Consider the following 284,653-nt stretch of genomic DNA (forward strand, 5'->3'; position numbering starts at 1 on the left):
AAACAGGCTTAAACGTGGACGAGGAAAAAGCCAAAGAAAAACACCACTGATTAACTTCCCGCTGCCCCCACCATGTGCACGGTAATGATGCCCCCCCATCTCCCAAAACTTGATTTGAGGTTGATTCTTTCAAGGCCCATGCGCTCACTTTTCGCAGTTAAATCGTTAATTAAACTGGACTATGCCACCACATTTATTTGTTCACCAAACCATCAAGTTTTTAAAAACTCCCGAGTGTGTATGTGTGTGTTTAATGTCTTAGTCAGAAGACCCTGAAGGAAGTGGCTTAAAGTGCATTCCGAATACAAATTGAGTTTAACTTACACTTTTAATGATGCCAATCGAGCTCTGTAAGTTGTAAAAAAACAAAACAAAACAAAAAAGACCCTAAAAAACCCCCAAACACCCGATAATACATGGGTTAACAAGCAAACCGAAAATCTGTTTTATTAACTTACAGGAGCTAAGGATTAAATTTGTATTGGGTCTGCAAGTTGTAAAACACAGAGGTAAATTCTTAATTACAGTTAATCAAGCAGATCATTAGCAGAATGATGAGGGTTTTTTTCCTGCCATGCGTGTGCCTTCAGTGTGTATCCTTCGCTGATACGTTTGAAATCCGTTCGGGGTACTTTGTCCATGTCAGCAAAACAGCATTTTATTTCCCAGTGATGAGTAGACTCTTTCACCTAAAAAATCTAACTGCAGCGGAGACATCCACTCTCCCTCCTCTCCCTACCCCCTCCTTCCCCAATCGGAAAAGTAAACAGCGTGGGGGTGGTAATCTCAGGAGGGCAGCCGTGTGAGCCTGGAAGAGCTTGGGGAACCCTCAGTGCCATCCCAATACATCCCAGTATTTCACGTTGACTTGGGACCACTCTCGAAAATGTTTTTCAAAATTGACCTGACGTCCTGAGCTGTGTGCAGAAATGGCCGAGCATCTCAGATGTGAGCAGATCAGAGGTTAATGAGAGCAAGGCCTCCACAACTGACTTTTGAGAGGCTTTTTGTTTGTTTCCAGGGCTGGGAATTTTTAAAACAGTCCCCACATTAAAACTTTCCACAAAACAGGATTTTTTTTTCAATTTTGAGGTGTAAATTTACATGTTTGAATATACGAGTATGGTGCCTATTTTAACACAAATATGTTGTAGCAAGAGATCAACACGTGAATTTTGTTGGTTTTATTTGAAGGCGAACAGGCTTTTAAAAATGTCATTAGCTGGCTCTTTTGTGTAAGCATTCTTGAATAGTAGAAAATGTTTGCCAGCAGATAGCTCAGAAAATGCTTCATTACAACCGCCACTAAAAACAAGAAAGGAAAAATACCCAACAGGAGATTGCTGGAGGCTGTTTTTAGAAGATTTAAAAAAAAATAGATTTTAAAAATCTCAATCAAAGCATCCAATTTTATGAGAAAACGCTAAAAAAAAAGATGCTTAAGCATCGCAGCTCTTTCCACGTTTGTTAAAACGCACACACGATTGAAGTTTAAAATGAGTCCACTTAGCCGAACCGCCTTGGGGAAATTTAAAGACTGTTCATAGAATAATTGGGCCCTTTTCTCCCCTCAAAGTGTTTTGATTATAAGAGTGCAATAAGTATTGAGACAAGTGGAATAAAACGAAGTCTTTCTTTCTGTACTATGAAGGTTTTGAATAGTACTTGTCAATAAAGCAACTCCTATTGTAATCTTAGGGGAGGGTTGTCTCCACCCTGGAAGGACTGTCTCAGAGATACTAGCCTCATTACAATATGAATGGCAACGGCCGCCATCATTGTATCCGGAGAAAACCCGATTCACTGGCAGTTTTCTTATCACCCTTACTTTTCCACATGCGCTCCTTGGTATGAGTTATACATCCAGAAGCGATCCGTTATGACTCCATTGTACACGAAGTAGATCCTAACTTTTGCCATTCCGAAACCTACCTACAACTCTGAATCCTACTTGGTATGCACAATGTCTGTTTCTGTTTTCCTTCAGGCTTCTTCTGACCATGTGCTTGTTCTGCGAGCAATGAAATGGGGGTGGAAGGACGTACCCATACTTGAAAGCGGGGAAAAAAAAAAGTAGCTGGAAGTTTTGGCTCTGGGTTCTCTAGAAAACTGGAGAGAGGGGTTTATTCAGACACACCTTCCTGACAGTCTCGCCTGAGTGTTCGTTACTATGTCTCTGTTCATCTTGTAGCGAATTTCTTGCTTGATAGCTATCACAATTAGGCAGGAATACAATTACGTTACAGTGTACAATTGGACGTCGAAACGTCCTTGTGGTAGCTCTGTCTTTTGCATACCAGTCTGGCAATCTCAAATAAATCTCACTTATCTTTTTCCTCAGATATGAAACCAGTACTTAACCTGCTTAGTGACTGATAATTGATTTTGTATTGTTGCAAAGATTCTCTTTCTAGAGGTTTAGTTAATGTAGAAATGTTAATTGCGTTATAGCAAATATTGCATCTAGCTTCACCACTAACTCTTCATCTATAAAAATATTGCAATCACTTCTGATATTAGTTAAAAGTCAATATTTAGAAGTGAAAATTCAAGCCTCCTTTGCTCTAGGCTACAACAGGGGAAGCGTGAATTCAGAAACTTGTAAGATGATGAGATATATAATTAGCTTTTATGTTAATTGACTGCTATGAGTTTGTTGTATGACACTTCTTCATATAATATGCAAATAGCATTGACTGTTTAGTTTTATTAGACAATATAATTAGAAGGCTAAAGGAGCTCATTTCGATGAGGAATAACACAGCCTGACAAATCTGCCCGTGTTCTGTGTATCAGAAGAAGTGAATTCCATCTGGACTTAATCAATAACAGAGATTTTAAGTAGCCTTTGTTTAGGGAACTAAAGCCAACCAACAGATAACAGAATTAATATCAGTTTTTCCAGTTACCATCAATTCCATGTTAAAACAGGTGAATTTCTGTAATCAATAAATAAAACGTTGGGGACAAAAATACAAAGATTTCAGCATGATTTGCCACAAAGACACAGTAAATTCATGAAAATAACATCAACATCTTGCTTTCTTTAATTTGAATAATGAAAAGAGTCATTCTTATCATTTAAAATAAAACATTTTACAAGTGTCTCCTATTCTTATTCTTGGACATCTTAGGTTATAACAAAGTATATGCTCAGGTTGTTAGGAAAACAGAAATAAGGAAAAAGAATAATGTGATTTGGGGGGAAATTTTCCTAGAATTCAGACTGTGAAAATTTCAATCACTTTTTTTTTTTTTTATTCTGGAGCCTATTTCCAACTTCACAGTGATAAACAGAATCAGAGAAAAATTGCGTAATGGGTCATCATTGATGAACTCCAAATGGGCTCATTGAACTCCATTTGACTTTTCCCTAAAGTTTAAAAAAACTTTCATTATCAAATGCAAACTTGGCACTCACATTTGGTTTCCCCATTCTAAAAAGTATTCTGTTCATCTTCAAGAAAACTCTTAATATTCATGCATTTTAGGTAAAGTGGGGAAAAATGCATTTATGCACATGAAAATGTCACAGTTTTTCAATCTTTTAAAAGAATCACCCGAAGCCAAGGGCTCTGGGCGCCCTTCCTGTGGTGTGTTCCTGAACTGTGCCCTCCTCTGGCATACCCCAGAAGCATTTTGCAGATTCAAGGAGAGAAAGTGTCTAGAAAAGAGCATAAAAGGGCAGAGGCAGCAGTTGGGCACTGTTCACAGAGTGAGATGTGACTCTGTCCATTCATTCAACACATACTTATTGAACTCCATTACGTGTCAGACAGATCGTTCAGGTGGTTTGGAAGGGGACTCCTCTGTGATGCTGAATAAAAATTAAGATACTGGCAGAGGATGGGTCTGGTAGAGGTCCAGCAAATGCTAATGAATGATAATGTGGCTCCTTGTCCATCGGTGGAGCTAAAGGTCTCATTAATTCAGTATCTGTCTCCTTATCTAACAGGTTCCTGCCCTCTTCCCAAATCTGCGTATCCTTCGCCATCTCGTTGCTGAAAACATGACTGAATCCAGGGGCTATCTGTTTCTAACCAGCTCTGCAGAACACTTACCCCAAACGGAAAAGGTGAAAACTCACGTTTGTGGAATCTCTTGTGGCATTTCCTAAGTTGGGGGGCAAATGGTAAGATTTCCTTAGAAAACGCGGGCGGCTCAGAGGAAAAGGGACAGATACCCGGGATCCTGAAAGCCCGTGTTGTTCCTTCTCCACAGATGTGGAAATGTGTAACACACGCTGGTTTCCTCGGACTAGAAACACAGCGCTTTTTTTTTTTTTATAGAAAAAGTAACACATTCACTTGATTGAAAAAAAAATCCAAAAGGAACAAAAGGGCAGAGTCAAAAGTGAGGCTGATACCCCAGACCCTAAGCACCTCTGTTCTCCTCCAGCCAGAAACCTTCCACATGCACATCCATGCATATGTGTCTGCATGTGCACGCGGGACCCTGTGTGTGCATACAATACGTGTGACCCTGGGTGTGCATACAATACACGTGACTCTGTGTGTGCATACACGTGACCCTGTGTGTACATACATATACACGTGACCCTGTGTGTGTATACAATACACGTGACCCTGTGTGTGCATACACATGACCCTGCGTGTGCATACAATATGCGTGACCCTGTGTGTGCATACACTACGTGTGTCCCTGTGTGTGCATACATGTGACCCTGTGTGTGCATACAATACGCGTGACCCCGTGTGTGCATACACGTCACCCTGTGTGTACATACATAGACACGTGACCATCTGTGTGCATACACGTGACCCTGTGTGTGCATGCAATATGCGTGACCCTGTGTGTGCATACACGTGACTGTGTGTGTGCATTTGGGAGTGTCCCTTGTCTTCTTTGCACACGGACTAGAGCAGAGTGCACACACGGTCTGCTGTGCCCTTTCTCACCTGGTGACAAGGGGGCTCAGCCACTTTTGTCCCTGACCGGTCCCTGGACGGAGGCACGCTCATTGTGGAGGCATCAAACGGGAAACCCATTCCCATGGGACAATGAGTAAAGGTGCCGCACGCCCGAGTGCAGGTTCAAAAGAGGAGATGATGACCTTCGTGAGTGGTGGCAAATCCCCAGAATATTTGTTAAAAGTCCATTTTTGATGTCTTACCTTATTCCAACCCCAGACACCCGTTTTGCATGGGATAAGGGGAGTGTTTTTGCCCCCATTTCCTGGGTGAGGAGCTGGGCGTTGAGGGGCCCGCTGGGGGGTGGTGGCTGTCACAGCAAGACCATCACTCTCGTCCGCCCCCCCCTGCCCCACCCAGGCAGTGGAGCTTGGAGACCTTGCAGCCAGCATCCCACATGCCAGGGTAGGGGACAGGCATGGAGAGGACAGAGCCAGGGTCAGAGCCCGGCCAGGGGATGTCGCCGGCCAGTCCTCGCGGGCAGGCGGTTTCCTAACTGCCTTCAGCCCTAGCCGCGTGCCACGCCCCCACCAAGTGACCAGGAAGGGGCACTCTGGGGCTGAATTGTGTCCCTCAAGTTCCTATGTTGAAGCCCCAAGCCTCGGGACCTCAGAATGTGGCCTCATGTGGACACGGGGCCTTTACAGATGTCATGAAGGTAAATTGAGGTCGCTAGGGTGGGCCTTGGTCCAATAGGACAGTTGTCCTTATAGGAAGGGGAGGTCAGGACACAGACAGGGGACGACCATGTGCGGCGGTAAGAAGGCGGCGCCCCACACCGGGGAGGGAGGCCTCAGGGGGAGCCAGCCCTGTGCACGCCTGGATCGCGGACTCCCCGCCTCTAGAACCATGAGACACTAGGTTTCTGGGGTTTAAGCCCCGCCGCCGCTCTTGGGCACTTTTTGGTGGCAGCCCAAGCTGCAAATACAGCCACAGACGCTGAGGTCCCCATCCTGAAGCCTTGCTAGCCACGGCCCAAGCCCATCAAACCGAATATTTACGGACATGGTCGAGCTGCCGGACAAGCTGCACACCATGAGGAGACACTGGCCCAGCCGAGCCATGAATGCTGAACAGCACGAGGTGCACACGGGTCCGGCTGGTGCTCGTGCAGGGACCCCATCTTCTGCGTTTGTCCCGCCGCTGTGCTGGGTGGGGAGACCCTCCAGACACCTCCATTCTGGTCTGTTGTGGCATGGCCAGCTGCCGGCCTGCCCTTCCGTCTACAGTCCTCAAAATAACACCACTGTGCTGCATCGGATCGGCCAAGTAATGGATAGGAAATCCTTCTTGAGCCTGACAAATCAATGGAAAGTGCCATTATTACTTTCACTTTGCTGGATGCTGTTTTAGTTTGTCGATGTCCTTCAAGTGACGCTAGTTTAAGGAGCATAGACTGATTTCTGTGCTCGCCTTACTGATGGGCTGGAGGGAGAGGAGCTGCCGTCCTTCACATGTCCGAGAAGTGGGACACACTGGCGGCTCTCCTTGCGGCCCCTTTCCCCTTCCTGTCTGCTCAGAACCAAGAGCTGCCAGGATGGGCATCTAGGCCTTTGGCACTCCAAGTGTGTCCCGGACCAGCAGCATTGCAGTCCAGAGCCCTGGCCTCCCCCAGACGTTATCAAGGTGCTCGGGCGGCCTGTGTGCACAGGGAAGCTTGGGCCGTGCGGCTCAGAGTCCTGAGGATGAAGTGTGTGGTGGAGACAAGCGTGTAGCTGCCCAAGCTGCTGGGCTCCGTCTAGAAGAAGCCTGCCAAGAGAGACCAGACAAGGGCCATATAGTGAGAGATCTGGCTGAAAGGCTTGTCTTTAGAAACACGGTGCGTGATGGCCTGAAAAAGATGCCTCCATCCTCAGACCCAAATGGCAAGCAGACGGCACCTTTGGGAGAACCAGATGTTCCCATTTTCTAGACAAGGGCTGAGTGCAGCGAGACACCGTACTGCTAATAGAGAACACGCTTCCAGACCGAGATCTTTTATCGACACTCAGAGAAAACTGAGAGAAGTGAAGGACAATAAAGGGTGCCTGGCAGCTCCTCGGCACCTGGCTTACAAGGAAGATCTTTTATTGTATCCCACGGCTGAACATGCTCGAAGCCATTGCTTAGCTCCTTCTCTGTGGCATTATTTTTCGTGTGCATTTCTGACCTTCCCTCCGTTCTCTGGACCCACAGCAGGCAGGTGAGCGGGTGCCAAGTGCGACTTTGCTGTTCGGGGCTGGAAGCTCCATGGAAATGCATGCCCTCTGCACCAGAGCCCCACAGTGCGACGGGCAGGGGGAGAAGGTGGCGTTTTCTCTGCTGCACCAAATCCAGGCGGCTTGGAAGCAGCTCTGCCACTTCACACAGGGATGCTGCCTCTCCGCCTGCCTCAGCAGACTCTCTGTCCCAGAAACACCCAATTCTGAGCAGCCAGTCATGGGGGGGGGGGTGACCGTGCGCTATAGCTTAGCCGCCAAGGTGGGGGGGGGGGTCATTAGGAAACTCTCGAAGTGTTTGAGGAGACCACCAGGCCTCGGGGGCCAGAGGACATGGTCTGTGTCTTTGCTGTCCCAACGATGTGGGGACCATCTCCTCTGGCCTGGGAAGACCGGGTGCAAACGTGAGAACTGACAGAGACCAAACCCAACCCATGTCTGTAGCAAAGAGACTATGAATAAATCAACTTTGTTCCTGTTAAAGAACGTGTTTTTGTTTGGCTTGGTTTGGTTTTCCTCATTTAGGGACGCCGAGTCTTCATAAATCAATATGCTCACAAGCTAAGTGTGCAAAAAATGCTGCTTCTACTGGAGCAACAGGACTGGCACGTGGCCACCCAACGGCGTGCCCTTCCAGCTTCCAGCCCCGTGGAACTGTGCACACCATGGCGCCGACCACAGACCTGCCCTCGGGTGTCATGGTCTGGTGTTCGCCTTCGCGGGTGGCAGAGCGCTCCGTGAGAATTCAGAACCCATCTCGCAGCTCCCTGATTTGGGACATCTAGGGTATCACCCACGCTTAAAAAATAACCCCGCTCTGTACATTGTTGTATATGCAGCATTTTTTCTGTTGGATTATTTTCTCGGGCTGTGGTCCTAAGCATGGGGTAACGAAGTCATTCTTGATACACACTTCCACGTGTTTTTTTTGTTTGTTTGTTTGTTTGTTTTGTGACTTGACTCTCTCTGGTCAGCCCATTAAGCCTATGCAGGCTAATAACAGAAAGACATCTCTAAAAATAAACCATGAGGCAAATCACTGAATTTCTCCAGTGGTTTCCGTAAGGAGAACCAACACCACAGGCTGCCCGGGTCCCGAGGCTCCTCAGATACCCTAGATCTTTCTCCTCTTCATTCCAGCTTGAGAGCAGATGGTGGAAGGACCCATCGCTCAGATCCATCATGGCAGCACGAGGTGCCTCCACCACCTGGAGGCCGGTCTCAATGCCGTTCTGTACTCCTTCTCGGCGCTCGATGTCACTGTGGCCTCTGCTGAGGTGTTCGGAAGTAGATAGATAGGAGATTCTTTTGCTCCGTTGGAACTGAATTGTTTTTTCACTATTTAAAAATTATTAATCCCAAGAGATAATATTAAATCTGTTCCTTCCTGACTCTCTGTGCATTTAGATAAATACTATCTTTCTGCTAGTTAGTACCCAGACTTTAGAAGGTTATATTTCTAAATCCAGGGTAAGAAAGACCCCCCGTTAGCTCCTAAAGAGAAGAAATCCTGGTCCACCACCCTTGCAGGTCCTGGGACCCTTGGCTGAGGGTGTGACCAGCCTTCCAGGGAGGTTGGCAGCTGGGCCCTACGATGGCGGAGGCCGAGCACATTCTCCGAGCTCGGTCCACTGAGTGCCGTGCTGGGGACAGATGTCCAGGACAAGTGGTCTGTTCTAACGGGCCAGGCAAGGAGAAGGCGGGTCGAGGCGGCACCTATGAGTCCGGCATGTGAGTCCAGCGTGGCTCACAACCCACATGGTGATGTTCGATCGCGTGGCCGCTGCCTGTTGACCATCTGCTGTGTGCTAACTTGTGCTAGACCCGAGGGGACGGCAGCGAACAAAGTTCGGGTGGTCCTTGTCCTCCCAGCCTGGGGGCACTGGTGGTCTGGGCCCCCCACCGGAAGTCACGCAGGGACCATATTGGCCTTGGGGGGAGCCCCACCTTGGTGCCGGGGCTCCCCAGGCCACCACCTATGTGTGTGCAGCCTGTGAGCCAAGTCTGGTTTTTACAATTTTTTTTAAGATTGTATTTATTTATTTGACAGAGAGAGAGACACACAGCGAGAGAGGGAACACAAGCAGGGGGAGTGGGGGAGGGAGAAGCAGGCTTCCCGCCGAGCAGAGGGCCCGATGCGGGGCTCGATCCCGGGACCCCGGGATCATGACCTGAGCCGAAGGCAGATGCCTAATGACTGAGCCACCCAGGCAACCCTGGTTTTTACATTTTAGAGCGGCTGAAAAAAATCAAAAGAATCATATTTTGTGACATGTGAGAATGATATGAAATTCAAATACTGGTGTCCACAATAATGGGATGCAGCCACACCCGTCCACACACATCCTGTCCACCCACAGCTGCCGCCCAGCTTCAGTGGCAGAGAGGCCCACAGATCCTAAACCATCCACCGTCTGGCTCTTTCCAGAAGCCGCTTGCCCAGCCCTGCTCCTGCCCCTCCATCTCCGTGGGCAGCCCCGAAAGGGAGGGCTCTTGCTCAAGGTCACAAGCCAGTCTCTATGCCGAAGCCAGAAGACGACCGGGTCTACCTGATGCTCAAGTCCTTCTCTGAGTGTCGGGGGCAAGAGGGAGCGACCCCTCCCAGCTGGGGATCTCTGCAGTCCTCCCGAGAGCCAGCCACACGTGTCTCTGCTACTGTGCACACCCCTGCGCACACCGAGGAGGTGCCCCCAAAGTCACCGTTTCTGGGAGAGTTAGTGTCCCAGAGCTCAGTCTCCCGTCCTGGTGATCTTTGTCAAAGGCACTCAAAGCCTCCCTTTCCCTCCGCAGCTTCCACGGAAAGGCTGTGCGAACACCTCAGGCTCAGCGCAGCACAGGAGAGCCGGCCCCCGCGCAGCACAGGAGAGCCGGCCCCCGCGCGGGGCGCACCGTCGGGCCCCGCCCCCTCCGTCCTGGGGGGGAGCCGTGGCAGGTCCTCTCAATGCATCCCCATTAGCCCTCCATTCTTTACCGGATTGGAGGATTCCAACAACCCGTATTCAGAGGAATAAGGAGCAATTAACAGGACTAGGGATTTATTAAGGATAAGTCATGCAGACAGTTTTGACAGCTTGGTTTGAGTGTGACAGAATTACAAAATGCATTATGTATTTAGACTTTTGTACAGCGTTTAATACCAGGCTTGGGAAATTATTCTTGCCAAATGGGCTGAACCAGCCTGGATGAGAACAGTCTCATGTACCGGAAATGAACTCAAACATCAGAGACAAAGGGTAAATGGCATCCAGCCGCACACCCAGATGGGGGTCGGGAGGGGCGGGGGAAGGGAGCGGTGTTTCCTGAGGGGCCATGGAGGTCAATGTTAGGGTTCGTTTCCCTTAACACCTCTCTTCTGATCTGCAGGGAGAGGGCGCAGTGCCCGCCACAGGGCTATGGGGGGAGGGAGGGCCAGCCCCAGCCGGGCGGCCCCCGGCCAGCAGCCTAGCAGCCCGCCAACAAGAAGAGGGGCTGCAGAGGGGACGTCGCCCCACCCTTCCAGCACCCCCATCGCCTGAGACAGCCCGGCAGATGTCAGGGTAGAGGAGAAACCCACTCAGCCTCATGGAATCAGAGAGACAGCAGGAAGGCCTCGGCTCATCAACTCTGAAGCCTGTTGTGGGTCACACTGTGTCCCGCCAAAAAAGACATGCTTCCATCTAAACCCTCGGTACCTGTGAATGCAGACTTATTTGTCGACAGTGTCTTTGCAGGTATGATTAGCTCCGACGAGGTCGTATTCATTTAGGATTGGTCCTAACCCGACATGACTGGTGTCCTTATAAGACCTGGACAAGACACGGACACTCGGAGAGGGGACCGCCGTGTCCCACAGAGGCAGAGATGAGAGGCGGGGTACAGCCACTAGCAGAAGCTAGGCGAGACGGGAATCCGTGTTTCCTGAGTGCTCAAGAAAGAACCAAGCCTGCCGACACCTTGGTTTGGACTTCGGGCCTCCTGACTGGTGAGAAAATCTGGTTTCTGTTTCAGCCACCCCGTCTGTGGTATTCCTTCACGGCAGACCCGGGAGACATGCAAGTCCGGTGTCAGGCACAAAGAACTGATGGGGGGGTCCAATGGGCCTGCCCCTCTGAGCTAGAGGTGGAGCCGTGAACGCACCCCCAGGACAGGCGTGGCCAGAGGAAGGTTTTCCATCCTCTCCAGGGCCCAGGGGAAGACTTAGGTCCTCGGGGAGCGGCACATCCTAGCACACTTTTTGTTTGTGCTGATGAAAAGAAGCCTGCATGGCCAGCATCTGGTTAATTAACCCTATTCTGTGCCAAGCTGCTACAATCCTTCATTCTCTCCCATCACTTTATGCCCTCTGATAATTATTGTTTTTAATCTGTTCAGGGGTGTTGAATCATCTGTTTTATTTCTTCTCCCTGAGGATGGTATAGCATTTAATCCATCTACGTGCCCAAATGCTAAAGCTGCTCTCTTCCCCCCTTGGCCAGAATATTCTGGTTCATCGGAACACGGTGCCTCTGCCCCCGTGATATAGAGCGTGGCCAACTCTCAAGTCCATCCCGGGCAGAGTGCATGCACGAGCGCAGGGAAGGAGGCGGCGCCAGGGACGCAGGGACCTGTCACAGGCTCACCTCCTGGACCAGAGGCTCGCAGTGGGAAGCTGCCCTCCGGGGAAGCAGGACTGACCAGAGCACAAAGCCGCAGCTCCCGAGTCTTGTCTAGAAATGCCAACCTCATCTAGAGACTGTTTCCCTACCATGGCCGGCTTGATCAGCACACACCTCGACCACAGACACGTATCCTCACATTAACTGCTCAGGATGCTAACAGGTGACGGATCCTCTTTTCTCCTTGACATTCTGTCACTTTCCTAGAGTCTTCACAAAACAGTGCAAATCGTCCCCAAACACGTCACAGAACCAATAGAGAAGTGGCACCTCTACGGGCAGACATTTATTCTTTTATCCTTTCATTTCACAGACATTGAGGACACACGGGAAGCAGCTCCTCTGCTGTGAGGTGCAGGGAGTGGGGGTGCAAGGGGAAGACGCGGTTCGGGACAGACGTAGGACAGTGTACCAACAACTGGAAAGTAACACCTGCTCTAAAGAAGCCACAGAAATACTTCTGGTGTTAGGAATATGTGAGGGAAAGTTTGTGTTTCAGTCTCTGACAAATTCATCTGCATAAAGAGCTGACAAGGTGTCATCCGAACCCTGGGAGGAGGGGCATGGCTCGCTTCCTAACTGAGACTTCCAGGAGAAGTCCAGGGAGAGGGTGCTGGGCCACACCGCATGCCACGTCCGAAGCCACCCTCCAAACAGATGCAACATTTACACCTAAGAGCACAAACTCCTGGGAGAAAATTCAGAAAACTGTTAGTATGACGGAGTGGGGAGGCCTCCTTCAACAAGGTGAGAAACCCCTAGCTGTCGAGAGTCAAGGCTGTCCGTGCGCCAAAAGGGGCAAGGCCACGCACACAGCAGGAGCCGGGACACGGGGGCGCAGCGGGGAGGGTGGACGCGAGGTCCTGTCCCTGTCCGCTGAGCTGTGAAATAATCATGACGTAAGACCCAAGCCAACAGGAAACGGGTAAAGAACACACACACACACACACACACACACACACACACACACACACCTGGAAACACAGGAAATCTAACCCCACGGTGCGCTGCTGAAAAAATGCGTCACTTCATTTGGAACCAATGAAAGCAAAGTTGAGACGAGTGAAATACCACCTTTCATCGATTAGATTACCCAAAATAAAGAATGATGTAATCCAGAGCAGGAGAAAATGCAAGAAAGCTCTCATCCTCCTCGGGCGGAGGGGATCAAGTGCCGCAAGCTTCAGGGGAGAATGGTCGGGCAACGCGGTTCAATCGAAGGCGCACGTATGGTGGGACCCCTGCCGTTCGGGGCGCCCGCGCTGTGGGAAGCACGCTCACCGTACAGGAGGACATGCCGCCAGGGGCCTGGCTGCCACACTGCTGGGTCCCGCAGCACATGGGACACGCCGCTTGGTGGGACGGTCGGCTGGGGGCAGACATTGACCGAAACAGGTGGGGTCTCTGTCCATTGGGCTGGAGGGGTTCTGAAGCATCTTCATTAGGGGGGTGTCCTAGTCTGCTCAGGCTGCACTGCCCAGGGGCTTGGGCAACAAGAATGGACTTCTCCTGGTTCTGGAGGCTGGGAGCCCAGGATGGCGGTGCCGGCGGGTTCTGTTCCCGGTGAGGACTGTCCTGCTAGCTTGCTCTCTGTCCTCACACGGCAGAGACTGAGCTTTGGTGCCTCCTTCTCTTCCCATGAGGACCCCGGTCCCATCGGATCGGGGCCCCAGCCTTGTGGCCTGGCTCACCTGGCTAAGAACCTGACTCACCTCCCTAAGAGCCCCACGTCCGATGTGTTCACGTGGGGGGGTCAGCACTTAGACATCCGGATGGGGTGGGCTGCAATTCAGTCTGGAGAATGGGGAAAGCATGGAAACTGCACATTTGAGTTTATTTTATATAACATTTCCACATTCTCCAGAGGGATATATAGAGCATGATTTTAAGTATTATTTTAAACTGACAAAAAGACAAAATCAGAAAAAATACTGAATGTGTGGATGTTTGTGGGAGTTCGGGTGAGCATGGGGAAGGCTGGTGGGGGGCTCTCTGACCACTGACCATCCGAGTGGGTGGGAAGGTGGGTTACACAAGCGTCTGCACACCTCCAGCTAAGATTACTGTGTGTTACTTGGGTAATGTAAAATTTTTAATGAAAAAAAAAATTTAGAAAGCCCAAAGTGGAGGCATCAGACAAAAGTGTCCCTGTTCCGACTTCCTCCCACCCGAGAGCCGCTCACGGTCCAGCAGGAGCCCCCAGGCCACAGGCAGCCCACTGCTGCGGGGACCCCAGGAGCCCACAGAGACCCGGCCTCTGGGCGGCATCGCCTGACCCCCTCCATCAGAACTGGCTGCCTTCAGGACAGCCTGAGAGCTACCTGGCTAAACAGATGATCTTGTTAGTGAAATCTAGTAGCCTCTACCATATTACAGATGACCCTAATTCTACATTTTCATACGGAGGGGAGAGTAGAGCTCTCCAGACGGGCCCAGAATCCAACAGTTCAACATGGTTGGAGAGACTCTCTCCCTCTGATGTTTCCAGAAAGTTCACAGAGAAAGACGTGAGAAGGGCCCAAAGAGCCTAATTATTTTTTCACTTGACTTAAACAATGGGCAGGAGAATAAGACCTTCTTAATCTAAAATTTAAAGTCTCTCAATCAGAGCTCTGTCCACCCCACTTCCCTTCACGGATTTCCACTCCTCTTCCCGGCGTGGGACGGCTGAGGGGCTGCCAGGTCTCAGGCAGCTGGGCGACGCTGGCCCTGCTCACAGCTCACCTCCCCTTCTCCGTCCCACGTGAAGCTCTGCGGGGGGGATGGGCTACTGTCCCCAACGTGTCAGCCACGTGGAGACCAGAGATAAGGATGTTCAGGTCGGGCACTGAATTAGGCCCTCTGTGCTGCACCAGGCAGCCCCTCGTCTAGAGCCAAACTCCAAAGACAGGGAGCTTGTCTGTACTTCCTTCCACAGGACATCCCGAGGCTCCCATTTTCCTCCAAACACGTGGCATCTTGGTCTTTTAAAAGGTGCCTCTGTTGTTAGAGACCTGGTTGTGGACCCGGACCGTCCACCTGTATGGAAAGCACTGCGCCCCAGCGGTGAGCCTTCCACCGGGCGGGCCACCCTACTTGGCTCACCCTCCCTGCAGGTCAGGATCCGGGCACCTCCTCGCCAGACGGAGATGTGCCCGAAGACACACAGCCCACACTCAGAAATGGGATAATTCCTTCTTGGTATTTCTGTTTCCTGAGAGCTGCTCAGCGAGAGTTGGGGAGCTCTGGCTGCCTTCAGCCTCACACCGTCCGACCACAGGAAACCCCGGGCAGGGCGTCAGGCCGAGTGGTGACCGCTAAAGGGATAGAGTTCCGGGGAAATGCCTCGGAAACGGGGAAGGGGGATTGCACCTCGTCTGTTGCCTAGACGTCTAAGCCTTGAGCCCCTGACACCATCAACCTAGGATGTCCAGAAGCATTAGAAGGGACCTCAGTGAAAAGGGGTCCCCTCCTTGCTGTAAATTATCCTAACCCCCATGCACATTTTGCGTTAAAGTGTGACAACCAAGTCAGCTTGGATTCCAGATGACAGCTCGAGCACATAAAACAGAATCTGTGCAAATACTGGCTCAAAATAATAAATAGGAGTTTACTTTGATCAATGGCTAGTAGGATACTCCATAGGTAAAAGTGGTATTGATATTTGCTTGTTTGTTTGTTTATAGCAGGCTCCGCACCCAGCATGGAGCCCAACATGGGGCTGGAACTCATAACCCTGACTGAGATCAAGACCTGAGCTGAAATTGAGAGTAGGGCACTTAACCGACTGAGCCACCCAGGTGCCCCGATAGTGACATTTAGAGAGGAAAAAAACTGGTTCGCAAAGTTCAGCCTGATTTTTCAAGCCAATATGTTAACAGTGAAAGTTTCTGTCTTTTCTTCTTGCCCAAGAGACATATCTGTAGACAGTCCTGAGGCTGTTTCTTTCCCACGGTCATTGTCTTTTTATACGATTCTTTGACAGTAATTCTTTGCCATTTTGGAACCAGGAAACCTTTATATACCATTGCTTTATTTTATGTTGCCTACCATCTCCTCCTAGAAATATTGCCAGAAATTTTTCTTAAACCTGAAGGAGAAGAACTTGCATTGAAAATTCCCACTATACCCTTACAAAATTATCCCATATCCCAAGAATGAAAGGCTTGCCATGTGGATGGAGTAACTTTCAGCCTGGCCACAGGCCAGGGCCGTGGCTTCTGCCCACGGGCATCTCCAGCCCCTGGGGAACATTGTTAACAAAGTCCATCTTGCAAATCAGAAAGACGCCCCAAAGATTCTCAAAGCAACTTAATGTTCGAGTTCCCTTTTTGTTTTGTTTTGTTTTGTTTTGTTTTGTTTTTCAGTTTGTGGCCAAGAGAGAGGCTGGAGGAGACCGCAGATCACCCAGGTCACAGCGGGCTAGAGAGGCCCGGCCCGAGAATGAAGAGAAGACCCCGTGTACCCACCCGGTGTCAGGGAGTCCTGCGGATTCCCACGGCTCAATCCCCACGGTCCTTGCCCGGTTCAAAACCCCGGACAGGCGCAAGGGGGCATTGAGCCTGAATCCCACCCGCCTGCAATACCAGGCGTAGGAAGGTCTGAGCCTGCACGGGAGAAGCAGTCCCGCTGGGCCGCAGGCCATCTTGTCACTGTGGAAGTCCGTGCGCGTACCGGTCTTGGCGGCTGACCTTCGCGCACCAGCTGAACGGGGCAAACGGTCCGCTGCTCTGCCCCTGGTTGCTGCAGCACCCACCAAGAGGATTAAAATAATCTCTTCCCCTTTTAATTTTGCATCCCCCGCCACCCCCCTTCCCTGGGGACGCAGGAATGTTTGATCCGCGGTCTGGGGCCCGCGAAGGCCGTGGCCAGGATGGGAAGCCCTGTGGTCCCCCTGCTGGCCCCTCCAGGAAGAGCACTAGCACCCCCCACACTGGGGCAAACAGTTGGGTGGGAGAAAGGTGCCTTCGCCCCACCCGGGGCCACAAACGGTCCTGCTGCCTGAGGGCCCCCCTTGGGTCCCAGCCAGGCCTGCCCACCTTGCTGGGTCATGAGACCAAGTCTCGCACTCTCTGCTCTGTGATAGGTAACCCCGAGCTAGTGCGTTTGCTCCTGTCCTCGGGCCTGCATTTTCGCCCCGGCCTCCCTGGAGACCTCACAGGCTGGGAAGGAGGAGGTTTGTGGGCAGGGGCGGTTTCAGTCTGGGGGGTGGCCAATGGCGCTGACCCAGAGGCAGCCCCGGGACAGGTCCTGGGCAATCCAGAGGTGGGGGCGCGGAGGGGCTGCGTGAGACGGGAAAGTGGGTGAAGGCGGGCTCAGCGGTCCCGCAGGACACAGAAGGCCTGCAGCTGCGTGTGGAGCAGAGGGTTCCCAGACACGGAGTGAGCAAGGGCTGGGCAGCCCTGCAGGTGACACAAACAGGGCGAAGGATCGGGAAACTTCAGCCCTCGCTCAGCGCTCGGCGTCTGGCAGGCAAGGGAAGGTAGAGCCTGTCACCTTTCCGGGAGGGATGCGGTTGAAAAAGGCCTGTGGTGGAGGAGGTGGGTACTTTCTGGGTCAGGAATATTCTCCGGAAGGGGGCGAGGGTAGCTGGAGGCTACCTGGCTAATGAGGGAGCTATCTGGGCTATAAGTAGGAGCAGAAGAGGTGGTGGGATGTGTGTGTGTTGGGGGGGGGCAGAGAGCACGAGGAAGGCTCCTCCCACCCCAGAAAAGCAGACAGAACCAGGCGCCGGCCCCAGTTCCCGAATGCAGATTCCGCCCCCACAGGGTCCCGGCTGTCGTGTGCAAACCCCATGCTGACGCTCTGGGACGGACCCATGTTGGCGCCACCAGGCGTCATCCAGGTGCATCTGCGTGTTTTCTGCCGGTTGTCGGCGCCCTGCCTGCCCTTCCTGCTTCTGCCGCCAGGGAGGTCGGTGCTGCGGGGCCCGGACCCAGGGTCAGCCCCCCTTGGCCAGTGTGGGGCCTCCTGGCAGGGGAGAGCCGAGCACCGGAGGGAGTGTTCCAAAGACCGGGAGAGGCCCGAGCCTAGGTCCACGGTCACAGTGACCACAAAGGTACCCTGGGTCCAAGAAGGAACTTTGGGCTTCACAGAACCCTTGGGACTAAGATGAGCAGGTGCCGCTGGAGGACACAGAGGCCGCGGACACACAGCGCACACACCTGGATCGTGGTGCTGAGGGCCCCCCGCCCCCCGCCCCACAGACAGGCCGCCACTCTGCTCCGGAAGCCGGCGGGCTGGGCGGATGGGGAAGCTGGCACGCGGCCCCCAGCCTGCAGCCTCCACCGGGCACGGGGGGGCCGGACGCCTCGGCCCTCTTGGCAGCAGGGGTTCTTTCTGCGGCCGAGGTCTTGCCAATTGGACGCATTCCCGTGTGACCGGGAAGACGGTGGAGGGGAGGCCATCTATCCGCGGCTTGCGCGGTCCTGCTCCGGCCAGCATGCCTGCGCCCCCCAATCCCGTGCTTCCGGAGCGGTTCCCAGCACCCCAGCATGGGTACCGTAGTAGTAGGATGGGCTGGGGCGGGGGGAGGGCTTCCATTTTCTTCCTTCTGTGGCAGCGGGCCCAGCAGGCAGGTCCCGGCTGCAAGGTCAGCGGCCACAGTCACTTGCTGGGCCCTGAGTCACAGCTCACAACAGTTCCCCCGAATCCAGGTGGGCCGCTTGGCCATGGCATCTGGACTCTCCCTTCTCCGGGGGGCAGCTCCCTGGTGGTCTGGGTGTGCTGTGTGGAAGCATCTAAAAGCCTCGATCAAATTCCTTTCTGTTTCAAAGAGCCGGAGGGATCCTTAATTCTCCATAGAGCCCTGACTACTAGCGTTTGCTAGAAGAATTGGCCCCAGGCAAGAAACCCTCGGGTGTCAGAGTCCGGGCGGGGCTGGTCTCACCTGGCGGTGTTGTGAGGCACTGCGGTAACAGGCAAGCCCTGTGGGGCGAGCCAGTGTTTCCACCTGCCCTGGGAGGCTGACGACCTTCGGGCCGCTCCGTCCTCGAGCTCTATGTTAACGCGTCTGCGAAAACTTCGCGCACACACACGGAGCCCCGGGACGCGCGCCGTGTCACCAGGCACAACTGCAAAATGGTCACCATACCGTCCCCTTCTTCTCCTGGACACACAGCTCAGCCGTTTCCACGGCATGTGGGCAGAAGTAAGGTATCCCACTTTTCATTAGGTCTGCCCAGAAAACCTTCCCAAGGAATCCTCCCTCCCCCACCATCCTGCTCATGACCAGGTCTCTAAGGACGGTGACGAGGCGTCCGGGTGGAGCAGACTCCCTGCAGACCCACACGGGACCCCTGCAGACCCACACGGGACCCCGGCGTGAGCAAGGACTCAGCTCCCACCATGCCACAGTAAAGGATTATGCTGCACTTTAAGTGAAAGCTTGAGTAGTATTTCTCTTTTTAAAGAATCTAGAGAAGGAAAATAGAAGATGATACACAATAAAAGTCACCAAACACATTTTCCTCACAAGTGCACAGAACCCCAAGTGTTATGGTCTTGAGGACTAGGCTTCACTCTGCTTGCTCTTCCCTGGGGGGAAAGCAAGATGAAGAGCGTGAGCAGACCAGTCAGTGTTGTTTCGGACTGAACACACTAACACCTGTTCATTTCCTAGCTGAAGGTTGGGAGAGACGAGACCTGAGTCCCAGGGGAGGTTCTTGGCTGGCAAGGGCTACAGGGAGAAGACAGCGCCGGACCAGAGACAGAGCTGAAGAGCCACCCAGTCCGACACCATCTTCCCGAGACTCTCACAACGTCCAGAGGACAAGTGCGTGCCGACTGCATCACTCATACACCAGTATGAGCCCAGGAACAGGCACTGAGCAAATCCGGAGGAAGCCACAGTACAGCTCTATGTCAAGTATTTTGTAAAAAAGAAAACCCCGAGTCCATGCGTGGCTTTCCAACTAAGGACAGTGCTACATTTAAGCATTGGGGAATTCTTGAAATGACATGGAATTCTTTTGATTTCTCAAAAAAAAAAAAAAAAACCACCCTAGAATGCACACTTTGTATTTTTAAATTATAGTGATAATGTGTTCATTATGGAAAAAAATTTAAAAGACAAGCAAAAAGAGAAGACAGTCACAGTAATACCCAAAGATAACCGTGACCACCGCTGTGATGTGTATTCTGGAAGCTTTCTGCCCACAACGTACGTGTACACATAGGGGCATCTGTATGCACTGGTAAATAACCTCTTTTTTTGCACTTAAAAACTGGAAAACAACTTTCTGGCTTGTTTTTTGTTTTGTTTTGTTTTTCTATTGGTGAACTACAGTTTCCTGGAGACATAATTTTATTCACAACTATTATCAAAGTAACATTTATTACAATGTTGTCTGTGGGCTGACAGTGTCCACAGACCAACTTAGGGGTGATCCCCCAAATTCCTGCTTGCACGGTAGCGTTCCCAGCCCTACAATCCACCCGCACACCATCTCCTCCTCTTGCTGACCAGAAAATGCAAGGAAGAACGCCTGGCTGGTCCCCACTACCATCTCTAGGCTCCCCCACCACACTGGGGTTCCCACCAGCTGCTTGTCCCCCCGACTCCCCGAGCGCTCCACACTTAGCACCAGATGCTGAACGGTGAAGAGCCGCCCTCCAGCCTCCTATGAACGGACGCTGCTCCTGCCACCCCCTTCCTGTGCTCAAGCAGGCACCCCCAGGAGACCTGAGTCGGGGTCTCCATCGGTGGAGACCATCAGTGGGCTGGTTCCCTTGCCCAGAGAGGGGTTTAGCAGTGGGTCTTTAAGGCTCTCCTGACCCTGACCTAGGAGAGAAGTGCTTTGGGGATGGGGTGGGGCTGGGGCTTCAGGACAAATTTCCCATGTGTTTTTTTTTTTAATATTTTATTTATTTATTTGAGAGAGAGAGCATGAGCGGGTGGGGGGGAGGGTCAGAGGGAGAGGGAGAAACAGGCTCCCTTCTGAGCAGGGAGCCAGCACGGTGGGTACTCCATCCCAGGACCCCGAGATCACGACCTGAGCAAAAGTCAGATGCTTAACCAACTGAGCCACCCAGGCACCACCACCCCGCCTTTTTTTCTTTTTTTTTGGTGGGCAGCAAAGCAAGGTTATTGAGCGATACAGCAAAGTGATAGTACGAAGCTCCCAAGGGGGGAGGGGAACCAAGAGGGTTGCCCCAAATCTCCCACGTGTTAAAAGAGGAACATGATACAAAGCTTTCCCTTTCATACTCTGAGTGTTGTGATGGAGCTTTCATTTCATAGGTGTGGTTGATTGAATCGTCGGCTATTGGTGATTGAACTTTGTCTCCAGCCCCCTCCCCTCCCCAGGGGCCCGGGTGGGGTTGAGAGTTCAACCCCAAGGGTCACCTCCTTAGCATCAGCTCTCATCCCTTTCACTCAGGACACACCCAGGTTTCTGGAGCTCTGTGCCAGAAGCAGGTCTTATGGTTATCACTCATGGTGTTCACAGCGGTCAGGGTGTCGCTCCTTCCAGGTGAGAACTCGTCTTGTCTACACCACACTTAGCACGGGCTGAACTTGCACCTGGATCCTGAGGCAGGGGAGGCCACGGCGCCAGGGCACAGCCGCTGAGACTGCAGGAGCCAGGAGCCAGGCCCCTGGGGCCACCCCTGCGCTGGGAAGACATCAGCCCCACCCCTGCTGCCCTGCATCCTTGGCCTAGGAACTGTCTAGACCACCAAACTCCCAGCGATGTGTGCCATGGTGTCTGGTCTAGGACAAGTCCTGGCGGTTTCTGCAGAGGGAGTCAGGAATTACTGCAGCACTGTTTGGGTATTAACCATCTTCCCAAATGAAGTATCTTTAGGATACTGTCCCATGCTGAGAACAGCCATCTGCTATGGTGGCTTTCAGTTTTTTGGACATGACCCACTTTTTGCATCGCAGCTCGTTACATGGTGTCATGAGATAGCAGTTTCCTTTGCTATAAGATGCACTCTGATACTTTATGTATATTTCCACATGCCGGTTTCCCCCCACCCACCAGACCGATTTTATGGCCAACTAGTAGGTGGCAGACTACAGTCTGAAAATTACCAAGGGACTAAATTCCCCTCTGCTTCCTAGCTGGCCTATTACAAAGGCCCACGCCTCTCCTCACAATAGCAAACAGGGCCCCACATACAGTTGTGCAAGTTGTGCACTGCACAACTCCAAGATGCCGTAGGAATCCGGTGTTATACAGGATGTAACAGGATGTGGTAGCTCTATTGATAGCAAATGATGTGGAATCTGACTGAATTGACTTATCAGCAAATTAAATTAATACCAATTTGCCAAAATTTAGGGAGTCACTAAAGCTTTCTGAGCCTCAACTGTATTTCTAAAATGAAGCTAATTAGAGGTGCCTGGCTGGCCCCATCAGTAGAACATGCAACTCTCGATCTCAGGGTTGTGAGTTCGAGCCCCACGTTGGGCATAGAAATTACTCGGGGAAAGAAAAAAAAAGAAAATGAAGCCAATTAAAGTGGCCTTATTTACCTTCCAGAGGTGTTAAAGGAATCTACCAAAAAAGACATTACATTCTAGTCTACACCATCATCGTTCTTGACTGATGGGATTTGCTGTTTGAACTTCCAAAGTTTAGAGAACTTGGCATAGTCTCCGTCAGTCGAGGCAAAGCAGGCCTTCATGCTCTGCATTTGCATCTCCTGCTCGTACACGAGACAGATGTGTCTGGGGCCCTGCCAGGCAGGAGCATATAGGACTGGAGGTCCTGTGTCCAGTGGATGGACTGTAAGTCCGCAAACCGCTGCTTCCCGACTCTGGGTCTCCACCACGAGAGCACAGATTCACTTCCACCCCATCCCTGCAGGTCTGGCTCTTGTAGTTTTTAGGAGAGCGGGATACACACTTGTTGAACAAGCAAACAAAACCTAACTGCCTCCAGGTTGCGTTGTGCCATGTCGCTCACTGTGTGGCCACACCTGCCGTCCATCCAGCTGTTGAAAACAAGGAAGACATGACCTAGGAGCTGATGGCACTGCCTCTTGCCACGCAGAGTCGGCTTTGTCACGGAGCAGGGGAGATGTTGGGCGGGACAGGCCGCTCGCTCGCAGCACCGGGCACCGGGGGAGGGCTCTGTGTGCCCTCTGTCCCCGCTCTCCTGCAGGGAGGCCGCCCGGCACGCGCGTCTCCTTAAACAACGTCAGGAAAAACGTGGTTGTGTGTGAACTCGGTGTCTCCCTTTAGAATGAGGAGCAAGGAGAACATTCCCAGCACAGCCTCGTAAGTCTCTGGGGGTGGTGGCCCGCGTGCTGCGCATCCATCCCCAGGACTTGTACGGACCCTAACACTGGACACTGGAGGCCTCCGAGCTACCTGGAGGATGATGTCAATCAAAGCAAAGGAGACAGTTCTCAGACCCCTGCCCCACGTGCCATCCCCTTGCAGCCTGCTCAGGTGGGGGGCCTCGGACCCCTGCAGCCCACTGAATCTGTGCAGCAACTGCGTGTTGTCCTGGCCTCATCAGAACTCGGAGAAACGGGGGCGTCTTCCTGCATGGTCTCATCGCACCCCCGTGCTGGGTAGAGAGCTGGTGGAGGCTCCCGCCTCCGTCCGGAAGCACCCACACTTTCACGCTCAGATCTGTGAGCATAAGTCAGAGGAACCGTGGAGGCCCACGGAGCGGTGGCGCGTCTGAGGGGGGCCTTCAGTGACTGCATGCTCGGGGGCCCCCAGGCTTGGGAGCGGAAGGGGCAGAGCTATGGGAAGTGGGGGCTTAGTAGAGGTGTGCTCTCCAGGAGGAGCTTGGGCCTAATTCCACTGGGGACTTTCCAGAAGCTGTGCCCAGCACATTTGAGAAGTACTCTGAAGATCCCAAGGAGGATTGAAAGCCCCATTCCTGGGGCCGCTCCCTGGGGGGTTACTCCCTTCTTGCTCAGCGGGGAAAAACGGTCAGGCAGAGAGAAGGTCTTGCAGGAAGTCAGCTGCAGCCCCAGGGAACTGGGAGTCTCTGCACCTGCCGCGGCACCCCCACTCCCCTAACCCTGTCCCCGACCCCTTGCAGTGTCCCCACCTCCCAGCATCCTGCTGGTGGCCACGTGGGTGGCCAGGTCTGGGAGTCTGTGGCTCTAGCCAGTGACCCCAGGGGCAAGAAAGCCCTTGCTCGTGTGTGTACGGAGCTGAGGGAGGAAAGACCGAAGCAAGGGCTCAACACAAGGCCAGCTCAGAGCCACCAAGGGACAGGGAGACGGCATGGCCCACCAGAACACAGTGGGGCCAGCAAGGGGGCGGCGGCCCGGCAGGCACGCAGGGGCAGGGCAGCTGTGGCCACAGCTCAGGGCCGCTTTCTCCCTGGCTACCCTCTGGGGGCAGAATATGCCCCCTTGAATCTTCTCACCAAGCGAGACCTGGCCCAGAGCAGCTGGGGCACACAGGCCTCCCATCCATGCTGCCCTCCCCAGACCAGCCCCAGCACCAGGCCAGACACAGAGTGAAAGCCCTGCATGGACGCGGGCCAACTTGTGCATTTATCATCCACGCTGTGCTCGGAAGGCCAGCTCACGTCGCTTCATCCCCTGTGCCCTCAGAACCTGGACTCTCTCAGGAGGTGCTCCCACTCGTGCTCTGAGGAAGGGGAGGCTTTCCAAGGACCCACTCAGCTCTGAGGACACAGCATGCCCATTTCCTTTTATCCTTGGAGAAACACAGAATGAGAAGGGGAGAGAAAAAGCAGAACAATGCAGGAAGGTGTGTGGTGTCGCCCCTCTGGCCAGCCACGTCCCTGAGACCCAGGAGGGGACCCTGGCATCCGAAGCCTCTCCCAGCCTGGGTGGCTGGTGCAAACCCTCCCTCCTTCAGCGTCCTGCTAGGCGCTTCTTTTGTTCTTTGCCGAATGCCAAGCTGAGCACACACATCCTGCAAGCTCACAGCAGAAGGACAGAGAAATGCCTCTGGATCCACACCAGGCAAGAACCACCTGGCTCCCATCCAAGATGGGCATTTGAAGGGCCTGACTTCATGCCGCGAGGCTCCCCTGCATTTCAAGTTTGGCCAAGCAGCCTGCTGGCCGAAGAAAACAACGCCACAGGGTTTTGAATCACGGCAGGGGACAGCTTTCTGAGTTGGAGGATGCAAGACGTTCCAGTAGCTTCCTGGGGAAGATCGCAGGGCTCTTTAAACAATGGGGGCCGTTGGGGTCCTTCTGCTGTGAGTTGGCCAGAGGCAGGAGAACTGACCTCCACCCCAACCCCAAAACCACATGGTTCCCAAACAGGAGGGCTGTAAAGACCCGCCTTCTCAGGGCACCGCGGACCCGCCCACATGCCTGCCAGGGAGAGCCCTGCTCCAGGGCCGCGGCAGCTCCAAGTGGAGCACGAGCCAGGGTAGCACCCACTTCCAGTAGCCGGGACTGTGAGGTCACCCTGGTCAAACCGATGAACGCAGCGGAAGGATGGCTTCCAAATAGCCTCGCAGACCGAGTGTTTGCGGCAAAATTGAACAAGTCATTTCAACTTGAACAAGTTATTTCAACCCGATTGACTCAAAGTGGAATGTTCTCAGCAACAGGAGGAAGGGGAGAGCAGAGGCCTATATTCTCCAGGTAAATATAAGACTCTGTTGGGAGGGACCTGAGCCAGGACGCGGGAGGGCCGGGCGTGCCCCCACGAGCCCCATGTGGCCCTCCATCCACCGCCGGCCCCGAGCTCTGCGTACCTGCTGCGTTACCTCTGCCTGCCTCTCCCTTTTGCCCTGTTACTCTTTAAAGACAGACGTCTTCCTTTCTCGTGGCCTAGGTGTGCTAACAATGCATCAGATAGCCCGCATTTTAACCTATTCTGATATTAACACCCCCATTCGTTTCCGAAGCCGTGTTGGCCTGTGCACAAGCATCCTCCCGGCCCTGCCTGACCACGGGAGTCTGCTGCGGCGGGCGCCAGGGCCCCGGGCTGCTCCTCCGCAGTCTGCTGTGACCCCGTGGGGCCGGGGGGTACCTGGGGATAGGCAGGGACTGCAGCCTGCAGAGTTACCATGATCCTTTTGGTGACACGATCTGAACTTTCGGGGTCCGTCGCTGGCTATGACTTCAAGACACAACAAACCCAAGAAAGACCTGAGCACCCGCCCTCGCGTGCAGCAGATGGCTGACTTGGAGGAGAGCGTCCCGCCCTCCTGACTGAGGCGAACATCACACCGAGGCCCTCCATAAAGGCTGTCGCGTTCACGCAGTGCAACACCTCATGGAGTCCTTGGCTGGACCTTGGCCTCCCCTCCTGCCTTCCTCTGTGATGGGCATGCAATCCCAGAAGACGGGGAAAAAGCAGACAGCCCTCTTCGATTATTTTCTCTAAAATAGAGTGCAGTGCATTGGACTCAAGAGCAAGAAACCCCAAACTGGTTTCTGTTCAGCTCGGGGTGAATTAGGTGATGCTGTGGAATAACTTCTCCGATTGTGTTTTGCTTAGGATGGCATTGCAGTCAGCTTCTGTGCTTGGAGCATTAGGACCTTAGTGCCAAGCTGGGGAGGGGACGAGCCGGCACTCACAGGGGCGCCCCCCCAACCCCCCCAGCTTCTCAGACCCACCGTCAGAGCTGCCAGAGGGTCTCTGCGAGGAAGCACATCCTTCTTTCCCTTCAGACAAGTGCCGGCATCTGTCCCGGCGATGGGTCTTGCCTTCCCACCCCACTAGCAATCTCTGTAGACCTTGGAGGGAGGGGTGGGAGCCTGGGGAGGGTGTTCAGCGTTCTAGTGGCTCCAGGCAGCCCCTGCAGCCGCTCTGGGACCCCTACTGGCCTCGCCAAGAACCATGGAAGTGCTATTTTTATCCTGACGAACAACAGTGCCGCGATGTCTTCCGACATGACAAGACACAAAATTTAGGTGCTGGGAGAGAGACTTCAATTTCAAGCTTAAAGATTACTTTGGGTCCCCCAGGACTCAGAAGCAATTTAGAGCTGATACCCTGAACAAGAGGAAGGTTACAAGATTAAGACCAACTGCTGTTTGGATAAATGGTTGGTAATTGCCCACATCCGCAATTATACATTGGCTCATGATTTCTTTTCCGCTACCTTTCTCCTCTCCTGCGTCCCGTCAGGATTTATTCGGAAGGAGCCCACCTTGGTCTTCTTCTGCCGAACCTTGGTGACGTCATACTCCAGCTCATCCATCAGGGCCCTGCATGCTAAACAAGGCACAAAGCATCTGTTACCTCTGGAAGGGGCAGAGGAAGACCCCCTCCGAGCCCTTCTCTAGCTGGACCCTCAGCCAGTACACACTTCCCGGAAACGGGGAACGGTTCTCGTCCTTCCACTGCTTCTCCACAAGCAGAAATGCGCAGAGTTTTCAAAGACAGTCGACTGAGACTAGTTTTCTTTGTATACTTTTTTGTACAGTGTCTTTTTTTAAACCACATACATTTGACTTTTTCATTTAAAATATGCTTTTTTAAAGAATAGAGAGACTCTTGCTCCTGGCCCTTCTTTCTAGGTACCTCCTGCCCAGCTGAGAATTGTCACCATTAACAAGGAAATGAAATGATGCCTCCAACATCAGCCTCACTTGCTCAACAGGAAACTGATTCTGGACTTGCTGTCTTTGCCCCAGCTGTGGATGAGGGGTGTTGGAGGAACCTGGCTTTCTGAACGACCAAGCAAGGCCCCCACCTTCAGGACTGCTCTGGTGTAGAAGGAGACATGAGCACGCTCTTACTCAAACATTTCAGTCCCTTTGTTAGAACAGCATAACCTTTAAATGCCCAGAATGTGAATTCTGGCACCAGAGACCCCACCACTTTAGCGCTCTCTCCTGATCACACATCGGAACGGGATGGCTGAGGGCTCAGCCCGCACCGATGAGAACAAAGCCAACAAAGCCAACAAAGCCAACCAGAATCCTCCCGGCCGCTCACACCCTCGGCTGCTCCCTGCCTTCCAGGCGCGGACTAAGCTGTGCTCCCATGTGGCGTGCCTTCCACACGCACACAGCCCCGTGAGAGCGACCCCAGGACCACCGCCATCTCTCGGCCGGGACTGGGAGATCAAGCGCCTTTCCCCAGGATTCACTCCTGAGTTGCTGGTCCCGCCTCCGTTCCTCCTGGCCAGGCGACTCTCAGCCCTTGGGAGCAGCCCTAGACCACTTTGATTACCTATTATGGAACGATAAGTCCTGTCTGTGTCTGCAGGACCACACACGTCTCATGGTGGGGATTTCAAATTGTTTTGCAAGTTTGTTTCGGACAGAGTTTTATGTCGTTTGAACCTGTTTTGATAACTTGTGTTGATCCCAGGAAGAAACTGCTGACACTGGGGAGGCCGTGTCAGGATGATGTCATCAAAACCGCTGAGCTACTGAATGCTCATCAGTAGGAACGTACGGAGCTGCTGTTATCACGTGATCTCACATATCGCTTAAATACCAAGAACTCCTGAGGACTTCTGAAGAGTGTTCTGTCTGGGCAAGTCTACTCCTTACTCATCTCAGTAGCTCTCCGAAGATCTCGAGACACCTGTTCCTGTTGTGGCCAGGCTTCTGCTGGGGGGCACCGTTGCAGGTGTGCAGTGGTCCCTGGAGAGAGACGCTCGGGAACAGCCTGCCTTCCCTGCCGACACTGGTGCGGTGGCCCCGCAGCGAGGGACCTGCGCAGGCAAACGGCACCCAGCGTTTGGTTGGAAGGATTGACTCTACAGAGGAACAAGTGATAGAGAAACCCACCTTGGCTACACCTGGGCTTTGTTTCTTTCATCCCACCTCTGCCTGGAACAGTAGTGCAATTCATCTATCATTGGTTCAGAAGGTGTTATTTCTTTGTTGGCTTATTAAGAGACATTATCGGGGAGGGTATGTGCTACGGTGAGCGCTGTGAATTGTGTAAGACTGATGAATCACAGATCTGTACCCCTGAAACAAATAATACATTATGTGTTAAAAAAAAAAAGAAGAAGAAGAAGAAGATAGCAGGAAGGGAAAAATGAAGGGGGGATATCGGAGGGGGAGACGAACCATGAGAGACGATGGACTCTGAGAAACAAACGGAGGGGGGCGCCTGGGTGGCTCAGATGGTTGAGCGTCTGCCTTCGGCTCAGGTCATGATCTCAGGGTCCTGGGATCGAGTCCCGCATCGGGCTCCCTGCTCCTTGGGAGCCTGCTTCTCCCTCTGCCTCTCTCTCTCTCTCTCTCTCTCTCTTTCTCTCTCTGTCTCTCATGAATAAATAAATAAAATCTTAAAAAAAAATAAAAAAAACCACAAACAAACTGAGGGTTCTAGAGGGGAGGGGGTGGGGGGATGGGTTAGCCTGGTGATGGGTATTAAGGAGGGCACGTTCTGCGTGGAGCACCGGGTGTCATACGCAAACAATGAATCATGGAACACTACATCAAACACTAATGATGTAATGTATGGTGATTAACATAACATAATTAAAATAAATTAATTAAAAAAAGAGACATTATCCTGTATGCTATTGGCTTGTGAGGTATTAGTATTATAATTCCCGCAGTGAACCTGTGTTAAATAAATTATTAGCAGAGACAAGCTGGGTCTCTGGGCATAATCTGCCCCGAACAAAACAGCCTGTCTCTCCAAGGCCATCACCAGCAGGAGACGGAAGGCTCAGGCTCGGCAGCCTCTTGCCAGCAGCGTCAGTCACTGCCTGGGCTGTCCCCTGGGCACTTTCTCCTCCCGCCGCGGGTCTCCCTCCCTCCCCGGTGAGGAACCGCATAGCCACACGATTGGCCACAGAGAACACACACTTCCTGTCCCTGTCCCTGTCCCTGACAGCTAGGCCTGGCTCTGGACCCCGTTCCAGGATCTTCCTGAAGAGAGAGGGGGCACTTGCCCTCGGCCCTGGTGTTGCCCCTCCCAGCCCATGGCGGGGGGGGGGGAGGGGGGGCGATGAGGTCGGCCAGAGCCCTCGGGACCAGGGGGTGCAGAGATACAGCCGGGGAATTGCTGCAGGGCTCGGCCTCCCGCTGACGGGGACAGTGATGCCCCATCCTCCAGGACACACTGCCCGACCACTGCTGTCCCCAGCTTACCATACACCCGGACAAACCCGACTTACTGTTAGTTCCCTCATCCTGGGCTGAGGATTACAGCGTCTGTAAAACGTCAGGCATGCACAAGGTGGGCCCCTTCCCCCACCCTCTGGAAGAGTCCAGACTCTTGGAAATCCCCAACCGGACCTGGTGACCCGCCTGGGATCCCAGAGTCCCAAGGTCTCTCTGCTCTGTGTTGCAGAACCCCGTTTCTGACTCCAGCCTGATCTGGGATAGTCTTGGCTCTTGAGAGCCCACAAAGCTGGAGCTGTCTGGTCCCCGGGGCTCTCCAGTCATATGTTAACACCTGTTCCCTTCCACTCAGGATTCGGGGGCACCAAGACAGGCCCTATAAAGGAGGGCTTGGGAAGAGGGACCCCCAGAGGGCCTGAGCTGATGGCGGGGCCACTGGTCATCCCCAAGCCTTGGTAGTCAGGGAGGCCCATGACTCCTGCCGTTCCGTCCTGTGTCCTGCACTGCCTGGAGTCCCAGATGCCCAGGCTGGGGAGGGTCCACACTCACCAGTCAAGCAGAGCATCTCAGGGTCAAAAGGGATCCCCACCTGCACGTAAGGCTCTAGCTTCTAGGACAGGCTGGGAGAGAGGGAGTCCTCCAGGTCTGCCATCCCTGACCTCCCCATGGAGGGGCGGCTCGATGAGAAAAGATCATTTTAAATTTCTGCCCCAGGTCACAGAACAAGTTAACAGAGTCACATCAGCGACCTGGGCCTCCAGATTTCCAGTCCGGTGTTAATTTAAATGTTAATCTGAAATCTTCACTTAAGTCACTGGAGTTTCAAGTTTATTAGAGCAGGCGGCGGGGGTGGAGCCTCATGGGGGGGTTGGCGGGTCACGTTGCCTGCCAGAGGGCGAGCCCTCCTCCCAGCCGGGCCTGCCAACCCCTTCTGTCGGTCTGCCTCCTCCCTTCTCCCGCCCTTGCTCTCGCTCACTTTCTTGGAGTGAGATTTGGAAATGGTAAGGAGGTGGTGGAGGATGTCCTGGCAGATTCAGGGGACCCCTGGGGGCCTCAGGTGCTGGAACCCTCGGGAACGGACTCACATCTTCCCAGCCCTGCAGTTCGTGAGTGACATCACACCGGTGGCCTGAGAGCCACCACGGAGTGCAAGCATTTACACACGGGACCAGCGACTGCAGTGAATCAGGGCTGCCCTCCCACGGGCCCCTGCTCTGCACCTGCCCTAGATGCTCCCGACTCCACCAGCATTTGAGCACCTGCCGTCTTCAAGAGCACGAGCAAAGTACAAGGAAGGAGCAGAATGTACGTCCCAGCCCGGGCCCTCAGAGGAACTCACATTTGACTGGGGTCCGTGAGGGGCACTGATGTCAAAAGGAGCCAGGACAGCTCAGAGGCACCTGCAGAGACCTCGCCAGGCAAGGAGCAGGTGCGGGAGCCCAAGCCAAGCAGAGCCACCAGCAATGACCAGCCCCCCAGCCGCACACGCAGCTGAACCCGACTCACCCGGAAAATGCCAAGACACAGACCCCAGGGCATAGCCCTGAGGCTTCCTGGTCCCTGGTCTGGGTGTGGCCCAGGCTCTGTCTGCATCTGGGACAAGCACCTGCAGTCACAGATGGTACTCTTCCACTACCCAAAATGCCTGTGTCCTGCTTAGTGGAGCCCACCTTCTTTTTTTTTTAAATTTTTTATTGTCATGTTAATCACCATACATGACATCATTAGTTTTGGATGTAGTGTTCCATGATTCATTGTTTGTGCATAACACCCAGTGCTCCATGCAGAACGTGCCCTCTTTAATACCCATCACCAGGCTAACCCATCCCCCCACCCCCCCCCTCTAGAACCCTCAGTTTGTTTTTCAGAGTCCATCGTCTCTCATGGTTCGTCTCCCCCTCCGATTTCACCCCCTTCATTCTTCCCCTCCTGCTATCTTCTTTTTTTTTTTAACATATATTGCATTATTTGTTTCAGAGTACAGTCTGTGATTCACAGGCTTGCACAATTCACAGCGCTCACCATAGCACATACCCTCCCCAATGTCTATCACCCAGCCACCCCGTCCCTCCCACCCCCCACCACTCCAGCAACCCTCAGTTTGTTTCCTGAGATTAAGAATTCCTCATATCAGTGAGGTCATAGGATACATGTCTTTCTCTGAGTGACTTATTTCACTCAGCATAACACCCTCCAGTTCCATCCACATGGTTGCAAATGGCAAGATCTCATTGCTTTTGATGGCTGCATAATATTCCATTGTGTATATATATATATACACCACCTCTTCTATATCCATTCATCTGTCGGTGGACATCTTTGGAGACCACCTTCTTTAGGGGCGATGAAGCCCTGATCCCCAGGGTGGGGCACATGTCCCGGAGAAGGTAACACCACCCCACACTCCGCCCATCGAGAAACACTCATTCTCCCTCAAGCAGAGATCTTGCTATGGGCTGAAACGCTGTGGGCACTAAGCATCCCAAAGTTGCTGGGGTGTTGAACAATCCTAGGAGGGAGCGGGAGAGACATTAGCCGAGAGACCCACAGGCGAGCCATACCTGCGTTGAAACAATGACCTGGAGTTCGGCCCTGTGCCTCCTTCGGGGCTGAGGTTGTGGGAGCAGACAGAGCCTCTGACAGAGGGGGAGGTGTCCCCCGGGAGGGTGCAGGAAGCAGCCCGGGCCTGGGGGGCCAGCCTCACTTCCCTTCCTTCCTTCCCCATTCTCTTCCTCACTGCCGCGGGTGGAATTGTGTCTGGGAGAAGGACACGACCCCAGCCTAACCCCCAGCTTCCGTGAACGTGACTCAACTGGAGATAGGGTCTTTGCAGACGATCAGGCTAAGCTGGGGGCCTTGATCTAGCATGACTGGCGTCCTTGTGACAGGAGAGACGCAGAGACAGGTGGGCAGAGCCCCTGTGACAACAGAGGCAGGGAGCGGCTGTAAGCCAATGATCCAGACGCTGGGACAGGTGAGGAAGACCCCTGTTTCAGAGGGGGCGTGGCCCGGCCGATGCCTGGACTTCAGACCCTGGGCTGCAGGAACCAGCAGATATTAGGCCACCTGGCCACCCAGAGGGAAGTCACTGGATTCCCCTCGCGTTCTGCCAGGTGACAGAGACACGGCCAGGAGTGGACGGCGGGCCTGCAGGGGCTTGCACTCCCGCTGGTAAGATGGCCTGGCACCAAGAGCGCCACAGAGCCGGGCAGGGAGGCTAACGGGAGGCCCGCTGGCTCGGGTCTCGGAGAGACGCCCTGAGGACACGCCAGGCTGGGACCCAGAAGGGCTGGTGTCTGCCCTGGGGGGAAGTGAGCTGCAGAGGCCGTGTTTGAGCGACGGAAGACTTCATTACAAGAAGATGTCAGCTTTCTCTCGTTGTAATCCAACAGGATGTCCTAAGTGTTTTCTCTACTTGCACTGTAGTGTGATGATGTTTTAAACGGTTGCATGAGACCCCCTCAGGCAGATGTACCATAACGTCCCTAACTTTGCCCTCTGTACATATGAGGTTGTCCCCAGCTGCCTTTCACAGTTAAGCTGGAGCAGCCTGTAGGCTCCGCCATTCAACACAGTATCTACGTCCTGACTCCCTTCCTAGCCCTGAGCCAGGTCGCAGGAGACACAGTAGAGAGTGAGGGGAGCCACGTCCCGGCCACGGCAACTCCTGGAGTTCCCACACGAGAGGAGAGCGCCACCAAGCTCAGGAGAGGAGCGCTCCCATGCTCCAAGATCCTCTGCCACGGGTCTGGGTTAGGGAATGCAGCCGCCACATCGTGAGTTTGGGGTGCCCAAGGTCTGCGCCCTCCCGTCAATGGGAGGGAGAGGCTCTGCAGAAGTTCCCAGGGCCTCCGGCTTTCACTCCTGGCATGCAGACCACACCTCTGGCTGAGGACAGGCCACGTGGGAATGGAAGCAAAGCAAGAGAGCCACTAAGGCCCCAGGTGTGGGAGGGAGCTGCGTGAGTGGGCCCGGGGGAGGCCAGGAGGAGGCTGAGCCTCTTCAACCTGTGAGAACGACCAGTTCATCCTTAGGCCTCTGAGTGTGGAGTGGTCATACGGTCGTGGGCGGGCCTTTGTCAGAGAAGATGGGAGGTTTCCCCCAGAAAGGGACGGGGAAGGCCTGAGGGATGAGTAGGCATCCAGCTGGGACAGAGTAGAGGGGACAGGGTCCTCAGGGGCCCGAACAGCACAGGCTCACACAGCAAAATGAAAAAGCACAGTGTGAATTTGAGGAACAATAAAACAAACCAGCCCTGTTCCTGAGGAGGAGTGTCCGAGACGCCCGTGGCCCATGATGAGGCTGCAGGGCTGGGCAGGGACCAGACCTGGCAGACCCTTACAGGCAGAGGGAAGGAGGTGTGCCTTTATTCTGGGCCATGTGGGACCACTGTGGGATTTTGAGTAAGGTGAGACTTGATGTGATTTGTATTCTTCAAAAATCATTTAGGCTATCGTTAGAAGAGACAGGGGACCAGGGTGTGCACAGGTAAGCCAGCTGATAGGCTACTGCAGCAGTCCCAGCAAGGGATGACTGTGGCTTGGGTTACAGTAATGGTAGAGGAGATGCAGAGAGGTTGATGAATCCAAGAGCTCTTTAGGAGGTAAAATCAGTAGGTTTGGAGGTGATTGGATGTGCGGGTTGGGTGGACTCTGCTGGTTGCCTCCCAACCACCATTTCCGTTTTACTTTCTTCCTCTGTGTTAGTAAAGCACCACTCATATTTGGTTACTGGCAGTCCTTCGTAGCTGAAAACTGGCTCCTTCCTAGTTCACTCCAGCCACAGTAATCCCATGCACGTTGCCAGTTCTTGGTTTGGGATGCATGTATGTTGGAATCCTGGCCAGTGAGACACAAGGACTCTTTGACAAAACAGAGATGTGTAGGAACCTCATCCCTGCCTGGGGAGGGAGGGAGCTGGGAATGTGGCGGCCGTCCCTTGGAGCCAGCCCACAAGCCGAGCAAGCAGGAAGATGAACGAGCCCAGTGTCTAGTGGCATGCAGAGACCACCAGGGGCTGCTTTACTTCCAACTTCTCGCATGGGACTCAGCCGACCTTGTCCTCGTTGTTGAAGCCACTTTGAGTTAGGCTTGCATGTTGCCGGCTTGCTTCGTAAGCCTGTCTGGATCTCCTAGGGCGGCCATAACTCCGTACCACAGGTGGGGGCTTACACGACAGACATCTTTCCCTCACGGTTCTAAAGGCTGAAGTCCAAGATCAAGGTGTCAGCAGGGCGGGTCCGTCCAAGGCCTCTCTCCTGGGCTCGTCCATGTCTGTCTTCCCCCTGTGTCTTCACACGGCCCTCCCTCCGTGCATTGCCCATGTCTCTGTCTAAAGTCCCTCTTCTTATAAGACCAGTCATATTGCTTTGTGAGTTATTGATTCTAATCCATTGGTTGTTAATTATAACCCTAACCCTCATTAGGGTTATGGTCTCTAAAGACCTCGTTTTAACTTAATTACCTCTTTGAAGACCTTGTCTCCAATGGTTCCATTCTGAGGTACAGGGGGTGAGGACTGCAGCATACGAATCTGGGGAGCACACATCTCGGCAATAAGGTCCAAAGCGTCTTTCCACCATTCGGGATGGCCCCAGGTCGGCAGCTTCAGCACTGGTGAGCTCAGCACCTCAAAGACATCCCGACTCTGCGTCTCCTGCTTTGTGATGCTCTCAGCCTCCCCTGCACGGTGGCGAGATGTTGTCTGCAGCTCCAGGCCTCCAATCCTCAGACTCCTACGCCTAGGGTCACAGACAAGCATCCTCACCCGTCCACTTCTGTTTGTAGGGAAAGTGTTCCCAGATGCCCCCGGCAGTCTTCCTCCTATTCTCCCTGGCCAGAACGGTCCTAAGGCCTGGCCCAACCCAGTTACTGGCGTGGAAATGAAATTACTATGTTTAGCTTAAACCAGCAGAGACGCATCCTCTGTGGCTAGGAAGAGCTCAAGCTGCCCTAGGAAGCACTTGGCCACTCTACAGCTGAACAAAACCAGGGATCTGTTAGCAAGGACGTGCCCTGCCCGGAGACCCCAGGAAATGCCCTACTCCGTGATAGTCTCAGTGCTGGGCAGTGATTCAGGGAGGCAGCAGGTGGGGAGGGGTACTGGAAAGAGGAGGCCCACCAGCTGGTGCAGAGACAAAGCCCGACCCGAGGCTCTTGCAAATACCGCTGGCCATTCATCGCCCCTCTCCAACACATCACCACGGCAACCCATCCGTGTGAGCGACACCCCATCGAGTTTTAACCCAAATTATATTTTCCAGGCCTAAAATCAGAGTCACTGTGAAAAGGAGAACTCATTTTAACAACTTCAAGATGCTCTGGATAGGAGGCAAAGATGAAACATGAATGGCAGAAGAGAAAAATCATATAATATTTTACTCAGAACCCAAACCACAGGCATTTTCTATCTATAGGATTTTAAGAAAAAGAAGCAATATTAGAATGTGTTATTGGTGGTATTTGTTTTCCAGGGAATGTTCTAGTTTCGTTAATTCTATTTACCTCTAGTCTCATTCAGTCATCCTTGATGTTCAGGATAATGGCCTTTAGTCACCAAGGGAAGAGATAATTAAGATCAGCAAGTGCTGTTTACTCTGGGAGAAACGTGGACGGACACACAGCTGAAAGATTTCTGGAACCAGCAAAACACAGGTATCTGATCGGCCATCGGAAACCAGAAACCCAACGAACCAGAACACCCGCTAGAAATCGCTTTCTTTTATTCAGGCGATTCTCCTTTGATTGCTCTTAGAAATTCTTTATTGTTCGTTTCTTCAGTACTAAATTTTTCTTCTGTAAGACCTGATAATGTTAAGAAAAGTCTGGAAAATAATCACTTAGCTATTTTTTCAAGACCTAGAGCACAGCCATTTGAGCAGGGCTCCCGCCTTTGGGTCCCTGTCCGTTAAAAGCATGCACGGTGTGACCAGGGATCCCTAGGGACAGTCGGCTCTGGAGCTCTCTGTGGGAGAGCTGGAGAATTCCCTGCAAGGGGACAACGACTTTCATCAGGGAGTGCTGGGCACACAAGGCTGGAGAGCCAAGACTCAAGAGCAGGTGCATCTCCAGAGTTCACCCTCATTGCTCGCAAATGCCTTCTGCGTGGAGAAACATTAATGCCCCTGGGGATGGGCGAGTGCAGGCATGCAGGGCGCCTTCCAAGAACAACGGCGAAAGCATGCTTACGTAACCACGTCATCTCATGAGGGCTCTGCAAAGACCCTCGCTGGGCTTCACCATTTTCATTGCAAAGCCTTAGTTGCGGGAAGAAGCCGAAATGCAGGATGTCGCGTGAGTTCTGCTACGTTGACTGCGGAACCACCGAGGCTGACGTCATCCCGTGGGCTGCAAGCCTAATCACCTGGGCCAGTATGCTCTTCCATCACGGGGGCCCCTCCAGTCCTGCCAAGAGGAGCCTTACCTACATGTGTCCTCTGAAAGGCACCTGCTTTTCCTAGGAAGAAAACAATTTCCCAATAAACTGTGGAAATATGCCCACATCGGTTCCAATAAGGCCGCGGCTCTCCTGCCTGAGGGGGCCTCTGGCTCCACGGGGGAAGCCAGGGAGCATTTTGCTGGTGAACCCCACCGGCAGTGAGGTGCCTGGCTGTTACCAAGCTGGCGTTCCCAGAGCAGGGGCATCAACAGCTCTCCGAAGGCTCAGGCGTGACTTCCTCTGTGGACACAGACGCCCTGTAGCACGCAGAGGGAGAAGCCCCACCAAATCTCCACGGTCTGAGCCCCCTTGGTGGGGACTCGGGCTCTAAAGCACTGCACATGTTACGCGCCCCGGCGTGGACACACAGGCGAGGAGTTGCCGTGGGAGCCACCGTGTCCCGTGCCCGGGCGGTCAAACCACGCTCCATCCCGCCAGCTTTTGTGTGAGCATTGCTAAAGAGGTTCTGAATCCACGGGCCCCGGCCACAGTGTCCGGCCAAGAAGCCACACTACAAGCCAACTCCCGGGACAGCCTGAAGCCTTCCTCAACTGATACCAAGAAACTGGCCCACTTGGGTACTGCGGGGCCGAGGGAGGGAGGCAGGGCACAGTGGCTAGTGAGGGCTGGTGGGCACGGATAAGCCTGTTCTGGCTTCACTGGCCCAACCAGCTGTTCACGACACATTCCACTTAGATGGAGAACCTTACGGAACATCCCCACTGCCACCGTCAACCATTTCTGGGAACGAAGCAAAACAGATATCATGTAGGTTTTTTTTTTTTAAAGATTTAATCTATTCATTTGACAGAGAGAGAGAGAGAAAGTGAGTACTGCAGAGGGAGAGGGAGAAACAGGCTCCCCGTTGAGCAGGGAGCCTGATGTGGGACTCGATCCCAGGACCCTGGGACCATGACCTGAGCTGGAGGAAGTCGCTCCACCAACTGAGACGTCCAGATGCCCTGCAGTTCTGTTTTTCTGACCAGGGTGAATAACTGTTAGCATGTCTCCACTTTTAAGATGCCATCTATATGCCTTTAGTGCAGATTCAAATCGGAGGAGAAAAAAAAACTTTAAACGCAGTTATTTTGTGTCTTTTCTGTATCACACGGGCAAACGTGCGCCAAAGCAGGCTTACATTTTTAAATTGAGTGCTGAGGACTCGGAGAAAAACCCACAAATCGTTGCCACCTCGACCAGTATCGCCCTCGTATTAATTAAGGGACGTGCCAAGTAAACGCAAAAGTATCTCGTTTTCCTTAGGGAGGGAGTGAGCTAGGGCTGCAGGGGAAGGGGCAGCGCTGAGGAGTGGACAACACGGAGAACACGGTCCTTGGTTCGTGAAGCCCTGGTTTAACTTCCAGAGAAAGATTAGGCTAAAGCTAAAGTCAGGGAAGGGATTGTGAAGGATATTTTAGAGACAAGGAGGTGAGTCGTGTAGCACGCCTGGTTATTGTCCCTATTTCAGGCCTCTGTCCGTCCTGTTAGCTGTATAGGTCTGCAGGGCTTGCTAGCCCACACCTGACCCCTGGGCTCGGACAGCTCATGTGCCAATGGACTGTGGTAGAAGTGCCAACAGTCAGTTCTGAGCCTGTGCCCCCGAGCCGTCATCTATCTCCATTTGCCCTGGTGCACCGATACCCTGGCTGGAGAAGAACGCGTCCCGAGCAGCCCGTGGGTCAGAGGAGGAGTCCCATCTGGCACATATGTGGACCCGCCCTACCCCTTTGAGCTGCCTGCTGACCCCCTGCCAACTGGCAGGCTTGTGAGAAGAATGAGAAGGATGCCATTGAGACTCTGTGGGTGCTTGTTACCCAGCAATAGCTGAGTGACACAGTGTTGAGACAAGTGTGTGAACGGGGACGAGGAAGGGGAAATCAGGTTATAAAAGCAAACTGGTTTATGCACTTATCTCATACTCTCATCTGCACCCCGTAAGCATGGACATTTCATCAGTGACATTTGGAAAAGAGCTCCTTTGAAATGTATGTCCAAATCAATTAAGAATTGAGAACCTAGAGGCTGGGGGTGGATGCTGGGTTTTTCTGTTATTTGTTTGTTTTTCAGGTCCAGGAGCCTATTGCACAGCACAGGGAAGTTGCAAACGGGGTGGGTCTATGTTGGCCTCCACAGCAATACCACTGACTCACACTGCGATCCGGGAACCGCACTTAGACCCGGCCCCTCTTCAGAGACGCAGCAGGGTGAACGACCCTCATTTCCCTGGTCCACGGGAAGGTGGCCTCCCTGCTCCACGGCTCTGGGTGGTGCCAAACCCCTCGTCCTGGCCCACGGACAGGGAGCGCAAGTGTGGATGCCACTCCGGGTCCGGGCCTGTGTTCTGGCCAGGACCTGCCGACCTCCAAGCGCCCGCAAGCCTGGGGCTGCCGTGTACTGTTTGGCGCACACACGGGGCTTGGGGGTCATTTGTTACCTCCCTCCCACCCCCCACCCTGAGACACGTGGATTTCGCCTGCTGTGTGAAAAAAGGTGAGAACCACATTTTTGAGGGAAAAAAAAAGCACAAACCCCCACAAAGGAAGAAACCGCCTGCCTCGGGGCTCCCTGTGCTATGGAGCTATAGCAGGTGCACCCGTGGGTCTCACGGGCCTGCCCTACTGAAGGGACCCCCCAGGGAGGCAGACCCCACAGGCCTGGAACCAGGGGCCCTGTCCGGGCAAATAGCATAAGGAAGGGGCCAAGAAGTAGCCTGTTGCTAGGGCTCCTGGGCAGGTGACCCTTACCCCAAGGTGGCTATGACCCCAGTTCCTGGGACACGGGCTGGCAGGGGAGGGGGGCTCGGGGGCAGACCCCGCCTGTGCTCTGTGAGCACGCTGCATCGCTGTCTGGGAATTTTTACCGATTTGTGCATCTCCATTTCACACTGGGCCTCGAAAATGATACAGCGGGTCCCGTCATGTGGACCAAGTGACCCATAAGTGACCGCCGGCTCAGAGCAGGGGTCAAAGCAGAAAGTCAGCCCTCTGCACGAGGCCAGGTTGGGCACCTGCGCTCGGGAGAGGGCCCTGGGGCCGGGTGAGGCAGGAGCCGTGGCTCTGGGGTCCCCGCAGCGGTCAGACCCGCCAGCTAGCTGGGGGTCCCACAGCCCAGGGTGCCGGCCAGGCCAGTGGGAGAGACGGCCCCCAGCTGCCTCAGACTGAATACTGTGACCTCCCTATGAACAGGTGCTCTCACCCACAGTTCTTTCTTTCTTTCTTTTAAGATTTATTTATTTATTTTAGACAGAGGGAGAGCGAGAGAGCGAGAGAATGCGAGTGGGGGGAGGGTCAGAGGGAGAGAGAGAGACTATCTCAAGCAGACTCCCCACTGAGCGTGGAGCCCGACATGGGGCTGGATCTCCCCATCCTGAGATCACGACCTGAGCCAAAATCAAGAGTCGGGCTCTTCGCTGACTGCGCCCCTCGGGCGCCGCTCACCCACAGTTCTGTCTGGGGCCTTGAGGCACAGAGTCCCGTGTCTCGGAAGCAGTTGGGACTCAAAGAGGGCCACACATGGTGGAGACGCCCACCACGCCGGGGAAACCGGGTGGGTAAGTTGGCCTCCCCGCGTGCAGACCAGACAGCAGGCAGCGTTTTCAAGGGCTTTTCAAGGGCAGAGACAGGAAGGACCCCGTGCCGCGGAGGCGAGGGAGCACAGGGAGCTCCTGCCACGGAGGCTGCCCTGAGTGTTTCTAAGCAGGGAGGCCTTGCAGAGACAGTGAGGTCTCTGGTCTCTTCGGAGAAGGTGGCCACATGGCGTGAAGCTGTGTCACCGCACGGGGGGCAGCTCTTCTCTCGGGTCGCCTATGAGTCACCCTTCTTCGGGGACACCGTTGGGACCGAGAGGATCTTTACAATAGCCCGATTCTGAATGAACTTGTTAAAGCATTTTTAGTGTAATGAAAACATTAGATCAATTCCTCGCAGTGATAGTTGTCATTAAATCAATAGCCTGTGTCGGCCATCATGCTGACAGCTGACACACGCGGCAAGGTCTGCTCACAACGCGGGGGGACCGCCCAGTGCCCTCTACCGAGCGGTCGAGCTGAGGCCAGGAGAGATAAGAATCTGCTCTGTCCGCCGTTCGGAGCCCCCGAGAGGGGGGACAGAGGTACTGTCTCGGTGCCGCAGGCATCCCGAGAACAGCGGGACAACGATGCAGGTGCTTCAGTAAGAAAAGCATTTGCACAGATGAGTCGTGCGGACTAGAGCAGTGCTTCTATCACGTCCGCAGTGTTCACACCCGCCAGGGTCACCACTCACTCCATCTTTGTCTCTTCTCCAAATGAGCCAAATAAACCGAAGAAGGAGTCGGGGAAGTAGGGGCAGAAGGAAATCCTGGCCTGGGCGCCCAGGGTGGGTCCTGGGGATAAGCACCAGCGTTTGTGGGGCTCTGCTCCCCCAGGACAGGCCCCCTGGCAGCAGCTAACACACCCACTGAGAAGGATGTGGGTTTCAGGAACGCTCAAGCTGGGTCCAGCTGATGTTTTCAGCTTTCTAAGAGGATGTCTGTTACTCAGAGGGGAGAGGTCTAGGACGGAGAGATCAAGTTATTCAGGGCGCCAATGTATCCAGGAGGGTTAAGACCATAAATATCCCTCCACGCACGCATAGGCACACCTCCACAAGTGCACACACCCTGTGGGCAGAATCTGGGATGGGAACAAGTTCATCATGGATGTTGTTGGGGCAGAAGCACGGAAGATCTTGGGGTTGGAGTGCAGCAGGGTGGGTGTCTGTGAGTGAGTCTGGGGACCCCGGGAGCTCTGGCCCCATAGAAATGGGCAGATGAGGGTGTGAAGACTGGGGTCCCAGTCTGAGTGGGAAACGGTCCATCTGGAGAAGTAGAATGAGCTAGGAAGTTTGAACCATTGGTAAGACATAAGCAAATTGACAATCACTTGCAGATGACACCTGGAAAATGCAAATGAATCCCCTGAAAGAGTGTAGGGACATGGAGAATTCGGCGCAGTGACACAGGTGGGGAGCCGAGTGCAGCCGTCCACCGTGGACATGCGAGGGCGGGACGTCCCGGTGGACTACCAGCGGGGTTTGTGCATACGATCGTGAACTCAAGGAAGACCGCTGTGTGGAGAAGGACTTTGGAGCTATCGGTGTGGCGTGATGAACGATGCCAAGGCCCTGGCTGGGATCACGGAAATCGAGTATGTGGATGGATTCACCTAATGGAAAAAGGACTCCTGGTTCCAGGGAAGAGCAGAGTGGGCCCTTCCTCCTTTAGGAAAGGCGTCCTCTACGGCCACAGGCTGAGCAGGACCAGCGGCCCCCTGCCTGGACCTACCAGGGAGGGAAGGGGCTGACTCAGGATTCGCTTCCTATCATCCAGGCAGGGGCTCACCCCTTGACGGTGCTGGAGAAAGGGTGGGGAGCTGTGGGACTGACAGCCGCAGAAGGGCACAGAGACCTTCCTAGCAGGTCCGCTCGGCACGGGCCGACCGTGGGTTCTGCTGCCCCAGGCTGCCCCGGACAGAGGCCACCGGCACCTCTGTCCCTCCACCCATCATGGGGCCAGCTGCCTGTCTTTGCCTTTTATTCTCAGTGGCCAAGCAACGGGGCAAGCAGCCTAATCACATCGAGGGAGATGGGACGTCCTGGGTCAGGCTGCCCGAGCTCACTGATGGTGGCCCGACGTCCAGAGCTTGGAGCCCCGCAGCCTCATAGTAAGCACCAGATATTTAAAACACACACGTCTCATGCTGCTGTAGGGCGATAAAATTGCATCAGCCAGTTTTACAGCTAAGGCCCACGGGCTTCAGCCGCTCTAGGGGGCTGTCTGGCCAATGAAGTGGTCACATCTCCAAGGGGCTTCTGCTTCCAGAGGGCAAGGCACCAAGAGGGGGAATATCTCACCAGGGCACTTACCAGGGCAGTGGAGAACCGAGAAGCTCACGGGTGGGGTAAGCCTGAGCCCCCAGCACTCAGACGTGGGCAGAGGAGGGAGCCCCCGGAGCACGGAGGAGGAGGGGTTCACAAGGAAGCCAGGGGAGCATGACAGCAAAGACCCGGAGAGCGCAGAGTGCAGAGTGGCGGGCTCGCCAGCCCGGCCGAGAGGCGGATGCTCTGCTGGATTTGGCAACACCGGAGCCGTGGGGGAGGCACGGATTTGGGCCGTCTGTGAACTCAGTCCTTTCATCTGATGCTTGCCAGTGCATCCGTGCACCTCGTTCTGGCTACAGCTTCTCCCCACCATGATCCAGTCTCTATCTCCATGGTACCCAGCGGTGCCCAGATGTGCTAATGTCCGCTGGCTGCCTGAATCCTGCAGCGATGCGAGAGAGCATGGTGCCTAAGGAGGGCCTGCAGAGCCAGCCTGCCAGGATCGGACCCAAGCTCTGCCCTCCCAGCGCAACGACCTCGGGCAAAAAAACATGTTCTGCTTCAGTTTCCTCATCTGTCAAATGAGGGTCATAATTCCATCTCCCAGTGTTCAGCTGAGTCCCCCCTGCCCCCCAACAAAGGAGTAAGGTCAGAGAGCAGAGGATGCATCAAGGTGGGCACGGGGGCTCAATCCTTTGAGACCCCAGGACACTGTAGAGAGCAGAGCTGCGCCTGCTACAGCCCACGCACCAAATCCAGATGATTTTATAAATAAAGCTTTGTTCGGGGGCACCTGGGCGGCTTAGTCGGTGAAGCATCCGACTCTTGATTTTGGCTCAGGTCGTGATCTCAGGGTTATGGGATTGTTGGATCCAGCCCCGCGTCAGGCTCTGAGCTCAGCGTGGAATCTGCTTGTTCCTCTCCCTCTGCCCCTCCCCCCGCACGCTTTCTCTCCCCCTCTCTCTCAGATAAATACAATCTTATTTTTTTTAAGACTATATTCATTTATTTGACAGAGAGAGACACAGCGAGAGAGGGAACACAAGCAGGGGGAGTGGGAGAGGGAGAAGCAGGCTTCCCGCGGAGCAGGGAGCCCGACGCGGGGCTCGATCCCAGGACCCTGGGATCATGACCTGAGCGGAAGGCAGACGCTTAACGACTGAGCCACCCAGATGCCCCTCAAATAAATAGAATCCTAAAAAAAAATAAAGCTTTATTCGAACATGGGCGTGCCCAATTGCTTGCATGCTTTCTTTGCTGCGGGTGCAGGTGCCGAGGGCCCTGAAAAGGAAACCGCCCATAGGTCGGCGGCCCCGCCAACTCATGGGGCTGACAGGTCTGAGGAAGGCAAACGGTGCCGAACTTTGCCGGCATGATGTACATGCTGGACACAGAAGTTAGACAGAATTTCAGTTATCAGTCCTACTGGTCTCTTGCACAGAGCCTGCCAAGAACAGCCGAAGTCCACAGAAGGGTCTCAGAGGGAAGGTCACCAATCGCAGGGCTCCAGGCGAGGAACCACGTCCAGAGCAGCCTGCTCTGCCAACAGCCACTCTCAGCAAATAGGACAAGGATTAGGGGGAAAGTGGCAAAGAATGCTCAGTTCATGCATTTTATTGCTAGTATTACTCCTAGAACGAGGGCAGGCAGGTTGCCTCCTTTGCCCCGCTGGGGAAAGTTTTCTGTATTCTACTCCTTTCCACAGCAGAACTAGGAGAATTGCTTCAGGGCACAGAGCAGGCAAGTTGCATCAACTGTCAGTGCTCAGGGCCATTTGTGCGGGAGAGGCGGGGTTCACGTGAATGGAAGGGGACTTCCCCTCCCAAGTCACCCTCAATGAGCTGGCTTCAAATGGAAGGAAACCCTGAAAGAGATTTTCAAAGAGCAAAACAGAGTGAGAGAGAGAAAAAAGGGACAAAGCCAGGGGGGAGGATTTCCCGAGTGGAGCTGGGGCTGGCCTGGGGGAGCCGGGGACACCTACAGAGAGCCACCCTCAGCCCCTCCTTGCTGCCTCAGGTGCTCTCCAGCTCCCACAGCGACGCCCAGGGTCTCGAGACAGACTTCCTCGCTCTCCACCCAGCTTGTCGGAGCTGTTGCTTCTGCAGCTGCCTGGGGACCCCAAGCCCTGCACAGGTGGGTCCGAGGCACATCAATAAGTAAGGAATTGTGAGCACCCCAATATATGTCTATTCAAAGCTTTAAACATAGGCTAGAAGACACCTTCGAAATATACCATGTATCATTTTAAGATATAATATACATAAGTAGAAGGGCTAATACCTCCTTCCCGGCCCCCTGGGGCTCTGCACCTTCTCTCCGAGCACCCGCCTCAGTCTGGAGACCCTGGACCGGCCAGGTGGCCCCGCGTTATCCAGGGTCCACAGTCTGCATCTGTGACAACTTCACTGCTAAAAAGAATTTTGGAAACCACAGTTGTCGACGGGTCCAGACACCTTTCTTTTGTCAGAGTTCTCTCAGCCTGTGCCTCCCTCCTGCTGCCCTGGATCGTCTAGCAACGATCTTTGTCTCCGTGAGGCATGCGGCTCCCTCCCGGGCTCAGTGACATGTTTGCATTTGAGCAGGAACTTTCTGGAGAGGATGCATTCGAGTAAAGGAGTGACGTCAGGCATTGGGTCCAGACAAAGGACGACGATGCAGGGGTGCCTGCCGATTCTGTGTGGGGTGGGGAGGGGACCACGTCTGAGGCTACATGGGAAAGGGGAGGCGATGGGTGTTCTGAGCAGAGTGCCGGCCAGGCACACCTCCCCTGTGCCACTCCCCCAGCACTCACTCCTCGGTCCCCAGCTCAGGGCACCTCCCCAGCCTTGCTCACACGGGCTTGTGGACTCCCAGCCCCGCCCCGCCTCCCCCATCCCCAGCTCCTGGCCACGCGGGGCACCAGCAGGACTACCCACACCCCAGTCCCAGAGCCAGGCCAGGGAAGCCAGCCCAGGTCCGGGTAGAGCTTGGACAGGTAGGAGCGTCCTGCCTCTACCCAGGGACCCAGGGGCCACGCGACGGGGCCACAGAGCATCAAAAAGCCGACTGCAGAGCTAGATGCAGCCGTGAATCCAAGAGCTATCCGGAAGCCCCCGGGCTTCTGTCCCAGCACTGGAGGCCTCTCTGTTACAGGGGTCCCGTCCCCACTGTGAAGGCAATCACAGGACTGCCATTCTCTGTTCTGTCCCCTGCTTCTCACACCCAGGACCTTGCAAGATGGAAAGAATGCCCCTTCTGCCTTTTGTCCTCCTAACGACGACGAGGAAACTTAAACCCACCTATGGATTCTAGAGTCGGGGGGCCAAAGTCACAGCCAGAACACTGGCAAGGGCATCCGCTGAAATCAGTCGTAAGAGATGTCACCCCAGTGCTCCAGGGTGGGCGGCTCCTGACCCCCACAGCTGACCCCGCACCTTTACGCCCACCCCGGAAGGGAGGCTAAGAGGTGAAGGGGCTGCCCCAAGCCACAGAGCCACGGCAGGCCCAGGAGGCTCAGCCGGCTCTAAAGCAGGACCCACACCTGGGCCTCGTCAGAGCCCGGAGGACTTCCGGGTTGGGTGCCCCGGGGCCGAGCAGAGGGCTGTCCAGCAGCCGCACTCACCTCCGCAGAGCACGTCGGGGTCCTGAGCACCCAGGGCCCGCGCCGGCCACGCCAGCAGGGCCAGCAGGACCACGACCAGCTGCACTGACCCCATGCTTCACAGCCACAGTCCTCTGAAGCTGGCCCGCTGCTGAGTGCCCGCAGGGAGCGGCACATATCACCTTGTCACCCGGAGACCGCACCCGCCCTGCAGTTGCCACACCTGCGTCCGTGACCAGGTGCTGGCGGCTGGCCTCGGCTCAGCTGGTCACCACCCCCTTGGCCCCATCCCTGCCGACAGCCCGCACCCCGTCCCCCCCTGCCTCCATCCCAGGTCCCCTCACCCCTGGCCCTGCTGCATCAGCTGGTTCAGCTCTGTGGTGCCGACGGCCCCAGGGAGCTACAGCAGGCTCTGGTGCACACACTCCTGAGTGCAGATCCTCACCCTGCAGGTGAAGGTGTGCATTCACGCTGGTCACTTGGAGCCTCCGGGCCTTGTTCTCAGTACTGCTACAGAGGCGGAGGAAATGTTCTCCTGGGGGTTCTGAGAAGTGCCTGGTAGTGGTGGCGGCCCCCATGGGCCACCTCTCCAGGCTCCCGTGGGGAAACTTGCCCTATCCCCCCCACCCCGTTCTCCAGTGTCCCCCGTACCCTTCCCAAGGTCCTGTTCCTTCCTACCTTATCCCGCTCACCCCAGAGCCAGGTGCAGGGAAAAGGGTGATGCATTTAGTATCACATTTATATTTTAACAGGACACTGCTTTGATAAATCAGCAGGGCATCTTTTTATTCAAATGGGTCTCCTGGAAATCCCGAGACGAAAAGCAGCAGCCTCTTCCCATTCCTGGGTCTCCACCCACACATTCCTTGCTCTCCAGGGCCAACTCTTCCCACCCAGCTGCAGGCTGCAAGGACGAGGTTTAGGTGGAGAAAGCAGGTAAGTATTTTTGGGCAAGTAATTTCCCCAAATACACCTGATGTCCATTTTCTGGGAGGATGCAGCAGGTAGGTGCTAACTCTGTCTAGCTGGGTTGTGAATGTTCGTCCCCTTGCTAGTAAGCCAATGCTAGCTCATTGAAGATGCAAGTGGGGTGCATTTGGGGGGAAATGGAGGGGAGAGATGAAAGAAAGAAGGGGAAAAAGGAAGAGAAAAGGGAGGGAGAATGGTCATTTACTACTGTCTAGTAAAATCATAGACACAAGACCCTTCAGGTGTGTACGGGTGGGCCATGTGCTTGGAGGATGATTGCCAACATGGATCTTGAGGGGGCAGAGATAAGGGAAATTTCTAAAGGTATTTTTACAGGATCCTGGAGGTCGGGCTAATGTCAAGCTAAGGTTGCCTTTTGCCTCTAGCGAAGTATCAACTTCAAGGCCGATGCATTCCTGGAGGTTGGTCACTCTGCCTGTCCCAGGGACTTGCCAATGGGCTGCAAGTTGTAAGGAGATTTAATTTTTTTCTACGTTTCTTTTGCCTTTGTTCTCCCCATCAGGAAGGCGGCTGCAATGGGTCCTTCTTGCCTTTCCTTTGTTCTTTCTGCTTCCTCCCTGGAACGTGGATCTGATGGCTAGAACTCCAGCAGGCGTCCCAGACCCCGAGGCAGGCTTGAGGCTGGAAAGCAGAGAGCAGATGCAGAGCGAGAACCCAGGAGCCTGGATCCTGAGGCCTCTGTGCCACTTCCATACCAGCCCATAACTGTCAACTTTTGGCCTTCTTTTCACATAAGGGAAAACGTAAATCCCTGCAGGTTTAAGCCATTGTTCTTGTTGGTGTATGTTGCTGGAAGCTGAATGAATTTCCTAACCAAAGGAAGCAGATAGGTGATCGTTCCCCTCCCGTCAGAGAGTCTATTTAGTCTGCAGTGCAGAAGTGGGAGCCCCAGTGAACCCCAGCCTCTTGGCCCAGCGGGTTGGGGGGCGGCACCCCATTCCGGAGGAGCGAGTCAGTAAGCTGGGCTGGGCCAGTGTAGTTGTTGGAGGTGAGACCCAAGGACCTTGCTGAAGAGCCAGGAGGAAGAGGGAAATGGAGCATGGGGTGGGGTCCCATGTAACCCCAGAGAGAGCAAAGGAGCGAGAGGGGGGGTGAGTGAGAGCCTTCTAGACGCCATTCAGTCTGGCTTTCCTTCCTCAGCTCTGGGGGTCTCTGGACCTTTCATAAGCACCCGTTTTCTCTTATCTGCAGGACCACCATCCACCTATCACACAGTCTACAAACCTGGAAGTCTTCCCTAGCAACGCCCCCTCCCTGGGCCCCATAGCTAATGCCTGACCAATCCTCCTGATCTTGTCTTCTAAATATTTCTGGAATGGGTCTGTTTCTCTCCATCTCCGCCACCACCACCTGCTCCATGTGTAGCCACAGCAGGTCCTGACCAGTGCGCCTGAGCCCCTTGGCCCCTCCCACTGTGCCCCCTATGCCGCCAGAGGGAGCTTTTCTCAAACAGGCTTTAGGATACAATGAAGGTGGTGTTTCCAGTAAAGGGGGCTATTCAATAAGTCGTCTTGGAGTGTACCTTACACCAGGCAAACAAAACCATAAAAGTACTAGAATGAGTTATGGAAGAATATTTTTTATATAATTGCAGAATGGGACAGGACTTTTTAACTAGTACCAAAACAGAAAAAAAAAAAATCCGTAACACAAAAGAAAGAGAACACTCCTATAATCATTTCTTTTTCAGTAATCTCTATGCCCAATGTGGGGCTCGAACCCATGACCCCGAGATCAAGAGTCGCACACTCTACAGACTGAGCCAGCCAGGTGCCCCTACTCTTACAATTATTTAAAAGATAAAATGAAACCAATAAGCAGAGCACAGAGGACTTTTACGGCAGTGATAATGTTCTGTGTGATGCAGTTACGGTGGATACAAGTCGATATACATTTGTGCAAGCCTGTAGGCTCAAACCCTAACATAAACTAGGGACTCCGCGCGATGATGACGTGTCAGTGTGGGCTCACCAACTGTCACAAATGCAACAAATGGGGGTGTGTTGATAAAGAGACTGGCCATGGGGGGCGGTGCACAGGGTATGTGGGAAGTCAGTAATTCTGCTCAAAAACTGCCCTAAAATATATAGGCCACTCAAAACAAAACGCCTTAAAATCTAACAACCCACTTGAAAACAGAGTAAGGATTTGAATGGAAAGACTAGCAAAATGAAAGACCTGGTAACACTGCAAGTTGGTACTGGTGTGACAAAACGTCATCCGCCTACGTCGTGAATGGGGGTGGCCTCCGTGGAAGGCCATCTGGTGGTGTCCAAATAGTCCCTCATGTGACAAATACGCGTACGGGGTGATGCCCAGATTCCACTTCTAGAATCTGTGCCACACGTCCACTTGCACGGGGACAGACGGTTCAGGGTCACGCACGACAGACCGTTGTAACAGCCGTGGTCGGAAGTAAACCACCTGTCAGCGGGCAATGGTGCAGTATGGCGCGACGAGCCGCTGTCAGGGAAAGGAAGTAATTTTTTTTCATGTACTGCTATGGGATCGTCCCCAAAATATATTTCTAAGTTAAAAAAAAAAACACGTTCCAAACTGTGTGTCTAATGTCACGTGCTACTGATGGGGAGCAGACCTTGTCGCCCCAGGTTATGCCTCTTTGGCATAAAGATCATTTTAGGTTGATAATTTTTAAGAAACTGCAGGTTCAGGAAAAGCTCTTCACTTTCCCCTCAGCTGCCTGAATTTACACTGGGAAGGGGACCTGGACCAGGAAAGAAGCTCTTGCCAGAGATTCCTCCCTACCTAGGAAACGTACCTGCATCACGGGGCGACCTGTGTTTTCCAGACATCTCGGCCTGGCCTTCCTCCCCCATGCGGCCCCGGACCCCACCCCTTCCTTCTGCTCAGCATGTTATATAAGCCTCAATCCCCTGGCTGCCCTTTGGGTCTCATATTTTGGGGGCTCCTATATGTTCAAAATTTTTCTCCTGCTAATCTGTCTTATGTCAATTTAATTATGAGACCAGCCAAAGAACCTAGAAGGGAATAAGGAAAACTCTTCTGCCCCTTCACTTCGGAAGAGCTTTCAAGATGCCTTTAGGGTTTGCTTTCCTCCACTGTGGCTGGAACCAAACACAACCCAGGAAGCAGCCAGGCTGTGTGGATGCAGAGGACCTCTCAGGAAGGACTGCATTCTCTCCAGCAGCCTCTGTGGTGTGGCAACACTTTGCTCTTACAGAAGACCTACAAGTAGTGCCTATTTTCGCTAAGTAAAAGAAATCTGAAGAGCAAAAATAGCACTGAGTGTTTGTTTCACGGTGAGCCCTCTCTGATATGCTCTACTTTCTGACATCGAGGAAATGTGTACTAGTCTTTTGTAAAAGCGAGGTGGCATAACTCGAGCCTTCGAAATGTGAGGGACACCTGTACACTCCCGTTACGCTGTAGGAATAACGTGCTGTTCACGTAACCCTGCAGGTGCAACCTGCTGCACAGAAGAGGGTCTGCTCAAGCCCACCCTGTGGGTGTCACATGATGGGAAGAGGAAGCCTGGGGTCATCCTCTGACAGTCACCTTTGCTGGGGATAGAACCTACTGGTGCTGCTGGGAAGCCACAAGAGAGGGTGGGCTGGAATTCTCCCAGGCAGAGAGTTTGCTGCCCCAGCCTGCAAGGGGGGGGTTCACAGCCCCCCTACTCTCATCCTCCCTCCCCTCCCCCATCTCCCTAACCCCCCTCCCCTCCCTGCCCTCTCCACCCCCCTGCACCCCTCCCCACCCTTCCCTCCCCTCCACCTCCCCCCATAGGTAGCAAGGTGGGTGGGCAATGCTAGAAAAGCCAGCAGGTGCCAGGGACAGACCCCATAGCTGCCCTGCGTCCTCCTTGCCCCCAAAGCTGCCAGGAGCCTGAGACTCTTTTTTTTTTTTTTTTAAGATGTTATTTATTCATTTGACAGAGCGAGAGAGCACAAGCAGGGGGAGTGACAGGCAGGAGGGGAGGGAGAAGCAGGCTCCCCGCTGAGCCAGGAGCCCAGTGGGGGCTCGATCCCAGGACCCCAGGATCATGACCTGAGCCGAAGGCAGACGCTTCACCGACTGAGCCACCCAGGCGCCCCGAGCCTGAGACTCTTGAGACAAAACCAGCTGAAGTGCCACATGGCCGTTTCTATTTAAATTCGGTGTATTCTGGGGTGTCTGGGTGGCTCAGTCGACTCTTGGTTTTGGCTCAGGTCATGATCTCAGGGTCTTGAGATCAAGCCTCACATTGGGCTCTGTGCTCAGTGGGGAGTCTGCCGGAGATTCTCTCTCACTCTCCCCGCTGCACTTTCTCTCTCACTCTTTCAAATAAATAAATAAATAAATAAATAAATAAATAAATAAATAAACCTTAAAAAAATAAATAAAATCATTGTATTCCATTTTAACCAGATGCCATCGACGTGTATTAACATAGCATTTCACATTTAAAGGTTTTGTGGCAAGGTAGTGCTGAGTTGACCCTCAAGGCAAGAAAGAATGAATAAGAGAAAAAGCCAATAACCTCACCCCTCTGAGATTTAAAGCACCATCTCATTTACTGGGAGAGGTATTTTTCTTTCATTGAATTGTTTTGTCTCTTTTACTTAGACTGGAAACCTCCTGGGCATGGCCAGCGTGACCCTCTGCCCCTAAGCATAAGCAACAATAACCACTACGTTAAAGAAGCGCATGTCATGGCCTGAATATCTGAACAGATTCACAGACGTCTGAGAGGAAGAGTGACCCCCCCCAACCCCCCGGCTCTGGGTTCCCTCCCGGTGCAGACAAGAAGTGAGCCCTTCTCCACCGTGTCCTCAGACAAAGTGGGTGCTGGGGCCCACCAGGGGCTGGGGACGCCCCCTCTAAGCCCTGCACGCGCACGAGCTTTTGTTTCTAAAAAGCATCATCCTTACTTGTGGCAGGGACCTCTGGAGCACTGGAGTGCTGGACAATTAACCCAGCTGACGAGCAAAGGAGGGAGCTCCCTCCTTTGAGCGAGGAGACTGGCCAGGAAAAGCTTTTCCCTAAGCTGCCGCAAAGGAACCCTAGAAAGGAGAAGGGAAATGAGCTGAGAACCTGAGCATCTCCTCCATCCTACCCTTTCTCCCAGCTCACCTTCCTCTCTTCAACGTATTTGCCTGACAGACAGAATCAGAGTCTGTGTTTCCTGGGAGAAATACTGCTGCTGTGGGAGCCCTTTAGGACCTGCCCCCACTCCGAGCTGACGCCCCACGGGGTGGGCTGCATGGGAACTGGGACAGGGAGCGGCAGGGACACCTGGACATGCAGCTCCACTGGGGCCCGGCGCCCGGGGACGGAGCCAGTGGTCACACTGAGGCCTGGGCCACATGGCTCCGACCTCGAGCTGCTTGTCGTCCCCAGGCCCCCGAGCTAGGCACTGCGGGGAGCAGACAGGTCCAAACTGTGATTTCAGGAGAGTTTACTAACGGGCCTGGCCGCTTGAAGCAAAGTGGGAAGGACAGTGCCGTCCCTGGGACCCTTGCCAACTCTGAGCCAGGAAGGACGACCAGAGTTCGGAGAGGACAGTTGTAACAAAGCTGACTTCATAAAACATGGCCTTCCGTGAGGGACACGCGCACCCCATGCTGACCCGCTAGCAGTGGGCCTGCCTGCTCCAGCCTCGGGCCATTGCGCTGGCCCTGGAGGGCTTGGAGAGGAGGGAGGCCGCAGTGGGTGGGTCTCCAGGGCTCGGGGAGGGCTGGGGAGGGCGGAGGAGAGGTCCTGCACGGGGGCCTGGGGTTGAACCGTTCCTGCCCCGCTGAACAACCCGCTGAGTGTTTGGTTGTCTCTTACCCCCTCTGTACCCCGCCATCCCCCTCCACCCCGTCTGGATTACACAGCTCAGCTCATGGCTCCTACCACACCCCCTCCTCCAGGCTGGCTCCAGGTTGCTCCAAAGATACCAACATAATGGCAGCTCAGACCCAATACCCAAGGGGCAGCCCCCTGCCCTGCGGGTAAAACGCAATGTCCTTAGCACTGGTGTGAAAGTCCGGCCGCCGGCCTCTCTCTCTGCCGTTGGGTTTACGTTCCCGATCATCTTTCTTCAGACCCGTGCGCCTCGTCTACAGTGTCCCCTCAGGCTGGTCCTCCCTTCCCAGACCTTTCCTTATTCGTCCAACTGCTCCTGGCCCTTCAGGATTTGATTCAAGTGTCACCTCCTCCAGGAAGCCTTCCCTGAACACTTGCCTGCCCTCCAGTCCGAGGTCGGGTCTGGCTGCGGTGCCCCCCGGGCTGTGCCCAGTGTCTCTGTCAGAGCGCCCCTTTCCGTCCGCGCCGTGATGGCCCCTGCCAATCCGTCTGCTGGGAGGAGCCCAGGGGCTGGGCCGTGGACGCTGGTCCAGAGCTTCTGAACACACACACCCCCGAGGGACAGAACTGACCAGCTCACTGTGTCTGCAAGGCTCCATCCTTCCAACGGTAAAAAGGGGGATATTATTAAGTGAACTCCAAGAGCATTTCCAGCTTGAACATTTCATCAATTATCCTTGAACTAAAAGCCACGGGAAGCAGAACTTGGCATGAGAGGCCGCTGTTCTCATTGGCCGCCCTCGGTGGGTCCTGCCCAGACTGTGACCTTGGCCAAAACCCGGTGGGGGGGGTGGTGGCCGCGAGTCTCCAGCTCCGGAAACTTCCCCAGCAGCAGGCAGGCTACCACTCCGCTCTCGCTGTCGCAGGGGTTTGGGAACATATGTTGTGCCTGCTTGCCTGAGGCACCGGAGGGCTGCTTTAACAGGCTCACGCTAGGGAAATAACGTGCGAACGAGTCATAATATTGTATTCGCCTTTTGCACGTTTCCCCGGTTTCTGCTGGAAATAATCAAGGCTGTATGGGTGGGGATAGTCCTTCCCGGAAACAGGTTGTGTCCGGTGTGGGTGTGGTGGGGAGCACATGAGGAAGAAAGCCCTCTGAAGGGAGAGCCGGGCTGGTGAGGACCCAGTGCCCCGGGGGGCTGCGGGGAGGCTGAGAGCAGGGCTGCCCCGCAGAAGGGGACCAGCTTGCCTCTCCCTTCAGCCACCGGCCTCGCCTTCTCTCTTGGCTGCGCCCCGGGTTGCATATGTGTTCACACTGAATTATTCTGGGGGGATGTTATCGTGGATCAAAGCAGCACATGTAGAGGGTTTAAAACGCCAAATGCTCTGGCGATACAGACCCGAGCAGCGCAGCTCCCATCCTGCCAGAGGCTGCACTTCCGACGTCCACCAGCAGCCCTGGGCTCTGCCTGCACAGGGATGCCCCGCGGGTGTCACCCCACGCAGTGGCCCCAGCAGCTTCCCGGTGGGTCCCCGGCTCCATCGGAACACTCGTCTCTGGGAAGAGTGATCTGCTCCTCCCGTCCCCACTGCAGAACCCGCGGGCTGCTCTGGGCCCTCAGAGCTCCAGACCTGGCACCTCCTGGGTTCTGCTGGAATGCCTAGTGAAGGAGCTTCTGCCCCACAAGCTGCTCTGTCCTGGGCTTGGAGTCACACAGCTGGGAAAGGCTCTCCCCACCCTGGACCTTGGGTGTCTGGGGCTAGATAGCCTCCAACGACCCTCCCAGCCCCTGGCGGGCCGGCTCCCAGGGTGGGGCGAGTTTTCAGGGTCCGCTGGGGGGTAGGTGTGCGTGCAGGCCCTCAACGGACAGGAAATTGTCATTCTTTGTTTTGGAGTCGGAGTGAGTCTCAGTGATTGTGCACTCTAAACCCTTGATTTTTCTGTATGAGAAAACAGAGGGCCCAGTCGGCCCTGTGGCTTGTGAGAGGCTAAAGAAGTGGTCAGTGTGGAGAGACGGGAGAGGCCCAGGACCGCCGCCAGAGCAGAATGAAAACACCACAACCCACAACAGCCAGGCCTGGAAAGCATCCCAGCGCCCAGCGACCAGCCCAGGAGCCAGCCGGCTCGCAGGATGTCAGACCTCTGTCCCCAGCAGCCAGCTCAGGAAGCCCCGTATCAGTTGGGCCAAAACGACCAGACTTGATCAATAAGGGCCAGCTGCGCACCACTCCCCCCCCCCCCAGCCCTGCCTCCAGCTGAGGGCCAACGGGAAAGCCAGATCCACTCCCCCGGCCAGACCTGTAGGATCCTGCTTCCAGTCAGCCGCCCGGCGTCCCCGCGCCCCGGCCCCCGGCGGGGCGCCCCTGACCCCCTTTTCCACCGTGAGGCCGTTCCCCCCCCCCCCCCCCCCCCCCCCCCCCCCCACCCCCCCCCCCCCCCCCCCCCCCCCCCCCCCCCCCCCCCCCCCCCCCCCCCCCCCCCCCCCCCCCCCCCTCCCCCCCCCCCCCCCCCCCCCCCCCCCCCCCCCCCCCCGGTGCCTGCCTCTGCGTCCCCACTGAGCGCGCACGATGGCGGCAGAGCCCGCGCTCCAGCCGGCTCTGAGCCAGCAGCCTCTGCTTCTCTCCCTTGGACCTTCTTTTACTTCCAAAGCGGCAGAGCAAGGCTTAGCCGCCAGGCCTCTGGAGCCTTCCTCCCGTGAGCCGTCCAGAGGCTGGGGGCCCGCTGCGGTAGGCCTCCAGGAGCCGCCCAGCCTTTGGCATTGTTTTCCCTCGGAAACATTTATTTAAAGCTCCAAACAGTCAACTTACGGCTGAACTTCTTGAGAATTATTTTCGGACTTGGCATTTCCTGGCTGCACATAACCCATATTTAGCCACATTTATATTTGGAGCCCCATTCCTGACGAGTTGTTTGCACACATTTTACTTTGCAGCTCTTCTCTCATGTTGATGGGCCCCATTCCCTCCCCACCTCCGCAGTAGCTGGGACGCTGCCCGCTTCCTGCTGGAGGCTCAGATGTCTCCAGCCTGGTTTGTGCCGTGCTAGGGTGCCCTCAGGTGTGAGAGGCTGCACTGTGTTTGAATCACCGTGTTCAGTCACTAACATGCAGTTCACGCTAGGGAGTCGGGTTGATTTAGAAATCACAAAGACACATCACTTTTATAGTAAAATCTCATGAGCTTTACAATGCATTCCATTAAAAAAAGTTTTAAAGAAATAATATTATTTATAATTCCAAACTCAAGCTCTTTTTTACTTTTTATAAATTTTATTTATTTATTTGAGAGAGAGAGAGAAAGAACAAGAGAGAGAGCACAAGTTGGGGTAGGAGCAGAGGGAGAAGCAGATGCCCCCTGAGCAGGGAGCCCGAAGCAGGACTGGATCCCAGGATTCTGGGATCATGACCTGAGCCAAAGGCAGACGCTTACCCAACTGAGCCTCCCAGGCGCCCCTAAACTCAAACTCCTCCTAAAAACAAATACTCAGTGAGCAACCTCTGAGGGGAAGAAAAGTACAAAACCCCAACATCTAATGAGAAAAAGTGTTAATTTTGTAAGAAATAAATTCTCACCGATTTGTGAGAGTTCCTAGGATCAGGATCTGTCACCTTATTACTAGTGTTCCATGAATCTGAGCTCTGGGAACTATGGACTTTGATTTTGACCAATAATTTGGTCCATCCCAAGTGGCCTTTTCTAGCTTATTTCCTGCCCTTCTCACGGGAAGGCTGGGCGAGTGGCGTGTTTTACTCCTGCTCCTCGGGTATCCTCTGCTGGAGACTCAGCACGTGACTTGCCGGAGAGCCCCGATGTTCTAAACAGGTGACCGTGGCATGCCGCCTTGCTCTCCACGTTACCAGAAGAGTTAATGAATACAGATGTCCACAGACAGCTTTGTAAATCCAAGGAAGGACATCACTGGTTCTGGGGGAAGGGGCAGGGGAGCTGGGGACAGGGGACTCAATTCCCTGCCAGAAACTTTGCAGAACATAGATGCTTGGGCCTCCCTTCCCTCCCCAAAAAGTGCAGCCCACACAATATGGAATAGAGAGTTCTTCAAAAGTATCCAGGCTCATCTGCCACCAGGGAGCATGGACGGGCTCACTGGCTGTTTCTCTGCGTTCAAGCCACTACCATGAGTCGTAGGGCGTGCCTTTGTAGAAGAAATTCTCAGAACACATGACATCAGTGACATCAGGTTAAAATTAACATTCAGGAGGCCTCCAAAGGGGAGGTGGGGGGGGGGCACGCGGAGGGCGGTGAGCGGCTCACTCCGGTGGTCACCATTTTCACCCCTCCTCACCTGGCGGTGCCCCCCCCCCCCGGCCGCTCCCACAATCTGAGCCCATTTCCTTGATTGCAGGGAGGCGAGGACCCTTGGAGCAACCTGTGCCTGGTCCCCAAATTGCACAGAACGTAGGAGGAGAGACAGGAGACAGTTTTTGGAAATAAATTATATACATCACAGTAGTGGTTGCAAAGGGCCATGAAGGAAAACATAGTCAAGAATGCAGGCTTGAGGTTTGAGACTACGGTTTTCTGGCCCCAACATGAGCTCCCGAAGCTAAGAGACACGGGGGATATCCCTGGATTTCCTGCTGCTGTTAAACCGAAAGCCATTTCATTTGTTTCAAAGTGTTTTAATCAGATTTTAAAGATGCCTCACCGCCGGAAGATGAAAGGAATGTTCGCCGGAGTAATTTTTCATAGTTCTGCTCTTTTTTGTCCAACTAGATCAATAAACTAATGGGTACCTAGGAAAATGACTGCGTTTTGTATCTGTGGGAGCTTCAAAAGGCAAGGAGATGCTGGATTCTTCTAAAGTTACAGGGCAGTGTTTTGCACGTCGAAATATGTACATACTCATTTATCTTCAAAGCCCTGAAATGATGGCTTCTGAAGAGATCACAGCTTTTCCCTTCCATTTACGTCAGTCAAGGCCTCCTTCCCCAGAAGGTGGGAGATGTTCTTTTTGCTGCACAAAGTGGGCAAGATTCTGGGATGGGCTCATCTGTCATGAATACCCCTTAATTGCAAAACTCTGCCTGAAAGGCTACGTGCCCCCCCAGCCCCGGGAATAAGCCCCCACTCGGTGTGAGATGGAGCATTCGGCGGTCACACACATGGGGCTCTTCAGAACCTAGCGGTGGACCCACGAATGCCCATCAGCTCCGAGCAGCCGGGTGTGTCTGTGCTGATCAGCCTGGGTCTCGGGGTCCCGCCAACCTAACTGGTGTCCATGTCTGACCAGAAGGGCTCCTCGTGTGCTGAAGATGCAGAAACAGAATAACACACGGGCTCGTGTTGATTCTCGGGTCCCCAAAGCTCATTTCTGTTTTGTTTTAACACTCACTGATGTACTGGGAGCTCCTGAGAAGAGCAGCCTTGACGGAATAAATGATTAAGTTGAGAAGTTGGGTGTCCAAACAGGCATATCTTTCTAAATTGCAAATCATTCGCTGGTTCACAGACTTTAGCTGTGACAAGCACATTGCATTGTTTAAGAGGCCTAAATGGGTTTGCTCTGCTCCTGTAGATCAGCCTTGATGCTCCCCCAGCAGGAAATTTATTACAAAAAAACCCAAAAATCATTCTTACTGGAAAGGAAAAAAAAATACATCTTTCACCAAATAATGAAAGATAAATATCTGACAAGTCACATTTCAGTTAGAAAGGGACTTATAATGCGTGTCCCTGTTTGGTCTACTGTCTCCCTACATAACTCATGGAAACTGTGTGTGAGAATAAAGGAGAATATGAGATTAATAAGATTTTTCATTTCAAACTAGTTTGAAGATACTGCTTTGGAGCACTAAAAAAAAAAAAAGAAGAAGAAGAAGATTGTGAAAAAAATGTGTCAACTCAGTTATTTTAGTACACATTTTATTTTCAAGTAATCTCTATATCCAATGTGGGGCTCCAACTCATAGCCCTGAGACCAAGAGTTTCACACTCTACCCACGGAGCCAGCCAGGCGCCCCTCAACTCAGGTATTTTAAATGAATGAAAAGAGTAGATATTTACAAGAAATATAAAGTATGTTTTTCTAAACTGAAAAATTCCTTTGTAATGTAATCAAACAAAGTCTGACTTTAAATTATCCAGCTCACCAATTTGGAGTTTTAGAGATCTTGCTTTCCTTAAGCAGAATATCCTGCACAGAATGGTTTGAACTCACCTGCTCCCACCCCTGTCTTCCCTCTGAATAAATGGAACGAAGAGAAAGTGTGTAACAGTGAATACAACCACTTCTGGAGAAGTCCAAATTTCTCGACATTCTCAAAAGGATTAGAATAATGGTGTTATTCAACTCTTTGTATGACAAGATCTCTACTTGTCCTTCCTCCTCCTCATCAAAGTGGTTACAATGTTCAGAAACAAGACTAGAGATTCAAATTGTGGACTTGGCTGGTTTTGGAACATTTACAGTTCTTGCACTTACAATGCGGTTATGTTCTTGTAAACACACTGTAGGCTGAAAATATGGTAAATAGACAATGCATTTCACACACCTAACCTAGCAAACATCACAGTGTAGCCCAGCCCACTTTAAGTGTGCTCAGAGCGCTCACACTAGCCCACAGTTGGGCAAAGTCCTGTAACACGAAGCCTATTTGACAGTAAAGTGTCGAATATCTCCTGGAATGCACGGCACGCTGTCCTGAGAGTGAGGGCCGGGCCGGCTGTGTGGGTGCAGACGGCTGTCGGTGTATCGGCCGTGGCCCCTCGTGATCGCGTGGCAGCTGGGAGCTGCGGCCCCCGCCCGGCATCACGGGGGGTGGATCAGACCACGAAACCGCGTATCGCTAGCCCGGGAAGAGAGCCACATTCAGAACTTGGAGCACGGTTTCTGCTGAGTGTGTATCGCTTTCGCACCATCGTGAGGTCGAAAAACTGCGTAAGTGGGACCATGGTTAGGTCTGAGACCATCTGTATTCAATTGTTAATCCAACTAACAGACGATCTTGAGCAATTTCTGTTTATAAAATGCATTATATATTAGTCAGAAATACAAAACAGGCCTACCTCCTCAAACCACATTTCAGCCCACGTTCCCAAACGGGTCCTTTCTTGGGGAGCCGTCCACGCAGTGCTGCCAGCCACCAGCTGGGGTGACATGACAGTCACCAAGAGGGGAACTTGAGTGGTGTCAGGAGCCTACCGTGATACTGTCAGGACATCCAAGAAAGGCAAACTATGTGTTCTCTTCACTGTTTTCTTTCCAAACATGTTTGATGACCTTTCGTTTATGAACATTTGCATTCTCTGAGAGGATTCTTTCATATGCCACTGAGCTACTTCAACATAAAGCATCCATTATGGATTCAGAGGGACAAGGTCCTATATAAAGAATAGTTATATCTTAATTGTCTTGAAAGCGTGGCATGGGAATTGAAAATTCAAAGGTCAGAAATTCTACTTTGTTTTTCTTATTTTTCAAGAACTCAAGAGGCCAACAACATTAAGATTGATAGAAATACATTTTCCTTGTCTCTTTTGCACATTATACTAAACAGGAAAAGATGTCAAGCTGACAGGACTTCATGATGTTTTCTATCTAAAGGTGAATTGCCTTAATATGCCTACTAACAGAGATACTACCTTATACGTAAAAGGACTAAAAGACAAAACATTAAAGAGATCATTATGAAGGACCGTGGACATTGGAAAGCATGTTTAACCTCAGGAGCAATCAAACACAAAGGAAACCCCAACTGAGATATTATGATCCACCAGTCGAATTATGACAGACAAAAAAATGTATTAATCACAAGAAGTGCATGAGAGATGATACATCGATCCAGTCTTTCTTGGGGGCAGGGGAAATGTAGACAGGGATTCAGGAGCATTAAAAATGTTCATAGCTTCTGACTCATTAGTGACCCTATTGGGAATCTAACCCAAGGAAAAAAGTCTTAAATCCAAAGATATATGGATGAGGTCATTTGTTCCAGCAGTACATACAAGAGAAAAACACAGGGCACATTCTAAATATGGCCAATAAAATAGTTAACTAAGTTATAACAGTCATATGATTATATATATTTAGTCAATAGAATGATACCTATACACACTTCCAGAGATAAGCATCTGAAAGGACGTAGGCAAATCATTTTTAAATAGTATGGTTAAGGGTATTTTTCACACGATTATTTTGTTTACCTACCTTTTTTAGTTTTATGCAATAACCATGTTTACTTCAGTAATAAGGAAAACTCTAAAAAGACATATCATTTAAGAAATAAATTTACTGGGGTGTCTGGCTGGCTCAGTCAATGGAGCATGTGACTCTTGATCTTGGGGTCGGGAGTTCGAGCCCCCTGTTGGGTGTAGAGATTAGTTAAAAATAAAATCTTAGGGGCGCCTGGGGGGCTCAGTCGGTAAAGCGCCCAACCCTTGGTTTCGGCTCAGGTCGTGATCTCATGGTCGTGAAATCGAGCCCTGCATCAGCCTCCATGTTCAGTGCGGAGTCGGCTTGAGATTCTCTCTCTCCCTCTCCCACTGCACTCTCTCTCCCCCCAAATAAATAAGTCTTTTAAAAAAATAAAATCTTTAAGAAATCTAAAAAAATATTAACTAAGAGTGTATGAGCAAATGCTTGTGCTGAAATAGTAAGTGGGTAAGAGGAAGATATAAATGTTATACACGGTATTAGCTAACCTGTGTAAGATCACATGCATGAAGGAAGGAAACACACGAGAGGCTGAGAGTGGTTATCACGTTACGACTATGTTATGAGTAATTTTATTCTTGTTTCTATTTTCAGTTTTCCACAACAGGCATACATTTCTTTATCAGAAAAAAGAATTTTAATGAAAACAATGAACCCTGACCCATAACTTGCACCATAGTAAAAATTAACTCAAAATGGACCATAGGCTTCAATGTAAAACCTAAAATCATAAAACTGCTAGAAGAAAATCTTTGCAACTTTGGGTTGGGCAAAGATTACTTAGGACACCAAAACCACAACCCATAAAAGAAAAAATGAATAAATTGGACTTCATTAGATTTAAAAACTTCTGTTCTTGGAAAGTAACTGGCTGACATCTCATACTGACAGGAAAACTAAGTCGGTGACCAGAATACTTGCAAAGCACACATGTGATAAAGACTTGCAGCCATCATATAAAAAGAATCCTCGAAACTTGATAATAAGAAACAAACAGCCTAATTTAAAAATGGGCAACCGTTTTGAAGAAGAGAGATGGGTGGCCGAGAAGCACGTGAAAAGCTGTTCAGCCTCCCTGGTCATGTTGGGGAAATGCCAACGAAAACATAACGTAACACCACAGCACATCTCTGAGGAGGGCTACTTAAAAACAAAACAAAACACAAACAATATCAAGTGCGGACAAGGACTCAGAGCAACTGTATCTCTCATGACCCTTTGCCACAAATGCAAAATAGTGCGGCCTCATTGGTGTGAGAGCAGAGAGGTTGTCTGAAGCTCTGTGAGGACTTTGGAAACAAGGCCAATTTGGTCACTAATTAATTTCATTCAGGGTTTGCTTCTGTAAGATTCAAAGTTCACTTTAAGCATATGCTTCTGTCCCATTAATTTTCTGTTACACGCAGGAAACAGAAGTTCTCATGTCATAACGCTGTAGCTACGGCTATATGCTCTTTGATAGTTTTTATTCTGTTCCATACCATTTCATGTGTGTGTGTGTGTGTGTGTGTGTGTGTGTGTGTGTGTGTGTGTGTGTGTGTGTAAAGTAGGCTCCATGCCCAGCGTGGAGCCCAATGTGGGGCTTGAACTCACAACCCTGAGATCGAGACCTGAGCTGAGATCCAGAGTCGTACGCTTCACCGACCGAGCCGGCAGGCACCTCTATACTGTTTCACTTGTATAAAATGCTCGTCATGATGCACTAATCGACTGTATCGCCCACCCATGAGTAGTGACCCACAATTTGAAAAACAAGCCCAAGGGGCCTGGCTGCACCACCTGAATGTCTCATGAGCAACTTCCAGTGGGGAAAGACTCAAGAATACACAGACACTGTTTAACTGTTTGGGAACTGAATATTTTTAAAAATTAAAAACTGATTTAAAAATAGAGCCCTTACCACTCAGGCCTCATTGCCTAGTCCTGCGACCCGTCCCATGGCTGACCTCACTGTCCTCAGGCCTCCAGGCACCATCCTGCCCCAGGGCCCTTGCACCGGTTCTTCCTTCTGCCTGCAGCCTTCCCCAGATATCCTGTGACTAGGCCCTTGTCTCCTCCAAGTTTCTGCTCCAATGTCACACTCTCAGGAAGGCCCACCTTGGCTGCCAGAGTTAGCTCCAGCCACACCGTCAGTCACCCGCACGCTTCTATTACCATTTAGGGCACCTTCACCACCTGGCAGACTATTTAGTTAATTTATTACGTTTTGCTTATTTTCTGTTTCTCCCAGTAAGACTAGAACTCCATGAGCAAGGATCCTTGCCTCTTCTTCCCTGATGTATTCCAGCTGGGACAGAGCAGCGTCTAGTAGACATTTAAGGGTACAAATGGAATGTCGGGTCAAGGAATGGATGGAGGGGCTCGTTTCTTATCTATTTTCTATAAATTAGAATTAATGAGTGACAAGCTTTACATTGTCTCTGGTAAGGAGGGAGGAGCCTGGGACATGGTTCTGGGGTCTTACCCATATCCCCCAGCCCAAGGCTCGGGGTGGCACAATGATTCTCAAAGTGTGGGCCTGAATCACTTGTTGTGCTTATTAAATATACAGATTCCTGGACACCACCCCAGATTTACTGAGGTAGGGTCTGCTAGCAGGGCCCAGGAGTTTGTATTTTAAATCAGCCCCAGCTCCCACCCCAAGGAAATCACCGGTACCACGGAGAGAGCACTTGAGTCAGACCCGGATTCGGATCCATTACCTGGTATTAACCAGCTGTTTGGACTTCACTGTTCTGTGAATGCCGCCAGACTAATTCAGAGTGTCTACACTCTGGCTAGCAATAGCTGGGTGGTGATGATGGTGGTGGGGGTGATGGTAGCGGTGTCCCTGTTAGTGGTGATGGGGGTGTGGTTGGTCTGCTGATGGGAGGAGCCATCAAACTGCTAGCACCGATCAACACTTACCCAGCGCCAGGGACCGTCTAAGTGCATTGACTCACTCAATCCTGTCTACGGACCCTACACACGAGCACAGGGAGACACAGAGGATGGACAGGCCTTGTTAAAGGCCCCACAGTTGTGGCTGGTCTGGTTTCCTGACTCTCCTATGTCACTGCCTTCAGTGTGATTCTAACTGCTATTACTTTAATACAGAAATTTTTTTAAAATCTTATTTTTCTCATTTATTATACAAAAGAAAATCTACAATGAGGTCGAATAAAATCAAGTAGGAACAAGTCAAAGAGGATCGGTTTTTATAAATTTCCCCTTAACGCTTGAGAGGAGGCTTGGGATTGCCTGACCCTTCCTCCTCTCTGTGATGGTCCAGGCCCAGCAGAGAGGATGAAGCCCATGCTCTCCATCTTGCTGGGCCGTCAGGGCCTGGGGAGGGACCCCGCGGCCTGACCAGCTGTGGCCTTCTGGGAGATTGCAGGTTGCTTCAGCTCCCCGCCACTAGGTGAGTCAGCACCTGGGCTTCAAGCCTGACAACGGACCCTACCGGGATGCACCTTAGGACCACCTGGGAGCCCAGCCGCGGCACGGGTCCAGCCCCTCTGGCACGGCGACGGAAACTCCCCAAGCGGCGGCTGGCCCTAGTGCTGCCCAGTGGGCTTCCGGCCTTGCTCTGCGCTCCTGACCCCACCCCTGGGGACTTGGACTTCGCCAAGAGCCCCCTTAAAAGCGCTTATCACGATTCCAATAACCAATTCCCTTCAACCCTCCCTTGAACACTTCACTGTGGTTTCATATTTAAGTGGGGCGCATGCCTGTGGGCCGCATGCCATGTCGACAGCATGGGATTGTGGAGACGTGTGTCCAGACCAGGCTGAGAAGCAGGGCCTGCCTGGCACTGCCTAATAACCATCTGTTTCTATCATTCTGCAGGACAGCTTCCGAGATAATGGGATTTATTCTGCAGTATTTACTCTACTGTCTGGAGCATCTATACGCAAAGGAGCCCGGCCAGGGATGGCTCACTGCAGCCTTCAAGTCTCCGAGCGTCCTCTGTGCTCCCAACGGGCGCTTCCAGTGAACAGAGCTGAGGGAGCAGACCCACGGACCACCTCCTCCCCGAGGAGGACGAAGGCCACCGCTGACAGGCCCCAGACGCCAAATAACAGGGCACCAGCAAAAGAGAAAGAATGAGGGGCACCTGGGTGGCTCAGGTGGTGGAGCATCTGACTCTTGATTTCAGCTCAGGTCGTGATTCTCAGGGCCCTGGGAGCGTGTCCCGCACCGCTCGGTGGGGAGCCTTGCTTCTCTCCCTCTGCTCCCCCCACTCCTGCTTGTGCGCTCCCTCTCTCTTTCTCTCTCTCTCAAATAAATAAATAAATCTTAAACAAGAATGAAACAACCTGTGTGTGTCTAGTTGTTGGAGTTCCTTTCATGTAAGAAATAAGAATAAGAAAACATGCATTACCTGCTCATTTGTGCAAAAACTAAATCCAGGAAGGAGGAATCAGAGCCGGGAGAACCGGGTTACTTGCAAGGGTGGTGGGAGCAGAGGGCCAGGGTGGGAGGGACGCCTCCCTGAATATGCCCTTCCAACAGTTCTGGCTGCAGAACCAAACGAATGTTTTCCACAAGCCAATCAGTCAAGAGGGACTGAGGAAGGACTCCAATAAGATAGAGACAGAAACAAATGACCCTATAACTGTATTTCAAACATATAACATCCCGGCATGGAAGGGGGTGGACAAGAAACGACCTCGTAATTTTGGGAACCACTAATTTGACTATATACCCTTAGTCTGGGCTCTGATAACAAGGTAGCACCGACCGGGGCCGCTCGAACAACAAACACTCATTTCTTGCAGTTCTGGCTGGAGGCTGGAAGTTTGAGATGAAGTAGCCAGCAGATCAGTTCTTGGGGAGGGCCCTCTTCTGGCTTACAGACAGCCGTCTTCTCGTGTGTTCACGTGGAGAGCAAGTCTCTTCTGCTAAGGGCATTAATCCCATCACTCGGGCTCCAACTCGTGACTTCATCTAAATCTAATCAGCCCCTAAAGGCCCATCTGCTAATACTGTCACATTGGGGGTTAGGGTTTCAACATATGAGTTTGGAGGGGCGGAGGGGGGACAATTTGCTCTATGACATGCTTTAAAGCTAAAGGCGAAAGGGTACCAGATCCAACTAGAAGGGTTTTCCATACGCAAATCTGTGACAATTTGAACATAAGAAAGAATGATAATAATAGGTGATAATCTATGGAAAAAGATAAAAATTCACAAGTCCATCTGGACACAAATAAATAACTGAATAAATAGGAAGCAGTGCAAGCTCTTCCTTATGGTAGCATTACAGGTAATACATGTAGAATTAGGAAGTTATAAAAGCATCACCCAGCACCCAACATAATAACCATCAATTCAGGCAGAAATCATGAACACTAAACTAGTGGATGATGTTTGATTACAAACAGACTATTTACATAGTCTCAAAGTATCTCCCCACAAGATACTTATTAATTACAAAGAGAAAAATACTGTACAGTGGAGAAATCTGGTAGACCATGCCTCTAAGGGTAGACCAGCTGGGCAGTTTCCTGCGGTGTCAGTCTGTATGAGACACACACACATAAAAACCCACTAGAAATGTAAAGGATGGCAAGTACTATGTTTACTAGAATTCCATTCGAGAGGGATACTATCTGATAGAAAAATACTCCAAGCCTCTCCCTCCCTGACCCAGAAACCTAACGAAGGCAGACCCCAACACTTGGTTCCATCGTGAGGCATGTGCATTTGTATATGTGGGTGTGTGTGTGGGGGGGTGTTGCTCAAAATGCTGGAGGAGAGGCTGAGTGATCACTTCCACTCCTCCACCATGCAGACCTCTGTTCCTCCTTTCAATACATTATTTTTAAGTGTTGAAAAAAATCTTGAATCACAGAGCTAAGAAATGTACCTGTACCTGTACATTGCACTGGAATGCCCTGCCCTCCCCCCAGGTGCTTAGAAATTTCTACAAAGCTCAGTTCCCCTGCCACTGTCCCTGAGAGTCATGGTTGGGTTGGTGCCTCCCTCATGCTCCACTGAGCTCTGCAACACGCCCCTCGTTTCTTCATCTGTCCACTGTCTGTTTCACATGCACTTGGGGCTTCTAGATGGCGTAAAAGCTCTTCTTTGACTTTCCATTTTTATACCTATGCAGGTGTTAGGCACAGGAGCACTTGCTTAGTAGATATGTGGGGGCACAATTTTTTTTTTTAAAGACAATGTTTTCTTGATCAGTTTCCCCCAGAGAAAAACCTTAATTTCCTGTTTGGGGGTTACTTTTGATTTGGAAGGAGATTTCATGGATCTTTCGTTTAAAAAGTAAGCTGGACAAGACAACCTTCCTGCAAAACTCAAACCAACCTAAAGAATGTTCTTAGGAAGTTTTAATTCAATGAAATCTCTTTTTTGAGGAGATACATCTCAAATTAATCTTAAAAATCAGCATCCAGCTGATAAATCAACAGTGTGATGAGTTGTCTCCATTCTGTTCCCATTTTAATTAAAAAACTCCAACTTTTAATAGAATATTCCTCTTTGATTTTCAAGGTTAAAAATTTCAGACTAATAAATCTGATGCTTTTAGTGTTTATAATGACAAATGTTTACAAATAAAATTGCTCAGTGGAAATTAAGATATGGTGATAGGAAGGAATCCACAGACTTCAGAGGATTCTATGACCATTCTATGACCAAATACAGACGCAGAAAAGCCTGATTTATTATGATGTAATCTTTCAGACGTACAATAAGTTTTAAAGGCTGATTTAGAAACAAACCTAGCACAAAACATGGAATTCCCTCGTGATCCATCATGCAGTCCCTCGCCGTGATGTGCCCTACCCAGAATATTTGTCATTCTTTTGTATCTCCTTTATACTTTGGTTTTATATGAAAGTTTACTCCATAAACATATTTTAATCTTTTAAAAAATTATTCAATTTCTTTAAACTTAAAAAACCCAAACCAAACCCACAACAGTTCACCCAGTTCTCCCATGCTCTACCCCCACCCTTGGCAACCACCCATGTGTTCTCTGTATCCATGAGCTTGTTGTTGCTGTTTTAAAAGATACTGTAAAAGAGATCATATGGTATTTGTCTTTCTCTGTCTCACTTATTTCACTGAGCATAGACCCCTTTGAGGTCTGTCCATGTTGTCTCAAATGGAAAGATTTCATTCTTTTCTGTAGCTAAATAATATTCCATTCTTTGTGTGTGTGTGTGTGTTTTCATATCTTGGCTATTGTGTATAATGCTGATGGGGGTGCTGATACCTTTTTGAGTTAGTGCTTTCATTTTCTTCAGATAAATACCCAGTAGTGGAATTACTGGATCACATGGAAGTTCTATTTTTAACTTCTTGAGGAACCTCCATACTGTTTCCCACAGAGGCTGCACTGGTTTGCGTTTCCACCAACAGAACACGAGGAGTCCCTTGTCTCTGTGTTCTTGCCAACACCTGCTGTTTCTTGTGTTTTTGGTATTAGCCATTATGACAGGTGTGAGGTGATATCTCATTGTAGTTTTGATTTGTATTTCCCTGATGATGAGTGATTTTGAGCATCTTTTCATGTGTCTATCGCCATCTGGATGTCTTCTTTGGAGAAATGTCTGTTCATGTCTTCTGCCCACTTTTATTGAGATTACTTGTGGGTTTATTTTTTTTTTCTCTTTGCTATTGAGTTAGAGTTGTTTATATATTTTAGATATTAGTCCTTTATCAGATATATGATTTGCAATTGTTTTCTCCCATTCGGTAAGTTGTCCTTTCATTTTGTTGATGGTTTCCTTTGCTGTGCAGATGCTTTTTAGCTTGTTGTGGTCATATTTGAATCTCTTTTTTTTAACGCTGTTTTGAGATCACTCCATTTTGGAACACATGCTCTAGTTCACCAATTCACCTTGTGAATATATCACAACCTATCCATTCTTTGCCACTGTTGGGCATTTAGATACTGTGCTTGTTTTATGTTTTTGTGTTTGGGGGATTTTGTTTGTTTTTGTGATAGTAATGTGGCAGGAGTATTCTGGTTCACATCTTATTGCACACATGCAATAATTTCTTTATTTCTTTCCTTTTTTTTTAGAGTGGGGGCAGAGGGAGAGAGAGAATCTTAAGCAGGCTCCACGCCCAGCATGGAGCCCAACTTGAGGCTCCATCTCATGGCCCTGAGATCATGACCTGAGCCTAAACCAAGAGTCAGACGCTCAGCCTACTGAGCCACCCAGGCGCCCTGTAAGAATTTCCTGAGGGTATGGAACCAGCAGTACAATTACTGGGTAGAAGAGAATGTTCCTCTTCAGCTTCATCAGATATTGCCAACTTACTCTCCAAAATGCTTGTTCCGTTTTTTGCTACAACCATTATCACATCCTCCCCAGATTTGGTATTGTCCAGTTTTCAAACTTCTACCATAGAGCTGTGAATTTCTTTCAGGCTGTGCAGCCCTTACCCAAGGTGAGGGTTAGCAGCTTCTCCTGTTCTTACCTATCAGTTAGTTTCTTCATCTTTAATCTCTGCATTTATACCCTTTGCCCATTTTTCTATTGGACTATTTATTGATTTTTATAATTATTGATTAGTAAGAGATACATGTATATTCTGGACACTAATCCTCTGTTAGTCCTAAGAAGTGCAAATATCTTTACCTAGTTTATGGCCTGCCTTCTCATATTTAATGGTATCTTTAGATACAGAGCAGTTTCAAATTTTAATGAGCTCAAATTGATCAATCTCTACCTTTATGCTGTTTTCTTCTTAGTCTTTTTTTTTTTAATCTTTCCTTACTCACTGAATTGATATAATTCTATTAGGCAAATGCTTATCAAAACATTGATATTTTTTCCCAAGTTCCAACATAGGTCAACGAGATTTACTAGTGGCTTTCCCAACATAAGAACTTTGGTTATCTCAGTAATCACTGTTCCAATTATTTAAAATGTAACAATAACTCTAGCGGCAAAAGTTTGTACAAATGGTTTTCAGTTCCAGTGAAATAGTTGATATATACGTGATCCTTTTTAAAAAGGAGACCTTTGAACCGCCCAGACGTCTAGATAAGTATTGAGGACTTGAAAATTAACAATGGCTTAGTTGTATGCCCTTTGATGTGGATTACACCACAAACCCGCACCCTGCTCCACTCGATCTGTCTAGGCGTTATTCTCAAAATGCCTCCCCCTCCTCCAGCTACTTCCGTTGCTTGCTGGTGCTCCGTATTCAGCCCTCCCTCATCACTTAAGCCCCATTAAAACTCCTCTCGCCAGAGATGGCTTAGACTGTTATCATCCCCTGCACTTTGTGTAGCATGTTGAAATGGCAGGTGGTTAAATGAAAAGTTGAAAAGACATTGGGGAATGCCTTTGGACAGGATTGTTTAGACTTCATACGGCTGGTAAATATTTATCTAACCACTCAGAAACCAGCGACCCACCTTCCTTTCATTTTCCTGCTGGTGAAAGTTCCATCCTTTGAAGTGCAAGAGGTTATTTTCAGACTCTCTCATTTTTGCCTCTTTGTTCTCATCTTTTTTTTTTTTTAATTTTATTATGTTATGTTAGTCACCATGCAGTACATTATTAGTTTTTGATGTGGTGATCCACAATCCATTGTTTTCGTACAACATCCAGTGCTCCATGCAGTACGTGCCCTCCTTAACACCCATCACCAGGCTAACCCATCCCCCCACCCCCTCCCCTCTGGAACTCTCAGTTTGTTTCTCAGAGTCCATCGTCTCTCATGGTTCGTCTCTCCCTCCGATTCCCCCCCTTCATTTCTCCCTTCCTTCTCCTAATGTCCTCCATGCTGTTCCTTATGTTCCACAAATAAATGAAACCATATAATTGACTTTCTCTGCTTGACTTATTTCACTTAGCATCATCTCCTTCAGTCCCATCCATGTGGATGTACAAGTTGGGTATTCATCCTTTCTGATGGCTGAGTAATCTTCCATGGTATATATGGACCACATCTTCTTTACCCATTCATCTGTTGAAGGGCATCTCGGCTCTTTCCACAGTTTGGCTATTGCGGACATTGCTGCTATGAACGTTGGGGTGCATATGGCCCTTCTTTTCACTACATCTGTGTCTTTGGGGTAAATACCCAGGAGTGCAATTGCTGGGTCATAGGGTAGCTCTATTTTTAAATTTTTGAAGCACCTCCACACTGTTTTCCAAAGTGGCTGTACCAACTTGCATTCCCACCAACAGTGTAAGAGGGTTCCCCTTTCTCCACAACCTCTCCAACATTTGTTGTTTCTTTCCCTGTCCATTTTTGCCATTCTAACTGGTGTAAGGTGGTATCTCAATGTGGTTTTGATTTGAATTTCCCTGATGGCTAATGATGATGAACACTTTTTCATGTGTCTGTTAGCCATTTGTATGTCTTCTTCAGAGAAGTGTCTTTTCATATTTTCTGCCCACTTTTTGACTTGATTATTTGTTTCTTGGGTGTTGAGTTTGAGAAGTTCTTTATAGATCTTGGATACCAGCCCTTTATCTGTAGTGTCATTTGCAAATATCTTCTCCCTGTTCTCATCTTCTGAGCCCAGGGTTCTCCTGGAGGAGGGGCATGGCCCACTGGCATCTTTCAGGCCACACTCTCCCAAACTCACTGCCTGAAAGGAAGCCCCTGCCCCCAGTTGTGGTGCACAGTGTCCTGGGGACCCCTGGCTTGGGTTACATGTCCATCTCTCCGTGCAGTCTCAGAAGATGGGGGTGGTGGGAGGGAGTGTGCTGAACAGATTCTACCATGGGCTCAGGCTGTTCCCCAGCCAACTACTAAGGCTGGGAGACAGCATCCCAGGGCCCCCACTAGCCACAGATTGGGGTAGGGGTGGGAAAGAGCAATTCCCCAAAGAGGAAGGTGATTCTCCCCAATTCATTAGAATAAATGTCTACCGCACAGTGTATCAGTCTTGGCTCGGATCCTTCTAGGTTCTGTGACCTTGGTCAAGTCCTTGATTTTCACATGGCCTCCGTTTCAGCCCATCTTGCACTTTGTCCCACAATCCTAGTATTGTAGAAGGAATAGCGCAAAGGATTTCTCCTTTTAAAACCTCTGTATGACACTGATCCTTCCTCAAGTTTTCGAAGCTACAGGAACTCCACAGTGTACTTATGAGCCCCTGGTACATAGCTAAGTGCCTTAGGACACATTAGCCCCTGCCCTTCACCCATAAATAAGGAAGCTAAGGTCCAGACATGAAAGTGACTGCCGTGGGGCTAGACACCATAGAAGGCTCCCAAAAAACGTTCCGGGCTCTGTGGAGGCATGGCCTCATGAGATTTGTCATTAGTCAAGATGACAAACAACAGCTTAATGTTTAGTTGCAATAATCGATGGCCAGATTTGTTTATCTAATAAATAGTCGATACTTGAGGAATTACATTTATGGTTATTAGAGCAACAGAGTCAGCTTTGGGATGTGACATACTGATCCTGAGGGAAGGCAACCAAAGGCAAGGGGGTGCCACACGAGTAAATACTTGTCAGCCGGCATAATGGAGAGTGAAGTAAGAATCAGGAGTATCCGGACAGCCCAAATAATTTGGACTCAGAAAAATAAAACAATGCTAGCAAGGAGAAGGTGGGCACTTGAACTCATTAGGAGTAAATGTGCAACAGACAAACAATGAAAGATCAGTTATATTCCCAAGCAGACAGAAGATATAATTTAGAAGATGATTTAACGTTGCTGCTTTCAGAAGCACAATTTTATTTGCTTTCACACAATTCCCAATGTTGCTATTAGTATTATGCAGGGATCTCACATGACTCTCCAAAACCCAGAAGTGATCAGACAGGAGCTATCCCCTGGGCGGACTGCACACGAAGTGAGGAGCTTTGCCTTGTCCTCTGTCCTTGGCACATCCGTGGCGGTTCCTCTCCCTGCTTCCCATTTGTAAAACAGCAAAGGGAAAAGACAAGAAGCTTGCAGGGCAGCTGCCAGAGTTAAGAGTCTTTTATGGTTTGTCTCCCTCTCTGATTTCATCTTATTGTATTTTTCCTTCCTTACCCCATGATCCTGTTTTGTTTCTTAAATTCCACATATGAGTGAAATCATATAATTCTTTCTCTGATTGGCTTATTTTGCTTAGCATAATACCCTCTAGTTCCAACCATGTCATTGCAAATGGTAAGATTTCATTCTTTTTGATGGTTGAGTAATATTCCAGTGTGTGTGTGTGTGTGTGTGTGTGTGTGTGTGTGTGTACACCACATCTTCTTTATTGATTCATCTGTCAGTGGACATCTGGGCTCTTTCCACAGTTTGGCTGTTGTGGACACTGCTGCTATAAACACTGGGGTGCAGGTGCCCCTTTGAATCACTACGTTTGTATCCTTTGGGTAAATACCTAATAGTGTGATTGCTGGGTCATAGGATAGTTCTATTTTTAACCTCTTAAGGAACTGCTATACTGTTTTCCAGAGTGGCTGCACCAGTTTGCATTTCCACCAATAGTGTAAGAGGGTTCCCCTTTCTCTGCATCCTCGCCAACATCTGTCATTTCCTGACTTGCTAATTTTAGCCATTCTGACTGGTGAGAGGAGCCCGATGCCAGACTCGATCCTGAGACCATGACCTGAGCCGAAGGCAGACGCTTAATGGACTGAGCCACCCAGGCGCCCACCCAAAAGTGATTTTAAAGCGAATTTCTAAGATTGATGGAGCCTTGAGAAATGCTGGCCTAGGAAATGGAGAAGCAGCCATATCTAAAGTGGGATGCACATACCTCAGGAGCTCTGAACACGTCCATGGAGATCATGGGGACAGTGGTGTGAACTCTGGGAATTGTTCCACTTACAGCTGACTCTTCTTGTACTTTTCCCATCCTCATGGGCTTTCACCTGCAGTGACATTCCAGGTGACCCCATGCAGATTTCTGGGGCTCCTTCTCAATGTAGCTCCATCACCTCTAGCACTGAGCCCCACAAATGCCCCCATCAGCTCCTCGAAACTCTGATCTCTCAAGTCATTATGATCGCTGGGTTTTACTTGAGTTTCCCCTCCTCCTCCAACGTCCAGAAAGTGCTTCCTGGCAGAAAGCTGGATGTAAGGCCCACTGTGGTGGTTTCCTCTGTCTTGGTGACCGCGGTCCAGCGCTGCATGTTGTCCAACACCAGAAAACAGTGCGTTTCACATTTGTCCAGCTTTCATGCTGTAACATGTGCAGGGAGCCTGCCCCCGCTGCTCTGGCATGACCAGATGTGGCAGGTTCTTTTTCGTTGCTTCTAAGGTTTTCTCCTTTTTTGGACACATTCTTTAGTTGCATCACATGCATCTAGGTGTAGATTTCTCTTAACTTTGCTTACCTGATGCTCATCATGCTTCCTGTATTTGTGGACTTATGTCTTTCATTGGTTCTCGAAAATTCTCAGGAGTCATCTTCACAAATACTGCCTCTCTTCCACGGTCTTTCTCTTCTGTGCACCCGCAGTCTGACACTCTTGTTCTGCCCTCCCAGTTGCGAAACGCCTCCGTCACACTGTTCCATGCCTTTCCTCTTTGCGGTCCATTCTGGGCAATCCATTCCTGCCTGTCCTCAACTCTAAAATTCCCTCAACTGGGTCTCATCTATTTAACCTTTCTGTTGGGATTTTACTCCAAAGGTTCATTTTGTCATAGTTTTATGGGGGTATGATTGATACGCAAAAACTTGCACGTATTCAATGTACACGACTGGATGAGTTTGGACACGTGCACACACCTGTGATACCATCACCGTCACCACAATTCAGCAATTACATTTTTAAACAACGTTCTCTTTGTTCCTTTCCTGTTTTTAATATTTTTTGTTTGTTTGTTTCAAAGCAATACAAAACTTATAGAAAAGTTTAACATGGAGTAGATTCTATGGGCCCGCCCGGGGTGATGTCCTGGTATCCTACCCAGGCTGGGACTCTCTGTGTTGCACTAGTCCCATGGGCAGAGGCCCTCCTTACTCTGCTCAGGTGACTCCTTACCCTGGCCCGCCAACAAACAAGGACATACTCTTCACCCTTTTGATCTCACTTCCCATACCGGGCAGCCCTCTTATGGGGCATGGGGTCTGATACTCAGATCTGGGTCAGCACAGCTGTGTCCACCTACCCCCCCCGCCGCCATGTCACCGCCAGTGCCCCCTAGTGGCTTTAGGACAAGACTGTTTGAGGAGAAGGCTGGGAGAGCAAAAGGACAGCCCGGCTCTCTGGTTACGGTGGCGGCTCCTCTTGGTTTCTCACTTCCACTCATTTCCTTAAACAGTTCATATATTTTGTTTCTGATAACTTCAATATCTGAGGTCCTTGGAAGTACAATCTACAGCTTTTATCTTTCCAACTCTCAATTACAGTGGTTTCTTCCCTTGTATTTCGTGATCTCTGATTTTAAGTTCACAGTTGGTTGATCTTAAACTGTGAAAAACATGGAAGCATGATTTGAGGAAGCCCTTCCAGGATCTCTGGCTTAATCTGGGAGCCTCAGGTCCATACTCTCTCACCCCACCAGAGGGCTAAGAACTTATTTCTTATTACCAGTGCCAACAAGGTACCTTCCCTCAGAGAAACCTACCTTTCTTATATGCTCACGACTTACAGCTTAGGTCTTTTCTCCCCCCCTTCTCTTTTGATCCCCTGGAGATTTGTCTTAATTTCTAAAATCCAGCAACCCAACACATTTTTTTCTGCAAAATCAGTTTTAGAGCAGGAGGGAGGGGCCCTAGACTTTTCAGTCCCTATTGACATAAGAGGAAAGCTTCTATATTCACTTTTAACTAAAAACAAAGATGAACGTGAAAGATTTTCAGTGGGAGATGTATGAAATTGTAAGTGCCCACTAGGCCTTCTTAGGTTTAACCATTTACACTCCTGTAATGCCACAACTGGCAGCAGCTTCATTTAAGAGGACAGAGAAGAAACACATGTTGAGGGCAGGGCATTATCAGGTACTCCTCTCTGTGGTCCATATAGGCGTGCTTGAGCTCCTGGCAGAGCTGCTCGTGACTCCCCAGCTGTCACTCAGGGTAAGATGGAGTAGGAGTGGCCCTGGCTCAGCAGTCTTCGGCCATGGGAACTGATACATCTCATAATAGTTACCTGAGTTTATCTTTTAGATCCCCAAACTCAGTTAAAACAGCCTAAAGGTCTGGCTTCCTGACAGATGTTTAAAGATCATTCCGTTTTCTCCAGCTAGAAAAAGTGTACCAGCCAGAGTGCATCTTTAACAGGACCAATGATGTTTTATAACACAGCTGACATTCTGACTCCATAGGTTTCTAGGACAAGCTAAAAAGTCAACCCAAAGTGAAATCTGTCTGTTGAGAAGAAAAGGGGTTTGTTAAACCTTTACTCACTGTACTTTATCAACATCTTCACATATTTGGTGTCCATGCTCAAGTTTTTCCAGTGGGTGTCTTATGAAAAAATGTAGAGATTCGTGTCCTAGAGGAATTCATTTTTAGGTCATTCATAACTGAGATAGAGGTCTTTCCTCAATTATAACCCAGCTACAACGTATCTATGAGATTGTTTCATCTTTGGGTATTTGGTTTTTTGAATCATCCTTCTTAAGATCACCAGGATGTGTGTGTGTGATTAGATCACCAGTGAAACCAACCTGAAAAACATTTTCTGAGTTAGGAATTCCATCCTCCGCAGTTCAAAAAGTAATGCAAGCTGATGAGAGGTTCAAGCCATTTGAAATCGGATGTGCTGATGTGCTTTCTGATGGAGACTTAGTTATGCCGGTTGCTTACCAAGCTTATCGTTATTATTTTTTGCAGTGATTACATGCAGCTGAATCAAAATAACTTCTAAAATTGTTCTTTGGTTTTTATCTTTTAGAGGAGAATTACTAACATTAGTTATTAATCCAGGAAAACTTATTTTTTCCAAACATTTTATTATGAAAAACTTCAAACGTACGTAAAAGTTCAAAGAATTTTATAGTTCGTGTAGTCTACCACTAAGGTTTTGTCACATGTCCACCTTCCCATGCAGGAAGCCACCTGCTGCCTGGACTGCGGCGGCCGTTTCCTAAGGGTGTCTTACCTCTCCATGCTGCGCATCGGCTCTCCTGCTGTCAGAGCCGTCTTCCTACAACACAAATTTTATCCTGTTACTTCTGTTGTTAGAGCCTTCTCACACGCCCTACAGCTTCAGGAAAATGCCCCAAAGGCCTGGATGCATCTGGCCCCTGTTCCCCTTTGCAGCTCACGTCTTACTTCCTCTTTCCTCCCCCAATACGCTGGCAGTTCTCGGTCCCCAGGAAGTCCTCTGACATCTCTGAGTCTCTGCTCAGCCTCCTCTTTCTACCCCGACGGCCCTTTCTTTCCTTCCCCCGTAAGCCCCCACCTTCGCTGTCACTGAGTCCAGGTCTGCAGCTCGTGTGTACTCCACGACCCCACCGCATCCACAGCCCCCACACCCCAACTGCCAACAAGCACACACGCCTCCCCAAGCCCCGTGTCCTTTCCTTGACGTCACTCACCAGCACCTCGTTTTCTGGCCTTTCTCGCTGCTCTGAAGTGCAAACTCCTACTGACTTCGGCGCTCCGTGGCTCAGCGCGTCGCGATAACCCCTACAGCCCGGCTCCCGACGCAGGGCTCGCCTCTCCGCGTACGCCCCGCCCCGGCCCGGGCGGCAGCGCCGGCCCCGCCCACCGCCCCGCGGGCCGCCGGCCGGAAAGCGCGGCGCCAACTGCCGCAAAGCGCCGTACGACAGAACCCGGGACCGGGCTACGGCCGGCAACCGCTCCCGACGCCGCTGCAAACCCGGCGGCTGCCGGAGTCGAGCGCGGCGCCTGCGCGTCTGCTCGCCCTCCGCGCTGGCCCTGCGTCCCTGGAGGCGGCCCGGAGCCGCCGCGCCGCGGAGGCGGTCCGCGCCCGCCCTGCCGGTCGCCATCATCCCGGCGTGCACTGCGGCGGCGGCGGCGGCGGCGGCGGGCGGGCCGGCGGCCATGTTGCGATAGTCTGTTGTTTTCTTCCTGCGGAGGAGCCGGGCCGGGGTGCCCGAGACCGCCGGCCGCCTCCCCCCTGTTCCCGGTCCCGGCCCCTCGTCCCCCGTCCTCCGCCGCGCGTTCCCGGGCTCCGGCCGGCCGGCGGCCCACCGGCCGGCTTGGCGGGGCGACCCTGAAGGCCGGGCCCGCGAGCGCCATGGCGGCCGCCCTGGGAGCGGGCGGAGGAGCCGGCGCCGGAGGTACGTGAGCCGCCCCGCGCGGGGGGACGGGCCGGGGCTCCCTTGGCCCGCGTCGTCCTGCCTCCCGCGTCGGTCTCCGCGCCGCGGTGGCCCGCGAGCCTCGGTGCCGGCGCTCGCCTGCAGCACGTAGCCGTGGGCCCCTCGGCACGGCGGCGGGCCCCGGGCGGCGAGGCTGCGGCCTGCGGGGCCGCGACCCGCTCGGACCGGGCGAGCGGGCGAGAGCGGGGTTTGTGGGAGAGGGGCCTCTGACCGGCTGAGGTGGGGTCCCGGCCCGGGGCAGAGCCCCGTCGTGCAGGAGTGTGGGGCGGTGCGGCACCTCGGGGACTCGGAGCCCTTGGGGAAGGGCCCCGGCTCGTGGGTCGGCGGCTGCGTGCAGCCCTCCCCGGGCCGGGGAACGTGCCGGGGCGTCCTCAGCCGTGTGCAGAGACGAAGCGGCGCGAGATGCCTTTAGACCTGAATCCGTTCCCTTGCGTGGTGTCCCCTGGTTTCGCGAGCATCCGTGGTTTTGACAGGGCACCTAAAATGCCGGGTAAAAATCACTGGTGAAATTACGTTTTGTTGATTGAGGTAGGGTTTTTTTTTTCCATCTTAAATATGGAAAAATACTTGAAAGTGACTTCAGTGACTGCGCGGAAGCCCTGGTGAAGCGGCCGGTCAGGTGGGGAGTTCCGTGGGCAAGAGCCTGCGGGCGCACTCCCGGAGCGTCGTGCCGGCGTCCAGGCCGGAGGGCCTTTGGGTCCTGCCTCCCGAGACTACGTCGCGGTCGTCCCGCTCAGAACCGGGGCCTGGGTATTAAAACGTTTGTGGCAAAGGGGAAGAAGGCGCAGGCTAAACGCAGAAGTCGCTTCGCGCAGGATGGTTTGCTGCCTACCGCCCTGCCGTCGGGTGACGTTCTTGCTTGTTAGAGGTGAGGCTTTCTAGTTAAAAATTTGAAAATGCGGGGTGTCCCTGACTCGGTTACCTTCCGGGGGCCGGAAGCCTGCGCTTTGTCTCGTCCTCCAAGTGTAGCGGGGGCCTCTGGGCCGGCCCCGCTTTCGTCCGCGCGAACCCCGCGTTCGGTGGCGTTTTCCAGAGGCCGCAGGGCGTGAACACGGGGCGCCGATGGCCGCTGGGACGTGTGCCGGCGCGTTCTTTCCAGCGACCAGCTGCTCGGTGGTGGATGGTCCGTGTCCGTGAGTGCAGCTCACGGAAGTAAAAGCCTTTCGGTGTCCTGATGGATTTGAGTGCAGAAAGTTGGAGAATTGCTGTTTTAGAGGATTGGGTAGGCCTTATCCTTGACGTTTTGGAGGTTTTCCTGCCGTTCCAGCACAGGCAGCCGGTTTCCCTTGCTCGTGGACCAAAGCCAGAATCCTCCCGAGGTTTGTGAGTCCCACGTGCGGGGCTCCCCGCGCCTCCCCGGCCTCGCCGGCCCTCCTGCTCTGCGCTGGGGGCGCGGTCCCGCGCTCTGGCGGGGCTGGCTGCCCCTTGGCCAGGCCTCAGGCTCCCCGGGAGGCCTTACCCAGGGAGTGCCCACCCCCCGCTTGTTCTCCCTTTTGTTGTGCCTTGTTCTCTGCAGAGCATTTATCCCAGCTTGTAATTTTACTTTGTTATTTGCTTCTTTTTAAAAAAAATCTCCTTCCCCCTAGTCTGTAAGCCCCGTGAAGACAGGATTGCTACCTGTTTTACTTGCCGCTTATTCCAAGTTCCTGGCACATTGTGTATGTTCAACAAGTAATTTGACAAATGAGTGAATTAAAGTACGAAATATTTTCCTTGTGAATCCTCTTAAACCCTTTTCTGTGCATATGTAAGTTGAGCATTTTTAATTTTTAGCTTTGTGGTCTTTTAGGGTACCGACCGAATCATGTAGTATTCTACAGTTCGCCTTGTTCACTTAAAAGTAGGTCCTGAGGGTTGCGGCGGCGCCTGGGTGGCTCCTTCGGTTAAGCATTTGACTTCGGCGCAGGTCATGATCTCGGGGCCCTGGGATCGAGCCCCACGTGGGGCTCCCTGCTCCGCGAGGATTCTGCTTTTCCCTCTCCCACTGCTCCAGCCCCTGTGCACCTGCTCTCGTTCTCTCTCTTTCAAATAAATAAATAAAATCTTAAAAAAAAGTAGGTCCTGGGGATCTTCCATGTCAGTACTATTGAGCATTTAATCATTTTTTTATGGATGGCCGTTTCAGTTATTTCTGCTTTTAAACTACTATGGAAAATACTGTGCTAAACAGCTATTATAGACACAAGCTAGTGTGCTTATGCAGTTTTCTGGAGGATACAAACCTCTAGAAGTGGAACTACTGTGTTGCAAGTTACATACATTTAAAATTTTGATAGCTGTTGAAAGTTGTCCTTAAAAAAAAGTTGGTACCACTTTATCCCCCCTCAGTGGTGTGTGGGAGTACCCCATTTCCCATGCCCTTTCTAAGAATCTTTTTAATTTTTGTTCATCTTGGGACAGAATAGACATAATGTTGCTATATTTTCCTGATCTACAGAGAAAGTAGGCATCTTTTCATATATTTTCTGTGAATTGCATGTTTATATCGTGTAGCTTTTTTTATTGGGTGGTTGATCTCTTTGTCATTATTTATATATTTTTCATTCCTTGTATATTTTCTCAGGATTATTAACCCCCTTTTTAAAAATTGTGCTTGTCCTATAAATAATTTTGTTTTAAACTTTTCACTATATGGAAGTTTAAAATTTTTACTCTGAAATACGTCACTTGTTTTTGTAAGTTTTTTTTTTTTTCTTTTTGTAATGGCGTCTCTATGCCAAGAGTTCCTCTATGCTTTTAACATTTTATGATTCTGTGCTTTTTTATAGCTAGCTTTAATTCCATATGGAGTTTTGTTTTGGGTGTTGTGTGCTTTTGGGACCTATAACAGTTCTAATACGATTTATTGAATGCTCCATCTTTTCCATCTTCATAATATATTAAGATCCCATTAACAGTTTTTTAGAATTACTACTTCATGGTGTGTGTGTACATATATATGCGGGTATGTAGGGATATATGTTATGTATATATGATGGCATGTTCTTTTTTAGAAGGTTCTTGATTAGTCTATGTGCTTAAAAAAATGTACTTCAGAATCATCAATCACGTTCTATAAAGAATTCTACTGGAATTCTATTGAGATTGCATCGAGTTTATTTAGAGAGTGTTCGATATTTTTACAATATGGGTCCTTTCATCTAGTAACAGGAGTGTTTCTGTCAGGCTTTTCTTTTTTGTCAGGCATCTCTACCAAGTGTTCATTGAGTACCTGTTCTGTGCTGGGCACTAATCTAAGAGGCTGGGGTATATAGCGAATATACTAGAGATCCGTACCCTTATGGAACTTAACATTAAGTAAGTTTTTTTTTTTAAGGATTTATTTATTTCAGAGAGAGAGCCTGTGCCCCGGGGAGGTTGGGAGGGGTAGCTCCATGCAGGGCTCCATCTCCAGACCCTGAGATCATGACCTGAGCTGAAATCAAGAGCTCGGATGCTTAACCACCTGAGCCACCCAGGTGCCCCAGTAAAATTTTCTTTATGTGGTTTTTTGTTTTATTCTTAAATATTTTATATTTGTCACCGTAGATGGCGTTTTTTATCTTCCTACATTCTCACATTCGTTACTGGTCTATTATAGAAAAGCTTTTTAAAAATATAATTGAATTATATATAGCTGGTTTTTTGAACATTGTTTTAATAGTTTGGTACTTTAGATTTCCTGGTTAGTCACACCTGCAGAGTCTTCTGTTCTGGTATTTATAGCTCTCATTTCTTTTTTTTCTACTTGTCTTGGAGGCTTTCACTGTCAAGTCCTCCAGTATGATGTTGAAGAATATGGGTGGCGAAAGGCATCTCTATCTTGTCATCTTGTTCTGAGTTTTAGCGAGTGTTCTTTTAATGTTTTGCCATTAAGTATGGTGTTTGTTATAGCTTTCTTACAGTTATTGCTTTTAGCAGAGAAAAAGGTTTTTTGATTTAGGTTTTTAATTTTATCAAAGGCTTTTTCTGCATCTCTTGAGGTGATCTATGAGACCCCTTCTTTAATCTCTTAATGTATTGTATCGATAGATTTCTAGTGCTGAACCAGCCTTGCATTCTTGGTCTCAAAACCTTCTTCGTGCTTTGTTCTTTTTAATGTATTATTGAATTTCATTTTAGGATTTATCTGTGATCCTAAGAAAGATCAGATTATAGTTTTTTTCCTTTGTATTTGTGTGTGCATGTATGCTATCCTGGTTTTTTTTTTTTTTTTTTTTTATGAAATGCTGGCTTCCTAGAATGAGTTGTGAAGTTTTCTGGGACAGTGTAAAAAAATCTCTGCATTAAATCTAAGTTGGAAGAACTTTTGTCTGCAAAGCCATTGGGTCTGGTAGCTCTTTATTTTTCAGTTTCTTCTACCATTATTGGTCTAATTTAGCTTTTTAGAAATCTCTGGGTAATTTTTTTTTTTTAAGTTTGTTTAATCTCTACACCCAAAATGGGGCTTGAACTCATGACCCTGCGATCAAGAGTTGCATGCTTTTCTGACTGAGCCAGGCAGGCACCCCTGTATGGGTCAGTTTTGGTAAATTTTTCTGGAAAAATAATTTTTTTTTTAAAGATTTTATTTATTTATTTGACAGAGAGAGACTGAGAGAGAGAACACAGGGGGAGTGGCAGAGGGAGAAGCAGGCTTCCCGCGGAGCAGGGAGCCTGATGCGAGGCTTGATCCCAGGACCCTGGGATCATGACCTGAGCCGAAGGCAGACGCCTAACGACTGAGTCACCCAGGTGCCCCTGGAAAAATAATTTTTTATGTTTATATTTTTGAATTAATGTACGGTTCAACACTACCATTTCTGGTGTGTTAAAGGTAAATTTTTTTGAGGCTCGTGTGTGTGAACAAATTCTTTATTCTTGATTGATGATTTGGTTGGGCCTAAAATTCTAGACTTGAATTCATTTTCCTTAGATTTTTGGTGGTGGTGTTGTGTTGTTTTTCTGGCTTCCACTTTTACTGTTGAAAAGTCTGATGGCATTCTGATTCCTTTGTATGTGACCTTTTCCTCTCCCTGGAGGATTTTAATAATTCCTCCTCAGTGTTCTAAAATTGCCTTAGCCTAGGTTGTCTTATTGTGCTTTGCATTTGGTGGACACTTTAGTGTGGAAATACGCATCTTCAGTTCTGGGAAATTTTCTTGTATTTTTCTCCCTTTCATTTCCTCTGTTTACACCTTCTGAAGCTCTTATTATTGGTTTCTGATGCTTCAGTTACGTACAAAACATAGGAATAAAGAGACAGTTCGTTAAGATGCTTTTGGGAAGATAGGCACTGTGGTAGTTCATAGAGGGAAGTAAGAGATTATGTAACTGAGTAAGGCTGGAGAAGCGCAGCACTCAGGGCTGCTCTGGGGCCTGGGGCAGGCTCCCAGCTGCTGGTGGGGCTGTGCTCCAGGGATGCTCTGAGGCTGCCACTCCTTCAGGAGGAGGGATTCTGTTCCTCTCCGGTCAAATGCTGTTTATCTGTAGATGTTTTAGCTATGGGGAAATGTGTCCGCTATCCTTGATCTTTTTATATTTTCTCCTCTTTTTTGAAAGAAGATGGAACTCTAATACTTATATATAAGACCATTTTGAAAGTGTTAACTAAGTCAATTAAGACAGTGTAATTCAGTGAGAGTATGTGCCTTGTACACCCCCAGATTGCAACCTGTACTTAGTGATCCTGCCTGTGTGATTTAGTAGGTGCCATGAGTAAGTGATCTTCTTACCTAATCATCAACGAAGTCATAGTTGTTCTCTAATACTTTATATAGGAAATCAGAGGGTGTGTTACTACAGTTGCTTCCTAAATAAATGTAAGAGTGCTGTACTTGGTGTTTGGTAGGCCTGAGTTTAAATCTGGTTTTGTTGTTTACTAACCTTGGTTAGTCTTGGTTTTCACATCTGTAAAAAAAAAGGAAGACTTGCAGTTGGATTAAAGGAGAAAACCAATGTAAAAATGATAGCTTGTTGAAGTAAAATGAAGTCTCTGTTAAGCTCTTCAGTAGTGCTCGGATTATTTGAGTTTTATCAGTCTGTGTTTCAGTCAGAACAGAAGCCATGCTATGCATTTCAAGTATGAAGCAATTTTAATACAGGAATTAGAGGCTTACACAATCCTTAGAAAGGTGGAGGTACAACGGTCAGGAAAACTTTCTGTGATGATCTCAGTCTGGTTGTCAGGAGTTTGCCTGGAAGTCCTGTGACACTGAAGATTTGGGGAATCTCACGGCCTTCTTGGCCTGCAGCACTGCAGGTGTTGACTTTTGACCCTATCAATTCTCAAGAAGTCACCACTGACTCTCATAGCTCCTGCAAACCCAGGTGCAGCAACATGGTTTTCTGGAGCTCCCTCTCACCTCCCAGACGGCCTCCTGTCCTGTGTGTGTATGTCCTGCCTTTGCCACCTGAGAATAACTGTTAGGATAATTGGGACTCAGACCTTCTGCGAGCGTCTTGCCTTGCCTCTCACAGTCTAACTCAGAGCCCCACAGAGAAACGTATTCCTGCATTTCCTGTGCACGGTTGCGGTGAGTATGGCGACCTCAGTCAGCACAACTGTTACTTACGTGTGTGGAAGGCAAAAGAGGGATTGGTGGGTGGACTTTCTCCTTTTCTTTGACGTTTCTTCCCCTGAATTTCACCTATTTAGCAACTGATCTTCACCAGTTTAGAAAGTTTCACTTATTTATTTTTATTTTTGAAGGTTTCACTTTTTTAAAAGAGGTCGAGATTCTTGGGAAAGAAGTGGGGTATCATTTCCTCTAATTCTTAAGTCGTGATGGGAACATTCGGTTGGCTGAGCTCAGACCACTTGTCCTCTTCCAGGCTGCCCAGGATGATAGAGAATCAAGGATCTACCTTTTATAGTTTCCATATTGGGAGGCAGAGCCCTGTCTTCCGTTAGGACTCATACTATGGTTGATACCCAAAGACCGGAAGGAGAATTCAGTTGTAAGACAGGGCAACTGGTCAATGTGCCCTGCACTTCCTAAACAAAATACAAAGTTCATTTTAGGGAGAACCTGTCCAGGGAGAGATTATTTATTATTTTGGGGGTGGGACAGAGGGAAAGGGAGAGAGGAGGAGGATCTCCAGCAGGCGCCGTGGCTGAAGTCAAGAGGCCGAAGCTTAATAGACTGAGCCAGCCAGGTGCCCCATGTGAGAGATTGTTAAAACAATGACTACAAGTTATTTTCCAAACAGCCTGGCGTAGGGCCTCTCTCTGAATATTTTGCTTGGTTACTCAATTTGGTAGTTTTACTCTGTAGGGCTAATATGCTCGCTTTCAAAGTTCTCAAACATTACCCTGATTGTTTTTTCTAGTTATGGTTTAAATAAGGGGTCTAGATTTACTTGCCTATAAAATATGGAAATTTGACTGTGGGTGATTTCAGAATGTGAGCGTATCAACATGAGAATGATGTTGAGGTAAAAAGAAGGTTGAGAACCTTTAGACTACAGCAAAGATTGGCAAATTTTATGTGTAAAGGGTCAAATAGTAAATATTTTAGGCTTTGCGGATCACGTGGTTTCTGTTGCAATTACTCTTTTGCCCTTGTAGGTTGAAAGCAGCTATGAACAATATGTAACTGAATTGGCATACAGTGTTCCAGTAAAAGCTTATTTACATAAACAGGTAGTAGCCAGATTTGGACAGAAATGGGTGGCAGACCCTACTTGGCCTGTGGACTGTAATTTGCTGGCCCTTGGACTAGGCAATTGACTAGAACCCTGTTCAAGCTAATGTTTTATATTGTTTCTAATCCAAGTTTCAGGTTCCTGGAAAAGAAGAAATAGAATGCTAAGAGAGTTGGGTTAGTTATAGACATCGGTTGCTGTGTAATTGAAAGGTGTAAAAATTCCAGTAGATACCTGTAATCTTGCTCTAAGGAAGCAGGCTCCCTTATGGAAATAGAGTGACTGTCTAGCACCACGTTTGGCCTTCCAGGGAGAGTCCACGGGTGGGCCCTCGATCACGCTTGTCCTGCTGAGCTAATCTTCCCCTTGGACTTCAGGGATGCCTTGTTCTGGCTTCAGCTGGACTATGTGGACAACTTTTGTTCTCTTGGTTCTGCTCAGTGTGACAGATAAAAACTGCAACTTTACAAAAAGGATTTGTCCGTATTCTAAAGGTGAACAGAAGGAAAATGACTGTAGGAAATTAAGAGTAATAAAAATGGGCCAAGAGTTCTTGTGTTACTTTATTTCCTAGGATTTCAAGTCATGGTTCTTTCCATCTCCATTTTTATAGTCCATTATTCCATATTCCAGGGGGGAAGAAAATAGGCTCTTGCTTCCTGCATCGTTCGGTGCGGTGTGCGTCCGAGGACAGGCTCGCCCGCGCCGAGGGCCGCCTTCCTTCCGTCTGGGAACCTCTGCTTGTCTTCTGCTCCGCTGCTGTTGGAGCTGTTCCTCGCTGCGTTACTTAAACTATTTCTTCTCATTTCTTTGGTGTCAGTAGATGAAATTGCTTTCTTCAGAAAAAGCCTTTTCAGCCCAAACTTCCCCCCAAGCTTGCACGAGCTTAGACCTGTGCTGGGGTTCCCAGCGGTTTTCCCTTCGGGACCTCGCTGCCCGTCATTTTCCCTCCTTTGCTTCTCCCTCATGTTTGATCACTTTTCCCCTCCGTGCAGAGTCTCTGCACATGATGAGCTTCTTCCTACATTAAAAAAAAAAAAAACAAAAAAACAACTTTTTCTCCATCATGAATGGTTCCCTTCAAGCATCTGTTCCATGTCCGTACCTTGTGGCCGGAGCTTGAGAGGATATCTAACCCGCGTAAAGCAGTACTTGTCTGGGCCCCTCTCACTTCCTGGTGGCCTGTGTGCCGGGAGAGATCATTCAACAAAATAAACTGTAAAGAGTAGCACCACAAACCTGTTAACCTCACAGCTGGAATTAGCATTTAACATTTGGTCACATTCGCATCAGGTTTGTTTTTTAAGTGAAGGACAGTATTACAGATAAGGTCCCCATTACGCTTTGCGGGATCCTCTTCTCCGGAGTCTCACACTGTCGGGAATTTGGTGTATTTCCAATATCTATTTGTCAAGTTGTTAAATTAAGAAATACATCTACGTATATGTATTCGTAACCAATACATAATATTTATTTTATGCCACGAAGGTTAGTCTGTGTGTATGTCATTGTGTATTTTTGCCAGTGTGTCTTTGGTTTAGACTAGTCAGAGTGAGGAAAAAGAGATAAAGGCATGTAGATTTTTGCCAGGTATTGTCCAGCACAGTTCTGTGTAGGATTTGTGCCATTTTGCACTGCCACCACTGGTCAAAGAATGCCTCTGTCTCATCATGTCTCACACACTCTCATCAACAGTATACAGTCAGATGTTTTGAGTCTTCGTCAGAAGTAGAAAATTATTCATAGTTTACTTTAAAATACCTCTTATTTAAAAAAAGACCTATTGTGGGAAAAATTTCCACTTAAAAATAATCTGTATGTCCGTCATCTAGTTACAGCGATACGAAATCATGGTCAGTCGTATTTCTTCTGTATTCCACCTCCGTACTCCTTCTGTCCCCACAAAACTTCCCATTCCCCTTCCGCCATCCCCTGGCACCCCACCAGTCCACTTTCTGTCTTTATGATTGCTGCTACTCTTGGGACCTTGTGTGTGTAAGAGCAGTCATTTGACATTGGTCTTTTTGTGAATGGCTTATTTCACGTAACATAATGTTGTCAAGGTTCATGCATGTTGTAGTAGGTGTCACCATTTCCAAGGCTAAATAATATCCAATTGTATGGCTAGACCACATTTTATTTATCCATTTATGCATTGGTGGACACTTGGGTTGCTTCCACCTTTTGGTTATTGTGAATAATGCTGCCATGAACATGGGTGTATAAATACCTCTTCAAGCCTGTGTTTTCAGTTTTTTTGTAGGTATACTCAGAAATGGAATTGCCACGGCAGTCATTGGATTTAGAGCCCATCCTAATCCAGTATGACCTCATCTTAACAATGATATCCTGTAATGATCCTATTTCTAAATAAGGTCACATTGTGAGGTTCTGGTGAACAGGTTCCTGGCCCAGAGCGCCTAAAATCCTTTGAGTTTATTGTCTTTTGTATGCTAATGAATGACTCACTGTTTGGGGGGGTAACCTAGATAGCTTCAGGATGGGGGCCAGTTGCCTGAAAAACCAACCACATGTTTAAAGGGTTAGAATTTTCAGCCTCAGCCTTATTTCCTGGGAGGTAGGAGATGGGCTGGAGATTGAGTTCTGTCATCTTTGGTCAGTGGTTTAGCGGTCATGTTTATCTAATGAGACCGCCATGAAAATCCCTCAAGTGAAGGGATTTGGGATAGCGTCCCACATCCCTGTGTTGGGAGGGCGGCCTACCCTTACCATGGGGGACAGAGGCTTCTGCGCTTGGACACCGCCCAGCTTCGTCCTACTTGTGTCTGGCTCTTCATTTTTATCCTTTATAGGAAACTGTCACAGTATCATGTTTTCCTGGGTTCTGTGAGGGGGTCTGTAAGTTGCTCAGTTGAATTATTTAACCTGGGGGAAGGGTGATTGTGGGAACCCCTGAATTTGTAGTTGGCCAGTAGAAGTGTGGGCAGCTGGGGCACCCCGTTTGAAGCTGACCATCTGAAGTGGGGCAGTCTCGTGAGACTGAGCCCTTAACCTCTCTGCTAACTCCGGATTATGAGGGTCAGAATGGAATGTAATTGTTCAACATCTGCCTAGGGTCTGAAAATCGGAGACTATTCAGTCCTGCACAGTCAGCAAGTCAGACTTGCTTTTAGTATTAACAAAAGATGACTGGTGTGTAATAAGACCCATGCATCATTTTATTTTATTTTTATTTTTAAGATTTTATTTATTTGACAGAGAGACACAGCGAGAGAGGGAACACAAGCAGGGGAAGTGGGAGAGGGAGAAGCAGGCTTCCCGTGGAGCAGGGAGCCTGATGTGGGGCTCCATCCCAGGACCTTGGGGTCATGACCTGAGCCGAAGGCAGACGCTTAACGACTGAGCCACCCAGGTGCCCCGACCCATGCATCATTTTAAAAACCAAACTCATTACCTTCTACCCATCCCCAACCCCAAAATAAACCAGCACATTTATCAATCAGTTCACATCCCGTTAATATTCCAGGTTCAAAATACTGATGTTTTGACTTCTCTTTCGTCCTTGTCATTTAGTTGACATGACTTGGGAGTTTCTAAATGGACAAGATAATGGGGCACTTGATTTTTGGCTCAGGTCATGGTCTCAGGGTTGTGGGAATGAGCCGTGAGTTGGGTTCTGTGCTCAGTGGGGAGTCTGCTGGAGTTTCTCTCTCTCCCTCTGCCCCTCCCCCTGCTCATGCTTCTCTCTCTGCCTCTCTAAAATAAATAAATAAATCTGAAAAAAATAGATTCTTATCCATTGTCTTATTTTCCCACCTATTTACTGTGATGCTAGCCAGGATTTTTTTTTCTTATTACTTGGTTTGTAGTTCTTTGTTGTTCAGACCATTGTTTTATCTGTTATCAGCTCAGTTATTGCTGCTTTTTGCTGCTAGATAATTTTTCTAAACTGCACTTATGTTGCATATTAAGTGTAGATTTCTCACATTGATTCTTCAGTAATGTCCCAAATCTACCTCTTCAGCATTTATTTTTCCTGTTGCTTCTGTCCGTGAATGGCTGTTTCAAACCTACCGAACTATTCACAGTCTTCTGGGCTTATACAGCACTTTGTACCCTTTCTGCTGTTTTCCCTCAGTGCCCATCTGCTTTTCAAAAATCTAGTCACTGCTCAGCCTTCCTAACTCTTACTGTAGAACCAAACTTTTACTTTCCCCAGCCCCTGTTATGTTGTATGTATTTTATTTATTTATTTATTTATTTATTTATTTATTTATTTATTTTGGCCTGGAAATAAACCTCAGAATACCTCTTGGGCTAAATAAAGTTTTACTTGAATTTCAGTCATTCCACTGATTTTACTTCAGTGGCTTTTTTTTTTTTTTTTTTTTTAAAGATATATTTAAGTAGGCTGCATGCCCAGCATGGAGCCCCGTGCAGGGCTTGAACTCCTGACCCTGAGATCAAGGCCTGAGCTGAGATCAGGAGTCGTATGCTTAACTAACTGAGCCACCCAGGCACCCCTTCAGTGGCTTTTTATGCTGATAAATTTAAATAGTATGAAATTTCATACTTCATTAAGAATATTGTGCCATCCTGTTTAAAGTTTGCACATTATATGTTCAAATGTGTGCATAGATAAACATTTAGAATGATGTTTGTTTGATGTTATGACTGTTATTTCTTTTCTTTTTTCTTTTTGTTGAGAGCTGGCTCTAGCTGAGGATGGGGGAGAGGGAGAGAGAGAGACTTAAGTAGGCTCCATGCCCACCACAGAGCCCAGTGTGGGGTTTGATCTGACCCTGAGATCATGACCATCATGAGCGGAAATTAGGAGTCGGATGCTTAACCAACTGACCCACCCAGGTGCCCTGTTATTTCTGATCAGAGAAATTTGGGGTGATTTCAATACCATCTTTGTACCTTGTAGGTATTACAAGAAGTTTTTATAATTGCATATTATTTTAGTAAGGACAGTTGTTGTTCTAAGAAAGAAAATAGGTTCTGTAAAAATGTAAGGACAAATAACAGAAGACAGTCTGTAATTAATTCCACATAGAAAGATAACTGCCATTAGTAGTGTTGCTGATATCCTTCCAGACACACATACATGTGTACGTTTTACATATAAAGTGGTACATTATACTGCATGATATTGTGGGATGTTCCCCCTATGATATATTATTGTGGACATTTGTCCATGAAGTACAGCAGTACTAGTGATAGTTCTTACTGCTGCCTAGTATGTAATTGCAAGACTGTATTTTAACTTTCCCTCTCTGCTTTGTCGACTTTGGTTGGGTATTTGCTTGATTGCCACTTTTCCCCTCTTGATAAAACATTCCTGGTGAGCACCCTTGTCCACACTATCTGTGTTCACCGATTGGACCACAGCAGCTTTCAAAGTCTTAAAGAGTCCCCAAGGCTATTTTCATAAGCTTACTAAAACCTGATGTGTCTTTTTTACTGTGGTGACATTTGCACCATTGTTGCAAAAGTAATGGTGAGTCATTTTGTTGCCTTAGCATGAATCCAGGCAGTGGCCACAAATTGTTAGAAGTCAGGCCACACAGAGAAAAAAACAACAGTTTTTTTAGGAAGATCCTTGATGAAGCAGTAAAAGTTATTAATTTTATTAAATCTTGACCCTGAAGTACATTTAATAAAAAATAATATTGGTTGGGGCACCTGGGTGGCTCATTTGGTTAAGCATCCAACTCCTGATTTCAGCTCAGGTCATGATCTCAGGGTTGTGAGATTAAGCCCTGCTTCTTGGGCTCTGTGCTGGGCATGGAGCCTGCTTAAGATTCTCTCTTTCTCTCTCCTCTGCCCCTCCCCACCTCCCTCCCTCTTAAAAAAAGAAAAGGTTTATGACAAAATGGGAAGTATGCATAAGGTGTTTCTGTTACTACCACCTGTGGCCTCTAGGGAAAGTACTTTTCTGATGAGTTGAGAGCTGAATTTGCTGTGTGTTGTTTTGTTTTTTCATGGAACACCCATTTTATTTGAAAAGACAACTGACAAAACTAGAATTATTCAGACTTTAGTATTTGGCAGATGTTTTCTTGCAAATGAAGTGAGCCTCTGTTCAAGGAATCAACTGACAGTATTGATTGCCAATGAGAAAATCCAAGCTTCCAAATTAGAATTAGAATTTTGGAAAAGTTGTATTTGCTATGGTGAACTTGAAGACGTCCCAGTATTTAAAGACTTTTCTGATGAGATTGGTGGTGCTATTAACAAATGTAATTTTTGATACTGAATAATGAAAGGTGTCCACATTTGAAAGAACAGCATAACTCAGTGAACCTGTATTTTCAAGATGTTATATAATCACTCCTGTTAAAAGATGTATTAACAATGCAAGACATACCATTGCATTTTAACAGGTGAGAGTATGAAATGTTCATTGATTAGGCTTCAGATTCTTCATTGCAAATAGCCTTTGAGAAACCGCCACTTACCGAATATTGGTATAGTATCAAGAATATCTGAAATTATCTGGAAACACTTAATGCCCTCTTACGACTTCACATATATTTGGAGTTGGATTTCTTTCATGCACTTCAGTCAGAACAATATATTGCAAGAGACTGAATGCAGAAGTAGATGTAAAAAATCAAGCTGTCTTCTACAGAGAGACAAAGAGTTTTGCAAAACAAAAGTCTTTCTTTTTTTAAATACAGTTTTCATTAAGAATATGTTACATTAACGTGTAATGGGTTTATTGTTTCTTTTACATCAATTTGTGAATAAAATATTTTAGAAATGCCTTGGTTTTAATTTCTAATACAGTAAATATTGAAAGATACAACCCATGTACACTTTGTTTTTAAAATTTTAGTATAATCAATAAAACGTTACATGTTTCAAGGTTACAAGATAGTGATTTGACAACTCTGTACCTATACCTCTATACCTTATGCTATGCTCACAAGTTTAGCTCCCATCTGTCACCATACAGTGCTGTTACTGTATCATTAATTATATTGGCAGCGCTTCCCATGTACATTTTAAATGCATTTTACACTGATCATTCTCTTTAAAATTGTAATCAGCCTGGTTAGCACCTCCCACTCCCCTCCTCCTTGTTTTCTGTATATATTTGTTTGTGGGATTTTGTTTGTCTGTACCTGTTAGACTGTAACCTACACGTGGTGGAAATTTTTATCCTGTACACCCCTGTATGTCAGGTGCTTAGAACAATGCCGGGCATACATTAGGTGCTCAGATAATTGTTGAATGAAGGAATCGGGTTTCATGATCTTAGTTCTGTTCATAGTTTCTGCTTAACTTGCACTAATCCTTAATTTTCTTGGACATTTTATGGGGGTCTCTCCTTTGGAGAAGTATTTATTTTAACTATTTTTGCATAATCCAGGCTTCTAATTTTGACTTTTGTGGATTTAACAGCAGGAAGTACTTATATAGCAAGATGACAGTTAAATTTTCTTCTGGCGTATCTTCTCTGATGGATTATGGTCGACTGGGGGCAGGGATTCTCAGCTCTCGTTGTCATTACAATTACTGAGAAGCTTTAAAAAACAAAAATATAGCCCATTGAATCCGATGCAGGGTGGGGCCAGGGATTGTATAATTTTTAAGGTTTCTAGGTGATTGTTACCTTGGCATAAAGGTTTTCTGTCCTCAGCAGAATTGGGTGTTGTAATTAGTGTCTGCCAGGAGTGATTGTGACCATTAATACCTTCACTGTGAACTGATGTGAAAAAAGCCATGAACAAACCTTTTTGCTTATAAAATGTTGGGACTTCGTTCACATTGTCATAGCTGGGGAGTACTCTCTGTTTTCATGAAGTATGTAATCCGGGGGAGGAAGGACAGCTAACACAGAAACTTGAATTTATTTATTTATTTTTAAAGGTTTTTATTTATTTATTTGAGATAGAGATTGTGAGAGCAAGAGAGAGAGCATATGTGGCGGGGACGGGTAGAGGGAGAGGGAGAAGCAGGGCTCTGTGCTGAGCAGGGAGCCCGACTTGGGGCTTGATCTCAGGACCCTGGGATCATGACCTGAGCCGAAGGCAGATGCTTAACCCACTGAGCCACCCAGGTGCCCCCAGAAACTTGAATTAGTTGCTTACATTTAAAAACTAAGGAACAATCCATATATTTGTCTTCTCTTGAAAAGTTGGAATCTGCCTTCACTGGGCATGCATTCCCTGTAATACGTGGTAATGCTCCTGTCTGTAAACAAGGTAAAGTCCTGCTAATTTGATGTAATTTCCACCCAGTCTGCTTTGCTCATTTATATTCCCCTGTGTACTTACTGTAGACATTTGACTTTTTCATCCCTGACCAGAGTTTCTTAGAGTTTCTTAATTATCTTTTTAAAAAACTGATTCCACTGAAGTGTAATTGACAAACAGGAGATTGCGTATCTTTGAAACATACAGTTTGATAAGTTTGGATATATGTATACATCCATGAAACCACAACCACAGTCAGTGTAATGAATGTGTCATCGTCAGAAGTGTCTTTGTGTCCTTTTTAATTCCTGCTTCCTGCCCTGCTGTCCCTGAGCAAATGCTGATTCTGTTACTGTTTTAACAGTACCATTTTATAAAAAGGAATCTGAGAGTATGTGTTCTTTTATTTTTTTGGTCTGGCTTTTCTCAGCATAATTATTTTGAAGGTCATCCATGTTGTTGAGTGTATCAGTATTTAATTCTCCTTTATTGCTGAGTAGAGTTGTACTTACAGATAGTCCACAATTTGTTGATCTGTTTGCCTTTTGATGGACATTTGGGTTGTTTCCACTTTTGGGCTTTTACCAATATTGTGCCTGTGAACATTTGTGTACAAGGCTTTGCATGGATTTATATATATATATTTTTTTCTCTTGGGTAAGTTACAAAGGAGTGGAATGGCTGGATCATGTGGTAGGGGTATATTTAACTTCTTAAGAAACTGCCACACTGGGGCACCTTGGGTGGCTCAAGTCGATTAAGTGTCTGCCTTTGGCTTGGGTCATGATCCCAGGGGTCCTGGGACTAAGTTCTGCATCGGACTCCCTGCTCGGTGGAGAGCCTCTGTCTTCCTCTGCCACTTGCCCCTGTTTGTGCTCTCTCTCTCAAATAAATAAAATCTTTAAAAAGAAAAACTGCCAAACTGTTTTATTAAGTGGTTGTATCACTTCACATTCCTGTCAGCAGAGTATGAGTTCAGTTGCTCCACATTCTTGACAACACTTGGTGTAGTAGGTCTTGAATTTTAGTCATTCTCATAGATAGGTCCTGCTGTATTGTTGTGGCTTTAATATACATTTCCCTAATGACAGTGTTGAGAATCTTTTCATAGGCTCTTTGTCATATATACATTTTTTTTGGTGAAGTCTCTATTTAAATATTTTTCCCCTTAAGGATGCCTGGGCAGCTCACTCAGTTAAACATCTGAATCTTGGTTTCGGCTCAGGTCATGATCTCAGCGGTTGATGGGTCCCTGTGTCCAGCCTCCTCTCGGAGTCAGCTTGAGATTCTTTCCCCCTCTTTTCTCCCTCCTTCTCTGCTCCTCCCCTTGCTTGCGGCTCTCTCGCTCTCTCTAAAATAAATAAAATCTTTAAAAAAATACATTTTCCCATTAGAAAAAGTTGAGTTTTTATTGTTGAGTTTGAGAGTTTTTAATATTTTCTGTATGCAGGTCCTTTATTAATAGATACGTACTTTGCACAGACTTACTATTAGTTTGGCTTGTCTTCACTTTCTTAATGATGACTTCTGGAGGATAGAAGTTTTAAAATTTTGTTGCAGTCCAGATTCTCATTTTGTTCCTTTATTGGTTGTGCTTTTGCTGTCACCGGTATGTCCTTGCCTAACCCAGGGACCACAAAGAGTTTTTCTGTGTTTTTATAAGGAATGGGTCCAGGTTCACTTTTTCTCTTCTCTCTTTCTCCACCCCACCCCCTTTTTCCCCCCATATGGTGATCCAATTCTTCTAGTACCGTTTGAAAAGACTTTTCTTTGAGTCTTTGTAAAAGATCAGTTGTCCACGTATGTCCTCGATAGGCTGTTCTGTTCCATTGGTCTCTTTGTCTATTTTTATACCAACACCACAGTTTTCATTATTACAGCTTTCTAATAATTCTTAAAATCAGACAATGTTAGTTTTCCAACATGCTCTTTTTTCAGAATTGTTTTGGTTATTTTAGGTCCTTTGTATTTCAATATGAATTTTAGAATCACTTTTTTAATTTCTACAGAAAAGTTGGCTAGGATTTTGATTGGGATTATGATGAATCTATAGATCAGTTTGGGGAGAAATTGACATTTCAGTAATAATGAGTCTTGAGTCATGAACATAGTCTCTTGAAGTGAGAATAAAGGCAAAAGAACTATAGAAAAAATTAAATCTCCTTTGCAGCCCATTGACAAGTCCTTGGGACAAGGCAGGGTGACCTTCTTCAAGGAGCCCGGCTGCCTCAACATGAATACTTTGCTAGAGGGAAAAGGCAGCCTTAGCTTGACATTAGCCTGACCTCCAGGATCCTGTAAAAATCCTCTAGCAGAGCCTCCCACACTTAAAAGACCACACATTCCCAGAGGGGCCATCCATGGTCATGGATAACCTTGGCCAGAGTGGCCAAGCAGTTGGTGGTGCAGGAGGCATTGCTGACAATCTTGAGGGAGTTGTCATACTTCTCATGATTCATGCCCATCCGTCACAAACATGGGGACTTCAGCAAAAGAGGTAGAGATGATGACCCTCTCAGCTCCACCCTTCAAGTTAGCGCCAGCCTTCTCCATGTCCCCAGTGGACTGCACAACCTGCTCAGCACCAGCATCACCCCATTTGGGGGTGGGATCTCGCTCCTGGAAGATGGAGATGGGCTTTCCATTGATGACAAGTTTCCTGTTCTCAGCCTTGATAGGGCCATTGAATTTGCCCTGGTGGAATCATACTGGAACATGTAGACCTTCAGCACCGTGTCTCGGGTGTAGCTGGTACTGCGCAAGAAGAGGGGAGGAGCAGAGAGCCAGAACCTTTACGTTTTAAAATGTCATGTCAGGAATCCTTAGAAAAAACAGGTTGTTTCAGTACACCTCTTCCTCAGCTTACGGGGTTATGTCCTGATAAGCCTGCTGTAAATTGAAAATACTGTAATTGAAAATGCATAGACCTGGGCGCCTGGGTGGCTCAGATGGTTAAGCGTCTGCCTTCGGCTCAGGTCATGATCCCAGGGTTCTGGGATCGAGTCCTGCATCGGGCTCCCTGCTCCTTGGGAGCCTGCTTCTCCGTCTGCTTCTCTCTCTCTCTCTCTCTCTCTCCCCCCCTCCCTCTCTCCCTCTGTCTCTCATGAATAAATAAATAAAATCTTAAAAAAAAAAAAAAGAATGCATAGACCTAACCTGCTGAACATTGTATTATAGCTTAGCCTGGCCTACTTTAAGGCAAAATCCTGTAACACAAAGCCTATTTTATGATGAAGTGTTGACTATGTTACGTAACATGTTGAATACTGTACTGAAAGTGACAAACAGAATGGTTGTGTGGGTACACATGGTTGTCAGTGTATTGGTTGTGTACCCTCATGATCCCTTGGCTACAGGGAGCTGTGGCTGTTGCTCATTGCCTGGCATCATGAGAAAGAATCGTATCACATGTCGCTAGCTTGGGAAAAGACCCACATTCAAATCTGAAGTATGGTTTTTACTGAATGCATATTGCTTTTGCAGCATTGTAAAGTTGAAAATCATAGGTTAAACCATTGTAAGTCAGGGGCCGTCAGTATTTGAATATCTGTGTCTGTTTTAATTTAGTAAGACTGACTTTCACGGCCTCTCCTTCACAGATGATGACTTTGACCAGTTTGATAAGCCTGGAGCAGAGCGATCTTGGAGAAGAAGAGCTGCAGACGAGGACTGGGACAGGTACAGAACACCCGGTTACTTGTGGTCTGTGCTGATTTCTCCGATTCTGCCACCTGCCTCTGCAGAGATTTTCTTTTTTTTTTTTTAAGATTTTATTTTTAAGTAATCTCCACGCCCAGTGTGGGGCTCAGACTCAGAACCCCAGGATCAGGTGTTGCGTGCCCTACTGACTGAGCCAGCAAGGCGCCCCGGCTCTGCAGAGATCGTTACTGAGAGCAGTATGTTGGCTTCCTGATGCTCTTTCCCTAGTGGGCCTGTCCCTGCTGGGCTGGAGGGAGGGCAAGGGCAGGCCTTCCAGGTAGAAGGCTTTCTGGTGGGCTCCAGTTCCAGGCCTGCATTGCCTGTAGGGCCCTGATTGTCCGTTCTGTCTGTTGTGTTTTTCACAATGGTGGTATTGATTTGGTGGATCCCAGAGCTGTCATTGCCAGAGTTCTTTTGTTTAGTCTACCCAATATTTGGCTATAGACTTTAAAATTTTTGCCAATTTAATATGTGTATGATAGTGTCTCACTGTATTTTAAATTTTTATTTCTCTGGTTACTAGTGAAAGTGAAAATATCTTTAGGGGTACACACACATGCACTAAAGGTGTTCAGAATGTTCATAGTAGTGATAAATGTCAGTTCTGTATAGTGATTACTTGTGGTGAGCAGCTCTAGTAGCAGTTAGAGGGATGTGTAGTGGGAGAAGTTCATGAGGGCATAGTCTGGGTGGTGGGGTTCTCAAATGAGGATTATCTACATTTTTTTTTTTAAGATTTATTTATTTTAGAGAGCTTGGGGGAGGGGCAGAGGAAGAGGGAGAGAGAGAATCTTCAGCAGGCTCCACGCTCAGCACGGGCCCTACACAGGGCTCAGTCTCATAATGCTGAGATCACAACCTTAGCAGAAACCAAGAGTCGGACGCTTAACCGACTGAGTTAAGATATTTCTTAAGATCTTAAATACTGTGTGAAAATGTAAAAAATTACCTCGTAGTTGCAGTCAGAAAATTTAATAATAAAGGTAAATAGGTCTGAATAAAGAAAAACAGTGATGTTCAGTAAAAAGAATTACCTGATTGCCATTTGAAAACTGATGCCCCAGGAGTTTTACAGAATAATCTGCATTAAAAACTATATACATTACAAACTTAGAGCCTACGTAAAGATGATTACTCTTCAGCAGTTCTTAGGCAGTCTATGAAAAATTGCTTAGAGCCTACAACAAAATCTCCTGTAAGAGAAATGGCCTCCCCGCGGTATTGGTACGTAGTTCTGTTTCAAAGATTGTGATGGGGAGCGGAATAAAAATGTGTGTTTTAGTAGTTCACTCACCATATGGATTTTCTCTTCTGTCAGTTGTCTGTTCATATCTCTGTGTATTTTTCTTACGGTTGTTTGTCTTTTCCTTATTGATCTTAGGGATTCTTTATACTTTTTGCAATTTACTTTTTGTGCTTGGAGATATCTCCTCCCAGTCTGTGACATGCGTTCCTTGAAATAGCAGCCTTCAGGTGGATTTTTATAAATAATGTAATCAAATGTATCATCTTTTCCTGTATGGCTTTTGTTTTCTTTTTTATTAAAATACGAACACAGTGTACTTTGGAATCATTTTCAGGCTTGGAGGAAAGTTGCAAGAGTGTCACAGACACTCTCCTGGGCCCCCAGACTCACAGTTGCTTCCTGCCATGTCCATTGTCCTCTGTGCCCTCTGCACACCTGCTCACCGAGGCCCCCCTCCCCCCACTCCTCTTAACAGTGGTCTGAGGGCACCCAGCTGTGTGCTTCCCATGTGCCTCAGCATGTAGTTTTCCTGGTGAGCTTCTCAAGAGCAGGGGCACTCACTTACATAGCCACTGGATCATTTCAAAATCATGAAGTTAACAAACACAGAATTGTGTTTTTTAATCTACAGCGGTTATTCAAGTTTTGACAGTTCTCCCAAGTGTGCTATAGCCAAAAATGAGTTTCTTTTTTTCTGGTTCAAGTTTCAGTTCAGGATCATACAGTGCATTTTGTCCCCTCTTATATTCATCTGGAAGAATTACGTATCCTTGTCTCTTACGACTTTGACATTTTTGAAGAGGACAGGCTCTTTATTTTGTAGACTCACCCTTAGCATGGATTTGCAGGTGTCTCTTCAGAACTAGATTTAGGTTGTGTATTTGGTCAGGAATACTCGTTGGCAATGCTGTGGCCTTCCCGAGGGCATCACTTACGGAGGTGTGTGGTCAAGGTGCTTTCCACTTTTTGTCCTTAGGAAATTCTTCCCTGCCTTGTGTTCTGGTATGTTTTGCATGTTCCTATGAAAATTGTGAAGTGTTTTTATTTATTTTTTTATAGTTAAGATACATAATTTGCCTGAAATTGATTAAATTGATTGATTTTTAACTTACTGAGAATTTCAAGAAAATGTGAAAATAGAATAGTACAGAGTGCCCAGTGTACCATCAGCTTCAACAGTTATTGGTATAAAGTCAGTCTTGTTTTTATCTGTAATTTGCAACCCTCCTCATATTATAGACATACATAAGTTCATCTGAAAATACTTCAGATTGTATCTCTCTAAAAAAACAAAGGATTTACAAAGACAACCACAATAGAGTTATATTTTGAAAAACTCCCTGAATATTAATGTCTTAGGACTGATTGTCTCGTGTAAATATCAGTGTATCTCACACACAGCACAGTGTGGATATGGGTCTTGTATGCTGTTTCATAGTTTGTGGAGTCCACATTAGAGCCCTAGTTGCAACTGATAGGTAGATTTTCCAAGTGTTGTTTCATCTGTAGGTTTTCATGCATCTTTTTTTTTTTTAGTTCTCTGAAACTTTTTGAAGACACAAGGTGGTTTGTCTTGTGGAGTTTCTGCTTTTGCTGATTGTCACCCCTGGAGTGTTAGTGTGCTCTTTCATCTCTTGCGTTTTCTGTAAACTAATAGGTCTAGACGTTGATGAGGTTTGGGTTTGGAAAATGCGCAGGAGGATGGATGATCCAAGTTAACTTCTGCAAACTGCTTGGCTCCTCTGAGGTACTAAATAAGTGCTTGATTCTTTACTTTTATTTACCAGTTTTCAAAATAATGGGTCAGTTCCTTAGCATCCTCCAAAGGTGAGTTTTGTTTTTGAATCCTTTCCAACTCGTAGATTTAAATATTGCATGTGTATTCTCATTGCCGCTGTTATTTTTATTAATATTTGAACCATTCCAGTGCCCTTTCAGTGGGGCTGCGAGCTGTCAAGAAGTTAGCTGGCTTTCTGCTCTCATGGAAATTGGGTTTGATGATGGGAGGCGGGGCTCCGGTTTTCCTCGTCCTCTCCCCGGCGTGAATGGCAGCTGTCCCAGCATTATTTACCAACAAGTGCCTCCTTTCCTCATCCGACTTCGGTGCGTGTTGCGTACGGACGTTCTGTATCGTGTGTGTTTCTTTGATATTTTAAAAGCATAAGACGGTCTCTTCCATGTACTGGATAATAGAGGGAGAAATTTGAAAGCTAAGGAGAAGAGGGAGTCAGAAATTGTTATGACCAGCTCTTGCCTTTGGAAGAACCTGGTGCCATTGTTGAGCCAGCCCCTGAAGTGTTTTTTTCTGAAGGATGTGCTTGTATCACTCTGTACTCATGCAGGAGGAGGACGGCATACTCCTAGCTCTAACTGGAAGTCATTGGATGATGGAGCTATTTACAGGAGAGGGTTAAAGAAGCAGTAAGAGTTGGTGCAGTGTTCCCGGCGTAGCAGCAGGCCCGAGGGGGAAGTGCATCCTAGAGCCCAGTGGGGGTTGCGGTGGTAGCAGTGGGTGGGACTGGACCGTGCAGGCAGCAGGGAGGGGCAGTCTCTCTCTTCCTGCTTCGTAATGACCCGTTGGGTCATCCCATGGGCCAAGGCCATCCAGAAGCAAAGGCCAGGAGAGCCTGCACGAGTCTTCCCAGAGAAAGCTTCCCGGAAACAGAGTTGGCAGAGATCGGAGGAGGGTGTCTTGGAGAGGGGAGGCACACCGAGGAAAGGGACTGAGTGCAAGGTTTGTTATCACTTCACTTGTGGTTTTGAAAGGCTGCAGCCATGTGGCTGACTACAGAATACTTGTTTCCTGGAAGTGTCTTTCAGTGTACACCTGTTGACTAGTAAAAGTATACTTGCTCTAAAAGAGCTGGTTGTCTCTAGTCTTGGATGAGAACAGCGGCCAAGGAGGTTGTTCTTACGTAGTGATGGTGAGAGCCTGAGGAGCCTTGCAGTTGGATCCAGGACGCCTCGCAGTCGCCCTGTGCGGCTCTCCTTTCCTGACTCAGCTGCCTTTATCGGCAGGGGCGCTGCGGCTCAGCTCTTTGAAAGGACCCGATTGGGCCGGTCGCTCCCAGGAGTTCATTGTCGTTTTGTTTTCAGTGACTGTTTTATATTTTGTAAATTTCTTTCCTTTTGTGTACATCTTTTGTAAGGATCCAACTTGATGATGACAGTAGGGAAGTACATTTACTTTCTGCGTGGGGTTTGTGCATAGTAGTTAGGATTTGGACCCCGGAGCTAGAGCATCTCGGGGGTTCGCCTATTGACTTTGCCACTTCCTAGCTGGGTGACCTTGAGCCAGTTATTTAACATCTCCGTGCCTTTGTTTTCATGTTTTAAAAAAATGGGGGATGATGTAAATATCTGCATAATGGGATTGTCATGTCAACAAAAAAGCTAATACAAGTGAAACACTTAGAATGGTTCCTGGCACATAATATACTGAACGGATGCTCACGATTTCTTGAGCTGTAATTTATGTCTGTTGTGGTTGTATGGACCTAATCCTTCTGTCTCCCATCCTGCTTGCTTATTTCATGCCGTTGTCTTTGTTAGTCATGGAAGCAGCTATTCTCCATCTCGGTACACTCCACTCATTTATAACTGTTAGTTTTCCTTATCTTCTTTTAAAAAATGCTTTTGTTTATTTATTTATTTTTTTAAAGATTATTTATTTATTTGAGAGAGAGAGAAAGAGAAAGAGCACAAGAGGGGGGAGGGTCAGAGGGAGAAGCAGACTCCCCGCGGAGCAGGGAGCCCGACGCGGGACCCGATCCTGGGACTCCAGGATCATGACCTGAGCTGAAGGCAGTCGCTTAACCGACTGAGCCACCCAGGCGCCCAGAAATGCTTTTTTGTTTAGAAAAAGTGGGTAGTCATCAAAGACAGATTTCTTCGTATACATCCTTTGTTAGCAGATAGTACAGATAGTGTCTAGGTTTTTGCTTGTGTATTTACCGACGCCTTTCTGTGCTCTGGTTTTAAGAGTTCTCAGTATCCCCTGAGCAGGTGGTGGTACCTTTCATTTTCAGTTATTCAGAGTGATGGCCTAGCGTGGGTGCTTGTCTTCAAGGGGCAGGTGTCTGTTTGGTCATCGAGAATCAGTTCTCAAATGGAGTTCCTGTCAGTGTGGTGACTAGATCCTTTGTTCCTCACCCATAGAGGATGGTTTTAACACTGAAGATGCAGACATTGTATCTCGAAAGCTGCGTAGGTGATTGTGGAAATTTGTGGAAAAAAAAATGCCTGTTACTCTCTCATAGCCAGCTGTCTTACCGTACAGGTCTGTGGGGGATTTGCCCCATGGGTAACCCCTTGTCCTGGGTCTTCCCGTGCTGTGTGACTGGGGCCGATTCTTTAGTCTCCTTTCCTTGTTTTCTTTATCTATAAAATGAGGGTATAGGGTTTATATGGGGTAACAAGATAACAAAAAGGTGTTCAGTGCATGAATGAAAAGATTTGTCGAATTATTTCTGGTTCTAAAAGGTGGTGTATAGACACAGGCATTTCTGTTTTAACTCCAGCAGGCATTCCTGTATATTCTGGTATTCCGCAAAGTAGCACACTACAAGTAGACATGGTTTTTGGATAAAGTTGTGTCCAAAACCTACAGAAATTTGTAACCAGCGTGCTTATAAATAGAGTAACAGCCCTAATAAGAATATTGGTGCATTTGCACCTGGTAGCATAATCTGATTATTTTCTCCTTCTAGATGTTATCCTTAAAAGACATTGGGTTCCCCAGAGCTAATATAATTCAGTGGTAGCCATCTTCATCAACCAAAACACACACACACACACACACACACACACACACACACACACACACACACACACACACACACACACACACACACACACACACACACACACACAGCGGGAAATTTCTTTAGCTTTTTGATTTGGTAAAGGTTTTGAATTTAATTGTGACATAATCTGCTCCTGATCACTTCAGAACATAAGCATGCTGACAAAAAAAATTTCAGACTGACAGGACTTCCATCTTTTACAAAGATAATTCTCTTAGTCACGATGATTTACTTGCATGCTCTCATCAGCCTTGTGTTTTTCATCTTTTCAGGTTTTGCAGTTTGATGAGTGTCAAATGGTCTCTCAGTGGTTTTGGTTTTAACTTTCCTAGTTAATGATGTTGGACATGTTTTCCTATTTCATGATAGGTTTTTCAAGGCAGGAGAAAGCATAGATGTTAACTATTATAGTTTCTTTTTTTAATGATTACTGAACAGGTCCAAAGAAATAAAGATCTCATATTGAGGTGGAAAACTGAGATCAGAAGTCTAGTGAGAGCCACCTCCTCTCGCAGAGCCTCCCACACTTAAAAGACCACACATTCCTTATATATTTGACTACATTCTCATTATTAATAAAAAGGGAAGCATAGCAAACTAAACAGGAAAATACCCAAACCCTGAAGTCTGGGGGAGATTTCCCAGTGATCTGCAGACTTTCCAGTGTTGTAGGAATAATGCATTGGCATGCCTATTTTTCTTTATCCCCAGTGAACTTGAAGATGACTTACTTGGAGAAGATTTGCTGTCTGGCAAAAAGGTAAGAAATTGAGGTCTTCCTGAAACCACCCTCCAGCTGCATCATTGTACTGAACATACAGGAATATATCTCATGAATGGGATGTGGTACTGGAAGTTTGGGTGCAGGTTACAGTGTTGTGAATTGAATTATCTTTTAAATGCACAGAGAGCTGACTGTTTAGTCTGTTAGTAAGTTCTCCAGTAGCTTCTACCTCAAGTGATCAGTCCTTTGATGCAGATATTTTAGTTCTCACTCAGACCGATGCACTCCAGCAGGTGTTGAGTTTGTGAAAGCAGTAACATAAAACCACCACTCACTCACGAAACTAACATTTGGAGGCTGATAGTTTGCCTTCCCTTTTTTAAAGTCTGGAGATAAGCTCAGGGATAGCTGTTCTCAGATGCAGCGCGCGTTCAGGTAAGTGAGGGCGCTAGCCTCAAACCTAACGTAGGTTTCTCTAAACCTTTTTGATGAAACAAAACTTTGCAGTAATTAACTCTGATTTGTGTGTATCTGTATATAATGTATGTGTATGTTTATATTACTCTACCAATAACATAAAACATACATTAAAAATAGAAATACAAATCCACAGATTAAAGTGAAATAGTGAATTTTTATTTTATTTATTAACGGTTTAAAAACACTTGCTGTTCTTACTAAATATCAAGGTACTTTTTTTATGCTTAGTTTTTTAAAGTCTTAAGATTGTGGTGGCTTCTTACCTTCCACAGTTATTGTACATAAGCTCATTATACTTTCAGGTGATAAGGTCACATCATTTGTCTGATTTATTAGACCTGATTATATTTTCCTTTTAATATCATTTATAATAAAGCTAATGAAGATCTTGTAGTGGGAGAAGTACCAGTGTTGCCATTTTCTTATAACTTACTCGGTTGCATTATTAGCTTTTTTGCTAACACATGAATTTGCTATAGGATTCTTTTGAAGCCACTTTCCTTTCTCTGTCTTGTTTCTTACTGGCCCTCAGGTGGCCTGGCTTCAGCCTGCCTCAGCCTTTCCTCCTTTAAGTGGCTCTCATCACCTGTAACTCTCAGTAAGAATTAATTTAGTTCCCTGTAGATCCACTTGATCTCATGTAAGTACGTGGGGAAACAGCAAAATACTGAAAGTGAAAACCCCCCCCTCAGCCTTTCCTTGTTTGAGGGGCTCACTCTCTGGCTTCAGGGTGCCCTGCATATGTCATGTGATTCGGGGTGCAGGGCTAGTCGTTCCTGTGTCATGGTCACAGGGGGAAAGTGGTACTGGTTTCTTTGTGACGCAAGTGATAATTGCTTTGCACATCCTTGAGAGCTCTCACTGTACTGGGAGTTCACTACTGTAATGTAAACACGTTTTTTTCCTTTGGAATTGTTTAAGATACTTTAGTGAAGAATACCAATTAGATGTTAAAATGTTTAAATGTAGTAAGATATTTCTTATGTAAGTTGGATTTCTGTCCTTGGGCAAGCCTGAGGCAGCATAGTTTGCCCTGTGTCTCTGTCAGGATGTCCCACCAGTCCTAGTAATTCCTTTTGGTGGACATTTGTCCCCATCTTGTGAAAGCTTCGGTCAGGTCTCTTACCAATAAAGATGGAAAAGCAGTTTGGTTTGGATAGTAATGCTGACTCTCCTGGGGAAGTAGTGTCACTCTCTCTTACTGGACTAGTGGGCTGGTGGGACTTGGCCTCGTTTCCCCTGGGACAGGAGCGCGTGAGGGCGGCAGCCTGCTGCCTCCGTCTCGGTGGCAGGGCCCTCACCCACCTTGGCCAGTTGGGACGTTTGTCTGCTTGGGAACAGTGTATATACCCCCCTCCTTTCCTCTTCTCTTCTTTCCTAACGCTGTACCTTGTAGGAATCAAAGAGCTCAGATACATCAAAAGAGAAATAATGAAAAAAACAGATCTAAGCCCTCATGACTGACATTTTGGCATATATCCTTATATTTTTTTCATATGTTTTATTTTTATTTATCTTTAAAAAATTTTTTTTTATTTACTTATTTGAGAGAGAGAATGAGAGAGAGAGAGAGCATGAGAAGGGGGGAGGGTCAGAGGGAGAAGCAGACTCCCCGCCGAGCAGGGAGCCCGATGTGGGACTCGATCCCGGGACTCCAGGATCATGACCTGAGCCGAAGGCAGTCGCCCAACCGACTGAGCCACCCAGGGGCCCCTTTTTCATATGTTTTAAAGTATAATTTAAATATTATACATAAAAAACACTGCTTTTTAATTCAGCATTGTATTATTGGCATTTTCCTGTTGTCATGAAATATTCTTTAGTTTTAAGATTTTATTTATTTGTCAGAGAGAGAGAGAGCGAGGACAAGCGGGGGGGGGGGCGGCAGGCAGAAGCAGAGGGAGAAGCAGACTCTCCGCCGAGCAGGGAGCCCGACGCGGGGCTCGATCCCAGGACCCTGGGATCATGACCTGAGCTGAAGGCAGACGCTTCGCGGAGTGAGCCACCCAGGCGCCCCTGATGAAATGTTCCTTAAGATATTTTATAATGGCTACGTAATATTTCAGTTTGTGTAATTATAGTATGCCTAGCCTTTCCTGTATTCACTGGGGTTGTATCCAGCGCATTGCTATGACTTATCTTTATATTTTTATTAAAAAAAAAATTTTTTTTTAAAGTGGGCTCCATGCCCAGCGTGGAGCCTGATGAGGGGCTTGAACGCATGTCCCTGAGATCAGGACCTGAGCTGAGATCAAGAATCAGACCCTTAACTGCCTGAGCCATCCAGGTCCCTGTGCTATAACTTTTTTTTTTTTTTAAAGAACTTTTTATGGAAAATTTTAAGCATCTATAAAAGAAGAGAGCAGAGTGACTGTCACCCTTATGCGTTTGTCACTCTGCTTCAGCAGCTTTCAGTTAAAGGCAGTTTTGCCTTATCTCTGCCCACTCACTCCTCTTCCTGAATTATTTTGAAGTGAATCTCAGACATTATGATGCTATTTTAGTGTACTAATACTAATGTTATTATGCTTTTGAAATTCTTTTCTTAGCAAATTTCCATGAAGGAGAACTTCTGGCCCAAGGGTGTAAACATTTAAGACTCTTGTCTCCTGTTGTCCAGTTGCTTTCCCGCAGTATTTTATCAGTTGAGCAGCAGGTGTATGAACAAGTCTTTCACCTTCCCAGTCCCCCAGGTTTGAGACCACTTCTCTTTTAAAAATCTTTGTTAGTGAGATAGATGAAAAATAATTTTTGGTTAGTTTACCTTGTATTTAATTGGTTTCTAGTGAGATTGAATATTTTGTCGGGTATTTGCTAGCTAATTTATTCTTACGGGTACTCTTGCCTGCCCACTGTCTTTCCCCCACTTGTGTCCCGCGAAATGTACGGAGCTGTAGCCTTGTCTGGAGAGAGGCTCCTGGGCTGGTGGGCCAGAGGGCCGCACAGCCACGCACTGAGTATAGTGGCATCATCAGACCAACAGGGGCAATCAAGGACACGGCCATCGGGGTCAAGAAGGGAGGTTGTTAGGATGAAATTTTTAAATACAGGTTAAAAATGAGAGGTTGCAAACTCAAGATGAAGCATGCTGGCATGACCCAGCCAGAGCCTTGAGAAATTGGGGGAAGCCTGAGGGGCTGGTTGCCTGCCAGCACGTGACCCCCTCTTCAGTTTCTCTGTTTGACTTCTGCAGCAGCTAGTGCCGGACAGGTGCTCTTGTGCTATGCCAATTCCAGATGTTCTAATAGATGGTCCATCTTCTGGGGAGTCCCGGAGAAGCATTCTTTTTCTTTCATACTCATCTCTCTCCCCAGGAGAGGAATGACCTCTCCCTCTGGTAAGGTTGGGAGAAAGGATTTTGCTAGCATTCATTGCTACTTTCTCTTCCTCTCTGGGGTTGTGCTTGCTCTACTTTACTGCAGACCACCCAGAACAGAATCCTCCCTAGTGACTCCACCCTTGCCTGAGGAAACCGTTCACTTCAGTTCTTTGGGATGTTGGTTGAAAATCAGTTTGTGTCTCAGAGATTGAGTCTAGCTCTCCATCTCTGCTTTATCAGCTAAGTGGGTATCTTGATCAGTTGCCTCCTGTGTATATTACTCATCACATTCAGAATCCCTCCGGGAAGTAACATACATTCCTTTCTGTTGGCTGATTTATTTATTTGCTCACTGATTTTTGACAAGTATTTAAAAATTTAACTAAAAAACTCAAGCAGCCTCTCATGAAATTTGGCTTTCTTTGAATTGTTAATTTTTAAAGATTTCCTGTGGTTTTATTTAATAAATTGGACAGCTAAATTTAGGCAGGCCTGGCTCATCTCCTCTGGTAGAGGACAGATTATGTGGGCAACTAAGCAAAACTTTATTTTGGCCCTCTTAAGAGGTCTGTTTCTTTTTCATACAGATGTGTTCTCCCTTCTTCAAGAAAACTACATGGTCTGTGTTAAGTTATGTTATTATTATTATTATTAGTTTTGGGGCTTGAACTCAGATCAAGACCTGAGCTGAGATCAAGAGTCGGATGCTTAACTGGCTGAGTCACCCAGGCACCCCATGTTATTTTATTTTTATCTTACACTGTCAGCCATTAAGTAGAGACCCTTGAGACCAGTAAGAACTAATAAGGTTCATATTTTTTGGCTTGTATCAAAAATACTATAATGAAGAATGAATAGATAAGTTTGAGAAACCTATTTTTATAAGCTATAAAATGCCAGGAAAAGACTGCTTGTTTGTTTCATTTTTAAGTAGAAAATCAAGTCTTTCTCTTTTTCCTTTTTCTATCTTTACTTTTTTCCTAATATGTGTGTGTACAAGGGGCCTCTTTTGGGGGGGGTGTGGTAATTTTTGTATACCATGAAAGAAATTTGAATAGGGGAGGAAAATGTGAAGGCCCCTCCTATGTAAGTGTGCAATACTGGTATATATTTAACTTAACAAAACCGGGAACTGTGGAAAGTTGAGCAGTTGACAAAATCACTAGACTTCCTCTGCCTACTGGTGTGATGAATGCACAGGCCTGTCGAGAGCAGGGGTGAGGGCCTGAGCTAGGCATGTTTATTTTCATGTGTCATCTCTATTAATAAACTCGTTTTGTTTTAGTCCCTTACCATTTCAATTTGGCAATCCACTTACCTAAAATATTCTTCCCTTTTTTTTTTTTTTTTTTTTTTTAAAGATTTTGTCTATTAGAGAGCACCACAAGATAGAGAGCATGAGCGGGAAGGAGGAGCAGAGGGCAGAGGGAGAAGCAGACTCCCCATTGGGCAGGGAACCTGATGTGGGGCTAGATCCCAAGGACCCTCGGATCATGACCTGAGCCGGAGGCAGATGCTTGATGGACTGAGCCACCTGGGCGCCACTAAAATCTGCTTATTTAGAAAATTCTACTTCTTTTGTTTAAAAAGTCTTCAGATTTTGGATACTAACAGTGTTAAAATTAGTCAAATCTTTTTTTTTTTTAAGTTTTTATTTTAATTCCTGTTAGTTAACATGTGGTGTAATGTTAGTTTCAGGTGTACAATGTAGTGATTCATCACTTCCTTACACCACCCAGTGCTCATCACAAGAAGTGCCCTCCTTAACCCCCATCACCCATCTCACCCATCCCCCACCCTCTCCCCCTCTGGTAAGTGTCAGTTTGTTCTCTAGAGTGAAGAGTCTGTTTCTTGATTTGCCTCTTATTTTTTTCATTTTTCTTACTCTGTTTCTTAAATTCCACATATGAGTGAAATCAAATTTAGTCAAATCTTAAGGATACCATTCTTTTTTTTGCGTACGGTAGGGAAGAATGTAGGATACTGCTAAAGGACTCTTCTTTTTCCTTTTTTGTTAGATTTAGAATAAATGTGATCATTAAGCCTGTTTCTATACTTATTACTTGACTCTGCATCTGAAAATTTGTCTGGGGTCACAAGTATACCATATGTGGAATTTCTCAATTGTCAACTGCTCATATCAAGTGAGATAGCTTACTGAATGGCACATGTTTTAATAACAAGGTTAGAAATAATACAGTCAACGTAATTTTGCACATTTGTAACAAGTCTGTGTGGAAGTGGCATGCATTAATTAGATTTCTTATTTTAATTAGAATCAGTCGGATTTGTCAGATGAAGAGCTGAATGATGATCTTTTACAGAGTGATAATGAGGATGAAGAAAATTTCAGGTATTCCTTATTAGCTCATTAAAAATTTTCTTTAAATTGTTAGTAACTAATTTATAATTATAATGGGATATAATTGATAATGTGATATATCTTCAACATGATTTTATTTTAAACAGGATATTAATACAGCTCTCTTATGTGGAAGCCATATATATTTTTGTATAAATAGGTATTGGTCTTGCATTTGATGACCTCTCTAAGTTCTGTTGAATGCAGGTTATGAAAACTCAGTAAAGGTATGTACTGCTCTTTTGAAGAATTCCTTTATTTGGATGGGGGCAGTGGCCTTAGGCTCTTATTACTGTTGGCTGCAGTTTGATGTTGCTGCTTTTGTTTTTACTTTAGACTTTTTATTTATACGTAATCGGTTTAGTGAATTGCCATTTTGGAAATTCCTTAGGACTGTACTTTATTTTTATGTTTTTAAGATTTTATTTATTTGAGAGAGAAAGACTGAGGAGTGGGGGTGAAGAGGCAGAAGGAGAAGCAGACTCCCTGCTGAGCAGGGAGCCCTACTTGGGGCTTGAGCCCAGGACCCTTGAGATCATGACCTGAGCCGAATGCGGACGCTTAACCGACTGAGCCACCCAGGCGCCTCTGGACTGTACTTTAGACTCGAGTTGACTATCTGAATGTAATTGAACATAGTTACTTTAGTCTTTTTCGTCTGTTTTAACAAAACGTTATGAACTGGGTAGTTCATAACAGAAATTTATTTGTCACAGTTCTAGGGGCTAGGAAGTCCAAGGTTAAGGCATCAGCACGGTCAGTTTCTACTTTCTAGTTCATAGATGGCACCCTCTTGCTATGTCTTCACGGGGTTGAAAGGTGAGGGAGCTCTCTGGGGCCCTCTCTGTAAAGGCACTAATTTACATCAATGGGACTCCAGCATTCTGACCTTTACAGTCATTTCCCAAAGGTCCCACCTCTGGGCACCATCACACTGGGTGTGTTATGGATTCAACAGGATGACTTTTGGGGGACACAAATATCCAGTTTGCAGCAATCATGAATGTCTTTTTGTTGTTGACTAGTAAGCTCCATTATAAGAGGAAGAGGTATTTAGTACACTCTGGTCGGTGGAGTAATTTTTTCAATGTTATGAGGAAACCTAAAGTGAAAATTCAAAGAGACCTCTCTCGGTTATAAATGAGGTTAATAAATATAAGCCATTTATTATTGAACAGATGTTCTAACTTAAAGTAATTTTTATGGATAGAAATACAGTTTTAAGTTAGTTTTTTCTCCCGGTTATTTGTTTCCCAGTTCCATTCTTTGACATCATTATTATATTTTGATCTTTTGAGTTAAGTTTGCCCTCAAAATAAGGCAATTTGGAGTTTTTAGCCAAGTAATGTCTTTAAATCTGTGTGGTGTATTCAGGTTTCTTGTTAGGATTAGATAACCTAATTGATATGTGTGCACTTAGGTTTTTCTGCAAAATCCTGCCCTGTAAGTGTTGTTATCTGGCAGTTTAGTGTTTGGCGTGTAGCTGTTGTGATTCAGTGGGTGGAATAAAAAAAAAAATTTTTTTTTTTTTTTTTTTTTGCGGTTTTAAAACCCTCTTTGGTATTTTACTCAGAAATTATAAACTAATTTTTTTGAAATTGGTGATTAGTACAAACTTTATTTATTTGAATATTGAAATGTCTTTTCACACATTTTTAATATTTTGATTTTTTTAAATAGGAGTTTATAATTTGCATCATAGATTTAAAAAGAACAGATTGTTCTAAAATTTGGTCTCTGATTTTCTGTTTATAGAGTAATACTCCTGTTTTTACTTTGGAATCTTGGAAAACAGATACCACCCTTTTCGTTCTGGAAGTTAGAATGAAATATAGTGTATTTGTTTTCAGTCCTGGAGTTTTGCCAGTCAGACTTGTTTCCCCATCTGGTTGATCTGATTCTTTTGGGCAAATAACCTGCATCTGATGATAGTGCAGGTGCTGTCTGCGTTAGGAGCATGGGGTGCAGGCTCAGTATGGCATGCATCTCTGCTCTCGGTCACCTGAGATGGAGTAATGTGCATTTATCAGTCATTGGAACAACTTTTCACCAGTCATGGTCTACGTCTTTGTAACAGTTATTTAGGTAGTGGTTTAATTTCGGGCTTGATTCTCATTGGGCACCTTTCTTTGTATTTTTGTTCTCTTTAGTTCTCAGGGTGTCACAATTAGTTTAAATACCACATCTGGCATGGTCACGTCATTTGAACTGTCTGACAACACTAATGAGCAATCCGGGGAACAGGAATCTGAGTATGAACAAGGAGAGGATGAACTTGTTTATCACAAATCCGACGGATCTGAATTGTATGCTCACGAGTACCCGGAAGAAGGACAGTATGAAGGCCACGATGCTGAGCTGACAGAGGACCACATGGAGTATGTGGAGGAGCCCGAGGAGGAGCAGCTGTACAATGATGAAGTGTTAGACATCGAGATCAATGAGCCTTTAGATGAATTCACAGTGAGTCTTTTCCTTTGTATGGCCGAAGATAACATGGCTGCCTGGGCATAGGTTTCTAGACTGATTTGAAATCTATTTCCCCTCCCTCGGGAGGGAGGGAAATTAGACCTTATTATCACTGTCTGCCAGTTTCTTTATCTGAGCTATGACAAAGTTTGTGTTGACAGCTTGTTTGGCTGGAGGTAATGCCCCTTTGTCATTCTGGAAGGCTGCACAGAATTGTGACCTTGAGGATTGCACCTTAAGGAAGAAAACAGCTTTGTGTGGTGGAGATACACTGTCAATTGTTAGAAGTACTTAATGCAGAGCTTTTATCCAGGCTTTAGACAAGATCTGATAAAGTCCTTCCAAGGTGAAAAGATTATTGACCTGCTAAAGACATCTTTAAGGTGCTAATATTCCAGAGTGATTGATGTCCTGTTCATTCATCCTTTTTTGTAACTGAGAACTGTCTAAACATGAATAAAGAGATTGGAGGTTAGTTTTGGAAATGTCACACATAATTTGTTATCTGTAATCAGGAAGCAAAGATTGTGCTGATTTCTGTTTCAGAAAGATGGTTTTGATAGGTAGCTATTTTTAAAGTTGAACTGTCAAGAAAGCAAAAGGTACTAGTGAAAGATTGCTCATCTGTCTTTCTGATTCATCATTAGAAGATACTTGTTTTTAAAATAAGCACTTAATGAAATTTGTGTGGGAAGGACGTGATATTCGGCCGTAGAATCTTAGGGTTTTCATGATACTATCGCTCCACTGAGGTGCATTGTCAGCTGGCCCGCCGGGGCTGGTTGGAGGCGTGCAGAGTTGGGGCTCTTAGCTTCGCCTTTAATCTCTTAATGTTTTTATTCAGAGGAAGCTTGCTTTTGAGAAAAAAATTCAAAGTCTGAATTTTGGTCATTGGTCATACGTACCTATAAATGGGAGTAATTTTGAAAGGGATCGTTTATGAGGAACCTTAGAATATTTAGTTCTAATCATAATTGTGTTTATCTCAGTAGTTATTTTTAAGATTTGATTCGTTTTGAATGTTTTCTCTTTAGTAGATACAGTAATGAAAAAATGTGTGTCGTTTTGGTAAGTAGAATCATGTAAAAGACATCATGGCTACTTGTTCATTTGATAATGGTAATGATTTGTTTTGGTAGTAAATCTTTCACTGGTGTGGACGGGTTCTCTTCTGGTTTACTGGTGTGTTTGTATACTATCTGAAAGTGGGATATTATAAATTTAAAATGTTTCTTAAAGATTAAGCCAAGATCTTTTAAAAATGTACCTAGTTATTCCCTGGTTAGAGCATTTTATTATTTCTCTCGTTCATTGATGGGTAAAAGAAGATGATTGGTTAATCGTATGTGGGTCCGTTTCCCTTGTAAGTTCATCAGTTCGGCACATCTTTACTGATGTCCGGGCACCAGGGGCACCAGTTTTGCTAAAACATGAGACATGAGGCATGGCCCCTGCCTTCTGTGGTGGAACAGATAAGTGTGGAAAGTGCTTGCTTGACAGCACTAGGGTGCCACATAGGATGTGTTTTCTCACTGTGGCCTTCTGGCCGAATTTGTTGAGGAGAGAATTCTCCCAAGTCAGGACTTTCCCTCTCTTGTGTTCCGTTGTCAAACTAGAGGTTACATTTAGGCTCCTGCTTGTATAAAATCCAACTTAGTTATCCGACATCTTGTGGTCTCAGAGTCCAGTATCAAAAAGAAAAACAGTGTGGCAGTTAGTATACTTACAGTACTTTTCCACATCAGAATGAATTTTTTTTTTCAGAATTAAAAAGTCTTAAAACAGTTTTTCTTAGAATTTCTGAAAGTGACCTGATATTTTCACAGGGAGCTGTAAACTTGAAAGGTGAGGCGAGTGTCCTGTGAGCCGTGTCCGCTCACCTCAGCACATTTAGCTTCATAGCTATGGCCACTCTTTTCTCTCTTCCCTGTTTCTTTCAGATTGTTGGTTTCTTCGTAGTTAGCACGGTGGTGGAGTGTGCCATTACCTTTTCTTTGGATGGAGGAGAGAGCTGGCCTTCATCTGGCACCCGGCTCCAGCTCCGGAGCTGGGGAGGCTCCCTGCCTTCGCAGGCTGCCCCTGGTGCACCATGAGGGAATTACTCATGAGTAGCCGACCAAGCGAACCAGTAGATTGCGTGCCTGTGTGTCCCAGTGGCATTTTAGTTTATCAGATGGTTTATTTCACTGTGTTTCATGTACTAGTTGGGAATTGTTAACTTGTCCTCGAAAGCTAGAATCCACCTGGGTGACATGCTGAGCGTGAGCACATTCTGTCAGTTGGGGCTCACTATTAAAATCCCATGGATGGATTTTGCATATAACTAAGAATGGAGTCATAAAGCCACTGAATTTTACAATCGGAAGGGACACTTCTGCATATGAAGAGGCTGAGGTCCACATTTAGAAGTTGGTAGTAGAACTCCATGTTCTTTCCTCTTGTACTCAAAACTAAGACCTTCCTTGGGTTTTGTGAATTTCGCCAGTCCTGTTCTTGAGAGTGAATTGGGATTTGATTAAAAAACTTGTACTTTTGTATTAAGAGGTGATCCCTTATTATTTGACAAAATGTGAGAAAATTGTTGGGTGATGTATACTTTTAAGCACAATCTTTTTGGGGTTTTAAAAATTACCGTAGACTGAGATTTCATAAAAGACTGTTCTGTAGAAACAGTTTCAGATGGGTAACTTATGTGAAGGGTAGCAGATTTTTGTTTCTTGGGAAGATCCAGTGGCATAGACTGTTCTCCATTGTGTATTAGCTGAAAATTTTGATTAGCATCGTCTGGCCTTGCGTGAAATCCGGCAGTTCTGCTGTCAGTGAATTGTGGGTAGTGATAGTTTCTCTCTTTGATGGCATGGTCCCTTCTGGAGAGTGAGGTACGGTGTGTTCCCATAGCCTTGAGAGACATTCGTGGGACCTACGGCCGTTTGTCCCCTGAGTACAGCTGGTTGCTTTGCGGTTGTAGGTGTGGCTTCTGTGTCCCCCACAGTTGCTTGCTCAGGTGCGTACGTGCTCACTCTTGGAGTCCGTCTTGTAGCCAAGCACTGCTCATTCCAGCCCGTGAGCGGGCTTGCTGCTCCTCCGCGTAGGGCCCACGTCCTTGTCACTTGATACGAGTATCTGTAGGAGCCCTTCCTTCTCTCCAAGTTGCTTCTAGCCACAGCTTGTCTGCTTCCTCCCATGCGCCCTTCAAGGGCTGTCTGCCTGCTGACAGGCCCCTTACATTTCATACAAACCGGGAATCACCCCTCTAATGCAAGGGGTGGGCTGATGGAGAAGCAAATTCTTAACAGGATTTGTAACACAGCTCCTGTGTTGAATTGAATGGCTTATACTTTTGTTGCCTTCTATTGCTGTAAAAATGGTGCACGTTGGGTGTGATTTCAGCTCCCTTCCTGCCGCTGAGCTGCACTATGCGAGCACATGCACATTCTTCTGAAGATTGCTTTTCCTTAGTGCTGATTGTAAGAAGAGCTATTTATCCGGGCGCTTGGGGGCTGAAGCAGAGCTGTGTCACTAACCTTAGCGATGGGGCCAGCATACTGCACTCTGTCCTCATTAACATAGGGGAGGCCACATTTGATGCGCGTGCTTCGTGCTTTCTGCTTCATCGGGTAATTGCCGTAGTCAAATTTGCTTAAAATAATGAAGCATGAGTCGTGAAGACGAAAAGTGCTTTCAAAAACCCAAAGCTATATGAGGAAGACTTATTTTCTCTTTAATGGCTGTTAGGATGAAGAATACTTGCAGGCTTGTGGGCAACAAGGGCTGCAAGAGCAGGAAGACTGTGTTGCTGAAGATGAATTAGATGAGATTACTGACCCCCAGGTTGCTCCTGAAACTGAAGAGGTATTTGTTCATCTTTTAAAAAGAGTCCAAAATTTTGGTGTTTTTTTTTTTTCTTCCAGATTTAAAATGAGCATTTTTTTTTTTTTTTTAGCATTAGTGAAAAGTTGATAACATCTCTTCTTTGTACTATGAGTGCAGTAAAAAGCCTGAGCTTTCTAGAGTGTTTGGGCAGTGAGTTCTGGTGAGCTGTGATTTCCACATAGCTGTTTGCCTTTTAAGTGTTAGAATGTCTTCAGGGTTTTATGGGGGCGTAGGTAGAAATCTTTAAAAAATGTGATGCACGTGTTAGTGCTTTGAAAGGAGTGCTGTAATCATTTTAAATTAGTTACTGTTCGTTAGTTATGACCATTATTACAAAAATACTTCCAGGTTCCTGTATTTAGATGCTGTCTTAGGTGTTAAAAGAAAGGAGGATGGTTGAGAAGCTTGGCCCCCTGTGACATAAGCCTGGAATTGAAGCTTGCCAGCAGAGGCTCTGATCCCTGCTTCAGGAGCTCATGGAGGGGCCCTCTGGTTGGGAGTGGGTCTCAGAGCCCATTAGGGAAAGTGGGTGGGAAGGCGTTGAGGCTTTGTGGAAGAGGTGACCTGTGGGCTGGTCTGCAAAATAGATGTCGTTTGGATGAATGGAGGTGGTACGAGGCATAGGGCTTAATAAATTCAGTTTTCCAACCTTAGAACTTGTCTGGTGGGCCAAGCATGTAAGCCATAAAATCATTCTATAGCTTTAGGATTTGTTGGTTTAAAAACTTTCTTCTTCCTTCCTTCCTTTCTTCCTTTCTTCTTTCTTTCTTTTTTTTTTTTTTTTTTTTAAAGATTTTTTACTTATTTGACAGACTGAGAGAGAGCACAAGTAGGCAGAGCGGCAGGGAGAGGGAGAAGCAGGCTTCCCGCTGAGCAGGGAGCCCGATGCAGGGCTCAATCCCAGGACCCTGGGACCACGACCGGACCACGACCCCAGCCGAAGGCAGACGCTTAACCAACTGAGCCACCCAGGCGCCCCTAAAAACTGTTTTTTCTTATTAATGTTTCTTTTCTCAGTTATTTTCCGTAATAACTTTTCCCCCTCTTTATTCCCAAAAGATCATGAAGAGTGGTATTTCAGTGGCTTAGGTCATCTGCTTTAGGTACTTATGCCAGTGCTTTAGAAACTCAGTATACAGAACATTTTATTTACTCTTACTTTCCCTAACAGTGCTGTGACAGAGTATGTGAGCGTGTACACTGTGTGCACTTTCCAGGACATATCCTTTCTCCTCCCTAACAAGCTAAATTTGATTTTTCTTTTTGTGCTTTCTGTCTCTTACTATTTGAAATAATTTGAAACTTAGAGAAAAGATAGAAGAATAGTATAGAAGAATAGTACAGAGAATTCTTTACCCAGATTCTCCAGTTGTAGAAGGAACCAGGACAAGGGACCAAGACAGAGCTGAAGAAGATGTTAAATTAGAGATAGTTCCCCTCGTCATGACTGCTCTGTGCCTGCGTCACAAACCACTGCCCCGAGCAGCTGCTGCCCCCAGCTTCAGGGAAACCAGAGCTGCGTGCAGGTTGCATCCTGTAGTGCTCTGCCTGCTCCAGGGCCTGGAGCACATCTAGGTCAGACCTGGGAGAGGCTGATTCAGGCAGGAGACATCCAAGAAAGAACCCTTAAGAAGCCATGAAAGGAGAGAAGGGGAAGGTACAGATGGGCCTTGCAGAGATCAGTCCCAGTGGTGAACAGCTGACAGGGAATCCTAGTCCATGTCCTGCTTATTTGTGGGATTTGGAGTTTGGAAAATTAATTTCATCGGTATTTGTCTAATTGATTCTTTCAGTATTTTAGGTAATAGTCTCTTTACCCTTTGATAATATTGGGTTTATAGGATACTTTAGAATGAGAAAAGGTCCAGTGCACTCTGGAGATACAAACTCTCTTTTTTGTGAAGCAGTCAAAGAAAAGCAGTGTTACCCTTGCCTGGGTGCCTTCTGGAAGTGCCCTCTGGGTCTGACTTAGAGATCTAGGTATTTCAGACCTTGAGTTCTGAACTGTATTCATTAAAATATTAAAGCACAAGTGGGTTATTATTTTAAAAAATGGTAATCTTGCCTTCCGTTATCAAGTATCTTCTGGAGAGAGAGCTGTCTTTGGAGGTGACATGGCTCCGGGGTGCACTTAGAGCCGAGGAAGGAGGCACGGTACACGGTGCGGTTCTCCAGACCACCTCATTCTAGGAGCTCTGAGTCCGTATTAGCATCGAAACGATGCAGCGAAGGACTCATTTCATTTGGAAAGCCTACTTGAGGTGACTCCTCTTAATTAATGCTCTTGCTTGGTTAGAACAAAGAAATCACTGTACTCGCCACAGATGAGAATGATATAATTATTAAAGATGCCCAGGGCCAGTTGTGCCTGTTGTCTTCACACGCGGTTTAAACAGGCTTCCTACGTTAGATGCTTTCTTCATGTAGAGGAGGAGTACTGAGAGAAGTGTAAAGAAATCTGTGCACTATTTAAAGTATTTACTTTCTAAATTGTGGTGCCATTTACAGTCAGTGATAGGCACAGATCTGAGGTGTACAGTTCATTGTTTGTTCAAGTTACCGCCCTTCCTCTGGTCAGAAGCAGTTCTGTGACCCCAGAATGTTCCCTCTTTCTTTCTCGTCAGTCCTGACTTCTCAGAGGTAGAAGGTGTTCTTATTTGTCACCTGATACTAGTCTTTCCTAATCATGTAGTATGTAATTATTACTGTTTTTTTTTTTTTTTTTTTTTTTGTTCAACATAATGTTTTTGAGACTTACCAAGTAGTTTTGTGTGTCAGCAGTTCACTCCATTTTAGGGTCATACCATTTGTGTTCGTTCTCCTGATAATAGATATTTGGGTGTCCCCTTTTTTTTTTTAATTAAAGATCTTTATTTATGGGACACCTGGTTGACTCATTCAGTTAAGCGTCTGCCTTTGGCTCTCAGGTCATGATCCCAAGGGTCCTGGAATCCTGTCCTGCGTCGGGCTCCCTGCTCAGGGGAGAGCCTGCTTCTCCCCCTGCCTACTGCTCTCCCTGCTTGTGCTCTCTCTCTCTCTCTCTCTCTCTGGCAAATAAATAAATAAAATATTTTTTAAAAAGATATTTGAGAGAGAGAGCACAAGCAGGAGCAGAGGCAGAGGGAGAAGCAGACTCCCCGCGGAGCAAGGAGCCTGACGTGGGGCTTGATCCCAGGACCCTGAGATCATGACCTGAGCTGAAGGCAGATGCTTAACTGACTGAGCCACCCAGGCGCCCGGGTTTCCTTTTTTTAAAAGGTCATGAATAATTTAACTATAAAGATTATTTTATATATCTTTTAATGGATGTATCTCTTTGTTTTCCTTGGTATTAACTACAAAAGGAATTACCGAGAGAGTAGAAGTTAATTCTATAAGAAACAACCAGAGTGGTTGTATCATTTTATATTCCCCGTAGTCCTGCCCGAGAATCTCCATTCTCCATCACTTGATAGTGTTAAGTCGTTTCCGTGTAGTCCTTTGACTTGGTGTGTCATTATGGTTTTAGTGTGTGTTCCTTTGATAACTAATGATATTGAGCACCATTCCATGTGCTGATTCCTCTTCTAGATCTTCTTTGTGTCCATTTTTAGTCTTTTTAAAAAAATGAGCGTTCTTTTTAATCTTTGTGCATATATGCTATACATAGTTTATATACACCACATAGAGAATATATATTGTCTGTATATGTTCTGCATAGAATATATATATATCTGTATCTACTGTTTGTATTCTAGATAAATTTTTTCAAGATTGATTGATTTATTTGAGAGAGACCACAAGAAGGAAAGGGAGAGAGAATCTGAAGCAGACTCCCCAGTGAGCACAGAATCCGACTGGGACCTGATCCCACAGTCGCAAGATTGTGACCTGATCTGAAACCAAGAGTCAGACGCTCAGTTGACTTAGCCACCCAGGTGCCCCTAGATAGACAGGTAGATGTTTATAGACAGATGGATGTTTATGTGTATAGTGAATATTTTCTCTGAGGCTATGGCTTATGTTTTAATTTTCTTAAAGGTGTATTTCATGAGCAGAAAATTTAACTTTGATGAAGACCAGGTAATTCTGTGACCCAAGAAATGTTTGCCTATCCCAGAGTTGCAAAGATATTAGCCTGTTTTCTTCTGGAAGCTTTGTAGTATTAGCTATTTGTAGTTTAGGTTTATGGTCTCTCTCTACTAATATATTTATGTGTTGTGTGTATGAGTTTCACTTCTTTCTGTATGTTTGTCTGATTGTTGCGCCATTATTTGTTGTAAAACTTTCCTTTCCCATTGAATTGCCTTAGTCCTTACGTTGGGACTTAATTGACCATTTAAGTTTGGGTCTTTTTCTGGAACCTCTTTTGTTCCCTTTCAATATTACACTGTCTTGATTACTGTGGCATGAAAGCAGGTAGTGTAAATCAATCAGTTTTGTCTTTCTTTTCAAGATTGTTTTGGCTCTTCTGGGTACTTTGAATTTCGATATAAATTCTGTAACTGATTTGCCAATATCTACTAAAAATCTGATGGGGATTTTGATAGAGAACACATTGTTATCTTTCCATCGAACTGGGGGAAAACTAATACCTTAATAATCATGTTGCCTGTTAATAAACACACTTTAATTCCTCATTTTCTACCTGTGCTTTTATTTCTTTGACCTCTTTGAAAGACTAGAAATACTGAAGGCATTCATTCTTACCTGGTTCTTGATGGTAGGGGAAGTGCTCAGTGTTTCATCAAGTAAGTAATAGGAGCTCACTGGAGGTTTGTGTTTGTTTGATCAGATTGAAGCTCTTTTCTCTATCTAGTTTGTTGAGTTTTTTTTTTTTTTTTTAAGTGAGAAATGGGTGTTGAATTTTTTCAATGCTTTTTCTGCATCTTTTGAGATACTCCTGTTGGCTTTTATCCTTTCTTTTATTAATGTGAATTAAACTGACTTTTTAAGAACTATTAACTATACTCCAGACTTCATTTCCCTTTAACAAGACATTTTTTATGTCTTCTTACTGTTCTGGGATCCAGTCCAGGGGCCCACACTGTTATGTCTCCCCTGGTCTGTGCCAGTTTGTCGGTCTTTGCCTGCGTTTCACAACCACACCGGGGTCTAGAGCTGCACTGGCCACGTATCCTGTAGAATGTCTTTCAGTCTGGGCTTGTCTGATACTTTCCTCATGATTACACTGGGGTTATGGGTTTTGGAATGTCACAGAGGTTCGGTGCCCTTCTCATCCATCATACCACTGGGTATAGAACCTCCTTGGCAATGTTCTTGATGATGTGGTCATATCCTGTTTGCCAGTTACAGGTAGTAGGTCTGTAAAGTGTGGTCTTTCCTTTTCTGTGCTCTGTTCCTTAGAAGCAAGTCCCTAGTAGTCTGCCCTTAAAGCAAGAGGAGAAGGACTGGACTTTCACCTCTGAAAGAGGGTTTGGGGGCAGGGGTGCTATCTACACGTATTTGGGATTTTTCTCTAAGATTGTTAAATTGATTTTTTGAATCTTATTTTTTTTTCCACTGCCATATCAAATTTATTATTCCAATGGCACTAATACAGCTGGAGGTGCTCACAGTGACACTGCACAAAGTTTCCTGCCTATTACATCCCTAGAAAAAGAATCCCAGGATTTTCCCTCCTGTGTGTTTTTGTCTTGCTTCTCCATGGTCCATGATGCCAGCTGAGGTTGTCAGTACAGTGAAACCAGACTGGCGGGACGGGAGCAGGTTATTCTGCCATTTTTCTAGATCTTTGAGTTGTACATCAGATCTGGGGCTGATCACTCCACACTTGTTTAACCTGCCCGTGAGGTTCACAACAATTTTCCCCTCTCTGTGATCATCAGTGATTTCAAATTCACCAGCGTAACCATGCTTCATCCTCACAGTGAGAAACTGGACGATGGCTTTGGAGCACGGCCTAATAAGAACCTGGCATTTGCCTCTCTTCTCAGCATTGTTTTTTTTCTCATTAAACTTTTGTTTTAATGGGTCTCAAAATTCTGTGACAGATTTTTGGTCAAGTTGTTTCCATTAAAAAGTACTAATTTTAAAAACTAATAACTTAAAACAGCCACACACACACAGAAATGCTCTTGAGAGCATCTGCCAGGACTTCGTGTGCACCATTATGGCGGCATGGAAAGATGCAGAGAGTGTGATTTTTTTTTTTTTTTTTTTTTTTTTGAATCTTAAATCAGCTTTGTGCTTCTGGCTAAACCTCACTTGGTTGTGATATATTTCCTTTTTATGTTTTGCTGGATTACATGTGCTTTTATTTTTTTTTTAAGGAATTTTGTGTCTGTATGAAGAATAATGGTCTGTAATTTTCTTAGAATTTTGTGCAATTTGATTGCTCCATCTTTCAAACTTGTAAATTTTCACTATTTTAAAAAAAAGATTTATTTATTTTGGAAAGAGAGAGAGCGGGGAGAGTGTGAGCAATCAGTGGGGAGGGGGCAGAGGGAGAAGGAGAGAGAGAATCTCAAGCAGATTCCCCGATGTGTGCGGAGCCTCACGCAGGGCTTAGTCTCAGGACCCTGAGATCATGACCTGGGCCGAAATCACGAGTCGGATGCTTAACAGACTGGGCCACCCAGGTGCCCCTAAATTTTCACTATCGGTAGAATTAATATTTGTATTTGATTTGTATTTCATGGTATAATAAAGAATTATTCTCTATTAAATATTCTGTAAGCATTAAAAATTTTGGGGAAGTTTTTTAAAACTGTTCTCTATACCCCCCCCCCCCCCCCCCCCCCCCCCCCGTTTCAGAGAACTACCTGTTTTTTTCCCCTTGGGTTTGGGAAAGAATATTGAATTTTCATTTAAAATGCTGAAATCATAGGTTCATTTCAGAATTATCTGGAGAACTTAAAAATATATGCAGGTCTGGGTCTTCCTTCCCCTTAGACTTTCTAATTCTTTATGTATACCTTTCACCCATGAACAACTCTGGGGTTAGGGGCACTGGTCCCCGCTCAGCTGAAATTCTGTGTGTAACTTTTAACTCCCCAGAACTTAACTACTAAGAGCTTACTGTTGACCAGGAGCTTTACTGATAACAGAAATAGTCAATTAACACCTATTTTGTATGTTATATGTATTATGTGCTGTATTCTTACAATAAAGTAAGGTAGAGGAAAGAAAATGCTATTAAGAAAATACATTTACAGTACTGTATTTACCCAAAAAAAATCACATATAAGTGGACCTGTGCATTTCCAACCTGTGTTGTTCAAGGGTCCAACTGTATGTGATAAGATTTTGATAGAGTTGTCTGTTTTTAAGGAACTTTCATGATGGTTTTCATGTGTACCCTCTGTTAAGAATTACAATTACATCTTTCAAGTTTTCAAGATAAGTAGTTAAAAATCAAGGCTTTGAGTATTTTTGGCAAAGCCTAATAATGAGATCACAGATATACACACATATTTAACTTCTTACAAAATAGAATCTTAGGATAATTTGATTTTTATGTCACTGACACTGCCCTTCATTGGAGCTTTACTTGTGAATAGAATACTAACTAGTACTTGTTAAAAACTGTGGCGAAAGTCAGCAATTTGGCAGATAGGTTATTTGATTCTGTAAATCATATGGTCAAAAGAGATGCCTTTTTTTTTTTTTTTTTTTTTTGAGCCCAGTGTTTAGTAATCAGTGCCTGGAGGCATGAGTCTAGCTCAGTGAAGGTTGTCAAGTAGTAGGCTGTAGTTGATGCAAGTGAGGCCGGGCCCTGCTTTGGTGTGAGTTCTGGGCTTGTGTAGTCCTTTGTGTAGTTCAAGGCTTAACTGGACTCTGAGACTTAGACCAGAAGCTTGCATTCCAGGAATTGAATTGCTCAAAAAACTACTTTATGCTGTCCTTTTGCAGTCCTGCCTTCCCTCCATTTCTCATCACTGGCAACCAGTATTATGTTTTCTCTTGGAGAACATCCTGTGAATGGACTCTTGGCAGTGTATTGTGATTGACTTCTCCCATCCCACGTGGCTTTTGCGATTTCACCCCGTGTGTGTATCAGTAGTTCATTCTTTGTTATTGCTCATCAGCATTGGATGGATCCAGTTTATGTATCCGTTCACTTACTGTTGATCCAGTTTTGGTGATCCAAAAGAGAGCATTAAATATTTTCCTACAGGTTTTTTACATGAACATAAATGATCATTTCTCTTGGGTAAATATCTAGGAATGCGATTGCTGGGTCATAGACTGGATTTGTCTGTCTCTGGTGGGTTGTAGTATTTGTTTCAAAGAAACAATTTTCAACTCATCCTTGTCCTCTTTAGATATCTTAAATGGAGATTTGGATGCAAAATAAGCTTTATTAATTTCAGTCTTTCATGTTTCATGTTAAAACTTGCTTGGAAAGTCTTTGAACTGAAATTATTGTTAATGGTTGAATTAGAAATGACCGTTGTAGGAAGTAGAATCTTTGCTTTATTGGTAGCCATTTCTTTTCTTCCTCTGTGGTCTTGCTACTCAAACTTGTGGTCTCTGGACCAGCGTGTTAGGTTCACCGGGGGCTTGTTAGAAATGCTGAGTCTCAGGCCCTACCATGGACCTGTAGAATCACAATCTGTATTTTAACAGGATTCCCAGTGATGGGTATGAACATTAAATTTGAGAAGCACTGCTCTGGAGCATTATGGAAGTGGGGGAAGAATACTTTGTAAAGGAGTTTACCTTTGAGTGTAGTACAGCATGAACCTAGCTGGGTCCATCATCATATGTTACTCGTTTTGGTTTCAGATATTCAGTAAGACAGAAATAATGATCTCAAACCAACAAAATGCCAAGACTTTGGTACTGTAAAATTCTGTGGTAGCCTAAATGTCAGAATACTGAAAGGCGGTGGTATCACAGTCATTAGCTTAAAATCTAGTTTACATTCATCATTTTATCTTCAGGCATTTGAACCCCTGAAGATGTGAGAGACTTGAAGTGTTTAAAGCAATGAGTATGTGCATTTGTAGTTGATCTTTTTGCACAGAAAATGTTGGGAAAAGAATACAAAACAGTTGTATCTTTGGTTTATGTTAAATTTTTTCTTGTGCATTTTCTAATAAAGTAGTTCATCTTTGTTTCTCTAAAGAGTAAAGGACATTTAAAATTATGAATCACGAGAACAAAGGGGCAAATTCTGTTTTCTTTACGTGTACAAAAAGTATTTAAATGAACTTGGCGCTCGTACGTCCCTATCTTATCTCACAGGAGGCCACTAAGACCTAGTACCAGGGGAAAAGTGGTCAGTATCAAAGGGAACATCAAGGGTAAAGTAGGAACTGTTGATGAAGAAATTACTTTTAGTTGGGACTGGATTAGGCAATATTTTTGTAGGAATGCTGACATAAAATAAAAGGTAAAAGCTGGTTTTAGTGTGACTGAAAAAGAACAGTTTTGCTGTTGCAGTATTCTTAGCCAGAGGCAGCGATGGCATGAACTCTGGACAGTGGAATAAAGGAGAGGTAAGAGTGAGTGAGGAAAGATTTTGGAGTCTGAAGAAACCAGCCAACCTGACAGCGGGTTTGGAGTGTGTGTCTAGAATAAAAATCATGGTGGACGAGGTCAGGAGTTTCTGGAAATGTTGGGCGTGTGTGTGACAGGAAGGAGTATGCTCTCATTGAGTATACGTTACATAACTCATGGAACTCCAGTGTTAGTTTAATGAATATATTGAATTTTGCTGGAATCTGGATCAGACTTGAGGCCAGCAGGGCCTTTTTGGGTGGAATTCATGTTTCTTGGGCCCCCTGGCTGGCTCAGTTGGTGGAGCATATGACTCTTGATCTCGAGGTGATAAGTTTGAGCCCTAAGTTGGGCATGGAGCCTACTTAAAAAACTTTTTTTAAAAATAGGAAAAAAAAAATCATGTTTCCTCTCTCAGAAGTATAAGTAACAACAGTATATATTGTATATTGATTACAAGCAGGAATTGAACTTTTTCTAACTTTTTTTTAACGTTTGAGATTATTTGTTCCTGGAATCAGTTTAGTGTTTTACATGGCCTTGTCATGGAACATTTTACAGTATCCTTACATCTTAAATATAAAGAACCTTTATATATATATATATATATGATTTTATATATGTATATATAAAATCATGCTTCACTATTTAAATCAAAAGAATGTGAACTCAGTCTCCTTCCCTTTTTGTTTTGTCTGCGTTGTAGGGAGGTATGGAAACTTTGGAACTACAGAAGGACATAAAAGAAGAATCAGATGAAGAAGATGATGATGATGAAGAATCTGGACGATTACGTTTCAAAACTGAAAGGAAAGAAGGAACAATTATTAGGCTCTCAGATGTAACTAGAGAGAGAAGGAACATTCCAGAAACTTTGGGTAACTTTTTTTTGCCTGTCTCGCATCCTTCTTCACTCCCATTTCAACTTCCTCCATAGTGCTATTATGATGAATCAAATAGGTAGAAACAGTTCTACTTCATAGATTATTGTGCATGCCATCTAGAGAGTGGATGGTCTCTGTGAAGTTAGAGCTGAGTTACGGTGCTGTAAAAGTAATTCCATAAATTCTATAAAGATGACTGTCTTCTGGATTAAAAATGTTTGAATAAAATATTTGATTGCTTATTTTTTTAATAGCTTTTTCTTTTGGAGTTGATGGCCTGGACCTACCCTCATGCCTACCATGCAGGTCTTGGCTGGCTCTGGGAAGGTGGTGTGGGGATGGTGCAGGGCCATTTGATCCCTCTGGAGGGCTGATTCTGGACCAGACTATTTGTATTTTGTACCTGAGTGTCATTATAACCATCTTTTATCTGTTTCCTTTTTCTCGATGTCATTTCCTCTCCATGTTTTATGAGATAAGGTGACTTGTTTATAGACATAATCAACTGAACATCATTCTGAGCAAACCCTGCTTTTAAAGATCTACAGCAGGTTGTTGCTGATCAGCAGAGAGCCTTTTTCACAATTCACCCTACCCTACCCCTAGTGGTTTCTTTTTTCCAGTGTCCATTGCAAAGCATAAAGCGGTGGTTCTCAAATTTGAGTGAGCAACAGAATCACCTAGAAGGCTTGTTAAAACAGATTCCTGGACCCACTCCCAGCTCTTCTGATTTAGTAGGTTTAGGGTGGTACCCAAGGAAGTTGCATTTCTGATGAGTTACCAGGTGATGCTGCTCCTCTTCTCTGGAACCTGTACCTTAAGAACCACGGGGGCTATTGTACTGTATTCTAAGGAAGAGGGGGGTGGGGGGGGTGAGAGGACAAGGTTTATCCGCTTTCGGGTCTTGGTCAAAATAAAAATCAAGAAACTACCCATCAGGCACTACATTTACTACTTCTTAAACCATTATTTTGGCCCTTTTCATTTGGAAACATGAGCACGGATCTGTAAGTGGCAGATGTGAATTCTTCCTGAGGACGCCAAGCTCCCAGTGTGTACAAATTGACAGTAGTGAGCCAGTCTTACTTACCATGTTACTTTACTAAGTGAGATTTGTGGAGAGATTGTTAGACTCTTGGCGGTCTACTTCTTTGCCCTCTGATTTCCTCCTCCTCTAGCTTTTGACCCAAGAATTCCCTGGACTTTTCAACCAAGTTATGCTGTAAAGTTGCCAGTTGGTCTGAAGCAGGACAACATGTTTCTAAGAAAGAGGATCTGAAGTTGGCCTTGGGAAAACAGGAGCAGGGGAGAAAACAAAAATGTATCTTTCGGCAGGAGGAATTGTTAACATTACATACTGGAGCAGACCTCTCAGGCTTGCGCTGGAGTACGAGTAACAAGGGAGAGTGGGTGCCCTGGCTGAGCAGTGGAGGGCAGTGGGCAGCATCTTACTCGAGAAGTGGCATCGGGTTGGGGCTGGGGATGAACTCATCCCTTCTCTGCGGTTCTGTACCGGCTGCGGCCTTGTGACGTAAGTTGGGGAACTTGATATATCAGACCGTAGTGACTGGGATAGGTACAGGTTCTAGGGGTGTGGGGTCACTTGGCAGACGCAGGAAGGGCCTCTCCTGTCCTCGCGCCAGCTCCCTGTAGGCCGCGCTGGAGGTCGCTGTCCCCCGAACCCCGAGGCTCCTGCCCACCTCCTGTCCTCTCCGTGCACTGTCCTCGCCCCAGGCACCGACGGCACATCTTGAGGCGTCCATCCTGCTTGTGTTTATCATCCATGCTGCTTTCGTGCCTGCATCTCAGGACCTTTGCCTCATTTTGCTCTTTTCAGGGTCATTTGTCCTTTCTGAGAGAAGAGCTTGGAAGGGGTTAGTGGTAGGCAAGCCGGAGCCTTTAAATACAGGGGAAGAGAGTCTGGAGGCAGAGGGGCTGTAAGCATAAACAGTTGGGACGTTTTTGCCATTCTTCTAAACATTAAGAAGTAATGCATTCGTGTAGATTTGGCCCGGTAATAGGGCAAGTGGAAATGGTGCTTACATGTGTCTTTCTCTGCTCCATATGAGTGAGCCCTGACATAAGCAAGCTTAGTATTTGAAACACGAGTCTTCTAGTAACTCAATTAGGCTTATTCCCAGCACAAAAAGGATTGTTCTGTCCATTTACAGATTGGTTTCCTAAAACAGTACACTCTCTCATTACCCTGACCCCACTCCCACCCACCAACAAAAGGTTAGTTTTACATATAAGAAAATACTGATTGAGAAAGAGAAGCTGCTACAGTATTTGGTAAACTAGAAATCTGCGTAAGTTTTACCCATCAGTTTATGTGTGCGCTCCTGGTGATAAGAGATAGCAGTTTCAGGTTCTGTATAGAAATACTTAGATTCATTTGACTGTATAAAGCTGTTTACCCACTTTTTGTAATGGGATTAAAATATCTTGCTACCAGAGTCCTTACGTCGTCTCATATGTCCTGTATTTCTTGACAAATGATGTCTTTTAACATTTTGAATACAAATGAAAATGGTTTTGTTATATCATTGATTAATGTTGAGAACCTTCCACTCTTTAAAAAGAAGACTGAAGTCATGGCTCTGGCATCCCCCGTTACTGACCCTTTGGTCTGCATGTGGGTAGTGAGTTCCCTTCAGAACCTACAAGGGTGTTGTTGGGTCTCTCTTAGGTGTTCTCGAATTCACATCAGGGATGCTGTCCTTCAGTGGGCTGACCACGGATTTGTATACAGCTACAGAACCTGCTACACAGTCGCTGATGTGTATTTTGAATTCAAGTAGAATTTTGGGCTTTCACGTAGGTTAAGATCTTAAGTAAGGAGCTCAGCCAGCATTCTGGGAGCTAAGCCTTTCAGAAAATGTGACTAAATTTTCTCAGTTTCCCTGAGGGTGGTACAAAACCACATGCTTAGCAGATAGATTCGCTCTTTCCGTACAGAGGATGCCTGGGGGTTTAAGGGCTTAACTCTCTTGTGGAACCCAGCTGAGAAGGGTTTCTAGAACTGATTTGTGTAAGGGAGTGATGTATTTTGAATGGAAATGTCAAAAGCCATCTCTAAAAAGTAGGTGTCAGGGACTGGTTTTTCTAAAGTCTCAGCGCAGAAGTTCAGAACTGTTAGTTCTTTGGCCCTAGGAGGTGGACCTGAGATTCTCTTTGAGAGCAGTACGTGCAGTACCCGGAAGACTACATTCATGTTAGTTAGGCATTTTTTATCCATTAGTCTGTGAGTGGGCATCTAGATTTTGCAATATTCTAAATTTCATTGGCACACGTAATACGTTAAGTTGTATTTTACTGCTTTAACCTAAAGAACAGTCTTATCATGTCCACATAATGTTCTCTTGAAATAATATCCTTAATTTTGTTTTTAAGACCCAAGGATCTGTGGGAAGAATATTTTCATCTAGTAATAAACAGTTCAAGATTGATAGTGGCAGCAGTAGGATCCTGCCTTCAGTTTACACAGTGGGTGCTTGTATTACAAGCAAGGTTTTTTACAAATTGCTTGATTCAAATTCTCTTGTTAAAAAAAAATGCAGACTATCATTTGTTAATTTTTATTTTGCCAAACAAGCTGTGTATTCTCTAAATATTTATTCATTATGTATTAATCCAGCTATTATAAGAATTATTTGTATGCAAATGTTTTTCTTAAGCACGTTTTAGGAAAGGACAATACAGTGTAAAACTTTGTTACATTGAGCTATAAGCACGTTTTTAGGAAAGGACAATACAGTGTGAAACTTTGTTACATTGAGCTATAAGCACGTTTTAGGAAAGGACAATACAGTGTGAAACTTTGTTACATTGAGCTATATCTCTTTACTTTAGAATATGGACATAGTTCAGAAAACACTTAAGGGGAAATTAACATTTCAGTTGAAGTTACAAATGTAATTTCCATCCTGTCATATTTTGGTGACCTTTTGTGACAGCTTGTCTCAATTGGAGGAAAGCATTTTTACTTGCTGATTAAAGATGTCATTTGAAACCATTTTATTACTGGGGATAGTGAAATTAATCTTGACACTTAGAACCACTAGAAAAATAATTGCTGATTCACCGCATAAAATGTGTATGTGAACCAATCATGTAGTCAAGATTAGAGTAAAAGTCTGTGCTTGTTAAGAGGAGATTAAATTTTCTTTTGAATGGGGTCTAGATTTATTTGAAGGGGAGGGGAATAGCATAGAAACAATATCAAGAAAATGAAATGTGGCTTAGAGATTTTGGAAGAGTTTGGAGATGATTAGTGAATCCAAGGTAGAAGATGAACTGGTAATGTTTAAAATTTGCCCTTCACTGTGGAAGAAGGTGTAAGAATGTCTCTCGGGATTCAGTGAGACCTTTAGAAGGTGTATATTTGTTAATGAAAGATATCACAATTCAGATAATATTTTAAAATAAAGGAACCGTATATGAATAAGTCAGCTTTTCTCTTTTAGGAATTTAGAATAATGTGCTAACTGAAGTTTTTTAGGGCCAGAGTCCGTGTTTTTTTTGTGTCCTTAAAGCATTGGTCAGAGAGGTGAGCATCTCCTGGGTGTCCCACAAGCATTTGCATTAATGAGTTTTTTCTTCTGTGGTTTGCTCTCATCCGATATCACTTCCATGTCACACTGCATGGATAGAAGTCTTTTTTCACACAGTAAAGGTCTTTTTTGATAAATCTGAAATGATGAGTTTTCCATTGTATGAAATTAATTGATTTCCGAGTGTTTTCATTAATAGTTTGTTTACGTCAGAACAAGCAGGAATGCGTTCTATTTCTTCACTTGGAGTCTGTGTGCCGCCGCGCACCCGTCCTGCTTGTACTGGTCTCACGTGGCCATCGCGCCGGCGTGGCGTCGGCCTGGCCGAGCCCACTCCTCGCCGGTGCAGCCCGCCAGCCATGAGGAAGGGATCACAGCAGCTTGAGGGCTGTGTGAAGTCGGGCCCCGGCCCCTTCCTTTTAGCTTCCCTCTGCACATTTTTGTGGTTTCAAGTGAAAATACCATGGCTCCTGTGCCTCACTACACGGTACGCAGGAGGGGCGTGTCTTCATTTAACAGGTGTTCATGTAAGGGGCTGTGAGTGTCGCTGGCTGGACCCTGCTTGCTGCCGCCAGTCTAGTTCTCTCCTGGGGGGTGAGGCACTTGCTGTTTCGGGGTGTCTGGTTATGTGTGTCTTCCCTGTTTTTCCCCTGTAAATCTAGTTTAGGCTATTTGAAGGTATCTAACATATATGCATTTTTTCAAATAGAGCTTTCAGCGGAAGCCAAAGCTGCATTGCTTGAATTCGAAGAAAGAGAGCGGCAGCATAAGCAGGGGCGCTATGGTTCGCGGCGGGGAGGAAGGAGAGGAGGCTCTGTGGTGTGCCGTGGAATGGGGGACCAGAGGAGAGAGAGCAGCGAGCGAGCGAGAATAAAAGATCACAGACCTGCCCTGCTTCCGACACAGCCTCCTGGCGTGGTAATGTCTAGTTTTATTGTGATGGTCCAAGACTTTAGGGCAAATGAAACACATGAAAATGTGCCTTTGTGGGTTTCATACTTGGTGTGTATCTCCTAGTCTGAAATGAAGGTTTCGTAGTAGGAGTAACAGCGAAAGTTTCTTTATAATGCGGTCTCACCAGTGGTCTTGTAAATTCATTCCTCCTGGTATTCGAGTAGTACGAGAATTCCGTACACAGCTACTTACGGAGAAGGGAGTAACAAGAGGCTTAAGTCTTCAAGTGACAGGAACCACAGAGGGGCCTGGCTTCTGTCCTCTCCCTTCTTGGAGCCAACTGCTTGTTCCTGAGCACCCCTCCTCAAAACGGTGGCCGTGTCACGTGTAGAATCCAGGCGGCGGTGTGTGTTTTTTCAAAATAGTCTTTCCTTTATGCTGTTTACCAGAGGTTTCTCCTCAAATATAGCGATTTCTCGTAGAATAACTGTCCTGTCCTGTCCATAATCATCTACTTGGAATTTCAGCTCAATTTGCATTTCCTGTGCCTTTCAAAGATGAGATATCGCAGAAGCAAAGAAAGGAATTACAGTGATCTTTATGGTCTTTTGGTTAGCTTTAGGATTTTATGGCTCTTTCCTTTAGAACTCAATCTCCATCTACCACATGTCCCTCCTACATTTTTATCTGAATTTAGGGGAAAGTCACACTTTGCCTCTTTGTAGAAATACTCCATGTTAGGATGCCTTCACTTGTGAAATAAGGAAGAGCAGCTGTTTTCATTCTTAAGCTTCTCACGTAGCAGAAAGGCTGGACCTTTCGTTTCTTCTTTTTCTTCCCTGCTCCATACCCTCACCCCTAGCCTCCACTTGCCATGTATTGAGCAGCCAGCTTGGTTATTTTGGCCTTGGAGGAGAGGGGGGCGGCCACACAGGGGGACCTGTTTTTGTGTAATTGTGTCTCTGTGATCCTGGAAAGGTAACTTTTCTTATCCACAAAGAGAGGAGGTGTGCCCAGCCAGCCTCCTGCAAGAGAGGCTGGTCTGAGAGGAACTGTGAGCGCTTCAACATTGTTAGCCAAGTGGAAGATGGCCTGGGCCATAGACGGTTTGCTTTTGTGTCTCCAGAATTCTCATGGCCGAGGTGGGCTCTGCAGCTCACTGTGAACTGGGGATAAGCCTGTGGCGTGACCTGCTCGGCCTCCTGGTGCTCTGGGCTGTGAGCTCTCTGCCACCTTTGCTAGTCGTGGTGTTTTACAGTTTCACTTTACTGGGAGGACCAAAGCTTTCGGAGATGAACTTAACCTTGCCTCCCACCTGTGTCTGTCCTCGGACCACAAACGCTCTTGATCCTGGTTACTCGCCACCCAGGAGCTGTCTCTCTGCTCGACTCTCCAGAGTTCTGGGAACGATATTCTTTCTCACGTCCTTGCATCAGTGCATGTTCTCCTAGGTCGGTCCCTTGCTGCCTGGACCCTGCTCCCTTCACTTCTTCCTGAGGGTGCTCTGAGAATCGCTGCCTCCCCTGTGCTGGTCCTTCCTGCCGTGCTCTGGCGCCTCGGGCATCCTGAGCTCCTGCGCCCTGAGCCTCTCCTACGTAGGGCTGCGCTGTGCTCTCCTTCCTCTGTCTCCTTCAGCTACCTTCTTGTCAGCCCTCCTTTGGGTTAGAGCTCTTGCGGGGGGGCATCGCCTTCCTGCCACCGGCCCTCTCTGTGCAAGTCTGAGTCTCCAGCCCTCACCTCTTGCCAGCTCTGCGTTCCCCATGTGCTTTCTAGCTGTCCCGGGCCTCTCCACACGGGTGGCCTACAGCCCCTAACCTCACTTGTTTCAGACATGGGATTTCCTTCAAACGCCTTTGTGTTCTTGAGTGGATGACCCTGCATTATGTTCCCTGTCAGTTCAATTCAGATCTGACTCAGATGATCCTCTGTTGGTGGTGATAAGACGGGATCCCTAACTGTCCTGTGCAGAGGGGCACGTTTCACTTGCCACGAGTTAGAAGAGGGAACGCGCTGGGTTCTCGGAGCACACGTAGCCGTGGATGTAGGCTGACCCTGGAATCTCTGGAAAAGTCCTCTCTGAGACCCAAGGCCACAGACGGTTTGCTTTCAGAATTCTCTTTGTGTCTCTGAAAGGTCTCTTTCCCTGTTGCTCTTGGTCCAGCCTTGGCCGTTTCTTCCATTTGGCTCTTGCCGCGGCCTGCTGAGCGGTCCGTCTCAGTCGCTGCTCGCCGCGTGCGCCGTGTTACCGGCCGGAAGCCCTCTTCGTACCCGTGCCGTGTGCCGGGGCGGCGGGGCCTGCGGTGGCCCTGGGGTTCGGAAGCCTGTGTCATTCGGCACCTTGGCAGGGACGGTGGCCCGCTGTGTTAGACCACGTGGTCTGTAGTGCGGCACTGCCTCTGCTGCTTAGCGTGGCCAGTCTCGGGCGTGGCCACGAGTAGGGCTTGTGGAACCAGGTGGTCTGCATTCTCCTCCCAGGGCTTCTGCTTACCGGCTGCCTGATGTGTAAGAGCAGGGTCGTCACAAGGCCCCCCTTCAGCGCGCTGTCAGGGGGAAGCCAGTTACCTTGCGCTCGGACCTTGCGATGGGTGCTTAACGACATGGGGTGGCCCTGCGCTCGGCGGGCACTGCGCTTGTGGCTGCTTCCCTCCCCTCGGGAATGTCTGAGCGGACCACCCCAGGACCCCTGACCGCTTTGGCTGTCTGTCTTCACACCCTTGTCTCCGTCCGTCTTCTGTCTCCGTGGCTTTGGCCACCTGCTCTCCTGCTTTCCCCAGCAGGTGTGTCTCTGCCCCTTTCCCTCCTCCTTTCTCCCACCCCCTCGGGGGAGAGCTAGGCTCTTCCCGGAGGCCTGGTGTCCGGCACGGCTGCTTGTGCCCATCCCGGCTTTCCTCCCAGGTTTTCTGAGGAGGAGAAGCAGGCCTGGCTGCAGGGAGGCCGAGGGCAGCTTGGGCTCTGCCTGCAGCGCAGTGCTTGGCTCGCTCTGGGCGGTTTGGTTGACTCAACCCAAAGTTTTTAAACCTTTGGAATCCATGCGCGTTGTTTTGAGGCCACGATTTTTCCCTCTCTGCCCTGAGATTGGGTCACGTTGTGAGGCGGTGGTGCTCGCTGGGAACGGGCAGTGTGGCTTACCGGCCCCGCTGTTTCGTCTGGGCTGTCGCTGGGAACGTACTTCTCAGCCGTACGCTTACTGTCGAGCCAGCGTGAGACTGTAAGGCGGTAGCTTTCCTTTACTCTTCTTCTAAATGTTGATTTCTGTGAATTTGTCTCTCTTCCTTCGTGGTTTTCAGACACACTCTCCAAGACTGATTCCCCCTCCGCAGCCTCAGCCGCCGCCGCCGCCGCCGCCGCCACCGCCCGCACAGCAGCAGCCCATCCGAAGTCTGTTCCAGCAGCAGCAGCTGCAGCCCCTGCTCCCCCTGCAGCACCCACACCATGCCTCGCCGCCCCCGGGGGTGCACGTGCCGCCCCAGATGGAGGCCCCGAGGGGGATGATGACCCCGCCCCCCGTGACCCCGCAGCAGCCCAAGAACATACACATCAACCCCCACTTCAAAGGGGCGGTGGTGACGCCCGTCCAAGGTACGTGTCTCTTCTGCTGTCGGAAAGCCGCAGGCTCCTGCGGCCAGGCCGTTCTCACGAGCAGGTCTGTAAGGATGGCTTGGCTTCTCTGCTTCACCCTAACCCCCAGACACGTGCCCGCTCGATGGGCCGAGCTCAGTGACTCAAGAATTTGTACCTCTTATGATGTGGTGGAAAGCACTGAGCAACCTCTAAATTTCAAAGGCAGCGGAGGTCATTGTGCAAGTGCCCGAGTTGGTATTCTTCATACGTCCTCTAGTGGGAGTGTTTGCGCAGTGAGTGCATCCCACGCAGTATGTGCTAGCTGTCATTTTCAGTGTGTAACCGCCGGTGTTAACTACAGACACATGTTGCTGAAGCTAGCGGGCCGCTTTGGAGCAGAGGATATGGAGCATATCTTCATGCATCTGTTGAGCACACGTTGAGATATTTCTCTGTCTCTGGTGTTTGAAGTACATTGCTGACAAACAACAGATAAAGCTTTCTGCAGTGGTGACCTTGCTTCCTGGCAGAGACGGGCAGTGAGCAAGAGATGTCACAGGAAGAATGTGTGCAGCCTGTTAGCGGACAGAGAGAGAGCAGAGCAAGGGCCTGGGGTCGACTGTGTAACTTGGGAGACGAGGGTGGGACTTGTAGATGTCAGAGTTGGAGGAGGTTGCGGAGCCAGGGATGTCACTGTTTCAGGGGAGAGTATCCCAGGCAGAGGGATCAGCAAGAGACGGTGAGACCATGCCTTGAGTGTTCCAGAAACCAAAAAGATGACATAAGTGGAATGATAAGAGCAGAGAGGAAGCATGGGACCTGCGTCACGTAAGACCTCAAGCCCTTCTAAGAGCCATGGCTTTTCCTCTGAGCAAAATGGGCTGTGACTGGAGGAGTTCAAGGAGAGACGTGATCCGGTTTCTCTCTTAAAAGGGTCATTCTTGCTGCCCTTTTGGGAATGGGCTCTAGGGGCCAGGGTGGAAGCCGGCGTTGGGCCGGGGAAGAGGACACTCGTGCGGGCAGCACATGGTAGTGGCTCAGACTGGGGTGGTGGCAGTGATGGTGGAAAGCCGTCAGATGCTAGATAGAGTTGAGCACAGACCCAGCAGGATGTGGTGATGGACTGGATGGGTGTGTGGGAGGGAGAAGGCAGGAATGATGACAAGGGGGTCTAGCATTTGAAGGATGGACTTGCCGCCACTTGTGATGGGGAGACTAATTTTTGCGGGGGGAAGGCCCGAAGTTCTGTTCCGGATGTGCTACATTTTAGGTGCCAGCGAGACCTGTGGGTGGAGGTGTCTGGTATACAGGTAGTAAGAGTTCAGACGAGGGGGGTCTAGGCTCAAGTACAAGTTGTGGGGTGGTTGGCACACAGGCAAGTCTAGGGCCTGCACCCAGTGAGAGCCCCAAAGGAGGGAAGTGAAAGTGTAGGGAGAGCCTGAGGCCTGGAGCCTGGACAGCTGGGTGCCCTGCAGGGGGCAGGAAGGAGGAAGCCGAAAGAGTTGTGGGGGGCAAGTCGCGGAGGAAAGTGGCCTCTTCGGACAGGGCGGTGGGTGGACTGCAGGCTGACAACTGCCCTTAGCGGAGGGGCCTTGGGGATTTTGACAGGTGGTTGTGGTATGGGGGAAGGTGCCTGCCTCACTTAGGTGGGCGGGGGAGAGACTGGGGGCATGGAAATGGGAGGGCATTGCATTGATGGTCTTTGAAGGTGTTTTGCTAAAACAGAAGTTGGATGGTAATGGGTGGGAGGAAGTGGGCTTGAGAGAAAATTTCTTATTTCCAGATGGGAACACCAGCAGCTCCTTGAGGAGGAGAGAACTCATGGATGCAGGCGAGGGGGAACTGGTCCTCGCCAGGACCTGGCTCCCAGCGGTGGAACTGGTCCTCGCTGGGAGGCTCCCAGCGGCAGGGCTGTGCATGGCGGGACACGGCGGGGGGGGGGGGGGGGGGGGGGGGGGGGGGGGGGGGGGGGGGGGGGGGGAGTGTTGCAGGTCTGAGGAGGGGAGAGAAGGTATGGAGTCTCCGTGTAGGGGAGTGGATGGGCTGGCGGGGGACAGTAGGCTGTGTTGAAGCCCCCTTGAGCTGTGTGGTGGTGAACTTGGCATCAGATCACAGCGTGGGTATGTGGGATGGACACAGTTTTGCATTTGCCAGAATCCAGGTGTTGACAGCAGTAGCAGTGGCATTGCTTGTCACAGGTGAAAAGGAGGAGCGGTCACTGGGAGAGAGTGAGGTGGCGAGGTCAAAGGGAGCTGCATAGAGATTGTGGAAACGTGGGTCACTGACGACGGCCAGGTCTTGGACGTGGCCGCAGAGGGATGGAGGACGGTAGTCAGGGACCCAGGAGGCCAGGTACGGGAAGCATGGTCTCTGTGAAGACTAAAGACAGGGCTGGAGACAGTGGTCAGACAGGAGCTGAACTCTGGGGCGCGAGAGCCGCAGTTGGGCCAGTAGACGGACAGCCACTGGGGGTAGGCGTGACCCATCGGGTGACGCGAGAGCCAGAGCTGGGGTCTGAAACAGCACTGACAGCCCTGAGGGCCTCCGGCCCACCTGCAGAGCCGGCAGGAGGAAAACAGCCTCCTCTTTGGGAGCGTTCGGTTTCCCTTTGAGCAAGAAGAGGGTGGCTGAGGCCCCCATGGGCTCCGCTGACACTGAACCTGGAATCCCATAGTTGCAGAAGTTGGGGAGAAGCCGGAGATGGGACTTGAAGTGTGGGTGGAGGCACTCTGAGACCGAGCTGTGCCCTTGGGGCACATCTGGGAGGGTGATGGCGGCGGGCTGGCCTCGGGCGTGTTCCGGGAGACCGCTCCTGTTTTACACACCTGGGAGGCAGAGGCAGAGCGGGTCCCGACCGCCCGCCCCCCCCCCCCCCCCCCCCCCCCCGCCCGGGGCAGTCTCCACCTGTCCCCACCTCCTACTGGAATCTCTTGCTGGCCTCCTCCTCCGCCGGGCTCTGCGCTCCTGAGGCACGCAGTGCGGCTGCCGCGCTCCCTGCCGTCGTCCAGTGAGTGGCGCCCGGCCTGTGTCTCCCGCAGCAGCTGCGGGATGCACGAACCCCCACATGAGAGGGGCCCTGGCCACAGTGGCTTCCCAGGACGGGCACCTGCAGTCGGTGTTGGTTTTCAGAGAAATTTTACTGAGGTCAGCATCTGTTACTGTGTATTTCCTCATAAACACGGAATGGAAAACTGGCAGTTGGTAGGGCGTGCGGACTTCCTGTAGCCTAATACAAACAAATAGTATTAGAAGTCCAGAGTGGGAAAGCTCCAGGGAAACCCCAGGACGTCTTCCAGATATGAAAACAGTGTGCCTTAACAAAAAGTCAGCAGCCTGACAGAGAATGCAGGCCTTGCGCCGCAAAGCTCATCGTTCAGTAAATGTAAGATCAGCTCTCTGACAATAGTTTTTACACTCTTCGAACCGGCTCAGTGATTTTTCACCATGAAGCTGGCTGCTACAGAGCCCACGTTCCTTCTCGTTGGCGTACCTTTGATCTTGAGCTAGGCTGATGCGGGAGGAGCGCAGCCCTGTCCTGCCTGGTTGTACACGCAGGGCGCCGTTGAAGAGTCAAGTGTCCGTAGTAAACGAGCGAGCTCTTCCTGAGGGAGGCTGCCGGTGTCTGCGTGTCTCCTGTGCAGAGGGTGTCTGAGGCCCCAGGGTCTCAGAGCCACAGGCCGTTGAAAGGTACATGAAAATGTTTTTTAAAAAGTAGCCGCGTAAGCACGTCTCTTCCTGATGGCACACGTTTTCAAGGATGAAGAGGGTTCCATCATATATAATTAACCAGTTTTGATGGAAATTTAACTTGTTTTCTAGATTTTTCCGTATTAAACTGTTGTAATGAATTAAAAACTTACTCAGTTTAGTCCATTAAATACATGGAACAACAGAAAGATAAACGTTGAATATCAAATATTCCTAGTACAGGGTTCGGCTAGAATGGTGTGTTACCATTACAAGTATCCAATTCTTCTGCTCACGGCGCAGAGGAAGGCAGCTAGTTGGAAGTGTCCCCTGCTCACAAGCCCGGGAGACTGCAGAGCTCCCGAGGGACACTTGGCAGAGGCTTTGGCAGTCTGACCGAGGCCCTCTCTCCCGGCTGGAGTTCTGATCTGCCCTCTCACACTGTCCTTAGGTGCTCTCGTTTGTCAACTTTCGTTCTTTTTCCCTTCTTTTCTTTTTTGTTGCTTTTCACGGTTTACTTTAAAAAAGAAAAGAAAAGCAAGCCAACTAACCAGAGGCTTCTGTGTAAGAAATCTGTTAATTATAATCAGATTCCTTCCCAGAGATCGTGCCTAGCTTTCTTGCTCTCATTCCCCCCAGTTAAAGAGACCTGTTTTTTTTTTTAATCTTTTTGTTGTATTTGAGGTTTCTGACAGGAACTGATGTTTAAATGCCAAGTTTAAAAATTAGTGGCACATAGTCTTGAATGTCTGGGTACTTTATATTTGGTACTTAATTTAAAAACCATCACCTTTATATTGTTTAATATGTAGTTTATTTCTCCTTCGCTTTCGTTACAATCTTTTGAGGTCAGAGATACTCTAATTGTTTCTCCACTTCACAATCTACTCTTTTGCTTCAGATAAATTGATGAACTCCTCCCCCTCCCCCAGTGCCTTTTAGGAGGCTGTATAGGCTTGGGGGCTGGATCCTGTTCTATGTAAAGTCTCTCAAATTGACCTCATTCTGAAATTTCGATTTACTGGATTAGGCTCGCTCTCGCGTGTGCGCGCTCTCTCTCGCTCTCTCTCTCTCTCTCTCTCTCTCTCTCAGGACTTCTGCCATTTTACATTTTATCCAGGTAAGTTTCTTTTAGCCACAACTTGTGTTTGATGGGTCGTAACTCTGCTCTAAAAACAGTCACTTTAAATTGAACCTGAGGAAGTTTGACCCTCATTATAAGGCTTGATGTCTAGAGTTCCTTGAGTACCTATAGTAAATAAAATTTATCTTAGTGTTCTGTTTTTAAAGTAATTTTAACCTTTAAGCTGTATAATTTTTCTATTTCTTATTCACCAGACATTTTTTAAATTAAAAGTTTGGTATGTGATATTATTTTTTTATTTTCTCTGTATCATGTGGCTGGTTGTTCTCTGTGCATGTCTGTTTCTAATCTTTATAAGGACACCAGTCACACTGGATCAGGGCCCACCCACATGACCTTATTTTACTGTAATCACCTCTTTGAAGGTCTGTAGCCCAAGTCCAGTCCTGTTCTGAGGGACTGGGGGTTGGGACTTCAGCATACACATTTGGGAGGGGGCCTCAGTTCAGCCCGTAACACCTGACCACCTGAGAGCTTCCTACATGCATCTGGCAGCACGTTTTAATGAAAGATAACAACGTACCACCTGTAGCGGTCCCTAGGGGGGTGGTGGTTTGTTTTTGTTGTTGTTTTTTTCCCTCCAAAATCTAGATCAGTACAATGCATATGTTTTAAGTAACTTGAGCATACCTTATTTAGCCCCAGGGTATAAAACTAACATGTGGCTTCTTCCCTAGTACAAAAATGTCTGTTTTAAAATTATGATTTTGTGTTCTTCCGGTAGATGGATTGGAGTTCTGCTTGTTTAAAAACAAAACCAAACCGAAAGTCTTGGCATAGTAGATTGTTCTTTGTAACACTACCAAGGGTATGTGTGTTTCCCCCCCCCCCCCCCCCCCCATGATTCTAGAAGATTGAGATTTAAATTTGTATTTGATTGGAGTCAGAAACCATAACTGGAGTAGATAGTCTGGATAACTGGGTGATGAATGTGAAACTTAAGGCCATTTTTATTTTAGAGGAGTAAGCTCTTTTTTTATTGCAAAACATTTTAGTTCTAAATAGGAATTCCCTGCTGAAATTTCAGCTTTTGCATATGCCTTTGTACGCTGGCAAGCCTTCTGCTCTCCCCTTCCCTTGTATGGGATTTAGGTTAAGTGTAAACTTAATATATTACATGTATTTTACACATGGTATATATTTTTTATTAAACTTAACATACTGTGTTCCTTTCTCAGTGGGTTTGTTTTTGAAGTAAACGGTGTTTGTAACCTAAGGTGTTTTCTTCCTAGTGCCCTTGCTGCCAGTCCCGAGCCAGCCGAGACCTGCTGTGGGGCCCCAGAGATTCCCAGTGAGTAGCAGCTGCTCCTTCTGCTCTGATAGGGATGAGCATATATTTACTAAGAAATATTAATACAGCAAATACAAGTGGTTCCAACTAAATATAAGTTTAAAGATTTGTAAATATTGACAATAATTTTTGCAGTGGAAAATGTTTGTTAAAAGCTTAAGGTCAGTGGATTTTTGAGAATGGAATTAATTTTGTTTAACTGTAAAAGTGTTGAATCAGGATCATACAGCGCCTTTTATCTTAAAGAGTATGAATTTTGATTTCATTATTGCCGTACGTTAAGTGAGAAAGGGCCTTGCTTTATTATCATGTGTGCGTGCACGCATGCACGTGTGAATTTGTGTACATGTGGGTATGTGTGTGAAATTCTAGGGAATAATAATGAATTCTCGGGGTGCCCGGGTAGCACAGTTGGTTAAGCGTCTGACCCTTGGTTTCAGCTCAGGTCATGATCTCAGGGTCCTGGGATTGAGCCCTGTATTGGACTCTGCACTCAGCCTTAGGATTCTCTCTCCCTTTGCCCCCCCCCCCCCCCCCAGTGCTCATGCATGCTGTCTCTCAAATAAATAAATCAATCTTTAAAAAAAAACAAAGTGATCTCTACTTGCTTAAAAAAAAAGGCGGACAACCAAACCTCAAAAGTCTTAATGAGCTATTGGTTTTATAGTTTAAATGAAGGTTTTCTCTTAAAGTATCTTTACAAGAAAGTACAGATTCTGCCCCCTCCATACTTTGGTATGCTTTCCTTCACTTTATCCATTCTTCTAATACATTTTAACTAGAAGAAAAATGTCTATTAAATAGTTGTACCTGTTTAAATAAATTTCTTTTTTTTTTTTGAGTTTGGGGTTAGATTTATTATTCTTGGTTTTGTTAAATCAGTGAGGACATGTTCTTTTTATAGTGTTGAAAAAAAAAATGGACCAGATCATAAAATTTTAGTATCATTTTTATGTAAAACAGATAAAGTTTTGTTGAGACTGAATAATCTCTGATTTCAGGAAATATCTAAAAGACTGTTTGACCCTAGCTTTGACACTTAAGTAGATAGCTTATTTATTTTAAGGCATTTAGCAAGGAAGTTTTAATGAAGGCTCTAGGTGTATAGTCAGATGATTATTCAAAAATAAAATCAGTATTGGATTTAAAGTTCAGAGTATTTTTTAGAAACGTCTTTGATTTGTAGTTATTTATGAATTATAATATGTTTTCTAAAACTGATTCTGAATGGTTTTATTACCTCATATTAACTAATTTTTCCTTTAAATTACTTATGAAGTGTACTTAAAAACTAGGTTTTTTAAATTAAGTGGTATTTATTGAGTACAGTTCTCTGTTCAAAGCACTTGTTATAACAGCGAGGGTTTATTAATTGCATGGTCCAGTGATAAGCACATGTGATTTAGTTGTTTGTTAGATACATTTTTTCTGGTGAAGTAGTTTAACTGCTAGTTACTGTATTTTTTTTTTTTTTTTTTAAGATTTTATTTATTTATTTGACAGAGAGAGACAGCGAGAGAGAGAGCACAAGCAGGGGGAGTGGGAGAGGGAGAAGCAGGCTCCCCGCCGAGCAGGGAGCCCGATGTGGGACTCGATCCCAGGACCCTGGGATCATGACCTGAGCCGAAGGCAGACGCTTAACGACTGAGCCACCCAGGCGCCCCGCTAGTTACTGTATTTTAAGTTCTGATATTTTAAGTACTTTTTGCTGTTTTTCAGAAATGTAAGCAGCTGTGTTATAATCATTATTAGACTTATTTTTGTGTTTTGTTTGCATTATGGAGCTAAAATTCGATGTGAAAACCAACTGTAGTTTAAGAAAAACAAAGCAGTTTTGTATGTACTTGATATTTTTATAAAAATGTGTTTAATAATTAATCATTTGTAATTTTCATCTACTTCTATTTTTCCATTCTGCAAATATAATTTTGTCTAATCCTAGATAAAGAAGCAAACCGCATAATACTGGAGGATAAGGGGATCATAGAAGAAAGTTTCTTTTCTTTCTCTCTCTCTCTCTCTCTCTCTCTTTTTAAAGGTTTATTTATTTTAGAGAGCATGGTTTTTCTCTCTCTCTCTCCCTTTGCCCACCCCGCTGTACAGAGTCCTACTTGCCCTGTGCCCAGGGCGGGGTGGGCAAAGGGAGAGAGAGAGAGAGAAAGCAGCAGAGTCCCCACTGAGCACAGAGCCTGACACAGGGCTCAATCCCACGACCCTGAGATCATGACCTTAACTGAAATCCAGAGTCAGATGCTTAACTTGCTGAGCCACCCTGGCGCCCTTAAAAGAATATTTCTTTGAGAAATTGAACTTACTATTTTGTTTTATTTTTTTTAATTTTACGTTTAAGTAGTCTCTACACACGGCGTGGGGCTCGAATGCACAACTCTGAGACCAAGTTACACACTCCACTGATGGAGCCAGCCACACACCCTGAAATTGTGAACTTATTTTTAAGTTATATAGTCCTCTGGGGATAGTAAACACTGTTGAACTGCTTTTGGAAGAGTTTTCTGCAAGGTGTGACGTCTGGTTTTGTTGTTATTTTTGAGATGGGCAGTATGTGCAGCTGGCACGAGGTGGCTGGGCTACACAGAAGTTGGTGCTACGGTAGGAGACAAGGAGCTCATTTGTCTGTCGCTGTCTTACACGTCTTGTACCTTTTGTTAAGTCCTAAATGCTGGGATCTTAAGCTGCAGTTACAGTGTACCTGTGGTCTTAAAAGTGCAGTGCTCTACTTATATCTGTAGTCGGTCTTCCTTAAAGAACGTAATCAGATGTGGAATCTATTTTTAAAAAATAGACGTGAGCTGGGGTGCCCGGCGGGCTCAGTCAGTGTAGCATGCAGCTTCTGCTCTTGGGGTTGTGAGTTGGAGCCCCACGGTGGGGTGTAGAGATGACGTAAAAATTTCTTTTTAAAAAAAAAAACACAAAAAAGGTAGTGTGTTTTAAAAGTGCATTAAAATATCATTAAGAAAGGGGACCCACTTTGGGCCATCTCCTGTTATTTTACATAGACCAGATCTTTATTACTGTTTTTTCCTTTTCTACTAGGTTGAACTTGGTTGCTGTCAGTGTAAATGTAGTTTTGTGAGCATGTGAGTTTCTCCTTCATGCCAAGTGCTTCTGCCTAGTGCTGGTCCTAAACCATAAAACAGACTAGCATAGTTCAGTGAAGCCAGTTTTGGCCTGAGTAAATTATAAAACTAGTGGGATAGTATTGCTGTGTTTTAACAAAGACCCTTGGAGATTCCTTATTGATGGCAGTTTGCCCTGGGGTCTGCCTGTTACTTTCGCTAAACTGAATTTTGCTTTGTAAGATGACCCCCAGACTGATAAAACATTCACGTTAGGAAGCCTAATTTCAGAATGATCATGGAGTCTGCTCGAATCAGTAGTCTTCCTTGGCACACAAACAGATGTGAATTATACTGATCTGTTGAGCAAAGTGAAGTTCACTGCAGTCTTGGAGCAAGATCTCTCAGTACTAATTTTCTGTGCCACTTATTCAACTGCTGTTTATCTGCACTTTGTGCACAAGGCCCAGGGCTAGGCCAGCTCTACTGGGCACAGGGCGAGTAGGACTCTGTACAGAAGCTGATCTGCAGACATAGATCAGGGACTCCTGAAGCTGTCGGCAACAGCATCACCTATCCTAGGAGCAGTGGGGATTCATTAACGGAGCTTAGGCTGGGGAAAGACAGGATTGCAGTGAACTTCACTTTGCTTAGTACATTTCTGTAATTCACATCCTTTTGTGTGAGAAGGACGTCTACTGACTCAGACTCCATGATGAACCCTACATAAAATGAGTAGTTTGGAGAAAGGGGTATGTAATTTAGTTTTTTACTTGTTTTCAATGATACATATGTGAATTTGCTCTGGAGAATTACATCACGCTCACTTAAGTGTACAGAAATTCAGCTCTACCCATCTGACTAAAGAGTAAAAAAGGCAGTCAGTACAAGTACCACTAAATTTCCAAATTTTAGGAAATTAGTATCTAGTTGGTATTAATGCTAAGGTCTTCCTGCTCTTCCCCAACAGTGGTAAGCTCTACTTTCTTTTTTTTTTTAAAGATTTTATTTATTTATCTGACAGAGAGAGGGAGAGCGAGAGCAGGAACACAAGCAGGGGGAGTGGGAGAGGGAGAAGCAGGCTTCCCGCCGAGCAGGGAGCCCGATGTGGGACTCGATCCCAGGACCCCGGGATCATGACGTGAGCCGAAGGCAGACGGTTAACGACTGAGCCACCCAGGCGCCCCTAAGCTTTACTTTCTTAAAAATCCATTTTGTTTGACAATTTCATGAAAACTTGAGAAATTCTTAATTTAGAACTAGTACACCTAGAAATTGTATTAGGTGGAAATGCCTCCAGTTTTTTAGTTAAAAATCAGAGAAGCCTAAGCAACCTAATATTAAACCTATTTTTCATAGAATCACTTAAGATTGTTGGAAAAATTCAAATTCTAGATGAAAATATGGTATTCTAGGCTATGCGTGATATAGTAGGAGAACTAATATTTTTATTTCCTGTTGGTGAATTTTATTGAGAGAATTGCATAAACAGTTTTTAAGACAAAGATTTGAATGTCAAAGTAGTAAATATCATAAGAAAAGCATCCTTATGTTTGATGTTTTTGGAAAATACTGCTTTAGCTCTTGGCATCGAGCCCCCCCCGCCCCCCCCCGAATTCGGTGAAGTGCTTTGTGATTTAGGTTTGTATCTAAGAATTAGATCCGTTTATTTAATTTTCACTGTGGATGCAGCTCTTAGTGCTGTACTTTAAAACATTTCTCGTCACAAACTTTAATTCCCAGGGTGTTTTATTTTTTCAAGTCTGAGTTATGAATCTTTCTTTGAAATACAAAAATGTATCACAATTGATAGCATTATCAGAGAATGAATTCTTTTCATACTCCTTTTAATGTCACATTATTACTCTGCCAAATGTAAAATATGTCTCAGCTCTTTAAACAGGGAGTCCTCAGAGGAGCTGATGGGCACAGGGAGTAAGCGTGTGTCCTTAAGTGCTGTGTGAGGGCCTGTCCCTCCCTCCCTCCGTGGCCGCTGTGTGTGCTCCGTCCGGCCTTGCCATCTACCACCTGCCGTCCCTCATGCTCTCATGAAGCATCCTCACTCATGTTAGGACCTTTGAATGTAGTTTCACAGAACAGTTGTGGTTTTCTTTGTTTTGTTTTTATGAGGCAGGGGGTGGGGAGGCTCGTTTACCTTTCTGCACTTGAGTTGCTCTCTTTGTGTCGGTTTGAATTTTGTTTTCATTTCCAAATGCTCTTTGTTTTACGTGTTAGTCCGATAGGTTTCCTTTTCCATAAAGGCTGTCCCTGATGTTTTTGTCACTGACGTGAAGTTTGAAGTCTTGTTTTTATCCATAAGTATATTTTCCAGTTAACGTTATTTATCCTCAAAGAGGTGTTTATTGTTTTTAAAGTTTGCCCACATAAAAAGGTAACACTAAAATGCTGGCTAATAATATTTTAAAGTGTTGCTTTGAGATTTTGCTAACCTAATTTGTTTTAGGTGTTGGTGTAATTGCTATTTTTAAGCATATGGGTAAATCCTGAGTAACTCAAGTTGTGAAGATTCTTGACCCCCTTAGGGTATTTTAAAAACCTGTTCAGTCATTGATTTTGAATTGATGTACTGGTAAAAGCTGGTATTTCAGGGTAGCTAGTTAAATGCCAAGTACTTTGGCTGCTGAATAATTTCTGAGTGATTTTTGTTGAAATTAAAACTAAAAGTTACATTAAAAAAAAGACTAATCAGTTTAAATTAGTCTTCTTAGCAATTACATTATTATTTAGCTTAACCCAGTAAGGTCTCCGTTTGTGTTTACTGTGTAGCTATGGCACCTCACAGGTGGGTCTGAGCGTGCTCTGTCTCCGTGGAGCGGGTGCGTGGTATCAGGTGGTGGTGATTGACACGTCCTGATGTGTTCTATACGGCATTTCATGCAAATCATGTTTGATGAGATCGCTGCCTCAAATTCCATTTCCTTCTGATTAGAGCCCTTGCAGATGTGAATCTAGACTTTATTCCAGCCTTTCTTTTGAACCCCTAACTGTTTTTTACAACTTGCCTGCAATGCCTTGTAATTATTAGCACTTAAGATCAGGAAGGAATGATGGGCATTTTTCTCTTATCAGATCCACCAGTAGTAGCAGGCGAGTACGGGATGAGAGCCTTCCAGCTGTCAAACGTTGTCAGGCTTGCGGGGAGAGAATGCAGTTTAAAATGCAGGTGACATAATACCCAAACATCCTCCATTTGCTAGTGGGTTTCTGATTAATCGTGATTACCATATATTATCATACCATCAAATTTAATCATATCAATGAATTCCCATCTGCAGCGGTAACAGGAACAGCTAAACACTGTGGTAACAGCTATTAAGTGTGGTGGTTATGAGATTCAGCGCCCCGTTGACTTGACTCGCCGTCCTGCCAGCGCACGTTGTGTGTGCCGGGTAGAGATCGGCTGGGTGGGAGTCTGCACACGTAACTCCGAGCCTTGGGACTCCTGACTGAAATTACATGAAGTGGGTTTCTTGTACAGTAGGTGAGCCAGTAGGCCACATTATAAAAGCTACCTTCTAGAAGTGTGTGCTAAACTGTCATGTTGAGTCTTTGGCTAAGTAAAACTGTTAGGTTGAAATGAAAACCTTTCATGCATCCTTTCATAAATAGTAGACTAAAACTCTTGAGTGCAGTTTACCCTAATCTGTAATGTAACAATCCAGCCAGTGCAGGATTGATGATAATACAGATTGTCAAACTCTCAGAACCTCCTGTATGTGCCAAGAAAATCTTTATGGCCTGTTTTTGCTGATGTATCCTGCAAAGCACACCAATTTTTATCTTTAATACTTGCTTTCTCTGGCGTTTCTGAAGACCCTATAGGTCTGTTAAAATGCATTTTTAAGATAAACTTTGAAAGAGGTCCTATTTTATTATAAAGGACTGGAAAGCACTTCTTCCAAAAAGAATAGAAACTTAAAAAACTTTTTTACGATTGGTCCTTTTGATGCACAAGCCTGTGAAAATTCACAGGGTACACACGGCTGTGTAACCACTACAATTAAGATGTTGAGAGCAGTCCTGCCTCCCGAAGGGCTTCCTCACGCTGCCCTTCTGTGGTCACTCCTCTCCCCCGTCCCAGCCCCTGGCAGCCAGATCGGTTTTTTGTCGCTGAAATCCTGTCCTGGACTGCTGGGGCATGTTTGGTTTGAATCTGGCTTCTTTCCTTTGCCACAGTGCTCTTGAGATTCTTTCATCCAATATGTTGCACCTGTAAGTGGCTCATCTTTTTTTATTGGCAAGTATTATTCTGCCTTATGGATGTACCACAGTCTGTTTATCCATTCACCATGTGGACATTTGGGTTATTTCTAGTCTTTGGCTCTTATGAATAAAGTTGGTATAAACGTGTGCATCGTTTTCTGTATGAATGTAGTTGTCACTAAATAGCTAGGAGTGGGGATTGTGGGTCATGTGGTGGGTGTATTCACAGATGAGAATTTTTAAACAGACTGTGCTCTTAGTTGGTAGAGCTGCTGCTCTGTCCTTTTTTTGAGTGAGGAAATAGCCTTCTTCGAGCACGTACTGTTGAAAATCATTGGGAAAGGAGACAGTGCTTACTGTGTCCTAGAGTTTGCTCGGAGCTTGTGTTCAACAGCCATGTGAAGGGAACATTTTCTCCAGTTTACAGATGGGGAAACTGAGTCTTGGAAAGAATCAGTCGCTCAAGTTCACATAACTGGGTGCAGGAGATGGGGTTGCAGCCATGGCAGTCCGAGTCTCTTAGTCATGGTGTACCTGTCCATTTCTCTCTGAGTATTCAAAAGCACATGAGTAAACTGACAGATTGGATCCAAACTGTATTTAAGATTGTGCTATGGTGAGCGCTGTGAATTGTCACAGACCTGTACCTCTAAAACAAATAATACATTATATGTTAAAAAAAAAAAAAAGATAGGAAGGGAAAAATGAAGAGGGGAAATCGGAGGGGGAGATGAACCATGAGAGACTATGGACTCTGAGAAACAAACTGCTGAGGGTTCTAGAGGAGATGGAGGTGGGGGGATGGGTTAGCCTGGTGATGGGTATTAAGGAGGGCACGTACTGCATGGAGCACTGGGTGTTACCTGAAAACAATGGATCGTGGATCACATCAAAAACTAATGATGTACTGTATGGTGACTAACATAACATAATAAAATAAATGCAATTCAAATCTAAAAAAAAAATAATGACTGTCAGTAAGAGCTGGGCAGGCTGGTACTGTGGTTGGGTGGGATTGTTTGGGGAGGACAAGGGAGGGGTAAGGTGCAGAGATAAAGGGCTTTTCATTGTATGAAATAAGAAATAAATAGGCTTCAGTATGTTCATCAAGAGCAGGGCTACAGTGTGTACTACGTGCCCTGGCTTCAGTGCTGGAGCCGGTACCGTTATCTTCATGTGTTTTAAGTCCATGTGGGGTCCGCCCCATCTGTGAAAGCCAGTGCTTAGCCCTGGGTATGTACTTCTTCAAAGTGTTTAGAAAGCATCTCCCAATACAAAAGTACCTTTTAGGGAATAAATGTAGGTATTAAACAAGGCACAATCTGAAAGAAAAAAGATATATGAAAATACTAAAATAAGAGGATTACTATTGTGATAGAAGAGCATAATTTTAATTATGTCAGGGGTCACTAGTGGTCTTTATTCTCTGCATTTAACCCACATCTAATCAGAATTAACTGAGAGGCGTTCTTAAGTGTCTGTTGGTCTCTTATATAGTTCTTTGCATTTTAAGTGAGATTAATAAATGAAAACATGCTGTAAAGGAAGGCTGTAATTCATTGAAAGATTCATGAAGTTTCAATGACATTGTTAAGGTATTTAATTAGTCTTATTAAAATATACCAAGTGACCCTGTTAGGGAAGCTGATAAGTCATACAATAGCTGTTAGAGCCTCTTTATTCTCTGCATTATACGATTAACTTTGGGCTAAGCAATTTATGCAGAATTCTCATCTTTTTTTTTGTGGTTGAAGTTGTCAGTTCTTCCTGAGTAGGATTAACACAGATAACATCATGTAATTAACAAGAGATGCGGAACACATGAGAGTGCGGTTTGTATAAGAATTATATGAGAATGATAATTTTTTTACTTTAGACTCTTAAAGGGATATAAAGAAAAGCAAAATAGAGCAATTAGTTGAAAGGATTAAGGTAGCCTTTTCTTTCAAAAGGCAGAAGAATTAGTAGTGAAAGTTCTGTTAAATGATGTATTCACAGTTCACTAACAGTCTTAAAATAATTGTGCATTTGATAGAGGGAATTGGTAATTTATTATCTTTTATACCCGTGAAATGATAGAAGTTCTTAAATGAATGCTCCCATCAGGAGAGCCTCCGAGGTGGGGAATGCCAGCCTGGAACCATGGCTTATTCAGCATTACCTGAAGACATATCGGTCACAGCCAGAAGCAGTGTGTGACAGCAGAAAGAGAACTTCATAAAGCAAGAGTCTGAAAATGGGGCTTCGTGTCCTGAGTTATGTGTGGACAGTGGAATGTGGGCTAATCCACTTTTAACTCTCTAAACCTGAGTTTCTTCCCTTAAAGGGAAAGTTGTTTGTTGTGCCTGTTTCTTGGCACCGTATTTGTGAAAAGTACGGTGTGGTACTTGACTTGTTCGGGGTCAGGATGTGAATGAGGCTGCACGTGACAGAAAACTCACTTAACAATGACTTAAACCAAGTGTCTTTACTTCTTGAATAAAAACGAGAAAGTTCTGGGTTGGTATAGCAATTCTCTGATGTTACAGGGACCCATATATTTTTCTCCCCAAATTCCAGGCCAGAAGAGGAGGAAGGATGGGGACAAAAGGTGTGTACCACCCGAGGCAGCCCCTAAGGAGCCTCCTGAGGGACCCCCATCCCACGATGCCAGTGAAGTCTTGTTGGTCAGACCCTAGTCACACGGCTACCCTTGTGACAAGTTCAAGGACTTTTAGATGGGCATGCTGCCCTTTTATTACTTAGGAAGGACTGAAAATTTATACTAGGTAAGCAATTAGCAATCGTTTTCACATGGCTAAAGCTTATGGCTGGAATTTATGTAAATAAAGGAAAAAAAAAGTGACCTCTGTGTTCACAGTGAAACAGAAACCAGTGAGGAAAACGGCACCGTGAGCTTCATGATACCTGCTAATTGTCTAATTTCTGTTTCAAAAAGGCAATACTGATGGTAGTCAATAAGAAGCTTTTAGGATCTTAAAGCTTAAAAATTTTAAAGTTCGTGTAAGTATTCACATTCTGAGGTTCTGTTACCTGTTGAGGCCAGTGGACGCAGTGAGGGGCCTGCGTGTCTTCCCCAGATGATTTCTCCCTTGTGTGTGTCGTGATCTGCCACCTCTGGAGAGGTAACTGTGTGTCACTCTGGTTCATTTCATGTATCAGCCATTGACTTTCTTTCTGACTAATATCTTATAATTTTTTTCTAATCTTTTTTCTAATCTTCCTACCCTCTGGCCCTTACGCAGGCATTTGACGTCTTGGAAATGGGCTTCTTTCTGGTCGGATTTGATGCAGGTGTCAGTAAAGCTCTTTCTCCCCCTGCCAGTGTCGTTGGGCCTGGTCGACGCGCCATAATCAGGCCTACCAGGCGCTCACTGCCCTCCGCCTGGCTATCACACCCGCTGGTGTCAGCCTGTGGTTTCAAGGTTACACTGGCAAAACCCTCTTTTTCCATTCTTATTCTGTTGGACAAACTACCAAAGCCAGAAATTTCCTTGTTTACTCAACTTGAGTCAGCGCTTTCTTCTAAATTGTAGATAACATCTCTGGTCCTGCCTCCTTTATCAGTTTCTCATAGGTTGATCAGATAAGAACTGCTAATTTCTCTTACCATTCAGGCCAGCCGTGGAATTTCCATGGCTGTCTGACTGTAGACTTGTTTTAGTATTTATTGGTTTTCTTGACTCCACAGCACTAACATACTGTCACACAATTACATATACATATGTGATAATGAAACAGTGAGACAGACGACAGAACATGAAATAACTGTTCCTAACAAGCACAGTGGATGAATATGTGTGCTGTGGAGATGGGTGACCCGGGAGTGAGTCCAGGCTCTGCCACTTTCTAGCCGTGTACTGGGTGTGGGGTATTGAAATGCTCAGAAGATTCTGTGAGCAGAATCGCTACCTCATAGGGCATTCTAGGATTGAAGGGGTTAGCAGAGGAGTCCCCTGCAGAGTTAGCTAGCAGCAGTATAGGATGGGCCGTAACCTTGGGTCAGCAGGAGCAGAGCCCAAGATGGGGATTTGGGGGCACAGGATTAGGTAAGGGTGCTGGGGATGCAAGATGGGAAGGGGGTAGAACTCGGCTACTATGCAGTTTCAGGTCAAAGATTCTGGCCCTGGCCTGATCTCAGGGGGTCGGGTGGGAGGGGGCCTCTGGGGCAGCCGGCCATGGACTGTCTCAGGCAGGTCTTGGAGGAGCAGCATCCATTGGCCAGGACAACATTTGCAACAGTTGGGGCCTGCAGCGCCTGCGTGCAAAGGGGACCTGGCGATGGCCCCAGAGTGTCCAGCACAGGAGGATCAGCTGGAGTGCAGTGACTGACCAGCCCTGAGCCTGTAGCGGCTCGGTACTACGAAGTGTTCTTCTCACTCACCTTGCCCTCTGGGCTACTTCCTCTGGGCCCCACAGACCTCTGCATGGTGGGGAAAGGGTGAAGGTCAGTCCTGGGAGTTTGTTTGTAACTGGCCAGGTCTGGAACTGGCCTGCATCACTTCTGCTCACATGCTGTCGGCTGAGGCGTGGTCACGTGCCCAGCCACATTGCCTTGCAGGACTGGCTGGGAAATGTAGCCTGGCGGGTGCTCAGGAAGAAGATGTGGGCACAGACGTGGGGAACATCAGGGGTCTGTGTCCTTGGTGGGGAGGAAGGCGGCTAATTTTTATATAAAGCCAAATAGCCCCATAAATAACAGATTTGTATTTCATGAGCCTCCTGCGACATTAACAAGATAATTACATTCACTTTTTCTTATTGACTTCTATGATCTTGGACAAATTGCCATATAGATCTATCCAGATTTGCCTCAGTTCTAGAAATGGCATTTATTTTTATATTATATAATTTTTGGTTTAGTTTTTTACGTTTTACAAATGGCTTTTTATTTTTATATATTTACATTTTATTTATGGATATATTTATCATGCTGTTAGGGTAGTATGGTCAGGTTTGCCATTATGCCGACTTGCTCCCACCATGTTTTATTTTACTCTTCCTTGAGTATTTTCTGGGTGAAAGAGTATAGTTCTAACTTGTTGATCTGTATTTACTTTTAGGATTGACCCGTAAAAATGCCTTGTTATCATATGTGTGGTGCACGATTATTGCTAAGTACTACCGTTTGGATAAATGAAGTGGTTATTTATTTTTCATTTTACTCTGGTTCTTCTGTGTGGTTTATATGAGTATCCTGCATCTTACAGGTGTATGATTCTTATTTTTTTTTTAAGATTTTATTTATTTATTTGAGAGAAAGAGCATGAGAGGGGGCAGAGGCAGAGGGAGAAGCAGGCTCCCCCCGCTGAGCAGGGAGCCTGACACTGGGCTCGATCCCAGGACCCTGGGATCATGACCTGAGCTGAAGGCAGACGCTTAATGACTGAGCCACCCCAGGTGCCCCACGGGTGTATGATTCTTAAATTCAGTCTACAGCCCAGAAGGAAACTGGCCTGGGCTGTGCTCCTTAAAACAGCAGCGTTGGAAGGATAGCCCACAAACCGTCCATCTAATTTTCATTCTTCATTTTCTGTTCTCTAAAAATAGGGGGATGGTTGCAGGATGGAGGAGTCCATGTTCATCTCATTTTTCCTCTGTTTTACATCACAGTAGAGCAAGTTAAAATGATTTCTATCCTACAGTTAAGTCAGAGAACTGGATTCTGTTGATGTTGGCTTCTCTTTGGTCCTGGTGCGCTGTGTTATGTTCTCAGTCTGCTCGGCCCAAGAGCCTCTGGGGCTCGCTGCCCAGTGCCTCGTCGGTCCATTCCAGCCTCCCTTATGTCCTTCCTAGAGCACTCAGCCGTCTACTGTCTGTGTGCTTTGTGGGCAGCCAGGGTTTAACCCACTGTGGTATTTTAGATTCGAATGTGGGGCTGGGATTTCCTTGCTATTAGAAATAGGCGGTTAATTCGTTAAATATTTGTAAACGTCTGTGTACCAGGCCCTGTGCCAAGCATGAAAATATACTGGTGAATAAAAGAGATCGTGGTCTCACCCCTCACGGACCTGTCAGTCGAAGGGCAGAGAGCAGTGGGAGTGGATGTGCGACAGGGCGTGGGATTGCTGGGGTGTTGGCAGCTCCTCTGTGAAGCCTCCTCCTGTGACTCAGGGGTGAGAATGCAGGAAGGGGGCCTGCGCTGGTCTGTTTTGCACGGTTTAAGGAGACATGGTGCTTGTCAGCAGCTCTGTGTTAGGTTTACAGTATGGAATGCTGTCTACAAAAATGTCACGTACAAGTGACAGTAATGGCAAACACTGTGAACTTCTGTTACTTGCCGGGTACTGTCATAGGTACTTTGAACGTGTTCTTTCATCTTCTCCCATGAGAAACACGTCCCATCAGTATCCCTGCCTTTTATAGATAAGAAAACGGAGACCCAGAGAGGCTCGGTTGCATGCTTAGGGCTGTGCTCGGTGATGGGAGGGCCGGTGCTGCCACCTGCTTGCTCAGCCTCTGCTAGCCAGTGCCTTTCGGAGAGACGACGAGCTGGAAGACAGGTTCTGTCTGAATAGTGACTGATGAAGAAAGGATATGGGGGGGGGCCTTGTTCCATATTGCTAACGTTTGAATGCTTGTGTCTAAATGCAATTAGGCAGCACGTAGATAATTAGTAAAAGGAAAGAAGGTCTGGAAAGAGATGAAAATCACAGTATTAGAATTCTAAAGGGGGCAAGATTTATGATCTCAATATATTTTCAGTTTAATACAAAAATGTCTTTAGAAGTTATGAATATTTAAAATAATCTCCCAGGAATGTACCTAGTTCTCAGCTTGGAATTTTTATTGAAAACTAACCACATTGGTTTCTCTTTGCGTTCATTCTCATAATTCAGTAACTGCTTCCTTTTAGAAACGGATGAAGGGGCTGAGAATACTTTCCCTGATCTCAACCTGTGGCGAAGTCAAAATCAAAACTTAGCAGACCTGCGTATAATGGAAAGGAAGCCAGTCTGCTTTTCCAGTTACATTTCGCCTTATCTATAATGAGAAAACCTATCTTTTGGAGGACTTGAAATTAACTCTCTAATGGAAGGAGAAAAGGAAGGCTGTGAGGAACCCTGTTGTCGCAGCCACGTGGCCAGTCCTGTCTGGGGCTTCCTCAGCAGGGGAGGGGCATGGGGCAATAAAACGCAGTCGTTGAATTTATCGCTTCCGACAGATTTCAGAAGAAACCGAGTATTTTCCATTTCTCTGTAAACCCTGCGTGATGTAAGCCCGGCGCGAAAACTAGCAGGAAGTACCGAGCCTTCACATACTAAATCACGAAGAAAGCCATGGTTTTTAGTCAAGACAGAAAAGTCAGGAGCCTCTTTCCGCTTCTCGTAATTATGAGTAGAGTCAGGACGGAAGGTGAGCAGAAACTGCTGGTCCCTGCGTGAAGGAGTGCCAGCTCCAGAGGCAGTTGCCTGGGCCCGACTTGGGCCTCCGGTCCGAGGCGTGGGTGACACGGACGGAGATGCTGTGCACACTGGGTCCTGTAGGGCACTCACTCACGGGAAAGGAGTGCGGGTGGGGTTTGCCTGGGGCAGGAAACGGCAGTGCTGATCCGGGAGCGGTTCGGTACCGTGGAGAAATGACACTTTGCTCTCCCCTTTGGTGGAGTGGGTGAAACAGTTGGTACGTTTGTAAGAAGTTCCCACAATGAATGCCACCGCTTTCCAGCTCTTGGTACAACACAGGACCTCAGGGCTGAGTGGAAATAACCCAAGGACTCCCCCTCTTTCTCAGAAAGTACGTTTTATTCTGTCTGTCCTCTTCTCTGAACTGTGTCCCTGCGTCTGTGTTTTTTCAGCTCCTTGACTGATGCAGTGCATGAGTTACGAGCCCTGAAGTTTGCTGACTCAAGTTCAGGAGGAAAGCTTGCCAACAAATCAGTAGTGTAATACTTTCAACCCTGGTCATAATTTAGTGTACCGTTCCTACTTTTTAGTGAAAAATCTGACCAATAGAGTGAAAGTTAGCAGCAAGCACATTATTCATGCTAGAATGTTCTATGTCGATGGAGGGGAATGAAAGCAGATAGGACACAGGATGCAGACAGCATTGCAAGGCAAGAGAACTGGGAGTCCCTATCAGCCCAGAGGAGGAGCACCTCACGTGGTAGGAGCATTAGAGAGGACAGCGCTGCGAGGGCGGAGGGACCAGGAGATGCTCGGAGATGGCCGAGTATCCTGGGCAGTAGGTGAGACACTGCCGAGGGACACTGAGAGGCCAATTGAAGTGAAATCCACACTCTTAGTGATTGCAGCTTTATCCAGCAGCACTCAGTGGTGTGTGGAGAAGTGGGGCATGTGGGTGGGTACGTGGGCCATGGGCCATGTGCCGGGCAGATCTCCCGAAATTGTGAGCCGGCCAGATGGAGCTGGCAAGAGAGGAAAGTAGGGCAGGAGAAAATGGAGCGCCTGTACCGAGGACTTACAGGAGAAGCCCTTCTCTGTAGAGATTTTGCATTTTGGCTGAGACAGCGAGTAGAGTGAAAATTTGCCAAAGAGGGGGATGAGGTATGAAATATGGAAGTTTGTGTATGACGTGATGGTTTCCAGAATTCATAATTCTGTTGACTTGTAGGCTCTTGTTTTCCTAAGTCAAGGGAAAATCTGGTTTTTAAAATCCCCAAATTTAGTAATTTTGATAAGATTTATATCATATGGGTTGAAACTTCCCCTGCTTCATTTTCATGTTAAGAATAAAATGAACCCTTTGGGAGCTTTTAACTTGTTTTTCTTGAGTATTGAAATCTCTGATTTTAAAAAAAAAATAGGGGCACCTGGGTGGCTTAGTCGGTTGGGCATCCAACTCTTGCTCTGGGCTCAGGTCTTGATCTCAGGCCCCACACTGGGCTTCACACTGGGCATGGAGCCTACTTAAAACATGATAATCATAAAATAAATAAAATTTAAAAGAAAATAGAATGATGTCACCGTGGGCAAATTATTTAATGTCCTGAGTTTCCGTTTCCTTGGCTGTGAAATGGGTCTCGTGCTCCTGCTGTGCTTTCGTGTTCATGAGCTCAGGTGGTCGGGGTGCTGCACAGAGCTTGGTGTGGAGTATGTAAGGCACCAGTGACGAATGTGGCCATTATGCCCAGGGACTCGGGGCCCTAGGGGCCCCAGTGCCCATGGGTCTTTACTCTGAAGTAGGTGCTCATACAGTATCAATACTCGACTGGCTCACGTTGGCTTTACCAAGGTGGTTTATTGAAATCCTGGGCAGATCACTGCAGTCGTTAGTCACCGTGCCATAGGGGCTGTGTCTGGAGCGTTGGCTCACATGTGCAGAGGCTGGGCATCTGTGCGAAGTAGAAGTGTCTCCCGTTGTGGTTTGCTGGTAACTAGACCTTAGCCTTGGTTTACACCCTGCCCTTGGCTCTGGCTCAGTTCTCTGGCCTCCTGACCTGGCTTCCCCTGGGCTGCAAGACCAGCCAGAGGAAGAAGACAATTGTCATTGGATCCAGGTAACCCACCCATTTCCAGACCCAGCACTTCACCAGGCCATTTCCTGAGTCCCGTTGCCGCCCCCACACCCTGCATGCAGGCCGACCCACAGGTTCCCTGGAAGGTCGCTCCAGCACTAGTCCAGGTGTTATGACTTGGTCTTTAAACTTGTTACGTGGTTCTCAGAACTTGGACGGACCCAGTGCCCCCAAGAGGTGACTTGGGTCCCACGGTTCTCCAGGGCAGTTCTCCTGGACTCTCCCAGTGGTGACAGCCCTCCCTCTTGCTGGCGGGCCATTTCCACGCCTGATGGGCTTTTCTGGAGCTCTTCATGGGTGCTATTCCGTTTACTGTGCATTGTTCTTACGATGCTACAGGGAGAACAGATTTTTAAGGAGAGAGGGAAGGTAAATGCAGTTTGCAAAAACATTTTCAATGTTGTAAGATGCTGTCACATTTAGAGGCAACAGCTAAGTGTATTAGTAATGAGATGACAGAAAAGGAGTTAGAATTTCAAGTTTATGAGAAAGGAGTTTGATTTTTAAAAGTTGAGAAATACTGGCTGAGTTTCAAAGAAGATGTTTTTAAATGAAAATTATTTTGATGATCTGTATAATTAATGAATTCTTTCTGGAGAAGTGAAAAAAATTGGTGAGGGTTTCTTTAAATGCCTCACCCCCCCCAAAAAAAAAACAAAGAAAGAATGCAAATGTGGTGCTTTTAAAGATCTCTATGAATACTTAAAAGGCCAACTAAAAAGTGAAGTAATTTAGTTTGTCTCTAAATAGAGTTCTAGTGGAAGAATGTTAATCTGTCCGAGTTCAAAGTGTCTTATCCAGTGGAATCTGGCTTTGAAACATGTCTTTTGTAGCAGTACGTATATGGCAGGGTTTCTTAAATAGTTCACACTGTCCTGTTACATTGGAGCTTGCTGATGTTTATTATGGTGCACATTCAATGTCTTTTTCTTCTTTAGAAATAAAGCGGCTTCGTAGCTGTAGCTTATAGTTGTGTTCAAAAGGCAGCAAGTTACAGCATGTTCGAGATGATCAGTGCCAAGGACACTGGAAGTAGACATTTAGCCTTTCAGATTAATGGGCAAGAAGGGTCAATAATCACATAGATTTCAGTAAGCTTAAAGATAATGTTCTTGTTCTGCTGTAGTGATATTGGAACATGGAATTCATGTTTCAGGGCTGCATTTTGATGTTTGTTTCTTTGATGGTAGGATCACTTTGTAACATCTAGTTATATATGGGGGGGCTACAGGAGGCAGTTACTGGATGTTTTCACGTTGGAACCACGTATGCATCCATTTCTGGAAATGGCCGACTATTTTCCTGCCTCTCATCTTGTTTTCCCTTTGTTCCATAGGGCCCTCCAGAGTTCCCGCAGCACGCACCTGGGCCTGTACCCAGCAATTTCAGCCAGCCCCCACGACTTCCCCTCCAGGACCAGTGGAGGGCCCCGCCCCCCCCGCAGGAGCGAGACCCTTTCTTCTTAGGAGGTAAAGGACCGTGCAGGCTCACAGAACGAAGTCGTATTGGGTGATGTGCCTGAACACATTCATGTTTTAAACTGAATTGAGCTTCCAGTAGGAGATTTTTGTGACGATTGTCAGATTTTTGTATCAGAGCACTTCCTGTCATTTCAGATGCTAAAATTGGACATTGTTGGTTTCTGCAATGTGAGAATCTCGTACAAAGGAGGCAGTCCTCTCTAGAAAAGGAGTAATGAAGTAATCTAGAAATAAGTTGTAAAATGTAGCATTTATCTTCTACCCACCACTTGTAATTTTTGTTCTCAGTAAGATGGTACATAAAACTGCTGTTATGTGACAGGCGTGTTGTGTACAAGCCGAAGGTAATGTTGCACCACTGTTCAGTTTCAGGTGAACCAAGGTTCCCGAGTCATCTTTTCCTGGAACAGCGAAGCCCCCCTCCGCCGCCACCGCCCCCCACGCTTCTTAGCAGCACCCACCCAGTGCCCACCCCTAGTCCCTTACCGTTCACTCAGCCTGGACCCGCGTTTAATCAGCAGGGACAGCAGCCTGTGTTCCCCAGAGAGAGGCCCGTCAGGCCAACTCTCCAGCCACCAGGTCCAGTGGGGATCCTTCACTTTAGCCAGCCAGGCTCAGCGGCCACGCGGCCTTTCATCCCTCCTCGGCAGCCCTTCCTGCCTGGCCCGGGACAGCCGTTTCTGCCCACCCACGCACAGCCTAACCTGCAGGTATGCATCTTGGCAAGCTGCATGGAGGAGGGGTGCACCTGGAGCTTTGGATCTTTGTGTTTCATAAAATGAAGTTTCCTGTTGCTGAGTCTTCTAGAATGTGGAGATTGTGTAAAGAATAAGGGTTTAGTCTTAAACGTGCTGCTTATTAAAGGCAACTTTCTTGACAATATTGTTTTTTTCCCTAATTGTAGGAGAAATGGAAAAAAGTGATTGTCATTTTGGGGGAAATGAAAAAATTCAGTATTCAGATTTTTTCAAGGTGGTACTGCTAATAAAGTTAGGACATGTTTGGATAATACTTTCGCTCATCATTGCAAGATTCCTGAAAGGTTCACCAGTGGAAATAAAGTTCTTTGTCAAATTATGTTCCTACAAAATGTAATAGAAAGATTCTTTGCATGGAGGGGAAAACGGAGTTGCTGTTCCCCTGTTGTTTGAAAGATTTGAGTGCCCTCTGCTGTAGGTTGTGTTCCATGGGGGGCCTGGAGTTTCTGTGAGATCCTTCTTGCCCTGTATGATTCTGCTCAGATTTAAACTTACTGTTAAGATACAGAATGATGATACTTCAGTCAACTATTTAGACACACATAGACTATCGAAATTAAAAAAAAAAAAAAACGATTATTTCATGTGTTAAAGTAGGATAAAATATTTTTTTTTATTAAAAAATATGAATACATCTCTGTTGCTTAAATATTTGAGTATTTAAAAAGGAAATTAAGAAATCCCATCATGTAGGAACGGTCACCACCAGCATTTGGGTGCTTGTGGTTTCCCAGGTTGTCCTAGCGCATCCTGTCGCCATGCTCTTGTTAACACAGTGGCAGGATCTCCTGTTCATGAATTAGCTCTCACTGCATCATTTAAACACTGCGCAAGTTTACATTTCGTGGCGGCCACTACTCTTTGGACATGTTTACTGCTTTCAGTACTTTGGTATTAGAAACAGTGCTGCGGGCACCATCCTTAACGTTGTGTGTGTTTGCATCCTTAGTTGTTTCCTTAGAACAAACACCTGGAGTTTTGGGGTTGAGAGAACTCAGAGCAAATGCATAATGAATGAGCATAGCTTTGGGCTTTCTGCTACATTTAAGACCATGTTACCTCTGTCCACAGATTCTGAAATGGAATCTCAGCACCACTTCAAGTTTCTAGTGCTGGGGGTTTTAAGGGGATGGCCGTATTGGAAAGTCACTAGTATATACATTTAAAAACCGTTGTTTCTCTTTCTTTTGGCACGGAAGGGGCCTCTGCACCCCCCACTGCCCCCTCCGCACCAACCGCAACCCCAGCCCCAGCAGCAGCCCCCGCTCCAGCCGCAGCACCAGCCTCCGCTCCAGCCGCCCCCGCAGCACCAGCCGCCCCCGCAGCCGCCTCACCAGCCGCAGCACCAGCACCACCACCACCTCTCCGTCCCGCCCCCGCCGCTTATGCCCATGTCGCAGCCCCAGTTTAGGCCTCACGTCCAGACGGCCCAGCCTCCACCCAGCAGCGGCCGGATGCAGTGCCCCCAGCGCCAGGGGCTGAGGCATGTGAGTGTCTTCCCGGGGGCAGAACCTGGGAGCTGGAATATTTTCCAGTTCTGATTTATTTACTGAACACGTGCAGTACGTTTCTCTAAAGCGAGTGTATGTTTAACAGACTGCCTAGGAAACGGGATTTTTTTGACTCTAGAAATTAATGATGTCCCGTTTGTGCCTGAAAGACTGCATTGATATTCTGTACTTCCTCATCTTTGTGTACGGAGATATTTTCATAGTGATAGATAGTATTATTCGTAGACACATAATTTTAGCAAATACTTGTGGGTGGTGGGCTCTCTGCCTTTGCCAGTAGCCTACTTTTGATGGTGAGATCGTCTCTATCTCCTTGGGCTCTGAATAAATAAGTAAATGAATTCAGGAAGAATTGTCTGACTAGCCTCTGTTGCTAGGCACCATTCCAGTTCCTGGGAATGCACCAGTGAACCAAAGAGACCAGTTTCCTGCCTTCATGACGCCTGTATTTAATGGTGGGAGATTAACAGTGTATTCAGTTGTGCGGGTACAGGCTCAGGTACCATCAGCTAGGGTGTGACTCATCTTGCATTGAAGGAAACTAGGAAACGGGCATTGCTCCACAAACACAAGACAGTAGCCATTGCTATCGCCGTGTTCTCCATTAAATAACTCCGTAAAGAGGCGAATGGTTAGAGTGTTGGGCCAAGGGGAGGTAGTTGGGTTTTCCTTTTAGTATTGTCCCTTTGACCTGCAGCTTCAAGCATGCCACTTAGCTACTTTTAATTTCAATTTTTCTCATACCGGCTTCTTTCTTTCTTAAAGTAGTATTGAGACTAACTAACATGGTATAAGAAACGAGAAAGGACTTGCGGAGAGGTGCATCGGAGCTGAGGCTTCACTGCGTCACAGCAGTGGCGGTTGTGTCCCCGGCCTCGTGCCCTGAACGCTGACCTGGCGCTCTCCGAGCTCGTCCTCTCCCGGCCATCTCCCTACCTGTACGCTCCTCTGGCTCTGGGCTCTCTGCTAAGAATCCGGGGAAGGAGCATGACTAAGAGTTTCCTCTCGGGTAAAACTTTGGAGCGCGTTTCTTGTGCAGGGTGCAGTTTTCTCAGGATACTGACTCACTGCTTGATTCTTTTCTTGTTCCACCTTAAATTTAGGGGCCCGGTAAAAGTGATGCCAGCAATCCTTTGTTAAAAATGTCAGTCCCCATCCTCAGTCACCAACTGCAGTCCCTGGTGTAGTTTCTGTTCAGGAGGAGCCTGTCTGTAGACAAGTGGGATAACCTTGACCAGTCGTGACGCTCAGCAGTAGTGTGTGTGCTGCCCCGTAGAGCAGGAATGTTACACGCGGAAGAGAGGGTTCACCGGGGAAGTTGTCTGCACCCCAGAAGGAGAAGTCACTTACTAATTAAAGTGATTTTTACAGTATTTTTATCTAATCACGTGCCTTTTTATGTTCTTTCTCCAAGTATCCAGTTGTAATTCACATTTCTTCCTTCTTGTGGTAGAATACAACTTCTCAGAATGTAACCAAACGGCCAATGCAGCAAATGCAGCCAACTGCTCCGAGAAACAGTAATCTGCGCGAGTTGCCCATAGCGCCGTCGCACGTGATGGAAATGAGTAGCAGCCGCTGCTCTTCCACACCTGCAGCTCCCGGGAAGCCGATCGCCAGCACGTCCCCACCCACGAGGCCGGGGGGTGGGCCCAGGAGCGCACAGGGCAAGACTGAAGCCAGAGTCAAGCCAGTCAGCCCTGTGGTTCAGCCCAAAGAGGAGGCAAAAACAGAACCAGAGGTAAGACCATTTTCAATAAAAAATACTTGAAGCCTTATAATCAACTTGTACCTCTTAGTGTACTCTCGTCCAGTGAGTTTTTCGTGAAACCTTCACTTTGTCCAACCACATCCTTCTTTGAACCTAACAACCTTGTCCATGTGGGACACACTTTCATCCTCACGGGTTTATGATGTTAGGCAGTGTTTCTGTGTTTGTGTAGTTGTAGTTGATGCTGTAGAACATGTTATCTCCTGGGGTGGGGGGGTAGCGAATTATTGAATCTGTTTACCTGATGCTTCCGTGCGATGGGGATTCAGTCCCAGGCTGCTCCCTAGAAATACACATGCAGCAGTTGAGCAGTATCTGTGAGACGTAGGTTCTAACCAAGCATAGGAGTCTGCTGTCCATAGGTTAGTAACATGCCCAGGGAAGGGTCCACCATTGCTAGCAGTGGCCTTTGTGTCTAAGATGTGGGAAGAGATCAGTATGTGGAAGTTACACCAGTATTTTTAAAAACGATGTAGAATGTATATAGTAAGTTAGTATCATTTATTAACATAATATAAATATCGGCGTGAAGAATTTCCTGAGGTAATATAGGTGTGAAAGAATAAGTCACGTTTTCTTAATCAGTTATCTTTCCATTGAAATTTGGGGGTGGGGTCAGATTTTCCTAATAAAAAATTTTTTATAAGATTTATTATTTATTTTTTAGAGAGAGAGCATGTGGAGGGGAGGGGCAGAGGGAGAGGGAGAGGGAATCCCAAGCCGACTCCTCGCTGAGTGCGGAACCTCACTCGGGGCTTGATCTTACGACCCTGATATCACGACCTGAGCCAGAATCAAGAGTTGGATGTTTAGGGGTGCCTGGGTGGCCTCAGATGGTTAAGCGTCTGCCTTCGGCTCAGGTCATGATCCCAGGGTCCTGGGACCAAGCCCCACATCGGGCTCCCGGCTCAGTGGGAAGCCTGCTTCTCCATCTCCCTCTCCCCCTCCCCCTGCTCAAGCATGCTCTCTCTCTCTTTCTCTCTGTATCTCTGTGTCTCAAATGAATAAATAAAATCTTAAAAAAAAAAAAAGGTCAGATGTGTAACCAACTGCACCACTCACATGCCCAGGTTTTCCCAATAAATTCTTGCAGCAGTGGTAATGTAATGTTACCACATGAGGAAGTAAACACAAAGTCAGAATACAGTGTTAACATTTACTAAGATCATATTAGAAGAAGGGGTGAGTTTTTTTATTTTAAGATCAATATATGAAAAAATTAGGTAGATTTATAAAGTGGGTCAGGGTAGTTTATAAAAAGAAAGTTTTGCTAAAAATTTTATCTTGCTTATAGTCCTAATAGCTAGCTCCTTGTATATGTAACCTGATTTGGCTCAGAAAAATTAAGTCTCGTGACACTTTATTTTTCTAGTAACAGTGGCTGAATAAAATGAGTGAAATGAGCTTTAGGCAAACCACTGGCCACTTTGGGCTGTCCTTGTCACAGCAGTTGATTGGAGCAGGCTTCTGGGGAAGTTTTCTCTAGAACCCAGCAGGTGCTTTGTATGTGAAGCAAGACTTGCAGGGAGCCGTAGCGTAAGTTGGATGTCTTTTTAAAGATTTTATTTATTTATTTCACAGAGATAGCAAGAGCCAGGAACACAAGCAGGGGGAGGGGGAGAGGGAGAAGCAGGCTCCCCGCCGAGCAGGGAGCCCGATGTGGGTCTCGATCCCAGGACCCTGGGACCATGACCTGAGCCGAAGGCCGACGCTTAACGACTGAGCCGCCCAGGCGCCCCTGAGTTGGATGTCTTAATGTGTTCACTTGTCATTCTGTGGACGTGTGCAGTGGGACCAAGAGTGAGACTGTTCTACTTTTTAAGAAGTCTTGTCTTCGTTTGGCTTGGGTAAACGTGGTTTATTCTCTTACGTTCGCCCAGTTGGTAACGGTGTAATAAAGGACAGATCTTTGTACAAGTATTTCCTCCTGTGTACCTGAACATACATTAATTCTTCCTTGTTTGGGGAGAATCCTTGGAGAATGTGGATTATTCCCGTGTTGAAACAGCGGGCGCTCTGGACCTGCCGCTTCCCCCGGCGGTCTGCCTCTCCCTGAAGGCCGCGGCCCCGCTTTGAGCTGTGTCCTCATCCCCGTTTGTCTGTCTTCTCCTAACGTCGTGTCTTGCTCGGGGTGTCTCCCTGAGCCCTTATCTGCCTTCAGATTTGCTGTTTCAGCTCTGTCTTAGACTTTGCAAGCAGATAACCAAGGTGGTTGGAATGGATTCTGAAATGCCCGGCAAGTCCTCATGAGGCCCGACTCTGTCCTGTAGGTCATTGCGTGGGTTCTAGGAGCACCCACGGACTCCTCAGCTGCCTTTTGGTCTTAATTCCTAATTCTTAAGGTTAATTTGTTATTGGCTAAATTGTAGCGAGATTAAATCCTATTATGTTCTTTTGTAAAGGATCTCCAGTTTAGGGTATCTACGATTTTTAAAAAGAAAATTATTGTAATTCTTAACAAATGCTTAACTTTTAGTAAACTTTCCTCATGGGATGCTTTTTATGAAAGTTACTGAACTTTCTCAAAAATTTTTTGGGTAGACTTTCAGAGTGGTTTGGGGCTGGCATATTAAAAGCACTCCTTACATACCATTAATATTCCAATACTGCAATTGGCAGCATTTTGATTCTGTGGAGAGTGCATGAGTTCAAGGTCAGAGAGATTGACTTGTGCTGTTCATTATAACCAATTATTCTGTGACAAATGAGTTTGAGATCAGGCTGAAAATTCTGTACGAAAAATCAATAGTTCTAATCAGGCCCTTTCAGGTCATTTACACCCACCTTTTGTTGGTTCGTCAGAGAAGAGCCAGATAAAACCTCTGTGACAGCATGGTCTCCCTACCGTTGCCTTTCCATTCGAAACATATTTTGATATCTTAAATGAACAGTTTAATTGGTTTCAAACTTGTAAATGAGTGGAAATTTACATTATTTCAATAGTTTTTAATATTCTGATAAGATTTTCCAAATTAGCTTGAGCTGTGTGTAATTTTTTCCCCTCCCCAGAGGAAGGGGTTATACGTAAAGTCTACAGGCAGATTTTGAATGGCTTCTTTTCGATCCTGAATGGATCGTTTTTGGAAGGTGCATTTTCTTAGTCTGTTGCGCTAACCCGGGTCGGCCCCCCTCGCCTCGTCCTCCGCACTGAAGCAGGCCTGTGTTCTCTTGCAGTTTCCAGACGAAGACGAAGAAACGAGGCTGTATCGCTTGAAGATTGAAGAGCAGAAGCGCCTTCGGGAAGAGATCCTCAAGCAGAAGGAGCTGCGCCGGCAGCAGCAGGCGGGAGCGCGGAAGAAGGAGCTGCTCGAGAGGCTGGCCCAGCAGCAGCTCCACCTGCCCCCGGCCTCGGCGGAGCCGGAGCAGCCGGCGGCCTCCCCGTCGCCCACCAATGGGAACCCACTGTTACCCTTCCCAGGTGCACAGGTCAGACAAAACGTGAAAAACAGACTTCTCGTGAAAAACCAAGATGTCACTCTTTCCAATGTTCAGCCCAAAACGTCAAATTTTGTGCCATCTGGTGCTAACATGCAGTATCAAGGACAACTGATGAAACCGTTGAAACCTTTGAGACAGGCCAGAACCGTACCTCAGAGTCCAGCTCAGCACAAAGTCCTGCAGGTAAAACCTGCGGACGGGGAGGGGCCGCCACCCCCCTCACAGACCGCTCGAGTGGCGTCCCTCCAGGGCCGGCCCCCGGACGCCAAGCCGGGCGCGAAAAGGACTGTCATGCACCGGGCAAACAGCGGTGGCGGAGATGGGCCGCACGTCAGCTCCAAGGTCAGGGTGATTAAGTTGTCAGGCGGGGTAAGTTGACGAGGTAACTGGTGCCTCTTGGAATCTGTGCTTCACTCAGAATGTCCTAATTCCCAGAGAAGGGTTTTGGAGAAAGGGAAGTCGGAACCGCCTCTGTTACAGTCAGGTGGTCTAGCCTGTCCGTCCTTGCAGTCGGTGACGAGAGTTGTCATTTAGATTCTCTTTCCGACTGAGACCCATGTTGTCTATCTTGAGTCTTCATGGAAGACCAATGTGACAGTCCCCAAACTAGGTGTTTCTCAGTTTTAGCTTATTTTTGTAGGTAATTTGTGATAGAACCATCAAGTTTGTTTTAAAAATAAAATTTCCTTTACCACAAAACAATCTTTTATGTGTAGCTCTAGATTCAGTGAGCACCTGTGGGTGGGGGGCAAGTGTGTATATTGTGTGGCTCCTTTTAAGCAGCATTGTTTTGGAGGCTGTTTCCTGTCTTCTCTTTTCAAGCTAATCTCCCCTGTTGTAAAAAAACAAAAGGAGCAACAGAATTCTAAAGTGAAATAACGTATGATCTTACCACATGCTTTCAGAAGTGGGGCGCGCTTCATTGCTTTCTTTCCTTTCGGACGGTGCTGCCCCTTCTAAATCATTTTTAGCGAGGCACAGTCATTGCGGTTTGGATGAATTCTGTACTCAAAATATTAACACAGTTGCCGCAGACAGATGCCCCCCCTGTGGAAGATTCTCTGTCAGGGAACACTCCGTTAGCACCCGTACCTCCTTACCGAGCCACATGCTCTTGACCTGCTCACAGAAGGTGACTCGCCTCTCCTGTGTCGATGGCCCTGCACTGTGCGTCAGGATGGGCGGTGCTCCTCTTCATGTGCCGTCTGTACTGTGCGTTGAGGAAGGAGGGAAGAACTGCAGACGCAGGCTGTTAGCAGGCCAGTGAAACCCAAGAGTGCGGGCGGCCATGGCTCTCCATGCATCTGGGAGGGGTGTGGAGGGGTGTGTGGCTGTGCTGGCTCAGGAACAGCTCGTTGCTGGTTGTTTAAGGAGTTGAGTTCCATTTTATTTCTAGGTCTGTAGACTAGAAGTGTGACTTTCTCACGTGCGATAAGAAAAACTTTGATAGAATAATAAGAATTGGAAATTCCATCTTCAGCAGAGGCTGTGCTGTTTCTTCAAATCTGTTTTTTCTCACCTCCATTCATTGTGATTCAGAGTGTGGACAAGCAGATGGCCTCTATCACATTAGCTTGTTTTATCATTGTATGAATTTGTTTTCTTCAGGCGAGAGCCCAAGCATTAAGCAGTTTCATGGTATCTGTGATCTTCTGTTTTGACCTTGTTTCAGGCTGACTTTGTCAAAGTCTCGTTTAGGTGGACTTTGTCAATGTCTCATTTTTTTACTTGAGTTAAAAACTTGCGAGGAGGGGTCATGGGGCCATGGGGCCACGGTTGGGAGCAGACTTTTTCCCGTGGCATTCATGGTTGGTGTTGTGTGTGGTGTGGCTGGTGTAAAGTAAGGGCCTCTCATGGGCTGGGAGGTGCAGTTCACTGCTCTGCTCTCAGAGAGCAGCTTTCAAACTAATAAACACCTCTCCTTTAAAATAATTTAGCTACTTAAATTTTCGTTGTTTTTTTCTCCACTGGGGGAAAAATGTATTTTTTTATAAGACTATTCCAGAGTCATGCTGTATAATTTTACAATACGCAGAGAAACCACAGAGGAATGCTATGTGAAAACAGCTGCTTGCCAAAATTTGGAACAACTTTTTAGCTCTTTTTAATTCTTTTTTTTTTTTTTTTAATTTTATTTATTTATTTGACAGAGGGAGACACAGCTAGAGGGAACACAAGCAGGGGGAGTGGGAGAGGGAGAAGCAGGCTTCCCGCGGAGCAGGGAGCCCGAAGTGTGGTGCTCGATCCCAGGACTGTGGGATCATGACCTGAGCCGCAGGCAGACGCTTAACGAATGAGCCACCCAGGCGCACCTCTCTTTTTTATTCTTAAGTTTTAAGTTATCTAACCAACATGTTCTGTATCTTGGGATTTTTTTCCAACAAGTCCTGCAGTAGCATGTTGGCAACTTTCAGCTTATCACAGGATCACCCTTGTGTGTCTCTCTCTGAACCAGAAAAAATCTTATTTCCCTAGAGGCCTTGGGTTTTTTTGTGTGGGTAGGAACTGTTCTTAAGAGGACATATTCATAATGGTGCAGGTAATGCAAAGAGGAAACTGTTTTGTTAGGCGCTGGGTGAGCTCACATTTCTCCTGACTGTTGTTGCTGGCCCTCCTGGCCCTCTCTCTTCCTCTGTGGGCTGTGGCGTTAATGCCTGGGGCTCAGCCAGCACCCCGGTAAGACTCTGACAGGCTTAGCACATCACACCCGTGCAGAATAGTATTTATGCATTTCGGGTTTATAATTACTTATGGAATAAAAGCATCTCGTTGTCTGTTCATGTTCTTGTATTTTGTTGTGAGCCCTGGACTTGTATACATCCTGTTAGTACAAAGGCACAGTATATTGTATTTATGAGTTTTCCTAGTGAGATTTACTCTGGAGAGAGTCAGTGTGTTTCCTTTACTTTTTTCTAGTCTAAACTGGCATCAAATATATGCAATTAAATTATTCTTTCCAGGGACGCCAGGGTGGCTCAGTCAGTTAAGCTTCTGCCTTTGGCTCAGGTCATGGTCTCAGGGTCCTGGGATCGAGCCCTGCATTGGGCTCCCTACTCAACGGAGAGCCTGCTTCTCCTTCTCCCTCTTCCTGCCTGTCTGCATGCTTGTGATCTCTCTCTCTCGCTCTCTGTCAAATAAAATCTTTAAAAAATATAAAAATTATTTTTTGCATTCATTAGCCTCATCTGGTTCTACTGTTTGGTCTCCAGAGAGGACACGGGACTATGGCAGTGCATAGCGTCATGCTAGAAAGTGGCCTGGTGGAGAATCAAAGTTCAGATTGGTGTCCCTTGGACGGTTAGGGAAGCAGAAATGTCTTGGGACTCTTATTCTGACACAGAGTGGAAATACCTTGGGGCGCCTGGGTGGCTCATTGTCTGCCTTCGACTCAGGTCAGGATCCCCCAGGGTCCTGGGGTCAAGCCCCATATGGGGCTCCCTGCTCCACGGGAAGCCTGCTTCTCCCTCTCCCACTCCCCCTGCTTGTGTTCCTGCTCTCGCCGTGTCTCTCTCTGTCAGATAAATAAATAAATAAAATCTTAAAAAAAAAAAAACAAATTGGAAATACCTTAAAACTTAATTTGGATTCTCTAGCTGTACTTTTACCTTGTGAATCGATACAGAGTTCTCTCTTGTTACTTCCATATTTCATTATTTATAATCAAATAATTTATCTTTGGGTTTTATTAAATTGGGTTTTTTCATATGTGAAAGAGCCGAGTCTTAGGACAGTAGTTGTTTTTTAAATCTTCCTTTTTATTATTTTGTTTTTAAAGTGATTTTAATTCACCCTAATCATCATAAGAGAATTTCTCGTCCTTTTATATCATTTCTTTGTTATGGCTAATGCATCACAGGCATAGAAAGCATTTTCAAAAAAGAGTTTAATAAAAATTCTTCATTGGTATTGGTTCTCACAGTCATGGTGACCAGCGGCACGGACGGTAAAGCTTGAAGAGTGGTTCTTCACTTTCATGGGGGGCTCTCTGTTGGCATCTTCTTGGTCCTTGGTCGCTGTGAAATTCCCTTTCACGAAAGGTAGCGGTTGAAGCCCTCCCTTGCCAGGACAGACCGCTTCCGTCTGTCCATCCGTCCGTGGTGGGGTGACGTGGTGGAAACAGTGTGGCTCTGCGTGAGGAGGACCCGCATTTGCATGGGTGTGTGTCAGTTTGTTTCTCTGAGCCCCAGTCTCCAGGCTGTGGACCGGGTTATAAAGTGGTTGTGGGAATGAGTAAATGAGCCTTCTAGCATGTGGAAGTCATTCCATGAATGTCTGCTTTCTTTTTGGGATGCTCCTAAGGCCCTCTCCAGGAATGCAGTCTGTGATTTCATGCCTTATAATAGTAGTGCTGACCATACATCAGTGCTTAGCATGTACTCAGAGTACCTTTATGAGGGAGATACTTGGATTCCCATGGTACCGGTGAGTAGATTCAGTCTCAGAGAGGTTGTGTTGGGCCACCTCCAGGGCCACCCAGCTACTGGTTGGTAGAGCTAAGGTTCTTAGTATTTGTACTTATAACGGTTGTTCTTGCTGCTGCCTTGTTCCAAAGTGTTCCTTAATTCTTGATCAGGGATAATATTCTGTTTTCAGTGAGTATGTAGCAGAATTGATTCAGGAAAGTTTTAGCGGGGGCTTCTCGAATGAGGGTGATGGTTAGGTTTCATTTTTCTTGCCAACCCCAAGTGGTAGTGACTGACTGGAGAGTCTTGAGAAGGATTCCGAAGTAGGAGAAAAGTGTCATGATGGGTGCATAGCAGGAGTTGTGTGATACAGGACTGGAGAGTGGCCGGGTTTCCATCCTTCCTGTTCTAGCACTTTGACATGTGTGTAAGCACAAGGCCCGTGGCCCGGTGGAGTGAGGGACGGGGTATCCTGGCTCTGTGCAGCTGTAACTTGCCATGTGCCCTAAATGAACCTTTGAACATTTCTGTGTAAGTCAAATTAGGTCACATTTTATATATAAAACACTGGGGTGAAAACTAGGGGAATTTGCTATTTAAAGAGACCTGTGTTGAGAGGCTCACCAGTACATATGTGGATTTTAGTTTCCCCACTCCTGTTTTGTGGCCTGGCTTTGCTAGGTGGGACTACAAAAGGAGTAAGTGTGTGTAGAGTGTGGTTTATGGAGAGTGTTGGATATTGTTGAGGATTTCCAGAATTTCATATGCCTCCCTGAGGGTTACTTACATGTAAGTGATCTACCTAAAGAGCTGTATGTGATGGAATGGTTCTTTTTTTTATTACTTCAAATATGGAAAAATTCATTTGCTCATTTCTCAGAAAGCTACTTAATTTAAGTATTTAATTTACAGAAACCAAAAGAGCAATCTTTTTAAGTCATAATTTTGTTCATAACCAATACATAATCCTGGAAAACTATTCAGGTAATATCAGAGCAAATACAGAAATGTAAAGTGTTTAACTCAGTGTAAACTTAACTGTCGTCATCCAGCCCTCCTTTTTGATCACACACCAGAAAGAGAGAATTAGAACAAGCTATGTGCCACAGGTACTTCCTTATTAAGGACTTTCATCAGGGTTGCGGCTCTGTGTCCAGGTTAGGACGCGTTGGGTCATGGTTTCAGGTAACCTTGGTCCGTGGCCCCAGTGGGCCCCAGTCCCCTCAGGAAAATGTGGCGTGCTCCCCCAGGTCGGCTGGGAGCATTCAAGGCAGCGGGTGCGAGGAGCTGCCGGGCACCCGGGCTTGTGGGAGCTGCTCGCTCATGGAGGCCGACCCACTACCCTCTCCTTGCAGCCCCAGGGAGGAGCAGTGGCTGAGTCAGAGTGGCAGTTTCTAGTGCTCTGTAAGAAAATGAAAGCAAACTCTGAATTCAGCGGCTTTATTCTAATTGAGGTAATAAAAATTTTAAGAATTTGGCAGCACATTAAGTAAACAGTCCTTTGTTCTCCTGGCCACACAGAGAAATGGGAGAAGCGTGAATGCCTCAGCAGGAAAGCCAGCTGTCCAATTGTGATATTCTTTTTATTTTTAAAAATAAAAGTCTCAAGAGAGGTTGTGTTGGGAGCCCAGGGCCACCCAGCTACTGGTTGGTAGAGCATTTTATTTTTAAAAGGCTGTCAAATGCTGCTTGCAAAAGGTCCCAATTTATTTGTGTATATGAGCTTGCTTTTGGCGGTCGGACTGTATTTGTCGGTTCCTTCCCTCCCTCCCCCGCTCAGAAGTTATTCTCAGATTTTCTTTAGGGAGGTGGTAGAAGAGGTAACATGTACATGCCTGCTTTTTCTGTGTTTGGTGGAGGGCATTTTATTTTGATGTAATTACAATTTAAGAGAAGTTGCAAAAATGGTATCAGGACCCTCCTGCGCCCACCAGTTTACGTTTTGCCCCATTGCATTGCCGCTGTTTCTCTTTGCCCTCCCCACACTCACACACCTGTCTCACTGTTGGGGAGTACACTGGGGCCACGCCATGTCCCTCCTCAGCTGTGAGCTGCCCTCTTGCACAACCATAGGCCCACGTCATCACAACTCAGGAGGCGCCGCATTGACACAGCGCGGCTCTCCCAGCCCGGCCCGGCTCTCCTAACCCGGCGTGGCTCTCCCAGCCCGGCGCGGCTCTCCCAGCCCGGCGTGGCTCTCCCAGCCCGGCGCGGCTCTCCTAACCCGGCGCCGCAGCCCTAGCCCAGCGCCGGGGCATGTGTTGTGTTATAGTCCCCAGGACTCTGGGACACCTCGGCCTTTGTGTGTTTTGCCCTTGACTTTTTTAAAGAGGGGAGGCTCCTGATCTTGTCAAATGTCCTTTAATTTGGGTTTGTCTTACTTTTCCTCGTGCTGTTTTAGGTTATGTGCTTTCGGCAGGAACCCCACAGAAGGACATTGTGTCCTCGGTGGGTCCTGTCCTGAGGCCCCTGACACATCTGTCCAGTGTTGGCAACTCGGATCACTTGAGCCAGGTAGTGTTTGCCAAATCTCTCTCCCTAGGGTTACGGTCTCACTCTTCGTAATTAATAAGTAATTTATGGAAATATACTTCGAGACTATGGAAATGTCTCATTTCTTGTCAAGATTTTCACGTTTTTAGTAAGCCCTGATGTTTTTATAATGTCAGCACTCTGTGCTTACTGTGATAGCTTCCTCTTTTCTCTTGCTTACTTACTGGTTCATTTATTGACAGCAATATGGGCTTATGGATTCTTACTTTATCCAGTAAACTGCTACCATTGTTGGCTTTGAGGTTTGAATTGTCCCACATGGGCCAGTGACAGCCCCTTCAGGCTGGCTCTGTGTTCGTTGATGTGTCTCCGTCACTCTTTGAACACATCCTGAAATCTGCTGCAAGGAGATGATGAGGCTCATGCTGGACTTTCTCTGCTCAGCTCCTTGGTCATCCTGCCTCTGTGTAGTGGAGAGAGGGCGCCGGGTATGTCTGCTGAGCGCCACTGCTCTGGGCCCTGTCCGTGCACGACCAGCCTTCCATGGTGAGTTCCAAAGACAGATGAATGAATCAAAAAGAGCTTCTATTGTAAGCTACATTTCTTGAAACAGGTCATTGACATGAATAAAACAGACGTTTTGCTGTGTTGAGTTTATCTTTTGGATTGTTCTTGTGTGGCAATTCCAAGAAAATGTAACGTCACTATTTAAATGTTAAAAATGAGGGTCTTGATGGACAAGGAGGCTAGCCAAGGCATGTTCTTTTGGCAGTGGCTGAGGTGCACAGTACAAAGAGGAAGGGTGTCTGAGGGTTCCCCCCTCCCCCGCAATGGCAGGGACCCAGTGGACTTAGCATGTGCAGGGGTCCGAAGTTGTAGTTCTGCATTTTGTTCTGTTTGTTGTGCATGTCCGCAGGGCTTTTGACAGCTGTAGGAGGCGCTGTCACTTCCTCAGTCACTGTTGTGGTGGGGGTCCCACCTTGGTGCCGGCGTTCATCAGCAGGGCAGCTGTTGATAAGAGCGTGTCCAGCAGATGTGACTTGGGGTTGAGGAGCCCTGCGTGCAGTAACAGCTACTTCAGCTGCATCAGGAGGGTAGGAGCTGCTCAACAGCCCAAGTACTGTGTGGGCAGAGGTCCTGACTGAAGGGAAAGCAGCCCCTGACGGGCATTGTGAAGAGCAGAATAGAGAGAACTGATGAAGTGACTGGCTGAAGAGGAGCAGCTACCTGGGTGAAGCAGGGAGGGCAGGGGAAAAGGAAAGAGCCTTCTAGGCAGATGGGGGAGAGCACTGATGAGGTCCTGTGGCAGGGAAGTCATGGCCAGTTTTCTAGCTGTAGGAAGGCCGGCTTGACCAGAGTGCAGAACACAAGTTAAGTCTGGAGATGGGCTTTATAGGTTGTTTTATGTTTTGGGTCTCGGATCTTGATCATTAGAGCAGTGAGGGCCATTGGAAAGTTTTAGCAGACAGATAATGGACTAGTATTTGAACCTTGCTTTTTTTTAAAGTATATTTCTAAACTAGTCTTTACTTGCTGGTTTTTTCTGAGGCTCTACCTTTAGTGTTAATACTCCGAGAGTCCTAGGCACAGCTCCTGAGCTTTGGATTTAGAGACAGCAGTGTTCATGCTGGAGCCATCTGTTACCCTTTGGGGAGTTGCAGCTCCTGCTCAGAGAAGGTAGGACTGGAATTGGTCTCCTTCACTGCCTCCCGTTCTCCGGATGTGGCCTGTTTCCTGCCTCTGGCCCACTGGCTACCTGCCCTGCGCTCGCTCCCTGCCCTGGCCACGGGTTTGCGGAGCTGTCTCCTGGTTACTGCTACTGACTGAGGCTGGGCTTGCACTTCTATTCACTTTTTGTGTCCAGGATTAAGGACGGTTTCAAGAACGTTATAAATATTTAAAAAGACATTTGTTGAAATAGTTGAGAAAGTATCTTTTCCCTTTAAGAATCTGGACATTGTGTATGGTTTCTTTAATGAAATACCGAAGAAGGAATTAGAACAGTGTTTTTTCCATGAATACTTCTGGTTGTAAAAGTAATAGCTGTTTGTTGCAGACATTTGGATGCCACCAGTTAGCAAAATGGGGGAAAAATAGCATTAATTCTTGTTACTAATTCTTCTGGTTGTCTTTTCACGCTAACATTTATGGTTCCCTCGCAAACTCCTTCTTTGTTCGGTGTACAAAGTGGGATTATGTTGTACATAACAGTTTGGCACTTTTTGGGGTTGTGTTGAGTGGCAGGTGTGTGTGAGGACTTCTCGTGCAGAGACCCGGGCCAAGGCAGAGTGCGTCCCACGCTGTGGAGGTCACCCCGTGACCTGTGCTGAGCTGCCTCACAGCCCTCCTGACTAGCTTGATTTCTGGCAGAAGCTTAACGCTGTGTCAGGCAGTCTCTGGGAGCTGAGACCACGCTCGAGAATCAGGAAGAAGTGAGTCAGGTGGAAGTGAGTTGGGAGTGAGGTGCGAAAGGACGGAGCTGCTGTGGACTTGGGATAGGAGGGTTCTGGGAAGACCAGACGGTCAGAGAGACTGAGTGTAAGAGAATCTGCTGTAACCCAGGTGGGGGAGCCAGGAGGGCTGGGGCCAGAGGCGAGGGTGAGTCCAGACCTTTGCCTCGCAGGCTCCATCCCTCTCCAGTAGGGGGGGCTGTTGGTGGGGTGGGGGTGGGCCTCATTGGTTGCAGGGTCCTTTCCCTGTGACAGGTGCTCATAAGCAGTAGCAGGGCCCCAAGGCAACTTGCGGAAGAGAGGAAGAGACTTGGGGCATAAATCCTTATTAGTCACATCTTGGAGAATATGTATATTCCACAAACTTCCTTTTGGAGCAGAAGCTATTGAATATAAACAGTTGTTTGTTTGTTTGTTTTTTTTTTAAGATTTTATTTATTTATTTGAGAGAGAGAGAATGAGAGATAGAGAGCACGAGAGGGAAGAGGGTCAGAGGGAGAGGCAGACTTCCCGCTGAGCAGGAAGCCCAATGCGGGACTCGATCCCGGGACTCCAGGATCATGACCTGAGCCGAAGGCAGTTGCTTAACCAACTGAGCCACCCAGGCGCCCTAAACAGTTGTTTTTAAGAGCTTTGAAATGCTTTAGTGGCAGAATTAATAACTTTCGGAGAAAAGACTTTTTAAGCATTCTTAATAAACATATGGCTTCTAAATTTGGGCAAAATCAGTTGTTCATTAGAATCAGTCCCTCTACGTTAATTTTTGGGTTTTTTTTTAGGGGTATGATGTTGGGGAGTAAATAAGTGCTTAAATCAGAAATAATTCATGTGTACTAGGAATCAGGGTGTGTTGACTCATTCTCCCCAGCAGAGGAGGAAATCTGTCTCCAGTGTCTTGGGTAACTTCCCTCTCCTGACTTCCAGTAACTGCCAAGAACAGGAGCCATGTTACCTCCTCAGGGAAGCAGCTCCTTCCAAGCTGCTCATCAAGGGCAAGCTGGAAGCTTCTCTTCCTGTCTGGGAGCCCCACCCAAGTGGGGGGCTCAGCTGGGAAGCGCCCGAGTTCCCAGGAGCCCTGCTGCCTGCAGAGCCTGAGCGTGCAGCAGCCCCGCTGTCTCACCGTCAGCTGCCCTTTCCTTTCCAGAGGGGTCCATTCATGCGAGAGAGGCTGGAGAGTCCTGGGCAGGTGGTTCCCCCCCCCCCCCCCCCCCCGCCCCGCCCCAGGCTCAGGGCTTTGTTTTGTTTCCCCAAAGGCCAGTTAATTTTATTTTTTAAAGATTTCCCCAAACTTGACTCATCTCAGAAAGGTAGAATGGTGAGAGAAAGCGGGTGGGCACTTGAGGACCTCTGCCATGTTAGCACTGTACCGTAGAGTCCAGCATATGGGCCAGTCAGGTCCTTTCATCGCAGGAAGCCCAGGCACTTACAGGGTCTGTGTGCCCTGGTCTCTTTAACCTTAGAGATGTTGCTTCACTTCAACCCATGTGGGCCCATTACTGAAATTTTATGGAAAGCACTGTAGACTTAAGCTGTGTACATGTTTTGCATGCTTGCTACATGTAAGGATAATTGATTGCAGAGAATCAGCAAACGTAAAATAATCTCACCTCCTATTCCGTTGTAACAGTTTCATTAGGGAATTGACCTAGGAACCTGGGGAAAAAATGTTATTTTACTTTACTTTTTCTCCTTTAAAGAGTAGTCTTCAAAGACAAGATAGAGCCTTAAATGTATTTATATTTAGAAACTTCACGTAGCATGCATATCATTTATTGTACAGATTCCGGGTGAGCTTTCTAAAGATTACAGGGCTAGGCCCAGCATTGTTGCAGTTAATAGAAACCTGTTTCATGAGGTCTGTGGGCTGTAAGATCAGCAGCATTGCCATGACAGTGAAGTGGGCCTTATCGGAAGGAGAATTCATAAGAGGCTGCCCTGGGACCCTAACCACTGTCCTTGTGTGAGTCCTGACAATGTTATCTGTGCTCTCAGTACGGAGTATCAAATGTCTGTCATGAGTACAGAAATTAACTTAATGTCACCTGAAGACATGCAATTAATCTTTTAGAGGTTTTCATAATACCTTTACAGAAAGAGTTGCCAGTTTGGCGGATTTGGATTTTGGGGTTTAGAAGAAGATAAGGGAAATTAATTTTTCATCAGGGTTAATACAAGCTAGCAGGGCCACAAAAGCTGAGAAAAATGGTTGGGGAATTTGTCAAGTGTTGTCACTCTGGAATAATGCTGCTTAGCCTCTGATAGGTGTAATCAAGAGTTGAGATTTCTATAGAGGGGGATTAATCAATTTGCTCACTAGTGAATGCAAGTCAGTGATATCACTTCTTCATGGGGTTTAAGAATGAAAATAAGATTTGATCTGTCAAATTGCAAGAAGCCCTGACAGTATCAATGGGCATTTTTATCTATACATTTAAACCATTTGTTATAAATAAATTTGTCCTGCTAATGTTGGTGGCTACAAACCTCATTTTTTGGTAATGATTAAGCTGATATAAAGTGTTCCCTAGGCTTACTTAATTCAGGTAGTACCTCTTATATTTAAAAAGGAAAACAACTCCGAAAAGACATTTTTACAGTATTCATTAAAAGAGAATCATTTGTGAAGACAGCCAACAAAATATTTCTGGTTTGGTCTAAGATAGACTAAACTTTTTTCCCCCTCATCTGTGTTTAGAGGAAGTGGCAGATCCTTAAAATCGCATCTACACACACTGCTGTGCAAGGAGTGTGAAGGAGGGCGGGGCCACATAGAGAGATGCACTTTCAGAGTGAACTGACTTTTTTTGAAGAGGACGTCATTTGCCGTCCACAGACGACCAGTTATTTCCTATGTAAATGTTGGCAGGTTTCTGAAATTCCTAATTTGAGCTCAACAGTATTTTCAAATGTATATACTGAAGTACTAATCATTTCAGGACCTCTTTCAGTGCCGGAACTGTTGTATAAGTTGCAGAAGATTCCAGTTGCGTGGGCGCATTCGGTTTGCTTCTCCTTGACCGCTGTCTGGGTCTGTGTGTGAGTGTAGGGCGTTAGCAGTATGTTCCTGCCCAGAGCCTAGTCAGGAGTGCACTGACGATTTTCCACGTGTTAACTGGAATAGTTCTGGAATGTAAGAATTAGCTTTCCATTGTGCTGATTTGAAAGAGAATAATTTTTCTGTCCGTTGAAGAAAGGAAACCTCACTTTTCTTACAAAATGGAGTAACTTCTATTTAAGCCTTGAGTGCTCAGCTGTGTGGTTTAGAAAAACAGACGCATAGCATCGTAGTGACCCTTCTTGCAGTTGCAGGAGGGGGTAGTCTTTTTTTTGTTTCAACTTTTGCTGAAAACAGTTGTGTTCAGGTGTAGTCCTTCCCTTAGGAAGTAGCGTCGGACCACAGACACAGGAAGTCCCGGCAGGTACCCTGTGACCAAGGGCCTCGGGTTTCTCATTTGCAAAATGAGGGTAATAGATTGACCTTGAAGGGAGGATTGAAGGAAAATGATGTCTGTACAGTACACTTCTTGTCACACTGCAGACATTCCAGGAACATTAGCTCCTCCCACCCTCCCGACAGTGGGGTGTGTTGATCATACCTAACCTCTTGGTGATCAGGATCCTAGGAGTGCCTTGGAAATTTATGTTATAGAGTTTGTCATTTACAGCTGTAGAAGGTATAAAAAATTGCCCCGAATATGAGCAACTCCAGAGCTTACCTAGGGCTTCCTCCCACTTTCCAATAAACAACTGATAGGAATTTTTTTTCCTGGAAGCTGGGCAGTCATCATAATCCCTGCCTGAAACATCCCCCTTTCTGTGTGCATCGTTAACTCAACAAGCGTTTGTCATCCACCTGCTCTGTTCTCTCTCCTGAGGATGCTGTGGGGACCAGTGCCTCCCGTGGGGCTCCCCTTCCGGCAAACGGGAGCAGAACAGCAGTGGAGATTACTGTATGAAGAAGCACAAAGCGTGTCCTGGCCGGGGAGCCCCCAGGGGAGGAGGGTGCTGTGGGGTCCTCTGAGGATGCAGACCAGGCAGCGGGGGGGAGGACAGAGACCCCATAGCCCAGAGGTTGTGCCCTGGGGGGGCCGGAACGGTAGGAGATGAGGTGCAGATCCACAGAAATGGTGTCAGCACCGTGTCTTTTCAGGTGATTTCTTAGAAAACCCTACAAGAGGCCTTTACACCATGACTGGGACCCTTTCTTGGTATCACAAGCTTTCATACTCCACTCTACATAAGGAAAGTTAAGTTTTTCTCTTCACAAATGAGGAAAGGAGAGGCTTTTGTGGTACCTGTTTTTCCTAAACTTCGGGGCTCAAGCCTCCTTTAAAAAGTAAACTTTTCTTGAAAGGAAAATGAAAGTTCAGAACCTTGTTTTTCAGGGTTTTTATCTGACATTAGCATCTCCTCTTACAGTAAATTACCACCAGTCTTGCCCAATATGACAGTGAAGAGAATTTTTATTATTTGGAGTGTTTCTTGGCTAAATGTTTATATTATCAATTCAGTTCACAGTTTAAAAGCCATCAAATCTCCAGTGTTGTATATTTGTCATCCAAATAGGTGTACACATTGTCTCCCTCCAAATAGTCAAGTTACAGTATCTTAACTTTCGGTGCAAGCTCTTCTTTTTAAATTAAAGTTCACTATCTAGATCATGTTTTTAGCTTTGGCTTACTAAAGAAAAACATGATGACAATATTCGTTCTTTTTGTCTATGATCTATATGGACATCATCCCTCTTAGGCCGTGCATACCGGCTCATTATCTGTTCTGCAGCGTGGCATAATGGTTCCTGATGCACGAGACAGTGCGGCGGCCTTGGAAGCTGACCTGTTTACTGTCATAGTTACATTGAGTACATACTGGTGTACTAATTGGTGTGGCTGTAACCTAGAGTTCCTGGTACTGTCATCTTTTTTCTAGCACATTGAGAATTTTCAAAAGTATGATGCACTATTTATTGATTCATTCAGTAGATAACCTCAGTACCTTTGATGTATACAAGAAATTTTGGTTTAGTGAGCAAAACAGGATGATAGGGTCTCAACCTCTGGTTTTTGTAGATGCTTGCAGGATAGTGTATGCTCTAGGGATCCTCGAACTTTTACCTTGTCGGGTAGGCTCCCAGGGAGTTTATTTAGACCCCTGAAGTCCCTACAATGGAAGGCTTTCCCATAGAGCTAACCAGTACCTAGCCAGTTCATTTATTCACATGGGTGAATTGGGTGGAAGTTGGAGAGTCAGTCAGTAGACTCTTGTATAGCTGAGCTGTGTGCAGAGTTTGCTGAGCTGGCCCTGCCTGTGCCTAACACCCAGCCTCTTGTGGGGCCTGGGGCTTAGTGTGAAGTGTCAGCTCATGGGAAAAAGAGGAGTGTTATTAAGGACTGCCTGACTCAACATGCATAGGAAATCTGTGAATCCTGTACTAAGAGAATTTCAGGATTTCAGATGAATTAATAAATGATGGATCACTGGCTCTTGAGAAAGATGAGGATATGTGGTATATGTCCTTAAATGCTTCAACTTTATGGCCTAGAAAAATGCAAGGGGCGCCCGGGTGGCTCAGTCGGCTAAGGGTCTGATTCCTGATTTGCACTCAGGTCGTGTTCTCAGGGTCATGGGCTCAAGCCCTGTGTCGGGCTCTGCACTGGTTGTGGAGTCTGCTTGAGATTCTCTCTCTCTTCCTCTTTCTCCCTCTCCCTCCCTCCCCCTCCCTCTGCCTCTGTCCCTCCCTACACCCTCCCCAAAGAAAAGAATTCAAGCATATCCAAAAATAGAGGTCACATAGCTTTTTAAGGTAAAGACTTTGAAACATTATGCAGCTAGAATAGGCGGCCCCTGCCTGGCCGGGGCACCAGCTCACAGCTTGGGTGGAAGAGCTGTGGGGCAGCTTTTAGAAACACAGACTAGCAGCTTAAACGTTTCTTAATGGTGATGATCTTCCCACAGTGCTTCCATTGTCATTTGGGGATCTTCCTCTGTGAGGTCGGAGTGGCTGTCAGCTGGCGGTGGTAATGCACTTGATGGAGGCGCAGAATCGGAGCACAGGGGGCCCCCGTCTGGTTCAGCCATCAGCTGGACAGCCATCACCCACAGAGCCTTTAAAATACGTTCCTTTCTGGGTCCCAGCTCCACAGGGTCTAATTGGATGGATTCTGGGTTAAAGCCCAGGATGGCTCAGATTAGAACTCTCCCCAGGTGACTGATAGGTAAACCGAGTGTCCCTGACCAGTCGGGGCAATGAGAATACAAGTGGTCCTTAGGAGAAAGCACTCAGTCATCTTCACCAAGCATGATGTGACCTGCCCATTTGTAGTAGATGCCCTTTCTGGGTTGACAGAGGTTCCTTCTGTCCCTTGTTTGTGGAGAGGTTTAATCAAGCATGCTTTTCCTACACCAGTGCAGGCGATCATGTGGCTCGGTAACGTTCACTGGTTTTGCAGTGTCCAGCCAGCCTTGCCTTCCTGGGGTCAGTGTTGCTAGGGCATGAGGCGCGGTGCCTTTTCTGTGTGGATGCGTCAGGTTGCTGATATTTTGGTAGGGACCTTGCTTCACGTACGTTTGTGAGGGTGTGCTTTGGCGGCTTTCCTCTCCTGTGAGGTCCTCAGCGTTTCTCTCCGGGTCGTGCCGGCCTCAGAGGATGAGTGGGAAGGTTCTTCCTTCTCCTCTCTTCTTCCTGAAACAGTGGTTTTTCTTTGCAGGAGGTTTTTCATTACCAATTCAGTGTCTTCTCAGATTTTCAAAGGTTTTCTCTTCATTCTTGAATCCGTCTTGGTGTTTTGCATTTCTTCTGCAGTCTGTCCATTTCACCTCCGCAGCCTGCCTTGTTGGTATAAAGTTGTTCATGATGGCCTTTTTCATTTTGGTGGGGCCTGTCCTGGTGACCTCTGCTCTCGTTTCTGATTTTGGTCATTTGTGCCCTCTCTCTCCCTTTTTCTTGATCAGTTTAGAGGTCATCAGTTTTGTTGATCTCAAAAATGCAACTTTTGGTTTCATTGATTTTTCTCTATTGTTTTTCTGTTTCCTGTGTCACTGCTTTTTGCTGTGATCTTATTGTTTCCTTCCTCGTGTTTTGGGTTTGATTTCCTTTTTTTCCCCCTCGCTTCTTGAGATAAAAGCTCAGGTTATTGATTTCAGATTTTTTTTCCTTTCTGACATAACTCTTTAGTTGCATCCCCTAGATTTTGATTTGTTGTATTTTTATTCAGTTCAGAATATTTTTTGATGAGTTTTTTTATTCTTATTTCATTTCTTAGCCTGGCTTCCTAGGGTTCGACCCTGTTGCTACATAGCTTGTTGGTTGGCCAGACAGTCATTCAGGAAGAGATTGGCCGGTGGTTTGTGGGGGGTGGGCACTGGCCCTCAGAGCCCGCCGCCGCTCATTGTCCTCCCTACCCGCTCCCTGCCTGGGTGAGCTTCCCTGGCTCTCTGGCACTTACCTAGGCCTTCTGGAGGTCTTTGATTTCCAGGATTTCCCATTGTGTTTTTCCGATTACTGGCTGGTCTGCTATTGTTCCAGAAAGGCCTCGGGCGGACAGGTTGGTGGGCGTTCCCCGTTCCCTTCCCCTCAAGTTTGCTCCGCCTGCCGCCCTCGGCCCTGCACGCCAGGTCTCGGGAGTAGGTGCTGGTCCTTGACTCTTCACTTTCCTTGACTCCCAGAGACCTAAAATGCTTGTTCTGGATGGTTTTGTCAGGTATTTATTTGCCGGGGGGGGAAGGGGGGGGAAATTTGCCCTCCCCTTCATGTTGCCGCAGCCAGAAGCCCTGCCACAGGTGACAGTTTTAATCCCATTTCTCTTGGGTCCCAATTACTTTGGGCAGTTTTTACACAAATCTTATCTACACCTATCTTGCCCCAGCCCCTGTCCCTTCACTTTATTTCATTAAACTGTCTCTAAAAGATAAGTATAGAGGGGAGCAGAAAGCGAGGCACAGAATCCACAGGCTGCTGCTGAGCTGATTCAGCCAGCTTCTTTATGGGAACACTGGTGCAGCTCAGCAGGCCGCAAGGCAGGGCTCACTGACCGCTCACCGGAGCTCCTGTGGGTGTGAGGAACGGAGCCTCGTGCTGTCCAGATCAGAATCTTACTGTCCACTTGCAGGCGTCCATTTCTGCTCAGATTATGTAATTTAACAGGGCAACATAGGATTTTCTTGCTGCCCACACTTCCTTTCTTGGTCACCCGCTACTCTCTTGGAGAGATCCTGCACTTACACTGAACAGGCGCCATCCAGAGAGATTTTTTTATGCTGCCTGGTGGTGTAAACATAAATAGTACAGCTTGACTATGTTCAGTAGCAAAAATTTGACTGAGAACATTTTAAAGATCTAATTGGCTTTATTAAACGATTTGTGAATTGGGCAGCATCCCATCCAGCAAGCAGAGGAGGCTCCCAGGAGGTGTACAGAATGGGAGATTTTTATAGAAGGAGGAGAGGGCAAGAAAGTTACTGGCAAAAGAAAAGGATGGTTTCAGGCAGGTGGCTCTCCCTTAGGGGGAAAGTGATTGTCTTATGCGGATGAGACAGGGCCCTGCTCTTCATGCTGATTGAAAACTTCCTGACTGACCAGTGAAGACCACGTTTCTGGGGGAGGTTGATTATTCCGCGAGCCCCAGTTTGGGAGCTCTAAGTGACACCATTTTGGGCCTGTGCTTTTCTTTTTAAAAAAATTCAACAATTTTTAAGGTCAAGAAACAAGGATTGTTAGTAAAACTCTAAAGGTTAGATTTCTGATCCTTGCAAAGCTTATTGTAATAGGGCCCACGAGTCCATCCTGAAATCACTGACTTGAGAGGGTGAGGCACTGGTGTCTCAGCGGGAGGTGGGGTGGGGGGCGTGCGGGAGGGGACCAGGGGTCAGTGCTATGTCCCCAGGGCCTACGGCCACAGCCAGTGAGATGCATCCTGAGGACAGTCCACTTCGCGTTGGGTCTGAAGACAGGTTAAAAGTTTAAAACCCCTGCCTGTGCAAACTGTCAGATTTTAGCAAGAACGCTCTTGAAAGTGGCAAATGCATGTTAAGTATGAAGTATTTTTAAAGTTAAGCAGTTTTTCACTGGGCTAAACAGCACTTACTTTAATCACAGACCTCTTGAGTGGATACAGTAATTAAAGATCTTCATGCTTTAAATTTCAAAAATATGAAAACCCAAACAGTGTCAGATAAGAAATTTCCTTAGTGGCTCTAGTGAAATGACAGGTTTGGTTTTTCACTTGTTTGAAATAGTTTTGCTGTCGTTTGAGCACCAACCGAGGCGGACTCCCTGATGCTGGGGAAGGCTGCCCGGCCAAGCAGGTACTGACCAGCACGCTGCCTTGTTTCAGCAGGGAGGAGAGAGCGACGGCTTTTTTCACCCTGAGGGCCAACCCCAGCGGCTCCCACAGCCCCCAGAAGTGAGGCAGCAGCCCGCCCGCAAGGTGACGCTGACCAAGGGGGCCCTTCAGCAGCCCCACCACCCACCGGTGGCGTCCCACGTGCACTCGGCCGGCCCTCCGGGCATCAAGAGCATCCAGGGAGTCCATCTGGCCAAGAAGGTACTGCCTGTTACCTAGGCCAAGCGCCGCGAAGTAGAGTTAGATGCTCTCCTAGTTACAGGGCTCGGCATTTGGACAGTTCTCAGATAGGCGTGCCTATAGCGCACAGTAGGAGGGCTCAAGTCAATTTATAAATGAACAGTAATCCCCTTTGTTCTGGCTTTGAAAGCTCCTGTGTTCACAAAAGGACTTTCCTCTCGTGACTTTGTAATGGGAGAAGTCGGGGAAAGACCGCACAGCCGGGGGTGTGGCTGTTTTCTGCAGCTCTGACCCGTGCCCTGGAGACGACCCTGTGCTCCTAGATCCCCGTCGGAGACATTTGCTCAGCCACTTCCTTGCTGTTACCCCAGTTCACAAGTGGGAAAGCGAGGCCTTTGGGGGTGAAGGACCTGTCTGAGGAAAGTGGCCCCGACTCTGGTTCTTTCCTCCTTCCTTCGCCCAGGGGATTGAAAGCGTTCTGACTCCGACTCTCTGATGAGAGACAAGGCCATCCAGAACACCTTCCGTGGAGGTGCATGTTCTCCTTTTGCGCACTGAATTTAAACCCTTCCCTAGGAGAGGAGTGTGGGCCGACTTTCTCCCATTATGTCCCTGTAGTAGGGAGCCCTTCCCCTCAGCTGGTAGGGGAGCTGTCTCTGTTCCTTCCCCAAAGCCTTCACCTCTCTGCCCGACAGTGAGGTCGCCTTTTGGTGTGTAAGTCAGATGCCCCTTGTCTGATGGAATTATGCAAGGGAGGAAGCAGGGCGGCAGCACCGGCTTTTGAGTTTCTTCTGGAAAGCTCTGCAGTCTACTAGCTCTCCCTGTCAGCTTGTCCTTCTACTGTTACTAAGTAGTAATAGTACTAATATGAAGGCCATTCTGAGTCTTTGAAGTATTTAAGTGACTTTGTCTATATTATAAGCACTTGATGATGTAGGAGCAACAGAAGACAGACATTAAATCTTAACTTCAGTCTTTGAAGGTTGCTCCGGACTAAACCGGCTTCAGTCAGGGACTGTCCCCCGATACATGAGGAGAGAGGCATTAAAGGCCCCCTTCCCCGTACAGCTGTGCGCATCTGAAACCTTCGTCTCCTCTCCTGTGAAGTGAGGACAGCAGTGTTTCCTAGCTCATGTGGGCTCTTGGGAGGATTTCATTAGAAGATGCATATAAAAAGCATGGTCCCTGGTGTATAAGGAATACACCTTTAATAATAATACATAATAATACATAATAAATAATACACAATAATATTGTTATTAATATTCTAACATTATAGCTAGAACATAAGAATATTTACTGCTGGTTTCCAGCCAGTTTTACTTGCAACTTCTTTTTTTCCTAATTCCATTATAGTTAACATCGGTGTTATATTAGTTTCAGGTGTACAGTATAGTGATTCTGCAGAATTCCATAGATTACCTGGTGCTCGTTGTGCTAAGTGTGCTCTTCACCCCGTCACCTGTCTCAGCCATCCACCCACCCACTCCCCCCTGGTGACAAGTGTGTTCTCTAGATCTAGTTAAGAGTCTGTTTCTGGGTTTGCCTCTTTTTTCTTTGTACATTTGTTTTCTTAAATTCCACATAAGAATGAAATCATATGGTGTTTGTCTTTCTTTGGCTTATTTCGCTTCGAATAATACTCTCTAGCTTCATCCACATCATTGCAAATGGCAAGATTTCATTCTCTTTGATGGCTGAGTAATATTCCGTGTGTGTGTGTGTAATATATATATACATACAGCACATATTTTTTTCTCCATCTTTAAATGGACACTTGGGCTGCTTCCATAGTTCAGCTATTGTGTTTTTGATTTTAGCCATTCTGAGAGGTGTGAGGTGATTATCTCACTGTTGTTTTGATTAGCATTTTCATGGTGATGCATGATGTTGAGCGTCTTTTCATATGTCTTTTGGCCATGTCTTCTGCCCATTTTTTAATTGGATTGTTTGGTTCTGGGGTGTTGAGTTATATCAGTTCTTTATGTATTTTGGATACTAGGCCTTTATCAGGTATGTCATTTGCAAATATCTTCTCCCATTCCGTAGGTTGCCTTTTAGTTTTGTTGATTGTTTCCTTCGCTGTGTAGAAGCTTTTTATTTTGATCCCAGTGGTTTATCTTTGCTTTTTTTTGCTTCTCTTGCTTTAGGAGACATATTTAGGAAAATGTCACTGTGACCAATATCAGAGAAATTACTGCCTGTGATCTTCTAGGATTTTTATGGATTTAGGTCCTTAATCCATTTCGAGTTTATTTTTGTGTATGGTGTAAGAAGTGGTTCGGTTTCATTCTTCTGCATGTGGCTGTTCAGTTTTCCCAAGACCACTTGTTGAAGAGACTGTCTTTTCCATTGCATATTCTTGCCTCCTTTGTCAAAGATTAATTGACCATAGAGTTGTGGGTTTATTTCTGTTTTTCTATTCAGTTCCCTTAATCTAGGTGTCTTGTTTTTGTGCCAGTACCATACTGTCTTGATCACTACAGCTCTGTAATATAATTTGAAGTCTGGAATTGTGATGCCTCCAGCTTTGCTTTCCCCTTTCAAGATTGCTTTGGCTATTTGGGATCTTTCGTAGTTCTGTACAAAGTTCAGGATTGTTCTAGTTCTGTGAAAAATGCTGTTGGTATTTTGATAGGGATTGCATTAAATGTGTAGATTGCTTTGGGGTGTTATAGACATTTTAACGTAATTTGTTCTTCAAGCCATGAGCATGGAATGTCTCTCCATTTCTTTGTGTCATCTTCAGTTTCTTTCACCAGTGCTGTATAGTTTTCAGAGTACAGGTCTTTTGGTTAGGTTTATTCCTCGGTATCTTATTTTTGGTGTGACTGTAAATGGGATTGTTTTCTTAATTTCTCTTTATGTTATTTCATAAACAGATTTCTGTACATTGATTTTTTTTTTTTTTTTATCTTGTGATTTTACTGAATTCATTGATAGTTCTAGTGGTTTTTTGGTGGAGTCTTAGGGTTTTCTGTATGTGGTATCATGCGATCTGCAAATAGGGTTTTACTTCTTCCTTACCAATTTAGATGCCTTTTATTTCTTTTTCTTTTCTGATTGCTGTAGCTAGGACTTCCAGTCCTGTGTTGAATAAAAGTGGTGAGAGTGGACATCCCTTTCTTGTTCCTGGTATTTGGGGAAAAGCTCTCAGTTTTTCCCATTGAGTATGATGTTGGCTGTGGGTTTTTCATATATAACTTTTATCATGTTGAGGTATGTTCCCTCTAGACCTGTTTTGTTGGTTTTTACCATGAATGGACGTTATACTTTGTCAGATGCTTTTTGTGCATCTGTTGAAATGATCATACGGTTTTTGTCCTTATTGATGTGATTTACGGGCACCTTTTGATGTGTTTTCCAATGTGACTTCTCTTGAAATATCCTTTTGCACTTTTCAAAAACTCACTTCCCGGGTGGAGTTTTGCTGCCTTCTGGGGAATATTAAGAAATGTCGTTTTGTATGCATTTCCTTTTGTTCGGTGCCCGTTCATGTGCAAAGGTTCCATTCTGATTTCCATTTACCTTCCTCTCTGCACTTTTCTGTGATGAACAGGGGGTCATTTTTGTCCCTTTGTACCCAGATTATAGGGCAGAATTTGGGTTAGGATGTCTGGAAGCCCTGGTGCTGTTCAGTTCCTCCTGCCTCCTGCATTTTACCACTGCCCCGCAGAGGAGGAGTTTTGTTTTAGAGAAAGCACTTGGCACTTGGTGCTTTATCTGTTTTTCTAATTAGAAAATACCAGGAAGTTTCAGCTGTCTCCTCGTCTTTAAAAGACCCTCGAACAGTGGTTTTGTACCCCTGGACAACTTAAAAATCTCCTGAGGTCTGGGCCCTGCTTTAGAACAGAGACATCATCACTGTGTGGTGGGCAGGGGGACACGGGTATTGTTGTGGCTTGGATTTTGTTGGTGTTGTTAAAGCTCTGTGATGTGCGGGATGGTGACGTGCAGCAGCTGAGAAGTGACCCCAGCTACAGGACCTGCCTTTCAGATTCTCAGGGTGCCGGCCGCACAGAGTCAAGAGGAGACTTGGGTCCATAACATTGTGGCTTGTGGTGGGTGTGTGGTGGCACCAGTCCCCATGGGTGTGACCTGGAGTACGCCAGGAGAACTTTGGCCTCTGGGGCTGTTAGGACCAGACCCAAACGAGTTTCTTAGCCCCTCTGATCCTGCTGCTTCATCTGCCAACAGTGGTTACACTGAAAGTGCCTACCCATATTGCACTTGGTCCGGACATAGAGTCACACTTAGCTCTTCTCTTTCCCTCCTTTGCCTCCACCCAGACTTGCTGGGGATGGTTTCACTTCGACATTAAACCCTGCTCTGGTAGTGGGTGAAAAGTACAGATGGTCCTGTAGCTCGTGGTATGTTGTAACGGATTCTGAGTTGTTTGCCCACTTGTATAATCTTAGCAGCTGTGGGAAGAAAATCCAAAGCTTCAAAGTCAAATCATACTTTGCTTTTGCCAGGTCCTCATGCACGGGAGAGGCCGAGGCGTGGCAGGAGCGATGGGCCGGGGACGCCTGATGCCGAACAAGCAGAACCTCCGAGTGGTGGAGTGTAAGCCTCAGCCCTGTGTCGTGTCTGTTGAAGGGCTTTCTTCGTCCACTACTGATGTCCAGCTGAAGAACCTACTGATGTCAGTAGGCCCCATTCAGGTGCGTCACCTGAGGCCCTTCCCCAAGACTCAGGTCTCGATTTAAATTCCCTCTGTGTTGGTTACTTCATGTTAAAATAGTGCATTCGAGAAGAAAGACATATTTTATTTCCTGTGCATGCCTGCTATCAGAACTCTGCCTTAGAGTTAGATTATTTGGAAATTTTCAGGTGCTCAGTTATGAGACTTATGAAATGATTTTGCCAAATCCTCATATTATTCTCAAGTTTACATAGGCATCCATACATACTTACTTTTCTGTTCTATCACACACTTTTGTTTGTAATAACTTAAAACTTTTAAAGCATTTAGCCTTCTTAACCATGATTTCCAGAAATAGCTCACATGTTAACAACTATGAAACTTGGTTTAGATTTTACAAACATGAAATAATGTAGACTATAGTTTGATCTCTATTTTACAACGGGTTATTTCTGAATGCTCCAAAGTCTCTGCTGAGATGGCGGCAGATGTGTCTCCAGTTCTGCAGTAAACAGAATTCTCCACTCAAACCCCTGATCTCTGCGTCGTCTTGAGTCCTGTGGGTCAACTGGCAGAGAAGTGGGTTAACCTGGTTTTCCTTGAGCCTCGCATCTCTCTGGGTCAGATCCCACCTGGGCGAGACATGGAGTGTGAATATCAGATTTCTGTGTGCTTTCCTTTCAGGGAATTTTCTAGCCTCTTGCTGCATGAGTGAATGGGGAAACATCTTCAGACTAGAGTTGAGACAAATAATTTTTAACATGTTTGAAATCGGTCTACTGTTGAGAGTCTCTAAATGTGAGTGAGGAGTGGATGAAAGCCTTTCCCAAACCCACTGTGTTCTTCATTTCTGGATTCCTAGGGAGATGGTGAGGGTTAGTTTCTATTTGTGTGTCATAACAGAAGGTTAACACTTGGGCTTCTGTGTTCAGTGTAGTCGATCGTGCAGTGGTGCGGCAGGGACTGGTGTCGGTTACGCGGGGCCGGCAGCCCCTTCACACAGGTCACCGCTATGGGGACGGACTTGCAGGAGCAGAGCAACACTGGAGTATTGTAGGTGCGTTAACACGTGCTCATCCTGGCCTGAGACTGCCACACGTGGGGGGTGGAGAATCTGGGCTTCAGTCACAGTGAGTCCGGACTAGCAGACCAGAGCCTACTCCGGGAGTTCTGAGGACTGGTGTTCTCTGTGAGGGCTCGCGGGCAGTCTCTTGGCCCCGTGTCTCTGTTGCCATGTGTGCTGGGGGGGTGACAGCATGGCCGCTCTCCACACGTGATCTGCTAGTGGTCATGGCTTTGCTTCCTCACACATAGTCTTGGTAATTCTCCTGAGCGTTCTCAACCGGGATGGGGTTTTCAGAGTCCATATCTGAATAGTGGTGCAGGGTCATTGGCTGCTTGGAGCCATTGCTAAGCCACCTAACCTTGGTCTTACCCATCTTAAAACTTGAATTTTGCATTTGGGGCCTCTCTTTTTCTGTTCTGAAAAGCATTAGAGATCAGTATGTTATAAATAAAGTTTGAGGGAACCTAAAGCCAAACAAAAACTGTTGGATTATTTAATGCCTTATAGGAGGAGGAGAATGAATTTTCTAGGTTCCATCAGTTACCCTTAAGATGGGGTGGAAGGTGAGCTTCCATCTGCCCCTGGAGAAACCCCTGTGCGTTTCTGTGGAATGGTGGAATGATGAATTTAGCACTTAGATGAGGGCCTGTTTTTCCACCCGGGGGGAAACAGAGCAGAGTGCTCACATCTTGCCCGTCTTAGTCCCATAGGATTGTTTTGAGGGGGAGTTTATAAATTTTTAAACACTGCATTCACAGAATGTCAACTTTCTTAATTAAAAAAAAAAAATAAAACAACGTAACACGTCCCTGCCAGTGTTAGATAGCTAGAGAATGATATTGATTAAGTACACATTTTAACAAGACTCACTTACGGTTTAAGTATAAATAGACTTGGAGAAGGGATGGCGCTTGGTAACCCAGACCTTCGGCGGTCCTGACGGGAGGAATGTGTGTGTGGAGCGTGTGTGTGCTGGACTCTGGCGCCACCTTGCGGCCACTTGGTGTCTAGAGCAGGAAGGTCCCCTGTTGCTTTGGGCCTTTGTGAAATTACAGCGAGGGCATGTGAGCTCTGCTTCTTGAACTGTGAAATCTGAGAGGCTTTCTCAGGGTGACAGTGGACTGTAACAAGCTGGTCACGTTTCTCTCAAATTAGTGCGCTGTCCCCTTAGACGGTACTCAGAGACCTCTCTAGAAAGTCCATGTTAAAATCCTGTATGGACTCACTCTTCACAGAGTAAGGAAAGACAGAAAGATCTTGTAGACATGTTACAAGCAGAAGGTAGCCACGGCGTGAAGAGTTGCAGGGGAGAGGGCCGCGCGGCGCTCAGTAGCAGCCATGGTGCGAGTCTTGAGTCTGCGAGAAGGCTGTGGCTCAGTCCCCAGACCCAGCGGGAGGCAGCTGCTCCCTGGTGACCTGCCCGGCTTCCCGCAGGGGTGACCCTGACCTACTGCTCCGTCCCGAAACGCGGAAGCCAACGGAGCTCCTTGGGTCAGGAAGTAAGCTAGTTACAACACTTGTGGCTTTGTTGCTTGTTTTTATTTCCCCTTTTGCTAGGTTATGCCTAAAATGGTGCCAAGAAGAAAAATTTGTTACCCTATAAATCAATGAAACGTCATGGTGTAAAAATAAAAAAGTTTCCTCACAAAAGCAGAATGTTTGAAATCACGTAACGGGCCTCTGTGGCTGGTCGCCCGTTGTGATCACCGCCCCACGTAGCGGGGCAGCTGCGTGTTCTCTCTGCCACCCACCTCTCCCGGCAGTCCTGCGGGTCGTTCCTGAGCTGGGATGAGAGTAGAGGGGGCCCCGGGCAGCTTGTTGTTGACGCAGCCGGCGTCCAGCTCTGAGACGAGGCTTCGGGGCAAGTCCCAATTTTGCCAGTTTTCTTGGTGTATAATTCTCGGACAGAGCGCTTCTCCCCCTGCCGGACTCTCGTCACCGACACGAGAACTTACCCGCTCCTTCGTAGCTCCCTTGTCACGCCCTGCAAACCTCGGGGGATGGAAGAGACGGCGGCCTCCACGTCGCCCTTGAGGGGCAGCGAGGAGACAGGACAAGACAAGCTGCAGGTGCAGGCGCGCCCAGCATCCGTGTGTGCTCTCGGAGGGCAGGGCTGCCGGCCCAGACGGTGCATGCTCCTGAACAGCCCTCTGGGACCCACTGAGTCTGCCCGCTGCCTCCTGACGCCATGGTTCCCGTCTGTCTCATTCTGGAGCGCATCTCAGCCCGCCCAGCGAGGTGGTGCCCCTCTGGGCACTTCTTCAAGGTAGGCTCACGTCGGGGGAGTCTGACCTGCTCTGAAGATGCATCTCGTTCTGACCCACCAAGGAGGTCTGGTCGGTGAAGTGGAAAAGGTTTGAATCTCGAGTGAAAGCAGTTCAGTCGTTTGTAGTTGAGGACATCTGGGAAAGAAAGCACTAGGTATCGTCAGCGTAGACGGACGACAGACCCACGCCACAAGGTGTAAAGAAAATAGAGGTGTGGACACAGGATCTGAAGCTGCACTGGGGAAAAGAAAAAAAGTCCTGAAAACACTGTCAGGAGCCCAGAAGAAGAATGGATTTTCAGGAGCCGGTGTGACAGCACGAGAGCTCTTGGGAGAGCTCGCACGGGTTCTGAAGGGTAGGTGTGTGCAGCGGAAGGAGGCTGGAGCAGCGAGGGGAGAGGCAGGGGGCAGAGCCACGGGTGGGCGAGCCGAAGCCCCGGGACCTGCGGAACGACGCCGGCTGCGCACCGGAGCAGAAGGAGTTGGACCATGCCTGTTGCAGCGGCAGGTGTGCGTCGGGAGGCGTGGGAGCCGGGGCTGATTGTGTGAGCGTGGGAGCCTGTGGGCTGCCCGCCGTGCAGGGCACACTTGGTGCTGTCGGTGCTGTGTGCTGCCGCATGGGGACACGGGCCTGCTGGGCAGGGAGGAGAATGGGTCGGCGGCACTGGCCACAAGGGGGTGCTTCTGTGCTCTCCGTGGCTCTTGGCTGGCCGTGGGCATCTGGATCAGGGCTGCAGTGGGGGTGCTCTCAAGCAATTTCATTTGTGTTTAAAGCAACTGATCCAATTCTTGGCTTAAAGTAATCACTGAAGGTGCTAGGGGAAGAAGCTTTATTTATTTTTCTAAGATTTTATTTATTTGAGAGAGAGCAGGAGTTGGGGGGGAGCTTGATCCCAGGACCCCAAGATTGTAACCTGAGCTAAAGGCAGACGTGTAACTGACTAAGTCAGCCAGGCGTCCCCGGAGGGGAAGGAGTCTAAACAGATTTTCAGGGCCGCAGAACCCTGTTAGTGTTTCCATGACATTTATCTGAGCGTATGCACACACACACAGGCACTTCCTAGAAAGACAAGGAACTTTCCTAATTGGGGAAAGAAGCCGGGGTTCTGAGCGACATGGACATCTTCTGGAATCCAGCCGCAGGCTGGAGAGCCTGTCACTGCTCACCTTGTTGCATGTCAGGTGGAGCGGGCCGGCCCCGTGGGGCTGGCAGGCAGCTGCAGCCGCCAACCGAAGTTTCATCGTGCATTTTGCTCCTTAGAGAAGCACAGTTACTCTCAGGAAGCGAAGTGGTCTCATCTCTGAAAATGAGAAGTCAGGATGAAAGTTGGTGTGTTAGCTTTCCCCCTGCATGCCAGTAAGAAATTAGTTTTTCCTGTCTGTTCCTAATACAGTTCTTCAAGGTTTAGAGGTGAGTTTAGGTAAGTCTTCTGATGCGTGCGTGAGGTCTGTCCCAGCACTGGTGGCAGTCACCGTGGGGGCGCTGCCCTTGGCCCTCGACGCCTGCAGCACTGTGGCCAGAGGAGAAGGAGAGCAGGCCAAAGGCACACAGGACCAGAAAGAAAGGCCTAGCCGCGGGCCCTGTGCGGGTGCTCCGGGACAAGGTGGGATTTGCAGCTGGCTCTGCCGTGACCCGAGGCACAGTTCTTCACCCATAGTCCCCCTGCCCTGCCTGATGACTGAGCTCCGCAGCTGCAACAACCAGAACTCATTCAGGGCTGAGGCACAGACTGGGCATGAGCAGCAAGGTGTGGCAGGCGGCTTGGAAGAGAAAGCGGGCCTCTGTCCAGTACTTGAGGTGTGCGTCCGAAGCCAGGGAAGACGTGTTGCTGAGGGTGTAGCCCAGGAGGAGGGGTCGATGACATCATTAAAGACCACCTTATGGCGCTTTAGGTGTGCTGTTAATAAGTGAAATCGTCAAGAAAATTCTTCCGGTTTTTATATCCCAAAGAAGAGGAGGAATCTAGTGTTCTGCTGAGCTTGCTTCAGCACAGTGGGCAGGTAGACCCAGCTCAGAGCTGCCCAAGCCCCCCCCCCCCCCCCCCCCCCCCCCCGCCTGCATGTCCACGCTCCTGGTTCATGGTCAGGTTGGGGAGGTGTCCCCAGCCCCTGGGCTGACTGCTCGTCCTCCAGGGGTCTGTGTGCACAGCTTAGCGCCGTGTAGTTGGCAGACTTGAAACGGTTTATTTCTCTGTGAAACACCAAAAGGTGAGTTTGGGGAAGGTGGCTACTTTTTTAGAGCTCTCCTAGTTGTGTTAACTGATAGACGTTCTGTGGTTACAGAAATGAAGAGTACTTGGTATTTTTAGCCATGTGTTTCCACTGTAGATCTTTGACACATGCTTTAAAATTAAATAGTCTCATAGGTCAACACTTCTAAAGATCATGTGTTACCATCAGGGTTTTTTTTCTGGCTGCCCTACTTCACTAGACAGAAGCCCAGACACTGAGGCATCGAGTCCTGTGCTCTCCCTGGGGCAGTGTGTCCTGGGGTGAGCAAGGGTCCTGCCTCAGCTGCCGTGTGCCCTGCCCTTTGCAGAGGCTAGAGCTTGCATGGTGCCCTAGGTACATGTGCTGAGCTGGCTCCGTCACCGGGATACTTGGGAAACATCAGGCTCTCGAGAGTGGGAATGGCTGAGAGATCACACAGGTCTCCACCTTTGACCTGCTCCTCCGATCCTAAACCGCAAGGCGTCAGGGAAAACTCAGAGCCATGCGTCCTCCTCAGGGCAGGTGTGAGGACCAGGCATGAGATACCTCTGTCCAGTGCTTGCTTTTCAGACGAGTAAGATTCTCTTCACTTGATGGATCATTTCTTTCTGCCTGTCTTCTTCACAAACTAACTTGGTTTTTGCTGTGGAGAGTAGTGGCCTCTGGAATGGCTGCTTTAGCTCCTGAAGATTTAATTTGCAATGTCACTTAGTAATCATCTTTTCAGTACAAAATGTGACCAGATGGTGCTGACAGCCGCCACTGGCAAAGCTGTGCCTTGTTGTGACCTAGCTAGATGTAGAAAAGCCTCATTTTACCCCAGTGGTAATTGTGGGGTCCCGTTACTAAACAGCAGTTCCCTCCTGCGCGATGAGTATTGCTCTTTTAAAAAGTTGAGTGAGGGCCCTGCAGAGAATTGCCTGGCAGGAAGGCATGCGGACAGGAGGTGACTCTCCAAGAGTGTTTGCCACCGGGCCTCACAAAAAGAAGGTTGAGGGAGAAGATTGAGTGGCTCACATGGCCGGACAAACACCAGGCCGGGAGGATATACATGCCATTCATGGGAATGACCATTTTGGGATAGATTCTCTGGATGAGAAAAATTGCTAGGGAGATAGAATTTTCCTCAGTGATCAAGTGTCAGCCTGGACTTGAATTTTGTGTTAAAGCTAATGTATAAATACGTTGGGTGTTTTGGGTTTTTTTAAGCACGTACAACATGATGTTAAAACATTTCTCTGTTTTCTTCCTCTAGAGTTTACAGATGCTTCCCCAGCAACGGAAAGCCATAGCTAAGTTCAAGGAACCAGCTCACGCGTTAGCATTTCAACAGAAATTCCACAGGTAGCCGGTGTATTCCATGGTTAGGGTGCTGTGGGAGTGGGTGGGAGAGCCCCTCCGCCAAAGCAGCTGTGGTCTGGCCCACGTGCGTGTGCCTACCTGCTGCTGTACAAAAGAGCGCACACGGTGCAGCCTTCTGTAATGTGGGTCGTCAGCCCCTGTTTCTGTATTGATCTCTGTCCGTCTGCATTTTTATATAATTTCATTAATCCGGACCCACCACTTTAGTTTCCTTGTACCTTGCTAAGTTGACTGCTGATGTGTGGAGTTCAGTTGATGTTGACTGTTTGTTTGCATTTCCACAGGCACATGATAGATTTGTCCCACATAAATGTGGCCCTGATTGTTGAGTGATTTCTGGCAGGAGACGCTGACCTGGCACTGCACGCGCTGTGGGATTTCTTCGAGGGAGAGCTGCAGCACAGAATCCCCGCAAGCGTAGGCCTCTCCGTCCGCAGTCTTGCGTAACTGTTGTCTGGAGCGCCACACGGCTCAGTGTTGATTCCAGCAGAGCTGGACTTGGGGACACGGCAGACTGGGGTTTGCTGTTAGACTGCTTCACGTTCTGTTGTCACCACAGAGAACTACATTTTTCGTTTGCTTTTGTTTTCAAAGTGCTCACAATGCATGTAGACATCGTTCTTTGTGATCGTACTGTGTGATCGATCACAGTGACTTAGATTCAGGAAGGAACATTAACGTCACAAATTCTAAGTAGTTTTTCACAGCAAAGAATACTTGATAATGGTTGCACTTATCTTCAGTGCAGGCTAGACAAGTGTTTTCCCAGCCAAGCGTAACTTGCGCTGTCTTCTCAGAAAGCCCTCAAAAGGCTCTTGGAAAAACGTAGATGAAAATGTGGGTGATTATGATTGACAGTTGCATACCCTGGAAAGCAGGGCATGAGGGTGGTTGGGAGCGGTGCCAATTGTGTGGCAGATTCTGCTTCTTGTGAATACTCCAAAAGCACCGACTGTGTGTTCCCAGCTCCAGACGGGACTCCCCACCCCTTTACACCCTTCCCAAATCAGGCAACAGTCCTGGCAGGCCCACCCTGCCTCCCTGGGCCTAAAGAAGGTGCCCGTAGTGCTGCCATCTCGCAGCCCTTCTGGAGTCCCCTGCCAGGCGGGCGACACCACATATCTACCATGCGAGGTGGAGGGATGGCCCGGAGCTTGAACAGACCCTGTGTGGGGTTTTTTCCCCCCTCTTTTTAAATGCAGCCCAAAGGGGCTTATTTGTGTCCCTGGCTCGGCGACATGTGCCATTCTTTTGGAACCTGGTTATCATTGCTTTGATTAACTCCTTGTTTTGGAAGGCTTTTTGAGCAGGGCTGCACCGTCCTTCCGCAGACTAGGAGCAGGTCCCCCCTTGTGGAGTGTGGCATGAGGGACCGCCAAGCCCCACATGGAATTGACATGTGTTCGTAGCACCAGTGAACCCGGTTGAGGAGTTCTGGGTAGGTTTCTTTAGGTGAGACACTTGTTCCCCATAAAGCAACCTTTAGTAAAATTTATTCTGGGCAAATGTTTAAAAAAGTGCCTTATTAAGTATTTCTGCTCATGAAGGAGATTTCACTGTTGTGGATTTATTCTAATGTGGACCTGAGTTATTTGAGCAAGTACTAGATACTAGGGCATACTCTGACTTTTTAGCTGTATTTTATACGTAAGATTTCCTGTCAGGTTTATTAGTAGAATTAGAGGAAATAGTAGCCCGCTGCCACCTAATGCCTCCAGTTAGCCCAGTGCAGACCCACTGTAGACCCCAAAGCCCCCACGGCCAGGCGTCCCCCGCCTCTCAGCCTTCTGGGGGGCTGGGACACAGGCCCCGGGAACCTGTGTCGTCTTGTTCCCAAAGGTGACATTTTCTAGTGTTTTTTCAATTGAAGTTACCTGAACGGGAGGGGAGTGTTCAGACCCTGTGAGGCTTGCTGCAGCGTTGATCCTGTGGTAAGAACCCGGAGGATGAAGGTGGTTGTTGATGGCTGCTTTTCAGAAGATTTTGGTGCCAGGAACAAGTAGGCACTCCTAGGATGCACTAGAACAGCCTCCAGCCGAGGTGCCCAGCCTCGCTGGTTCCCGAAGGCCCCGACGAAGCTGCGAAAGGTGGTGTCACGCGCCAGGCCCACCTTGCCGCTCCAGTGGAGGGTCCACAGTCAGGGCCGCGTGCCTGCCCGCAGCCAGCTGACACGGGCTGTCCTGCCCGCTCTTGTCACAAGTAGATACGGATGTGCTCATGGATTTAAAAGCGTAGTTTATCTGGTTCAGTCTGCCAAGAGCTGCATTGAAGTGAAGAGCTTGGCAGCCTGGAAGCTCTCCTTGTGAGAGCTCAGACCACTTCCCCGTGCGGGGCAGTGGGCAGGCTTTCAGTTGATGGACTTCCTTTATCACCGAGGACCAACTGATGCCTAAAATGGGATAGTCTGAGTGTGCTGTGGCCTTGACACCAAAAAGCTGCACGTTGTGTCTGGAAGGTAGGCACAGAAACACACACTTTTCTAGTTAGTGCCGATAAACTAATCAGTCCTACGTGGGCACCGCTGTTGAAGACAGACCTGTGGCTACTTTCAGGTCTGCTTCTGGCATTGTCTAGTAGGACACGGGTGTCCAGGACGTGTGTGTCCCTAACTGTCTGCGCACACGGAAGCTTTCTCTTGTTATGTTCTTGAAAGCCTTGGGCCAGGGGGTTAGAAGGCTCAGCGCCGCCGCCTCCGCACGCCCAGCCATCGGGCATGGCCCCCGGCGGTGCCCCTGCCCCGGCCGGGGAGCAAAGGCTTAGTTTCCTTGAAGGGGACTGTGGAAAAGGAAAGAAGCAGAATTAGAAAGGAACGTTATTGCCATGGTCGGTGCGCTTTCCGCAGGGAAATCAGACCACCATCAGTTGAACCCTCTTGGAAGATCTGTTGCAACCATTATCTTTGTTCTTTATTTATCATGCATTTAAAATGAGATGCAGAAGCATTTAACATACTATGTAAATATGGACCTTTTAAAATTAAAATGTTATTGGAAATGCTTTCAATTCAGCAACAATCTTAGCTCTTTGTTAGTTCTTTTGTGTTGTCTTATCAGAGTTACATGGATACAGTTCCATAACTGTTGATGTGTTTGTGTGTATATTCGATTTTTATAAAGATGGTAGTAAGTCAATACATTTATCCGACCTGTGTATTATTTGTTCCCAAATTCAAGAAGCTTAAAGTCAGTAAATACCAATATATCGCATAAGGTAAACATAATAGGTGATTATGTGGAGCCAAGTTACTTTTTCTTTTTGCATTGTCTTGTTTTGATTTTGTGCTGTAATATAAGATCACGTAGCTGCTTATCTGAGCATAACCTTGCATTACCATTGGTCCGGCCACTTTGTTAAGTCCTTCTACTGATACTTTTCTAAAGGAGAAGTCCTGTTTTTTTCCCAAAAGCAATGTTGAGGGGTTCCCCCCCCCGTTTCTGGGCAGGCAGCATCATAAGTAGGTGCCTGTACCCTCACCCCAGGGGGCCTGGAGGGGTTGGGGGGGCTTCATAAGAACTACTTTTCATTGGGTCGTTCTTTTGATTTGTAATGGTCCTGGATAAACAATTGTTGGCGCTTGGTTCTGTAGCATTTCTAAATTGTGACAGCTTAGATCCTGCACCCGGGGGTCTTTTTTCAAAGAGCATTTTCCTCAGTTTGCAAACAGAAGACTTTGTTGCCCGTGGAAGGAGATTGGGAGAGCTGTCTAGGGTGAACGGAGTGAGGCGCCATGGAAAGGGTGGGGAGGGGACCTTGGCAGAATGAGGAGTTGTAATAAGTATGATAATGAACTTGGGACACACAGACTCTTTTAAGAGGAGTCAGCCAGTCATGTTGGGAGACGGGAGAGTGGGCTCGCAGACGGCTGTCGCCGGGGGACGGGAGGGTGTCCCCCCGTCAGCGAGAGCCACCCTTCCCTGCCTGGGCCTTGAGCTCTTCTTCCTCAGGAGGAGGCTGGACTGGCTCCCATCAAGTAGAGACGCACGGAGGCAGGGCCTTGCTCAGAGGGTTGGTTTTGAGAACCTATCATTTCCGTTCTTTTTCTTTTTCTTTTCTTTTTTTTTTTTTTTTTTTTTTTGGCTTGTGGTTTTCTGTTTTGTTCTGTTTATTTTGTTGTTGTTTTTTTTTTAATTAATTCTTTTGTTATTTAATTGAAGGTAAGCTCACCATGTTGGTAGACCACTGGACTGACAGGGACCCTGTTGCGGACAGTTGGGTTTTGGTAGAGGCCTGCGTGCCCAGCGTCTAGTGCGCCCTCGAGCCCCCCTTGTCCCTCGCGGTTCCCCAGAGAGCCCCCGCGGCCCGCCCACAGGACGTGCATCCCCCGTCCGCCTGTGCTGCCCTCAGCAGACGGCTTTGGGCTCCCTGACTGGCACACTGCCCTTCTCGGGGTCATTTTGAAGTTTTCCTCCCTTCCTGCTTGGAGGACTGTTCTCACATATTCACTGGTAGACCTAATTTTACTTCCTTTAGTCAGATAGAGTCCCACTCCCCCCACCCGCCTTTTTTATTTATTTATTTATTTGGAGTTGGGGGCGCTTCTGAGAGGTAGCCCTTGGTTCTTTACAAGTTTTTGAGTGACATTATTCTGAAAGGGAATTTCCTGAACGGCAGGAGGGGGGGCGGGTGATAGAGACGGGGCCAGGAGCCACTTGTTTCCCCCCCCCCGCCCCGTGAAGGAAGCCACAGGAGCTTAGATCATGTAGGGGAAAGTTTAGATATTTTACTGTGTTTCGTGAGCATTTCGATTAACCTTTTCAACTATTTTTAAAACTTGTGAATGAAGTGTTATTTTGGACATTCGTAAATATGAACTCTCCAAAGGCATTTGGCCTTGAATCACTAGTAAATCCTAAGGATTTTGTGTAAGGTTTTTTTGCAACCTATTTAATTGTCATCATTTAAAGCGCCCATGGTTTTGTGTCCTAGAACCAAAGCAAAACTCACTGATTCATATTGGATCCCAGGTATACCTTCTTCTGGTAGCGTATGGTTGGGAAGGATCATTGGTTTTACACGTTGTAACCTGCCTTTTCTAGAGGATGTTTTTAAAACTCTTAACTCTCTCTTTTCTGTGCCGTGGTGTGGTAGGAAATCTTTTCATTAAGATGGGCAGGTAGAGCAGGTATCTTTCTTTAGTGAGAAGTTGCTTTTCCCTTTTATTTCTAACCAACTAAAATGTAAAAAGATCATGTTGGTGTTTTGCTCTGTTTTATTTTGCTAATTTTAAAGCATATGTAGAAAAATACAGGCCCTTTAAAAAGAAACTGTAGTTTTAAATTTTTAATACATTGCACAGAGTGGACAGATGTACTATTTTAATATATTCTGTATTTAGTAATATACTCTAGAAAGTAGACCCTGACATTCTTTTAGCATGATTTTCCTTTAAAATTAGTTTTCTTCGTAAGGGCACACGTAGTGGAAGCTGACTTTTGAAGGACTGTTTCAGTTTTATGCGCTGCAGTGTTACCTTAGACTGTCTAACGTAGGTGTTCGAATCAGCAACACACAACACATTTATACTCTGAACTGAAGGGCAAGTGAGACTTTATGTTGATAATCCATCTTTGCTTTTCACAGGCATGGGATCCAGAATCGCTTTTCCTCTGTGAGGATTTTCAGTCTCCGTCTTCGTCTTTAATTCCACACTTTAGTTTCCAGGTTCAACAACAGCGAAGCCTGAAATCTTTCCATTCCCAGCTGCTTCTCCATGTTGGGCGCCTCCATCCTCTGGGGGCCCGCATGCCCCCTCCTTCCTGTTCTCTTGCACTTTCCTTCCCTAAACCCGTCTACCAGCCACCACTGAGGGCTCCTTTCCCTTTCTGGAAAATCACTTTCTTTGACTCCCTCGTCTCTGGATGCCCTTCTCCTCCTCCTCCCCACCTGCTTTTGGTGACGGACTTCTCCATTTGCTGACGGTGCTACATTCTCTCTTGCTCCTCTGTCCAGTCTTAACATTTAGAATTCCTCTTGGCGGGGTGGGTACGAGAATGTTGTGAATATTTTTGCACTGTGTTTAAAATCGATTGCATCTTATCCTTTGCTTTGACAGGTTTTTTTACTCACGCTTTGTTCCCCCAGGTCTCCGTTGGAGAGAATAACGTCTGAATTCTGTTATTTTGCAGTTTGACTTGTAGGAGTGTGTGGCGCCCCCGGCCGCCAGCGTCGTGCCGCTTGCGGGTAGCGTGTGATTAATCACCCCCTTGTTTTCACCCTCTACTTTTGCAGGACCTCTTGTGCATGAGTTCAGTGTTAGTTGAGGCGCGCCTAGTTTTCCGCTGAAGTGGCGGCCTGTTTGACCCTTTGTTACTGCTCTCGCTCTGATCCTTCCTAACCGTAGTGCGCACGCGCTGCCGAGCTGGTCTGTGCCGGCTCCGAGGTGGAGTCTGACGCTGTGTTTATTGGGAGTGCAGTGAGAGTTCAGAAACCACCAGATGACTGAATTGCTTTCCTCTGGGTTGGTCTCCTTCATGTTTTCTGCCAAACACTACACTTACCGTTGTGGGAGATGACGTTGCCTTGCTTTACCCCAGTTTTCACTGTGCGCTAATGACTGTGACCACTTTATCAGGAATATATGTGAAGAACAGTAGGGACATGGTTGGAAAAAATGTATTGTGTGTGTATCGTTTGTGTGATTCCATACCAAGACGTGTCTCGAACTGTACTGTAATTTGGAAGATGTGTTAATAAAATATTTCGCAGTTCCTGCTTTTGTTCTGTAGCTTTTCTTTGATCTCGCCACTCGGATGTGGTCAGTCCCTCGTCTTATAGCCACGTGGACAGACAGCACTGCGACCACCCCGCAGAAGGACCGGGTGGTGTTTCCCCCGAGGAGTGGGGGGTTGTCCCCAGGCCCGCAGATGTGCCCCCTCTGCTGTAGCCATCGGCCTGGGCATGGTCTCTAATTAGTGGACCCGCAGGAAGGTCAGAGCGACCGCTCGTCTTCACCCACGTTCCATGGTCTGCAAAGGTCTCAGCTGACAGTATGTTTCTTTTGTTGGCAGTGGGCGAGTTATATTTTCTTTTTATATTTTTTAAGGCATTACAAATAATTGTTAAAACTCTTCAAAGGACGTTTGTACACTGAAGCCGGAGAACAGTCATCCATAATGTCACACACGTGTGCCGCCGCTGCGTGCGACGCCTGGCTTCTGTTTGGGAAGTCGCATGGTGCGCACTGCTGGATGTCCGTATTCCATTTCATGCGTCATCCGTGCTTTCCATGTTGCTACAGATCGCTCCTAATTTCTGGTCTCTTCTGAAAACAAAGTTTTTTGGAAATAACCCGCCACCCCACCCCAGCCGTTGGAGGAAATCTTTGAGAAGAGACCCAGGTGTCGGCATGCACACACCCTGTGCTGGGACGGGATTCAGGCAGGAGGCGCTTGGTGGCTGCACCTCTCCTCACCTCCCGAAACCCACCTTTCTTACCTGTGGGAAGGGGGTGTATCTTGTGAGGATCAAGCGAAACGGTCTTGGTAATTTGTGACCCCATGCCAGCCCCGTAAGTCTCTTGAGTTGTGTGGGTGATACAGGCTCACTTGACTGAGGTTTCCATGCCCTTCGTGGGAGGAAAGAAAACCACTTGTGTTCCAGCTTAGGAGTGACCCTCACTCTCCACCCTGGCCCTTGTGGCGGGACTCACGGCCAAGGTCCTTTCTCTCATTTGACCTCTGCATGGGCTACTTGAATTCTAGTGACAAAGGCCAGCACGGAGGGGATGACCACGGTGCCCCCACGAGCAGGAGGCCGGGCAGTGGGAGGGCCTTGGCTCCCCTCCAAGCACCCGCCGGGACCTCACTGACAAAAATGTTCCTGCTGAAGACCTCCCACTGTACACTTCACCACTCTTCTGCTGGCGTGAGGTGAGTGGGGAGGAGAGAAGCCAAGCTAAGAGGCTAACAGCACGAAGTGATGCCTCTCAGAGGTCTGCACAGTTGGATTAATTTCTCAGATCCGACTTAATGGAATTTTTAACCCTAAATCAGAATCTGAAGATGGCTAGTGACTAAAGAAAGCCAAAACCACGTTTCTTCCGTTTTAATCCATAATCCATGGACAAATTGTTCTTTGTCTAAAACCTGGCCTTGGCTTTGAGTGATGAGATCTCTGCGGAAGATGGGGCTGAAAATGCCTCTAGGTGTCAGGTAGCGAGTGGGAGATACTGGGTGGAAGGGGGCTCCTTCAGGGGTTTCTCTGTCCACGCCTGGCCCCTGCACGGGGCTGCACCCCGGCGGTTGGGGAGGGGTCTGCGTGCGGGCAGGCACTTGGGAGGGCTGGGGGGTGCCCTGTGCCCGGATCGCTGCCCAGGAAAGGCAGCAGGGCTCCGCACCCCTGGCGGGTTCTGTCCGCCGCCCCTGACGGGCGCTCTTACCAGACCGCACATTTCCGTATTTCGGAGATGATTCACAGGTGAGCCTGAAGGGAGAAAGTGGAGAGAGAGTTCTCGAGAAGTGCAGTGCGTAGGGAGTGTGGCTCCGAGAAGGGACGGCACCGGGTCTGGGCTGGAGGCGGCTCCCGGGTGCTGTCCTGAGAGGGGCGAAACGCCAGGTGTCCCTCTCACCCCACATCGGTTTGCGGGCTGTCCTCCATCACCGCCTCCCCGAGCCCCCTTGACTGCTTTGCGCTGTCTTCTCTCCCGGAACAGGGGCTCGTGGTGCTCATCTGGAGGCCTCGGATTCCGTGAGTCCAGCCTTGCGTCCCAGCTGGGGCCCCGGGGGCTCCGGGGAAATCCTCCTCAGTTCCCGTCACAGCCGAGGGGGCGTCTTTCCTCTCCGCTCCCACCCCGCACAGCGCACACCCTCGTCCCTGCTCTTTCTCAGATGGCCTCACCAGGAGCTCGTCCGCCGTGCCGGCCCGCAGCCCCCCCGGCCTGCCCTCAGGGCCCCCCGTGCCCACTGTCCCTGCTCCTGTGCGGGCCAGCCCCCCACCTGTGCTGCAGCCCCTCCCGCCCCCCTGTAGAAGACCTCGCACCTGCCGAGTCTCCCCTGGGCCCGCAGCTCGTCTCCCACTAGCAAACAGACCCCCCTTCGCTTCGCTTCCCGCCTCGAGCGTAGTTCCTCCCCCTGCTGGCAAACTCCCCGACAAGGTTGGCTTTCTTTTCTTGCTGTCTGCATTTTCTCCCTAAAATTCCCTCTTGAATCCACACCGACCTGGCTTGTCAACCCAACACTTCCCCAAATCTTCTTTGCCGAGAATTCTAAGGGGCCCCCTATTGCCAGGGGCAGAGGGGCCTCAGGCCGCATGTCGACCCTTCAGCTTAGGAAAAGCGGCCGCATTCCTCCCGTGGCCTCCAGAACCAACACCTCTTCCGTCCTGCCTCGCCGGGATCTGCTTCCTGGTCTGGTTGGGTCCTCCTGGCACTCTTCCTGTCCACCAAAGGGGGGAACCCCTGGACCTCCCCCCCTTCTCCGTGACCCCAGGCAATCAGATCTCCCTTTCTGCTTAGATGTTCAGCAGGGGTTTCAAACTCAATACGTGGAGTTTTGATCTTTCCCCCGGTTCCCCCCATCACAGTAGGTGGCAGCTCCTTTCTTAAGGACACCCAGGCCCCAAGCTTTGGGGTCGGTGCCCTCTCTCCTTCTCTAACACACAGCCCGTTACTGGGCCAGCTCTGCCTCCAAGAGTGTCTGAGATCTCAGCCCTTCCCTTGGCCCCACAGCTAGCGCCCCAGTGGAAGCCACCCAGCTCTGTCCCATGGGTTAGACTGGTCTCCAAGGTCCGCCCTCGGACCCCGCGTCCACCCTACCTGCTGCTGTCCGTTACCAATGTCAGCGTGGAGGATGCTGTAAAACGGAGTCACGTAACTGTTGGGGACGCTCCCGGGGCCTCTCCTCTTACGCAAAGGAGAACAGAAATCCTGCCCGGACGGCGCACATATTGTGTCAGCCCTGCTCCAGTTGCAGATGAATACCCGTCCCACCGGCCGCCACGGCCTCGGCGCCCACCACCCTCACTCCTGCCCTGCCACCCTCCTTACGCTCCCCTGCCCGGCAGCTCTCAGGGAGAAGGCCTCTGAGCCCTCCCTCCTCTGTGTCCCAGAATGCTCCTCCCCGGGCAGGATCACAGCCTGCCCCCGCTCCTACCCCCCCCCCCCCCCCCATCAGAGCGACCCTCAGTCCCGTGCTGCCTGCATGGCTCCCTGTACTGGACTGTTCCCCTGGCGGCTCTCGTCCTGTTGCTTGCTTTTTAGGATGTCCAGTACTTTTGGACACATCATTTTGGGAGTCTGTTTTAGAGAGTGTCCATTTTTGTTCTGGAAGGCAGCTGATCAAATGGTTCGCTTGGCCCTTCTGAGTCTTGATTTTCAGCCTGGTTTGGCCAGATGCAGGGAAGGCCTTGCTCCGGTGCCCTGACGGCCTGGGATGTGTCGAGCGAGGTCACCGCCGCGGCTGCGGGGCCTCCTGATGCCCCAGCCTGTAAGCCTGCTTCAGCTCCGCCAGCTGCCCCTGCCCGGCCCCATGGCGCCGAGCCCCGGACACATGCCAGATGTACAGGGACCCTCTGTGGGTTTCTGGAGTCCCCTCATATAGCTGCATTTGCTCCAAGGCCCTGCACCAGAGGTTCCAGCTGCCTCGGCAGCCCCCGCGGCCCTCCATGCAGGCTCCAGCCCCGCACGCACACTAAGGTGGGAAAATTCGTCCACGCCCAGGCCCAGGTGACCCTGGAGCTAACGGTGTGTGCCTGTTACAGGAGGAGAGCCCCTGGGTTGTAGTCACAGTGTCGTGATGGGAAGAAGGTCCCATTCTCTTGTCACCTCCATAGAACTTGCTGCCACCTGGCATATTTGGGTGTATTTAGTTTGTGGCTCGCGTGCCTCCCTCCACTCTCTCAGTAAGTAAACTCGAGGGGGGAAGGGAGGTGTTCCTGTGGGTTTTCCTGCTGTAGCCACGGGCCCGGGCCCATGCTTGCCGCTCAGGGGCGCTGAATTCATCACTAAGTGAGTCACGAACTCCCCAGTCCACCTGCTCCCACCATGAGCTTCTCCCGGAGCAGAAGGGCTCCTGCCGCACCTGCCGCTCACGCCCAGGCCGGTTGCGGGGGCGTGGGGGCGCGAGGACCACAGACTCCCTGCCGGCCGCACCAGCTGCTGAGCAGGGAGGCGCTTCCGTTCAGTTTGCCGCTGGGGCTGGTGTCGGGCGAGGAGACAAGCTGCGGGGGCTTCTGGGAGTTCCGGTGTCGCAGACCCCACGGGCGTGGACCGCACACCGTGGCCCCCTGGGATGTGGCGCAGAAGGCAGCGCCTGAGCTGCGTGCCCGCCACAGATGACCGAGTCGGCCCCAGGAAGACTGGTGGGTGGAGGGGTCCAGGAGCCGCCGTGGCACAAGGCAGATCGCCGAGCCAGAGCTGTGGCTCCTTCTGTGGAAAGCAGCTGTTTCTGGTAATCCCGGTGGGGGAGCGGGGCGTGGGGGAGCCTTCAGCCCTCGCTGGAAGTCAGCGGCTTCTGGCCCCCCATCCTCTGCACTGCTCTTCTGGATTTCATGTGGGCTCGGCCTGCTGCATTGTCCTGCAAGCCCCAGGCTTCCAGTAAACACATACATACATATTTTTAATATATGTATATAAATAAGTGTCCACATTGGTTTTATAAAATATGGCAGCATGGTGCTTGTTTTTTTTTTTTTTTTTTAGGTTTTTATTTGTTTGAGAAGAGAGAGTGAGAGACAGAGTACAAGAGCGGAGGGGGAGGGGCAGAGGGAGAAGCGGACTCCCCACTGAGCAGGGAGCCTGATGCAGGACTCGATCCCAGGACCCTGGGATCATGACCTGAGCTGAAGGCAGACGCTTAACCGACTGAGCCACCCAGGTGCCCATATGATGCTTGTTCTTTATAAAAACAAACTTAAAATTCCCTAGAAAAGATGTCTACAATGTATTATATTACACTGATTCTAAGATACTCCGTTTTTTCCAGCTTTGACATCTCCAAGAGAGGGTGCGTCCGGCAATCACCATCAGCCAGCAAGCACTCAGGACACACTTGCGCGCATGTTGTTGTTATTCTCGGCAACGGTGCCGGTGACTAGTGCCTTGACCTATCAGTGAGCAGCCGCCTGAGGACCGTTTGAGGAAGGACTGTGCTGTGAAAGCGTCCACTGGCAGCGCCCACTGGTTAAGTCAGGCGTCTTTGGGTAAAAGATGCAAGCGCTCCCCCTTACTGGGCACTCTTGGTCCTGGGCTGGGTGATGTGTGTTACGTTCCTCAAACACGAGTGCGGCCTAGAGCGATCCCGTGCATCGTGAGCTGTTACCGTGCCTGTCCTGCGTCAGGCCGTTCCCAGGGTCACGTGCTCAGAGGTGCCTGGCCCCCGAAGTGGATCCCCAAGTCTGCATGATTCCAAGGGCTGTGCCTTTTCTGCGGCACAAAGACAGTGGAGAACCCTGAAGTACCAGTTAGGCTGTGTTGCATCCTGCTGCTTTCATGCGGCCGGACATCCGCGTGCCACACGAGGAAGCACGGGTCAAGACTCTTGTGGTTCCTTGCTGACAAGTACTCCATTGGACTTAAGTAAGCGATAATTAACCAAATCCTCATCGGGGGCCATTTAGATTATGTCCCACTAGATATAAGTTCTGTTGCTATAAACACTCTTGCCTCAAGGGCCTCCTGGTGGTATAGGATCGCTGAGTCAGGGGCTTGCACATTCTCTGTTTTGACACATTTTGTCTGCAATTCTCCAAAATGGTTACGGGGTGGTTCCAAACCACACTCACACCATGATGGGAGTGCATTTCCTGCTCGCCACCCCTGTTAGTTAGAGGCAGTTTTATCGGGGACCCCGTTGCAGACTGTGGTGGCAGGAGCCCTCTCGAATGATGATGGCTCTAGAAGCAGTGTGGGTACCAGACAACGGCTCCCCGGGGCCCCAGCAGACAGGGAGGGCACAGGTTGCAGGGCCGACGGGGTCGAAGCGTGTTGGCCGAGGTCTGTGCCCCGCAGCATGCCTGTGACGCTCCCGGTGTCGCGGCCGGGGGCGCACAGGGGCGAGAGAGCCTTTCCTAATCACGGAGAGACGCCCAGCACTGGGGCCCAGGACCAGCCCTTGGAAACCTGGAATCTTGAGAACAACCCTCCCCCTCTGCAGATAGAAAAGCAAAGCTTGGAAGCAGAAAGTCAAGTCTCCTCCTCCGTCACTTCCCCACCCGACCCAAGAGGGGGGTGGGCCAGGGACTCTGCTCAGCGTCAACCCCACTTCTCCCCATCCGACCGCTGTGGCCGGAACCGCACCTGTCCTTCCTCTACCTGCCCCTTGGTGTCCGGAAGGTTCTCCCGGCGTTGCCCCTGGTCCACACGGCTCCGTTGCAGCTCCTCAGCCTGTCGTGGGCAAGGCCACACTGGGCTGGTTTTGCAGCAGGGTGACACCAAGCCGACGGTGAACGCCGCGAGTGTACTGTGGAGGCGTGGGCACCGAGGTGCTCCGTGTTCCTAAGCTCCTGGGGCGGCTCATGCACTGGGCCCGCCCCGGCAGCCGCTCGTGCCACACACCGTGGGGCTGTGGATTTGTGGAGCCTTAGGCAGATATGAAGGCAATGCCTAGTGAATTCCATGTTCTGGACCCCCCTTCACTTTTGAAAATGTGACATTGTATTAACAGGGGATGCTCTCGCGTGTGCACGTCTGCTCCACACCTGGCATCTGCCGGGGGGGGGGGGGGTCTTCCTACCTCGGGGGCGAGCCTCCTCTGCCGGGCTTATCTGGGTCAGGGAGTCCCTGCAATAGTCTCTCCCCACAGATGATGAGCCCCGGGCGGTCATGGGGGCGCCGGGTGCTGCAGGGGTGCGGGGTGCAGGCTCCTCCAGAGCACTGCCCGCTCCGCTTGCCCACAAAGGGCCGCCTTTCCCGGCTCTGCCCAGCAGATGGCGCTCTCCGCCCGGGGCGGGCGGCGGAGATGCGGCTCCTGCCTTCGTCTGTGGGCTCGCTCGCTCACTCAGTATTTACGCAGCGCCTGCCGCGTGGCCTCCCGACGGTGAGGGGCACCGAGGTCAGAGCCTCGAGCCAGAGCGTCCCCGCGCTGCCCCCGTGAGCGTGAGCCGCAGGCTCGGAGCTGCCCGGGCCCTGAGGCCGCGGGTCGGAGACCACGTGGGAGCGGCCGTGGCTTGTGGGGCACCGCGCTGGGCCGTGCGGGGCTGACAGCAGAGCCCGGCTCCCCCGTCCGCTGTGCTCCTCCGTCGGGGAGGCCCCATTCCTGGGGGAAGAGAGCTTTTTTCACCAATGAGAACATTTGGGCAATGCCGTTTGGGCGCTGGCTTTGAGCCTGGCAAAAGGAGCCTCACACTTCATGGACCCACGTGACCTTATTTCCATCCCAAACTCAACAAGCCGCTTCTCCGAATGACTCCTGACCGTTTAGAACATTCTAGAAGCAATAGCAAATGCACAGGCGCCTAGATCTTTAGGATTTCCCCTCGGGTGGCATCTTGGCGGCTGTTCCGGGATTTCCCGGTGACCCCAGGGTCACTAGGATTTAGAGGGGAAACGGAACAAAGAATTTCTTCAATGTTTTCAAACTAAAATATTTTGTTTTTGCTTACATAGTACTAAATTGTCATTGAGACAAATGTGTAAAATACAGATAAGCAAAAGGGAGAAATGAGGTCACTTGACATTCCAGAGACGGTCATTGGTGAGATTTCAGTGTGTATCCAAACGTTTTTCCAAGAAAACACACATGTGCGCACGCGCGTGCACACACACACACACACACACACACACACACACACACGGAGGGGGGATCAAAGTGTGCATAATGTTTTGGAACCGGCTGTTTTTCACCGTATGATGTGTTGTAAATATTTCCTCATGAAGTTGGGTATGTTTTAGCGTCATCTTGCCTAACGGTACTGGAAATCCATTTAGTTGTATGACACTCCCGAATTTACCGAACTAATTCCATAGTGTTGGACACGGAAGCTGCTGCCCAGATTTGCAGGCTGTGGACACCACGGCGGAAGCACGACGGGACCCCAAGCATACGCAGATCTGGTTGTTTCCTTGGTGTCAGTTCCAACAGTAGAAATGCTGAGCCAACGGACACAGAATCCCCAGCCTTCGGTGACTTGCTGCCAAGCGGTGCCGCAGTGACATTAATCCGCACAGCCATCCTACCCCCAACCCCGGGCCAACCCTGCATATACCGTGTTTTAAAATCTCTTCCTCTTCGCACTTCTTCCACCATTTACTCTGTGGAACCGGGGGCTGAGCATCAGGCAGAGCTTAAAGAGGTGGGGAGGAGCAGACAGGCCAGGCCCAGAGGAGCCGGGAGGAGGGGTCCGGGGAGGGTGACAGCGCGGGTCTCCTCCTTCCGCCGCTGCGGTGGGTGGACTGATGAAGCTCCAAAGCTGAATGTCCGAATCCCAGCCCCTTCCCTTAGCTGGGCAATCTGGGAAAAACCACTTGCTTTGCTACACGTTACTTTTCTCATCTGTGAAGTGAAGATAGCAGTGTCCGAGCCGTAGACGGATGAAAGCCTCGTGCAGAGTTGCTATCCCTTATTGGTGATAAAGATGGGCAGGAAAACCACTCTCTGGGTGTTTCACGGGTAATAATGTGGGCTTTTTCCATTCCTGCTAGGAAACTTGAAGAGTACGTGAATTTTTTTTTTAAAGATTTTATTTATGTATTTGTTAGAGAACGCACAAGCAGGGTGAGTGGCAGAGGGAGAAGCAGACTCCCCGCGGAGCAGGGAGCCCGACGCGGGATTCGATCCCGGGACCTTGGGATCATGACCTGAGCCAACAGCAGATGCTTAACCGACTGAGCGCCCCAGGCGCCCCTGAGTGCATGAATTCTTTAGGATCTTCCTTAGCCCCTACAACAGCCTTAAAATTCCTAAGATACCTATCGACCAACTTACTGACCAAAACAAAAAAACCCAGAATCCCCTTTGTCTCCCTCTGTGCCCCATTTTCTCCACCTCTCACACGAGGGCAGGAAGGGAAAGCATTCGCCCGCGGCCCGGGCTGCCCGCACCCCCCGCCTGCCCCCGCCTCTCCACTGTTCCCTCGGCCCCGCGATGCCTGTCCTGGGGCGGTCACCCTCCCCGTTCCATTCCTCTCAAAACCTGTTCTCGGAGAAGGATTTGATATTTAAGAAGTGACTTCAATGTCTGATTCCCCAAGGCTTTAGCATTGATAGTCTGAGCTAGCTCTCCTCGCGGAAGAAGGCAGCTCACCCCTGCTTGCTGACTTTCGGTGCCCTTGACATCCGGCGCGCGGGATGCCTAACTCGGAGGAAGGCCGCTCCTCACTGCGCGGCGGGCAAGAGAGACCCCGTCCCAGACTCTCCCATTGCCCACTGCCTGCCTCTTCCACACTCACACACACACACCTGACGCACACCCACAGTTCACCCACACATGCTTGCACACCCACCACACCTCGTACACACCGGTTCACACTCACACAGCCCACCCACACAGGCACGCACTCACCCCACGCAGCACACACATGTGCACACTCACACTCACAGTTCGTCCACAAACAGACACACAACCTCACACGCTCGCTCACACCCACAGAACACCTACACACGCACAGGTGCACACAGCCACACTGGAAGACAGTCTCCAGGTGTGCACGCGCCGACGCCCGGCCCGTGGTGTGGGAAGGAAGCAGCGGGAGCCCCGCATCTCCGGACCCTGCCCGGGCCCCTCCTGCCCCCCAAGGAGAGCAGAGGTCATGGGGGCCTGGAGGGCAGGTGCGGCCAGGTGGGGAGGCCCCAGCCTCTAGGAGCCAGGGCTCGGGGCGGCGGGGGGGGGGGGGGGGGGCGGCGCGGCCGGGCGTGCTGCGGGGGGCTGCCGGAGCGCGCCCACCTGGAAGAACCAGCCCTTGGTTGCTCAAGAGGGCAGAGCTGTGTCCCTCTGCCGGGTATACTCGCAGGCAGACAAAAGTATTTTTAAACTCATTTCCCTGACCTAAAAAGGCTCTTTTTTGACTGAACACCTAGTCTTTAGGACCAACACGGGAGCACTGACTATAAATAGCTCAGCGCTCCAGCTGGGGAGGCAGCTCCGGCCTCTGCAGGTGTCCGGGGGCCGGCGCGCGGGGCGTCCTGGCTTGGGGCGCTGCACTGGCTTGTTCTCAATGGCAGAGCACGGGCTGGGGCTCGTCGCGGGGCCGTGTTGGTCCTGGCCCCGTACTGGGGGCTCACCTCCTCCTTGCCCCTCCGGTCTCGGCCTGGGGGAGAAGGGGAATTCCCATGAGGGAAGGAAGGAAGAGCTGGTGTGGGGCGCGGGGTGCGAGGGGTCCGTGGGACAGCCCGGGCCTCTCACAGGGGTGCGCACCAGGGGTCTTCACCAGGAGCTAGACGGAGATGGGAAGGAGGGGTGGGTCCTCCGGGCCGCCCCACGAGGACAGGGGCGCACTGCTTGGTGCCCCCGGAGGAGGCGCCCTCCGGCTTCCTTCTCTCACTCCCGATATGGCTCCGGGGGGGATGCAGAGCAGTGACCCTAGCTGCTCCCCAAACCCGTAGGCAAGCCCCGAAATCAGTCCGTGGCAGATGTCAGAGTTCATGCGGGTGGGAAGGAGGGGGCTGCGCTCCAGGGACGTGCTTCTCACAGTGGGGTTCAGAGGAGGTCAGGCGTAGCGCAGAGTTACAGCCAACTCCAGCACGGAAGGTTCTGGACATCTCATGAGCGCTGGTCTATTAGACGTTTTGTTGTTCCTGAAACTTCTTCCTTAAAAGCGAGAACACCTTGAAGGGGATGCTTTTCCTGACCCCAGCCCTGGAGGCCGCCCAGAGAATTGCCGTGGTCTTGGATCCGCATTGAAGTGACCCCTGGGCTCTAATCGGGGCCACCCGGGAAGAAAGTGCTTTCTGGGAGGAAGTAGCCTGGAGAGCGAGAGAGTTCTGACCGCAGCTCTGCCCTCCGTCCCCAGCCACACCGCATCCAACATGCAACCCTGCTCAAGCCCCCGCCGGCCCTGGACTGCAGCGGGAGGGCACTTCCTTACGGCCGCACTGGTCCCCGACTGAGCCGGGCAGGACACCCGTGCTGGCGGGTCGCACGGTCCCCTCCGCGGGGGTCACCCTAGAAGGAAGTCGCGCGTCGTCACCTTGTTGTTCTGCGTCCGCCCGCGGTGGCCACCCCGGCGTGGCCACAGCCGGTGTCCGATGGCAGCGACCCCACTGAGGGCGACCTTGAGGGTCTGTTCAGAGAATCCGAGTACTTTCATCTCCACAATGTTGTCTGTTTTCTCTGGGTGTAGACAGACTTGTTCAGCCTCACCTGGATCCAGGTGGAGCCTATCGGCCGTAGCAACCGGCTGGCCTTCAAGCGGGAGCATTTCTGGGTTGCAAGGGACCATGGGCCTGCCGCCTCACCTCCCTGTGCGCGGGCGGAGGCCCAGCAGTGTCCACGGCCCTCCCAGACCCAAGGGCGGTCAGTGGTAGGGCCGCGGTGGTCCCCGGTCCCGGGCTCCCTCTTGGTGAGGCTGAGTCCACACAGAGGAGGAGCCTAGCTACGGTGCCCCGGGGCTTCTCAGAGGGGCCCCTTCGACCACTGTCCCCCTGTGTGGCCCCGTCCTTCCTGTAAACCTCCCCTCAGGTCGCCCACTTACCCCAAGGCGTGCGAAGCTGTGTCCAGGGAGGGCAGCCGAGGGCTGTGGAGGCCAGGGGCCTGGTCCCGGCTGTGCGACCCAGCAAGGCCCACACACCAGCAGCCTGCCCCTTCCAGGCGCCCAGGCCGCTGGCAGGAGGGCCTGCCCAACCTCTCAGCTCTGGAAATGGCTGTAGCTGCCCCTCCCCCTGCAGGGCCTGGTGCCCAGAAAGGGGGGCGCTCGACCTCACTTAAGACAGGGTGGGGGCAACTGTTGCTCCCGCACCCGGCAGAGAAGTAGCTGCCTTCCTGGGCCCCAAGACAGGAGTCCTCTTTGGTCCTCCCTTCTGACCGCGGGTGTCCAAGAATAAAGTCCTGCTGGAGAGCGCCGACCCACGACCCAGGCCGATCCGCTGCGGTGGCTCGGACGGCTGAGCTTTAATTTGGGTCACGGAGGGCGGGATGGGGGCAGGCCGCCCAGACTGCACGGGACGGCCCGCGCCGCCCACTCCAACCGGAGCCCTCACGTCTCCTTGACCCTCCTCTCTGGGGCCTGGCCTGCAGTCCCTCGCTCTCTGTTAGAGGACACTTGGGGATTTGTTCTGATGAACCCCCGGCTGGCGGTCACCGTCCGCCCGGCCGCCCGCGCAGGTGCCAGCGCCCACCTCCCCGCACGGCGACCAGCAGAGGGCGCTCGGACTCCACTCAGGGCAGCTTCTTCCAGCCCGGCCGCAGCGCGCTGATGCTGGCTGCACTTGGGGGACCTTGAAGGGCCGGCACCCCAGGCAGCGCGCCGCGCTGGCCTAGCACCCCCTACCTCCCCGACCCCCTCTGCTCCCGGCCTCCTCTTAGACTCAGCCTGACACGACCAGGGGCAGCGCCGGGGGCGCGGGAGGCTGCCAGGGGCACTGCCCGCGAGGGGTGGAGCCGCCTGCCCCGGGGAGCTTCCCCAGGCCGGCGGCGCGGACCGCGGAGTGGCGGGCTGCGGAGCTGGAAACCCGCCGCGGGGAGGGCTGGGCGCACAGCCAGCAGTGGAGGTGGGGGCTGGGTGCTGGGCGCTGGATGCTGGGCGCCGGGTGCTGGGTGCTGGCGGGGCTGCGGCTCTGCAGCCGCGGGAGGGAGGCCAGCCGCAGAGGCCCGGGAGGGCCGAAGGGCCCTACACAGAGCAGGGGCCTGGGGGCTGGGGGCTGGGCCAGGGCTGGCCTCAGACCCTCAGAGCCCCAGGCTCGGAGCGGTGACTGTGCATTCCCGCATGCATCACCAAGTCCTAAGGGCAGCATCAGGAATACGCCGTGAGGTGAGCGGGCAGGTCCGAGGGCGCTTGGTCCTCTCCTGTTGATGCTGACGCTCTTTCCAAAACACCAAATATCAGGTTCCCACAGCCTCTTCCCACCCACCCCGCTTCTCTGCCAAGGCTCTGACTTGGCTGGGCTTGGCCGGTTGGGTGGCCCAGCGCTGAGCGCGGAGCGTGGCCACAGTCTGGCTGCAGGGGTGTGTGCCAGGACTCTGAGGACATGGGCGGCAGGGTGGCAGACGCAAGGACCCATGAGCAGAGGCTCCTTTCAGACATGGGGCTGGTTTTTCTGCCTGGCAGTAAGTGGCAGGGTTCCCAAAGGGAGTCCTTGACCTCTCCTGGGGTGTGGAGGAAGGAACTCCCCGGCGGAGATGAGGGGTGCCATCCAGTGGAGAGGGCGTCCGTTTCTCCTGGAAGCGAACACTTAGGCCCTGACCTGGGATAAATCGACATCCAGAAACCAAGTTCTGTGGTTCAGGGGAATGGTTTCCTTGGATTCTGGGCATAATATCTGTGCTAATTTATCTTCAGTCTTCAGGTTTTTCAACCCCCTTACTTACACCAGCTCCCCCCACCCCCGGGAACACAGCGGCCCTCGTCGCGAAAACCACAGATACGCATTGAAAAGGTGATCTTCCATTTCCGTGTCTCACGGAACAGGCCCCAGAGCTTGCTTATAGGGTAAAACTTAGGGAATTCCTATGATTTCTTCTTAATTGGAGAAAATCTAACTCAGCCAAAGAAAGGAAAGGAGATTATCTCCAAATCCAGACTTCCTATTTTCTCACCTCGGGGCTATTTTCACAGAGCCCGGAGACAAACACTGCCCATCTTCCTCTGCTCTTGGTCCCGGCCCCCACCTTGTGTTGCAGATCATGCGTTTCCAGGTTAGCGCACACCTGCTCAGCACTCGGCTATGCCTGTTACACCGCCAGGTCCAAGGGGCTCTTCCTGGGTCTGTCACCCTCTCTACAGCTCCGAGTAAGGAGCAGAATTGAGCGGGGAGAGCCTCTGGATCCCAACAGAAAAACGTGCTTTGTTGGCGTGCACACAGCTCTGTTCCGGCTCCGGCCTCCTGCCCCCACTGCAGGGCTCTGTTTCGCCACAACCTAGGTTTTCCCATTCTAGACCACGGGTGGCAAACTTCCTCTGTAAGGATCCAGCGAGTAAATACGTCAGGCTCTGTGGGCCACGTATTCCTGATGCAACTTCTGTGCCCCAAGGCTCCCCCGGACAGTGTGTGAAGGAATTGGGGGGGGGTGGGCGTTCCAAGAGAATTTTATTGATGGACACTGAAGTCTGGACTTCATATAATTTTTACCTGTCATGAAATCTTATTTAGTTTTTTTTTTTTGTTTTCGACCATTAAAAAAAATATATGTAAAAACCGATCTCAGCTCGCAGGCTGTATAAAACCAGGCCTAGGGCCGCGTTGTTCTCAGGGCTGTCATTTGCCAACCCCGGTCCGAGAACGTACACCCAGCAGAGCACCTCCGGAAAACCATGTGTTGGGTGACTTGTTCATGAGAAGCCATTTCAAAGTCCACCTCCCAGGGCCTCCCAACCCCTCTGAGTACCATGTCCTTTCGGAAGGATGGGTCATCAGAGAACTGAGAACGCGGTCGGAAGGCTCACCCCGCGCCAGCCCTGCAGCCGGCTCACTCCGGGCGCGTGCTCACCCTGGGCGCGTTGCCACTTTCTTGCCAAATCTTGCAACCGGCTGGTATTCTTCGCAGGTCTGGCCAATGTTTGCCGTGTGGGTGTGATGCCTGCAGCCGAGGGACTCCACCAGGACTGGACAGCGCCGCCTTGTCCCCCCTCACCACGGCTGCACCGAATGTCCCAGCCCCATGCTTCAGCATGCGGGGGAGCCCCCCACAGCCCGGTTGCACCCTGCCACCGAGGCCCGCGCGGCCGGTGCCCCCGGAGACTTTGTCTTTCACATTGCCACACAACCTCGCGGAAGAAGGTGAGGATCGCCGAGGGCAGGCATTCTGCCACAGAACAGACATGGCCGGAAGTCTCTGTAACTTCTTTAATTATTCAAACAATAGAGCACAAAGATAACAGTTTCAAGTACATTGTGATACACGCTTTTGACAGGAATAGATATGCATTTAGTCACGAGGGAGGCTGGCGGCAACACCGCGCGGACACTTCGCACAAACTCTTCACACCGTCCACCCTGAAGGTGGAGTGGACACCTCGTCTGCTGGGAGCGGACTGCACATCCTGATGCCCTGGGTTGGGTTGCTCTACGGCGTGGCTCCCTTTTTTTGGCCATGAGAGAGAGGATTCTGAATGTAAAGTTGGGCAAGGGGCGGCGGACGTGGAACAGGGAGGGCGGGGGAGCAGTGAGAGGGGGCTGCCACCTCGCCTGACTGGGGGGGGTGCTGCTCAGGGCCGCGGTGCCCCCACGCTGGGGGTCACCGACGGGTGGTTCCCTTGGGGCCTGGCCAACCCTCCAATGCTGTCTTCGGCCGATCAGGCTGACCGCTAACTAGTCTGTCAATCAGCACAGCTAAAGCTATTGGGGTGCCAGGGCTTACACTCAGAACGGAACGGTCAACACAACAGAAACCACCAAATTCCACCAGGGATTGCAAACCTTGCACCTGCTAACTACCTAGAAGACCAAAGAAAAGTCTTTGACAGAGAAAAACCAAGGATCACTCCTGCCTAAAGGGCCTGGCCCCTTGAAAGCAGGCAGAGGGCAAGTTCCAGGGTGCATGCCTGGCCCCCTGGCCCACAGCCTCCTGGAAAAGGCACACCACGCCGGACCCTCTGCACAGAAGCCCCTCAGGGCCCGGTGTTTCTGGCTGAAGACGCCACCACAGGCCTAGCCTTAGGCGCAGCATCTCCAGCCCCCGCCCAGGTGGGACTGAGGCCCGCCTGAGGCCGTCAGGCTCCGTTCTGCTCCCCAAACCCAAACCCGCCTTCAGACAGGCTTAAGTTGCTAAGAGGCCCGATGTGCACACAGCCATCCTTCCAAAGCCGAACCTGCTTGGACGCTTGGCCCAAAGCACACATCAGGACAGTAGCCTTTGATAAGCCAAAGCACTGAGAGTGACAGCCAAGGGCTGAGCCCCTCTCAGCTGAGTCTATAACACAATGTCAAACATGGAGGACTTCTTCCCCCAGACCCAGCCAGCGTAGGAGGCCAACCACAGTGTGCCCACTAAAGTAGGACCGTGCCCTAGGGATGAAAATCCAAACCAAATCACCACTCCAGACAGACGGCTTGGACTCGATAACACCAACGTGGCCCGAGGACCCAGGCAGCCCTGAGACTAGCAGCTGTGACTCGGGAGGAGGGAAGATGGGGCCCCCTGAGAGCAGGTGGAGAATGTGCCCTCTTCAGTGGGTTTGCCACGAGGGTCCCGGGGGGCTTCGGAGAAGATCGACACTTGGCCGTCTCCCTGGGGACCCATCTGGAAAGGGTACCCCAGGACTTCACAAAGCAGCTAGGGGCCTCCTCCCTTTGAAGCCAGAGGACCAGGCACACCAACGTGGGGCAACCAGGTGGAGGTATGAGGTCTGCCAGCAACTACATGGAGCATGGGGAGAGATCCTGGTGGGTGCCCGCAGGCCTCCTCTGCCGGGCCTTCGCGCTGGGCTACGCTAATTAAGGGCTGGGGGGTGGGAGAAGAACGGCACCCGCACCCGGCACCCTCAGCTGGTGGAGGCACAGAGACTCTCACACAACAAATACTAACAGAGCTGAGGTTTCTCCAGGGATGAAAATAAACAAGTCGGTTTGGTTACCTACTTTGGTTACCTACTTAAGCTGATCTGAATTCACAGTATAAGCAACACATCTAAATATAATGCTGGGCACTCCTGTCAGCGCTAGGGTTCCCAAACAAAGAAGCCGAAACAGAAATGAAAATGGGGCTGCGACGGGGATTCTTAGTTATTATATACTAACCAGTCTGTGCGTGGCACATTTTATTTCTATAAAACTATTACAAAATATTCAAAAATACATTTTAGTAAATTTACAGCAGTTATTTCTCAATTTATTAATGCAAAAACATCCTTTGTTTTTCTCTGTACAAACTACAGGCTCCATTCTCGTGGGCTCATCACTATGTGCGCTTTTAAAAAATATTATTTTCTAATAAATTCTTTGAAGTTAAAAATAACAGAGTTCTTCCAGTTTGTCCAAAAAAAAAGTATGTGTGTGTGTGTGTGTGTGTGTAACAGTCTTGACTTCCAAGAATGCGGCCAAAATGGTGATGACGGAGCAAATATTAACCCATGAAGACATACAGGAGGTGGCTGTTACACTGGAAACTAGTTAAATTAAAATAATATATTTTCATATTTTACACTATTTCAAAAATGAAATGTAATTCAGTTAAGTATTGATCTCTCAAAAAATCTAATTTACAATTCTGTGTATAAAAATATAATTTGTGGACCCCCATGAAGCATGTTTTAGTTTACACTTGCCGAAAAGCAGGCGCGTGGCAAACGAGGAATGCGGAGTGCAGAGTTTTGCTTTCTGAAAGTCAGGGCGAGGGATATGTAGAAAAATAGACTCTGAGCAGGTCGCTTGGCCTCACAAAATAATCTTTCCCCCCTGTGAGTACAGTTCACATGATAATAATAAATTATCCAAGAAACAAACTATTTAAGGCTCTTGAAGGTCCGGTTCATATTATTTAAAACATCTATTCATACCAAACAAATAAATAGCCAGGAGAGGTGAAAAAAAATAACCAAAATAAAACAACAACCAAAAAATTCAAAAATATATATATAAACTAAACACAACGACAAAACTTCCCGGGGTCTCTGTTTCCTTATAGTCTACTTTGGACTGTCCTACTTTATTATTATTATTAATTATTATTATAATTAAAGTCTCATTCCGTGCGCTTTTCCGTGTGTCTTTTGCTGTTCTTTGCTGTTGCTCCCTCCCGCGCCCCCCCCCCGCCCCCACCCCGCGCCCTCCCCGGCTCGCCGGCCTTCAGCTAGACTTGACCGCCATGCCCAGCGGGTGCAGGGCCTCGCTGTCCAACAGCCAGGTGCCTATTTGGTAGAGCAGCTGCGAGTACCAGTGGATGCCCACGGCACCTGGCGCGTCGGCCGCACCCGGCGCATCAGGCGCCCCTGGCGCGGGCGGGGGCAGGTGGCCGCCGCCCCCGCCGTCGCCGTCCCTGCCGCGGTCCGTGCGCGCGGGCGCCAGCACGGCCAGGAGCGCGTGCGCCAGGCGGAAGGGCGCGAAGGCCCGATGCGCCCAGCCGTGCTCCTCGATGACCGCGTAGCACGACGCCAGCACCCGGTTGATGAGGATGGTGCCCTGCGCCGTGAGCGGCGCGTAGGCGCCCGTCGCCTCCTCACGCAGCGTCACGCTGTGCACGGCGGCCGGCAAGAGCCGACGATCCCCGCCGCGCTCGGCCACCACGTACACGCGCTGGCCCGGGCGCACGCGGCTGGCGAAGAGCGCCCGGCGCCCTGGCGCGCCCCCCGGTGGCGGCCCCGCGCCCGACGGCGCCTCGGGCTCCCCGGCCGCCGAGTCGTTGTGCGGCGCGACGAACAGCAGGTGCGCGGCGGTGAGCAGCAAGCGCTCGCGCGGCTCCCGCGTCTCGATCACGTAGAAGACTTTCTTGGCACCATCGTCGCGGTCCAGGAAGGTGAGGAAGTCGCTGTAGAGCAGTCGGCCCTGGTCGTCGGCCGCCAGCACGCGGTCCCCGGGACGCAGGTCTTTCACCAGCTTGGTGCCGCCCTGCTCCAGGTGCACGGTGGCCGAGCCCGGGAAGCAGCCGCCGGACTTGGCCGCCACCGAATTCTCTGCGGGGGTTGGAGAAGGGAGAGAAGAGGGGACAGGGTGGTGAGCGCCCACAGGGAGGCACAAGTCGGGCCGGGGGCGCACGCCTGCCGTCCCGCGCACCAGACTCCGGACACGCGCCGCTCGGGGGAGAGAGTCCCGGCTGGCCCAGCGCAGACCTCTCTCCGTCAGCCCCACCGTCTCGGTGACAAAATTCAGATGCAGATGCATTCCTTAACGACTCTCTTAGGATTGGACTGGCAGTGACAAAGGTTGGCTGGCGTCTCCGGCGGGAGGCCGGTTACACTCTTTCCCTTCCGCCTTCCTCCCGTCGCCGCCCCCCCCCCCCCCCCCCGCCCCGGCTCAGCACACACCCAGCCTCGCCCTGAATTCGCAGGGTATTTGCTCTGCACTTAGATTCCTCAGGAAGCCTCCTTGAGCTCCCTCGGGCGCCGGGGCGCACCTCCTTTCTTCCCGCCCCCGGCGCGGGGTGCGGCGCCCCCTCGTGCGCCCCGCACCGGGGCTGCGCGGCGGGAACCCCTCGCCTGCCCGCCCCCAGCGCCCAGCCCAGTAGGGGGACCTTGGTGCCGGCCCATTGCAGGGGCTTGGGAGAGGGGCGGGAGTGCAAAATAGCTGCAGTAGTTGTAGCAACTGGACAAACATTCCAGGGAATTGGCCGAGGTGTGAAAATCCGGGGCTTGTGTGCATTTTCTAATTAAAATCCAATAAAGGGCCCAGCACTGTCATTGTGATCTCCGCAATAAATGGGAGACACTCTTGGAAGAGGGGCCACTTCCATTCCCCCCCCTCCCCTTTCTCAGCCGCCCCCTCCCTATTTGCTCAGGTGCACCCCCCCCCCCAAGTCCCCCTGCGATTCACACGCGGGCTCTCCAGAAGCCCGGGCCTCACAAGCACTATTTGCACAGCCAGGCCTCTTCCAAGCACTCAAGATGTGTATTTGAATTTTAAATGGCGGGGCCTGCTCCAAGCACTGGAAGCGGCCGGGTTCTCAAGGCCCCTTGACTACCCGCTTTCCCGAGCCCTCTGTCGATCTCTGAGGCTCACTGTCCCGAGGACAATGATCGGAGCCAGGGTGGCGAGCAGGGGGCCGCGGAGGAGGGGCGGGGAGAGCCCGGTCTTCTTTGCATTCCAATCTCCGGGATCATGCTTTTTGCAAATAGAGATCGCGAGAAAGAATCTTCCTGCTGGAATTACAGAGGGGTTTTAATCTTCTCATCGGTTTCTGCGGCATGAAGTGCGGGCCTGGCCGTTGGAGGCCCGCCGTTGCCCCCCGGAATGCGACCCGGGGCGCAGGCGAGCCCGAGTCGTCGAGTCGCACGACCCTGCTTGACACGCAACGCACCGCGCCCCGGCCCGTGTGCGCCGAATGCCAATGAGCGGCTCTCCGCGCCCTGGGGGTCTGCCCTCCCCGGGCGGAATCCTGGCGCGGGATTACCGCTGCTCATTTGCGAGAAGACCTCTAGGGACGCCAGGGGGTCCCCAGGGACAGGGCTGGCCCAGGAGGGGGCCGAACGCCCCTCGAGCGCAACCGCGGGGTCCCAGGAAGGGTGTGCCCCGGGACCTTCCGCAGCGGAGCCCCGCGAAGTGGGGGCGCCGCCTGCCCAGCCTCCCTGCCTCCATCTACAAGCCCAGCCCGCCCCCTCCCCGCGCCCCTTCCACACCTTTTCTTTCTGTTGTGATAAGAAGCCACTATTTTCCTTCCCTATGAACTGTGTCTTGACACCTTGAAAGTGTTTTTCCACTAACACATGCTACTAAAATACAGTTTAGGAGACAAATAGGCAAAACTCGGGGGAGGGGGTGCGGGGAAGACACAGTTCCTCCGAAATTCACTGTGAACTGTTCTGCTAAATGCATCAACTTCTGCGGGGAGGTGGAGAGATCCGCATAAATAACCTCGGAGTTGGGCTGTCTGCTGCGGGTGCAGCGCCTTCCCCGGCATGGCTGTTCCTTGACAGTGACAGCGTGTGGCGTTGTAGGCCCAGGGAAGTCACCAGCCCATGGATGGGCTGCCTGCAGCTGCAGACTCCCATCGGCCTCCTGGCCCTGCCTGTGGCTCAGGGCAGCCCAGCTGGCTCCTAATAAGGACGGATGCTTCTGGGCTTGCGGCCTCCAGATGCTGGAAGCGGTAACCACTGCATTTATTACCTCCCACCAGGCCTCTCCCCAAAGGCTTAGCCGGCGAGTTAAGTTAGTTTAGCGTCCACAGACGCTCAGTGGGGAGGAGAGAGGACCAGGAGCTTACACCCTGGGCAGAACCTCCTGTGCTGGGGGGTCGAGTAAGGGCTGGCTGATTCTTAAGCCTGAAATGAGAGGAAGAATCTAGGCCAGACCTGGCTACCAGTGCACCAGGAACGTCCCCTCCCCCAACTTCCCTGTCTCCCCCACCTGCAGTGGGGGCTCCGGAAACAGGGTGGCGGGGGGAGGCTCAGGAAGCCATATGCCCTCTGCATCTGGGCTTGGAGCACCTCGGGCCTCTGTGGCCTCAAAGGTAGGGCCAATTCCTGGCGGGCGGGACCCACCTCTACAGGCTGTGTTCCCACACCAGAGACAGGAGTTATCACCCAATTCGCTCCCTCCCTGCCCCTCCTGCCCCTCCTGCCTCCCCCCACCCCGCACACATTTGTCTCTTTCCCTTGAATCCCACTGTGGGGCGCCATGGTGACATCTCATGGGCAGATCTGGAGCTGCTAGGTGAGTCGGGGGGCTTCATGGGCACGGGGGTTAGGGAGAAGGCTGGGCCTGCCGCCTCACCTGCTTTCACGGAGCAGTGGATGTGCGCTTTGGACTCGTAGTACACCCAGTCGAAGCCAGCTTCCACGGCCAGGCGTGCCAGCATGCCATACTTGCTCCGGTCGCGGTCTGACGTGGTGATGTCCACCGCACGGCCCTCGTAGTGCAGCGACTCCTCTGAGTGGTGGCCATCTTCGTCCCAGCCCTCGGTCACCCGCAGCTTCACACCGGGCCACTGGTTCATCACCGAGATGGCCAAGGCATTCAGCTTGTCCTTACACCTCTGCGGAAAGAAGGGGGCCCCCCCCGCAGATGTTAGTACTGGGCCTGCCACCCATCCCTGCCCTTGCCTCGGCTGCCCGGCCCAGTCCCTGAGGATAAGCGCTCTGTGGACAGCAGGGAGACAAGGCCTGGAGGTGCACTGAGGTGCGAGGGGGCTGTGGCGTCTGCTGGAGGAGCCAGTCGTCTTGCAGATGAGCTGAGGGCCTTTCTCCAAAATCTGACCTAACAGAGCCCCTACCATGGCCCGAGACGAACATGACATCTTCTGAGACACGCAAACTTGTGTGTCTCAGACAGTAACTGCAGGGCCTGCCCGGGCCGCCCGGGGGAATGGCTTACTCCTCCCCTAGGATGCCCTCCACTCCCCCCCCATCCCTTTCCGTGGCCCCATTTCTCCACACCTATGCAAGGCTCCACCCTTGTGCCTGGCCTAACTCCCTCACCAGGAGGCCGGAGAGAGGCCCAGGGTGCAACTTTGCAGAAATAAAGAACACAGGCGGTATGCTTCTTAAAGAGTGAAAAGCCCTGGGTTATCTCTGGACCTTCCCTCCTACCCTGTGCCTATCTGAGCCCTGGATCCAGCCAAAGGGCGAGAGGGAGGTGGGAAGCTGAAAGCCACGCGGAAGGGGCTGGAGGGGGCCTGAGGGAAAGGCAAGCAGGTGAGTTATAATTTTCAATGCGGGCCAGGCCTGACGACAAACATTCTTTATCTGGACAGCCACATTCCTTTTCTCCATAGACCTCTTTTCTCCGGCTTTTCTGTGGTCTGATTGTGTCTCTTGTTTTCCTTAACCTGTTCCCTTCCCCCCTCTTGTTTTCTTGGCCCCAGAGCAGAATGGCGTCCTGCAAGTTTGAAGAGCAAACTTAAGAGGTGGAGGGAGGGGGCGGGGCGTGAGGGGTGGGGGATGGGGAGCCAGAGAGGCCCGAGGCCTCGGAGCCCTTCAGGAGTACCCCCCACCCCGGCCACGAGGAAGCTGCCTGTGCCGTGGGAGTGAAGAAACACTGAACGGGCAGGACACAGACCAGGGCGAAGTGGAACTCGGGGTTGGGGGAGCCCCTCATAATTCTCAGGTCACATTCAGAGAAGGATGCAAGAAAAAACTGCGCCATGGCAAGTGTGTGTGCGTGTACTAACTCACTACCCGGGCGTTTGCACTGATGGTGGGGTGCGGGATTCAAATGAGGGGAAATGGTGACAGGATCACCAAGGGGCATCCCCAGGAGAGACAGACCCCGGGGATGAGGGGCAATTTCAAGTTGACCTCCCGCAGAAGGTAGGGCTGCTCTCCGTCAGGCCGCGCATGCTCGGCTTTGGAACCTGGTAAGCGGGGTGGACGGAAGACCCGGTCGAGGATCCTAACAGCAGCTTGGGGACTGTTTTCCTAGCGAGCCGGCGGGAAGCTCTTGCAAGTACTGCTGTCCGCGCTTTGGCTTTGCGGGGATGTGAGGATTGCGCAACAGGAAAAGTCCTGTGTGTTGGACAGCAATAAAAACCAGTGATATGGTTGTAGAGTTAAACATACAAGAAATGGGGGGGGGGGTAAGGGACTTGGGGGCGGCCCTGCTAACCGGTCAGCGCTGACAAGGTTTCTGGGCCTGCCAGCAATTTTCTTCAATAATAATAATAATAATAATAATAATAATAATAATAATAAAAGTCGGAAGGGCAGAGTTTGAGCGAGGTCATCTTGAGGACTGAACGCGTTTTACATGAAAATCAATCAGTAAACCAGGGTCAGTTTAGAGCCGGGCTGGGAGGCCGGCTGCGCAGGCGCACACCGCCGACACGCACACGCACAGAGCCCGCATCCCGAGCCCCGCGCCACCTCGGCTCCCTTCTTTTGGGGGTCACACGAAGCTTTCACAGCGTCCCACGGGGCTGCTGGTGAGCCGAGGGCGGGATGGAGAGGCCATGTACCGGCCCCCGGCGCCCGGAGCTGCGCCACTTGGGCACGAGGTGGAGGGCCCCAGGCGGGGAGCCCCAAGGCCGAGCCAGGCCCGAGCGGCGCCCCGCTCCCCACGCGCCCTCCCTAGGCTCCCCCAGGCCTGGCGCGGCCTGGGCCCGCGCCTGCAGGACGCTGTGCGCCCGGCGGGCGGGAGAGGCGCAGGCAAAGCTGGGAAGCCCAGGCCGGTTAGCAATTCACTGGGTCGTGTGCCGCGAATCAAGCCCGGCTCGGTGCAGCCACCGTAAAGCCCCGCGGGGCCGCCGGGCCGGGCTTTGTGTCGGCGGAGACCAAGGTGCTCCCCACGCCTGAGCCCCCGCCTCCTCCGCAGTCTTCGCAGCCGCCCGGTGCCCAGAAGCCCGAGCAGGACTGTCACCGCCAACGGCCGCCTGGCTTTCCCAGTGCGGGGGAGGGGTGTCCCAACTTCAAAAGAGACCCCCCCCCCAGTCCCCGCACACCTGTCTCCACCCCCTTCCCCCCACTCCGGGAAAACAGACCCCTCCTAGCCAAAGAGGAACACCCTCCTCAAACCCACACCTGAGCGCCGGGGCCGGGCCGCCACGCACACAGAAATCTACTCGGCATGGCGTCCCGGGCCGTCCCCCCTGCGGCCCTCAGGCCCTGCCCCTGCGGCCGCCTCCTGCCCCCGGAGCCCTCAGGCCGCCGCACCCGCGCCTGGCACCCGCGCCTGCGGGCCAAGCGCGTCTGTCTGCGCTTCCCCCTCTCCGAGTTAATATTAACCAGGAGCTCCTGCGTTCCAGAACTGCTCTGAAAGTTCCACCGGGGACGGTCTTGCCATGGTTGAGGGACTTGGGCGGCAGTCACATTAGAGGGACAGGGACACGCAGAGACGCGGAGGGACGGCCAGCCCGGGAGGAGGGACGCGCGCGCCTGAGAACAGAGTCTAGGTGGTGGTTTTAAACGGGGCCGGCGGGTGAACAGGTCCCCGAGGAGAGCTAACCTCCTGTGGCCGGGGAGGCGTTCTCTGCTTCACCCCTTCACCCCAGGCCCCTCACCAGCGGTCCTGCGCCCGCGCCCCAACTCTTCCAGGCCGGGAAGAAGGACGGGCCAGAGAGGATAACCCGCAGGGCGCCTGCCAGCGCGCCCCGCCAGCCACCGCGTTTTCAGGGGACATTTGCGGGGTGCGTGATTCAGTCCTGGCCTGGCTCTGCCCACCCCACCCCCACGGTGGCTGCCCCTCCCCCGTCCTTTTGTGCTGGGAACGGGAAGGGCCGCTGCCTAAGGAAAAAAAAAAGTATTTGTTTTCGTTTCGTTCGTCTGAGGGAAGTTGACAGAAGGTCAGAAGTTCAAATGCTGCCAGCGCGCGCGGCGGCGAGAGTGGCCGGCGCAGGGCCGCTCGGCCGTGGGTCCCCGGCGGGCGGGCGGCCGGAAGAGGGACCGGGGCCGGGCGTCGGCGCGGGCGCCGGGCCCGAGGGCCCGGGAAGGCGGCGGAGCCCGCGCCGCGCCCCCGCCGCCCCCGACCGCCCCGGCCGTCGGAGCCCCGGCCGCGGGGACCGCTAACCCCGGAGGAAGGGGCGCCGAGGGGCGGCCGCCGGCGTGCGCGGTTCTGCAACCTGCAGCGGGCCCCGGGGGCCCCTCTCCCGCGTCGGCCCCGCGCGGCAGCCCCGCGCGCGCACCCCGATCCCGCGGGCTGCGGGACCTCCGCCGTCCCCCTCCCGCCCCGCCGCCTTCCCTGGCCTCGCCTCCCTCTTCCCTGGTTCCGAGGGACTCGGGGAAGGCCGCCTCCCTCCCGCGGGGAGCGAGGTGACCCAGGTCGGAGAAGTCCCCGCAGCCGGCCGCGCCCCCCGCGCCCCGCGGCCTGCGCGGGGTTCATTGTGGCTCGCACCGCTCTGGGGCTCAGGCGCGCGCGTCCACACTCGCGGTCCAGATTTAAGGTGGTCGCGAGCAGATGCGGGCGCGGGGCGGGGGGCTAAGGACCCTCTCCTTGGCTCCCTCCGGCCCCTTCCGTCAGCTCCGGCTGCCCCTCTCCTTCCTCCCTCCGGCCTGGCGGCCCCGAACCGGGCTGGGAAGCGAGCGGCCCGGAGGGGGCTCTCCTCCCCGCCCACCCTCCCCTGTACTTGCGCCCCACCGCCGCTGCTCCGTCAGCTGTGGTGCGCTCCTAGCCCGAAAGGTAGGACTTGGATATTTTAATAGGGCAATAAAAAGGATGTTGACCTATATTTGCCAGGAAGTCCATTTCTAGCTCAGTTATACGTGCCTGGAGTTTCAGAAAGTCTACCGTTGGCGGGGAGACTGGCAGCCAGAACTCTCAGGCAGAGGTGGGGAGGGAGGGGGGGTGCGTGTTTGGCTTTGGCTTTCCGTTCTAGCCCCCTCCCGCTAATACCTAGTCGCTCCTCATTCCTGTGCCTGCAGGTTGACCGGAGTGATGCAATGCCAGGAAGTTCTAAGTCCCTCCCCTCAAGGACCGCGGGCTCGGGAGAATGGCAACGCATCCTTAAAGAAATATCAATACATTCACACTCTGATGGGCACCACTGCCCGGGGTGCAATGGAGCTGTGCGAGACACTCAGGGACCAGGCGGCGCCTCGGGAGCCCCTGCCTTTTGTCAGCACTGCCTCCTGGCTTTTCCCACTGAGCGTCTTTGGTGGGGGGCAGCGGGGTGGGGGTGATCGTGGGAAAGAAAAGCACAGTGGAGAAGGGGAACGTGTACGCTCCCCTGTCTCATGCCCAAGGCTTGCATTTGTACAGTGACCTGGAAGCCACTTTATGTTTATGGGGGGATTCCTGACCCCCTTCCACCATTTCCATTCCCAACTTGGGAGGGGCAGATGCCCCCAGAGTGAAGGTCTCCCCAAGTTGCAAGCCAGAGCTGGGGCAGGATGGGAAGGCCATCCCAGCAGGACAGAGCAAATCAGGGCCATGGGTGGACCACACCTGCCATCCTGACCCCCCACCCCCACCCGAAACTTCTCCGGCTGGACCCCTCACCTCCAGTCCCCTCCGAGAAGAGGAAGGGATGGTAGGTAGGCAGGTGGGTGGGGAGGGAGAGGGTGAAGTCGCCTTGCTATCTGCCTGAAGAGCAAACAGACTCAGTCTGGAGTGGCTGGTTACACACAGCCCCCGTGAAAGCAGCACATTCCACGCCGCGGCGCTGGGTTTCTACCTGAGTCATCAGCCGGTCTGCTCCCGTGTTTTCTTCATCCTTAAATATGATGTCGGGGTTGTAATTGGGGGTGAGTTCCTTAAATCGCTCGGAGTTTCTCGAGATCTTCCCTTCATATCTTCCACTGGCCCCTAGGGTCTTCTCAGCCACGTTGGGGATAAACTGCTTGTAGGCTAAAGGGGTCAGCTTTTTGGGGTGCCGCCTCTTCCCAAATCCCCTGCCGGGTCCGCACGCCAGCCCCGAGCACATCAGCAGTGCAGAGACGAGCACCACCAACATACATCTCGCCAGCAGCCGCATCTCGTCCGCGGAGCCCAGTGCCTTCCACGCTGTCCCCGTGCGGGTCTGTGTGCGCGAGTGCGAGTGTGTGTGCCTTTGCGCTCGGGCTTGCGCTCTCCCTTCCTCGCTCGGCTTGCTGCTGGCTCCCTCGCTCTCTGCCTGGCTCTTTCTCTTCCTATATAACCTCGCCCGCCGCTGCAGCGGGAGACTGGCCCCCGATCCCCACCCAGACGGGGGCTGGAACGGCAGGCTGCTGGTCGCTGATAACGGAACACATCGGAGTTGGGGCTGGAGACAGCAATCAAAAGACAAAAAGAGTCTGATTTTAAATGGTAGCAAGCCTGAAGAGCTTGCGAGGCAGGCTGCCCTCGGTGCTATATTATAGCTGGCAGGGGCGTATCTGATTGGCCAAAGCAGCGCAAGCTTGTCTTCTGATGTTTAACCCTAAAAAAGACTAAATTTTTTTTTCTGTTGCTGCAGTTGCTTTATTTTCACCTGAAGCCTTTGAGTTAAAAAAAAAAAAAATCTTTCCTGAGACAAAGGTGGGCGGGAGGGAGGAGGCACGCTCCTTAGGATAACACCAGTTACCCCCTGCTTTGTGCAGAGCGTGGTGTTCCCCCTTCCCTTTCTCCAGAATGGTAGGTGCTTCAGTTAAAACCAACTTAAGTTTTAAAGGACAGTCTAGACCCCCCCCCCGCCAAGCTTCGGTCATCAAACAAATATTCTCTCAAATGTTGGAGGGGCAAAGCTGCCCTGGTCCTATTTAAAGGTTTTTTTTTTTTTTTTTTTTTTTTTTTTTTCTTCCAGAGACTTTATCATGCAGGCCAGGTCTCCCTGCATTTTAAAGACGGAGAGTCTGTGCCTCCTCCTGAATATTCAACATCCTTGGATGTTGGTAATTCTCACTGACCACAACTTAAAGCATTGCTATTTGAAGTGCTTCAAGCGCCTTAGAAAAATATGAAAATGCTGCTCCTTTATTGTGTTTCAGCTAATGCATTATTTTTAACCCTCTGGAAATGGGATGCAGGCATGCTCAGGAGCTGGTACAGAGTGGCCTGCAGGACTGTCGGGCTGGCTGGGCCAAGCGTGTCTGGGTGCTGCACCCCAGCTCAGAGAAGGGAACCGGTGCCGGGGCCTGCGTGGTGGGCGGAGGCCCATTGTGCCTGGGGGCAGTGGTGAGTGGGCAAGGCTGTGCACACACCACCCCCACTGATCAATCGATCGGAGCAAAGTGCAGGCCAGGGATGAGCTGAATGTGGAATTCAGGCTCCTTCCACATCGGGCCTGGCTGGCTTTCCAGGGGGCTCTGCAAGCCAGCCCTCAGGGTCCCAGGGGTCGCAGCCCAGGATGGGGCAGCGTCCTGGGGGAGCCTTGTTTTGGTCACGGAGGGCACAGTGCTCAGAGCCGGCAATACTGGAGTCCCCAATCCCTGCACGTCTTTCAGGAAAAAAGAAAACCCGAAGTCCTATTTAAGCCAGAAAAATAAAACCTGAAATCCCCCCTTTTGCAGAACACACCCTCCCCTCTCACTCCCACCCCCATCTCACTCATAGATAAGAATCACTCTAGAAAAAAGCCAGGGAGGGAGGGCTCTTGGTGGAGGATGGAAGTGCTGGCCCTGGAGTGTCCTCTGTGAAGTTGAAGGTCTCCCTGGACCCCAGCCCAGCCAGGGAGGTGGGAGAGGCCAGGGCCAAGGCTTGGCCCTCAAAACAATGGGATGTCCCCAGCAATCCAGGCAGGCCTCTGTGCAGATGACTTTGGTGGGGGGGCGCTGAGGGAGGGGAGCATCTTGAGAGCCACCTAGCTGGGCCTTGAAGAGGCTGAGCGATATCAGGGCTCAGCCTGTCGGGTCCCCAGAGGTTGATCCAAGCTCTGCCCCTGCCCCCCCCATCCTATGGTTTGTGAAGAATCAATATTCTCAGGGGGACGCCCCCCTCTGGGCAAGGTGGGAAAGCAGCACCCAATTCTATCAAGGCCTGCTGGGGCAGGACAGTCTCCATTCGGCTGATAAAGGGCCAGACCCCTTGCCCAGGCTGTGAGTGTCTGTGTGTCTGTGCTCCCAGGGAAGACAGACACGGAGGGGACACCCATCTTGTGCCAGCGCTTGCCCGGTGCGGGCCTTGAGAAGCCACGGGGCCCTGGGGACACTCCAGCCTTCCCGGCTCCCTCCCCCCTCCTTTTCCCTCCGGGGCATCTCCCTTGCAGCCCGGGCACAGGAGAAAGGGGGCCCCAGCACCGGGTCATGACCCCATGCCCAAGGCCCAGGATGCTGCATGGAGCACTGGGCCAGCTTGATGGAGCGCGCCCAGGACACGTGATTCCCGAAGGTGCAGGGATTCCTGCCCCGACACTCCCCCGCGCACTGCTTGCCCCTCGGAGGCCGAAGCCTGAGCAGCAGAGAGCGGCAGCCTGGGGGGAACCAGGCGCAGAGGGCTGCCTCTGGGCCCGGATCAGGAAGGGCTCCCTCCTTGGCCCTCACTGGGGACGACTAGGGGGTCCCCAGGCCTGCTGGCTTCCTCACCCCAGGACGCCCCTCCGTCTCGCCGCCAGCCCAGGACACTCCAGAGCCTGCCAGGGGCCGCCCGCCCTAGGACGGGCCCGTCCTCCAGAATGCAGTGTGGACCGTGATGCCCTTATTTCCCAGCACTTGCTCCCTGTTGTGGGTTGGGGGGAAAAATCTGGACAGAACTCAATTGTAGTTTGCATTTATGGCCTAGAAGCAAGGGTGCCGGTGAGCCCCCCACTTCCCCTTCCGTTCATCCCGCCCCCTCCCCACTTCCCAGACACCAGACACGGCTGTCCTCCACCTCCAGACACCAGATGGCTCCCTCTCTTTGCCTTTCCCCCTCCAGACGATTCGGACCCCCTCCCCACGCGGGTCAGAGGTTCCAAACCCCAGCCTCTGCCTGACCTGGCCAGACATCCCAGATACTCAGGGTCCGTTTCTCGTGCGTCTGGGCTCTGCCCTTCTTCCTGGTGGTCATCTGCAACCACCCCTCCACTCCTCCGCCCACCTTTCTGTCCCTCCCTCCTTCCCTCCCCTCCCCCCTCCATCCGCCCAGCCCTCTATCCCTCACCAGCATCCCTGCTGAGGACAGGTGGCTGCCTGTCTTCTGCCCCCACCCCCCAGGAGGCGCCTCCCGGGCCCGCCCCCGCCTCCCCACCGGCCCCCGCCGCTAGATGGCCTCCTCACTCTGCCTTCAGTCTCTGGCTCAGACAGTTTGGGGAATCCTGCAGACTAGACTGGGAGGCCCCTGGAAGGGGGCTAGCCAACTTGGCCCATCCCCCTCCTCGCCCCCCCCCCCTCAGTGTCCGTGACCCCTTCATTTCCCCCTCCTCGGGTCGGTACCCGTGAGCCCTGCACCTGGAGCTCGGGCCTCCCCAGGAAGCCCCCACCTGCCACCCTTCTCCCACTACCTGGGGTAGGGCTGTAATCTTAAATTTCCTCTTCTCGTACCCCTTGCCCTTTGATGTCCCTTCCCCAAAGGACTTCTGCTCAGTCTCTTTCCATTGCGTCTCACAGTTCCCATTTCTGATGTTGCCCCAGCTTTGGCCAACTGAATTTCTGTTGCTCCAGCCAGGGCCTCCCTCTGAGTTTTGGAGGGATGCAGCCTTCCAGCCCTGCTCTCCTAACCCCATGGCCCTTGCCCAGTCCCCGGACCGGGGAGATCTGAGTCTCCAGCTTCCTGGCCCAGGAAGGGCCCCACGGCTCCTGACTAGAGTCCACACGCGGGGGACACAGCAGCTCTCCTGTCTGTGCCGAGACCGCCCGGCGGGAGCCTGGACCCGCGCCGGCCTCCCTCCGTGGCCCCATCACACAGTAGCCCCCAGCAGGCCAGCAGTGGCCGTGGCGGGAGCCGCGGGGAGGGAGTCCACCCACACCTGTGAGACCTGCGCGAGGGGCTGGCCGGGCGCCGGTTGCCACGGGGACTGGTGCCTGCCGTGCGGCATTTCTCAGCAGAGTGGAGCGGGGCAGACAGAGGGCACTGCAAGGGGACAGGCTGGGCGCCCCCAGCCACGCTCCGCGCCGTGCCCGTGGCGGGGCCTGGCGTCCCCCTGGCTTTAGTCAGTCTCTGGAGCAGGGGTGCAGAGGACATCCCCAGGCCCCTTCCGTCCCTGCAGCCTATGATCCCAGCTCCGGTCCCGGCCAGTTTCGCTCAGCAGGCTGCGGAGCACCAGGGTGCCCGCGGTCTGCCCGCCCCGAGGGGGACGTGTGTGTACGCAGGAGTGGGGACCTTCCTGCGGCCTTTCCTCCGTCGCACGAGCCCCTGGGCGGCGGTGAGCAGGCCCCTCCCCCAGGACTCGCACAGCCCGTGTCGCACTTGCTCACACGGCGCGCCCTGACCTGGGGGCTCGTGCAGGAGCACGCTGACACCCCAAAAGGCTGCACAGCCAGCTGCTGAGGCGGAAAGCCACGTGGCATCCAGAGAACGTGTGAAGGCCGGCACACTCAGACTGAAATGTGCTTCTTCCCAGGTCTAAATGAGGCCTCAGGCACGAGCGGTCCTTCCGGTTTCAGAGTGGTTTCATGGCCACTCCCCGGGAGCCCCAGCCCACCGGCGTGAGTGGGACTGGAGGTGCCCAGGAAGTCAGGGGTCCCTCACCGGCCTGGGCCCGGTGCTTCTGGTCCCAACTCTGGTGCGCTCTCCCCTGTCGCAGAGCTATCTTGGACCCCTACCACGAGGCGGTCATTCCTTAGATCTCTAGACCTCCTGAAGACACCGATGCCCCTGGAAAAGTGAATCCAGTGAACGCTCGCTGCAAGCTAGGGTCACCTGGGGAACCTTCCATAGCAAAAGGTAAACCCAGCGCGCACGCTGGCTGGCTGCACCCTGCACCGCCCAGAGCTCCTGCGTTGCTGACTTCCCTGATGGGATTCCAGACACCCCTGGAGGTGGGAGCCAGGGGAGGAGGCCTGGACGTGGAGGGTCCCCATCCTCAGGGCACCCCGTCCTCCTGGAGTGCCTTTCATGCCTGCACCCCCCTTGTCCCCCTGTCTCGGCAACCCCTGGTGAGCAGCTACAGAGCTTCCCACGCTGGGCGCTGAAGAGTGGCTTGTAGAGAGTTTCTGGTTCTTTCTAGAGAACGGGTGTGGGGGATGGTGACGGGTGAGTGTGAGTGTGTACACGTGAGTGCAAGAGTGTGCACGTGAGAGTGTGCACGACTGAGGGACATGAGTGTGCACATGTGAGGGACAACGTGAGTGTGCATGTGCGAGTGTGCCCAGGTGTGAGAGGGGACTTGAGTGTGCGCGTGCAAACGTGTACTGTATGCGTGTGTGAGTGTGCACATGTGTGAGAGATGGTGTGAGTGTGCGGGTGTTAGTGTGTGCGCGTGTGAGGGACGTGAGGTGCATTGTGAAAGTGTGCGTGCAAGTGTGCGTGCATGAGTCTGTGCACGTGTGAGGGACGACGTGAGTGTGCAGGTGTGAGATGGGGACTGCTGGGTCCTCGGAGAAGCGAGTGCACAGGACTGGGAGCCAGGAAGCCGGGCTGGCGGACTTCTCACCGGACAGCTTGGAGGTGGGTTTGGAGCAGGACCTCCAGACTCGCTGGGCCCTGCCGCGGGGGTGGGGACTCTGGAAGAGAGGGTCCACGGCCCCAAGGGGCCCCTGTCCAGGGGGTGATGACTGGGGGCTGTTTTCACCTGCTGCCTTCTTCCACCTGTGCGGGGAGAGCCCCCGACTCTGGCCCACTCTGCCGCTCTGGAGGGGTGCGAGGTCCTTCTAGGCGGCAGCACAGTGCTTACGTCAGCTGGGGCAACTTCTGTCCAGGCACTTTCTTTAGAAAAAGAGAAAGGGGTGCACTGCTGCCCATATGCAGGGGCACGGAGCTGTTCCTCCCGAGCTTGGCAGGCAGGGCTGCGGTGTTCGCCCTCGGCTCCACGGAGCGTCCGTCACGAAGTCTCCTCCTGTGTCCCCAGCCGCCCACCTCCGTGCCCTCCCACTGAGCCGGTCACCTGAGACTCCTGAACTGAAGATGCCTCGGGTCCTCCAGCCCTCCTCCCCGCGACGGTCTTAGCCCCAGAAGAATCACGGGAGCTCACCCAGCTGTCTCTTCATAGCGGGGAGACCGAGAACCAAATCCACCTGCCCCCTGCTCTGAGTGCTCCTTGTCCCCTCGGCGTGACCATCGGGTGCCTCCACCCCACGGCGGTGATGAGGCTCCACGGCAGGAGCCGCTGGGCTGCCCAGGGGCCTTTCGGCTCGGTTGGGCACTTGCTCTTGCACCAGCCAAGCATGGATGTGGAGAGGCCTCTGGGGACCCGCTGGGCCAGCCCCTGGGACAGACCAGGCAGCCTCACCCAGGGCAAGACAGGGTGGCTGTACCCCATACCCTCCTCCTGAGCCCCAACCCTTCTTTGCTGTCTTGAAGGGGGACAGTGACACTTGCCCCTACTGTGCACAAATACAGAGCCAGAATCAGGGAGGTGGGGGGCGGGCAGGGGCAGGTGTGTCGGGAGGGGCGTGGGGAGGACTCACTGAGGACACACCGAGGATGTGCACACACATCTGAACTTCGCCACCTTAGCAAACGCTGCTGTAACCTTACTAGTTCAGCGGGCCTCTTTCCTGTGTTTCTCACATAACCCTAATATTTGGGAGGTGTGTAATGAGATTTCTGGTGGCGCGTCCTCGTTTCCTGCTCCGCGGTTGGGGCATGAATGTCCTGAGGGGGACAGAAGCCTCATTGCGGCGGGCGCAGTGCGGGGCGCTGCGGGGGCTGTGTCCATAAGGACCACGAAGCCTGGGGTGTGGCGGCTCCGGCGTGGCAGGGCAGCAGAGAGACTGTGGAACGCTTGCTCGGACAAAGGAGCAGGGCTTTCTGCGGGATGCTCTTCTCGAAGAGCAGAGCGTGAACATTCAGCTGTGGAAGGCAGCACGGGAGTCTGGCTCCCACTGTGTGTGTCTAAGCACCTTACCCAACAAGCTGCCCTTGGTGAGAAGTTAAATCTTCCACGTACCTTCGGGTAGGAGTACCATTTGTTTATTCAGGGTGTATTTTAATTGTCCCTGGATAAAACCCAATTAATCAATGCAAACAACCCTTGGAAGCAGGTGCCGCTGGGCAGGTGGGGAGGCCGAGGCACAGGGAAGCGCCTCTCCCGCACGAAATCCCACGTCTGACCCACGGCAGGGCCTTGAGTCAAACATAGTCTGGCCCGAGAGCTTGCCCTGGGAACGTCTTCATTGGTGGTACCATTCCTGACATTTCTCCGCCGTGCTCCGTGTTGTTCTGTTTGGTGGCAGGCAGCCCCATCCTTGAGGACACCACGTGGGGGCCGTGGCCTGCACACCTGGAAGGACTGGATGAGCCAGGAGGGGTGATGCACCGCTCAGCGCCAAACCTTTGCGAGGGGCAGGAAGCAGCTGTCCCGAGGCCGGGCAGACGGGTGAGGGGGCAGGACTGGCTTCTCTCGTCCTGCTCTGAACCTCAGCTCTGGCGACAGCTCAAGCTGGGACAGCTTGGTCCCGCTGCATGGCAGGACTGACCACCATCCTGGGGGAGGCAGGTGTGTGTCCCTCTGGCTTACAGATGAGAAAGTGGAGGCTCAAAGTGGAGACCTCAGCCCCTACTTGCAGGGCTACTGGGGGTAATGGACATCAGGTTCTTGGGCTGTAGAAAGCGATGCACAACTCTGGGGAGGTACTGTTCACTACAAACCTCCTGTGAGTCCATTCCTCCACCAGGCACTTGCAGAAGGTGTGACAGAAAAGCATCGGAGGGTGGCCCTGCCCTGGAGGCATGCACAGCATCCAGGTCACAGAGCAGTGAGTGGTCAGCAGGGACCATGTTGGCCTCCGTCTCCAAGCTCCAAGTTTTGTGCTTCTGAGTTCTGCAAGGCTGTGTTTCTAAGCTAACTGTGGTATCAGCCCCCACACCATGGACATACATAGACTTGGGTTTCAGGTTAGGGGTGCTCAAGGACACAGTTTTTATGAATCCTCGAATTACTGATTTCTCAGTTTACTGTGGAAAGGAGGACAGTGCAGCTTGAAAGAAACCTTTCAACAAGCACAGTCTTTCCCTGGCTGGTCTCGGAGTGCGAAGGGTCTGTTTTAGGACTTGGGGACCTGCACAGCTGAAGCCTGGAGGGGGTCACTGCTGCTCAGAGGTGACAGAGATTTTTAGAAGAGGTCCCCTAGATTGTCACTCAGTATTCTTTGCATCACGTGACAGTGCGTGAGTCTCCAGGGCCTTGGAAGAGGGCTCCACCGGGAGTGCGCCCCCCCAGCTTTTCACATGTTGCCTGTCTCCGCATGAAGAACACGGGTGGGCAGGTGCACTGCGGACGTGCCGCTCCTTCTCACTGCTAGGTGAGTTTTCTCACTGCTAGGTCGCTGCTTTTGCTGACCTCAGTTTTATTTTGCAAACAGGTGATTGTTTCCAACAGCCTTTGTGATATGCACAGCAGGGAGACAACATGATTTCTCCAAAGCTGAGTGCAGCCTCGGGTCTTCGGTCGTCCGGGGGCAGTGTCCCCTCCTCTCAGAGGACGGATCGTCTGCAAGTCTCACTGACGGCTTGATGCCTCTGGGCCTTTGAGTGTGTTTGCTTTAGCGCCATCGCGCCTTCTCTCTGGGGTTGGATTCCTGCTCAGCCTGTGCACTGATTTCCCGCACACCGAGCCTTCAAATGCAGAGATGTGCTCTCGGTCTGGAGGCCAGGGTGTGACAACGAGGTGACATCGAGGGTGGGCAGGGCCAACTCCGTCTGCAGGCTCCATCTCTTCGGTGCTGGCAGCTGGCTTTCCGGCCGCGATGCGCTCTCTCTTCTGCCTGTGTGTGTGCTCCCGCCTCTCCCTGGAAGGGCACCGGCCCGATCGGGGTAAGGGCCAGGGGGACCTCCCCTCACATCTGCAGAGACCCCAATTCCAAATACGGCCCCGAGGGTGAGGGTGCGGACGTGTGTTTGGGGGCCACACTTCAATCCAGCTGGCGTGGTTGGTGCGCTTGTTCTTCGGGTGGAGGGCGCATTCCCGGCAGCCCCACAGGGGCACCCCGTGGTCGGGACAACCCGGGGCAGAGCTGGGTTCCCGCCGGGGTGGGAGGCGGCTCTGTGGGCCCTGCAGCGTCCCTCCTGTCGCTGCATCATGCTGTCACAGGTCTGAGGAAGTGGGGTCAGATTTACTCGTTGTCTTGGTGCCCAAGAGAGCGCTCAACCCCGAGTCCACGGTAGTACGGCAGTGGCCTCCCCTGCGGCCTCATTGGAGGCCACGGCAGCCCTGCTTGGGGGTGAGGCAGAGAACCTGTTTTTGCTAACTGAAAACATCTGAAGAGGGTTTTCGTGTTTTGCAGTGAGCCCTTGGAGACGCAGCACACCCCCGAGCTGTGAGCGGGGCGCCGCCAAGCACCTTCCGCACCCGGTGCCTCCACGTCACCCACCAGCTTTGAGCTGTGTCGTGAGCCACTGGGCTTTGTCTGCAAGTATCTTGTGCGTCCATCGGCAAGATGTCCTAAGGTATCAAGAAAGCCTGAGAGGTGATTTCTGGGGTCTGGGAATGCTCAAACATGTTTCCATAGAAATTAGTGATAATTACTTTTTGTTTTATACCGTTTCGGCTTAGGACGGGTTTCATGGGAGCGCTCTACTTTCGGATAGCGGGGGGGACTCTACACTTGTCAATGGAAAGACGTGTCTTCTCAATCAGCCAGCTAGACTGCTGGTGAGCTGTGTGGCACACCTTAGCGCTTGCTCCTGGAAAAGTAACGCAACTGGGGGCGCCTGGGTGGTTCAGTCGTTAAGCGTCTGCCTTCGGCTCAGGTCATGATCCCAGGGTCCTGGGACTGAGCCCTGTGTCAGGCTCCCTGCTCCGTGGGAAGCCTGCTTCTCCCTCTCCCTCTCCCCCTGCTTGTGTTCCCTCTCTCGCTCTTTCTGACAAGTTAATAAATAAAATCTTAGGAAAAAAAAAATAACCCAACTGAATGAAGCCAGCAAACTGCAACAGAAGTCTCAAATATCGAGTTCAGGGTCTAGGTGGCGTCTCGCTAGGAGCAGGCGCAGGGCCTCAGAGCGTAGCTGTCATTTCAACAGAGCTCGTTTCGGGACCTGGTGGGTGGGCACCAGCTCTGGATCCTCCTTGATGCCCACCGTTTGTGTGGCCTTGGGGAAACCTCTGAACTTCCCGGAACGTGTTTCCCCACGTGTGAGAGGGACAGACGCTCTGCTGGTCGTGTGGTCGGTGTCGCGGGGGTCGGGTGACAGATGCGTGCCGCCGACACAGCAGCGCCCGCGCCCCGTGTGTACTCACGCCTGACCAAAGCGGTTTCCTCTGTAGACTGACCCACGTTGCTGCTAGATGCTTCTTTGGGACTTGCCACTTTCACCGGTACAAATGCGCTTCATAAGGCCCAAGGCGATTGGGTGTAAAATAATTACACTGTTTTTTTTAAGCCGAGGGGGTCTGAAGTGGGTCCCTTCTTTCGTCTGGCAAGAAGGACATTCAATCAAAGCGAGTTAATTTAAATAACCTCACTTCCCTTGGCGGCTCCATCCCCTGGCCTCTTTCAAACAGCAAGAGGGAGAAGCGCGGGGCAGCCCATCCATCACGTGGGGATCGCTGACGGGACTCCTTACTCTAAAGACAACTTCTCGCGCTGGTTTGTTTGGCCTGGAAGCTCTCCGCTGCTACGCCCTGGCTCCGCACGCGGAGGGATTTCTGCAGCAGCTCATGACAGCCTGGAGGGTTGCATCACTACTGATGATGAGAGTTCAAAGCGCACTGAATCCTGGCAGTAATGCCCTGAGCTAGAGGCAGAGCACAGGTCATTACCTCCATTTGACAGGCGAGGAAATTGAGGTCGAAGGAGAGATTAGGTGACTCTGCCCAAAATTGCTCGGGTGAGTCTCCGACTCTGAGCCCATTGTTCTCACCGTGCTCCCCCTTCCAGCTCAGGAGAGGAGTGTGTTTGCACGCGGTCACTTTGGACTGGACTCTTTTGACCTCCAAGCCTCCGCTGCCGGAGTGTTTCGGGGGCCAGGCCTTGCACTGCGCTCAAAACAGTTTCCTTTTCCGTGTGAAGAACCTTCCTTTGGTTTCTGCTCTGACTCATCCCCACGGGCTCTGGGATGTTCCTGCCGGCACTTTATCCATGCAGGAGGGAGACTCCTAATTGGTGTCTTCCCCTGAGAGTGCTCGATGCTGTTTGTTTCCACGGCCGGCCGGGGAGGCAGGGGAGGCCCGGAGGAGGCTGGGCGGGGTGGGAGGCGGGATGCCAAGAGAAACCCAAAGGTATGAGACCAAGTCAAACTCAACACTTCTCCTCCAGGCCTTTTCAGTGTGAGGATGGCTTACCCCAAAGTACACAAACCAACAGACTGAATCCCAGCTCTGTGTTTGAGCAGCGCCCACACAAAGCCTGCCCTCCAGAGTCCTCCCTCTGGCCCCGTCCCGCCATGGTAACCGCTGAATTCACTGGGCCATGGGAGCAGGCCAAGTATGTGCTCGATTGTCCTGGATTCTCTTGTTTCTTTCCGTCAGCGGATGGATTTGGATGTTGTGTACGTGTGTTCTTTCTTAGCCTGATGTATTTATGCCCTAGTTTTGTTGTGCTTTGTTTGGTGGAGGAGGGATGGGGTGGGAGGCAGCGGTGTGGCCGGGAGACATTTTGTTTCAGATTGGTCAAGAAAGCTCATCTTCAGTTCTTAAAATGCCACCACTGAAAGGCTGGTAGAGCCATCCCTCGCCAAGACGCACACGTCAATGGACTTGGGAGCAGTTTTAAACCTGCATGCCTGTGTGATCACATGGCATTTCGACTCCGCCATGGGCGAGGAAGCAGGTGTCGAGGCTCCGGCTCTGGTAGGCGATCGTTGTGTGTACGGGAGGCAGGAACACGTGCACTTGGGCACATCCGATGAGGCATGGCAACAACTCTGAACTACTTAGTCACACACCACTTCCCACTAATTTACTGTGTGTTTACATGAGGACTGTGTTTTTACAATCCCGTGTTAAAAGAGCACGTGACTGATTCCCACGTGGGAGGAGCTATGGCAGGTTCGGCGTAACTGCATCCGATGGAGGGAGGGGAACAAGTGTAGAACCTTCCAGGGACGAGCCGGGGGGCCCCGGGTGACTGCATCGACCTGCACCCAGGGCGGCCCTTGGGTCCCAACAGTCTCCGTGCGCCCGCCTAACATCGGGGGGCTCTGTCCCTGTAACAAGCACGGCAGTTATGCCCAAATCCGCTGAAATGTGACAACTGATCCATCGGTCACCTTTCTTTGTAGAAATAATCAATTCTAATCAGTAATTGCTTTTGGGCAATAGTTCAATTCTGGTGTCACCTCCTGGCTTCTAGCATCGTAACATCATCTGAGCAGCTCCGAGGCAATCCTACATTTCACTATGCTGGTACTCAAGGCCAGGCAGCGCTTGTCCCTGTACCTCACCGCGAAGTTAACGGGCAGTGCGTGCGGCCACCCCCCAGAAGAGAAATGTGCGTAGGCGTCTGCATCTCTGGCGTGTCAAACACGTGAGTCTGTGCAACGGATCATCTTTCTCGGGCCACATAGACGCAGCTGGGATTGTTGAGGTGATTTTCCTGGGGAAGGTTTTATAAGGCCTTACGGTCAGCACAGGAGGAAGGATTGAGTGAGCAAAGCTGGCTTTAGGCGGGAAGCAAACCCAGAGCCCTATGCAGAGGGCTCGCAGAGCGGGGCCCGCGTCTCCACAGCTGAGCCGGACAGGTGGGAAGAAAGCCGTGGCAAACGGGTCGGGGCATAAGGGACAAGTCCCAGGACCGCCGTCGCTCTGTGCTCGCCCCCTGTCGCCTTTGCCACGTTGTCTGCCTGGGGCTGGGCCCCTCTCCCTTCCCTGGTCTGGGCAGATTCTACGAGTAGCTTTGGGCGGTTATGTCACTCAGCTAGGGGATTTTTCTGTTGCCCACCTTGGCCTTGCAATGTCTCCAGTTGGAGGCTTATGTACCTGGTATGCCTTGTTTGTTCAGTAACACGTTCCTTAAGAAGTGCAGTCAGTGGGAAGTGTATCTGTTCCTCACCGTCCTCTTAGGTGGTGGGTTGGGGCAGGGCTCCGTGAGGGACAGGAGACAGTGGCTGCCATCGGAGTGTTAGAAGCACGTTTAAAGCAGATGTGCGGCCACATTCTCTTCAGGGACTGTGACTCGATGTTCGGGGGTCGTTTTTTCTCTCTCCCTTAAGTTAGGCTTTGTAAAAAAAAACAACAACACAGAATCTGCTCCTGGTACAAAGGTTTCTAAGATATTTATTATGAAGGAATAAAAATCTTATTAAAATATTTATAAATCGAAACAACCCCAGAAGCCACACACACAATTAGGCCTTTCAGACTTCTATTCTGAAAGCCAGATAAATCATCATTCAGAGAGCAATGATGAAAAATCAAAACAAACACAAAGTGCTCAGAGGGCTGCCATAAGCGAAGGCACACAATGCGGTCTAGAAAATCATCCCATCTCTGAGCCGTGCACAATCCACAGACGTCCCGGGAAGCCTTTGAGTTTCTGACTCATCAAAAAAAAAAAAAAAAAAAAATCTCTGAAGAGCATCACCAAAGTGTAGAACTTTAGGAGGAAAATGAGAAATAGATCCGAGCCCTGATGGTCTGGATGAGGAAGCCGAGGCTTACCTACAGCAAGGGCCCTGCTCCTGTCCGAGGGCAGAACTTGAACACGCACCCCTGGCTCTCAGATCACAGATGTCTTCCCCTGTTGGTCTGTTACAACAGATGCACGGTCCCATCCGTGAGCCAGCCCTGGAATTCAGGGACACCTGGATGCTATGGGCACAAGGAAAAGCTCGCTCGCTGGTTCACTCCCACCACGTAGTCATACATCCACTGCTTGATCTCACAGGTGTGCACTTGGCTCCTACCATGTGCTAAGGCCATGCTAGGTGTGCCTTGTGGTACAAACAGAAGACCCAGGCCCTGGCCTCTGGATGTTTAGTCTGGGGAAGAGATGTGGTCCAAGAAATTAGAGGCAGTGAGTCCTTTCATAGAACCAAAAACAAGGGCCAGAAAAGGACGCTTCTGCACCCCAGGGGTTGGCGTGAGTGTCTCAGCTGGGGTGGGGGGGGCCACGGGTCCTGCAGGTGTTATGACTTTGGAGGCCACATCTATCTGTGGCAGGGCTGGCTCTCCAGTGGTTCCTGACCTGGAGCCCTGGGTGGAGCCATGGCTCCTTCTTGCATCTCTGAGTCAGTGGGTACTGTTTCCTATCTCCTTCCAGCTTCTTCACAAGAGAAGCCCTTCCACGGGCCAGGGTCAGGGCTAGCTCTCCGCCTTGCACAGGCAAAGACCAACCCTCCAGTCCATCCTTACCATTGTTAGAACCCAGCAGCCAGGGGCCCATGACCGGCCCGGTGCCCCCTGGGGCTCCGGCAAGGTCACTTCATATGAGTAAGGATCTGGCTTTAGGTTAGTTTCTCCTTTTAGTTCCCTTTCGGGATATGTTTTGGACCTTACCCATCTGCTGGAGTGTTTGCGGCAGGTGGGCGTGGTCCCAGCTGAGCTCAATCCACCATGTTGCTCGGTTGGAACTCCGTTGACTCCCTTGCCAGGCGGCTCTCCCTCTGGGGGTGGGGAGGGCTCCTGGCAGCGCCTGGTCTGGATGGTCTTCAGCATTTCCAGCAATCCCCCGAGAGGGCTGGCACCTGGCTGTCCTGGCCCGCTGCCCGCCCCTGGGACAAGGACCGTGTGCAGGGTGAAGGATTTCTGATTGCCAGCCTGGGCAGGAAGCTCATCCAGTGGGACCCCTTTGATCGACGGCCCCACCAGGGAGTGACTCAGAGAGGGACTTCATGGCTGCAGGAGAGGTGGCGGTTTGGAAAGGCAATAGCGCTTTGCCTTGCTTATTCGGTGCTGCAGCTACCTGACTCGCCAGGAAGGGTGTCATCTGGAGGCCCCGAGCACGGGGTCTCACACTGCCGAGTCTCTTAAACGTGTGGCGCACACCCTGCAAGTCCCCCTGGGGCCTGCCAAGTGCCATCGTCCTCGAGGTGAGAAGGACCTGTGCTTGATCCCTTTCCGCTCTGCCTCAACTTGTGACACTGCCACCTGGCTCAGTCAGGCTGGGCAGGGCGGGAGGTGGCCTCTTTCCCAGCGCCGCTGAGAGATGCAGGAGCATCTTGTTTCCCACAGTGACCTAGGTGGGGCATCAAGCAGATGGATGCCGTAATGGGGCCTTCCGGCGTGGTCAGGAGCAGCACCTGGCCCTCGCCCCTGGGGTGTTCATCTCTTGGAAGAACTGACTCACAGCATGACAGATAGAAACACCAGCGATGGAGAGGTGCCATGGGATGGGGTCCAAGTGACTGTCTTAGTCGAGCCCTGGCCCAGCCGTGCCCTTCACCCTCCCCGCTGGCCCCTGTCTCCGGGCTCCCCTGAGGGAGGGTGGAGGTGGCCAGCAGTGAGCAAGGAGAGCTGTGTCTGGGGGTGGAAGCCCCGAGTTTGTCTTGTCCAGGGACCTCACAGCTCCCATAGTGGCTGTCCGTGGCCCCCCGTGTGCTGCTGTGAATGGGTCTCCGAGGGGGAGTTGGGGGATGCTCACGGTGAGGCTGTATGCACCTAATGAAGTCAGGAAAAAAGTCAGGGGAGGAGCTGACAGAGCTGGGGCCTCGGGGGACAGGGTGGCCCTGCGCTGCTGCATGCCGTGGCCCCGGGGCTCCGGCAGTCCCAGGTCCTGTGTGCAAGCTCGGGGAGCGGGGCAGGAGGCAAACCCTGGCCCGCGGAGCCGGGAGCTGGGGTGAGGGAGCAGTATGAGATGTGCCCGAGTGCAGGTCTTGTCTCTTTAAGTGCCTCTTGGGTTCCAGGTGTTGGGGGTGGGGTGGGAAGAGAGGAGACTTGGCCCTGGATGCCAGGGCCTCGGAGAACTCTGCCTGGGCCAGGCTGGCTGCTGGTTTTGCTCAGAGTCGTGGCCAGCGCAGCACCCTAGGTACGAAGTACACCCCGTCTCCAGAAGGGAGAGGCTCCCCCAGACTCGTGTGGGGCTTGCCGCTTCTCAGAACCCCTCCTGCATCTGACCGAACCTTCCCAGCAATTGAATGAGGGAGACTACTGACATTCCCATTTCCCGGAGCAGCAAGCCGAGCCTGGGGCGGCCGGGAGGAAGCCGGCGGAGCCAGAGCAGAGGCCGTCCGGGGGCACATTCCTTTTGCCGCCTGGGCCACGTCCCTGGCTGTCAGAGGGGGCGGCGTGACCCTGGAGACCGCAGAGCTGGTTGTGGAGGTGCTGTTCCGTGATGCGGGCATGGTCGCGGGCCTTATAACCCCTGAGCCTCCACGGGACGCACGGGGGGCCCACCCTCAGTCGGGAGACAGAGCGGGCTGGCTTGTCACCCCCTCTGCAGGAGTTAGGGGATCCCTGATCCCTGCCCGTAGCTCTCATAACCCGTGACCGGTGACTTCGGGAGGCAGGGCCTCCGGGGCAGGAGTGCCGTGGTTTGCTGTTTCTTTTGGCTAAGCAGGTATTCCTACTCCTGGTTCTACAGATACTCTCCTCCTACAGAGATTAAAATAATCCAGTGCAATTTATCCAATTCTCGGCCCTTCACAAACACACGACGGTTTACCCCCCGTATAGAGCCCATCCCACACGGCAGCTTCACTTATGTAGAACACATCCAGCGGCCACAGGAAGAGTGAAAAGGACTCTGATTCTCAAAATAGATGACACAGGCCCAGCGCCACACAGAAGATGGGCTTGGAGGCCCTCCTCCCCTGGAGTCTACTTGCTCTGGAGTCTCTAACTCACTGGGTTGTCTGGCTGCCAGCAACCAGCAGGTGTTAGAGACAAAACATCACCAGGCCGGGGAGCGATTCCTGAGGGTTGGCGTCCCCAGGGGTCAGAGGTCAGGGGAGCAGGGGGAGACGCGGGAACGCCAGATGCCCTGGGCCAGGCGCAGGGCTGGGGCTGCGCGGCTGGCGGGACACCCGAGGCGGAGCCCACAGCCGGAAGCGCTGCGCGAGCCCTGCCTTCAGCCTGGCGAGGATTAATTGCTGTGTAAAGTGGTGATTCAGCCTCGTGGAGAGGGTACATTTTGTTCAGTGCCATCTTTAATAAAGCAGAGAAATATAAGGCTTTTAAGAAACATTTCCATCCAACACAGTGAATAAAGAAGCGGTTTTGACACAGATGAAGATGAGCCCTACATTTCCTGGAAGGCTGGCTCCCCCGGGAACGTGGGCGCTGACGTCTCGGCTCCTTCCAGGTGTCCGGGGAACACCGAGTGGGTGACCAGGTGTTCTCACCCTGCGGCGGGCGGGCCAGAGCCCAGGACAGGAGCACCTCTCCCCCGCGTGGGTGCTACGGCCATCTAGCATGATCAAGCGCACGCCTCATCCACACACGCGAGCCATCAGTGCTGAGAGTGAAGTGTGCACGGCTCATGGGTAGACAGGTGGGGTCACCTCCTTCATCTGTGGGAAGGAAGAGGACTTGGGGTCTCAGCCACAACAGGTGGATGAGGGTCCGGGCAGAAGGCAGCAGGTAGCTAAGGGCACGGATTCAGAAGTCAGTACCCCAAGACCCCGGCTGGAGAGAACACAGAGGATGTTTAAAGGGATCGTTATGTTAGGTTAGGGGGACTGGAGGTCCCCCTGGTGTCCATAAAGGCGGCCGCTGTGGTAAGGTGAGCGTTCGGTCACTCTCCCCTCCCCCTCAGCCTGCACGTGCTTTGATCGAGTGCGGGGACAGGGGTCAATGAGATGATGAGAACCAGGCGACCCCGGGGCCGCTCGGTGACCATTCTGATTGTCTGGGGAACACTTGTTTGTTTCTGATGGACGACACGCCCACATACAGCAGAACCCCACCTGTCCTGTCGTCCACCGTGGAGTAGACTTTATTTCGTGGACAGTGTCGGGGCCTCAGGGTTCCGGAAGGTGAGGGGCAGATTGTCGTCCATCACCTCCACACAAACCGTCATCCTAGGAACTGAGCTGGCCGATCCTGGACTTGAAACTTGAGTAATTGGGGCTGTTTTCTGAACCGTTAGCTATCATGAAGGTTTCAAGCGCAATGAGCTGAATTACGACAACATGACTAAAGGGGTATAATGTATATTACGTATACATCGTGTGGATCTATCCCTTGATGTTAAACTTCTGTCCCGGGACATTTTCTCAAGCCTCTGGCACCCCTGCCGACGCTGTCTGCTGGCGAAGGTAAGGGAGCACGCACAGCGGTACTAAGTACAGAGTGAGACCCTTTTCAGGAGGAATTGTTGGCTTCGGTGATCCGTTTTTTGTGGGCATGGTGCTTATGGAAATGAACTTATAAAGTCAAATTTCAATGAGGAAACCATTCTAATTCTTGTGCTTGTGCCAGAGACATAATGCTTTGTGGTGGTCTCAAAACCAAGAAGGCTTGGGTCCCAGCTCGATCGTGGGGAGGCCATGAGCCTGGGTGGGGGGCCTGGCCACGAGCCTCGGTGTCCCCGAGAGGCAGAGCGGCTCTGTGGCGTGGTCTGTGCTCCAGGATGGGGTCAGACACATGCATTCACTTCACTGCGACACTGGGAGCCAAACTCGGAGACACAGTATGGATGGTTTATTAGAAAATGACAGCGAAGATTCGGGAAACTCAGACTTCTCTGGAGTCAGCAGTCCTTTGTTTACTGTATCTAGATGGCAGTAATCTGGACGAAGCTATGCAAATATCTAAAGCAAGTCATTAATTTTGGCGCTCTGTCGGGCCTTGGTAGAGTCAGCGCCACCGGCCGACCTTCATCCCGGCAGATGCCCAGCGCAGCATCGGGCCTGCCCGTCGGGCGTCCGCCGTTACCGCGGCTGTGCTGTGTTGATGATGTCAAAGAGGAAATCATGTCTTCACTCATTAGCTAACCCTACAAAGCGCTGGGATTTCTACGTGGCACGTGCGCCTGCTCACCTGGAGGCTGCTTCCTGAGCTCAGATGAAGTCCATCTGCAGACACAGACCAGCTGCTAACCCCCAAACGATGCTGCATGCATGCAGTAAATTCTGCCCTCGCTGGGGAGACGTCCCCGGGCTGGCAGCGTGGAGGACAGAATCGGCCATCTGAGGACAGAAGGAATCACAAGGTATTCAGCTGACCTGCCCTTACCCACCCTCTGACCTCGCAAATGCTTGTGCCCGCTGCCCTTTTGGTCTCATGAAACCGGATGTTTATTAGAATTTGTGACCCCTTTTCCACTTGGAGGTCACAGACTCTTCAAGTGTATTTCATATGCTTGTGCATTTCAGCCAAATTCAGGTACGTTCTATGTTAAGCAGAGCTGGGGCTTACTCCTTTGGAGGTGTATTTACTCCTCAAAATGGTTGACTACATGGTACGTTTAAACCGCGAGACTCCCTGGGGAGTCTGTTAACTCGACCAGGCCTCAAAACAAAGTGTGAAACACATGTTCACATGTGCATACATGCACACAGGTGCGCCCCCCACACGTGCACAGGTGTGCACGCACGCACACACACGCACAGGTGTGCACGCACGCACACGCACGCATGCGCACAGGTGCGCCCCCACATGCGTACAGGTGCGCGCGCACACACACACAAACATGCACAGGTGCGCAACACACACATGCACACGGGCGCGCGCACACACACGCACACAGATGCACGCACACACACATATGCACAGGTGAGCGCACACACATGCACACAGCTGTGCACACACACACGCACAGGTACACACACGCACGCACAGGTACGCACACACACATGCACAGGTATGCACACACATAGGTGCGCGCACACACACATGCACACAGGGGCACGCGCACACACACGCACAGGTGTGCACACACGCACGTGCACAGATGCATGCACACACACATGCACAGGTGCGTGCACGCACACATGCACACAGGTGCGCACACACATGCACACGTGCACACACACACGCATGCACTGGTGCGCACACACATGCACGTGCACCCACGTACAGGTATGCACACACAGGTGTGCGCACACACACATGCACACAGGTGCGCGCACACACATGCACACACAATCACGCACACACATGCACACCCTTAGCAGGGCAATAAGACGGATTTTTCTTTCCTTTTTTTAAAGATTTTATTTATTTATTTATTTGACAGAGAGACACACACACAGAGAGGGAACACAAGCAGGGGGAGTGGGAGAGGGAGAAGCAGGCTTCCCACCGAGCAAGGAGCCCGAATGGGGCTCGATCCCAGGACCCTGAGATCATAACCTGAGCCGAAGGCAGATGCTTAATGGCTGAGCCACCCAGGCGCCCCGGATTTTTCTTTCTTCAACACGTTTGGCTACATACACCCCGAAGGGTGCTTCTTCTTCTGAGTTGCCACCCCAGGAAGCTGAGCCCCGACTCCAGTGTGACCCTGTTGGACTGCCTGTCTCACTCACTGGATTTGGCTTCTGTTCGGCTTCTGGTTGTTCCAAAAATGAAATTCACCCTTAAAGGACATGGGTCACTTCTGAGGACATCTGAAAACTGCTTCAGATTTTGAGCAAAGGCGTGGTTAATGCACAACGGGAAGGGGAGTGCAGTGCAAGGGCTCACCCGTCAGAAGGTACAAACCCTGGTCTTGGACACCTGAAGCAGGGCCCACGTTTTGTTGCCCGTCTTTGCTCCATGTGGGTGCCCATCACTATTTGAGGGGAGGAGCCTGGGGCCTCCGGAATGGGATGTAGGTCACATGGTCACTCGCTGGCCAAGAATCATTCTTGGCCTTCTCCTGGGCTATTCTGCTCTCTTGACCTCGTACCGGCACGGACCCACCTCACATTTGGGCTCCATAGGGTCAGGTCTGGCAAGCTGGCTTCTGGGTGAAATTACTTTGGGTTTTGTCTGCTTGGTCTTGCTCCATTTTGGACCAGTTCCTGGCTTTGTGGACCAGCGCCGTCCCTCCCTGTGAGGTGTGTGATGTGCCTCCCCCTGGCTTTGCCACTGAGGGATGTGATGGAGTCCCCTGGGGACATGCGCCTGGCTTGGCACATCCCAGCCCAAAGTGTGCAGGCATTTGTATGCACCCTGGCTTCTTTCTCTCCTTTGGGGAGCCCAATTTGTCTTCAAAATGCTGTTTTTGTTCATCTGCTCGGATAAGGAGTTGGACCGGTCTGGTTTCCACTTTCATCTCTAAAGCCAATGGCTGCTTTTCCATGACCCGTTGGTTCACTAGCAGCCCCCAGGGCTGGTGACAAAACCAGCCCATGGAGAGAGACTGTGCACACTCCCCACCACCTGCCCGTGGAGACGTTAACCTGGCAGGCTCACACCCTTGCAGGAGTGCCTTCCCGAGCCTTCCCTTTGGTGCTGAGAACAAACTTTTATTTTTGCTCCCAGAAGAACTTCACCTTGAAAGTGAAGGAGTGAGTTTCGATCATGTTCACAGATCTCCGTCAACCTATCGATGTCACACTCTGTCCAAGGTGTGACTCCGACCAGAAGTCTTGTCACCGTCATGGTCTCTATGTCCATATTGACGTGAAGTTATCTGCAGTGAGATGGGGAAATCGCGGTCTACGGGCCTTTCCTTTCTCCCTCATCTGCATGTATACGAGCTTCCCAGACAGTATTCTTTCTCTCCCAGATGATGTGGTGCGTCAGGACACCAGTGAGTCACACCTCAGAGCTCTCTCCTCCTCCATCACGGTGTTTACCGAGTGCTGGCTCCGTATCTGTGCTGTGGGGTGGGGGTGGGGTGCGGAGCTCACCACCTGCTTCAGGAGCAGGGACGGAGCCGTGCCAGCCATGAGGAGAGTCGGGGCCTCAGGGGCCGATGTGAGGGGGGTGTCCCGGAGCAGCGGGAACGATGACCAAGCGGAGCTGGGGAGAAGATGCTGGGAGGGAGAGAGCTAGAGCACAGGTTTGGCCCCTGCACCGGCTCCCTTCCATGTTGATGGGCCACACGGTGCCCAGGCTCGCTGGCAGCAAGACCAAGGGCTCGGGCCATGCCTCTGCTCTCCAGGGAGCCGGTGTTTGGCATCTCCCTCGAGAGACAGCAGGGCACATGAGAGATTAGCTTGGAGGGGGAGAGATGTTCATGCGTATCCAGAGGGCACACTCACTGCAACACAGGAGGGGGCTGGGCCTGCGAGGGTCTCCCCTCCTCCCGGTCACACGCCTCCGAGCTGCAGGGACAGCCGGCTGACCACAGCCCGGGGGCCCCAGCGTTCAGGGCCCACGCGTGAGCTGCTCTGTTCTTTCTGCACACAGCTGCCTCGGACGCAAGGCGGTTGGAGGTCTAGGACCAGGGCCAGCCTGCCTCCTCTGTCAGGCCTTCGTCTTGGCCCGGTCCTGAGTTTGTGCCCAGTATATGTGTGTTGAACGAAAGCCTGTGATTTGAGGGTCATGGAAAGTCTGTCACAGTAGATTCGGCCGAGGGCGTATGGCACCCGGAGGGCGGTGTGATTCAGCCAGTGTGACGTCCCCAGGAAAGGGGACAGAGGAGGGGCACATTGCCACGGCAGAATGTGAGAGGCAAGGTCAGAGCAAGGACGAGACCCTGGAGGGGCGGGGAAGGGAGAGCGGCACTGGCCTGCCCTTGCACTAGCTCACGTCCATCACCCGCCTGTCGTGGGTCCCCTGTAACTCAGGAAACCCGGGGAGACGTCTGACACGGCCTCCGATCCTGGCGCTCAGGACATGGGCTTGCCCCCCCCGGGGGGTGCTCACGACACGGGTCCCCCCCCCAAGTGGCGCTCATGACACGGGCTTGCCCCCCGCCCCGGGGGGCGCTGGCCACACTTCGGGGGAGACTCGGAACTGGCTCTGGAGGGAGCCGCTGGAGGGCCGCTGGTGGGTGCACATTCCTCTCCCTCGGCTCTCCACCTCTGGGCCTTGGCGGCAGTCCATGCCGAGCACAGCTCCGCCAGGATGAGGAATGCGCCACTGGGCCACTCAGCTGCGGCGGTTCTATGTGGGGAGGAATGAGAACTATTTCTGAGTTCCTGCTACTGTCCCTCCCTTGGCCTACAGCTTCCTCCTCGCCCACTTCCTTGAAAACACTGAGGCAGGCCCGGGCACGCCCCTGGGGCCGCACGCTCCCGGCAGTGATTAACCACAGTGTCCTGGGTGTCCTTCCCCGTAACCCGCCTCGGAGCTGGAGCCTGTCAGCGCTGGGGGCTGCGCGTGGCTCAGAACACAGCGCTGGGTTTAACTCCGGCGTCTCCATCTTGTACGTTGGAGTCAGAGACAGTGTGAAGCTTCAACACATTCACATCACAGCTTCAGGGTGGCCTGAGACCCCCCCACCCCTGAACCCCTGTGCTGGGGTCTCCTTTCCCGCTCTGCTCTGCCCCACACGTGGGGGCATCTCCCAGTGCCTGGGGACCCATCCTTCCTAAGCTTCCCTTCCGTGGCAGGTCTGGGGAAGAGGTGGGTTTGGATGTGAGGCCAGGTTTTCCTCTTTGGCAGGAGGTGGGGGGTTAAAGCTGTTGATGTTTCAGCCTACCGACAGATCAGGAGGAGGGCAGGTGGCTTTCAGCCCACGACCCGAGAACCAGCCCGGTGCACGTCCCAGCCGGGGGCTCTGCCTTCTGCCCTCACTGGGTGGCAGGGCTGGGCTCAGAGCCTTGGGACTTGGGGAGAAAAAGCCATCCGCTCTGCTAAGGTCGCACCCTGGGAGATTTTCTGCCTCTGTCATTTTCCCCAGCTGCAGCCGCAGGGCACTGTCTCTGCACCCTTTCCTGACACTCTGTCTACACCTGCGGCAGACCGGAGGCCCTTGAAGTTCTCCTCCCCACTCTTTGAGTCCAGAAGACTGTCACCCCAGGACCCAGGGGCCACGTGTGTGAGGCAGGACACCCTTCTCAGCCACTGTGCTGCTGTGGCGTGGGGCTCCCGCCGTCATCATGGGGCTCAGCGGGTTTGTCTTTCCTCCCAGGCTAGGCACTCCCTGAGGCCAGAAACTTAGCTTCACAGCAGCTATTTGCTATTCTGGTGCCTTGGAGCCTTGCACAAAGCAGATGCAAGATTCACCGTGTGTTCTAGAGACTTCCTGAGAACCTAACAGGCACTTGGATTTGGCCTTTGACATAACAAGGGACACAAGGCAAGCCTATGCTTTCGGAGCCTGTGGGAAACTGCCAGAATTGGGAGAATCCAGAGTTCCACTCATAGTTTTTGGAAGCAAATACTGAAGGGGAGAACCCACAGCTATCATAGACCTACCTCACTTGGTAAACGTTCAGCTTCCCACAAAATCATCTGCAAGGCAGTTTTAAATAAATCAAGAGACAGTTGGAATAGATTTGAGGGCCCTTATTATCAAAGTCAATCCTGTGGATCATCCTTTTGTAAAGTATAAAACTGTTCCCAAATCTATACTTTGTATAAATCCAAATTTAAACATTGGTCTCATTTAAATGCACGTATTGACCGTGTTGCCCATAAAAACACCACCATTGGAACTTCTTGGGACAGAGCGTAATGTGGGTTTAGTTCCCAAATGGGGGCTGGACCTCCCTGAGCCCCTGGAATGCCTGAGTGTCTATCTGAGCGGGGGCCGGGCGCTGGCACACCCCCTGCTGGCACACACTCGCGGCCTCCTCACGGCCCATGCACCTGGCTCAGCACAGCCAGGACCGCAGTCTGGGGTCTCCGACGCCCAGGTCAGAAACATGCCATGCCTGTCATTGTGGACTCTCATTTCTGTAGAGCCTTGAGAAATAGGGGAAGAGATTGCCTCAACACCCTTCAGTTCCAAGGGGAAGATCCACTTTCTTGGAGAGGGGTTAGGAATTGCCAAAGAGGAATGGCCATTTTTGGACGGTTTTGGACTTGGCTCTTCTGCGGTTTTGCTCAGGGGTCTAGAGATTTGGGAATTGTGTGAGTTCCCATCAGAACCTAGCCCAGTCTTGCACACACTGGGGTCCTGGATAGGGGGCCTCACGGCTGCTCTGTCAGACAACACCGGGCATTGTGGTCCCAGTGTTCCTGCCTGGAGGGTCCCAGGTCACCCTTCATGGCCCTCTCTGTCCCCTGGCTCCTCCAACCTCCTCCCTCTACAACTCTTTCTGTCTCTTCACCTGACCGAAGCTCTCTGAGGCTTTCTTACTCATCTTTGTTCCCAACAGGGACCTGTGTGCTAGAGCTTCTGAACCAACACCAGGAGGGCGGAAATCCCATTTATACCATTGAGGATTCCTGAGACCAGTGTTTAGATTGGTCCGGAAAGTTCCATTTGGAGGGAGTGTAGGCGATGTTCAGTGGTGGGTCATATCCTGGTCAAGTGGTCCTGGACTTCTGTGGCTTATGTGGCTTCAAGCCCAAGAATGTCCCCGTTGCCCCGGGACTGGCACCTGGCTGATCCACAGTGGGGTCCTGACTCCTGATGCAGAGGGAGGGAGGGAGGAGCTTGAGGGACTGGCTTGGCCACTGATTGCTGGGTGACTGTGGGCCACCCCACAGCCTCTCTGGGCTGTCACGCCCATCCCGTCAGTAAGAGTAAGCGATTTGCAGATTGGCAGAGTCCCCTCTTGCTACAGTGCCTGTGACTAGCTTTGTGGGGCATTTTGGCAAGTGAGCCCTCCCGTTAACACTGCAAATACTTGGTCCCAAGAGCCTGTCCATGGTGCTCTGATGCTCTGGTGCTCCCTGAGGTCGGTCTTTGGGTTGGAGCCCACCTTCCATGTTCTACTAACGGCTCCTCAGGATGTGCTGGAGGACTCCTCACCCTGGCCCTGCCGCAGGGGTGCCTGAGGCGAACGACACCCCAGGGGGTGCTTGTGCACGTGTCACCAGCCCCGGCTTCCCTCCCTGCACATCTTTCTTCAGCCACGAGCTGCTTCTGCTGCCGTGGTTTGGCTCCCAGGCTCGGTTGGGAATGGTCACTGCCGGCATCAGCCTGCACTGTGTTCCCAGCTCTACGGGTGGCTGTTCGGGAGTCAGGATGGCGCGACAACAGAGGTGGGTAAGGGGGAGCGAAAGGCGTGAGCCACAGGGAAAACGCTGTGTGAGCACTGCGGTGTGTGTGTGTGCCCCAGGGAGCACGTGAGTGTGTAAGAGCGAGTGCACACGGGAATACACACAGTAGTGTGTGAGTGTGTGTCTACAAGCACACGAGCGCGTACATGCACAACAGCAGGTGCACACGCAAGTATGTGTGCACATGTGTATTTATGTACAAGTGTTAGTATGTGAGGAACGTGTGCTAGGGTGTGAGAGCGTGTCATGTGCAAGCACACACGTGTTAGTGTGAGAGCACGTTGCGTGTGCGTGCACATGCATTGGCGTGTGAGAGTGTGTCACGTGTGTGCCCATGTGTGCCAGCATGTGAGGGCGTGTCATTGTGAGCACGCATGTGCTAGTGTATGTAAGCGTGTGTGTGTGGCGGGGAGATAGGACAGGTAGTAGAATGAGTAGAAGCAATGCATTGTTACGGTTAATTGAGGATTCCCACCACAGGCTCCCGCGCCAGGCGTGCCTTCCATTCCCTTTTTACAGCAGCGGCCGGCTGCCCGGGTCAGTGGAAGGGTGTGGGCCCAGGGGTGGCCTTCGTCTGGGGCCAGTTACTTAGCCTCCCTGCCTCAATTTCCCCCATACCAGTATCAGAGGGTCTTGCGGGGACTGAAGGCAGTGCTCCACGGGCCTCTCAGCTGGGGCCTCACATGCCTGTGGCTCTCGTAGGTCTTGGCTCTAATCATTCAAGCCTCAAAGCAGCTCTGAATGAGTTCTTATTACCTTTGCATCATAGATGAGGAACATGAGGCTCTCGGCTTGTCAGGGGTGTACCCAAGGTCCCACGGATAGGATGAGGGGCCGTGGGGATTTGAACTTGGGTCTCTCTGACTCTCGAGCTGTGTTCTCTCCATGCTGCTCCACGGACACTTGCAGATCCATATGCCAGCCTCTTGTTCTGAGCTCGTCCCTGCCCGCCCTGCCCTCCCTGCCCGACTCGCGGCTCCCCTCTGCTCTCACCTGGGCTGACCAAAGCTGTGGTTCCATGTCTTCAGTGCTGATTCTGAGTGTGGGTGCTCAGTTTCCTCACAGGTAAACTGGAAAGACGGCAGGGCTTGTCCCCGGGCCCCCCGTGGGATGGGACACCAACAGCAAAGGAATGTAAGAGGGCTGAGCCCAGCTGGGGTATGTGGGCCATGGGTGTGGGCTCCCAGGGTCCCTGACTCCCAGGAAGGGGTCTGGCTCCAGGAAACAGCATGTTTCGAAGTCTTCTATTTTTAGGCAGCACACAGCCTCGTGAGGTCCAAAGCGGTCACTCTGTGTCCAGGGACAGCAGAAGCACTTCCCCACCCGAGACCCCAGAGCTCCCGCCGCCCTCCCTGTACCAGGAAACCCGGGACACAGGCCCTCGGGTGAGGGCTCCTCCTGTCCAAGGGAAGGGAGACAATTCAGAAGGATGAATGACCTCATCCTGCTACCAACTTCTAGTCTCCAAAGACAAAGCTGATGTCAGCTCATATTTGCAATCTTTTTTCCTCTTTCCTGCAAAACAGCTCCTTCTGCTGGGAGAGCATTTGGCAGTCAGCCCTGTCGTGGGCTTGCCAAGGCACAGCTCCATCACCGAGAACATTTCTTAAGTGCCCACCGAGGGGCAGCGAGGGAGTGGCCTCGACAAGTGTCCCCCCCAGGGTGATTCTGATGGGTGCTGGGTTTCTCGGGGTGCGCCCTGCAGCTCCAGCCCTGAGAGGGGCACCTGGTGCTGCCCTCCAAAAGCTCCGGCGAAGCGGCCGAGTGCTGGGTCTTTTCCCGTTGTCAAAAGGGACCCTGGGGGCTCCCGGCCAGACTTGTCTGGTAGAGAGGTTGGGATCGTGGTCATGCCTGCTGAGCAGAGAGGTCCCGGTACAGCTTCCAGGGAGGAGGCTAGACAGGGACGGGGCGGGAGGCACCGGGGCCACGCAGGGGTGGACGGCGGGGCTCTGGGTCTCTGGCCAGGAGGGGCAAGGCAGGGATGCAAGCTGCATGACATCATGGCCCTAGAGGCAGTGATGGCCACACGCGGCCGCCGCCGGGAAGTCACAGCACAGCCCCTGCTTTGAGTGATTTTGTAAGTGCACTTGCACTGCCGGTCAGTGCGGCCCCCACGCAGCCCCCTTGGCTGGCCCTCCCTGCAAAGAATGACTGCTCAACATGTCTCACCGTCACCCACGGGCGCAGCGCACGGGGTGAAGAGGGGTCCACGGCACACCTCCCCAGGTCTGCCCAGGGATCCGAGCTCACCACCGCCTGCACCCGCAGCCACGTCACCATGGCAATGACATCATCAAGAACTAGATTTCTCAGGTCTGTGGGACGCTCTCCAGTCCCCACCCCAGCTGAGAGAGCCCTTCCCACCTTGCTCCTTACTGCACTCCAAAACAGGTGCTGGATGGATCTCAGGCTTTCTGTGTCCATGCTCAAGTTCAGGTGTTCTTAAAGGAAACATACCCTCAGCGAGCCCACAAATACTTACTGAGCGTTGACTAGCTAAGATACCGGGCTAATTAGTCATCATTGTCCTGTATCTGCAACTGTACATCTCATCTTCGCTTAGAACAGGTGGAGAAACATCCCCCACGACCATCGCTGGGATGTGGGGGCCCTTGGGGCGTATGTTTACTTAGTGAAAAGAATACGGAACATTCTTATCTCGTCACCTGTCCCCAGGCCAGGAAAGCGCGCTCCGCCCGGCTAGCGCTCGATTCCAGCAGTATTGATTTTATTACTCATACTTTATAAATGAGAATGCTATTCTTAAGAATGCAAACATTTGCTTTGTTGTGCCATTGTCTCAGCCCCACATCAGCTTCTCACTCTTGATATATGTCCATCGATTATTATTCTTGTCATTATTTCTAATGATGATTTACAGGCGCACAATTGCTGCACCATGAACTTCTGTTTGCAATTTAAAAAAACGCAAACTTCAGCTTGAAAATGACTCTTGGGCTTGGCACGATGAGGAAACCCAGAAGGGGCTGCTGCCCTTCCAGAAGGCCCCCGGAGAGCCGTGTGGTTTCCCAGCAGACCCGGGCACAGAGCAGCCGGCTGGGGGCTCCTGCGCCTTTGCCTCAGCCATCGTCTGGATGGTGTCCCTCCCCAGAGCTCACGGCTGGTCTTTCCTGGATGGACGGCTCAGTGCACGCTCTCCACCCCCCAGGGGTCATCCTGAAAGGCGGCAAGGGCATGGCTATTCCAAACTCAGATTTCTGGGGCTCTGCATCCTATCGCCATCTATGGCCCCAGGCCAACCTGCCTGAATTCAAGCCCGACACTTAGATCCATGCTTCCCGAGCGTGGGTTTCCTCCTCTGCAAAGTGCGATTACCAGCATCGACCTCGCAGTGTTGCTGGGTGTTTGTGAGATGGCAGGTACGCACGTGTAAGGCCTTCCGGCACATGGCAGGCGCTCACCAGGTGGCCACTTCCCACCCCTGGTGGGCCGCTGACCCTCCCGGGAACCCTTGCACGATGACCCACAGACGCCCGCCTCCCCTGGGGCTCACGGACTCTGGGGTACGGCACCCATGCTGCCTTCTTGACCCTAACGGTTCCCTTCTTCTTCTGATGTGATCACTGCTCCCACTCTCCTCATCGTTGGCTGTTTGACTTGCTTGCTTGTACCCTGGGGCCTTTCCAGGAGAGAAAACACTTCTAAAAAGCCTCGAGTAAACAACCCAAAGTATATCAAAGTCAGTCCTCAGAGTTTTATCCTTATCTGGGACCGCTGTGGCTCTGTGCTCTGTGCTCCTTAGACATGAGTGACCAGGACCAAGCCCAGGGCCCTGCTCTCTTCTTGGGTTGGGGGGCACCCAGGCCTTGGTGAGCTGCGTAGACCATCAGAAGGCCTCTCTGTTTGCCCCCAGGTTTTGGTGGGGGGCCTTCTCCGATTCTTTCCACCGCCATGCCCTCGGATCTCTGGGGCTGCCCCCCTATCCCTGGGACATGGTTTGGCCCCGTTTACTAGCCATCCTGGGAGTTCTCCACATAGGGAGATTCCACAGGTTTGTAGACATTCAGGGGGAACTCGCCCACAAGACCTCTCAGCCTTAGCCCATGCTGCCCACCCCCTCCTCCTGGGGTCTCAGCAGAGGGGCGCTGGCTGTGCCTTTGACCCCAGGCACTCAGCAAGGATTTCAAGGGGGGATGTCCCTCCCAGCCTATGTTTTGGTTGCTTGGGAATCGAAGACGGTGTTAGGTCCCAGCAAGGACCCTGAGTGGACAGTGCCAGGCCCTTGATCGGTCACAGGGGCTCCTCATCACTGTTCACTGCTCTCTTCTCTGCCCACCCACTAGGATCCTAGGATCTGTTCTCAGGATGGGGGGCACAACCAAATGTCCTGACCACCTCCGCTGGGACTGTTCACCCAGACCCAGCTCTGAAGGTTATCTGCATTCCTAACCTCAGCCATCTGAAAATGTCAGCACCTTTGGATAAAGAGACACTCCCTCTCCCAGAGGGCATGATTCGCCCTGTCTGGTGAGCTTGTCCGCAGAGCAGAGCCTGGGGTAAGAATTTGGGGGAAGGTGTTCATTTGGGAGGTGGTCCCTGGAATCAGGAAGGAGTGAGGAGGAAAGTGAGACCCATGTGCAGGGAGGAGGGGAGAGTCCGTGGGGCAGCACCAGTGGTCGGGAGGGGGCTCCACTCCAGAAGGGTAGGAATGACTCCGGAGTTGCCCCTTGGCAGGGAGGGAGGTGGACACTTGTAGGTACAGGGGTGCCTCTGGGGCTGTTAAGGCCCCCTGGCATTCAGGGAAAGGAGTCAGGAGAAGCACAGCAGGTGCGGAAGGAGGGCCCGGGCAGTGGGGTGGAGCTGTCCAGCACGGCTGGGCCGGAGGCGGGTGGGCACGCCCAGCCCCAAGAGTGTTTTCTGCACACCCCAGTGAGACTCGTCTTCTACAAATTCGTGCCAGCCAAGATGATCTGTTTGAGCTTTGCTTTCTGTTCTGTTTTGTGTTTCGCTGTCCATACGTACATATATACAATTATGTTTTATAGTTAAGCAGAACTTGTTTTAGTGAGAGAAGCTGATATTTAAAAGTTGCCAACCTGGGCTTGCTTCTCCCCACCAGGATTCGATCCTATTGAAAGAATAATGAAGAAGAAAAACAAAAGGGATGGGCCCACGGCAGAGACAGGATCACAAGGGGGTCGACAGGCATAAGATGTTTCAACAAATTTCTGTAGGATCTCAAGTACGTGCGGCAGAGCTTGGGGCGGGCCAGACGCAGACCGCAGGGGAACAGAGCTTGGCAGCAGAGATAATTCGCCGATCTGTCCTGGGCACACCCGTCATTTCACCTTCTCCCTACAAGAGTAGGATTCTTTACAATTGGATGGACTTCTCCCAGAAATTCGGAAGAATGCCTTTTCATTCTGGCATGCAGCCCTGATGCTAGGAACGCTGTCCCCTGGGCAGCAGAGGACCCTCAGAGGATAAAACCAAGCCACACCGCTCACTTGAAGGAGCCATCTGCATACAGGCACAATCATATAAATGCACTTAATGTTTTAAGAACTTTTACTTATCTTCTGGAATCAACCTAGGAATCAAGCCCAGAAGACTTAATTATGGCTTCGAGACAGAATGCCAATGTTAGTGTTCCTAACAGTGTAAAAATAAAATTGTAATTGGTAAAAGTGATAGGGAGTGCAGAGGAGGGGGAGGCATACATTCGTTTGCTGCCACCCCGATCTGAAGAGTGGAAAGTCAGGAGATGCTTTTAGACTTGGAGGAAGAAATAAAGTGTTTCAACGAAATTGACACAGGTGAATGACAGACAAGCGGAAGGCAATAATGTTGTTTTCCTCTATTGTCAGGAGTAGTGAGAAGCAGCGGGAGTGGGGATAGCCTCACTTTTCATAATGCATAGTCCATAGATAATTTTTGAAGCTGAAAAATTGAGAATTGGAGGTTGTCTCAGCTAGGGTAGACAAGGTTACTCTGTGTAACAAACAACCTCAAAAATCTCAGTAATGTAATACAGTGAAACTTATTTCTGGCTCATGTTAACTACAGGGGGTAGTCCTGGGTCCCCGTGGTGGTTTGGGCTCCAGAGGTAGGCCCCCCGCCACCTTGGGCAGCAGCTTGGGTTTAGGGTCTGTGTTGCTAACAGGGGAGCTTGGTGGCCACGGAAATGAGATCCGGGGGTGAAAAGCATGGCTTGGCATCCCTTCTTAGGCAGGATTCCTCAGATTTTGTGATGTTGTATTCAGCCACACCCTAGAGCAGAGGTTCGCAGACCTGGCTAGACCTTAGTTTTGTTGTGACTGTTGAGCTAAGAAGAGTCTTTACATTTTTAAATGGTTGAAAAAATTCAAAAGGTAAACAATATTCCGTGACACGTGAAAACAACATGAAGTTCAAATTCCCGTGTTCATAAAGTTTTATTGGAACGGAGCCATGCTCGTCTGTTTCCGTAGTGACCGTGGCTGTTTTTGCATTATGAGCTGGAGGCGAGTTGTCTGGGAGGAGACCTGAGGGCCAAAAAAAGCCTGAAATATTTACCATCTCGCTTGGCAGGGAGAGTTTGCCAGTCCTTGCCCTGGATGCGCTTTGGGGCTCAGCATCTGTTTGGCCCTCCCCACTCACACCAGCTCATTCATTCATTCACTCCTTCATCCAGGAGACATTTAATTAGCACTTACTCTGTGAGACAATGTACCCCCAGGGCTGTTGGGGGTCAAAGATAAGAAAGATGGGCTTCCTGCCCTTCAGGGACAGCGAGTATGAACTAGCCATTCAAGGGCCCCCCTCTGGCTCAAGGCTGGTTGGTATCTGGGCAAGGGGTCCCAGGCTCTCCGGATCTATAGGGTGAGTTTAGCTTGATGTTAAACCTTTCTCTTTTTCCAAAGAGGAGCATTACCCTTGGGTGTGCAGTTTTCCTCTGAGAACCTCAGAGGCCCAGAGTTTGCCGGATGGGGCGGTTCAGGGGTCTCAGGCTGTCTTTCACTTACTATAAGACCCCTGAGCTCATGAAATGAACCAGCACAAGAGCGCCCAGGCCCCAGCTGCCCTCGATGTACAGGCATGACTTGGTTTATAAATTTTCCACGGAGTTGTTTGTGCACAGCTGGAGGAGGCTAGACTGCCATGGTCAGCCTCTGTCCCCACCGCCCTGTATGCATTAACCCTGGCTTTGCAGGGGTTGCTCCTGGGAAGGTGCACCCTGAGGCTGCGACCTCACTGGGGGTTTGGTGTGCTCACAGAGTGGGCTCCTGGGTGGGTACCCCGTGGCTGCAGGTTGCTGACCCCCCAGCCCAGAGTGGGGCTGCTCCCAGGGGCGGGCGGCGCGGCCATCATGTCCCGCCTCCGCACCCAGCCAGACGCCATCTGGGCACAGGTCTCTCTTCCTGAGCACCTGTCTCCCCAGACCAGGATGGCCCCCAGTTCTTCTCCTTCCCCCTTGAAAGAATGTTGAAGAGCCCTACAAGATATCTTTGAAATTGGTAGAAGCTATGCATTGATTCAGGCTGTGTCTTCTCTTGGCAGGAGGGGAGAGAAATCTGGTTTTCACATATAAACGGATGGTTTCATGCAATGTTTCCCTCCTCAGCGAAGCCCTTTCTGAGGTGCGGAGCCTCCATTTCCAGTGGTATCTCTGACCACCCTTCCCAATGCCACCTTCTCCCGCTCCCCGTGGCTGACGCAGGCTCCCTCTGTGCCCTAAACCTGCCTCCTCTTTGTGACTCCACGTGGCAGCATGTCCCCCTGCCTGGAGTGCTGTTTCCCTGGCCTTCGTCCCATCCTGCAGAGCACAGTGTCACGCCTTTCGTGCTGCCGTCCCCCGCCTGCCGCGCTGTCCTCTCCTTGACACATCTGGGATGCCAGGTGTAGTCCAGCCGAGCGGCACAGACAACATTTGGGGGGCTTGCTTTCCTGGGCATGAGGCTGGCCGGCCGGTGGGGCTCTGGGCTCCTGCACTCGGCATGAGCAAGCCTCACCTGCACCCCTTCACCCAACGGTCCATTTGCTTAGCCCCATTCCTCTTTCTTGAGTGCTTTGGTTTTATTTGCTTGCCCTGTATTAGTTTCTAGGGTCACCATAACAAAGCACCAGAGACCAAGCGGCTTAAACGACAGTTTATTCTCTTGCAGTCCTGGAGGCTGGAAGTCTAAGATCAAAGTGTCCCAGGGCCGGTTTCTCCAGAGGCCACTCTCCCTGGTGTGTGGACAGCTGACTTCTCCCTCTGTCCTCACATGGTCATCCCCCTGTGTGTCCCGACTCTCTACTTATAAGGACACCAGTTACACCGGATCAGGGCCATCCTAGTGACCTCATTTTACCTTAACGGCCTCTTTAAAGACCCCATCCCAACACAGTCACATCCTGAGGTCCTGGGGTTCAGACTTCAGCATATGAATGTGATGGGACACAATTTAGCCCATAACAGACCCGAAAAGGAAGAAATTGAAACCCTTATATGAAGAAACATCTTTAAAGCACGTAAGGAAAAAGAATCACTCAGATGGATACTAAATATCTCATCATTCAGGAAATACTACATTTTTGAGAATTATTAGAAGAGTAAAATTGAGCCGCATGTGTCCATGGACAACTTGGCCTAGAACACTTAAAATGCCAAAAAGGTTTAAAACAAGGCAAGAGTGGACGCAAGAGCCATCTGAAGCGAATCGGGCTGAAGCGATCGACCTCCCCGCGCCCTTTCTGGGACTCTGGCCTCCGGCAGCCTGGGGGCAGGCGAGCACACCTGGTACCTGGGAGGGGAGGGTCCCGAGGCTGCCGCGCTCTGGCCGCGGGCTTGCGCACACGAGTCAGCGACTGTCCTTCTACCTCCGCCGGCCATACTGCCGCACGTGGGGTCATTCCTTCCTTGCGTCTCAGAATGCCCGGGCAAGAGAGGCCTGTGGCATTGCCCTGGCGCTTCCTGCTGGTCGTTGTGTCTCCATTGCTACCAAAAAATGCTCATGAGTGGTCTCCTTACAGCTTGACATTTCCTTAGCTCCTTATAGCCGTGCGTCCCTGAGAATCTGTTCTCAATGTTTCTGGACCATTAGCCCTGGTCTCATGTGGCCACATGACAGTCCCCCAGACTGGAATCCAGCACAGCCACTGAGCCCTGAGGGGTGCTGTCATTGGAAGAGCAATGTCAGGCACGCTCTCCTCTCAGTTGGCAATTGCATATACTGTATTTACAGCTTCACATTTCCTTCGTTCAGAGGATAATGTTATTTTTGTCCTGAAAATCAGCCTTCCTATTAATAACAAATGCAAACCCATGGCCATATCCTGCCACTGTTCCGTGCTCAGATCGATGGCAGGACAGCTTATGCTGTGTGTGTATTTTCTTTACTGATGCAATGTTCTGTTTGGGTATGTTTGGCACTGCTGAGGTATGATTTGCGCAGAGCGCTTGAGAAAAGTCCCAACAGCTTTTATTCCCCTGGTTTCCTTACCACCAAGCAAAGATGATTCACAGGCGTTTTCGTGGAATTTTTATAGAATGAGGATTTTGGAGGTTAAAAAAGATGTTCAGATCATCGGCTCCGGCTGCCTGGTGGTACAGATAAAAAGAACTAAGCCCCAGGGAGCTTAGAGGCTTACGGTCATCAGCTGGTCAGCAGGGTCGGTGCTGGAAGCCAGGCACCCTCTCCCTCGATTTGAAATTTCCTCTGTGCTGATATCTTCCTCTGCAAACACATGGATTCGCTGAGTTTGCTGCTGTCCACCTTCGGAATCTGTTCCGGGGACCCCGATCCGCCACTGACGCTAAGTGACTCGGAGCCAGCGAGTCGAGAGGAAACTGTTGGCATGACCTGGATTCCCATCAGCCGAGTCTTCAGGGCGAGTAGCAGCTCCTTCATTTTCCTATTGGTTAGCTCAGAGCAACTTTTATCTGGAAATTGCCGAGCTGCCTGTGCTGTTATCAGCACTGGGGACTCATCTGTGCACGGGGCTGGAGCTGACCGGTCGTGCTGCGGGATCGGGGGGGAAGCGTACGACCATGCTTGAGGAATCGAATCGGACATTCAGGAAAACGGCAGGCCCCTCTTGGCCCCCCAAACCCTTTCTTTGCACAATTCAAATAGGAAGCAATCTTAGAGCAATCTGAAAATATGCACAAGCCCGCTGCTGTTAGCCAGAGCGAAGGCGTATCGATCTCGCGCTGCCTCTATTGATTTCATGTCACTTCTGTGATTTAATCATATTCTCTTTCCTATCTGTCCACAGTCTTTCTTCTATTGTCTGCCATGAAGCAGCCAAGGCCTTCCAGCCTCTGAGCTGGTCAACACAACTTTGTTTTTCGTTTGCATCGTTTTCAAGAAATGATTAAACCGCCCAGAGTAGGGCACTGGTGAGTGGTGTTACATGGAATGCAGGATGTCTTGTGAAAACTCAAGTTGCAGCCTTGGTGCCCTGGCCGCGGTGCAGGTGTGGGTCAGGGTCAATGGAGTAGGAACGTCTTCTCTTCAGCTCTGAGGCAAGCACTTTCTTCTCGGGCGATGCATTTAACTCCCCTCCTCCCCTCCGTAGAGGCTGGACCATTGTTGATCACATCAGAGGTGGGCACGGTTCAGGGAACACAACGTGTATCCAGAGGCGGATGCTCATTTGGAATGAGGAGTATTCCAAAGAAAGTCTTTGAGATCTACTTTGTGTTAAAATGGCTTTAATTTCCAGGATGACCTTTATGCACGGTGCCAGCCTATCAGCCAGGAGTGCTGTGGCAGGCGGGCAGCTGACGTTGGTGGAGCTGGGGGGACAGTTGCTGGCCGAGGCTTTCTGACGGCGAGGGCCACCTGTGAGTTCTGGCCCTTGATCGCTGCGTCTGTGCTTTCTGTCTGTGTGTGGGCAGAGAACAGGACTGTGGGACACTCGAGTACCTGCTTGTTTGTGTAGATGATGGTGAGGTTCTCATTTGGAATCTCCATGATTAGAGAGCTTTAAGATTTTTTTTTTGTGTGAAAGTACTTTTTCTTTTTTTCTTTTTATTTATTTTTTAAATTTTTTATTGTTATGTTAATCACCATACATTACATCATTAGCTTTTGATGTAGTGTTCCATGATTCATTGTTTGTGCATAACACCCAGTGCTCCACGCAGAGAGCTTTAAGATTTTTAAAACAGTGCTTTTCTCTTTTTTAAAGAAAGTTTTGCTTTTATTTTGCTTTATTTTATTTTTTTCAGAAGATATATATATATATATGTGTGTGTGTATAAGGAGAGGAAGAGAGAAAGAAGACAGAGTTCTCTATGAATGCTGGTACGGACCCGCATGGGGTCAAGACCCCCCAAAATGTGGTTACCCCCGCTGCTGGCATTCGGAGACCGACACTACAGGCACCCTAAATGTGTACCCACTCAGACCGCGCCTCTCTGTGTCCTTGAGCACACCGTACCGCTGCCTTCTCATCTCCATCCGCAGAGATCAGGATCAAATGGTACTTACACCTTGACCAAAAGTTTTAGCCATTTGTAAGTTAAGAATCTCCCCACAAAATAAGTTGCATTAAAGAAGGAATAAAACTGACACTTATGTTTAGTTCATATTGATGGAACCCCATCTATCAGGACTTATGGGAGTGGTTGAAGCCATATTCATGAAAATTTATGCTGTTCAATTCCTTCATCACCATCCAGGAAAAACGTAAAGAAATATGTTGGATACTCAAGAAGTTAAGAAAGGGGTAAAGGCAATAAACACAAACACAAAGCCAGAAAAACAAGAAAAGCAAATGATATGCACAGACGTTAATGCATTAGAAAACAGAGGAATAGCCAAAGGGATTATATGTCCATAAACTGGTTGGTTGGAAAATTGTGATGAAAGTAAAGACATCCAAACAGTCAAATCAAACAGAAAAAACACAAATGCACAACATGAGAAATGGAAGAAGAGGTGTGGAACAGCAGATGAAGTTATTGAAGAGTGAGCATGGAAATGGAGATGATCATAATGTTTGTAAATGTGTAGATTTTAATAAATTGCATTATTTTCTGGGAAAATAAAGACTGGCAAAACTGGCCCCATAAAATATTTAAGGTGTGGATAGATTGATGTTCTTGGAATAAACTGCAAATGTTGTAAAATAATTACATCCCAATCAAGAAAATGTAAGTCCAGGACACAGACCAGTTTTAGTGGCAAGTTCTTCTTTTTTTTTGAGAGACAGTGTGTGCAGGCAGGTTGGGGAGGGGCAGAGGGAAAGGGAGAGAGAATCCCAAGCAGGCTCCATGCTCAGTGTGGAACCCAACATGGGGCTTGATCTTATGGCCCTGAGATCATGACCTGAGCTGAAATCAAGAGTTGGACGCTTAACCAAGTGAGCCACCCAGGCGCCCCAGTGACAAGTTCTTTTAAACTTTTAGGAAAGAGGTGTTTTTTTATAGACTTTATTTTTTAGAGCAGTTTTATGTTCACAGCAAAATTGAGAGGAAGTTACAGAGACGTCCCATAGACCCCTTGCCCATATACATGCAGAGGCTCCCCCGTATCAACCTCTCTACCAGATGGTACATTTGTTAGAATCGATGAACCTGCATGGTCACATCATCATCAGCCAAAGTCCACCGTTGACATTAGGGCTCACTGTTGGTGCATTCTCTGGGTTCGAACAAACAGGTAATGACATGGGCCTCCATTCTGGTATATGTATTTTCACTGCCCTAAAAACCCTCTGTGCTCTGCCTATTCCCCGTTCCTGCTCCACTAACCCCTGGCAACCACTGTGCTTTTTTCTGTCCCCATAGTTTTGCCTTTTCCAGAATGTCACAGAGTTGGAATCACACAGCATGCAGCTTTTCCAGATTGGCTTCTTTCACTTAGTAATATGCATTTAAATTTCCTACATGCCTTTTTATGGTTTGATAGCTCATTTATTTTTAGTGCTGAATAATATTCTATTGACTGAGCATACTACAGTTTACTTTTCCATTCATCTGTTGAAGGACCTCTTGGTTGCTTACAAGTTTTGTCAATTAAGAATAAAGCTGCTATAAACATGTGTGTTTGCAGGTTTTTGTGTGCACATAAGTTTTCAGTTCATTCTGGTAAATAGCAAGAAGCACAATTGCTGGATCATATGGCAAGAATATGTTCTGTTTTCTAAGAAACTGCCGAATTTTCTTCCAAATTGGCTGCACCATACTGCATTCCCGCCAGGCAGTGGATGATGGTTCCTGTGGCTCCACATTCTAGCCAGCATTCCGTGTTGTCAGTGTTCTGGATTTTGGCCATTCCCATAGGTATATGGTGAAATCTCATTGTTTTAGAATAGATAATTTTCATGTTGTTTCATGTTTGTGTACCCACAGACAAAATGAAAAATCTCCCGAATTCATTTTACTAAGTTCACAAAATTTTTATTAAAGAATTATTAGCATAATGATTTGACCAAATCAGTATGAAATATTTGACCAAAATAGTATGAAATATTACAGACCAATGTTATACATACAGATGCATTATACTGTAAACAAAATACTACTGAATCAAATCCAGCAGAGTATGGAAAGAATACTACACTTTGATTTCAGAAACGAATTTATGGCTTAATAGAGGATACTATTAATGTAATTTATGACATCAACAGGCCTAAAGATAAAAAAAGTTCATCTTGATAAATTTCTAAGACATTCTATTGATGATAAAAAAAAAGGTTCTAGCAAACTAGGAATAGAATGACTCTCCCTTAACTTGGTAAATATTTTGCCTTTTAAACTGAAACTTAACATCAGATGTTAGGGTAAAACAATCAAGAGATTGCTATTAAACTTAAGAATCAATCAAGAGAGCTCATTTTCCTACTTTAACATTGATCTACAAGTTTTCGACAATGCAATTAGACAAGAAAAGTATAAGATATAGTATATATCCCCCAAAGACAATTTTTAAAAATTATTGTAACTTGTTGATGATTTGATTGTCCGTCTAAAAAACCTCGAGAATAAATTGAAAATATTGTTTGAACTATTAAAACAATTTGTACTAATTTGGCTAGTTACAGTATAAAAATACTAACAGGTGTTCTACATTTTGGCCGTGACTAGTTTGAAAATTTAAGGGGAGAAAAGATCATATTCATTATAGTATATAAAGTATCTTGGAATAAATTTAAGAAATGTACAGAACACACATAACAAACAACATTTTTTCATTTAACTAAATAGAAAGCTATGCCATGTTTCCAACTGTGAAGGCTTAATATTATAAAGATACAGTGTTCTTATAACTAATTAAAAAATACAATGTAGTCCTAACCAAAATCATGTCAGGATATTTTTGGAACTTGACTAAGTGATTCTAAATTAGAAAAATAACAAGGAGGTGGAAATAAGCATTTATAGGAAAGAAAATTAATGGTGTATTTGTTATACCAGATTAAATGTATCATGGAGACATATAAGAGTACTACGACAAAGTTAGATCAATGTGAAAAAGAGAAAACTGAGAAACAGACCCAGTATTTTAAAATAATTTAGTATGTGATAAAATGTTCATTTCACATTAATGGGAAATAATGGGTTATTCAGTGAATAATCCACTGGGGCACAGGGTTATTGTCTGGAAGAGTAGGGGTTCTTTCCATCAGACACCAAAATAGATTTCAAGGTGATTAAATAATCCCATGTGAAAAACAAGCATAAAAGAATCCGAGGGAAAAAAACAGAGTAATAGTTATCTGATCTTAGAATGGAGAAAGTATAAAGGCCCATACTTATAGGTTTGACTATATTAAATTTCAAATATTTGCCAAATTAAAAGTGGTATCTCAAGTTAAAATGCAAACAAAATATACTAGGGAAAGTACTCACATATGACACACAAAGAGTTAAAATTCTTAAATATATAAATGCCCCTAAGGTTCAGTATGAAAACGTTGAACATTTAAGGAGAAAATTGAGCAAATGTCATTAATAGACAATTTTCAGGAACAAGACAAATGACCACTAAAAGTAAGCAAAGTATTCAGTCCCACTAGTTATCAGATAATTTACAGTAAAGTTAAAAAAATTTAATGGTCAGATTGGCAGAAGTAAAATAATAAGATAACAGCCAGCCCAGAGTTGGCAGAAATCTGAGTGATACAGACACTCCCATGTACAGCTGTGAGTAAACTGGTACAATTTTCTGGAAGTAATTGTATTACTTTTTGTCAAGATTTTTACTGCTTAAACCATGTGACCAATAAGTAAATAAATAAATAAATAAATAAATAAGCTCTCCTAGGAATTTCTCCTAAAGAAACAATAAAACATCTACATACAATAATTTTTATTTCAATGTTGTTGATAATACCAAAAGATTGGAGACCATGTTAATAACTATTGTCCAATAAAAGAAGCCCTCTTTATGTAGTGGAATACCACTGTCCCAATTTGGAAGGATATCTAATGAGTTGGGATATTTGCCTAATGTAATGATAAGAGACAGAAAGGATGCCACCTGTAAGAAATCTTATAAGCCCAATAGTGCAAAATCAATGTTTTAAATATGTATTAAGTACAAAAAATAGTCATTGTTGAGCTTCCGTTGGTAGAATTAAGGGAGATTAAGAGTTACCTTTCTGTATCTTCCAAATTTTATACAATGAGCATGCATTATTATTATTATTATTATTATTATTATTATTTTATTATTATTTTAAGTAGGCTCCATGTGCAGAGCCCAACGCAGGGCTTGAACTCACGACCCTGAGATTAAGACCTGAGCTGAGGTCAAGAGTCTGCCGCTTAACTGACTGAGCCACCCAGGCTCCCCGAGTGTGCATTATTTCATAATCAGAGGCAAAAGGGGAATATTACGATGCTAGAAGAAGGGCTCTGCAGACTGAAATGGAGAAAGGAAACTCTAGGAGAGCACCTGGTACCTGCAGCGAGTTCAGGTACTCAGGTATCTCTGACTCACATCCCGACTAGACAAGCAATCTGCAGGTGTTTTCCTGGTGTCACTGTTGAGAGTTCCTGAGAGGGAATGTTCGCTAGAAGACTGGGACCAGGCAGGTACTGCTCCATGGACTCACACCAGGTGTCGTACAGGTGTTGAGAGCTGGCCCCTCGTCGAAGTGGGGCTCTTGGTGTGTGGGGGTCTAGGAGGGGCTTCCTTTCCCTTCTCTGGTTTCCAGCCCTGGCTGTGGACAGATCCTGGGCTCAGGTGAGCTAGATCCTCCAGAGGGTAATATTTTAGAATCTTGGGTACTGGGGAAGCATGACCCTATGTCATTCAAGACTGAAGCTGCAGGTGTAAGAGGAAGAGAAGCAGGGTCTTGGAGCCTGGCAGGTTGGGGGTGTTTATCTCAGTTCCTGTCAGCCCACGCATTTTATAACACCTCGACCCAATGCTCTCTTGCTCCGCGACTATATACGTTGAATGGAAGTTTGGCACTTTTAGAGCAGTGTTGCTCAAGTTCGGTACCCAGAAATTCTGCATCAGAGTCAAAATATCTGGAGGTGAGGGGCGTCACCCCTTTGCCAGTGTTTCCCCTTGTCCTTGGACACCTTCCTCACACCTCTGCCTCCAGGAGCAACCCCATGGACCTAATCCATCTCTCCTGTAGCACATATTTGAAGACAGCTAGCAGGTTCATCTCTTTTTCAGCACAATGGTAATAATAATTTAGTGAATTTGCTAGTGCTTGCTTACAGACAGGCATTGTGATTTTCATGATTATCTTATTTAGAGAAAGTTTCTAAATTGTGTTTATTTTTCGGACAAAGAAACAGAGGTTCAGAGAGGTTCAGAGCTAATAAAGGGCAGATTTGGGAGTGGACTGCACAGCCCGCCTTCCTGAGGGCGTGCTGAAATGCGGAGGTCAGCAGGACTGGCTCTCCTGGTCTGTTCTCTGCATCCTCCTCGGGACCCAGTCTAGCTTGCTTCAGAGCTGGTCTGCACAGTGTCCGCGTCTGGACCCCATATGCTGAATTTGGGTTGACTGACTGGAGTCTGAATGTTAAAGCCTACTGAGGTAGCCCAAACTGGTGTTATTTTTATTATATTTTTCAGACCTCCCCATTGGCCATTGCATTCGCTGGGTCTTTCACTCATGTACTCAATCATCCCTTTCCCAGCTTGAAGCACATGTTTGACCTGAGTTTAGGATTTTGTACTATTGCTGGATAAATTCCATCTTATTAGTTTTGCTGTGTATCTGGACTCTTTATGTGGTTTTAAAATAATTTTGATCAGGTCATTTGAATGTTAGCTGCATCTTCTGTTAGAGGTTCTGCCGCATGGTTGGGTGTGGAGGAGCACAGCTCAGAGGGTGGAGGCCGCCCTCCGCGAGCAGTGAGCCCGCCCACACCGCTCGACCCCACTGGGGGCCCTTTCCCGTCTGCTGGAGTGTCCTGAGGTGAGGCTGCGTCTGTGGTACCCTGGAAGTGGCCCTATTGAAAATGATCCACCAAGAGTTTTTTCAAAAGGCAGGTGTCAGCTTCTCATAGCAGAAGGATGAGAAATGATGTGCGATAAATCCCGGTGGGTGAGCGTTGCGGCTCCAGGAGTCTGCACCAAGGGCTTCTCAGGGGACGCTCAAGGTCGTCTGTTCCCCTCCCGCTCTGGGAGCTTCAGTGGTTTGTCATTTGCTGTCCATTCTGGAGGTGCGCTCTAGCCTCTGCGAGCTCCCCACAGACATCCATGGGGTCACGGGATGTCCCTCAGCCACTGAGCAGACGGCTGCTTCCCGGGGAGGCCGCATAGCACTATGTTCTTCACATGGCAGACCTGCACACTTTAGCATAAATTAGGTGCCTGTGGCACAATAGTAAAACAACAGGATGGATTCTGTAAGCCACACAAAACCGTCCCCATAATTTGGTAATGATGTCTCATAAATATTTAAGTTTATCCACTTACTGAAAAAATTATATGTTGGGAAAATTTCTAAAAAACAATGAGTGTCTTTTCAGTGCTCAGTAAAATGCTGATGCCCATTAGCCCTCCTCTGCCTTCCTGACCTTGAGAAGCTCAGTGAGTCACCCTGACAGCAGAGCCGTTTGAAGGGCTAAGATCTGGCCTTTTTAGGAAGCGAGTCGCCTTAGCATGGAACTTTGCCCTGTTCTTCCCGGGCTCCCACTTGCCTACAACTTCTCAGAGCTCCCCACCCCCTGATGATGGCCCCCGATGGGTCATATCAAGGTGGGAGGGGGAGAGAGCAGTGATGCTCAGGGAGTGAAGCAACCAATCCGATGAATGGGGGGTGGCATTTGGTTTCAGGATCCCTGCTCTTGTCCCTTATGTTGAAAATGTATTTGATTTTCATCCCTTGGAAACAATGCCACCATCTGGGATAGAATCCCAGGCGGGAAGGAATGTGCTCTGCCTGGGAATGTTCTCCATGCACTTGGGGCACGGTTAGGTCCCTAGGAGAATTCTCTGTCCGACCCACGCTCTGTCTGCAAGTAGTCATGGCCAAAGCGCTTAGCCTATTGGGTGGCTTCCCTGAGAGGGGCAGGCCTAACGTCCTCTGTCTTCTCAGCTCCAGAGCGCGAAATGCTTGACAAAGAGAAACCTTTTGCAGTTACTCCAGTGCCCGCACTCAGAACACTGCCTGCAGCGTGCAGGCACGGCCACAGGACGGTGGCTCCAGGGGCCCCTCGATCCCAAACACCCCAGCAATGCTGGGTATAGGCTGCTGCAAACCCTCTTCTTTGGCCAACAACATGCTCCCTCCCCTTCAAGAAAGAATCATTACGGAAATTACAAATTCACTTGAAGTTAGATCCAATCACATTAAGAAAGTCAGCCTTGTCATTATGACAATGTTTTCCTCCAGGAATATTCTGGGGAGAGGACAAATGCCATCTCCCGTGATGTCATTGGTGCTCCCAAGAGAAACAAGTCAGGTCTTCGGGGTGGAAGGTGGGTTGAGTGAGCCACGCTCCTTTCTGAGCAACTGTCCCCTCCTGGTCCGATTGGGAGGAGGTGGTCACCGGGGGCTGCAGGAGTCCGTTAGTGCCAGGTGAGGGGCCACCGGGCAGAGAGGGCACAGCTCGGGATTAAGCAGGGCTCCTGGAGAAGGGGCACTTAGGTTAGCTTAGAGTGCTCTTTTGGGGGAAAATTCCAGAAATTCCAAACACCTGCATTCTATGTCAGCACTACCTTTCACCAGGTGAGATATGTACTTGGGCAGGTCACCAAACCTCTCTGGGCCTGGTGTCCCTCTGTCTTGAGAGCTGAGTTTGAGTCCTGAATTTACTGATGATGAGCCGTGGGACCTCTCGAGCTTGTGCACCTCCCAGACCTCACTGTCTCCGTCTGCAAGGCCAGGGCATGGCAGCCCACTCACCCAGGGGCTCCTGAGATAAACAAGACACGATGTAGCACAGCAAACAGGAGATTGATGGTAGCCTCACTGTCTTCGTGAAATTAAGGCATCAGATCAGGCGGTCTTGAGGACCCCACTCTGTCCCGTGGTCCTAAGGCAGGTGGTAGTGAGTTCCGCTTCAGCCCGGGGACATAGGCTGCTGATGAGGAATGTCACCTGCTCGCACCTGGAGTGAGCCGGCCACCCCTTGTGGCCACTGGGAGCCGCGAGGCGGCAGGGGATGGGGGTTCTCTCGGGGTGGAGTCAGTCCTGGACTACGTGGGGCTTACAAGGCTGCACTGGCTGTCTGGACACGTACTCCAAATGGGTCAGACCCCTGGTTCTGGGGGGAGCAGACAACTTGTTGCTGGGTGTCTGTGGTGCAGGGGCCTGGGTGGACCCTGCAGTGCCCGAGGTGACGTGGGTGCGGGAGGGCAGGCGCCTGCCCCTCACACGGGAGGCCTCCCCCACTCTCTGGGTCCTGCCCGATCCCAGGGAGAAAGGGCAGGCCAACCTAGAGGGGCACCGACAGCTCTGGGGGTGATGCCGAAGGCCCTGGGAGAGGAGGGGCATGGCCTGGGTCAGAGCCCCGGGCCGCCCGGAGGCAGCAGAGCGGAGAGCGAGCCTCGGCTTCCCGTCCTTACCACCTGGTCCAGCAGAGAGCGGCCCGCACGGCTTCCCCCACAAGGACCTGGCGGCTTTCCGCTCTGTGCTCTGCCCACTGCGAGCACACGTTTGCCTTCTGGAAGACTCGGAGAGGACTCTGCACTTCCGGTTGGTCCCCAGCCCACGTTTACGGAGTGCCTCTCCTCTCTGAGCGTCCCCCTGTAGCTCTGCCCTCCGGGTGGTTCTGTTGCACAGAACCCCTTTGTTCTGCAGCCAGCCGCTCCCTGTCTCACCATTGTCGAGGCAGAGCCTGAGTCACTGCTGAACGGGCAGAGTCCTCCCCTCCCCTTCCAGAAGCTGTGAGCTCATCCAGCCCCCGGTCCCCATGGCCAAGGACACTGGGCCATGGGGTTTGTGCTTCCTTATGGACTCCCCTCCTCCCCTCCCTGCTTCCTCCCTGCCCCCGCCCTCTTCCCCTTCTCCTCCTCCTCTTCGCTGTTGGGGTTGGTGACCGAGAACGTGAGCAGGGAGACTTACTTTATGAGCACCCCTGAAAAGGTGTCCCTGATCCTAAACAGAGGGAGTGGGACCTCCGAAGATGCACGGGGGTGGGGGGAAGAGATGGATATCCCAGGAGGATGGGGGCTCAGGTCTGCACCCAGACTCTGCTCCCCACGCTCGTGGCTTCTGCTAGAACTGGCCCCACAGGGAGGCGGCGGGCGGGGGGGGGGGGGCATGCCGCCTGGTTAAGATAGGAGCTGGATGGCCAGTGAGGGCCTTCGGTTCTGGGTCGGAGACTAGACTGAGTGACCTTTAAGCCTACTTCTCTTGCTTAGAAGATGCTGAGAATCTGTTTCATCAGGAAGACTCTTTGGGGAGAAGTAACATCGAATTCCTGACTCCCTCCCTCCCTCCCTCCCTTCCCTCGGTGAATATTTCCTGAGCAGCATAATCTAAGGCCCTGTGCTGGACACAGTGACACACCATGTGAGCAAAACCGCCTGCCATCATGGAGCTTAGAGCCTGGCAGGGACACGACACCAAAGAAACATGAATAAACGTGGAAGGGCTCTGGAGAGACAAGATGGGTTTTGAGTGGGATTGCAGGGAGGCATAAAAGCGAGTAGTCTCCTGGTTCATTGCCTGGCCCAGCAGAACTGAGAAGAGTAAGTCGGGTCCTGGGGGGAGGGGTAGGTGGAGAAGTAAGGCGCCTGAGAAAGACCCACCCTCTTTATCATCTTACCAACCAAGGCTTTGGGGGAGTCTGACTTCTGGGTTCATGCCACAGTCAGACCTGATGGGCTCCATCTTGGGCATGTCCTGCTGATGGTGCCCACTGCCGCATGCAGCGTGGTCCAGCCAGGCTGGCAAGAGCTGAAGGGAGTCTCACCTGACTCTTCTCTGCCTCAGTTTCTCCCCCAGAAGGAAGGGAGCCAAGACCTGCGGACTGGCTGTGCTCACTCGGGGATTTGAAAGCGCTGGACAGAGTTTGTCAGAGAGCACCTGCTTGTTGGAAAAGGTGCCGCTGAGGAAGCCACGGGCCACTCTGACTGTCTGGGGCAGCGTGGGTGTGACTCTGGACCCGCTCCGGGCTCCACCTCGCTGATCAGGCTGGTTCCCACAGACGGAGCACGGCCATCCCGTTCCCTCCCTTGAGCGGCCAGAACCCCAGGCCTGGAAGCCATTCGGCTTCTGCACAAAGCTCCTTTGACGTCTTCTCCCTGTGGCCACTCTTTCCCTCCACAGCTGTCCAGATGGCTTATTCCCTTTTTGCCTCCCATCCAGCCAGAACAGGTACCCTGGGCTCGGGAGGGAACAACAGTCTACTCACGGGACAGCGGAGCAAAGAGCCCCTGCCGGTGACCAGGTGGCATGGGAAGCAGCGCGGGCCCGTCTGGGTCTCTCGGCCGCAGCGGGAGGTGCGGTCCTTCCCGGGGAGGTGGGTGCGTGAGGGCAGGGGCCTGCCGCCCCTGCCCTTCCAGACCCAGTTGGCTTTGGCTCTTGTCGATTTTGTTGTTTATTTGATTTTTAAAGATTTTATTTTTTATTTAATTTATTTATTTTTGGGGGGCGGAGGTTAAGGGAGAGAGAATCTCAAGCAGACTCCACACTGAGCATGGAGCCTGACGCAGGGTTCGGTCTCATGACCCATGAGATCATGGCGTGAGCCGAAACCAAGAGTTGGGTGCTCAACTGACTGAGCCATCCAGGTGCCTTGATTTTTAAACTGAGATCTAATTCACTTATCACAGAATTCACAATTTTAAAGTGTGCAATTCAGTAGTTTTTAGTGTGTTTGCAGAGTTGTGCAACCAGCATCATTGCTAGTTCACAAACATTTTCATCTCCTTAAAGAGGAGCCCCATACCCATTAGTGACCCCTCCTACTGCTGTCCTTCCCAGGCTACGGCATCCACATTTTACTCCCTGTCTCTGGATTCACCTCTTCCGTATACAAGTTGGGTCACACAGTATGTGGCCGTTTGCATTGGGCTTCTCTTACTGAGCATAACGTTTTCTCAGTTCACCCATGTCATGTATGAATAGTTCGTTCATTTTCATGGTGGAGTAATACTCCAGTGTATGGATCGACCATATTTCTCTATCCATTTATCAGGTGATGGACATTTGGGTTGCTCCCACTTTTTGACTATTGTGAATAAGGTTGCTGTGAACATTCATGTGCAAGTATTTGTGTTACTGGATATTTGTATATCTTCTTTGAAAAAATGAGTATTCAATCTTCTGCCCATTTTAACATTGGGCCATTTGCCTTTCTTTGGTTGAGTTCTAGGTGTTCTTTATATATTCTGGATACCAGATCATTATCAGATATTTTCTTTCATTTTCCCACTCCCTTTCAAGAGAAAGTGGGTTATCTTCTCTCTTTGTAGTGTCCTTGGATGCACAAAATTTTTAATTGCCTGAGATCCAGTGCATCTATCATTTCTTTAGTTCCTGGTGCTTTTGGTGTCTCATATATGCGTATGAACATGTATATGAACATGCAGGTGTATATGTATATGAGGCGGAGGATCCAAACTCATTCTTCTCATGTGGACATCAGTTTTCCCAGCACCATTTGTTGAAAACTCTAGTATTTGCTCATCCAACTATCTTGTCGCCCCCGTCGAAGTTAACTGACCACCGACAGGAGAGGGCGTTTCTGGGCTCTCGGTGGTGTGGATCTGTATGTCTCTCCTTAGGTTCTCCCTGTGCGGTGCTCCTCCCACCGCAGACTGGAGGATGAGCAGAGCTCTCGGCGCCTGGAGCGTGGCTGTGTTCCCCTTGGCCAACTCACTGGCTCTCCCAGGGCCCGGAGCTGCTCCAGAGACAGCTGCACCCGTCCACGGCCTCGGCAGACATGGCCCAGCGACTTCAATGTCGGCAGCACCTTCTCGGAGGGGAGATGCCTGAAATTCAGGATCTGACGCCCAGGACTCTGCTCTTGAGACTTTTTGTTTTCTTTTTCTTTCTTTCTGTCTTTTTTTTCTTGCATCTTTATAGTCTTTGAAAGCAACCCTTTACATAGTCACTTCTACTTGAAAGAGGAGGGATTATCAAAATTTTTATTTTCTGGCCTAAAGCTTATATCTGAAAAGCATACAGTTTATATTGGGCTCCCCCTGCACCCAGTTAATGGGAAGAGCCCGAGAACGCATGCTCTGGGTTTACATCTTCTGGGGAAGACTGCAAGCCGCGTGGGGCTGTGTCCCTGTCAGGGCCTTCCCATCAGCCCCCGCGTCTGCATGTCCTGCTGATTCAAGTCCTAGCTCTCGTCCGATACGTCCACGCAGCCTTCCTCAGGTGGGGGCGGTGGGTGGCACGGGCTGAGGGACTTTGGGGAGCGTGCTTGCCGACCTATCCCACGGCCACTTCTTGAGACCAGGGTTGCCCAGGGCCCACTGGTACCACTGGGCCTCAGCTGCTACGGGAGGGGACAACGTATCTGTCTGTCGGGGCCGCACTTGACAGACAAGAAAGGACTTGGAGCCTCGAATCAGATGGCGACGTGCCCCCTTTACAGGGGATGAAGACGATGCCGCAAAGTTTAGCCACTCTCCCAGGTGGGGTGACCGACTCCTCCATTTGCCTGACGTTCCAGGTTTTTGCACTGCAAGTGCTGTGTCTGGGAAATCCCTGCCTCTGTCCTGCTCAGCTCCTTGGCATTGAAGGGCGGGCCGGAACTCGAACTCGCAGCCCGTTCACTGCAGAGCCTCTGTGCTTGGTGCTGCTCTGTCTCACATCTCGTTCCTGTCTGTCCGCCGGGTTCTCATCCTGGCAGCGTCGTGCCCTTTCCAGGCGAGAGAGGAGGACCCAGGGGCTGCGTCAATGGGTAGGAGCCCAGCTTGGACCCCGGGCCCATCTGAAACACACTGTGTGCGGCTGGTCTGCCCCGATGGGGGCAGAGGGAAGTGTCATGCCATCTAAAGACCTGCTTTGCCCTGAGCCCCGCCGTGGGCAGTAGGGAAGAGCTTGCCCCCCTCCCCAGATGTCCGCATGTCCCGTGGCCTGGGTTGGCCCTGTTCCTAGGAGCGGGTGTAACAGACCAGAACCCCTTCATCACTTCCAACACTCATCTCCCTCCTAGAGGTGTGAGGTGGGGCTGGCCTCGCCCTGTGGGGACGCGAGGGACCCCAAGCCCCATCTGGTCACGTCTCCCCCAGGGTGATGTGCAGCTGGATGGGCGTGCGACAGGCGTCCTTCTCGCCACTTGCCTGATGCGCTCTCCTGGGTCTTCGTTCAGCCCGCGCTCACTCCTTCCGGGCCCGTCTGCCTCACCCGTCCGTGCTCTCCCCTCCCTCTACCTGTGCCCCCCGTCAGGTGTCCCTGCTGGTGTCATGTGTGGGCTGAGGAGCGTCCTTTCCAGCCTCGGCCACAGCCCTGCCCCTCAGGGAGGTGGGTGCACCAGGCCCCGCGACAGACAGGAGCTCTGTGCAGCAGGAACCCCGGGTGCCCCCCTGGACCTCACCCACCTCTGTCTCAACTTCTCACCAAGTCCCTCCAGAGGAACAGAGGTGTCCCAGCCTCAGACGGTCTCTAACCAGGCAGAGGGAGCGGGAGGGGTGCTGGGAGGCTGACCTCCTAGGGGCCCTTCAGACAGGCTGGGAGGGGAGCGAGGAAGGCCTGGAGGGGGTCCTAGGCAGTCACCAGAACACCCGGGCCCAACCTGGGGAATCTCAGGGCTGGGAAGGGAGAGACCGGCCGCAGGGACGCCCCTTGAGCAGGACAGATCCAGCGAGCGCACTTGCTGACCCATCCCACGGCCACTTCTTGAGACCAGGGTTGCCAGGGCCCCTGGCACCACCTCACCCCACCTGCCGCACCTGCTTCTGCGTGCCTTCATGCCCCAGGCTTTCCCTCAGGGAGCTGGTGGGTGCCGGGTGGTGGAGGTGGGCAGCCGAATAGCCAGCGGAAGGACAGCCACAGCCATGGACAGGCAGGACCCAGAGGGGCCGTGATAACCCCACTGAGCCAGGCGGATAATGAGGAGCAAAGCCCCTTCCTGATTCCAGAGCTGCTGACTCTGCCAGAACGTTTCCTCGTGCCTGAGTTGGCTCAGATGGGGTCTGCCTGGGGCTCCAGAGCCCCCCCCCCAACCGCTCCTCCCTGCAGTCCTCCAGGATTGCCAGGGGATGGGGGGGCACGGGAGCAGGAGGGTGCCGGCAGCTGCGTGTGACAGGGAGCCGGGAGGAGCCGGGTGGTGCCCTGTGGTCCCTGGGGAGCTCGCGTGGGGGGTGGTGCGGTGAAGGCCCCCAGCGCTGGCCGCCCTCGCTCTCGTGTGCATGCCTTGCCGGCTTCCCTCTTCCGCAGAGCAGTCTCTGCTGTAGGGTCGACTTGTCACCAGAGAGGTAGATGCGGGCAGTCACTCATGTAAAACCCTGTTTGCTCCTGCGGAGAGGCATTT

At 49.8% G+C, this 284,653-nt stretch overlaps 3 protein-coding genes across 15 annotated transcripts; 1 reads left to right on the forward strand and 2 right to left on the reverse strand.

Moving 5' to 3' along the window:
• Nucleotides 1-78,200: 78,200 nt before the first annotated feature.
• RBM33 (RNA binding motif protein 33) lies at nt 78,201-205,700 on the forward strand. Of its 12 annotated transcripts, none has more exons than XM_027573023.2 (19): nt 78,201-78,586; nt 97,998-98,076; nt 104,860-104,908; nt 110,948-111,024; nt 113,184-113,496; nt 117,238-117,354; nt 127,529-127,700; nt 132,969-133,177; nt 136,441-136,732; nt 142,778-142,836; nt 160,952-161,084; nt 161,463-161,806; nt 163,054-163,341; nt 164,819-165,106; nt 168,311-168,943; nt 187,253-187,462; nt 191,917-192,105; nt 198,885-198,973; nt 199,276-205,700. In XM_027573023.2, exons 1-19 carry the CDS (start codon nt 78,544-78,546, stop codon nt 199,322-199,324), a joined length of 3,633 nt encoding a protein of 1,210 aa, XP_027428824.1. In that variant the 5' UTR covers nt 78,201-78,543; the 3' UTR covers nt 199,325-205,700. The 12 variants fall into 12 exon arrangements, with proteins under 12 accessions (XP_027428824.1, XP_027428825.1, XP_027428822.1 ...); XM_027573024.2 differs by lacking the exon at nt 78,201-78,586 and adding an exon at nt 79,077-79,493 and having other exon boundaries at nt 168,311-168,916; nt 187,256-187,462; XM_027573021.2 differs by lacking the exon at nt 78,201-78,586 and adding an exon at nt 79,078-79,493.
• On the reverse strand, nt 122,968-124,303 carry LOC118356154 (40S ribosomal protein S15a-like). The gene is made up of 3 exons (XM_035723389.1): nt 124,300-124,303; nt 123,443-123,471; nt 122,968-123,324 (listed from the first exon to the last, which is right to left on the reverse strand). Exons 1-3 carry the CDS (start codon nt 124,301-124,303, stop codon nt 122,968-122,970), a joined length of 390 nt encoding a protein of 129 aa, XP_035579282.1.
• Nucleotides 205,701-223,791: 18,091 nt separating the features above from the next.
• Nucleotides 223,792-233,282, reverse strand: SHH (sonic hedgehog signaling molecule). 2 transcript variants are annotated; one of them, XM_027572985.1, is made up of 3 exons: nt 232,705-233,282; nt 227,376-227,637; nt 223,792-224,623 (listed from the first exon to the last, which is right to left on the reverse strand). In XM_027572985.1, exons 1-3 carry the CDS (start codon nt 233,002-233,004, stop codon nt 223,800-223,802), a joined length of 1,386 nt encoding a protein of 461 aa, XP_027428786.1. In that variant the 5' UTR covers nt 233,005-233,282; the 3' UTR covers nt 223,792-223,799. The 2 variants fall into 2 exon arrangements, with proteins under 2 accessions (XP_027428786.1, XP_027428785.1); XM_027572984.1 differs by lacking the exon at nt 232,705-233,282 and adding an exon at nt 228,338-228,446.
• Nucleotides 233,283-284,653: the final 51,371 nt, after the last annotated feature.

The sequence above is a fragment of the Zalophus californianus genome, chromosome 12 (assembly GCF_009762305.2).
Source record: "Zalophus californianus isolate mZalCal1 chromosome 12, mZalCal1.pri.v2, whole genome shotgun sequence".
NCBI classification, from domain to species: Eukaryota; Metazoa; Chordata; class Mammalia; order Carnivora; family Otariidae; genus Zalophus; species Zalophus californianus.

Coding starts and splice junctions, on each gene's coding strand:
- RBM33 (XM_027573021.2), top strand. CDS start 79,442: ATGGTTTGCTGCCTACCGCCCTGCCGTCGGGTGACGTTCTTGCTTGTT. Junction 104,909..110,947: donor ATTTGCTGTCTGGCAAAAAG/GTAAGAAATTGA, acceptor TATTTTAATTAG/AATCAGTCGGATTTGTCAGA. Junction 161,807..163,053: donor ACGCACAGCCTAACCTGCAG/GTATGCATCTTG, acceptor TTGGCACGGAAG/GGGCCTCTGCACCCCCCACT.
- LOC118356154 (XM_035723389.1), bottom strand. Junction 123,325..123,442: donor ATGCTCTCAAGAGCATTTCT/GTGTGTGTGTGG, acceptor AAGTTTAATGAG/AAAAAAAACAATGCTGAGAA.
- SHH (XM_027572985.1), bottom strand. CDS start 233,004: ATGCGGCTGCTGGCGAGATGTATGTTGGTGGTGCTCGTCTCTGCACTG. Junction 227,638..232,704: donor CAGACCGGCTGATGACTCAG/GTAGAAACCCAG, acceptor TTCTTTCCGCAG/AGGTGTAAGGACAAGCTGAA. Junction 224,624..227,375: donor CCACTGCTCCGTGAAAGCAG/GTGAGGCGGCAG, acceptor CAACCCCCGCAG/AGAATTCGGTGGCGGCCAAG.